The following is a 279012-nucleotide window of genomic DNA, read 5'->3' as shown; positions in this document are numbered from 1 at the left end:
GTTATTGAACTGAGGGTGTCACTTTTGCTAAGCATTCACTCCAGCACTGAGGTACACACCCAGCCCATAGACATGGTGTTTTCTTCAGCTTTGTATTCACTGAAATGTACAGCACAGTCTCACAGGGTAGATTCAACTGAAAATCACAGTCATTGGATGAAACCTCCAAAATCATTGAAAGGGCCCAAAATTTTCCACTGAGATCTGCACTTTAGTTCTCTCTGGTCTGCATGCCCACATATAATTAAATTCATTCAAAATAAATTTTATAATTATTTCTTTTACAATCTTTCTTGATTATGAGTTACATAATGGGAAACATTTAATGAAAATGCTTTACAAATATTCCGTAGGCTTAAATATATATATATATGTATATATATATATGTACGTATATATATATACATATATATATGTTTTGTTTTGTTGAGACAAAGTCTCACTATACAGTTCAGGCTGGCCTTGAACTCACACTGATCCTCCTGACTCAGCCTCCCAAGTCCTGGGATTACAGGCATGAGCCACTATGCCCAGCTGTTCTACTAACTTTAAAATAAAAGTGTTGCCAGTATTGCTTCCTGCCTTCTACTAAAAACACAAAACTTCAGGTTGTTATTATGGATTCATTTGGCTTTGGAAAGAAGGATAAACTCAATAAGCATTGACAGTATATTTGCTGTAACAAATTCATTCTGAATTTCAAACAAGCGAAATACAGGTAAGTTTTAGAAGACAATATATTGGCAGATCTGTAGATGGGTCTACCTATAGACACATAAACTCTAAAACTCAGTACTATAGTTTATAGATTTTTAGAATTACAAAATTTTAGGATACTACTTAATCATACTGCATTAAGCATTTGATTTTTATCAATTTTGATTATTAAAATTTAATCCTATGAAAGCACTAATAATGGTTTTAGCATGCTTAAATGAAAATATTATTAAATTCTGAATAAAATCCATGCACATTTCAGACTTCCATGTTATAAAGGTAAAAAAAAGTTATTAAGTCTTTCTATATAATGTTTTAATATTTATAGTGAGATATTTGTAACACATCTACATTCAAAGAAAAACTGTTCATTTACTGAATAATATTCCTTTTGCATTATATTGAATCATTTAGAAGTACCGCCTGACTTCAAGTTTTAACCAATATTATCTAGCTTAAACTTTAACAAATAATTATCATTAACAATAGCAATAGTCAATACTTTGTGCTAGGCATTCCTTTTAAAACTTTACACATTCAAGAATGCTAGCAATGGGCCCCAAATCATACAGATAAAAGTGGAAGTGCTATGATTCAAGTGCAAGTGTAGCTCTTAATCCAAGGGTCTTTTCATCGGAGAAGACTGTGCCCCCCCCAGCAATGAACAATGGACTATAATTCCACAATTTTTGTATTAAATTTTTTCCTCAAATAGAAGTTAGTCATATTGATACCAAAAGATTTATCAGTCCATTTTCCAGAACCAGCTAGCAAATGAGGACATAGCCAGTATATCCATGTCAGTGAGCACAAGAGTTTACATGACCCCAAATCAAGTTCTGCCTTATTTGACTGTTTTATATAAACAAGAAAACAAAATATTATGTAAAGACTGTATCAATCCTTACCATTATTTATCTTAAAGCTTCCTGAGAACCAAGGCAACAAAGCAAATACGACAGGCTGCATAATTCTTGTGCCAAGAATTTGACAAAAACACTTTTCCCGGTACTAAATTCCAAAGTAAATATATTACAAGGGCAATGGTATTAGATACATGAAGAAATGTACCAACAATATCTTAACTACCAGTTTTACAGAGAAAAGAGTAGGACTATATACCTGTTCTTTGTGTCATGTGTCTCTGAAAGTCAACAAGACAACAGGAAAGTATAACTCAGCTAGGGTAAATTTTGCAGAAGTGTCACAGTTAATAAATACAGACATTCTATTGAATTTAAATTTGCTTTTAGCTAACAATATACCATATGCAGAGATGTAGAAATATCACATCAACTCAAACAAGCCACAAAATACGTAGTCATCCAGATGTTCTGCATGATACCTATGGTCTACATTGTCTCAATATTTCTTTGAGTTGCACAACACTACACAAAATTACACAAAAAATTGTGTATCTTATCTCCCCCTTTGACCTTAAAACCTTACCAGATATTTACACATTTTTTAAAACATTTTTTAATGTTTTGCAACATCTCATATAGCAGGCCCCCATAGGACTATAGATAAAACACTGTTGGGCTGGGGATTTAGCTCAGTGGTTTTGCTGCCTGCTGTGCAAGCACAAGGACCCGAGTTCGATCCCTGGCACCAAAAAAAAACAAAAACAAAAAACACTGTTATGTGTACATATCCATTGGTCTTTCTCAGCTTCTCCCTAGCCTATCACCCCAGGGACAGGCAACCACAAAGAAAGTGCAAAGGAAGGCCACCTGTGTTGGCCTCTTTTGTTAAAAGTGGTGCTTCTCCCCTTCTTGCAGCAGGTCATGCAAGGACACTGAAGCCATTCTCATGCATGTTCACGCTAAGAGATCTGTCCTTGCCTTACCATTCGCTTTGTGGATGAGGTAATTTTAACAGACAGTGTAAAAGTGATATGATGAGCAGATGTGGTCCTTTTTCTCACTGAGATACTATATAAAACATAGAACTAAATATGGACCCTCCTGAGCAAACTTAACTGGACATTTTCAATTCATAGTTATTACATATTCAAAGATAATCAGCAGCAGCCATCTTGTCTTAGATATATTGGGGCACAAAGGAAAAGCAGAGCACATATAACTGCTTACCTAGTTCACGAAGGCACTGAGAAGCTTAATGCTTGTAAAGCACTTGGACTGAGGCACAGAGTATTACCCTCTTACTTCTTCACTGTAACAGATGTCCATGCAGTCCCATCTTCCATTACTTGAACTTAAATGCTGCGTACATTTGATGAGTACGAAAACGGGTGTTGTGATAAGATGCCCCCCATGAGGCACTTTGTCCATGTATGAAATATCTGTATCTTATAGAAGAAAATATTTCTCAGCTTGAAATCATTTATTCTTGTCATCAATGGGTTATAAAGTGTGCCTTAGGCTTGTAATGTGCAAAAATGTCCTTGAGTCAAGTGCTTGTCTTAAGAGGTTTCTTTAAAAAAAGAGAATGAGGCTTCCATTTGTACCACGTGACCCTGGCTTATCTGTTATCTAAACTGTGCCACCAGTTCAGATCCTTTACTGTTGGGTGAATTGAGTTTAAAGGTAGATAAAATAAAGGTATAATTACACTATGTAAACTGATCTGGAAAAAATTAGCAGGCAGGCAGTCTACCTACTATGATATTGTATGGTATTTGTGTTCGTTTTGGTTATTTCCAGAAGTCATGTGTAATTCATACTGAACATGAATGTGTAAATGCTTTAATTGCTCTTGTAATTAAATTGGGGCTTATTAGAGAGGAATAAAGGATCAAAAGTTCATGAAGCTTGTTTTCTAAGTCTCAGATTTTGAGGTAGTAAGGTCAAGTTTTTAGTGCTTTTGGTTTTTGTTTTTATTTTTTCAATAAGGAAAAGAATTGGAAATACATTGTGGCTTTGAAATTTTTCTATTACAAACTTAAATATTAAGTTAATAGCCTTATTGTTTACACAATTAGTTTCTCTGTCAGAGTTCTGTACTGTTCAAACATTTTTCTACCTAGTACTGTTAACGTCTCTCTGTTTGAGCACTGAGTATTTTGCAGCCATCATCTTCTCCATAGCCACAGCCACAGTATCGAGTTTAGCAGATGAATGTAGCTCTCCCTTTCAACAAATCAGCTATTGATACAGCCCCCAGATAGTTCAAGAAGAACTGACATAAAACCTCCTTGACTCCTAGTCTCCTAGTCTCATTTTTGAAAAGTAAAAGTCAGACCCTTCTAAAAAGGTGACCCATTATCTTTGTACTGAAAGTAAAAGGCAAATACAAAAATTCACACAGCTTTCTCTTCACCCACCCTAAAGAGACAAAAGACCAAAAAGATTGCTGCTGTCTACCACCTATTCTGCTTCCCTCAAAGTGAAAAACACATAGTAGCTCAAAATGAAAAAAAGGTAAATTCTTATTACCTTCCAAAGAAGCAGCCTACTACATAAGGAATATGGAAGTTCTTTTTGAAAATGTTATCTGCATAAATCCAGTGAGATGTTTTTTCTTGACAATTGGACAAATCTGGAAGACACACATGAGCACAATAAATGAAAATATAAGACTTTGACATGATCTATAACTCTCTGAGGAATGATACATGGATTTTCTAGTAACAGTACAATATCTTTACTTAAAGTTTCTGTGACCTCAGTTACTTAAGTATTTGTCAATTTCAATTGTTCTGTATGGGATTGGGGTGGGGAGATGTAGTCATAATATCAAGAAAATGCGTAAGGAAGAAAAGATTTTAAATTTGAAGAGAAAATGACTCATTTCACCCAAAATCACATGACTGGGGGACATAAAGGCCAATAGTAGTCATCCTTGGCCTCACTGCTTTTAAAACAATCTATAATGTCTTTCTTACAAAATTTCTTACAATGGTGAGGTCACTTTTCTCTCTTGGCTTCTCAGCTAACATAGCTTTATTATTTACCATAGGTGGGGCCTATAACTCATGGAGCACTTCATCTTTTATAAACATTTTGTCTTTCTCTTTCTTTCCTATACCTGATTTTATTAAAATCCATTCATTCAATACCACAGTTATAGCAATGCCTACAGGCCTGGTGAGCCAATTGCTGCTATTACATTGCTACATAAGGAAGACTTTCAAATGTACTTAGATTTTAAAGCATGGAAATGAAGGCTATTTTATTTCTGCAAAGATCAATCAGTGCAGTCGTTATTTGTCATGTTTAATGAAAGTAAAAGCTTAAATCATTTAAAAATGAATAAACTGAGCTTGGACTTACATACTACTTTATTACCCATAAAAACAGACTATGTTCCAAAAATTTAAGAAAATAATTTTTTAAATTTTTTTGATATTGTTTTTAATTTTCTAAAAACAGTCCACCACTCTTTATTTTGAGGTTTTAAAATCTTATAGAGTATATCTAACCTTTGTGTAGAGACAAAAACAGTTTGTTTTGTCAAATTAACTAATATTAGTACCACAGATAAAGGACCAATGGTAAAAAGGAGATAAACTTCAGTATCTACTGCTATACTTCTGTTACATTCACCATCAATTATTTCAGTCTTCATTAATTAGTTATATGAGACACAAACATGTGTTCTTCAAGGAGTTGGCCTCATTATAATTAAATAAGTATGGCTCCATAGGGATCTAGTCAACATATTATATAACTCAAATACAGGATAGCTTGTAATAACTCTACTCTTTATTATAATCTCACTATATTGTTCAAAAGGAATCTGATTATCGGGGAAATGATAATGAAAAAAGTTTTGTCAGCATAAGATGGATTTTTTTAAAAAGAAAGAAAAATAAAAGAGTTCTGGGAGAAATGAATAAAGAGTATCAAATATGGTATGATTTTTTTCATTTAATGGCTTGGTTAAGAATTTAGCTGGACCCTAACCCAGCTTTGAAGCTAATGGCATGGCAGGTAATTTTTCCAGTTCAATGATAAACTGGAATCTTTGTTCTTTTTCTTTATGTGTTTCATACTCCTGACTTAAGGAAATGAAGTTTTCAATTTGTCAAAGCAGGTTTTAAGTTTTCAAACCAGTTTCACTCTTCTTCTGGTGACTATTTAATATTAAAATCATTATGTGTTAATCCAGTTAATAGAATATGAGATTTTTAAAGGGCAGAGTGATATTTAAGGAAATAACATTTATACAGATGTTTCTTTCGAGTCTACAATATCCCTACAACTTGTATTTAGAACCTTGCCACAGTCAAAATCACAATGGTTCAGGCTGCATCATGAGAACTAACATCTGCCTCCTGCACAGGGAATGAAACCTTACCTAAGCGGCTGGCCTGTAAATGATATCAGCCTCCCTGACTTAGGATACAGCTCAGCTGAATTGTTTTCTCTATGGAGTATGACATACACCGAAGGAGAAAATTGATTCATGGCTCAAAGAAAAGAGATATGATTTTCAGACTGCTTAACAAAAACCTTGTCAGAAATTCTTTTCTGGAAGTCAGAATTTCTTTTCTGGAATCTAGAAGATTAAGATGTTAATTGTTTCCTGGAAGACCAATTAAAGAGTTTATTTTTCTTTTTCATTCAATGAGCCAAAAGAAAAATAGCTTATTTTAAGTTCATAAATATTTTAGTATAACAGAAAAAGTCACTGGAAGCATTCTTCATCTATTTTTAAAACTTTTAAGATTTAGTACCCAAAGCAGTATATGTGTGTGCGTGTATATGTACATCAGGAAATTCATGTAAAAGATATCTTTGTAACCATGCTAGAAATACACGGCATTCTGTCCTCAGAGTGAAAATGAGAACAAGATCCAAGTCTTTTTGCAGAATTTACAACTCCCCATGGGTTCTAGCTTTTGCCTTTGCAATTTCATTTCATGCTTTCCTCCCCTTACCCCATAGAATTCAGCCACACTGAGCTCTCAGCCATTTCAGCCATTCCCTCTCCCTGGAACACTCATCTTTCCTCTTTTGAATGGTTAGTTACTTCTCATCTCTCGGGACTCAGCTTAAACATCATCGCCTCAGTCAGGCTTTTCCCGACAATTTATCAAAAGTACAAACTCTTCTTGCTCATCTCTATTTCAGCATCTTGTTTGTGTCTTTCCTAACACATAATTTATAAGTTTCTATTTATTTGCTTCCCTAATGGTCCACCATAGGATTGCCCACAGCATGGGAAAGGAATCCAAATACTTGTCCTATATCATACCATGAGTACTATCACTGTGCCTGGCCCTGCATAAATTCTCAACAAACATTTGTTCAGTCGATGAATTGATATCCATAAGGAAGTTGTAAAGGAAAGTTATTTGATTTCTGTATATTGACACGCCATTAAATGCTAGGTAGTAGGTTCCTTTACCACCATAAAAATCAAGGTCTTCCAAAGCAACCCCTTCTATAAAACCTGGTTTATAATGCTTCAGGGATGCCCTATCAAGTTTGAGCTCCTTAAATTGGCATACCAGGGTCCAAATTTGTTCTCTACAACCCTGCCCAGTGCTGTTTCCCTCCACCCTCTGCTGCCCTTCAAGCTCTAAAAATGACAAGTTGCACCAAATCCTGTGCCCAGAATGGAGCAGCCACTCTACAGATTCTTGATAGAACAACTGTTGACAGCTCCTTGCATGCACTTGCCTGTTTTTGCTGGTATGAGCTAAGGCCAGAGTGCCAGTCAAAGACTAAATCTAGAAAGGTCTCCAGATAACATCTTAGGGATTGAGACTGTAAAGCAATGGGAATCTATGGAAATGCTGTGAGCAGGGGAATGACAGAAAGACAGATGCTCAGAAAAAAAGGACTACCTACATTCACTCTTCCTGCATGGGCTTGACTCGAATGCTGCTACATGATTAGCTCTGAGGGTGATCATACAGCCCACTCCAAGGGGTGGAAGTGGGCTCAAAATTACTCCTAGTTGGGAGTTTCTACTTAAACTGCATCTTGTATTACTTTCAGTTCTGTCTTTTATGGAGTACATAAGTTTTGAGTAACTTCCAAAGCCACCCAAGTAAAAATAAATCGTGAAGGATTCTGTTTTACACTTCACTTCCCTCTGCGTCCTTAGGCAGGAAGAAAGCCAGCATGGGTCTATATCTTTCCAAGTGATTCTTCGGTGAAGCACCATTTTCAGCAACTTTCATTAAGGTATATTTTCCAAAATAAAATATACACAGGAACAAACAAACAAAAACTTCACTGTTCGGGTGCAAGTCATTCTGAATTTCATATTTGTTGAAACATTACATACTCACATAATATTTGCTAATGTTTGCACTGATAACATTACATGCTTTTGAGTAAGAAATAGCAGGACAACATTTATTATCACCTAAGAACTCCTCCTGAAGAAAGTTTGTTTAAAAATCTCCCCATAACATTTGATAATAAATATGCACTAAATTAATCATGAGCCTATTTGTTTCCTTTGTGGAAGAGATTATTACCTGGAGTTTGGGCTGCCTTTTCAATGGCTTAGGTATTAAAACTTATTTGCGACTGAGTGTCAGCTTGAAGCAGTTTTACTCATTTGTCAAAATAATATCAAACTAATTTGACAGCATAAACAGCCTGTGCAAAGAGGAAAGTACATTGTTCTTAGAGTTATCAGGAAGCTATGCAGTGACTCAGCATTTCCTATTTAAAAAAAAAAAAAATCCCTGCAACTTTCATAAAATCTGAATTAAAAATCAGTGCTTCATAAAACTTCATGAAATAATCTGCAAGTGCTGACATGCAGCCAGCCACTGATCTGAGAATAACAAAGTTAACGTATCAGAACCAGTTGCATTTTGGAATATTTGAACATCTGGGCCTCGAGTTGGACATCATATCAGTAAACTCCAGCTCCTCACACTCAAGTGCTCAGGAAAGGATGGGCATAAAAAAGAAGTAGAGGCAATCAGAAGTTTGCAAGAATAGGCCAGGCACCATCTGGGCTATGTAGGAGGACGGGTGGGGGAAAGGAATATGATGGCATATGCTATGAAAGTACAGATTGTAAAGAAAGGGTAGCACCCTTGTTTTGGAGACTAGTTACTACATTTATGTGCGAAAGAGCCCTCTAAGATTTGGAAGACAGAAATTACTCCGGTTTCAGGTTAGCTACACTGACAGTGAGGAGGGGGAGGAATGTGCATCTATTATAGCCCGATAGGTATAAATAACTTGCTCATGGGTGTGAATCTCTAACGACTGAGTAAGAATCGTGGGGGAGGAACCATGTCTAAAATGTCTCCTGCACTCCCCGAAGAAATGCACTTGGGCATGGGAGAGTGGCAGAAGCTCTGTATTTGGGGCTCAGAACATCTGGGTTTAATTACCATCTGTGTTTCTGTGAGAAAGTCAGCCTCTCCGCCTAACTTTTCATCTGAAAAAAAAGGGGGGAGTGGGAAGAGATTATGCCAATCCAGCCTGCTTTTTTAGGGTTCTTGTCAGAATTAAATAAGTTGGAGCACAGAGGAACAAATACCTGTTGATAAACTGGTTCCTTGATTAGGATTTGTCTGTGACTCATCCCTTACAAGAATTCCTTTTCATTTACTTCAGAGTTTCTCAGCCTCAGCACTATCAACATTTTTGAGCCAGATACTTCCTCAAAGAAAGAAAGGTGGGGTGTGGGAGGTGGAGTTGCCTGTGTACTGTGGAATGTTCAGAAACAAACAGCCCACTACCTCTACACATCAGACATCGTTCGTGGTCTCACCCCCAAGAGTCAGGACAAGCAAACATGTCTCCAGACACTGTCTAACGTTCCTATCTGGGAGTAGGGGTGTGTGTGCAGTACAGAACCAATGATTTCATTTAAAGACCAAATTTGATGAGTGTATTCTAGAAAAGCCATATGAGTTTTATTTTCCCCGCCCTTGAGTCATAAGTGATAGCCAGTAGTAGCTATTTGTGATGATACTGCAGAAGCAACTCCACTGATCTGTTTACATATATTAACTCATTTAATCCTACAGCAAATAGGTTCCATTAATCCTCACTGTATGAAGGGAAAAATGGAGGATTAGAGAGTTGAAGTGATTTGTCTGGGTTCAAAGCTAGGGTGAAGCAGAGCTTGTGTCTGGATCTTGCTCTGTAGCATTCCATTGCTCTTAACTGCTCCTGCAGTACCTCTTCACATGAGTAAGATGATCAAAATAATTTCACTCTCTGATGAACACAACTCATCCCTTGTTCAGGTGAACCTGACTTTAGACTGCAGAAAAATAAAGCACTCAGCTCTCTAAGGGCTGTAGCTGCTTGGTAAATAATGCTCACATGAGCTGTGGAACTAAGTGAGGCATAAAAAAATTAGGCATGTCTGAAGGAAGACAGGCAGCAATTCCTAACATATCCATGCATAATTATCATTTAATTCCATAGAAACCCGTTTTGTAGGGAAATTATATTTTCTTTATAAATATTTATATTTTCTTAATTCAGTGATATGAAAGGAGATGAAGTTGTCCAAAAGCAGGAAATAAAATTGGTAAGTACAATTTGATTAAAGTGACTACTGTTTGACAGATATGACTCCCCAAAACCTTTCTATGGGATCAATAAGTTGAGGACAAATGCTATTATTCATTAAGTCTTTGTGTGGTTATGTTTTGCCAGGTTCTTAACAAAAAATTAATGCCAAATGGTTTAGTGTCTAAGATCTAGGCTCTTTCAAAATACCAAGACTGTTATTATTATGGATTTCTGGACCCAGAAATGTAGACAAGAATAGGTTGAGTAATATGTGTCAAGTCACAGAATTTAAGAGCAGGCAAAAGAAAAGCTTAATTACCGAGTGATGTATATAAAGCAGATCATTCTACATGTACTGTCAATCATTGATGCCCATTGAAAGAGTACCCTGGGTGGCAGAGGTATCTGGTTTCTTAAGCAGTCCATCACCAGTGAATGATTCCTTCTCAGCTGACCAGGGACAAGATTCTAATTGCCAATTTGAGACGAGGAAGTCTGACTTCATTTTCCTCAGACTTCTTTTCTGCTGCTCTAAACCAACAGAATTCTTAACATTTATAATTTGATGCATACATTTATTTCCTAAAATAGTAATCTTGAATCTCAATAATGCGAGGAGCATTTTTTTTTCTACCAATAATATCACACCAGTGTTCCCATAAGGGCACTTCTCATGTCTGAGGCTCAGAGCATGACTGTATCTTGGCTCTCAACTTCTGCATGTCACAGACATTCTTGATCACTCACACCACCATGATGGTGATCTGAGAGACACTTCCAGCTCTGCACTCAGCCTACTATATGAGTGAGTTTATTGTACCTTGTTGCTGCATTTCATCTGATTCATACCAAGCCACCAGTGTGGCAGGCATCTGAATTCTGAAATAAACCTTTGCATAAGTCAAGATTCTTCATGTTGCAGAGGATGGCTCAAATTTGGTTAAGCCAAACTGAGAAGTTACTATTTTCCCTAAATGAAAAACTTTAGGCATGAATAGAACCAAAGTATATTAGGATTCTGGGACCCTCCCAATCCCTCTGCACAGCACTTTTAAGTTACAAAGCTGAGGAGTGGTGTGCTCTCAGTGAGTAAGTTACATGGCTGATTACTGATGGACCCCAGATCTTCTGAATCCTAAACATTATGTATTTCTACAGTATAGTATGATTTAGTAGAAATGTGTTAGACAACAAGATCCTCATCCTCAAGACACTTAGTTAATAGTAGAAAATAAGGAAGAAGGGAGGGAGGGAAATGACATCTTTAAAAGCACTGTTTTGGTTAAGAATTGGTCTGTGTTTTGGTAATTCCTGTGGTTCAGAAGTGTCTCCCAGAGACCCTTATGATAAAGACTTGGTTCCAGCCTGCAGCACTGTTGGGAGGTGGAAGAACCTTTAAGGACATGGGGCCTTGTTGGGGAAAGATAGGTTGTTGGAGATATTGCCCTTGAGGGGGTTACTGGGACCCTGGTGCCTTTCGGCTTCTTTCTTTGCTTTCTGCCCAATATGACATAAACAGGCCTCCCATCCCACCGGCCCAAAGCAACAGGGCCAAGAGACCATGAACTGAGACCTTTGAAACCATGTGTTCAAACAAATCTTACCTCCTTTCAAGTTGATTTTGTCGGGTATTTTGTCCTAGCAACAAAAAACACACTAGTAGTCACACATTTAATTTTCAAGAGAGGAATTCTATAGGATTGCTTCATGGAACTTCCACTCAAAGATTGTACAAAGGAAAAAATGATGATTTTTAGATGAGATTGGGCATGTTCAGGATGATGTATCCATAGACTGTTGATGGTTTTTAAAGCAACCATTATAGTAAGTGAGTAAATGGACCAAGGTTCATGTCAGTATCACCAGTATACAACTGTTGTGTTGCTATCAGCAGCAGCAATCACAAGGACAGAGATTAACTCCTTGCCAAGCCCTGTGTGCATTTACAGCACCTCAAGGACAGGCTCTGGGTTTGGTTCATCACCATATCCATGACACTGAACACAATTTTATTTGAATTAATGGAGAACAAGTTTTAATGAGTCATAAAATCTGAAGAATGAATAGAAGGAAAAATGGAACTCCGGAGACTTTACAAAGGCCATGGCTATAGATATTATTCTTCTTGAGAGTGCAATGAAAATTAATCATTTCCTAAAACTCCCATTGGTTATAAATGAAGATTATTCATTGATGAAGGGCACATATAAGTTACCCTATTGTTGTGGAGCTGTCTAAAGTTTCAGCAGAATTATAATAGAAAGGCCTTGCTCCCGCCACCCAGAAGTCTCCCTTCTGAATCCCATCTCCCCTCCTACATCAGAGACTTGTCATCAAATACTCACTCTTCACTTGCAGGTTTATTCAACATAAAATTATAGTTGTCAGCCCTCATATTAAAACAATTTTATCTCTTCTCTTCGTCTGCCAGTAGCTGCTGTTCTTTTCCCTTCCCTTCAGAACCCAGCGTCTAACCTCATCTCTAATTCTTCACCTTCATTCAATTTTCATATTCTGACTCAGTTTTCACCCATTTAATTGGAGTAAACTTATTCTTGCCAGTTTCTGATAGCATATACCAATTTAAAATTCCAAAGTATGTTTTTTATTCCTTATGTCACTTGACCCTTCAGTGACATCGGCATAACCACTTCCTCCTTGGAACTCTCTCCTCTCAAAGCCTCCTTCCTTGGATTTTCCCCTGTTTACTCATTCTCACTCATGTCATCTCCCTCCCTACATTTACTTTCTTAAATGTGATTGTTCCCCAAGGTCCCATTGTCAGCAATCTTTTCTATGTGCAAACTCTTGTAAGAAATCTTATTTACGCCTATGTCTCAATGATTTAGTGTCCCCCAGACATCTGACTCCATTCTTGAGATTTAGACCAATAAATCCACAAACTATGCAGCTGTCCCTCAGGCATCTCAGTTTTGCCCTGCCCTAAAAGATCTGCGCTGTATTAAACCCCACCACCCCACGTCCCTTCCTCCCTGTCCCTGTGGATGCCAGTGTCATCGTCTCCATTGCCCAAGTCAGAAACCTAAGCCATCCGAGACAATTCTGCCAAATTCCTCAACCTTCTAGGCATTTTCTTCACATGGTTCATTTTTTCTGTGCTCAACTGTCCCAAAAGATTTCACCTGTTTGTTAGGAAAAGGCTTCTTATTTGTTAACTCGCTGTCCAGTCTCACTTGTTCGCTTGCTCTTGTTTCCTCCATGACCACCCTAAATTTATCTCCCAAACAGCTGTCAGAGGTCATTCTAAAAGCAAAGCTGATCACATCATTTCAGTGTCTAATACTTTTCGATAGCTCTCTATCTCCTTCAAGATCAAATTCTAATTTCAGATGTTTGTTATACGAGTTTCTTCATTACCTGGCTCTGTAAAACTGTTGTCTCGTCTCATGGACACTTTAGTTAATGTCTGTATTTACAGCTCCAGTGTAAAATAGGTCTCCGACAGTCATTGAGTGAATAAATTCTAAGAACTATGTCCTCCGATTTTAAAAAATGTTATATGCTCTTATTTATCTTCAACAAAAAATAATTTCTACACAGATAAATCTGTATATTTTTGTTTTGAAGCTTAACATGTGTCATATATACATCATTCAGTTCTAAATTTTGCTCCTCTTTTGGGGAAATCTGACCTCTAAGGAGAACATTTAATAAGACATTTAAGAATGTCCCCTCCCCAAAATATATGAGAAATTCTTGAATTTATACATGGGCTATGTTCCAAAGTTTCTTTTATAACTTGGTTCTATGAAACTTGGAATGCATTTTCTCATAGAAACAATGTTTTATATTTTTATTTAATTTAGACTTAAACTATTTTTAAAATGATTTAAAGCAGCATATAATAAAATACACATGTCATGAGCTTTTAAATAATGAAAGGAAGGTCTATAACAATATATTTGGCCCATGGAAAGTAATTATATCATAAATCCCATAAACTTACACTAACCTAAAACCAAGAAGAAATTATAACTGAATCCTGCTAGCCAATACCATAACAAAGGGAGAAATAATGAGAGACTTTTTCTTCCCTTTTTACATTTTTATTTCTGTTTTTAACATCTTGGTTTTTATTTAACCTCTTGTCTAATTAAATGATATAAAGCAATCCAGGAGATACATTTTCTTTGTATTAAGCTCTCAGAAAATTTAAATGGAATCTTATGCAAGAAATGTTTAATAACCCAGTAGACAAAGATAGTTATAGAAAAAGCAGAAATGTTGTAACACAACATGTTATTAGAGCAACTTAACTAAACTGAGAATGTTATTTAATGAACTTCTAAGAAGGCATTTATACAAGTAACTTGAGTAATCAGTAACCATCATTCTGGTGTGCTAACTTTATATGGAGTAGACTACTAATGACCAGCATATACTTAGAATTAATGTGCATGTATTATCTCCTTTAATCTTCAAAATAACTCTATCAGGGTTGTGTAATTGTTAATATTCCCATTTTACAAATGAGAAAACTGAGGCAAAAAAACAATTAACTTGCCAACTTCTCACAGCTCCAATATTAAAATTTCACTTACATTTGTCTTCTCAAATATCAATGATCTCATTCAGAGTTTTAACAAAAGTTGAAGAGAGTTTGAGCTCTTTGCTGACCATAAAATAAATTGGCTCATTCCTGCCTTTCTTACTGTATCGGTCAGATTTCCCACTGCTGGGGGGAAAAAAAAACACCTGACACCCAAAAATTGAAAAGGAAAGGTTTACTTTGGCTCATAGCTTCCGTGTTTTCCATTCTGGGCCAGCCAAATCCAAGTCAGAGACATCGTGACAGAAGAGCATGGTAGAGGAAAGCTGCTCAAAGAATGGTACCTGGGAAGCACAGCAGGTTGAAAAAAATCCAGAAAGGAAGGAGCCAGTGACCGGATATAGCTTCCAAGGTCACGTTCTCATGACCAACTCCTTCCAGCTGGGCCCCACCTCCTGATAGTGCATTTTGCTATGAACCCTTCAATGGGTAGTGTCCTCACCATCCAATCACCTTTCCAAAAGTCTCTTAGTCCAGTTGACTTGATGATCAGGATGAACTGGCACACTTGTCTTAGTCCACTCTCAGATGTTTCTTCCTCATTGGATTTCTTTCTATACCTCTACCCCATCCAACTTGTTCCTCACATGAAGCTTTCAGACTTGATATTGCCTCTGCCTAGGAAACATTTCCCAAAAAATCTTTCAGTGACTGATAACTTTTATATTATTCAGGTTTTAGGTCAAAACTCAAATGAGTCCCTCCTTGGCCACTCAATCTAGAGAATACTGCTCTGATCCTCTCTAAAATAATACTAGATTAGTATCTCCAGTCTGTTTGTTAGAATATGATTTGTTCTCTTCTCTTGACCTCTACAGTTGTACTGTCTAATAGAAACATGGCATGAATGTAAATGTAAGCCTTATATATAATTTTATACTTTCTGTTAGCATCAGTAAAAGATGTAAATAGTAACAAATGAAATTGCTTTTAATAATAGACTTAACTCAATATATTATACCTAAAATATTATCATTTCAAAATGAAACCAGTAAAAGTTTAGTAAGATAGTTTATATTCTTTTTTTCATGCTAAGTATTTTTCATACTGAGTATTTTTCATGCTAAGTTTTCAAAGTCCAGTATGAGTTTACACTGGCAATACATTGCAATTCAGATGGGCCACATTTCAGGTACTCAATAACCACATTTTCAGGTGTTGAGTAGGTCTCATTGACCAGGGCCTACCACATTGGACAGCACAATTTAAAATGTAAACACTTGTCCACTAGTGTATCTAGAATTAACATAACTGAATCTTGGTCACCATAACAATGCCTGGCTCTTTGTGTGTTCAAAACCTTTGTGGGGTGAATGAATGAATATTCGATATATGGAATATAAGTATTCTTTGTCTTTGTTTGAAAGAAGACCCTTTCCCTATTAATAAGACTGCTAGATGACATTTCTTATATACTTTCAGGTGAGTTTGATCAATTTATTACCATTTGGCTTTCTGGCCAAGGAAACAAATATGTAGTGCTAAATCATAGGGTGTTTTCTCACAGGTACACCCCTCACTCTGGTCCTACAAAAGTGGTCCACATCCTAAACTCTGGGACCAGTAAGTGTTGCTTTATGTGGTGAAATAAGGACTTCACAGATGTGATTATGCTGAGGTGAGAGGATTAACCTGGTTTATCCAAGTGGACCTCAGATGCAACTACATGTATCCTTATGAGGGAAATTTTATCACACAAGAGGAGATGGTGATACAAAGATGGAGACAGAGATGGAAGTAATGCAGCCACAGACCAAGTAATTTCAGCAATCATCAGCTCTCCCTGGAGAAGGCAAGAAACATTCTCCTCTGCAGTCTCTGAAAAAAGAACAACCCAGCTGACACTTTTGATTCACCCAGTCACACTGATTTTGGATTTATGCCCTCCAGAAGTATAAAAAAAATAAAAGTGTGTTGCTTTAAGCCACTAACTAAGTTGCAGTAATTTGTTACATCTGCCCTAGGAAATGAATGTCCTTACTGATTTATCAGGATTCCTCTGTATTAAACATATTCTACTGTAGTTTGCAAAAGTAGTCAGAATCTCCATCCCTCTCTCTGTCCTTGTCCCTTTGCAATGTGAGCTAGCAGCTCATCTCATTAAGAGGTAGAGTTGGTTCCACTGCCTTTTATAATGCCCACCACAATGCCACAGAAACAACATTCAGCCAGCATCTAGTCCGGGGCTCAGGAGGCTTTGCATGGTTTCTTCTTCTCACCTGAAATTCTCTGAGCTTCTGTGTAAATAAGCCTCGTCTTCTCCGGTGAGAGACAAGCAACCCAGGTGCCCCCATACATACTGCCCCATCTGATAGTGGCCCATTTGTTAGACATGAGAATGTGGTGTTCTTATCTCTCATTGTTCAGTCATCTGACCAGCAGACAACATTAAATAAATGATTAAACTCCAGAGACCAAATAATCACCTAGCTGAGCTTAATCCAAATTTCCAATCTATAGAATTGTGAGCTCACTAATTGGTTGTTTAAGGCTAAATGTTGGGGTAGTTTATTATGCATCAATAGATAATAGATACACTCACATAGGTCATATTTCTTCTACATATGTTCAGCCCTCCCATACAATCTCAGAAGAGTCCACCAGATGAGAGAGAGAGAGAGAGAGAGAGAGAGAGAGAGAGAGAGAGAGAGAAAGGAGGGAGGAAGGAAAGAAGGAAGGAAGGAAGGAAGGAAGGAAGGGGGAAAGAAATGTTTGTATTCTCACTTGGGGATGGCACCAACTATTCCATTTCATACTGGAACATCTACAGAGCTAAAATCATCTTCAAGAGACAACATTTCATCACATTGAATATCTCAGTGAGTACTGGGCTGGAGCCAATACTTCATCATATATCACAATTGAAATAATACAAGCCAAGAAGAATTTGAAGGTAGGTTTAGGAAGATAGATAGCTGACCTAAGCATTTATTAAATACCTTGTTTTCTACCCAATACAGATATGAGTAACATTAAATTTGTTTTTATTTGGGAAAGATGATTTAGTTATAAAATGTACCTCTCATAATTATAAGAACTGACCTGTTCAATGAAAGTTAGTCTGGGTGATCTGAATCCTGAAGAGTAACTGTGAAAAAATCATGATTTTAATGGTGGTGTAATTGATAGGAAAATTCACTCTCTGAAAGTAATTAGCCACTAATTTTAGTTAGTTCTTAGAGTTGGGTAAGAATAAAAATGTATCATCAAAATGGAAGAGGTACACTCTCTCCCTCCTAAGTTAGAAGGACATATATTTAGTTTATCAGAGCAATATTCAGGTAAGTGATTAAAAGATGCCATGATATGATATGATATGATCTATATATCAATGTTTAAAACTGTAATCCAAAGGAATATTTCAAAATTGGCACTTGGCTAGCAGTCCACACTGCAGGGTATTCCACTGCTTGCTAAAATACTTTTAAAGGCAGAAAAAAACAAAATTGATATAACTAAAAACTGTAACTGATAGTCATCCTACCACTAGAAATAGAAAAAAAAAATCCATTAACTTCAGGAACTAAAGAAATCAGTTGTAAATCATAATCACCAACCACACGGAATAGAGAAAATTGTCAACATAAAAGAATAGAGGAGTACTGTTCTTTCATCCCTTGCTCTGTAACCTACGCATCAAACACCCAAGGCCAGTACTAACTGGTAATTAATCCCATGCAGGACACAAGTTACCTCAGAAACAGAGAGAGCACCCTCTCATAATTACCATCCTTTCTTGGAGAATAAGATTCACAAACACAAAACATAAGGGAAGAAGAGAAGAGTGAAGTGGGATGGTAAATACACTGCATGGCTTAGAGTCACAGCTTCAACAAGTAGAATACTATGGCCAAACACAAAAATAGAAACAAACTGTTAGCCAATGGTGGGGAATCCAGTTTATTCCTCTTGTTCAAAGTATCAGGCAACAGATATTAAGGCTAGCACATAATTTATCTCAATCCAGCAAATCTGTACTTGTTCAATAGGCTAGAATTTTTGAGCATTAAACTCTTCCTTCACTGGAAATCTACTGTTATCCAACAAGCCATAAATCAGATGAGAAGCCAGCCATAGACCCTCTTCATTGACAAACATCAATCAAAGGGGTAAATAGAAAATAAATAAGCAGGCCGGGGATTTAGCTCAGCGGTGCCATGCCTTCCTCACAAGCTCGCAGTCCTGAGTTCGATCTCTGGTACTGAAAAGAAAGAAAGAAAGAAAGAAAGAAAGAAAGAAAGAAAGAGAAGCAAATATGAGGGCTTACAACAAACTCCTTGGCACAAGGGACGTTCTTCCCACAATAAAAGAAAAAAACTAATAAACCTAAAGGCATTTTCCTTTTTTTTTTTTTTTTTTGCTTAAATTCTTTTATTGGTACATTTTAAGTATACAATACATTTACATTTATCATTGGGTGTTTGTACCTGTACATGATGTATCTTGGTTCTTATTTCTTCCCCATTACCTGTGTGCCCTTCACCCCTCCACCCTTCCCTATTTACATAGACTTCACTTCCATTTTTTTTCTTTTCTCATAATTTTTCCTTTCCATTCTTTCCTTTCCATATCTCCTCCCACCACCCCTACCCCTTTGGACCTTTTCCTATTTCATTTTTTTAATTTTTTTTATATATTAATTGATACATTTTAGGTATACAATGCATTTCCATTTATCATTGGGTGTTTGTACCTGAACATGATGTATCTTAGTTCTTATTTTTTCCCGCATTACCTGTGCGCCTTTCACCCCCACCACCCTTCCCTATTTACATAGACTTTGTTTCCATTTTTTTTCTTTCTCATAATTTTTCCTTTCCTTTCTTCCCTTTCCCCTTTCCCTTCCACCACCCCTACCCCTTTGGATCTTTTCCTATTTCAAATTATCAGTTATTCGTTTTAATCATTTTCATCCTTATTTACATTTTTAGTTTCTCACACTAGAGAAACTACTTGGTATTTACACATGTGTGTCCTATTTATTTCACTTAAGAGTATGGCCTCAATATGCATCCATTTAGCTATAAATGACTCTAGTTTCTCATTCTTTATGGCTGAGTAGTACTCCATTTTATAAAAAAAAAACCACATTTTCTTTATCCAGTTTCCAGTTGATGGGCACTTGGGCTGTTTCCAAGTTTTAGCTATTACAAATTGTGCCGCTATGAACATGAGTGCACATATATCACTGTGGTATGATTCTTTTAATTTTGGGGGGAAGATACCCAGTAGGGGAATAGCTGGGTCAAATGGAACCTCTAGACCTAGTTCATTGAGGTATCTCCACACTGATTTCCATAGTGGTTGCACCAGTCTGCACTCCCATCAACGATGGAGAAGGGTTCCTTTCTCCCCACACCCCTGCCAGCATTTGTTATTGGTTGATTTCTTGATAGCAGCCATTCTTTGTGGTGTGAGGTGGAATCTCAGTGTTGTTCTCATCTGTATCTCTTGAATGACCAGTGATGTTGAACATTTTTTCATATGTTTATTTGCTGTTTTTACTTCTTTGTCTGAGAAATATGTGTTCATTTCAGATGCCCATTTTTGAATTGGGTCTTTGAATTTGGGGGGATCTGATTTTTTTCAATTCTTTATATATTCTAGATAGTAGACTTTTGTCTGAGGTACAGCTGCTAAAAATTTCTTCCCATATTGTAGGCTGTCTCTTAGCTCTGTTGGTAGTTTCTCTTGCAGTGCAGAAGCTTTTTAACAAGATGAGATCCCAGTTGTTGATTCTCTGTGTTAGCTCCCATGCTACTGAAGTTTTGTTCATAAAGTCTTTTTCTCAGCCAATGTCATTGAGAGTTCTACCTAACTTATCTTCCAGCAAGTTTACTGTTTCTGTCTTGATATTTAGCTCTTGAATCCACTTCGATCTTAGTTTAGTGCACAGTGATAGGTATGGGTCTAGTTTTAATCTTTGGCAGGTTGAAATCCAGCTTTTCCAACACCATTTATTGAACAGGCTATCTTTTCTCCAATGAGGGTGTTTGGCTCCTTTGTCAAAGATGAGGTGGCTGAGTGTGTCTGGAGTTGTTTCTGCATCTTCTAATCTATTCCACTGATCCTTGGGTCTGTTTCTTTGCCAGTACCATGCTGTTTTTATCACAGTAGCTTTCCTTTTCCTATTTCTAAACGCATTTTCAACAGGAAAGCAAAAGATAAGAACTCATTGAAATAGAAGTAGATTTTAAAGGGAGAAACATTTAAACAGTATTCAACATCATTTAAAACATTAAAATGAAAAGGCTAAATTAAAATAGAAGGCTGTAATAGAATTTAAGCATTAACTAAAGCTGATAAAAGATACATCAGAGACCTGAAGGTAAAAATTTGGAACGTTTGTCCAAAAATGCAGAGAAGTTTTAAAGGTGAAAATAATAAAATTCAAGACATGAAAATTTAATAAATGGATAAATTAGTATTATTAATGAAATATGTCAACCAATACAGTGATTTAGATTGAAAATATAATAAGACATTTACTGATTTATCTGTCTTCAGATGTAAGTGATTTACTTGTCTTATAAAACTAATAAAAGGAGAATCATAACAAGACATATTTTATCAAAATATTATTACAAAGATAAATAGAGCCCCATAAGTATTTATGTGGAAAGAAACAAGTTCATAACAAAAAAGTACAATAATTGTCGCTTCAGAAGTCACTGGAATATTCTCAAGACAGCAATGTATATTTGTAAAGGTTTGGAAGGCAAAATTTATATCAATTAACAACCCATTCACGAATGGGAACAGCACAAAGGTAAACATCAGTTGAAAAAAATCACATGGGTTGTTAAAAAGAAGAGGTGAAGCTGGCATGGACATTAAATCCAATTAAACATGGAATTAAATATTTATTGCAATTAGCATTGCATAAATCTAAAAGTAAACACCACAATTGATTACTAATAGAAAACAACTCTACTGATTCCTGTTTTTATACTTGAACAAAGCACAAATATGCATCCAAAAATATCAATATTATTGTTTATAAAACCCATATACCTAAATATTTATCAAGAAAGATGGTTAAACAAATTATAATATATTGATCCATCAGAATGTACTAAATATTTTTAAATAAAATATAAATCTATATTCATAGAAATAAAATTTTCCTATATCCTCTTTTTAAAACATACATGTCTATATCAGAACACAGAAAAATATCTTAATGTATATATCCCTAAGTATTAACAGTATTTTTACAGTATATAGATCTTCATTATATTCTTAAGTCATTTTCTGCCTTCTCAGGAATTCCCCCCTGCTCAGGAATTTTTATAATGTAGACCCAAACCTATAAACAAAATTCTTAAAAATATCTAGAAAATTTTTCTCCAAGTTTTTTCAGTTTTTGGTTCACATCATATATTTTATAAGATATTCTTTATAATGTCAACTTTTATCTTAGTTTTCAAGGTTTCTTATTTTTGAAATATAAGGTTAATTTTTTAAAAACTCCAAACTCTAAAATAGACACTTCATAAATACTAATGAAAATGAGAACTCACCAAAACCAATGTTCCCAAGAAACCACCTGGAGGCATTTATTAGTGTATTTTATTTAACAAAATAATTTAAAATATCTAAGTGTCAAATTAAAAATGTTACAGGACCATAGAAATAAGAAAAAGGAAATTAACAATAAATTCAAAACAGTTCAAAAACTAATAGACTGATTTGTTATGGATATATAAAAGAAGCACATAAATGAATAAAATTAGGACTACAAAGGAGAAATAATTGTGGACAAATGTTTTAAATTATAATGTACTGTGTACAAGTCTGTACTAGTTACTTGTAAAATCTTGACTAATTGAATTATTGTCTAAAAAAATAAAGAGAACTTGATCCACCTAAGTTAATGTGAAATCTCAGCTAAAAGAAAAAGAAAATGTTTGAGAAACAGTTGATATTTCCAATGAGTTTTTGTTTGGAGTGGGAGAGATTGTTTTCTAAGGAGAAAGGTATTGTCATACTACAAATATACAACATTAAATCATGGAAACCTCTGACCTCACTTTATTTTATGAATCTAAGATAACTCTATAGTTGAATTACAGTTTGTAAACAACTACCATGAGTCACCAATAAATATATATTCCTCCAGAATTTCTCTGTTATAATCTGCTCAAATATGACCAAAAATTGCCATTCATTTATAGCTACATCAAACTTAATGCAAGCATGGGGATTTAGTATGTTATTTTTTTAAATAAATAATGAAAGTGTTCTAAAACTGGATTTGGGTGGTTTCACAACTGCATAAATGCCACACTTACAATAAATGAGTTTTGTGATATGTAAATTGTATCTCTCTATATAGCACCTAAGAGAATCAAGCAAAACAAACTGCTGCTTTTTTAAGTAAAAATTGCCAAACATCTGAGTATGTGCTTCCGGGTTTTGCCAAGGGTACTACTTTGCATGGTAGCCTTTTCTGTGCTCCCAGTGGTCTTTACCAACAGATATGTTTAGAGCCAGTAAAGCCATGAGACTAATGGCGCTCCTGATTATGATTTCCTAGCACTTCCGGAGAGAATATGCTACCCAAAAGCCACTATGGGAAGCATATCATTTCTTTTTGTGGAAAGTTACTCATCAAGAACACCTCCTGCAGTCTCAGCTTTCTCAGTGCCCAGAACTTATCACACCAGTTATGGGTGGAATTGTACTCAGTAACAGTTGTGTCTAGGCAAGAAATACAGTGAAGAGAATTGGTCATCAACCTCAGATAAATTTTCTACCTCAAGAAAAAGATAATTAAAGAAGAAATTTATTTTAAATAATAATATTGGTCCTGTCATTATACAACAAGGACCTTTAAATTCTTTGACTTTATAATTCTGCTTTTTAGAATTTATCCTAAAGGTATCATCAAACATTTAGCCATGAATTTATATAAATAATCATATTAACATAACAATAAAAATTACCAACAACCCCAAAAGTGAATGGTTAAATAAATTATTATGTATTTCTACTATTAAATAGCTATTAAATATAGCTATTTCCTGAGAATTTTGTTTCCTCTTTCACTTGCTTTCATTGATGGCCCGGGTTGGCCAAGCATTCATTTGAGTATCTATGTACATTTCCTTCACATTACTTCTAACACTGAGCAGAAAGTACAAAAGTTTCCTACGTATCTCCTGCCCACATGCCTGTCTAACTTCACCCATTATCAACATCCCCCACCAGAGTTGTACTTTGTCACCACTAATGGACACCTGGGAATTTTCCATAAGATGAAAACTTTCCCACCAAACAGGGTTAAAAAATTGGGTATGGAAGTTGTTAGCCAGTTTACGTTTTTAAGAATTAGTGAAGAACTTTTTATTAGTAAAGTTTTTTATTACAAAGTTCATACTGGTTGATGAAACTATTTAGGGAACTTTATTATGGATAGATCAGGCTGATATCACAAAAATCAATTGATCAAGCGTGGCATTATTAAAGGTAAGACAAGCAGACATGTGCTTCATGACAAAATGTAGCAAGGATTACACAATACCTTCTGTGAAGTATTTCTATCAAAAAATAACAACTAATAATAAGTAAAATAGGGCCAGAATCAAATCAAATTTCTGAATACAACTACCAATTATTGGTTATATGGAAAATAAGGGAACAGAATGAATAACATCATGAAGAAATAATAAGTTAAATTCAGATTGTGAACTAATCTATAAAACAAATGATAGATCTTTCCACAAAGAAATGCCACTTTTTTTTAAATGGAGAAGAAACTTATATGGACCAAAAATATTTAAATGACATATCATTTAAATACAACATGTTGACTTCCTTCAGATTCTTAACAAACCTCACTATATGAAAAAAAGTAATTTTTACAATATTCAGGAAAACTTACATATGGGTTGACAGTAGATATTAAAGACTTCCTATTTTAATTCTGATGAAGCTGATACAGCTTTGTGATTGTGTTAAAAACAAAAGAAAAATTTTTAAAAATCTTAAGATATAGACTGATATATTTATTTGTGAGAATTAGATGTTGTCTGAGATTTGTATTAAAATATTTTAACAGAAAAATGGAGGTGAGGGATGAACAGATAATAGAGTAGGAAAAAGCTGAAATGTGTATGGCAAAATGCCAGTTGTGGTTGATAGACAGTGAGTACATAGAGATTCATTATAGTCTTCTATCTACTTTTGTGTACATTTGAAATTTAATAAAAAAGAGCTTTTCATTACATATTTATGTATGAAGTGACATTGGCTAGAATAAATGTAAAAATATTAATAGTGATTAACAGTAGATTATCTCTGAATATAGTATTTCTGATGAATTTTTCTTTCCTCCTTACATGTTTCTCAATTTAATCTTCTACAAATATCAGAAGTTACATTTATAAGCACATAAAACCAGCACTTAAAACAATAAATGCTGGCCTCTTGTTTAGAGATGTTAAATGCATCCCTCCTATTTACCTAGGCATTTACCTAGGCATCTCTTTGTCTGCAGTTAATAATGTTGCATTATGTCTAGTTACATTTCTCTCTTAGATTCAGTGAGCACCCCTGAGGTACTGGCCCAGAGGAAAATCTTCTTCTAAGCTCAGATGTTTCCTAGATGAAAATTTAAAGTATTGCTACTTCTGGCTTAAAAACACCCTGCATTACCTTTGTGAATTAATAAGTATCTAAAATACAAATATCAAAGGACCAAGAAAACTGAACCAGTCACCCAAAGACTATGCATGTACTGCACCATATTAAAGAAAACAGAGGGCAACTAAGCATGGTATAACATAAGCCAATCTTAACAGCTGAATTGAAATTAAAAGTAAAAATTATGGCGTATTCTAGGAATGTTCAAAAAATATCCCCCTGAAGTCACTAAATTTTATGAGACTACTCTGTATTTTATATCTAACATAGTTATGATATTAAGTTTCTGGATTGGTTAAAAGGGTTAAAATCATTAAGCATAAAGGAATTGATTATTTATAATTCAGATCTCCTATAAATACATGGTGTGAAAACCAATGATCAAAGAATTTCCAATTAAATATGACAAATGCATGCATTTACGCCTCCCTCCTACTTTCCAAACCTCTCTAAATTAATGATGGAGAAATTAAAAGGGCATAAGTATACAAGAACAAAGACAGCAGGATGGTGACAACAACTCTGAAGAGCTAAAACACAGAATGAGCAGTTATTGATTCGGCAGACTAGAACAATCTATCAATACAAACTGCAGGGCCAAAGAGGGGCTCAGACACTGGAGACATTGCTATCTGAAATACAGAATGTAGATGGAGCTGAAGAGAGAACAAGTTGATAGCCTATAGAGTAAGTGTAGCTTCTCTCCAATTCCAAGTATCCACAGAAGCGCCCTCCCTGACCCCTGGAGAGAAAGTGTTCACTCTCTAGCAAGACAGAGAATGCCTCGCACTGCTCAGGGCTAGAATATCACACTAAATACAAGGGATTAAGTGTAAATCTACTTATCCAATGTGAAAATAGAATTCAACACCCAGCATACTAATGGAATATAAAACAGAGAAATGTAAGTTCCCCTCAAAATAGAAAATTTACCTCAGAAAGCTACTGGTGAAAATAAATGTTCTACCAAAATAAATAAAACATGACCTGAAAAACTAAGATTCAAGAAATAGGGGATGCATCATGGAAGAGAAATACAGAGGACAACTAAGCAGCAAATCTAGTCTACACTGAGGGTTCCAGAAGGGATATCTTCAAAGTGGAAATAGAAAAGAAAAAGAAATTACATGGTCATCTGATGTATTTTAATATCCTGAGGGAGATTTATATGCTCCGCCAGAGAATTAGTGGATAAATTATCAAAGGTACATAGGAAAGTAAGCCAAAGAAGTATCTCCTCGGGGGGAAAAATGTAATGAATGAGGAAAGGAATGTGATCCTTTGACACTACAGCATGGTTCAACTGTCGGTAATGTTTACATAGTTGTTAGAATGTTGCTATGATATGAATGTGACACCCAAAAGTTCATGCATTGGCACTTCAATTCCCAGTATAGTGGTGTTGGAAGGTGGAACCTAATGAGAGGTATTTGGGTCATTGGGGGGGCTCAGCCTTCAAGAATGAATTAATGTCTTTAATACCATGGTGGTTTAGTTACCAGAAAAGTAGGTCGTTTGTTAGAAAGCAAGCTACTCCCTTGTACTTTGTCTCTTCTGCATGCATTCACTTGCCTTTCCACATTTCCACTATGAGACAACACAGCCTCATAGCACAGAAGACCTCCCCAGATCCTGTTGCCATGCCCTTGGACTTCCCACCTCTAGAGTGGGAAAAATGAAATCTTTTCCTCTGTAAATTACCCAGTCTATGCTATTCTGGTATAGCATCAGAAAATGGACTAAGATAAAGTACAAAATACAAATGCAAATACAAATTTGGCATCCGTACAAGAAAATGGTAAGAAAAGGAGTATGTGAAGGTGAGGGAAGAATGCAGATGAGATAAACTTTTATCTTCCATCAAAGAAACTCAAAAGATAACAAATCAAAGTGGAAAAACTCAAGAAATAGCAATATGAGAATGCTATTTGGAAATGAAAATACCAGAGGAAACTGCAAAAACATCTATGAGAAGTAGAAACCTGGGGTATATAAAGGTAGACACAGATAACTGCTGACTTTTTGTTATATATTTAGTAAAAAATTTGACTTTTAAACTTTGTACATGTCTGTAACATTGATGAAAGTAAATAAATAATTAAAATTAAAATTGAAAATTACAAATTAAAATTCATGAACAAATTTAGCAGGCCAAAAATCCTGGAATCTTGTTTATTTTCCTGCCACCCTCTAAATCAGAATTTTTAATAAGTGTGAAGAATGCTTTTGGAAAGCAGGGGAAATACTGCCATTTGCATTTAGTAGACTTTAGTTGAAGAACCAAAATCACTCTAACTTATCTAATCAGAAAAGCAGTTAATATAGAGAAACAGACACTTACAGAGCAGTGGATAGGCTGAAGGAGCAAGGTTTACTCTTAACTTCCAGAAGTAATTCTGAGATGAACAATGGACTTCTGTGGGAGCTGCTGCTTCTACCATAATCAGAAGTTTGCAGAACAGGGGAAGTGTAATTACTAATTCCAGAACACACCACCCTAGCCACAATCTACACCAGACAAAAAAAAAAAGCTCCATGAGCTACCTCTCAACACAAAAAAGTTAAGCACATCCACCCTATTGCAAATGCTCTGTGATCAAGTTTGCCCATAGCAACAACAGAGCCACGCCCTGTACCTCACTTCCAACCTTGTACGCAAGCACCTGAATGAATCTTGGAACATGGGAAATGTAAGCTTTGAATTTCCAACTTCTTTTCTTAAATAAGCCATGACCCAAAGGTTTACAATGGTGTTGGGTGAGCCAAGGAACAGTATTTTTACAAGCCATATATAATGCTAAATCTGCTAATTCACTAACACGCCCCAGATGGTGGTGGCCACCCACTCAGGTCTAAACTGAGGTTGGTGCAGTTATTAATTCCTTAACATGGAACTGTTAGTAAGGTTCCTAAAATGAATCCTCTCAGAAGACATAGAAGTTGAAGTGTCAACAATTAGTAGTAACTAATAATATAACATAGTACGTATAAGTATATATCGCACTTTAGTATCATGACTATTATTCTGGAAACAGAAGGATATGATAATTATGGAATTGTGGACGAAAGAGTATCAGACAATCTGGACAGGAAAGAGACACTTAGGAGGCTATGGAAATGGGGCAGAAAGGCAAATTAACTGGAAAATTAACTCCACATACCATTCAAATAATAGATGCAAGCCAATCAGAATGGCTTCATTAAGAAAATTTGCAATGAAATTCAAGAGATCTTCTTGAACTGAGCACACTTGAGGCTGTTTCTTATGCAAAATGAGAGCATAGTGTTGGTAAAGAAAGCAAGACTCTTGCCTATAAGCAGTTTGAGAGTCTAAATCCTGACAGTCAGGGAAATATATGGAATCACTCTATGGTTTCAAAAAATAGTAAATCAAAGAAACTATTAATCATATCCTAAAACCTAGGGGAGGGATTATTCCAATCTTGGACCACTGCTTACTTTAAATGATAAAGGGTAAGTGTAAGTAAAGCTGGTATAAGAGATATTCAAAGAATCCTTGTGCAGTTTTACTGTAAAAACTGAGAGTAAACCGTAGTCCTCCTTTTGTCCTTCAGATATGTTCTAAGACCCCCATTAAATGACTAAAACCCCAATAGTGCTGAATCATATATATAAACACTGCAGTACTGCAACAGTCAGATAATAAAGATGGTCACTAAGTGACTAATGAGAAGGTAGCATATACTGCATGGATATGTGTCAGACAAAGGGATGATTCCCCTCCCAGGCAGGTTGAAACTGAATGGAACTGGATAGTTCAAGAATTCATCACAGTACTCAGAACAATTTAAAGCTGATGAATTGTTTATTTGTGGAGTTTTCTACTTAATATGTTCACTCTGCAGTTCACCACAGGTAACTAAAACCATGGATGAAAGAGGAGTACTGTATAGCACTTGGAGTAGGTTGCCAATTGGCCAAAGGAGACTTTACATATGCACAGAAAATACTCATAGCACATACACAAACACATTTTTAAGTTAGGTTACAATTCTAATGAAATTAGCTAAAGTCCAAATGTTATGAGAAATGAAATGGTATGCATGCATAGTCATCCTCTCAATTTCATTAATAAGAAACTGAACTGTCCCAGAAATAAGAATAGGTCCTTATCTTGCTTGCCTTTCCATTCATTCCTCAACTTGCATTTCTTCTACTCTGCACTGCTCTGCTCAGCTCTTGCCCTGCTCTGTGTGCCGAAAGGCAAACCCAGTGGCTGATTTCTCCAACTCCTAAGTCAGCTGCAGTTGTAGTGAGTTTGGTCAATATGTAGTGCTGACTGGGGACAGAGTACTCACTTTGGCAGCACATATACTGACTGGAGACAGAGAAAGAAGAAAGAAAGCCAGGCGTTTCTCTCGCTCTGCTCTCTGCTTTGGAGAGGATGCTTGGCAGCAGCTGCCTCTCCTCCTTGGCTCCACCTACAATTGGAAAAGCCCATCTGGATTCCAGCTTCCTTCAGGTAACTCAAGCCCCTAGGCTCTGATCCATCACCTCCTTTCTTAATCCCTACAGCAGTTGCTAATCTCTTCCATAACCTATGCGAGTAATTCCCCTCTGCAGGATCCATTTCCTGGTTGGGTCTTGCCTAAAATTCTCTTGAGTTGATCTACAGTTCTTCTTGGGAGAGGAGAGAGTTGGTCTGTGATTCTCCTGAGTAAACAACTTTAGTATTTTCTCTTTTTTTAAATTTAAATTTATTGACTTTTCCTAGTAAGATAGAATGTGTAGGTCAAGGAGTTCATTTGAGATGTAAAAGGGAATTTTTTATTGGAATAAAGAGCCTCTGTGAGTACTTAAACAGGAAATAAAAGCCAGCCATGCTCTTCTGCTTGGACATGGTTTTCTGCCTGGCTCTCCATTAGAATCATCTAGGGAGCCTTAAAAATTCCCCCAACCCAGAACATTGTGATTTAAACAACCAACAATGTGTTTGTTTAAAGCAGTACTGTCCAGAGTAGCAGTATCAGTATTGCCTGGAACTAGTTAGAAATGCAAAATTTGGGGCCCCACCCAAAAATTACTGAATCAGAAACTTGAGGTTGGCTTAGAAATCTTTTAATAAGATTTATCAACTGAATTGATATACACAAAACTTGAGAACCAAGCATTTTTATATTACTTAGATGATTCTAATGTGTAGCCCAATTTGAAACACAATGGTTTAACTCTGAGTATCTACTTTGAGTATAATAGTACACAATGTATTAACTATTGTTATTCTCTTATTATTTTGCTATGAAATTTTTTTATAAAAAAGATTCAGTGATAGACAATTCATAAAATCATAGCCTTAATTCAACGTACATTTGTTAAGTACCTACTATGTTTTGTATTTACCTTTCCCTAAGGGAAAAGCAAACCAAATATTGAGATCACTAATAGAATCTGAAACTATGAGAAAGATCTTGCACTAAAAGAAAAAGTTATAGAAGCCCAAAATTTAGTCACACAAAAGACAGAAAATTGAGTTCCTCAAGCCTGACATGGTGGTACACACCTATAATGTCAGCACTTGGGAACCTGAAACAGGAGGATTACAAGTTCAAGTCCTGCCTGGGCAATTTAGCAAGACCATGTCTCAAAATAAAAAAGGGCTGGGGATGTAGCTCAGTGTGAAGGACCTGGGTTTAATCCCCAGTACAGCTCCCCTACCCCGACCCCATCCCTGCAAAAAAAGAAAAATAAGTTTTTCTTTTGAATTTAAAAGAGCTAACAAGATAGTAAATGTACCTCAACAAAAAGACTGATATTCTTCAAAGAATGCATGTTCATATCATCTAACTTGCATTTCATTGACTTCTATTCCAGCCTCTATTACCAGGTTAATATCACAAAATATTTAGTGTATGTGATGACTTTCTATATGCATTTTGCAACTGGTAAATCATGAGCTTTACAGCTGACAAAGGTTTTCTGGCAAAGTAACAGGATGGTTTACAGATGCAAATAACAGTAATGCCGACAAAGCCTAGCATAAATGATCAAATAAATTTTGGGCTCATTTAAGTCCACAAATAGTAACAGCTTCGGGTACAGTTGATCTTGTGGGGCCCAACACCATTTCTCTGCAGTTCCCTTGGATATCCCTTCCTCCTTGTCTCCACTTTGACTTTCGATTTGCCAGTTCTCATTTTAACAAATGACTGAGGTGAGACCTCGCCTCTGCCTCTCACACTATCCAGAGAAATAAAAAATATCTCTCTAAAATAAATTCTGAGAAAACACAGATTCTTTTTTTACAGACATCCCCAGAAAATAGACTCTGAGTTTTCTTTGGCCCGGTCATTCCTTGGGACCTAATGCTTGTGGTCAAAGAGTGACATTCAGTCCACCAGAGTCCATCTTTGGAGCTAGGGATGAACTTTGTTTTTTCTGAAACAGGGCAAAATACTATGAATATAAAGAATCTAAATGCCTACTGCAGCAGAAAGAGGAAGCATGTTAAATCAATAAGCAAAACAATTGTTTAGACGTTGTTCTTTACATTAGAAGTATCTTAGAGCCACCAAGAGTTTATCAAATAAATGTTTGTGGCAGCAACGGTGATCAGATGGATATTTTCTAACTCAATAATTGAATTTATTACCCAGGTTAATACTATTACTCAAATGTTTTCTTAGTCTTCATTTTTAAATAGTTTTTATTCTTAGTTATGTAATGAATGACTAATGGTAACAGAGCATACATGTTAAGACGCGTTGTTCATGTTTATGCAGTACGTTCTGAGGATAGTGCCCTAATCCCCTTATGGGAAAGTATCATAAGTACCTCTTCCCTCATGTGCACAATTTAAGTGGGACCGTGAGCAAGGTCCTCCTTCTCTTCCTTAGCCTTGCGGTGAGCATCTGACCAGGAATGAATCCCTTTCCTGGGATTCTGAATCTTACTTTAGTGGCCAAGGACAGGGAACAATGACAGGGGCTTATTCATCTCTGTGATGACTCTGTGATAGGACTCTTCACTAATTTTTTTCCTGTCCTGCTAGCAATATCCTAAAAGCCCCCGGGTTCTAGTATTTTCTCAAACCCAGCCCTTGAGCTTCCTTCGATGTTGTGAGTCATGCTATATCCTTCTTTTCAATTTTCTTTTCTCTCCACTTTCTAAGAGTAATTTTCAAATGTTTATAATGTATAATCTCGGTAAGAAGTATAATAATAATTCTAAAGATTTTTCCTCACGATGACCAACACCGATCTTGTAAATTGCATGTGTCTGATCAAAAATTTTAGCTATCACATCAATATACCTATAACACTTTAAAAACCATTCTTAATGGGGAAAATATAATAACATTTTATCCAATTTGACTTATAATTTGTTAGAAATAAAGACTTTCCAAACCCTCAATGTGTTATATGTGGATAACAGCTTGGAAATAGCAGTTCGAAACCTTTTCTTTTACCCTACCATTTAGAAACGAAAGACAAAAATGACAAAAATAAGCTAGCTTTTTAAAAAAGCAAAATGTAAGACTTTTAAGTATAGGGGGAAAAAAAGCATTAATTGTCAAAGTTTGAGGCATAATTGGTAAGTAAATTTCAGTATATGTTTAAATGTCTGTTTAGTCCCATTTAGTCCCAAATTAAATGTTATAATATTATTTTCAATTCATTCTTTAATAAGTCATGTTTTTGTCATATAATAAAATTCAGGAAAATAAAGCATTGTCTAAAGGCAAAGATGTATTTAAATATATGATAGGCACTGCTCAAGAAAACAATTATCAAAAAAGAAATAGATGTTTCTAGAGTAACTTTAAAGATAATGCTGATCTGGAAATTTTGTTTGTAAGACGTTTCTGTATCATATATCACATGAACAACTTTTTTTAATTTCTAAAGGATTTTGATAGGTTACATGTTTCTTTGAATGAAATGAAGAGTGTTTGAATCAGAAAATAATAATAATACAAGCTGGGAGACACTGATCCACTTCCTTGCTTGAAAGGAACCATAAAGGTCACACAGACACCCCTTCAGGGTAAAATACAAGGAGATTGCTTAGACTCTCAGTATCCATCATGTATTCTTGCTTCCTGGAACTGGAAATGCACGTCAGTCTATGCAATGTCAGTTAATTTATCAACCTCAAAGCATACATTCCTACATAATTGCATACCTGATAGTTTATTGTACCCCCAGATGACTATTGCATTGGACCCACATTTTTCAATCATGAGCTCAGTATGGTCACCTGGGACCTACAACCAATGAGTTATTTTGGACCCTCTCAATGTTGAATGGCATGGATTAATTCAAGGGTTCATAGGTCTGAGCTTCTGTTTTTAATATGCAAAAGAAGTGGAGAACCCATTCCTCTTTTCTACTTTTCTGCTACCAGTTTGTAGTCACACCAAATGTGGAGGTAAGGATGGGCACATATTGACATTCACTGGGTTCCTTTGGTTGTTTGCGTTGCCCCAGCTAGTCTCTTTTGAACACATCTGCTATCTCCAACTGTCTCTAATGGAACTGATATGTAAACTTCTGATAACTCAAAATTCTATGACATTAAAAGTCCATTAAATAAAAAGGAAGAGTTCAAAGTCCTTAGACAAGATTGTTCGTGTTAAATGTGCTTTCCTGATAAGCAAGAGGGGGATAGAATTAAAAGGCTAAAAAAGTTGTGATAGTAAAGCTTTAAAGGTCTTCGTAAAAATTTGATGGTGATTGAACTAGGGCTTTGTTTTAGTTCCATGACATAATAAATACCATGTGGTTAACAAAATCTCACTCTAGAAAAAGAGTTTTCATGAATTTTTAAGTGACTCAAGGATCTTATGATCTGCAGCTACAAAAATTCTATAAACAAATAAGCAAATAAGTGGGTGGAGAATTGTGATTTACCTAATTGATGGGAATTGCTGATATTTGCCATTTCTGACCATTATGTCCAAAAGACACTCATTTTTTGGACATTCTGCAGCAGGTCCTAGAATCCAAGTGTGTTTCCTCAAGTCCTGCCATGAAATTTGGCATTCAAGCCTAATGTTCATCTCTGTCTCCTCCTTCTATGATCACTGATGATTTTCATTTAAATTCCAGAGCACTAGAATAATAGTTTTTACTTCCTCCCTGACTCAGGCTTTATGCTTTTATCAGTATATACAGTCCATGCAAAACTGCCAATATTCCTTTTTTGTGATCTATGAGTGCTTTACCTGACAGGAAAGTCCTCAGAGAGGCATCCTACAAAAATCTACCTGATAATATCCCTGAACTGTGGTATTAATATCACCTTGTCAAAATGCAGAGTTTCTGCCAGAGGTGTCACTTCTTTTGCTACAGTGGAAGCATAAATTCAAAATCTGTATGAAAAACTGCCTTAGAGCCAGGCTTAATCTAGGTTAATGTCTGACTTTGGTGTATAATAAACACCATACAATAAATTAAGTTTTCTAAAATTTTTCCTGCTGAATGATCTCTGTGTTTCTGTTTCTTAAGAACCTCAGAGAGCCAGGACCATTAAAAAGAAGTGGGGATAGGTGCGAGTCACCATAATATTCACCATTCTTAGGATATTTATTCTCCAATATTCATCTCTTGGTGACTTAGGAATGCAAGTGTACTAATTCAATCCTTAGTTGAGAGAGGCTCATGCTTATTTTTCCAACTCTAAAACTCAGCTCTCTGATCTTTGAAATTAGGGGTTTTGCCAGAGAATGCAATAAGACAAATTTAAGACTACTCATAAATATTGCAGAATGTCTCATAGAGTAGAACATGGGTAACACAATTGCTGTACCAGACATGAAACCACACAAATAGAAAAGAAAAGGGAAGATTTCAGAGAGCAAAAAAATCACCAGGATAGAGGAAAACAGAGATAGAATATGCCTCAAATATCTATCATAACAAAGTTTATGTCTTTATATTAATTTTCTTTCTTTCTTTTACTCCTTCCTTTGTTCCTTTCTTTTATTCTTTCTTTTAATAATATAGAATTAGACAATGTTTTACTGACTTTAATCATTCTTGATCTGTTCATGTTTGCCCTTAAATCTATGCATATAAAATGCATTACCTTTCTGATCAGTAAATGGAATTTTTTAAAAAAGAAATGCAGAGCATAGACCATATGACATTGAGTATGTATGTATTTACTCAGGGTTTTTCAAGGAGTCTAAAGTAAATGAGTTGTGTCATCCATCTAAAAGCAATTGAAATAAGAGCCCACTGAAAATCCTAACAAAGATATTTTTAAATTATAATGAATCTCTGCACAAAATGGAATGCAATTTTTATTCAAATTTCTCAAGATAATTAATTTATGGATTCGGTGCTTTGCATACCCTTTAACATTGTTACCAAATGAAATTATCTACCTGGTTATGTTAGCTTTACAAAGAGAAAAACAATATATACAATAGAGGCAATTATAGAACATCGATAGGGATACCCTGTGTGCACATCCAGTTGGCTGATAGGTTTGCTGGCTGATTGAAGGTCTCTCTCTCTCTCTCTCTCTCTCTCTCTCTCTCTCTCTCTCTCTCTCCCTCTCTTTCAGGCAGCCAGAGTTGCACAGTGGAAAGGGCACTGGACCAGCAGCCAGAAGATCAGATATCTTCTCTACAGAATCCCTGGCAAAATCTCCCAGTCTTTATAATTCTCAGTTTTGTAATCTGTGAAATAGAATAAAAATATTTCCCGGCCTGCCTTGCTTGATTGTTAGGGGAATCATAGGAGGCAGTGCATGGGAAAGCATTTCATAAATGTAAAACATTAGTTGTATAATTTTACTTAAATAGTCATTGATAGTCTCTTGTTCTAAAGCCATGTTTTCAGAAACTAAGGCAATTAGTTATGGCCGTTCACATATACCCCAAAGCTAAATTTGACATAAAAACATCAAGTTAAAAGTCTCAAACTATGTGGCCAGTCCTTAGGCCTGAAAATTATTCAATATTTTCTAGAGCTGAGGTCAGTCTGTCGGTGCCTCAGGATGGTACCAGCAGCATGCTAATGATATTCAGCTTTACCCCGGACTAGTTTTCCTCTGACCTCAATACTGCAGCATTTCAGCTGTCACATGTTAAAAGCTTGGGAGGCTTGTTGATAAGAAAAATAAGGTAGGGTACAAACACCTGGGGCTGAACTACTTTAGTTTGGTTAAGTCACTGTTTGGACTCGGGAGAGATTTTTCAGCCATGGTTCTTTTTACTTAAGTTGACTTTATCCTTCCAGTAAACGGTAAACCTACTTTGGGGGCAACCGAGGCAAAGCAGCAAAGTAGTCCCTCAGTTCGGTTCAAAAGGGCCCATGTGACTGGGGATTTAGCTCAGTGGTTCGGCCACCTGCCTCGCAAGCACAAGGACCCAAGTTTGATCCCCGGTACCAAACTTTTTTAAAAAGCACCTTACAAAAGGGCCCGTGTGTGTCTTGCTCATGAATGAATATATTCTCATTTTGTCACTTAGGTATTCAATCTGGATGAAAATTATTTCCCAGAAAGACATAGCAATATTATACATTTTTCTATCTTTGGTGGATAAAGGAGTACAGTTCTACTAGAACCTGACTCCTAGAAAGGAACTTGCAGAAAGCAAGTTAGCTTAAGAAATGCATCATGACAGCAATCTCATTGTCAGTAGTTAAAATTTCAGCTTTTAATTTTCAGGTATCAAAGCAGTAAGACAGGTTTCTATGAACGACCTGATACTTTCCCCTGCCCCTGCCACTTCACAGCCACATTATGTCTAGAAGCTAAGATATGGGCCAGAACTTTTGGTGTTTCCATTAACAGGTTGGTTTGCACTGCTAGATAAGGATGTCTGGGGGAGTCCAAATCTCATTTACCACAAGGCTCCTTTGTATTTTTCCACTTGCTTTCTATATTGTATAACACAACAAAGTTAAATAGCATAGATTTTCAGGTTAATGGCTAGCAATAAACTGGACCAAGACAACAAGATATCAATGAGAAGTAGAAATTTCAATAAAACTCAGGGAGGCAGAGGAGGAAATCTTTTAATTCATTTCACATTTTCTGTGCCCCTTTTCTATGCTCCTGATAAATTTGTACACTTATTCTTTGGTTCATTATCATAAGCTTGGTGGTATAAAACAGCAACTAAAGCAATATTTGCAATTTTTTAAACATAGCTGCAAGCAGAATTACATCATTTTTTCACAGCTGCTTTTTTCAACAAATACCATATTATTAACAAATTCTGACCTAGTAAAGCTGTGAGTTTTCTAATTGGTAGAAAATTCAGAATTGAAACAATCATTTTTAGGATCTTTCCAAGTAATCTCTGCTTTTAACTTCAAATGGCAAAGGGATACAGACAGTCCTTGAATTAACTGGGATGAAATTAGTATAGTCAATATCATGTAACTGATAATACTGTACTAAAATGTAATGTTATCATTTTATTTTGAGCTCTTCATCTTCTAAATTATTTCTGTTGTTCTTAATCTTTGTTAACTGCACAAGTAACAAAGAAGGGTCAAATAAATGGCACTGACCCACACACACACAAAAAAAGCAGATAAGCAATACAGCTAATCCCTCAATACTGACACACAGGTTATAATCAGGAATCCATTGCTTATGAAATCTATTGAAAATTCTTCCAATATCTATCTTTGCTATACATTGATTAGGCCTTAGAACATTCCAAGTGAGATACTAGATGTTGCTTGTCTTCTAACAAATGTATTTAACATCCTTGACTAAATAGCTTTGATGGGCCCTCCAATTCACAGAACAGGGGAAAGACAGGCAGTGACAATTCTGTCCTAGTATATGGTGCTACTAGTTGGCCTCAATCCTGACCTAGAAGGAAGATCTTCAAAGCTCACAATTAATTTAGACTCTATTCCAGGTCAGTCCTTGGCATCTTTGCTGAGAAGACCTATTAAAGCCAACTTCTACAGAAATAAACACATGCCCAATAATAGCAAAGCCTGTCAAATCACAATCCTACCAACTCAAAATAGTATGAATAGCAATTCAAAAATGTCAGAGCAAGTAATATCCCACCAAAAATTATAAGTTCAAGCATTGCAAATTTAATATGCTATTAAAGTAACATACTAATTTTATACTGACAAAATAATATACAATACTAGAAAGCCCCAAATGTAATGCTACCTGAATCAAAAGTGCTTCAAAGGAACTTACTACAATCTATGACATTTCACTGTATATTATCTTTTGTATCTGGCACAATTTAAGATACTCACAAAGATACATTTCTGAGTTATGTGAAAATTTTATTATCCTAAAAACAACAGGAAGCCAAAAATATTGAAACATGACTAGTTATCTCCTAGCTCAGTTTAAAAAACACTTTCAAACATCTCCATAGAAAGAGGGGCTTACAGGGTTATCAGGCAGGCACAGAATATGCTTGACAGTAAATCCTAGCAGAATGAAGCTCATTTATACTCAATTTTCAAAACCACAACAATGGCAGGTTTAAATTAGCAAACTATATTAGATAACCATATTCAAAAGGTTGTCCGTGGTGGTTTATGTATGAATATTCTTGACATGTTTCTGCACCCATGGTGCAACTGGATTAGAAGACTTCTAAGTTGTCCTAACATCATAAGGGACAGGTTCAAATGGAAAGTCTGTCTCGTGTAGCCTACAGATAGGGGGCTCGTGTTTTCACTTGGGCGAGTGTCACTTCTGCCACACAGGATGCTGATACTTTAACAATGAAAGTAAGTGATGAGGGGAATGAGGCCAGGACTGGGCAGGAACAAAGCTGGGAGAAACTGACCCAGCTATAGGACTGGTGCCCAAAAGGCTGTCTGCAGTCAAAGGCCCAGTCCAAAAGAGCACAGTGATCCTCAAGCTCGATTGCAGCAGTCATCAGTGTCTGAGACCCAGAGTCCAGCAAAGTGAGGTTTCAAGGCACTCAGTGATCCACTAGATCAAAAAAGCCTGTCCATAGAAGCTGTATCAAGTCAGAGTACCGGAAGAAAGCATCAGTCATGCTCAGGATAGGATAGTTTAAGTAGGGGTGCGAGGTTGATAAAGGGATACAATATTTCTAAACATGTAGTTAGGCTACAAAGGAGAATGAAGTACCCCAGTACCTAGCTAGGCTGTAATCATTCCTATGGAACCAAGGCAAAGCCCAAATCAACTCCAACTTGACTGCTTTTGTCACCAATTTTAGAGATCACGTAGTTAAGTCTTACACTCCCATTTGCTTTGCTATAGATAACAGTCCTGACATAGGGGTCACAGTAATGGAAATGGTAATGGTAACGGTAATGGAAATGGTAATGGTAAAGCATGGTTATGCTTTAGAGACATGGAGGTAGCTCAAACCAGCTGAAACCACTGACCCTTCACTTGGCTCTGTACCCGTGTCTGATGGGAGAACTGTTGGTGTCAGAAGACCAGATTCCACTCTCACAGCACAAACTAACAGTCCCAGCTCCTGAAGATGCTTCCTATAAAGGGCCTTGAAGTTTGATTACATGACTGCAGACCACTGCTTATTTCACTTTTTCTTAACCCCAACCACCTTGCCCCATGCCCCAGGCCACTCTGCTTCTTTACCCCATAAATACCCCTAAACTCTGTCCTCAGGAGGGCAAATTTGAAGCTTGCTCTCCTATGGCCACCCATGGCCACCCTATGAATAAGTCTCTCTTTTGCAAAAGTCATTATTTCAATGACTGGCATATTGCACAACAGGGGAAAAGGGCCTGGTTCAGTAACGCCTAGGCTAGAAGATGTGGAGAATGGAAATAATTCCTGGAATTTAGAAGCGGAGGAACACCTGGAGAAGAGCTCTGACCCTCAGCAGGAGGTGAACAGCTCAAGGTAACAACAAAGGGAAGAAGCTAGTGATGGTGGTATAGACCTCGTCTCACTCAGTTGCTCCCTTGAATCTCCCACTAGAGTTCCCCATTGGCCAATCCCAGCTGGAAGCCCAAAGGCAGGAATTAATAAGTTTACACTGGTCACAATGGAGTGGGGGCAGAGAAACAAAGTGGAACAGGGTGCTGAGAGGTCTGGAAGGGGAGAAAAGCCAGATGGCACGCCTGGAATACCTGGTATACCTGGAAGAGCATTCTGCTCCAAACATAATCCCAGAAAATAAATAAGCGTCTGGGGATAGGGTCCAGCATTCTGCAGCAGAGAAATAGTGGTGTGAAGCACAATATTAGAGCCCTTGTCAGGATTTGGGGGAGGAAGAAGGAGAAGGGGGGGGGGGGGACTCCAGCTTCACTGAAGTCAGAATCTGAAGCAGAAAACCAATACAGAAGTCTTTAGGCTCTAGTTTGCCAGGGGCGGGGTGGGGGGAGAGTAAGATAAAGTCCCCAGGTGTACTGCAGAACTAGCTACTGAGTGGAACAGCTAATCCTAGATCTAATTCCCTGATATCTTTGGCTTAGAATGTACTTTCTGCCTGCCTGGGTCAGGAGTGACATAAGAACAAGTCAGGGTTGAGACCATACTGAAGTCCAGTTGGCAGTATCTGTACCTGAGAAAACAGGAAAAAAAAAAAAAAAAAGTAGATAGCAATGCAATAGGAAACTATTAGAACAACCTTTCCAGGAAATAGGTGACACATTGAAACTGGTAAGTGTGAGGAGGATTCACAAAGGAGGTAATGTAGGGAATGTAAGGAAACTGCAAGGTATGTGCTCTTCCGCTAGGCTTCAAGCTCAAAGAAGGGGACAGTTACAACACCCAGACCTTCCACTGAAGACCGGAACGTGTCATAGAGGAAGAAACCTATAGGGAAGAACCTAAGGGAATATGTACTTGGACCGCATGCCCCATCTTTTTCAGATCTCCACAATTCTCCCTATCGATTAGCCCTATTAGACACTGGAGAACCAGACTGATAAAATCCATATAAGGTCAATCCTGCAGGTTGAAAGCAGCATGGAGATGGTTGGGAAGGGAATGCAGTGAGGCTAACTGTAGCTATCCAGGAGGAGAGAGATCCATTTATCTGGTGGAAAATGATGAGCACTTCCCCATGAGATACTGATTAATCGGTTTCTCACTCAGGGTCACAGAGGCCCATATCACACTTTTCTAATGAAAATATGTACTTTAGTATAACAGTAGCCAGCTGTGTATCTCAGGGAATTCCCCCTGTGTCCTGGGGGAATACAGGAAGCAATCTTCTGTCCACTCACTTGATATGTCGAACAGCAAGGTGTGTGCATGTGTGTCAAAGTATAAGTTGGAGACTTTTACCCACATTATGCACTGTGTTACATATTTGTATATTTATAATTTGTTTTGTTAAATGTTTTCTTTTGATTTTTTTTATGTACAATTGGCCCAATTCGGTACAATGTCGCATGAAAATCCACTTTTACAATTTGGGAGGAGACTGAAAGTGAGTCATCAGGTGACTCAGCCACTGATAATGACTTGGATCATGTAAGCCAAAGAAGTTAGCAAGATATGACAGATTATAAGTACAGATTCAAATGAGGAAGAAAACAGTAATGTAAAGAAATATTTAACTCATAAAAGTACTACAAAATGATCCTGCATACCTGTATGATCCAACATTAGAACTAGGTCGGAAAATGTGATTAGGTCCTTGCCAGGGGTGAAATCTATTGGACAGAATGCCAACACTGTGATTCAGTGTTGGAAACTGTAATGGACAAAATGCTACAAGATGTTTTGAAACACACTAATAATGAAATACAAGTAAAACATTCCATATGCATCAATAGTAATACTTAAAAATATATTTCTCATGACACCTCACTCTCTGAACTAAAAGCCTTCATAACAGAACATTCTAATCTTCAGAACCTAAAGGATTTACAGAGAAGTGAGAGATGAGGCCTTGAGATTTTTAGAACAATACTGACACTCAAGAGATTTGGTTTCTTTCAAAATTGCCTACATTTTGACAACAAAAAGACCCACCGAGAAAGACAAAAATCCAACAATTTGGCTGCTATTCACTCATAGTTGAAAGCTTTGTTTTAAATTGTCAAGCAATTTATACATCATATGTATACATGACAATTGATGAACAACTTGCATCATTTCACAGTTGTTGAAGCTTTCAGCAATATATACCAAATAGGCCTTCCGACTATGGTATAAAAATATATGCCCTGGCAAGCACAAGGACCCGAGTTCAATCCCTGGTACCAAAAAAACAAACAAACAAGAATATATGCCCTGGTAGATGTGATGACATTTTACACCCTGAATTTAGAAATTTATCCTGGAACTCAGCCACTAGATCTTTATTCATGCAAAAATAAACTGTATAATGTTGTGAAGAGACTTGTTGCACCTATTTCAAAAGTAACCCAAGATCCAAAGATCATACTATACATTTCTCTATTGTGAACTTGTAACATTTTTCTAGGAATTTTGGCCTCTTTCTTGCGAACAGTTCCTGTGCTGGTCAAGTGGTGTTCTTTTAACAAATGTAACATCAGTGGGTAACTAGTGAACCAAAATGTTGCAAATTCACAATCGAGAAATATATAGTATGATCTTTGCATTTCAGAAAGACATAATGTTGGCCTCCTATATGGCGAAGAAAAACAAAGTAGTATTGATACTGTCAATATTACACCATGATGATAAGATTGATAGTAAAACCAGGCATGGTGGTGCACACCTGTAATCCCAGCATTCAGGAGGCTGAGGCAGCAGGATCCTGTGAGTTCAAGGTGAGCCTGTGCTGCACAGTGAGTTCCAGGCTACCCTGGACTACATAGTGAGACCTTGTCTCCAAACAAACAAACAAAAAGTGATTAATAGTGAATCCTCAACACAAATGAAGCCAGAAACAGTCACATTTTACAACAAAATGAAAGGCAAAGTAGATGTTATTGACAAATTAAGCAGCAACTATGTCACTAAACACAAAGAATTGGCCAATGGTTGTGTTTTAATAGATCCTAAACATGTCAGGCATAAATAGTTTCATAGTTTACAAAGAAAATAACAAGCACAAAATATCACAAGAGAAATTTCCTCAGTGGATTGGGACTAGAATTGATTAATGATCTATTATAACAGAGGAAAAAGAAAGAAAGCTGGAAGATCAACAAGATGTTAAATATCTCCTACCAAAGAAGACAGGAAAGCAAAACACATGGGCAGTCAGTGTAAGCCATACTTGTGTGTGGAGCATGCTGTTTTCATGCGGGAAGACTCGTAGGTGTGATAATTGAAGCAAAGATTTTTTCTGTGGTAGTTTTGTTTATATTTTCATTGGGGTTCATATAGGAATTTATTTCTGCTGTTATTTTTCAGATTTGTAAGTAGGTAAGCTGTTGATGTTGAAAATGTTTGTTCTAAACACGTTACATGTTAAAAATTTAATATTTTATTTTACTGATATTTTATATTCCTGTTAAATATGCACTGGTTAATATAACTCATAAAATTAAAAATAATTCATCAATAGAAATATAAAATGTAAAATATGAACATGGGCATTATACACCCACCATAATGCACCTTTCAAAAAATTTGCTGTGATACCCACAGGGTCAGAAAGGGAAAAATAGTGATTTGACATCATAGAAACTAACAGACACAATCTTGACTAAGTGATCAAAGTTGGCATCCCCAGTAATGAGGCAAATTGAGAGAATGCATATCTCTATATGATGCTCTCAGAAGAACACAACAGCAAGTCCTTATAGCCCCTGCCAAAAATGCATACCTGAAACTATTCAGGGAGAATCATCAAAATAAACCCCAACTGAAGGACAGTCTATAAAACAGTCAGTCTGTTCACTTAAAAATATCAAAGTTATGAAGACGAAGAAAGATGGGTATGTTGGTTAGAGTTCTTAGAGGAACAGAATCAGTAGAAAAAATATATATGATATACATATAAAATATGCAAGGATTCATTAGATAGACTTAAAAGATCAGTGGCAGGATAGTTCACATGGCTGCCTGCACACTGGAGAGCACAAGAGTCAGTCCAAAAAGCTGGAAACCTCAGAACAACAGGGATCAAGGTCTGAGACTGAAGGCCTGGGAGCTCCCTGGAGAGCCACTGGTATGAGTCTGTGTTGAAAGCCTGAAGAAGCTGGAGTCTGATGTCTGTAGGTGATGGCAGTGGAAAAAGACTCAGTAGCTCAGGCAGAATGGAGCTTTTCAAACACAGGCCCTCTCCCTCCTTCGTTCTATCTGGGCTTCAAGCCTATTGGATAGCACCACCTACCATCAGGCAGGCCTTTCCCCCTCAGCTTCCTGGCCTATGGCCAATCATCTCTTGAAACACCCCCCAGACACACCCTGAAATGTGTTTTGCTAATAAGCTAGGCGTCCCATATTCCAGTGAAGTTAACAATCAAGAATGACCGTACTGACAGGTGAAAGAAGGCTAAATGAGTGTAGAGCATGGCACAGAATATTCTTCACCTTCAAGAACATTGAAGGACAAACCGGTGACATCAGGATAAAGTCTGTAATTAGATAATAGTGTTATGTCAATGTTCATTTTATAATGACTTTGATAATTGTTCTATGGTTGTAGCACAAAAAGACCTTATTTTTAAAAACATGCAATGAGGTATTTAGGGCAAAGGGACATTGTAATTGATCTCAGATAATTCAGAAAAAATTCACAGAGAAAGAAAAGAGAAAAACAAATATCATACAGTGTTACTATTTGGGGAATTTAGGTGAAGGGCATATATGATTTATTTTACTATTTTTTGTAACTTTTCTTCTAAATCTAAAGTCATGAAAAAATACAAGTAAAGCTTAAAATGATGAAAGTTTGAACTGGGTGATAGCAGTAGATTTAGAGAAAAAGGCATATGTATACAAAATATGCAGACATAAAATGAGTAAGATTTAAGATATGAATTACATGTAAGGGGGCTACAGTGACTGTAAGATTTACAGCATGGGCCACTACCTAGGGCAGATGTCACCAATTTGATCACACCTAGTATAAATTGCTAAGTTTCCTGAATAATGTTTTAAATGTTCCTTATTTTAAAAAATCCAAACACCAATGAGACTCAGATACCTGTGAGGCTTCCTCCAACTTATTTAATATATTTCTATTGCATTGGCTTAGGAGTGACACAGTTGATTAAATATTAGTAGGTCCAAAACAGGATGTTAGTTTCTACCTCAAGGACTGTAATGAAAATGTAATTCTTTTCACCCAAGAAAAACAGGTAATTTTGGATTTACCCACCATGGGAAGAGAGAAAGCCCATAGAAAGTTAATCCCTCTTCTCCAGTCTTCCTGGCGTACAGTGAGAGATCTTTCAAAGCAGCATAAGAACGATTAGAATATAAAAATAACTCAGACTTGTAAGCATGATTATCTGGAAATGATGAAGATAAAAAGAACATTTCAAACTCTTCTACCCTTATGTAAAACACTCTTTTTTCAAGTGCAAATTTGAGAAGTAAATGCATGTGCCTCACAGGCTTCTATCAATCACTAATAATGATACATATAAGAAACTAGAAGTTTCCTCAAACCTCCTAGGTACTTTGTTTCAGGCCACAGAACCAAGCTGTTTAATGCATGGTCTATTCCATGAACATGTACTGAATACTAACCGTTAGCATCAGCCTTATAATCAGCATCAGGCTGATGGATAGCTGTAGTCCATACTTTTTAAGAAATAGTAGTTTAAAGGCACTGAGATAGCATTTCTCCCATATTTATTATGACAGTGTAAGTCTTATGGGACTACTTGTAAAAGTGTATTTAAATGCTTACTGAACATCAGTTACATCATATCTGTTTTTATCACTCACAGCCCTAGGAAGATGTTGGCTAACTAGAATATCTAAATATTGCCATATCCTATATAACAACTAACAACAAGTCCCCAGGGATGAGAAAGAAAGGATATTAGAATGAAATAAGGAAGTAGTTATTAATTGATGTCTTTTGAAAGGCTCTGAGAAGACATCTTCACCCATAATTTCTATAGTGTTGCCTTTAGAAATCTGTCCTTTTGAAATAATCATGCTTACTAAGTTCTTCCCTCAGGTATGTCAACAATACAGAAGGGCAAATCAGTTGATTGAATGTTGTAAAGGATGACAGTAATACGAGTGTATTTTGGGGTCTAGGAATGGAAGATTTTGAAATGGAAGAAAGATCATAGGATAGGAAAGTGCTAATTCCTAGAAAAAAAGAAAATTTGCCTACTTCACAGTTTTGGCTGGGGCCATCCCTGGTACTACACTCATGAGGGTATGAATATGTTTTCTTTAACTTTGTCCAATCAATAAACTTTTCTTCCAAGGCCACAACCTACATTCTCATACTCAGGCGAACACATTGCATTAGTCAGATTTCTGTCACTGTGACCAACACTCAAGGTAAATCAACTTAAAAGAGAAAAGGGTAATTGTGGCTCATGGTTTCAGAGGTTTCAGTTCATGGTCCTTTGACCCTTTGACTTTTGGGCCAGCAACGAGTCAGCACATCATGGGAAAACACATGGTAGAGAAAACCTGCTTGGCTCACAGTGATCGGGCAGCAGAGAGAGACAGGGAATGGGGCAGGGATCCCCATGCCCCCTTCAAGGGCACACCTCCAGCAACCTTTCTCTAACTAGGCCCCACCTCCTAGAGGGTCTACCGTCCCCCAAGAATGCCACAGGCAAGGGACCAAGCCTTTAGCATATGCACCTTTGGAAGATACTTAAGATCTAAATTATAACATACCTTTTATCAGAAAGAAAGTTGAGGAACAAGGCTGCAAATTCTTAAAATAATTACTAAAAATTTCAGAGCACATGTTCCACTGACATTATTCTTTAAATGTAGAATCAAAATCATTAAATGATATATGTGCTTACCTTCCCTATTTTCTTACCTTACTGTTACCTGCCACCTCCAACAGCCTTCAGGGCAAAAACAAGGTTTGTTTTGATCACATGAAAGAACATCACTGAATTCTACAGCTGTGTGGAAGAGAATCTCCAAACATGAGGCTGAATGTCTTCAATTAATTTTCAAAGAACATATTCATCCATAGAGATATGCTCGGGTTTTCAAGATTCAAAGCATTGTATCTTAAGCCTTCTCATCAAACTGAGAATTCTTCTTTAATTTCTTTCATCACATAAAGTGTACATAGAGTAGGCAGCTCACTGGGGCCTGTGTCTGATCACAGCTCACAGTTCAGCAGGAGGGATCTTCTAAGCTGAGATCACAAGGTAAATTGTGCATATTTTCATGAACACTGCTCTGGATAATAGCTTATATTTATTCAATTCAAGCACTGCCTCTCTTCCTCTGATAAATTCTATTTTAATTTTTTTCTGCAATGATCAAAAAAGAGCAAAGAACACAAACTTATAATAATTTTCTCCTAGTATTTTGTTACTGGAGCTACATTTCTAAACCTTCCTTCCTGAGTAGTTTTCCTGAATACAAACTCTTAGAAATATAAATATTACAAAATCCAACAGGGTCAAATTTTGTGACAATTTCATGTATGTAAAATGGCATACTGGCATAATAATGCTATCTCATCTTATACAGATGAAATTGCATAGCACATATTCAAATACCTTGCACGTAGCAGATGCTCAGTAACTATTATTTTCTAAGACTGATATTTTAAAAGTTGGCAGTTCCAAAGCAGGATAGAGCCTGATGATGCTGAGAACATCAACGATAACAATTACCTTGTGTGTGGTCTTCTGTAGTTTACAGTGCACTCACCATATAACTCCATGAAGTTAATGGGATAGTACTATGGGCTGAACAACTCAAATTTAGTACTTTACAGTTTTGTATATAAGAAATACAACAAGGGCATCACCAAGCCAAAATCAAGACATCAGCAAAGCTATGAGCATTTCTGGAGCTGTAGTGGAGAATGCTTTTTTCTCATTCAGATTACTGGCAATTGTAGGAGTAAGGTCCTCACTTTCTTGTTGGTTGTCAATGGAGTCATTCCAGCTTCCAGAGACTGCTGTATTCCTTGACCCTAGACTACTCCTACCATGAAATCCAGCAGTATTAGGATGAGTCCTTCTCTTGCTTCAAGTCTGTTCTACTTAACCTGTCGTGGCATCTTTCTTATTTCAGCCAGGAAAACAACCCCCATTTTGAGAGCTCTTGCAATTAGATTGGACACAGTTAAGCAATCCAGGATAATCATCCCATCTCAACTTGCTAATCTTTTACTGTATCTGCAAAGCTCCCATTATCATGGTTCCATGGATGAGGACATGAGCATCTTGAGGTGGGATCATGGGGTACCACTTAAGTACCACGGTTACCATATCCCCCTTTTACAGATGAGAAGAATGAAGATCACAAAGGACGAGACTTGTAAGGGCATATAGTAAATGGAAAAGAATGAACTCAAATCCCCCCATTTTTTTAGCCCCAACTCAATGGTCTTTCAACGGACTCTTTTCTAAAAGGCAACAAAGTGTTCACTCTCTTATATCTCCCTGACCTTTCCTACCAGGATATAAATCCACAATATTTAGGGCTAACATTTTTGAGGAGTTAAATTTTTTCAAAGATTCCATGAAGAAGCCAAAGTTTAACTACATTTCCACTGATTTTCATGTAATTTCTTGCAAGGCTTAGCATGCTAACAGTATTTTTTTTTTCAGCAGTTATACATTTTCAGCTAGACTTTTAAAGTAAATCTCTTTACTGACAAATTAAATGCTAACAGAAGTTTATATTCTGTACCATAAACTACCTCGCTAAATTTTTCTCCAAAATTACATTTGATATGGGTATGGTTAATGTTCATTGAGACAAGACTGGTTAATTTGTATTTCCTAGAAAATATAATATTTCTAGCCTCCTTTCTCACCAATAGAATTTAGAAGTACAATTTAAATTTATTTTTAGTGTGACTTCAGGTATTAAACTCATTAATAAATAGTAAATGTCACATGGCACTTCAAGAAAATGTTATTAAATTACAAATTATGAAGCTCAAGCTATACTCTGAAAAAAATCATGCTCTTGAAATATAAGGGGACTCCAATAATTAGAAGCAAAAGGTGCTCATTGATGAAAGGCAGACAATAAATTCAAGTTAGTCAGGTAGAAGGATCATAGAGGATGCTGAAACCTGACCACAGTAAATCACATGCAAGAATAATAATGTAATGGGTGTTTTATTTTTTTAATCCCAAATCTTAGTCTGAGTGCCACAGACTAATTTATAAAGTATAGCAATGTTTTTCTGTTAGGTCTGAAGGGTGGGAAGTCTAATATCAAGGTACCAACATGTGGCAAACAACTTCCTGCAGTATCGTCCCATAGTGAAAGGTGAAAAAGTAAAAGAGCCAGAGGAAGAGGAGACCAACCTCATTATTATAACAACCCACTTCCATGATAGCCCACCCATGCCCGTGATAACATCAGCGATCCATTCCTCAGGGCAGGGCCCTCATGGCCTAATCAGCTCTTTTAGGCCCTACCTCTGAACACTTGCATTGAGGGTTAAGTTCCTAACACATGAACTTTGAAGGAAACATTCAATCCAGAGCTGTTCATTTTGAAACAAATTACTTGTATGACTCACAGAAAAATCAATGAAACTCATTTTTAAAAGCCAAGCCACGGAGTTTGGTGTAGATGCAGAACAAAATAGAGCTATTGAGATTTTTGAAGAGGAAAATGAAAGTTAAGGAAAATTAGTCTGACAACAGTAGCCAGTCTGAACTGTAAGTGGAAAAAAATAAGGACAAATAAACAGCCAGACGTCTTCCACTCATCAAGGTCTAAAACAATGAAAGAAGTTCAATCTAATTCTGGTTAGCTCTGGGATAAGATAAATAGTGGTTTATATCCTGGCCCCCACCATTTATCAGCTGTTTGTTTTGGGGAAGTCGCTTGATTGCTCCAAGCCTCAATTTTCTCATTCATAAAATGAGGGCAATAACATTATCTATTCATGGAGTTGTGAGGATTAAATGAGATGATATAGAAGAAGCACATAGCACCTGACACAATGGAAATGGAAAGAGAAAGGACAAAAGCAATTTTGAAAAAAAAAATTACAGCATTGCAATGATTCCAGACTTATCTGATCATTGAACTGAATCGTTTAAGAAGGTGGGGGAGCCTAAAACCTGGCTTGATCTAAATCTTTATTCCAAATGAGAGTCACCTGTATCCCACATATGGCAAAATTTGGTCAGGTGCATGCTTTGAAGACTTCAGATGTAACAGCACTGTTCAATAAAACTTCTTGGAGAAAGGAAAGTTCTCTCTCTGACTGTCCAGTGTGGCAGACACTATCCACATTGGAGTATGGAGCCTGTGACTGAGAAGCTCATTTTAAAATTATATTTAAGCAGTCTTAATTCATTTTATTTTATTAATTGAATTAATTTTAATTTAATTACAGTGAAGTTTAAATGGCTGCATGTGGCCAGTGGCTACCACCCTGAGCACCACAGCAAATGTTATATCCAAGACAGTATTCAGGACAAAAAGGGACCTGAGATGCAGATGCACCGGGTATGGCTGGAAACTGAGTACAGAGGGGAAATTCAAAGTAATGTGCCCAAGTAGGAATATTTAGAACAAAAGCTGAAGTCATAATCATCTTAGGGCTAAAAAGTCCAACTCCTCACAGGCTAGAGAGTGTGTTCACAAGGTCCAATGGTCTACACAAATTTAAAGGATGAATTAAGGAAATAAGTCAGGCAGTAAGAGAATATATATATAGGAGGCACAGAAAAAATGTCTTCCAACCAGAAAAGAAATTTGGGTTCATCTGCTCTTCTCCATCTCTGGTATACAGTGGAGCCTAACATGAAGCAAAAAGGAAGTGATTTGATTTCATGTCCTCTTCTTGCCTTTTCCATCCATCTAGTGCCTTTTCCACTTCACTCCTGACTTTAACTCTGTACTAACTGCATCCTTCTCTTCTTTTCTTTGAGAGTACTGACAACAGAGAAAGAAATGTGGGCATTCTGGAAACCTCTGTTTGTGTCATGTAGCCTGTGGCTATATTCTAGTCTTATTTCTAGCCAGAGTTCTAAAATTTCCCTAAGTTCTAATAATACCAAACACTCATAGTTCCCCAAGATTTCACATTTTTTAATATGATGTTCTTATGGGAATACCCCGTATCTAACCTTTTCTGCATAAATACGGTTAAACCAAAATGTTAAATAATCTTGGGGGGGGGGTTACATAAAATAATCAGTATATAATTCTTTATAAGGTTAACTAAAGGCAAGAGTACATGTTTTTCATAAAATTAATGATTTGGGGTCACTAAATAGTAGAAGTAATCATTTTATGCTTTGCAACATCCAAAATAATTCTTCTCTAAAGTCAAGAGATAATTTGCTGATCTGAAAATAAAATAGACATATAGTTTAGGGATTAGGAAAAAAGCTTCAGAGTTTATTTCCCCTAGTTACCTTTTTCACAAGCAAAGTAAAGCACAGCAAAATAAAGTTGCCTTGTAGGGGTCCCACAAGAAGTCACTCAATGTCATCTCTGCTGTACTACATTTCTTTCTTTCCCAGATGAGTCATAGTATCTCAGAGTACCAATGACTTCACCAGTGCCTCCTGTATCCAGAAGTTGCTCCCACACAAATTGGACCAATCCTTCCAGGGTAGAGGCATCCAAATATCTCTGTGCTAAAATCATTCTCTAAGAGTCAGATTTGGGGGTTGGGACATCTAGAGTATTTCTACCTCTCAATATAAATATATCTAGTAGTATTTGTTGTTCACTCACCTATCATATTTGCATCTGACTTATGTTTATAGGTTATTTCCCACAAAACCGCTGAAAGGAATTCGCTGCAATGATGATCAATACAACTATAAAGTATTCTGCGACCCCAGAAAAGAACAATATGAAAACAAGACGTGGGGTCAGGGTTTTGTTGCCTGGAAATAAAAGTAGCTAAAATAGCAATGTGGTACTTCTACTAATCTTTTAGTAACTATGACTATTCTTTTTAAAAATTAAGTAATTCAAACCAAGCAAACACATCATACATATAATAGCTTACATAAACTTAAAGAATGTGCTAGAATTAAACCCAAGACTGCAGGTCAGTTGATTTCTGCTCTGCCTTATGTTGGGGTTCCTAGGAAATAGATTCTGAAGTAAAGATTTGCATGCAGGAAAAATGCCAGAGGTGGGGCATTTCTTGGTGATGGTTACATCTAGAAGCAACATATATGAGGGAACCAGGGAAGCAAAATTAGTCAAAGAGAGAAACAAAGTACTAAGTAATTACAGCAAAGGCTTCAGGAAAGCCCGTGGGGAGCTCAGGAGTTGGACCGGCCTTTTAGACTTGTGCTCAAAGGAGGTAAGGGTTTGGGGCTTTGTTACCCTCACTTTAGCCAGAAACTGTGGACTACATGAAGGAAAGAGAAATAATTTAGATAAAACAGATCCCTTAATGGAAATTGCCATATGGGAGACATGCCAGCCAACACTCCCAACAGCTAGGAAAATTATTCTGTTGGTTTTAAAGGAGGGATGGGGGCAAGGTACCATAGCATCAGTTCTGCTGTTAGGATCTACTTGTTTTGCATGGTGAACTCACCCTATCAGAGAATAGCCTTTCTAGGTTCTGTAAGCACTTCCTAGGGAAAGCTTACAGAGAAAGTTGAGTCTGAGAACCTAGTTATGCTACTGTACATAGCCTTGAGGCCATAAATGGTATTCGCTGTCTCCTTCTTCTAGCCATTTTAGATTTCCTTCATTAACAGCTAGTGCTTCTGTTGGTCATACCTGTTTACTTACCTGTTGGAGTGATCCACACCCTTATCTCTGACAGTCCCTAGCTTCTGTGACAAAGGTCTTTTCAGACATTGCTGTATGTATCAATTTTCCATCAAGAATGAGTAGTATTCTCTAATGTAAAACATGCTGCCTCATGAACCCAAAGAGGTCTACTGCTTGGTAGATGTATGTATTTTTCTTAATAATAGATGGTGTAAAATGCAATAATTTTTCTCCCTGAATTCCCCCAATGACTGAGCCTATAAAAACTTTACCAAGGGCCAGGGATTTAGCTCAATGGCACTGTGCCTGCCTGGCAAGGTCCTGAGTTCGATTCCCAGTACTGGAAAAAAAAAAGTAAAAAAATTTTCCTGAGGGGCAACCCACTTCCCGGTCCCCCTTCTGTCTCTCTTAGGCAGAAGCTTTCTTTCAGTAAATTTTTCCTACTTTTAACCTCCATTGTTCCTAGAATTCATTCCTTGATTTTAGAGAACATGAACTCACATTTCAGATATCTAGTAGGTTTGGGAGTTCCATCTCTTCCCCCTATATCATTTTGGAGGTCTTCCACCAAGACTACTGCCTGGAGGTAAGAGTCTGCTTTTGTTCCATAGGTTCTAACTTTGGTCTTTTTGCTTCATAGAATGCAACTTTTTGTTTCATAGGCTCTGGCTATTTTGTTTCATAGATTCTGATTTCTATTTCATAAATTCTGTCCCTTATTTTGGCTTTTGTTTCAAATGTGTCTTAATTTTAAGTTGTGTGTTCTAAATGTTTGCAAATTTCTTGTTTTTCTTATGCACTGACTTTTGATAAAATTACATTTTATTCTTGTTTTGTATATGTTGCATTTGGACTTAGTTGCTTAAAAATGTTGTAAAATGGGTCTCTCATAAAATCTCCTCAGATAAAGACAGTTCAGGCTTTTATCTGTCTCTTGTAGAATGCCAAACAGTGGTTACTCTGCCAATTAGTAACTGCCTTTAGGGCAGCTGCCACTCTCAAAGCAGACGACAGGTTTCTCCAGTTGTCCTCTGGTGAATCCCCACTCCCACTGACACCAGTGGTGGGTGGAACATTGACCAGATAGGCAACTGGGCTCCTTTCGGAGACAGATCTCTGATTGTGTGGAACTAGTGGAAACTGAGGTGACAACTGAGGGGTCATGGCCAGGGCTACTCTCTGGCAGATACTCAAAGGTCCCTCAGAAGAAACTAGCTCCCAACACCCTGCCCTGGTAATCAGCAGAAAATCTCCACATCTTGTCCCTGTCTGGACTCCTCAGTGAGGTGAATGGAGAACTCTGTCAGTGATCATCAGATATCCTCTATCTCAGAGTGATCTGAAATGAAGCCCTCAGAGCCCTTTCTTAAGCCTCTGTTAAGAGTTGAGCTACAGATTTGGACTGCTTTCCCTACTACTAGTAAGACAGACCTCTAGACAAATGTAGAAAATAAATCTTTGATAGATTAAAAGCTACCTGAACCTTCTCTCCCCCCAGGCATGGTCTTCATCATTTAGGGGGGGGGAGATTAACTGTGGACTTATAAAATGCTGTATGGTAATTTTTTGGGATGTTTAACCAGCTTGAGCTTTATGTAGGTTTTTCCTCTTGGCTAATGAGTTAAAAACTCCACTTAAACTTTTCTCCAACTTGTTGGGAGTTTATTTGAAAATCCCTTGTAGTCAGACCACTCCTCCTTCCAGAAAGTCAGACTAAGGCAACTGGAAACAACTGTTCTGTCTTACCCTAGGGAACATAGCAATCAGGAGCTTGCATTTGTGTTTTTACTCCTTAACTAGAATATGGACCTATTTTGGTCAGCCTTTCTCTTCCTTCATGCATGCACATAGGAAGTTGATAAAGGCGCCTTCACTATGCAGATGGTAGCTGCTAGGAGGACCTATGCGTTTCAAATACTTAGTGAATTTAAAATGGACCTCAGAGGAGTAGCCTTGTCTTGCTAATAAAAGTTGCCTAAATGACTGGATAGACAACAGAAATGTCTCAGAACTTTCTCTATCCTAGGGCCCAGGGCAGAATCTCTGATTTACCATCTCTGGAGGTGGTCTCTTTTGCAGGAAAAGTGCCCTAATTTAACTGTTGACTTATTTTCCTCTCTCTTTCAAGGAACTATAAAGCAGTGGTTTAAATCTCTTGGTTTGCTGTTGGGGCCAGGGATTTAGCTCAGTGGTTCCGGTGCCTGCCTTGCAAACGCAAGGTCCTGAGTTCAATCCCTGGTACCAAAAAAACCACAAAATACTCTTGGTTTGCTGCAATACTTTCTTCTCTAAACATGACTGTTATGGCTGAAGTCAATTGTAACTTGTGCTTTAAGAATACCTGCTGGAGTAAGGATATGAGTTACCTGAGGAAGATAAGAGCTTGCACTGGTAAAGGGTAGATAGTCCAGTCGGGTTTTATTTTCTGGTTCTCTCTCCAGACAGTAGCTACCTACCCTGGAGTGGAATAAACCTTGGGGGACGCCCTGGGGATGTCCTAGGGGGCACAGGAATCAAGCAGAGACTTATGGAATGCCATATTTGTTTCTCTTGTTTCAAATTGGGACTCTATATCTGAACCACTTACTCCTTTGGAATATATTAAGGAGCAATTTAGTATTTCTCTACACTTGTGTATAGTGTGCCTACCTCCTAAAGCCAAGTATACAGAGGAAAGTACTATGATGCTATCTCACAATTAGAATTATACTGTAAAAGAAAGAAAATGGTCAAAATCATCTTATGTTGAGATTTTCTTTACACTACGAAGTAATTCTTGCTTGTGTCCAAATGTAAATGTGGGCCATAGAAAAATGAGAGACACCTCACCTTTAAGACTTTCAGTACCTCTAAACCTGAGGCTACCCCTCACCCTTTAGAACCTGAGAACAAAGTTTCCAAAACAACTTTAAGCCTTGACCAGCAGGTGCTGAGGGTGGAATTTCTAGGCCAGCCATAATTAAAACTTCCATGAGGCTCTATCCATCCTTAGCTAAGTTGTTCAGGTCCCTCAAAGACAACATTCCTTGCAGGAAGTAAATGGCAAATATGGGACTACCTGTGTTCATGTGTCTTTTTCTCTCAGTGATCTAAGACATTAAATGAGACTTAAAAGTTTTCAGATGACCCTGATATGAACATTGAGGTCTTTCAAGGACTTACTCAGACCTATGGACTGGATTAAAAAGATGTAATGTTGCTCTTAAATCAAACATTAATTTCTAATGAGAGATAAGTAGTATGACAAGCTGCTACTACATATAGAGACAAATATTAATTTTAGAAGCTCAAAAGACAGGCAGCCAAGGAAATAACTGGTTCCTACTGGAATACAAGCAATTCCTATACAAGACCCCTACTGGCCTGTCATTCAGATAAGAGAGTAAAATAAAAGACATTTTCAAGCATGTATTCTTGAAGATCTAAAAAAGATAAAAACTAAGCCCTTCAGTTATTTTAAATTGTCAACTATTTACCAGAAAAAAGATGAGGACATCCCTAGATCCTGATTTGATAAGAGGAAACTCTATAGTTTTTCCCAAGTCACAGTCTTGCAATATGTAGGTGGTATGCTGTTATGTCTCCCCTCAGAAAAGCTTTCTAGCCAAGACATCTGCTCTGCTGAATTTTCTAACAGGCAGGGGTTATAATGTTTCCAGATCTATGGCAAAACTTTGCAGCCTTGAGGTAAAATATTTAGGCCTTATTATATCTAAGGGAACCCAAAGACTAGAGGAAGAAAGAATTAAACCAATTCTTTCCTTTCCACAGCCCAAGACTCTAAAACAGCTAAGGACATTCCTAGAAATTACAGGCAGGATATAATGAGATTGTGTGACCCCTCTATTAGTTTGTAGAAAAACATAAGAGACAGACACCTGGGAACCTCATTCCCAAACCATATTCCAGAATCTCAAACAAGCACTTCTAAGTGTCTGCCTACAGGACACTGTTTCAGTTTGTATGTTAATAAAAGGTGAGACATGGCTTTGGGAATGTTACTACAAGATCAGGGAGCTGCTCAACAGCCTGTAGGGTTTCTCTTTCAAGGACAAAAAGCAACCATTCAGGTTCTTTGATTATTGGTTTAATTTTATCCTTGGCAATGCAGCTGGAGTCAATCATAGCTTTTGTCTCTGGAGACATGTTTTGCTAAGGATCACAGATCCACTCTGAAAAAGCTCCTGATCTTAATTGTCCCTCTACATCTGAGATGGTTGAGATTTAGTTCTTGTACCATACTTAAAGGGACTCTTCTGTCCCTTCTCCACTGCCCTGCTCCTGAGAAATAACGCAGTTTGATTCAAGGCACTTCCCTCCTCTGTAGCTGCTGGATTTCAAGACAAAGCTTCTGGAATGATGAGCCTCCCCTCCTTGAAATCCATCCAGAGTAAAGCTGACCTTCATTTATCTCGTGGCCATATAGAAAACTGGTTTAATACTAAAACTCTCAAAAATAAATGTAAAAGTTTTAGTCCAAATTTATCTTTCAGCCTTTGGGTAAAATTGGAGAATGGTAGGAACAGCTAATCTGGTTCTGGCCACTTCCTTGTACCTCTAGTCTGGCGTCACTGGCACTGGATGAGATAAACTCTAAGGCAAACCTTTGATTGGGCACAGAATAAGAGGGATAGACAGGGATGTCTTCTTTTCTTTTATTTTTCAAGATGGAAAAAACTGTCATAGGTAGACATCTGAGCACAGCAGGTTGGAGCCTTGGCAGGCCTTCTTCCTCCACTGATTGAAATTCATACTTAGGTCCAAAGAGTGTCACCTAGTCTCTTTCTATACCCAAACCTTGCCTGAGAGCACCCCCCTGGAGATAGTTAAAATTACTTGTAATAGTCTGTCCCTTTAGAGGAAACAGTTATATGTGGCCAAAAGCAACCATGAAAAGCCTATGTAGCTGGGTATTCCAGTCAAATAAACTCTCAGCTTAGGGCCCATCTTAAAATGGTCTTTGCTTTCACAGATGTAGTTTTTTATTCCTTTTGATTCTTATTATAAGAGATCTCTGTTAATTGATCTACAAAGTTCTGACTAGTCTTTTTTACAGTTATAAACCTAAAAATTATAAAAGTTGTAATTCAACTTGGCCAAATACATCTGAGTGCACTCTGGTTTATAAAGAAATTGTCTTATGTGTGTGTTTGTCTGTCTGTTCAATTTGTTACAACACGTACCACTGTCATGTTTGAGCTTTTTTGTTTTTGCATTTTAGATTTTTTAAGATGTTTGCCTATAACTATAGATAAATGTCACTAAAGACATGCTTCTCCCAGGTTGCCAGATTATCCAAATAAGGGCAACTAGTCTTTTTTTACCCCCCACGAAGTTTATTGGTACATTTTAGGTATAAAATACAGTTACATTCATCATTGGGATCTTGTACCATTACATGAGTATGTTGGTTTTTATTTTTTTCCCCTTCCCCTGCCCTCCCTTCACCAGCTCCACCCTTCCTTTTTTGCAAAGACTTTGTTTCCATTTTTTCCCTTTTCTCATATTTTTTCTTTTCCCTTTTTCCTTTCTGCTAGCCCTCCCACTTCCCCTGCTCCTTTAGACCTTTTCTTCCTATTACACAATATCAATTATACATTTTTTAAATTACAATATCAAGATCTAGGAGACATTACCACAGATTTTACAGAATTGAAAAGGATATAGAAAGCATATTACAGAAATCTTTTTAAAATAAATTTGACAACTTCTAAGAAGTACCTTGGAAGACAAATTAATGAAACTAACTCTGCAGGAAATATAAAATTTGAATAGCACCTATTAAAGAAAGTATATTCCTAGGTTGAAAACCTACCTACATGACAACAGTAGGCTCATATACATTTTAACTGATAAATTATATCAAACAATTAAAGCAGAAAAAAGAAGGAACACTTCTCCCCTCATTTTAGGAACTCAACATTGTACTAATCCTAAAACTGGATAAAGATAATAGAAGAAAAAAGTATGAATATAGATAGAAATTTGTTTAACAAAACAAACTATTAGAAGTCAAATCTGGCAGGATGTAGAAAGTGGTTTTGTTATAGGGATGGCAGTGTTGTTTCAGCATTGGAAGATCTACCCCCAAAAGTCATCATTTTAACAGAAGAAAGGAAAAAGCCATATGATCCTGTCACTAGTTGGAGAAAAAGTATTGGACTAAATTCCACAGCTGTTCATGGTAAAAGCTATCAGGAGACTAGAAGTAGAACAGAACCTTCTCAACAGATTAAAGACATGTACTCCATACTTCTAGTGAGAACGCCTTATATGAATGGAGAAGATACAGTGCTTTCTCCTTAAGGTGAGGAATAAGGGCAAATATGCTTACTCTTTATCTGTCCATTAAACTTTGAAACCTAGGCCCCACCACAATAGTCTGGCAATAAAATGACACAATTAGGATAGGATTGGCAAGGTAGAAGCAAAATCTTTATATGTAGATGAAATGATCATCTACAGAGAAAATACTAAGAAATCTCTAGGAGCCCCTAGAACACTTACTTGAATTTAGCAGGATTAGAAAACACAAGCTATATATAAAAATTCAGGTCTGTGTATACTTGCTATAAATGAAGAATTGGATATTGAAATTTAAAAGTTATTCAGGAGTACAAAGGATCTAGAAAAGTTAAAGACAAACAAACAGTGTTTGAAGATGTTTAGTACCTAATTTTAAGACTTCTTCTAAAGCTACAGTAATCAAGGCAGTGTTGGTGTAAGGAAAGACATATAGATCATTGGAATAAAACAGAGAATCTAGAAATAGAACCACACATATATGGTCCACTGAGTTTTGAAAGATTATTTAACATTAGCATCTTATAGAATATAAACTCAATGCGAGAGCCGAGGAAGAGATGGTGTTTTCAGCAAATGGCACTAGAACACCTGATATCCGTATATAAAAAATTAACCTCAACCCTTTTTTTCCATACATGAAAATAACTTGAAGGGATCTATGAACCTAAATATGAAAGCCTAAAAGTATAAAACTTTAAGAAGAAATTATAAGGGAAAATGTTTATGAATTCAGGGTAGGCAAGAACTACCTAGGATACAAAAGACATGATGTATAAAAGAAAAAAATTGAGAAATGAGATTCCATCAAAATTTATAACTTTAAATGACATCATTAAAATTAAAAGTAGTCCTTAAACAGATCATATTTACAATGCATATAACCTATGACCAGAATATATAAAGAATTCTTAGAGCTCATTAATAGACAACCCAATTGAAAAGTAGACATAAGAAGATGATAAATAGCCAGTATAGCACATGGAAAGGTGTGCAACTCTAGAATCAGAAAAATACTAATCAGCACAATAATAAGATTGACTTATACACTCATTAGGGAGATGAAGTCAAAAGTTTTAAAAGCCTTGTCATGACTTTTTCTTTTTGTTGGATTCTCCCCCTTTGCTTTTAATTTGTCACACTCATTGGATTCATCCTGCTGGGTTTCCTGGAGTTATGATCCTCATTGTCTTTTCCTAGGGTATTGTCTAAAATTTTTGGAGTGCCAGTTTGGTATTCATGAAGTTCCTGAGGTGTTCTTTATCATAAAAGTATCATTTCTCCATCAATTTTGAAAGATAGTTTTGCAGGGTATCAATCTGGGTTGGAGACTGTTTTCCTTTAGGGCTTGAAATACATCACTCCAAGCTCTTCTTGCCTTGAGGGTTTGCATTGAGAAGTCTGTTGTGATTCTGATGGGCTTTCCTTTGTATGTGATTTGTTTCTTTTCTCTCACTAGTTGTAGAATTTTGTTCTTCTGTTGGATTTCTGGAATCCTAACTATTATATGCCTATGTGTAGATTTTTTTTGATTAAGGCTAGCTGGAGTCCTATATGCCTCACTTATCTGTATGTCAAGTTCTTTTCCCCTCCTTGGGAAGTTTTCTGCCATCACTTCTGTGAAAAGTTTTTTTATGTCATCTGCACTCTCTCCTCTTTCTTCATTGACTCCAATCAGTCTTATGTTATTCTTCTTTGCATCGTTTAGCAGCTGCTGGATTGATTTCTCGTGTTCTCTTACAATTGTAAAGCAATTTTTCTTTTCCTGGTCACTAATTGCAATCTTATCTTCTATATGTGAAATTCTATCCTCATATTGGTTTATTCTGCTGCACAGACTTTTGATGGAGTTTTTAATCTCCTGGAAATCTATTTGCATCTGTTTTATGGATTTCATTTGTTTCCTATGTTGGGATTCCATCATGTTCCTCAGATCCTCTATTTGTTTTTATCTGTGTCCTTTCTAGATTTATTAATCATGTCTTGCACTATGAGCACAATCTTTGCTGTTATCTGAGTAATTATTTCTGATTTCATTTTTCTCAGGTCCTCTTTGGTTGCCAGTTCAGAGAGTCCAGATGGTTGAGTATCAGATTGTTCCATCTTGTTTCCCTTTGGTGTTGCTGTAGGTGATCCAGAAGTCTGTTTTGTGAGGCTTGTTACTTAAACATTTCCATGGGGTTGGGGTGCTTCTAGCACCCATGTGGCTCCCCTTCTCTGCCCCAGGAGTGTGGGATGGCAGTGGGGGAGCTTTCTTCCAGGTTCTGGGACCGGCTCAGGTTCTCTGCCCTAGGAGTATGGAATGGCGGCCAACATCAACAAGTCTTACAAATACAGTACATATTGCTGTCTATATATAATAACTCAGGAATCTTTCATTGTTCAAAAATAATGTGTTAAAATTTTGTTAAGATAATTAGAGACTCTTGGGCTTAGGAAAACTATGGGACAGGACTTCCCTTGGTAAATAAAGGAGTGACTGCCTGGAAAAATTTATTCCAGCCTTTGTTCACAAAGGGGACCCCAATGGTTTCCATAGCCTCATGGGAAATACATTGCTAAACATATCATTGTGATATGTATACATTGGTCATGGTCTAAGTTTTCTGTGGAAAAACAAAGCTTTATTTAAAATGTTCTTGATACAAAACAAAATTAAGGGACAAAGGGTTTCATGTAACTGATACTCATTGTTATTTCATGGTGTATATATTCATGTCTTCTGAGTATACAAGTCTTCTAGGATATTGTTTATGGTAATGAGCTTTTTTGACTCAGATATCTGCCTTTCTCTTGCACTCCAGCTACTTGTGATAAGAGGTACATGTTAAGCCAGCATGAAAAAAACCAGTCAAATAATAGTTTTCTTAAAAACTTACATGATGTATGTTATATGTGTCACCACACTTAGGGATCTTCAGTTGCCAAATAGTTGAAACAATATCACACACTAAAATTAGAGGCTACACATTATGAATTCCTAAGATACATTTATAGGCCAATATGTATGTTCTCTTTAGATGGCATCCTACTAAAGGATAAAAAATAAGTGTTTTATTTATGTTATTTAATGTCTTGTGATCAGATGGAGGTTTTTGACTGAAAGACTATTCTGTACTTAGATGGACATGTAAGTGTTACAAAGAAAATGTCATCACAATTATGCTAAAATACTATGTGTAGCTCTTGATCTTAAGTTTCTGTATAATGTATAACTGTTGTCTGTTAACATTCTGGAGGGATTCAACTACTGAAAAACCATGGTTGGTAAAAAATAACAGCCCTCTAACTGTGCTTTATACATCAAAAGTGCTTGATGTTTTAACTATTATAATAATTAAGCTCACTGCTCCTGCTGAAATACTTATGTCACTGATCTTCTCTTCTGGGTGTTCAACAACTAAAGTTTGGAGACCAAAACTAGAAAGGTAACTGGGCTATGAGGACAGGCAACATTTTGGCCCTAGCTCCTCAAGGTCAACAAAGATCCGTGACACAGAGGAATCTTTCCTACAGGATCCTACATGTTTGGTAAGTCACTCAATCTCCTGAGCAGGGAGATTGCTGGGCACCAGAGGACAAATGTACCATGTGCCAAAGGAGGGTCACCAAGAGGGAAAAATCTCCCATGCTTTCACAGAAAGCAACATGGTCGAGCAAGACCATGACCCTTCCTGATGTCTGACACTAACAGTCCTCTGGACTGTTAACTAACAGTCCTCTGGAGTGGCCGGGCAACCCACTTTCTGGTCCCCCTTCTGTCTCTCTTAGGCAGAAGCTTTCTTTCTTCCAATAAATTTTCCTACTGAGAAGCTCTATGCATGGTTCCAAAGTAATGACTGAGGAGACTTAACTGACCTTGATAGCAAGAAGTTCATACTGATTTGACAAAGGTCTCACTTTAACTTGGTCTTAAACACCCAACAGAAAAGAATAACAAAAAGAGGTATAAAATAATGCCATAGTAATAGAGCTAGATATAAAAAGGGGCTCCAGTCACTGATCCCTTCTGGTAGTTTCAAGCTACACCAGTAGCTGACCATGGTTATGGATCATAAGAAAAAACTATGATAAAATCTATAAGAACTCAGCTAGAGTTTTATATTTCTTAGTGAAATTTCTTCTTCAAATTGTCTCTTCTTACAGCTAAAACTAGAGACTTACAACAAAGTATTAAACTTATAGATAATGTCTATCAATAAAAGAATCTAAGAGCCAGCAGGTTACAATCACTTTCAATTTCCAAGTGTGACTTTCTCCCCAACCTGCCCTCTTATTCTAGTGTGCTCATGGTTAGATTATACATGCTCTAATTTCTTTTCTTTTTTTTTTTTTCTTGGTACCGGGGATCAAACTCTGGTCCTTGCACTTGCACAGCAGGCAACAAAACCACTGAGCTAAATCCCCAGCCCCATACTCCAATTTTTTTAAAGTTTTGTTTATTCTTGCCTAGAGGCTGCCAAACTCCAAGCAGTCATACAAATGGAACCAATGACAAGTGTGCTAAAATTCTTTTACCAGGATCCACTAGATCAACCTTATAAACAGCTCATAAATGCTAAACTGTATAATAGGACTTCTATGTTGGATTCTGAAGTCCCCTGGACCTTCTCCTTATCCTGTAGGAGGCTATTACTAGTTCCTCCCAGGGGAAACCCTTGTTGGCTATATTCATAGCAATCCTGGTGACCTTATAATTTGGTCCATGTATTAACTGTTTCTTTGGCTTTGTCTCCTCCAGACTCAAAGCTGTATGGCTACCAAGATGACAATGCCTGGCACCTATTGAGGGCCTTTAGATAGACCTTCTGTAGAGTAACTCTAACTGCCGATGACAACTATGACCTTCTTCAGGTGGAAGTAGCCAGACCTGTCTTCGACCTTTGCTCCCTCAGAGCAGTTAGCGGTACTTCTTCAGAGGGGGGAATATTGCAGATAGGTAACTTAATTAGATACCTTGTAGGTAGTTAGACAGGGCCAGCCCAGGAGGAGCCAACATGGAGGACAATCAAGACATATTCACTGAAGCCCAGAATTGTAAAAGGAGAAAAACTACATACCCTTGTGCTTCCCCTGGGGATAAATAGCAGTGACTGATATTCTAAATAGGTATCAATCACCTTGGTGGGGGGTCAAGGTCTTAACCCAGTCTCTCCAGGAAATATCGCTGACCCCCACCCTTACAGAAAATCCTTGTATGCTTGATACATGACTTGCTTCCTCATTTGACCCCCATTTAATAAATATTACCTGGGTGACTGTACTTATAATCTTATTGGTTGGTCATGGTTTTGTCCCACCTCATGAGCACCTTGTAAATTTCCATTGGATCTTATATTTTTGTCCCACTTTGTACCTGCCTCATCACATGACTTTGCTGTATAAAACATCTTTGAAAAGTGGAGTGGCTGGGCAACCCACTTTCTGGTCCCCCTTCTGTCTCTCTTAGGCAGAAGCTTTCTTTCTTCCAATAAATTTTCCTACTCTTAAAATAAAAACGACTTTACTGATGTAGAAGCCCTCTAAAATATTTGTTAAGGTCTTCTCATATCACAAAACAGTGCTATGAAACTTCTCTATGATGGAAATGTGCTATACCTGCTCTTTCCAATATGGTAACTACTTTGACTACTGTCCAATTGATATGTGTCTAGTGTGACTAACTGAACTCAGAGTTTTTATTTACTTTTAACTTGTTTAAATTAATTATTGTCAATTAATTTAAATGTAAATACTCAAATATGACTAGAGGCTGCCAGATTGGGCAGCATAGCTTTAGAGCATATCTATCTTATAAAGGTTTCTAGTGCACTTTCTGCTTTTTGTTCATCAGTCTGATTAATGTGGTGTCATCCATATATTGAATTTGGGTGATATTCAGCAAAGCACCCAGACAATCCAGGTCCCTTCACACTATATTACAACCGATCATTACAGAATTACCTTAGTACTTGTCCAAACTCTAAATATATACTGACCATCACCCCATGTGAAGACAAACTGATTTTGATCCTCTTCTCTAACAGGGATGAAAGAGAATGCATCCATCAAATTAAATGTCACATACCATGTACCTGAGGTTGTGATAATGTGCTCTAGCAAAGATATCACATAGCTCTAGCAGTTACAATTTAGGCCACTACTTGGTTGAATTTGTCAGGTTGTACCCATTTGTAGGAGTGTGTGGGTCTGTGTGTGTGTGTATACATATCGCTTTTTGTTTTGTTTTGTCTTTGGTGATCAGAATGAAAAATCAGACGGAAATATGATAGAATTCACGACTCCTTACATTTTAGATCTTTGGCCATGCTGCTAATTTCCATCAATTTTTTTTTTATTTACTGCTTTGTCTAGGGACTCATTCAGAGTCTTCTATTTGCCCTTCCTTTCTTCAATACCTGTTATTTTACAAACCAAAGAAACAATACAGGAATTCACCAACTACAAAGTATGATCACTCTAAAAAAAAGTATGACCACTCTAATGATATGTTAGAGAGAGGTAAATGACCAACCAGTGTATTGAGATCTGGTAAACTCACTATGGGTCAGCCCCAGTCTCCATTTTTTTCTCCATTTCTCCCCTAATCTGACCTCTTTTGCAGGGATGACCACGATACACTCCATTCTTCTAAATGTCACCTAAGGTCCTGTGTTCAACCGTCCTTGAAATGTCTGAATCTTTCCCTTTCCCTGGTTCATGGTTACCCATGGAAAAAACCATAGGTTCCCTTGGGGGAGAACTACAGTGGTGTTCCAAGTGTCTTCCTCATGGGAACACAGATATTTCCTGGTCAACAGGTTGAGATTCCAGCTGAGGTTCAAAAACAGGGCATGAGTTGTTTGGCTGGCTTGCCTCAGCCTCTTGACCATCTATATATATTTTTTTTTATCCTTTTAGTGGTACCTTTTAGATGTACAACAAAATGACTTTCATCATTTGAGATATGCACCTTTACCGACTCTCTTTGTTCTTATTTTTTCCCCTTTCCCTGCCCTTCCTTGAACACTTTCATTCCTCTCTATTTACAAATACATTGTTTCCTTATTTTTGTTTTCTTATATTAATTCCATTCCCTTCTTTCCTTTCTCCTACCACTCCCACTTCCTCTTCCCCTTTACCCCTTTTCTTCCCATTTCACACTATCTATTATACCTTTTAGTCCTTATTTACACTTTCAGTTTCTCACACTAGAGAAACTATTTGGTATTTGCACATGTGTATCCTATTTATTTCACTTAAGAGTATTGCCTCCATGTGCATCCATTTAGCAATAAATGTCTCTAATTTCTAGTTTTTGATGGCTGAGCAATACTTCATTTTATTAAAAAACCACATTTTCTTTATCCAGTCTCCAGTTGATGGACATTTGGGCTGTTTCCAAGTTTTAGCTATTACAAACTATGCTGGTATGAACATGGGTACACATATATCTCTGTGGTATGAATCTTTTAATTCTTTGGGGAAGATAGCCAGCAGGGGAATAGCCGGGTCAAATGGGACTTCCAGTCCTAGTTCTTTGAGGTATCTCCATACTGATTTCCACCGTGGTTGCACCAGTCTACACTCCCACCAGCAGTGGAGCAGGGTTCCTCTTTCCCCACAGCTCCGCCAGCATTGGTTATTGGTTGATTTCATGATAGCAGCCATTCTTTCTGGAGTGAAGTGGAATCTCAGAGTTGTTTTCATTTGCATCTCTCGAATGACCAGTGATGTTGAACATTTTCTCAGGTATTTATTTGCTATTTCTACTTCTTTGTCTGAGAAATGTCTGTTCATTTCAGATGCCCATTTTTGGATTGGGTCTTTAAATTTGGGAGGTCTGATCTTTTTAAGTTCTTTATAGATTTGAGATAGTAGACCTTTGTCTGAGGAAGAGCAGGTGAAGATTTTTTTCCCACATTGTGGGTTGTCTCTTCACACTGCTGGTGGTTTCTCTTGCTGTGCAGAAGCCTTTTCATAAGAAGAGATCCCACTTGTTGATTGTTTGGGCTAGTTCACGGGCAACTGAGGTTTTGTTCATAAAATCTTTTCCTACACCAATGTCTTCAAGGGTTCTACCTAACCTCTGTTCCAACTGGTTCAGTTTCTATTTTAATATTTAGATCTTTAATCCATTTTGATTTTAGTTTAGTGCATGGTGAGAGATATAGGTACAGTTTTAATCTTTGGAAAGTTGAAGCCCAGTTTTTCCAGCACCATTTATTAAAGAGGCTATCTTTCCTCCAGTGAGGGTGTTTGGCTCCTTTGTCGAAGATGAAATGGCTGAGAGTGTCTGGTGTTGTTTCTGCATCTTCTAATCTGTTCCACTGGTCCTCAGGTCTGTTTCTTTACCAGTCCCATGATATTTTTATCACAGTAGCTTTGTAGTATAGCTGCAGGTTGGGAATTGTGATACCCCCTGCCATGTCTCTGTTACCTAGAATTGCTTTTGCTATTCTGGGTCTCTTCTTGTTCCAAATGAATTTTTGGATTGTTTTCTCAAGGTCCATGAAGTATGCTGCTAGGATCTCAATTGGAATCGCATTAAATCTATATAGCAGTTTTGGAAGTATGGCCTTTTTCACTATATTAATCCTTCCTACCCAGGAGCAGGGGGTGTCTATCCATTTTCTGATATCATCTTCAATCTCTCTTTTCAGAGTGCTATAGTTTTCAGAAAAGAGGTCTTTGATTTCTTTTGTTAGATTGATTCCTAGGTATTTCAGTTTTTTGGATGCTATTGTGAAAGGAATTATTTGCCCTATTTCTCTCTCAGTGAGTCTGTCATTTGTGTAGAGGAAAGCTATTGATTTTCGTGTGTTGACCTTGTATCCAGCTACTTTACTGAATTTGGTTATTAAGTCTAGAAGACTTTTGGTGGAGTTCTTGGGGTCTTCTATACAGAGTATCATGTCATCTGCACATAATGACAATTTGACTTCTTCATTTCCTATCTCTATTCCTGTTATTTCTTTCTCTTGTCTAATTGGTCTAGCTAATGTTTCCAGAACTATATTGAACAAGAGTGATGATAGTGGACATCCTTGTCTTGTTCCTGATTTTAGTGTGAAGGATTTCAGTTTTTGGTCATTTAGTATGATATTGGCTGTTGGTTTTTCATAGATGGCTTCTATCAGTTTGAGATAGAGACCATCTATTCCAATTTTTTGTAGGGTTTTTATCATAAATGCATGTTGGATTTTGTCAAATGCTTTTTCTGTGTCTATGCAGATAATCATATAGTTTTTGTCCTTGGCTCTATTGATATAGTGTATTACATTGATTGATTTGCGTATATTGAATCATCCCTGCATCCCTGGGATGAATCCCACTTGGTCAGGGTGTATGATCTTCTTCATGATCTTCTGCATTCTATTTGGCAGTATCTTATTAAGGATTTTTCCATCTATATTCATTAGTGAGATTGGCCTATAGTTCTCCTTTTTGGCTGGGTCTTTCTCTGCTTTGGGGATCAAGGTGATGCTTGCTTCCAGGAATGAATTTGGGAGTATTGCTTCCCTTTCAATTTCATTGAAGAGTTTAAACAGTAGTGGCAACAGTTCCTCTCTAAATGTCTTGTAGAATTCATCAGTGAAAGCATCAGGGCCCGGCCTTTTCTTATTTGGTAAGTTTTTAATTATGTTTTTAATTTCATTGGTTGATATTGGGTTGTTTAGAATTTTTAGGTCTTCTTCATTCAACTTTGGTAATTCATATGTATCTAGAAATCTGTCCATTTCTTCTGTGTTGTCCACCTTATTGGCATATAGGTTCTGGAAGTAGGTAGTAATGAGCCTCTGGATTTCTGCTGGGTCTGTTGTAATTTCACCCTTTTCATTCCTAATTGCATGGATTTGGGCCTTTTCTTTCCTTTTACTGATAAGGTTGGTTAAGGGTTTGTCAATTTTGTTGATTCTTTCAAAGAACCAACTCTTGGCTTCATTGATTTTTTTTGTATTCTTCTCTTTGTCTCCATTGTATTGATTTCTCCTCTGGTCTTTACAATTTCCTCCCTTGTATGATCTTTGGGGTTGTCCTGCTCTTCTTTCTCTAGAAGCTTGAGGTTCATCATCAGGTTGTTTAATTGGGCTCACTCTGTTTTCCTAATATGCGTATTCATTGCTATGAATTTCCCTCATAAGACTGCTTTCATTGTGCCCCATAGGTTCCCATAAGTTCTGCTGTCATTGCCCTTTATTTGAAGGAACTGAATGATTTCTTCTTTAATTTCCTCTGTGACCCATTGGTTATTCAGAAGTGTGTTGTTCAATTTCCACGTTTTTATGAAATTTTTTGAGTTTCTTTTGCTATGGATCTCCAATTTCATCACACTATGGTCTGATAATATACAGGGGATAACTTCAATTTCCTTTGCACTTACTTAAATATGTTCTGTGTGTGAGTATGCGGTCTATTTTGGAGAATGACCCATGTGCAGCTGAGAAGAATGTATATTCTGATTTTGTGGGGTAGAAGACTCTGTAAACATCTGTAAAGTTCATTTGTTGAAGAGTTGGATTGAGTTCTAGTATTTCCTTACTTATTTTTAGTCTAGTTGATCTATCTATTTGTGACAGTGGGGTGTTGAGGTCCCCCACTACAATTGTATTAGTGCATATATGACTTTTCATGTCCATTAGTATTTGTTTTATATAGTTGTGCACACTAGTGTTTGATGCATAGATATTTATGATTGTCATCTCTTTATCTTGGATTGTTCCCTTTACAAGAATGTAGTGTCCTTCTTCGTCTCTCTTAATCAGTGTTGGTTTGAAATCTGCTTGATCTGCAAACAGGATAACTACTCCTGCTTTTTTTCAGGCTCCCGTTGCATGGAGTATTGTTTTCCACCCTTTAACTTTCAGTCTATGAGTTTCCTTTTGAATTAAGTGTGTTTCTTGTATGCAGCATATTGTTAGATTTTGCTTCTTGACCCATTCTGCCAGTCTGTTTCTTTTGATTGGTGAATTGAGACCATTAACATTGATGGTTATAACTGAAACATATTGACTTATCATTGCCATGACTTTTTCTTTTTGTTGGGTTCTCCCCCTTTACATTTATTTTCTTGTCATGCCAGATGGGTTCATTCTGCTTTACTTCCTGGGGTTGTGATCCTCAATGTCTGTTCCTAGGATACTGTGTAAAATTTTTTGGAGTGCTGGTTTGGTATTCGTGATGTTCCTAAGATGCTCTTTGTCATGGAAGTATCTTATTTCTCCATCCATTTTGAAAGATAGTTTTGCAGGGTACATCAATCTGGGTTGGAGGTTGTTTTCTTTTAGGGCTTGGAATATGTCACTCCAAGCTCTTCTTGCCTTGATGGTTTGTGTTGAGAAGTCTGCTGTGATTCTGATGGGCTTTTCTTTGTATGTGATTTGTTTCTTTTCTCTAACTGCTTGTAGAATTTTTTCTTCTGTTGAGTTTCTGGAATCTTAACAATTATATGCCTATGTGTAGATTTTTTTTGATCAAGGCTATTTGGAGTCCTATATGCTTCACTTATCTGTATGTCAAGTTCTTTTCCCCTTCTTGGGAAGTTTTCTGCCATTATTTCTGTGAAGAGTTTTTTTATGTCCTCTGCACTCTCTCCTGTTTCTTCATTGACTCCAATCAGCCTTATGTTATTCTTCTTTGCATTGTCTAGCAGCTGCTGGATTGATTTCTCATGTTCCCTTATAATTTTGAAGCAATTTTTCTTTTCCTGGTCATTAATTGCAATTTTATCTTCTATATCTTAAATTCTGTCCTCACATTGGCTCATTCTGCTGTGTAGACTTTCAATGGAGTTTTTCATATCCTGGAAATCTATTTGCATCTGTTTTATGGATTCCATTTGTTTCCTATGTTGGGATTCCATCATGTTCCTCAGCTCCTCTCTAGATTTATTAATTATCTCTTGCACTAGGAGCACAATTTCTCCTGTTATCTGAGAAATTATTTCTGATTTCCTTTTTTCCAGATCCCCTTTTGTTGCCAGTTCAGTGGGTCCAGGTGGTTGAGTATCAGAGTGTTCCATCTCATTTCCCTTTGGGGTTGCTGTAGGTGATCTGGAAGTCTGGTTTTGAGACTTATTTATGTGTTTTCTCATTTCGACTGGAGGGCAGGGGGATGCTGTTGGCTCCCTTGCAAATCACCTCTTCTGAGCTGGGAGAGGTGGGACAGGGGCCGGGAGCAGCAGTAGAGATGATGACCCAGAAGCCCCTTCCTCTGGGCTGGGAGCAGTGAGACAGAAGGTGGCCCAAAAGCCCTTTCCTCTGGGCTGGGAGCAGTGGGAGGGATGGTAGCCGGGAAGTCCCTTCCTCTGGACCAGGAGCAATAGGATGGTGGCTCAGAAGCCCCTACCTCTGGGCTCAGAGTGGCAGGATGGATGGCAGCCTGGAAGCCCCTTCCTCTGGGCCAGGAGAGGCAGGAGGGATGGTGGCCAGGAAGCCCCTTCCTGTGGACCAGGAGCAGTGGAACAGCAGCTCAGAAACCCCTACCTGTGGGCCAGGAGCCAGAAATCTCAGGGTTTCTGTTTTTATATTTAGATCTTGAATCCATTTCAATTTTAGTTTAGTGCATGGTGAGAGATATAGGTCTAGTTTTAGTCTTTGGCAAGTTGAAACCCAATTTCTCCAGCACCATTTATTAAAGAGGCTATCTTTCCTCCAGCAAGGTTGTTTGGCTCCTTTGTTGAAGATGAGGTGGCTGAGCGTGTCTGGAGTTGTTTCTGCATCTTTTAATACATTCCATTGGTCCTCAGGTCTGTTTCTTTGCCAGTACCATGCTGTTTTTATCACAGTAGCTTTGTAGTAGAGTTTCAAATTGGTGGTTGTAATACCCACTGCTATGTCTCTGTTACCTAGAATTGCTTTCGCTATTCTGGGTCACTTGTTCCAAATTAATTTTTGGATTGTTTTCTCAAAGTCTATGAAGTATGCTGCTGTGATTTCAATTGGGATTGCATTGAATCTATATAGCAGTTTTGGAAGTAAGGCCATTTTCACTATGTTGATCCTTCCTACCCAGGAGCAAGGGATGTCTTTCCATTGTCTGTTATCCCCTTCAATATCTTTTTTCAAAGTGCTAGAGTTTTCAGAGAAGAGGTCTTTGATTTCTTTTGTTAGATTGATTCCTAGGTATTTCAGTTTTTTAGATGCTGTTGTGAACGGAATTGTTTTCCCTATTCCTCTCTCAGTAAGTCTACTGTTTGTATAGAGGAAAGCTACTGGGTTTTGTGTGTTAACCTTGTATCCAGCTACTTTACTGAATTTGGTTATTAAGTCTAGAAGATTCTTGGTAGATTTCTCAGGGTCTTTGATATAGAGGAGCATGTCATCTGAAAATAATGACAATTTGACTTCTTCATTTCCTATCTCTATTCCTTTTATTTTTCTCTTGTCTAATTGCTGTAGCTAATGTTTCCAAAACTATATTGAGCAGGAGTGGTGATAGTGGACATCCTTGTCTTGTTCCTGATTTTAGTGTGAAGGATTTCAGTTTTTGACCATTTCATATGATATTGGCTGTTGGTTTTTCATAGATGGCTTTTATCAGATTGAGGTAGAGACTGTCTATTCTGATTTTTGTAGGGTTTTTATCATAAATGCATGTTGGATTTTGTCAAATACTTTTTCTGCATCTATTGAGATGATCATATGGTTTTTGTCCTTGGCTCTATTGATATAGTGTATTACATTGATTGATTTGTGAATGTTGAACCATCCCTGCATCCCTGGGATGAATCCCTCTTGCTCAGGGTGTATGATCTTCTGCATTCTATTTGCCAGTATCTTTTTAAGGATTTTTTTCTCTATGTTCATTAGTGATATTGGACTATGGTTCTCTTTTTCAGTTGAGTCTTTCTCTGCTTTGGGGATCAAAGTGATGCTTGCTTCCAGAAATGATTTCAGGAGTATTGCTTCCCTTTCAATTTCATTGAAGAGTTTAAACAGTAGTGGCAGTAGTTCCTCTCTAAATGTCTTGCAGAATTCAGTGGTGAACCATCAGGATCCAGGCTTTTCTTGGTTGGTAAGTTTTTAATTACATTTTTAATTTCATTGATTGCTATTGGGTTGTTTAGAATATTTCAGTCTTCTTCATTCAACTTTGGTAATTCATACGTGTCTAGGAATCTGTCCATTTCTTCTGTGTTGTCCATTTTATTGGCATATAGGTTCTGGAAGTAGGTATTGATGATACTCTGGATTTCTGCTGGGTCTGTTGTAATTTCACCCTTTTCATTCCTAATTGCATGGATTTGGGCCTTTTCTTTCCTTTTTCTCACAAGGTTGGCTAAGGGTTTGTCATTTTTGTTGATTCTTTCAAAGAACCAACTCTTGGCTTCATTGATTTTTTTTGTATTGTTCTCTTAATCTCCACTGCATTGATATCTCCTCTGGTCTTTACAGTTTCCTCCCTTGTATGATCTTTGGGTTTGTCCTGCTCTTCTTTTTCTAGAAGCTTGAGGTTCAGCATCAGATTGTTTAATTGGGCTCATTGTGTTTTCCTAATATGCCGTATTCACTGCTATGAATTTCCCTCATAAGACTGCTTTCATTGTGCCCCATAGATTCCCATAAGTTGTGTTGTCATTGTCATTTATTTGAAGGAACTGAATGATTTCTTCTTTAATTTCCTCTGTGACCCATTGTTTATTCGGAAGTATGTTGTTCAGTTTCCATGTGTTTATGAAGTTTATGCAGCTTCTTTTGCTATTGATCTCCAATTTCATCACACTATGGTCTGATAATATGCAGGAGATAACTTCAATTCCTTTGCACTTACCTAAATATGTTCTAGGAGCGAGTGTGTGGTCTATTTTGGAGAACGCCCCGTGTGCAGCTGAAAAGAATGTGTATTCTGATTTTGTGGGGTGAAACACTCTGCAAACATTTGTTAAGTTCATATGTTCAAGAGTTTTATTTAGTTCTAGTATTTCACTGATTGTTTTTTGTCTAGTTGATCTATCTATTTGTGACAATGGGGTATTTAGGTCCCCCACTACTATCATATTAATGCTTATATGGTTTTTCATGTCCATTAGTATGTGTTTTATATAGTTGGGTGCACTAGTGTTTGGTGCATAGATATTTATGATTGTCATCTCTTCCTCTTGGATTGTTCCCTTTACAAGGATATAGTGTCTTTCTTTGTCTCTCTTAATCAATATGGGTTTGAAATCCACTTAGTCTGCAAAGAGGATAGCTACCCCTGTTTTTTTTCAGGTTCCTGTTGCATGGAGTATTGTTTTCCACCCTTTGTCTTTCAGTCTATGAGTTTCTTTTTGAATGAAGTGTGTTTATTATACACAGCATATTGTTGGATCTTGCTTCTTCATCCATTCTGCCAGTCTATTTCTTTTGATTGGTGAGTTGAGACCATTAACATTGATGGTTATAACTGATACATATTGAGTTATCATTGTCATGATTTTTTTTTGTTGGATTCTCCCCCTTTGATTTTAATTTTTTGTCACACGTGGTGGATTCACTCTGCTGGGCATCCTGGGGTTGTGATCCTCATTGGCTTTTCCTAGGACTTTGTCTAAAATTTTTTGGAGTGCTGGTTTGGTATTCATGAAGTTCCTGAGGTGCTCTTTGTCATGAAAGTATCTTATTTCTCCATCAATTTTGAAAGATAATTTTGCAGGGTACATCAATCTAAGTTGGAGGTTGTTTTCTTTTAGGGCTTGAAACACATCACTCCAAGCTCTTCTTGCCTTGAGGGTTTGCAGTGAGAAGTCTGCTGTGATTCTGATGGACTTTCCTTTGTATGTGATTTGTTTCTTTTCTCTAACTGCTTGTAGAATTTTGTTCTTCTGTTGAGTTTCTGGAATCCTAACAATTATATGCCTATGTGTAGATTGTTTTTTGATCAAGGCTATTTGGAGTCCTATATGCTTCACTTATCTGTATGTCAAATTCCTTTTCCCTGCTTAGGAAGTTTTCTGCCATCACTTCTGTGAACAGTTTATTTCTGTCATTTGCCCTCTCTCTTGTTTCTTCATTGACTCCAATCAGTCTTATGTTATTTTTCTTTGCATCATCTAGCAGCTGCTGGATTGATTTCTTGTGGTCCTTTACACTTTCAAAGAATTTTTTCTTTTCCTGTTCACTAATTGCAATCTTATCTTCTATATCTGAAATTCTGTCTTCACATTGGCTCATTCTGCTGCATAGACTTTCAATGGAGTTTTTAATCTTCTGGAAATCTGTTTGCATCTGTTTTACGGATTCAATTTGTTTCCTATGTTGGCATTCCATCATGTTCCTCAGCTCCTCTATTTTTTTATCTGTATCCTCTCTAGATTTATTAATTATGTCTTGCACTATGGCCACAATCTTTAGTGTTATGTGAGAGATTATTTCTGATTTCATATTTTCCAGATCTTCTTTCGTTGCTAGTTCAGGGAGTCCATGTAGTTGAGTATCAGAGTGTTCCATCTCGTTTCTCTTTGGGGTTGCTGGAGGTGATCTGGAAGTCTGGTTCTGAGGCTTGTTTACCTGTCTTCTCATTTTGATGGGTGGAGGGGGTGCATGGCTCACCTCCTCTGTGCTGGGAGCTGTGGCACACCTACCCAGAAGCCTCCTCCAGTCTGGGTGCCATGGCACACCTACCCAGAAGCCTCCTCCTGGCTGGGAGCTGTAGCATGCTGACCTGGAGATCTCCTCTGGGCTGGAAGCTATGGCATGCCAACCCAGAGACCTCCTCTGTGCTGGGAGCTGTGGCACACCTACCCGGAAGCCTCCTCCAGGCTGGGAGCCACAGCACACCTACCTGGAAGCCTCTTCCACACTGGGAGCCACAGCATGCCCACCCAGAAGCCTCCTCCTGGCTAGGAGCTGTGGCATGCTGACCTGGAAGTCTCCTCTGGGATAAGAGCCATGGCACAGTGACCCAAAGGCCTCCTCTGTGCTGGGAACTGTAGCACGCCTACCTGGAAGCCTCTTCCAGGCTGAGATCCATGGAACACCTACCCAGAAGCCTCTTCCACCAACCATCTATCTTTGGAAGCAAGGTGGAAGTAGACCTTGAAGTGAAAACATGTTGTCTTCTAAGGAAAGGTCTTGCATCACCTTCAAACAATGGGAAGGGGTATTCTTACCTTTAATATCCATTCCTGCAGGCCCAGAGGACTGAGGATAACCTAGAGTTTTCAGAGGTACCCATACAGATGTCTATCAAATCTCAGGCTTTTACTCCTTCCCAGTCAAGACCCTGACCTTGGCAGAGTAGCATCACCAGAGGCAAGAATTCAACTTTTTTGGAAATCTCTCTAGCCTTATAATTTGACCCTGGATTTGATCTTTAGCATTTTCTTTCCTTTGACCATGAGAGATGAAACTCTCCTTACACACTGCCAAAAAGATACCCTAACTTCCACAGTTGATTTCAAGTTTGTAATTTAACAATCCTCAGTCTGTCTTTGCTTTCTCCAATGCATTGATAATACTCAGTAATAACTACCAGATTGCCACTGACCTTCTGTTGACTACTACTCCTAAACCCTCAGTGCATTACCTTTCAACAGTGTCCCTTCTTAGTCATCAACAGTGAAAGTATAGATGCCCTCGGACTTGTGATGATGCAACTTAAGATTTCTCTGCATTACAATGATATGGATGTACATTCAGCAGATATCATACTTCAGATTTTGAGTTTATATCTGTTCCCAAGATAGCAATATGCAGTATAGTACTCTTGCAATGCTACGCAGTGACACCATGCTGCAGTTCCCAGTCAGCCATGTAAACCCAAGGGGTGACAACTGGGACATCTGGGAGTGTTGCAAAGTTAGGACATTCTGTAGCTTTCTAACCACACTGAAGTCGAGGAGCATCCGTGTCAATGACTGGACCAATAAAGTACTGTTAGAGGTGGTTAGCGATACCTGAAGATTGCTAATTTACAAACTTGAGGTCAACTGTGGAAGTTAGAGTGTCTCTTTGCCAGCATGTAAGGAGAGTTTCATCTGTCATGGCTAGAGGAGAGAAAATGACCAGTGATGAAGTCCTCATTGAATGATGACCAATGGGTGATCCAGCTCCAAAACCCCATTTCAGAGTTTTCTTCCTCAAACTACTGCTGGCACTGACTCTTAGATCCAGGTCCATGGGAAACAGAATCAGATGTAGACTACCTGCAGGACATTTTTTGGTAAGTGCTCATAGGACAAATACCTACCTGTGTTAGTCATCTTTTTGCCACTGTGATGAAATACATGAAGAAATCTACTGTAAGTAGGAAAAGGTTATTTTGGGTCACAATTTTAGAAACATAGTTACCTGATTCCCGTCCTTTTAGGCCTGGGGTCTAAACATCCTGGAAGCAGGGCATGGCAGAGAAAATCCACTCACCTCATGGCAGTCAGGAAGCAGAGGCAGGGGAAGAGCCAGAGAGAAAGTTGCTAAGGGCCTGAAATAGTCCCTGAGGTCAAGTCGCCATGGACCACTCCCTTTTCCCTCCTTCTTGGCTCCATCAAGCCTCAATGCCGCGAAATTATGATCTCACCAATGGATTAACCCACGGATGAAATTAGAACCCCCATCATGCAATCACCTTCCAAAATCCCATCCTCTGAACCCATAAACACTGAAGGAAGATTTTAAATATGAACTCTAACACTATCTGTGTGTTCTTACACGGGAGTGAGGAAACCAGAGTTGGAGAAGTTGAACCTTAGTTCAGCTGAAACCAAGGCCTCAGTTGACCCCTGGGGAAGCTCTAGAGCCTGAATAGCCTGTCAGGGTTGTCTAAACTGAGGCTAAGAGGCTAGTCCTTTGAAGTTCCCCCAGCCCCAGTGTTAATAAGCCATTGAATGCAGGCTGTGCCCAGGGAAGAGGCATATACATACACAAGGACAAAGGAAAATGCCCACAGAAAGAGAGTAATTCCTAGAGAGGAAATTGGCTGCCTCAGCAACCAACACTCCCAGCTGTCGACAGATGGAATGAGTGTCTCAACATAAAAGTTGGCAAGGGGTGTGGAGGAGGCCTTTGAGCAGTGAAGCACAGTAGCCACTAAAGACTCTATCCCTGGTTTTACCTGAACAATCTACTCGGCCTTCCGAAGCTTTCATTTTTCCTATCTGGACTCAGTAGCCACGAAAGAGCTAAATTCTTACAGATATGCCTTCCATCTTAAGAATTATTCTATTTTCCTCTTTTGGTTATGAATTTATAGTTTTTGACATGATACAATTTTTTAAATGATCAGAGATATCAACTAACCTTGCTTTAATTCAAGTATGTGCATTTATAGTAAGTTTTCCTCAGTTACATTGTGCTAGCACTTTGGCAGATATAAAAAGCCAAAAACTAATTTATTTTAAGTGTACATGTTGTCACTGTTTACCAAGATTTTTCAATGGTGAATTTTCCTTTATCATACATAACAAACTGTGCAGTACAGCAAGGGGGGGTATTCATATGGAAATATTTTCTGATTTTCATAGAAAGAGATGATTCTGCCATTGAAATATTTCACTTAACCTTAGAATCAGTATTTATTTTTCATAAAATGAGAATTTCTTTCATCACTGTACATCTTCACAAGGTATAAAGCCATTCAGCTTTATTGCTGTGCTGTGGAATTCACTGGTTTATTCTGTGATCAAGAGTCACATCTCTTCAGCTTTATATAAACACACACACACACACACACACACACACAGACCATCTATCTCTGATGAATCAAGAAGAGAAAAGCTTCAGAATATAATTTTATCAATGTCACTGTGATTGGGTGCTTCAGATTTCATTCTTAATCTATCTAAGCAGCTCTTTAAAAAGTGATCAGCAAGCTGGATGTGGTGGCACGGGCCTGCAATCCCAGCACTCAGGAGGCTGAGGCAGGAGGATTACTGCAAGTTCGGAGCCAGTCTGAGCTACATAGTCAGTTCAAGGCCCACCTGTACTGCATAGCAAGACCTTATCTAAAAAAAAAAAAATTAAAAAATAAAAAGTGATCGGCAACACTTTAGGTTAGATATATAACCTAAATCTCTTCTACTGCAATTTCAAACCACTTCCTTTTCCACCCTTAATGAGTTAGGAAAAGAGTTGGCAATCACTGTCACTTGTACCATAATTTTTTCATATCTTTAACTTTATTAGAATTTATCTATACATGAACATTGTCTCCCATATGATAATTTATCCCACTTACTTACTGCCTACTTTTAACTTTTGAGTAGTATCAGTCTCATTAAGGTATTCTCTGGCTTCTATATGTACTCCAGAAAATAAGGAGACCTTGAATCCTTAAAATACCGTAAATGGTGAAGTCTTTGTTATTTGGGAAGTTTGCATACTACAACCTAACATAGTTTAGCTTTCAAACTGTGTTAAACTATCCCTACATTAAAAATGTATATCAGATTGTTTAACCTCAAGCACGAGGAAATTTTCCCACTAGACCTATTTATAAGTAGGATAGTATTTTCCCTATTTGGGAAGCTGATGTAAACTATTAATGACATGTATCAGGAGCAAAATGTTCTTAATGCTCTTTGCAAATAATCTTTAAAATAACAAAATTCATTTTGTCCATTACAGCTTGGTTCTGAAAGACAAACATTTTATGTATCATGAGTTCAACAATGCTACTTGGGAAATAACTGTTTTCTTTGAGTCCAGTCTTCACCATATCATTGGCAGATGTGAATTTCTTGATGTTGTTCCTCGAATGTGACAATCTGTTATGTTACATGTAACATCTTTCCAGATATTTACAAAATTAGAAGGAAAAATGAATGGAGACACTTAACAGAATTTCACTTTTAGTACATTAAATCTAAAAAGATTACCCATAAGAAGACAAACAAAGCTTAAATTTTATATGTTAAGGTATACATGGAGAAAACTTTTTAAAATGATTCATTTTCTACCTGATATATCAAAAATAGGAACTCTTTAATAACACATTTGCCTTGGTTTCTATAGTCTGTATAAGTGTAAACTTTATACTTGCATAGAAAGTAAATGTAATATGTGTACTTATGTTTCAGAACACAGTATCCTTTTATAAGCTGCTACTTACTAACATTATCATCTTCTAAAAGTTGACTACCAACAAATGGCTGTGAATATGAGATCTCGGCATACTGTAACTCAGGCAACCCTGTTTTGTAGGATGGTGACTATCATCTCTGCTTCTTAGATTCATGCTGCTCTTAACGACCCAATTCTGACTCATGGCACTGAGCCGCTGCTCCAAGCATTCTCCCATGGCTTATCCCACCACAGGCTGACAAGAGGAGCTGAGTGGCTATGAAAATCCCTGTGCACAAAAATATCTTCCGCATTTCCACCCAGTCATCCATTTAAACATGTGAAGAATGCTTTGCATTTTGGTGGTAAGTGCTTTATATGCATTAATTTACTTACATTATAATCAACGTTTGAATGTTAGCACTATTGTTACTATTTTCCACCTTAAAAATTAATTTCAGAAAAATCAGATATTCTGCTCATGCCACACAGCCAGAAAGGCGCAAACACGGGTTTTCGTTAGGTACTTGCGAGTCTAATGCCTGGGCATTTCTCATTTTGCACTGTATATATGCCACATCTCATGTCCATGGCAGGATGGTTCAGTGGTTCAGAGTAGAGATTCGGAGATTTAACTGTCTAGTCTCAAAATCTTGGCTCTGCCACTTCTTCTTTTTTTTTTTTGGTACCGGGGATCAAACTCGGGTCTTTGTGCTTGCGCAGTAGGTGGCAAAACCACTGAGCTAAATCCCCAGCCTGCCACTTCTTATTTTATGATCTACTTGATATCTTTGTGCTTCAATTCTATGGTCTATAAAATGAATATAATGTTAGCATATAATATAGAGTTGATGTAAGGAATAAATATGTTAATTTATATTAAGTGCTTAGAATAATGCCTGCCATGTAGTAAATGACATCAAATTAGTTGTTATTATTTTACACTTAGCATGTAGTAAAAGGATCCTACTGAAAAGCAAATACAGTGGTACCCCAGTTCGTGAACTTAATTCTTTCCATGATTCTGGTTGCAAATCGTGCAAAAAAGAAAGTTCTTAGTTAAGTGGACTGAGGTACCACTGCAATACAAAAGATGGAAGAAGGCCAGTAACATGCTAATCAAATAGCCCATTCTGGAGTCTGAAAATTGGTCACAAGTCACTCGGTAGAAGGAGCTTCCAAGGGCAATGAAGACAGTGAGCAAGTCTGTTTAACTGTGGGATAAAGGGAATTAAAAAGGTGCTACAGTAACAAACATGAGATTCCGAGGGACAGCTGAAGCCTAGGAAGGGCTGAATCAACAGATAAAAGTCCATTGGGTCGGGGATTTAGTTCAGTGGTTATGCCGCCTGCCTCGCAAGCACAAGGACCTGAGTTTGATCCCCGGTATCAAAAAAAAAAGTCCATGGCTCCTGCTTTAAAATTTTGCTGAAACTCATCCCTGACTGCACTGATGCCATGTTGTCATTTGGCTTGTGGTATCATTTTGTCCCATCCTGTCTTAGATACAACGACTATCTTCATGTTAACTCATAACTCTCCTAGCAGGCTTATTTAATTCAAAACAAAAACAAAATAACTCTCTTCAACTCAGAAATATTAATAGAATTTTGAAATGGTATTTACTTTTATTTAACATTAAATATGGCATGTTGAGAAATAATTACAAAACTACTTCAACTTATACAAGGGATAGATATCTTTTAAATCTAGGCCTTAAATTCTCCACTATGTCCTAATTTGGGTCAAGATCTGGTGCCTAAGATGCAGTGATTTGAATTTCAACTTCTTCACTGATTTGTGCCTTTTTTGTAAAGGATGATATTCTGCTCAAGTAACAGAATTCATGGTAGTTTTCAATTATGTATTTTGTCTGGTCCCAAGGCCTTAAAATGCTCTACTCATCCTGTTACACGTGTAAAATTAACATTTTGGTGACATGATCAAAGGCAGAGATTCCATTGAAAACTTCACCTAGGATTTAATCTGATTCCCTGCATGTGCTAATGGAAACATATAATAACGTTTATTAGTCCACAGTAATTCATTATGTAAGAATTGTGTCACGTAAAGGAAAGAGTTGAATATCAGGCAAGTTACTGAATTATCGGAGTGAAGATAATCCTACTTATTAAACCTTCACTCCTACAATTTTTGCACAGGTAGAGGAATTCAAATTTCCAACTACCAGTCCAAATAAGCAGCCACTTTGTTAGTGTACTAAAAACCTGAATGGTTTCTTTACAACACAAAACCTGTGGAAATACACCTTAGTATGATGAGTGCATCAGGAAATTTTTATAATATTTAATAGTCACTCCTTTGTAACTCTCCAATAATAAACGCAAATACTAAAAATAAGTGCTACGATTGAATGTGTTTGTTAGTGTATCAAGTATATCAACATTACTTTAATTCAATTATATGCATTTATAGTAACTCTTCTTCAGTTATCATTTGCTAGCACTTTGGCAGATATAAAAAAGCTAAAAACTAACATATTTAAATGTATATATTGTCACCATTTACAAAGATTTTTCAATAGCAAATTTTCATTTGTCATATATAACAATCTGTATGGCGGATTCAATGGGGACAGAGTCATTGTCCTCATTTTAGAGATTAAAAATCAATTTCAGGTAATTTGCCTAGGGTCATAACTAGTAAATTGTATATCTAGGATCCAAATACCATATTTTCATCTTTTAAATAGTCTACAGATCCATTGCTATAGCAAGAGACTCATAAAAATATTATCCTAAAACCTATTTAAAAAAACAAAAACAAAAAAAAACTTCTTGTAAAAAGGCAGACAATAAATAAGATGTAGTTGGCCAAATGAAGAGAAAAGATAGAATATGTATCAAGTTAGAAAGCAAAACAAATCCTTTGTGATCTTTTTTGATGAGAAAGGAAAACCTTCCCAGAAGAATTGGAATTTAAATCACACCTGCATGTATTTCTAAAACGTGTAGAGGCAGATGAGGAAAAGCTTGGAATCTAAGGAAGTGGCCAGCACAGATGTAACAGAAGAGTCAAGTTTCTGCCTGGGTGTACCCCCAAGGGGGCTAGTTTCTCTCACATTAGAGAGTAGCAGGTGATAGGAGACAAAGAAGAGACAACATAATAGGGAGCTTTGTGTCAGGCGAAAGTCTGGGCCTGGATTCAGTAAACATTCAGAAACCACATAGAGTTGAAGTAAAGGCAAAGAAAATCGAGCAGATTGAAGATGAACTAGAGGGCACAGGTCATGGAAATAAGGTAGTCACAGTACATATCACTAAGACATTAAGGCAGAAAAGACTATTTTGTACACTGGACCAATATTGTAAAATACAGAAGACAGGAGTGATGATCCCAGGGATTCAAGTTACCTATATGAAAGTGGTGTTACTGACTAAATAGGAAAGCTAGTTTGTGGGTCTTGGAATTTGAGAGTAAAAGATAGTAAAACAGATACTCTCAGTAAAATGATTTCCCTTTTACTGAAAGAAGGCTATGTCCTAATTCAAAGTTTCTTTAAATTGAAGACAAAGAAATTCTTAACCTATAATTGGTTTAAATCTTTTACGAAAATCTTACTTCTTTCTATATCCTTAATATATGACCCTGGGGCATATTTTCAGAATTTTAAAATTTACAAAGGTCAGCAGCTTGGTGGATACAAGAATCTACTTGCTCTGGGAAGAATTTTATTTCTAAGAATCCTTTAAAAGCAAAGAAAGAAAGCAACTCACAGGTATCAAGGATTAACATGCTCAAGACATTCTGGATGCAGAGACTTCACATTTTCATCACACGGTTCTAAGGAGACCTTAGAAAATTACCATTAATAAAAGTTTTAACAGTGTAAAGATGGAGCCTCAGTGCTGGTGAAAGAGGTCCCACAAAAAAGAACTCAAAAGGTCTTCTATAAATGTAGTGTTCTGCAAAAGGGTGTGGTTCTTCTCTAAACACATCTTTAAAAAAGTAAAAGAATCTGCTATAAAGTGTCCTAATAAAAGCTGGAAGGAGAAAGATAAGAAAGGACGCCAGTATCTCTACAGATTAAATACATACGTAGAAAATAGGAATAATTTTGAAGTAAAATAAGAAAGTATAAGCTTGGGTAAATAAATGTTAAATAAACATAGGTAAATGCTTAAAGAGATATAAAAGCAACATGTACTACTCAGAGGAGCATAAAATTGCTTTTAATCTGTTGTGTCAACAGAATCCAAAAACTATTGCATATTCTGCCTTAACATTAGGACCACTTCCTGGGATTTAAAAAAAAAAAAGATTAAAATGAGTAACAAAAATGTTTTAAATTGGAAAACACAGTACTGCATTTTTCACATTATTTAGAAATTGAGTATGATTATTTCTTCATCTAAGAATGTCAAATGCTGTGTTTTGCCTCTCTTCCTTGGAAACATGCTGTTCTTCAGGTTTATCTCTGTGCAGGGCCATCATTATCTCACAGCTTAGTCATGAAGTTCAAGAACTGAAACTCAGGAAATTGTCCATATAAATGAATGGTTAACTCATACAGCACTGTAGAAAATAAAATGTTTCTCTCTAATGGATGACTCATAGCATAATGGGGACCTTCCCACCAAAGAGCTCAATGCTTTTTAAATGTGCAGTTTTCAAGTAATTTAATAAGCACTGAAGGTTTCAGTCAGTGTTGGGTTTGGGAGAATAAATAGTTCACAGTGAAGTCCTTCTCCAGGATGTGAGCCTGTTTCAGTGGTCCCTGCCTTTTGCCATACATCAGAATCACTTGGGAAGCTCGCTAACACTTCTTGGATCACAACCCATGAAGATGCAGCCTGGGCTTCTTTGTCCCAGAAAACTTCCCCAAATGCACAGGTGAGACTGAGAATTCTGATATGAGCAAAATATCCAAACAATTTTTGGTAGGCTTTCTCTGAATGGAATAGTTAAGGTATTGCAGTACAAGAAAAAGAAGTACTCCTGATCAGGAGAACTTGACTGTGAAGAACAGCTACCCCAGTTTCATCGTTCCACAAAACAGCTGTCATTCCACAATTTGCACACCTCCAGGCTCTCCCATTTTCAGCAGCTGCAACAAATTCCAAGCATATTTCCAATGCAAGGTGACCGACCTTCAAGTCTAAATCTCCAGCTCCTTCCTAAAGTTTAACTGTAAATGTTCACTTTGTTTCAACTTTCCATTTGCCCTGTATTAGTCAGCTGGTGTGGTTTAAACATTTATAGATAGAAAAGCTCACATCTGATTCAAGTTTTATTGTAATCAAATGTTAGCTAAGTTGTTCATGCAACCAAGTATTTGACTACTACACACATTTAAGAATAATTACTGTGAGTAAATCTTGGCTTTTTTTTCCTTTAGAAAATTATAATAGAGCTGGGCATGGTGTACACATCTGTAATCCCAGACTCTGGGAGCTGAGGCAGGAGAATCAGAAATGGAAGCACATCCTGGGCAATTTAGCGACTTAATGAGACCCTGTCTCAAAGTTAATAATTAAAAAGGGCTAGGGATGTAATTCAGTGTGAAGACCCTGGTTTTTGTTCCTTGAAAGAAAGGAAGAGAAAAAAAATAAGAACCAAGATATATCATGTAAAGGTACAAATTCCCAATGATGAATGTGATCATATTGTATACCTAAAATGTACCAATAAACTTAATTTTAAAAATTAAATTTATTTCTACCATTTGACTTTGGGTTTTAAACATTAAAAAGAAAGAAAGGGACAGAGAGAAGAGAGAGAAAGAGAGAACAGGAGGGAGGAAGAGAGGAAGGAAGACAGGGAGGGAGGGAGGGAGGGAGGGAAGGAGAGAAGGAAGGTGGTACTGTTGGGTAAATAGGGCTCCAGGACAAGCTTCCAGGTTATTGTGCAAGAGAAACAAAGAATTGGGCGTGGCACATGACAGGAAAAAGTAGCTAAGTTTAATGAAGTTTAAAGGGCAAAGGTACTCTCAGAGTGAACAGGCTGGCACAGCCAGAAAGGAAAATGGCACCAGCGCTTGAGAACATTGGGTTTAAGAATTTAAAACATTGTGCAAGGTCTAGGGTGCCTCCCATTGGGTCTTTCAGATTATGATTGTGTGATCGGCACAGTGCTGTCATGACGTGTCTACTGCGCATGTCCTTTCCCATAATTCACTCTGTTGTAAGGGTGCAGATGAGATGCAGTGCGCATGTATGACCCTTCAGCAAGCTCCAAGTGAAGAAAGGTCATTGTAGGCATGCCAGGAGGTGTAGCACACATGTGACCTGGTTTGGGATTTCAGAATTTTCAGAGGTCTTTTTTATTCTTATCTCTGCCTCTAGGTAGTGAGTCTTAGGATAAAAGTTAGGAGAATGGCCCTGGGCTTTGCCAGGTTCAGGTGAGTGGCAAATGGTCCTGTAACCCCTATTATACTATCTATGTTAAAGGGAAGGAAATGACAATGGAACTTAATATTTATTGAGCCTGTACTATGGTTGCACATTGTACCAGGGATACAATCATGCCCTTAATTTGCTCATATTCCAATAGAAAATCAGTCACTTGACCAGTCTTTATCAGGTGGATGCAAATATGGGTAAGCTATGTATAACCTGCGCATTCAGGGATATCACAGTCTACATGAAAAGGCAGATTTACAAACAAAATCTTCCTGTACAATTTAGTAAGTGTCATGATAGAAATAGTTATAAAGTACCATAGGATCACAAAGGAAAGCAGGCTTAAATGGGGACAGTCAGCACAGGCCTTACCAAGAAAGTGGCATCTAAGCTGGAAGAATAAACAGAAAGAGTATTCCAAACAGAAACACAATGTGCAAGCCTCGGTAAAAAGAAAACCATGACACATTCAGGGAAGAGTGAGAACTGTGTGGGATATTTAGCACACGGCTCGGTGACTCGCTCTTCATCACTTCCTTCATTGTCATTCTTAATAACGTCAACAGACTTATAGATATCAGTCTAATTTTCTGGTTTCTAGGCTCTTTATTTCCAACAACAATGTCCTCAATTTTCCTAGGCTCCTACTCCCACCATCCTAGCCTTGTCATTGCATCTACACTATGTTACTTTGAAACCTCAAGGAGGTGCATGCCTGTAATCCCAGCACTCAGAAGGCTGAGGCAGGAGGACCACTGTGAATTCTAGACTAGCCTGAACTACATAGTGAGAGCCTGTCTCAAAAAACCAAAAAAAAAAGAAAAGTTGTTCCTGGAAAACCTCACACCATAACTTCAACCCTTTTGGGATCTGCCATCAATTAATAATAAACTACTTCTTCACTCTCTTCCTACCCACATCACCTCATTTTCCTCCTTACAGCTATTACTCACATACATATAAACACAACCCCCTTGTCCTGCTCTTACTTATCTGATTACTTATCAGCTCCCTACCTATTTCATGCCCAAATAATATCAGTTGAACATGACTGGTGAAAAAACTCTAAAATATGCTGACTACTACTGCTATTTCATTTTTCTGACCACTGATGCCAGGAGAAATCATTACTTTTCCAGGGCCTTTGCTATTGCTGTTCCTTTTGCCTAGAATACTTTTCCCTCAGATATTCAGATATGGTTTGCTACTTAAACTTATTATAGTATGTGCTTACATGTAATCTCCTTAAAGAAAACTTCCCCGACCACCCTATCTAACATAGCCTATCTGCCCTAGCCTATTTCTCTTTATCCTTTTACTTCACTTTACTTTTCTTTATTCCACTTCTTATGAAGCTTTGTTTACCTTTGTCATTTCCACTAGAGTATACAGACAACAACTGTGTTTGTCATGTTCACTATTGTATGCCCATGTGTCTATCACATGATGAGGGAGATGGTTAATTTTATGTGTCAAGTTGACTGGGTCATAAGATGCCCTGATCTTTGACTAACCATTATTCTGGACTTGTCTGTGAGGGTTTTTCTGGGTGAGATTAACCTTTAAATAAGTAGACTAGATAATGTTGATTGCCTTCACCAATATCGGTTGGCCTCAACTTACCCATTAACATCTTGAATATAACAAAAAGGCAGAGTGAAGGAGAATTCACTCCCTCTGACTGACTCTCTTCAAACTGGGACATCACCTTCTCTTGTCTTTGGACTTAGGCACAGACAGAAATTTACATTATTTGATCTCTCAGGTCCCCAGCTTTCTCACTGCAGATCCTGGGGCTTCTTCGCTTCCACTAACACATAATCAAATTTTTTATAATAAAGATAGATATAGTACGTCGATACATAGATAGAGAACTATACATTGCATCTGGGTTTGCAGTCAGCTGACAAGGTCAGCAATATACCTTCACTGTCCTACCTCAGAGGTCTATCAACTCTTTAGCGTTATGTCATAGTTGAGTTCAAAGAAATCTTGATTCCCTTTCACTTTCATAGGATATCATATTGCTCCATCACATTAATGACATTATGCTGATCAGACCTAGTGAACAAGAAATCACACCTACTCTAGACATACTGGTAAGACATTTGCATGTCAGAGTGGGAAATTAATTCAACAAGAATTTAGAGCCTTCTACCTCAATGAAATTTGTAATAGTTCAGTAATGTGGGACATAGAAAGATAATCTTTATAAGATTAAAGGATAAGTTGTTGCATCTGGCCTGTTCTATAAGCAAGAAAGAAGCACAACATCTAGTGAGTTTACTAGGATTTGGATATTGGGGAGGATATTTCTTCTTTGAGTGTGTTTTCCAGCCTATTTACCAAATAACCCAAAAAGCTATTAGTTTTGAGTGGGCCCCAGAACAAAAGAAGGCTTTGCTATAGATCTAGGCTGCTGTATTAGGTGTTTTGCCTCTTGAATAAATGATCCTGCAGATCCAATGGTGCTTATTATCAGTGGCAGATAGGAAGGTTGTTTGAAACCTTTTACTATCCTCTACATGTGAACTGCAGTACAGCCTTTGGGGTTTCAGAGCAAAGCCCTATCTTTATTCTTCAGATAATGACTCCTCTTCTGAGAAATAGCTCTTGGCTTGAACTGAACTTTAAAGAGACTAAACACTTCACTGTAGGCCACCGAGTTATCAGGTGATCTGAGCTGCCTATCATAAACAGTGTTATCTAATACAACAAGCCATAAAGCTGACATGCATAGCAATAGATGGAATTTTTTAATTAATTTTATAGGTACATTTAGGTATACAATATAATGACATGCATCATTGAAAATTTGCACCTTTACATAATCTCTCTTGGTTCTTATTTTTTCCCCATTCCCCTGCCCTCCCTTTAACCCCTCCATCCCTCCCTATTTACAAAGACTTTGTTTCCATTTTTTCATTTTCTCATATTAATTCCATTCCCTTCCCTCCTTTCCCTGGAATTTTTATATAATATATAATTTTTTATGTAATGGAATTTTTAATAATATGATATATATGAGATTGAACCTGAATAGCCACTAAAGAAACAAGTAAGTTACATGAAGACATGGCTCAATGCCCATGGTTTCTGACTTCTGCTCCACTGCCTTCTCTCTCCCAATCTGCACTTATACATTCATGGAGAGTTTCCTACAAACTGTTAACAAGAAAAGAAGACTCAACTTACAGACAAGTCTACATAATATATTCCTCATCATCCTGAAGAACATGGTTTAATAAAACACTGGAGTGGCCTTTTGAAGTCTCAGTTATAGTGGCAACTAGATGACAATACCATGCAGGGCTGAGTTAACATTCTCCAGAAAGCTGTATGCAATCTGAATCACCATCCAATTTATGGTGCTGTCAGTTCCACAGATAAAATTCAAGTACCAAGGTAACCAGGTGTGGAAATAGGAATGTCACTACTCTATAATTCCTAGTGGCATATTAGCAAAGTTTTTGCTTCTTGTTCACACAATCTTATGCTCTTCTGCCCTAGAGGTCTTAGCTCCCAAAAGAGCAATGTTTCCATCTGGAGACCCAGCAATGATTCCATTGAACTAAAAGTTCACAGAGGCCACACAGCCTCTTTGGACACCCATGCTTCTGAATCACACTCTATGATTAAGGTCAATGGAAAACCACAATCCAATATGGAAGGACTACTAATGGCCCAGATCTTTCAGGAATAAAGGTTTGCATCACTCTACCAAGTAAAGAACCACATCCAGCTGAAACACTTGCTTAAGGCAAAGGAAATGCATAATAGTTAATAGAATTAACCAGTTATAAATACCAGCTATGTCCATGTTACAGAAACAAGGACTATAGCTGTCATGAATATTCCCTCTTTATTTGGCTATACATGTGTCTGTACATGTACCTATATAAATACGAATATATAAGTATATATTTCTGTATTTATTTATATACTAAATAAATATCTGTTTTCCTCCTCTTATTCATTTATGGTGCAACATAAGATGTGTTGACTTTATATCACAGTATTTAATTATTACTATTCTTTCATCATATTATTTAAGATAGGGGCTATCAAGGGCAAGATTAAGCATCACTCGGGCTGGGGATTTAGCTCAGTATTTCTGCCGCCTACCTCATAAGCACAAGGTCCCAAGTTTGATCGCCCACACCAAAAAAAAAAAAGAGTAAGCATCGCTCAAGAACTGAACCTCCTTTTCTGGGCAAGGAGTAAGTATATTTCTGATTGATGCAGGATAATTTTTCAAGGCAGGTAGATGTATTACCTGGTTATTATCTTTATTTGGAGATTAAGAATGATTTAAGGAGATTCCTAAAGGGTGGACTTATAACGGTTCATTTTATGTGTCAACTTGACTGGGATACTGAGTGCCCAGATATTTGTTTAAACACTATTTAGAGTATGTCTTTGAGAGTTTTTCAGGATCATATTGACTTTTTTTTTTCTTTTTGGTGTTTTGAGACAGGGTCACACTATGTTGCCCAGGGCGGCTTTCAACTCCCTATGTAGCTCAAGCTAGCCTCAAACTCACAGTGGGTTTCTTGCCTCAGCCTCCCGATGCTGGAATTACAGATACATGCCACCACACCCAACTCATAGTGACATTTAAATCTCTAGACTGAGTAAAGAAGATTGCTATCACCAATGTGTGTGGACCTCACTGAATCTACTGAAGGCTTGAATAGAACAACAAGGCAAAATAGGGGAGTATCCAATTTCTTTGCCTATCTTTGAGCTAGGGCATCAGTCTCCTGCCTTCAGTCTCTGGCTCAAATTGGAACTTACCCATTTAGTTCTCTGGGTTATCAGCCTTTGGACTTAGCCTGAAAATTAGATCAACAACTCTCCTCATTCTCAAGTCTCTAGGCTCAGGCAGGAACTATATACCTGCCCTCCTGGTCTCTAGCTTTTTAACTATATATTTTGAGACTTTTCAGTCTCCACAGTTGTTTATACTACATCTATACAAATATATAAATATAAATGTAAATATAAATCTATTGGTTTGATTTCTCTGGAGAATCCAAACTTACACAGTAAGCAATCAATAAATATTTACTTAATTAATTAATGACCTATGTAGCTAGAATGTGTCAGGGGAATTAGGCTATGAACCTAAAGAAACACTTTAAATAAACCACCTTTTAATCTTCATAGCCTTATGAAATAGGTACTTTTATTATCTCTGCTTTACAGAAATGGTCACTAAAGCTCAGTGAGATTAGCTCTCTCTTAAGTCTCATTATTACAATATTTTTTAAAATTCATTCCTAAATACCAATATCTTTTCTTATTATTTCTATTCTTTCAAATCAGTCAACTAGTCAGCAAAGCAACAAGAATATGCTGGACCTATCCTTAGTATATACCAAAAAGAATTAAAGTCAGTATATCACAGAGATACTTGTATACCCACTTACTGTGACACAGTTCACAATAGCCAAGCTATGGGAACAGCCTTGGTACCCATAAACAGATGAATGAATGGATAATGAAAATGTCACACACACACACACACACACACACACACACACACAATGTAGTATTAACTTAAGCACAAAGAAGAATAAAATCATGTCAATCGCAAAGAAATAGATGGAACTGGAGATCATCATGCTAAGTGACATAAGTCAGACTCAGGAAGAAAAATGTCATATGTTTTCTCTCATATGGAATGGGGGAAGGGTGTAGAAGATGTGATGTGAAAGTGGAAGGAAGCCTACCAGAGACGAGCAAGGAAGAGGAGAGAAAGAAAAGGAACAAGAAGAGTATTGAGGGGCAGAAATGATCAAAATAAGTTGTGTACATGTACAGGTATGCCAAATTGAAACCCATTATTCTGTATAATGAATGTGAACTCAGAAAAAATAATCAATAATAATGTACTGGGTTTGCTCGTATAGATCCTAAGTGATTTCCTCTAAAGAAATTAAGACAACGATCAAGCACAAACATCTTCCTGGCTTCAAGAAACATTAGGCCAAAAGCCCATGACCCCTTTACACACTCCTTCCACTTTTAGTTCTGTAACTACTTTCAATAGAAAAAAAAAGGAATTAGAAAATCTAAATAACTACTAATGGCAAACAACTACAAATTTTTAAAAGTGAGTTCAATGAAGCATTTTAAATCTTATGGTCCTTCTAAAAAATGTGGGGTCCATTTTATTAGTAATACAGGAATTTTGTATTACTCTAGATTTAAAAGTCTGTCCCTGATAGTTTTAATTTTAAAAGCAAAATCAAAACTTTTTCCTCACTACTATCTATAACAGAGGTTGATAAATCTTTTCTGTAAAAGTTCAGGTAGCAAAAACTTAAGGCATTTTAGGCCCCATAGTTTCTGTCGCAACGGATCAGCTCTACTGTTATAGCATGAAAACAACCAGAGACAATAAGTAAATGATGATGTGCCTGTGTTCCAAAAAACCTAAAATTAGGAGGTGAACTGAATTTGGCCTGAGAGTTGTAGCTTGCCTGGTCCCTGACATCAGATGCTGAGTACCCTATACCTAGATTACAAAACATAACAGAGAAAGACAAAACCTTTATCCAATGTAACAAAAATTACTCGTTGATGTGAATACTGGCACTAGTAGCGAAGAATAAGTTGGGAAAAGTTAGAAGGTAGCAGTCATTGCAAGAATATATCTCAAATAGGGCCTATCATAAATAAATGCAGAAGAAACTAAGTCATTCAATACTCAGAGAGGTTGCCACTTTAAGACAGGAGCACAAAACTTTGCTTAACATCATCTGTCTTTCAGCAGACTCTTAAACACTACTGGTTCACTCACATGAATCCCATTCTGCTATGGCATCAACTTGCCCTGGAACAAAGCAGATTTATTACTTTCCCCACAATTATGGTAACTTGTGCACTGAAGTATAGATGCCAGTTACATAGTAGTATCTGCAAATTACTTTTTAGGCTATTCTCATCATTCATTCAATTCTTTAAGACTAATTTATTCAATAAAAAATCTTCACAGCCAGAATTTTCAAGTTTACTGATCCAAGTTGAGCTTCAAATTATAATAAACTGCACTGAGAAATCCACAGCAAAAATCTATGTGATTAAGACAACATCCAGTACCAATTTCTGAGCATCAACTTCTACCAAATACATGGTCCCCACGGTACTACACAATCTCAAACACAAACCACCAGTAAATGGTTTTTTATTGATTTTCTAGGATTGCTGTAACAAAACATCACAAACTGGATGGTTTATACAACAAAAATGTATTGTCTCACAGTTCTGGAAGCTGGAATTTTGAGATAAGGCATCAGTACAGCCGGCTCCTCCTGAGAAACATGAAGGAGAATTTGCTTAGGGCCTCTCTTCTAGTGGTTTGCTGATAATCTTTGGCATTCTTTGGCTTGTAAATACATTATCCTGCTCTGACTTCATTCACAAGATGTTCTTCCTGTGTACCTCTCTATGTGAACAAATTCCTTTTTTTATAGGGAGATCAGTCTTACTGGATTAGGGCCTACTTTAATGAATTCATTTAAAGTTGATAATATGTAAAGACCCAATTTCCAAGCCACTTCACATTCACAGGTATTTGGGGTTGGGACTTCAGTCCATTTGGGGGAGAGGTACAATGCAGCTCGTAATAGTCGTAAGAGAAGGCCTCTCAAGCTAGGCCAATAAAACTCTTTATAATGTTATTTAAAAATAGAACTGAAAGAGTCCAGATAACTAAAGTGGTCATATGTAAATCTCAAGAGCTATTGACAACCATGTTTTCTGCCACCCAGACATGTGTCAGCAGCAGCAAGAGAGAAAAAAGCTCACATGCACAAGAAATGGAGATAGCAACAATGAAAGCCAAAAAACACGGAGCTGTGAGACATTTGAATCACTGCCACCTCTTTGTTCGAAAGCTGCCTTCCACTTTGTGTGTGTACCTCTGTAATTTTCAAGCAAGAATATTAACATCGTTTACAATGTATCTTCAAATATCTGTTCTCCACTATACACAACTAAGAGATTCCATAGCAAGATTGGATTACACAGAATGCTTCACAATGCTAACAACTCTTACAGATACATATTCTACCAGATATAGGATTATAAAATATCAACATGCTATTGAACAAATAAATGTTCTAGTCAGTAGAAATGAAAAATCATCAGGAGACATTAATAGTGTTATTTTAAAATGCCAATAAGGATTTTGATGATTAGACATAGGTAATTATAATTTTGAAGTCAAATAAATGACGCAGACTTACTGTGTTGGCTTTAAGAAGTCACTTAGTATCTCTTCCTTAACTGTTCTCTCCTGAATATGCATTATCTTCCTATAGATTTGCTACATATTTTAAAATATATTTAGAAAGTATTTACTCTCTGAGTATATCTGCAGAACTTGTAGAACAGGAACTGTAGGGAATAATTTCTTTGAGAGGTGAGACTACAGGAAAAGAATTTGTCCCAAGGGCAGAAAAACCTAAAGGTCAATCAGATAATAGTGGTCACTAACAATTTTCTTCAAGCTCAGCCCCATGGAATCCTAAATACTGTGGAAGATGAAAACTAAGAAGAAGAGACAATTTTATCCCCCCAAATATCCATGGGCCATTGAGAGTGCTGATCAACCTCATTATCAGTGTAAATGTCTGTTAAATTTTGGATCCAAATTGTTCCCCAAAACCTCATGTGTTCAGAGGTGGGGCTTTTGGAAGCGATTGGATCCTAAGGGCTCTAACTGCATCAGTGGTTTGATCTTTTGGTGTATTCATAATTTAATGGTATTACTGGGATGTAATGAAAACTTAGGAGGTGGAACCTAGTTGAAGGGAGTGGGTCATGGGAACATGACCTTGGGGACTATATCTTATCCCTAGTCCTTTCCTCTCTAGCTTTGTCTTCCTTTCTCTGCTTTCCAGCTGCCATTAGGTGAGCAGCTTTACTAGACCATCCCCTTCTGTTTTGATATTTCTGCCTCAACTCATCAATGGAACGAATTGACCACTGATGAAAACCTCTGAAACCATGAGGTAGCATAAATCTTTCCTCTTTGCACTGTTTTTCTCAGGTATTTGCTGACAGGGAGGAAAAGCTGACTAATACAGTGATTTTGGCGACAGCAGGATGATACAACAATCAGTTATTCACATCTAACAAAGCAACATTGAGTAATCAAAAGATGACACTAGCAACATTGACACCAGTGGCTTCATGAGTAGGGTGACATAATTGCCACTTTGGGTGTCATTGCCATAATGAGCCAAGGAAGAAGAAAATAGTGTATACCCCATGTGATAGTCCAGTCATGTTGGAGACCCCTCCTAGAGATGTTCAGAATTGTTTGAGTGGAAAATGAGGGTTGTACCTCCTGTAAAGAAAATGGAAGAAAAAAATAGGCTACTTCTGTTTGTGACTATTATTATAACATTATTTTTGCCCTTGTGTTGGTTTAGCCCAGGAAATAAGAATTGATGAAAAAATTAATAGTTTTTAAGAAATACTACAATAAAATTTTATGTATTTCCAATTATGATGTATGATTTATGGTTTTACCATCTTCTTAAGTATTTGATTGCACAAATAGCATTTCATGATTTTTAAAAATCTCAATAATATTTGCTCAAGTTTCACCTGAACAGTACCATCAGTTACAAAGATAAAATACTAGACCTCAAAAAATCTCCAGTGACAGATGTTGACTTTTTCTTGTTGTTTAATTGCAAAGGACTACAGAGAATTTTTTAAAAATTATGTCCAAAACATCTGAGTGAAAAACTTGATAAATATTTTGAGTATAAACAAATATTACATTTTTAATTTAAAATGATGTTATTTTTCACATCCAATAAAATGTCATGTACATAAAACTCATTTTATGTTATTTTATCTTTGTTTTGTTTTGTTTTTTGAGACAGGGTCTTGCTGTGCAGTTCAGGGTGGCCTTGAACTCATTGTGGTCTTCCTGCCTCAGCCTCCTGAGTGCTAGGATTACAGGGGTGCGCCACCACACCCACCCTAAAACTCATTTTAATTCCCCTTAAAATTGTGTATATGTTAGTAAACAACATGTTCTTTTTTTACACCTAGTAGATATGTTTCTATAGGATTTTATAGTATTTAATGTTGAAAACAAGATCTTTTTAACATTATACTGTAATCTTATTGTTACAAGGACTTAAGGAACTGTCAGAAGTTATCTGGCTTAGGCCTTAACTTCCAATATAGAATCACTAAATTTTAATTTTTTAAGCAAATTCTACAGAACACAAGTGCCACTGGGTTAAAAAAAAAAAAAAACTTGTATTTTGTTTTGTTTTGCTTATGTAGTAAGACAGATAATTTCCAGGGTCAACTAAGTTTAGAAAATTCTTGGTTAATATTAAACAGACTTCAAAACTGATCTTCAGACAATCTATTCTTCTAAAATATCATTTATCCTGTACAGTTTGCCCAAGGAGGGATTAAATTAACATTTGGAAGAAAATAGCAATCTTCGTCTAAACAAACAATGCGGTAGGTGCTGGGTTAAAGACATCCCTGGGAAAAAGCCCATCTCCTTTGGCTTCCTTCCCTACCCCCAGCAGATGTTGACAAGGAGTTCTGTGCTTTGCCACGGTGGAAGGCTTTCTCTCATACTTACGTATTGCTTTCATCCTAACTTTGGCTCACAGAATTAAAGTCCTGTCAGTCAACAACATCTCATCTTCCAATCTAATGCTGTCATGCACTATAGTTATTATTACTATTTTGAGTTGTAAAATATTCAGAAAAGAGTTACTAAAGGATTTGGGGGAAATTGTGGGATTTTTTTAAATGATTAAATTAAATTGAGATGAAAAATTCAAATCTTTTCTCTATTTAAATTACAGAGTGATTATAACAATAACCTTTGAACAACCAAATGGCTGTTTGTGAGAAAATTAGAGAGAGTCTAGTGACTTTTCTTGCCATAAAAACATGACTTTGGGAGAGGTGAGTATACATTTTCTGAAATGTTCTTTCATACATTTCCCTACTTCATAAGCATGACTTTTGTACATAGCAACACTTCTCAGTTGATTATCAACAACTACTTGCATGAAACCACAATGCAAAAGTGTGGTTAGAAACTACCAAGAAAAAAGTACTTCCTATTTTTCAGCTTTATAAAAAGAGAAAGGGTGTGGTTAAAGAACAATATATTTTAAAATACCCAGAGTATTGTTGAGACAACTGAGCTGAAAAATGGTTGTCAAAATATTGTAATATCTTTTAAAACAAGTACTTTCTAAAGTCAAGTGTTCTAGTACATAATGAGTTAAACCTAGGGCATCATATACTGTAAGTAAAAATTGCCTCCAACTTTCTAAAGCTCTCAACATACATAGAAGAGCAGAAGGAGCAGATCAACTAGAAGAAAAATGTAAGGACTAGTCAATTCTAAGAGGTAAATTTAAAAAACTGAAAACTCAGAAATAAATTTTTTAGCAAGTTTTTTTAAGAAAAAAGGCTTAGAGAGAGAAACAGATTACAAAATAAGAGGGAAGAGAAAGAAAGCAAACAGGATAGAAAACAATTGTAAAGGGATTAAAAATAGATGTATACATGGTATTAATTTTTTTTCTTCCAAAAGAAAGCCATTTTGAAAAAAAAGTTTGTTAAGTTATGGAAAACACAATCTGTGATTACCCCAAAATTACAGAATTGAACCTTAAGTGTCACCAAAGTAGCACTTTTGCTTCACAATTATATGCCCTGCCTAGCATTTCTAGAACATTGTGTTCACCTGCTATTCGATTCCACAGCTGGCAGGGCTGGTGTTCATGGTGGACTATACTAGACATGAGGTCTCAGAATGCTGCAAGTACAGCTTTAAGAGCAGAAGACTCCTGGTCTATGGGCAGCATGGGGAGACAGTGGGGGTTCTTTAGCCACTGGTGCAGCAATCGCTACGGGCCAGGATCATCTCTAGATGCTAAAACCCAGATCTCAAAGTATTATTACACAAGTAACTTATTAATTAAAGAAGAGAAAGTTTATTCTCACAACGAAGAAATCTGAAAGTCACCATCATAACAGAGTGATCAAACTCAGTCTCACCAAGAGTGAAACAGCCTGACATTTAGCTATGTACTATTTCTGCCCAAAATACTTTAAATCTAATGGTGAGGATGCAATCAAACAAATACAGAATTGGGGACACTCTCTATGACAAGTGACCTGGACTTCTCAACAAAGATAATAGCATGAAAAAAAGTGAGGAACAGTTCTGTCAAAAAAGATGAAAGATACACTACTCAAATGCTTTGCATGATCCTAGATTGGTTCCTTAAAAGAAAACTATACAGCTGTGAAAGACACTTGAAGATAGTTATAGAAATATAAATATAGGAAGTATGTTAAATGACTCTATTGAATTGTCATTACTATTCAATTGTTATTCGATTGTTACTTGTGAAAGATTTACTATGTAGGAAAATACCTTATTCTTAAGAGATTTGGGCTACGTACTTGGACGTGAAATGATGCCTACAATTTACTTTCACACAGGCCCCTGAGCCAGGTGTGGTGGCACAGGCCTGTAATCTCAATGCTTGGGTGGCTGAGGCAGAAGGATCACCATGAGTTCAAGGCCAACCTGAACTGCAAGGCAAGACTCTGTCAAAGCAAAAAAAAAGGCCACCAAAAACTGTGTGTGTGTTCATCAAAGGTTGCAAAATACCAATTTGTGAATTAGGTAGAAGGTATACAAGTGTTGATGTACTATTATAAAATTTTTGGAAGTTTAGAAATGTTCTAAATAGAAAGTTGGGTGGTAAGGGGGTACTGTTGGCCTTGAAGTCATAGAAACTGAAACATTGAATTTGGAATTTGAAGCCACACCAGCCCTCTGAACATGAAAAGGATAATTTTGCTCCCCTACCTTGTACATAAGACTGTTGCAAGGATGAATAATGAATGTGAAGGGGGTGTCCGTGAACTAGAAACACTGCAGGATTCTCAACTGCAGTCCATGGACAAAAGACAGAGTTCCATGAATTCCGATGGGAAACTCACCAGCTCTAACTGTGATCTAGCATTTCCTTGAGTAACATGGGTAAGCAGGAGTTAACTTGTCATGAATTTAGTACACAGTAAGAGCTCAGTAGTGAATTCGGCTGTAACAGTGAATTTTCTTAAGTTGCACCAATAACAGTCAGGAAAAGCGTGAGTCAGTGACACCTCTTATGATCCTGCATCCTCTTTTTCCTTCCACATCTGAAAGGACACGCCTACTCTAACTGACTCATGCTTTCCATGGTCCTCATTTGTGCAACTCAAAACAAAAATTGTAACAGCAGAACTAACGCAATGTGTTCCAAACTGAACTCATGATCATTCCCCAAAAAAACTGCTCCCTCAAAGCCTCTCCCATCAAAGCACCCCGACAATCCAAGGGCTCAAATCAGAAACTTTGGTGTCATCTTGACTCCTTTGCTTCCCACCTCTAATCCTTAAGGAAGCTCTCTTGGCTCTCCTCTTAAAATATTTGAAAAGCCCCATTATTTCCCGCCAACTCCACTACTATTACTCTAATCCAAGCCTCTCCAAAGACTGGTACCACAGTCTCCTGTCAGGTCTCAGCACTTCTTCCCTTGCTACCTTGATTCTGTCCTCTTTACATATATCCTTTTAAAATATATCACATCATCCATTCTTCTACTTGAAATCTGGCAGTGGTTCCCATTTCCCTCAGAGTAAAATTCAAAGTCCTTCAAATGATCTCAACGACATAGGTCTCTACCCTCCATCCTGTTTCAACCACATCCGCCTCCTTGTGGTCCCTTGAACATACCAGCCATGCTTTCACCTTAGGGCTTGCATGTTCCCCCTGCTTTGGGGTACCTTCTTCCTAGATATCTATGTGGTGAATTCCATCATCCCCGGTCTCTGGGTCAGTAGTGGTAAGGCCTAAACTGTCAATTCTAAAATAGTAACCCACCTGAGGTTAACAATCCCTTTCATCTTGCCCTGCTTTTCTTTTCTATAACACTTAATACCTTCTAACATATAAGTAATTTAATTACATATTATCTGTTCCCCTCTGCTAAATTGTGAGCTCCATTAAGGCAAAGGGTTTTTTGTTGTTTATTTATTTGTATTTTTAAATTATTCATTCATTTATGTATTTCTGTTATTATTCATCAAGTTTTGCTTTCAATTATTAGGTGGTGAATTACATATAACATAAAATGTACTATTTTAATGATTTTAAGTATACAGTTCTGAAGTATTAAGTACATTCACATTGTGTACACACAATCTCTAGAATTCCTTTCCTCCTGCAAAACTGAAACTCTATCTCCATAAAGTGATCATCCCCCAAAAAAACTGCTCACTGAAAACCTCTGTAGCCATTAAACAATATCTTCCCAATACAATTTATTTATATTTTATAAGCACTCAGAATAACATCCACCATGTAAGTACTTAATAAATTTGTGTTGACTAAATGAATAAATGCTTTATGCAAAATTTCAAATGTCATCTCTACAGGGATGATTTCCAAATTTATAACTCAGACACATGGATTCTACTTCAAATTCCTCCCGTTTTATCTAAATTATGTGTTCTCTTTACTATTTGAAGCATTTGTACTATTTGAAGTATCTGTACTATTTGAAGCATTTTTTTTGCATCTTTGTATTCTCTGGTATCATAAATATATTGTTTTTGACATAGCACATATTTGATAAAGTCCAATAAGTGAATAAATGACTAAATATCAGAGCCATAAGGATTAGATCTCCCCCTACCTCCAAACTTAACCTGTCATGTTTTAACACCTTCTCCAAGTCTGCCAACATGTATTAAGGTTGAGATACTCCAAATAGAAAAAGAATAAGTAAGTAAATTAGAAAATGCATTGAACTCATTTTCGTTAACATAGAAATCAAGGCTTAACATGACATGCTAATGGCTGTCCATGTACCTAGGCCCAGTGGATGAGAAAAATGGGAAGCAAGAAAGAATCCAATCACCATACTCACATTAAAAATTTGGGTTAAAACCACAGGATTCCAAGAGTTTGAGCTGTTTAAGAGTCTGCTAGTGCTTTTGAGAGAATATATTAAAATGGAAAACCTAGGAAACCACACATGATACTCTTCTACCCACAAAGAAAAGGGAAAATAAGGCACCCTACCTTAAGTAGAAGGTCAAAACGTCTAGAATCCATCTTGTGATGCCTATTATTAGTAGCAAGGAAGGAAACTTTTTAGGAAGATGTATGACTGTGTCACTCAAATTTACTTCCACCCAACCCCTAGGAAATGCTCCAGATTCTTTGGCAGAAGTGCCTGTAAATTAAGACGCAGGCTAACACCAAGATCCTGAAACAGAGCTGTGAGCAGTGGTGAAGAAGAAACCTTCCACTCCTCTGTGAAAGTAGAAGGGGTGGCAGCTGTAGTGGGAGGAGGAATACATGGGCCAGAGTCCGCTGGACAGGGGCAGGCAGTGGAGGGTGACAGCTGCCACAGGAGCAAATCTCTGATGGCCACTGTGGAGTGTGCATGAGATAGGGGATATGACAGGGCTGAGAGGTCCCAGGGCTTAAGTTAAACCCTGGAGGTTGTTACTTATCACCCCCTCCATTTTTCTCCAGGGCTATTAATGTAAGGAACGGGAGGCACAATTAGATCAACTCAGTTAATTGTCACTTCTTTGAAGTTTCAGCCATAAAATAGGTCATGGAAGGTCTGTGTGTCCTAACTCAGAATTCTGTATTCCAAAATTTCACACTGGTTGAATTTTTTCATCAAACCATGGGGTTAAGCTCCATAAGCTTAGATCTAAAAACGTCGAAACTAACTTCTAATGGCTGTTGAACAAAGTCAGACCGTCTCCCTCACATCCTAGACCCTTGTTCCTTGCCCAGTGCCTCTATTTTTAAATTCTTCTGTTGTGTCACCTAGATGAAAAGCCACAGCTTCTTTGGAGGGTAAAGGAGTAAGACATTTTGTGTTGATGGAGGAAAGAAAAAAAAAAAAAATACCTGTCTACTCTCCCAGGCCCCTTTGGGTTGGCCGCAACCCAAACTCACAAGCAGCAAAGTTCTGGAACTTGAACTTCATGGCTCTCAGAAAATTCCTGCTACATCTCTTGCTTTCATCTGCATCAGACTTCCAGAAAGACTTGGTATATCTTCTTCCCTAGCATTTGGCTTTGTATCTTCTAACTGATTACCAATACCACTGTAGGACATTCTTTTCCAATATTCTCCTTCAGTTCTGAGAACAGCAGCACAGAACCAAAGAAAAGCACTAGTCAAGCCCACAGTGTCCTGTTAATGAAGGAAATTAGACACAAGAGTAATATGAAGCAGGCAGGCACCCTTATCATGTGTGGCAAAATGGGGGAAAAAATCACTTTTACTCAATATTTGAATCCCAAGTTACACTCCCTTCAGAACCTTTGACTCTAAAAATTCTTCCTCAATTCCTAAAGGATGAAGGAAGTATTGAGAAAAAAGATCAGAGATAAGGGATATTACTAAGAAGTAGGTAAAGTAGTAATAGAAATAAGAGGTGAAAGGTCTAAAATGAGAATGAGGAAAAAATTCTTCAAAAAGTGCCTCATTGGCCATTTGCTGAAATTTGTATCAGCTTATCATATAAATGGTCTTATACCATTGTCTACTCTCCCTCCAAAATTTTTAAATAGTCTTCTAAATAGTCTGTTTGTTGGCATGCAAAGAAGCCATTCCTGGATCTTTTTTTCTAGAGAATCCTGATTTTGTGGCAAGAATTGGGCCAGGTAGTAAACCATATTAGGCTTTGTAAGGCATATGGCTTCTGTCACAACTAATCAATTTTGATATTGTAGCACACAAACAGCCATGGGTGATATAAACATGAATGAGCATGGCTGCGTTCCAATAAAACTTTATTTATAAAAACTGGCCCTGTGATGGAGCTTTTTATTGGTTTTTTTCACAGACTACAGTTTGACAATCTAGTTTCCTTTTGCTAGTGATTATCTAAACAGAGGCAAGTAACCTAATTCTGCCCAGTGAAAAGTAAGGAGAAGCCTGCTAGGCAGTTTCTGACAATAATTTTTTTTCATGATAAAAGAAAAAGGATATAAAGAGAAGGTCCTTTGATCCTCTCCCTTGCTTTCTGATTTGGGCACTTGTCAAAAGACAATGCTTTAAGCATGGCAGTCATCTTGTCTGCATGGCAGCCATCTTATCCTCATGAGACTTTAAATTGAATAATAAAAGCCAATAAGCCAGAAGACGTACCATGGAAAAATGAGAAGATAGGGACTTCTTACCGAGTCACTGGACTGTCATCTCCCTTCAAATTTCTTGTTAAAAGAAAAACAGTAAATGCCCTAGTCATTAAGTCATTGCTGCTCTGGTTCGCTGTAATTTGCTGCTGGAAGTATTCCTAATTGAGATATCATCCATAGAAGCTCAAAATATGAGTGAAGGTGTTTTAATATCACTATCAAAGCCCTCTGAAAAGTTTTTTGCTTGTTTTTTACTTGTTTTGTTTTGCCAAATTTTTTGATGGTGCTGGAGATTTATTCCAGAGTTCATATATGCCAGGCAAGTGTTCCAGCACTGAGCTACACCCTAGGCCCCTACTTAAGTTATTTTCTACCATAGAATTGAGGCATGAACACCTATAAGAGGAAAATAGAGTAAAAAGAAAAATCCTGCAGGATTTCTACAGTAGAAGCTATAGCTGTTAATGCAGATTGCACTAGTGCTGCCTTGAGATACCATGGAAGAGTTACCACTCTTTATCAAAGACATCATTTTACATATGGGATAACTTTAGGTATCAATGTGTGGTCAGAGACAATGTATTGATTCTCTAGACCAAGACTTACAAACTACAGCCCACTTTTATTTGTAAATAAAATTTTACTAGAACACATCTGTACTCATTTATTTATTATCTCCAATTTTGCTTTCCATAGTTTTATTTACCCCCGTCAATCATAATGTGAGAATATTAAATGGAATATTTCAGAAATATAAAATTCATAAGTTTTTAAATTGCGTGCCATTCTGAGAAGCATGATGAAATCTTGCACTGATCTATCCTGCCTAAGACATAAATCATCCCTCTGTCAAGTGTATCTATGTACTTATTAGTCACTTAGTAGCCATCTCAGTTATCAGATGGACAGCCACAGCATCACAGTGCATGTATTCAAGTAACCCTTATTTCATTATTAGTTACTGTTAACCTCTTACTGTGTCTAATAAATTGAACTTTATCTTAGGTTCATATATGTAGAACAAAACAGTCTATATATAAAATTCAGTACTATCTACAGTTTCAGGCATTCACTGGAGATTTTAGAACATATCTGCCTCATATAAGAGGGGAACTATTATATTGTTTACGGCCATTTTGAGCTACAAAGGCAGAATTTGAGAAGTTGCAGCAAAGGACACATGGTCCAAAAAATCTAAAATAATTACCATCTGGCCCCTTACAGAAAACATTTGCTGACAGTCTACACCATCACCCTCTACTCTAGTTCCTAGATTTATAGATTCTTTAGTCAAACTTTTAATGTTAGAGATGAAGAAACAAAGTTGAAAGTGTAAGTGACTTACTCAAGGTCATAGGCAGAATGAGACTCATTACATATCATTCATAAAGAATAATCACTAGATGAAAAAGTCAAATGCTCCTGGTTAAAGTTGGTAGTGTTTTTATGTTTTTTAAAATACATTTTATTTCCTAGGCTTTCAGAATTTTCTGTCTCTTATATTACTTAAAAGGGATTTATTCTGTACTAATATAATCAATAATCTGTACATAAAATTGTGTTGTAATTAGTAACTGTTTACTCTTTGAAATAGAAGTAACATAATTTCTGTTATAGGTAGCGGCCAATGTTCTACTTTTAATCCCCCCCCACTTGCTGTGATAGTTAATTATGGTGTCAACTTGAATAAGAAACACCTAGTAGATTGGCTTAACATAGTTATAGGTGTGTCTGGATGATTGACTTACGAAAGATGGAAGACCCACATAGGGTGGGGGTGGCACCAACCAATAGGTTTGTAGCCTGGACGGAATAAAAAGAGAAAGAAGAAGCAGGTCTTACTTCTGCTTCTGGTAGGAGCTCCAGTCTTCACTATTGCCTTTGGACATCAGTCTCCAGGCTCCCAGTGTAGAATATTCAGCTTTCCAATGCAGACCCTTCAGCTTCCTGATATGGACTCACAATGGACACTACAATGAGCTCCAGGCCTTCAACCTTGGACTGCATCCACTGGCTCTCCAATACACAGATGGCCCTTTTGCATTCTTTCAAACCTGATTCTGCAGCCAGCCATTGTAAGCTTACCTTGAAAATCCTTTATATATTAAGTCTGTTCCTCTAGTGAACTGTAATTAATATACCTGCATTCCTCTCCTCAACAAAATATTCCCTCAGTTAACTAAACCTGAGTCCAGTCAATTTGTCTCTTTAGAACGGAGCCAGGATCCTGGAAGTAATAGGGAAAAAAATGATTCTTAGTGTCTCATAGTGTATACACTGAAATTCAAGTACTTTAATCAGAAGAGAATGCCTACAACACCCAATAAGCGCCTACTTACTATTTTTAGGCAAAATTATTTGGTTAATAATAAACTGAAGAAGAGAAGTAGGAAATTAGAGGAGAAAGGAAAGCTATAGAAAAACACACAGACAGAAGCAGAATAAATGATTCAGTGGAAACAGCATGATCAAGTGGGCAGAAACCTGGATCTAAGATGCAGTTGTGTGGTTAGTGTATTTTAGATCTTGAACAAACAAGAAAACTTCTTTAATATTCAACATAATAATCTGTAAAGTGAATCAATTACTCTAGATAAATATTTACTATATTATGTTCTATTGAAACTGGTTTTATGAGATGATTAAGCAAGATGCCTGCAAACAAGATAGTAAATGAAATTAAGAACTCTATAACTTTGTATAGGATCCCTCTATCAGAAATTTAGAATGTATATTTTTATAAGAAAAGTTCAGAGAGCTATTGAAATAAAATGTTTTTAAACCAACATCCATCCCCAGTATTAAATGATGAAGCCCACTCTTTTACTTTTAGAAATAACTATTACCTCAAGGAAAAAAGTTATTTTCACGAGGCACAGTTTGAAACCCATAACCCAGATGATTCTTGGGACCCTTTTATGTTGTTAAGATACTAGGCATTTATTTTTTAAATATGTATTGAGCACCTATTACTGTAAATGTAAAGTGTTGTTCAAGGAACTGTAGACAAGGAAATTGATAGGATAGAGAGATTTTTACCTTCATGGACATATCCAATATCAGGAATACATTAGAATATATATATATATATATATATATACACATATACATATATATATACACACACATATAATGCAAGTTCACAGAGTGCTAAGATGTAAACACACATAAAGCATAATAAGAAGACAGACTATGAAAAAGTTACAAGAGTAACCTAACTATGAAAAGGGTCCAGAGAAGACCTCTTTGTGGAGGAACCATCTGCACTAGGACATGATAGAGTGCATGAGGATATCATGGGAGAATCTGGAGAAGAGCTTTATGATAGAGGGAACAGTCAGTGTTGTTAGGTTAAGGAAGAACAAAAAGGCCAGTGTAGGTACAGCAAAGCTGGAGGGAGAAAGGTGAAAACGTGGTCAGACAGACTGTAGGGGACCATTTCATGAGAAGTCTTGTTGGCCATAGAAAATACTTTTAAATTTTCTCTGAATAAAATAGTATTCAACTTGGATAGAGTTTAGAGCCAAGGACTGATAAGCTATCATCATACTTAGTGACAAAAGCCTCCCTCCTAGGATTGAGAAATAAGGCAAGCATGTTTATTCTTGCCACTTCTAGTCAGCAATTTACTATGGATTCTAGTGTGCTAAGTCAAGAAAAAATAATAAAAGCACACATATTGGAAAAAAGAAGTGAAATTACATTTATTTGTAGCAACATGGTTACATATATAGACAATTTTAAGGAATCTGTAAAAAAATTATTAGAATATGAAATGAATTAAACAAAATCACAAGATAGTCAATATTCAAATGATCAACTGCAGTTCTATATACTAGCAACATATATTGGAATATAAGACTACTTAAATATACCATTTACAACAGTATCAAAAACATGAAAAGATAGAAATTCAATAATATATGCTCAAGACCTCTACACAGAAAACTAAAAAACACTGCTAAAAGAAATTAGAGAATAGCTGCATAAGCAGAGAAATAAGCTATGTACATGGGTTAGAAAACTCAATATTGTTAAGATGGCAATTCTCTCCAAATTGATCTATAGATTCACTGTAATTTGAATCAAAATCCTAAGGATTTTTAAAAATTAACAACTTGATTCAAAAATGTACATAGAGAAGCAAAAAACCTAGACTAACTAAAACAATCTTTAAAAAGAACAACAAAGTTGGAGGGATTGTATTAGCTTCAAAACTTACTATGAAGCTACAGTGATCAAAACAGCATGGTATTAATATAGGGACAGACAATGGAACAGAACAAAGTGAAACAAAGCCACAATTACATGGTGAATTTATTTTTAACCAAGGCATCAAAAACAGTTCAGTGAGGAGACAAAAGTCTTTTTAGCCAATTGTTCTGGGACAAATGGATATTTTTATGGTGACAAAATAAGCCTACTTCATATCATATGCAAAAAATAATTCAAGATGGATCAAAGACATATAAACACACTAATGCCATACAGTTTCTGGAAAAAAAGCATAGCAGAATATCTTTGTAACACAGAGTGTGACAGAAAATGTTTTAGCAGAACACAGATAATTAAACCATGAAATAAAAAAATTGATAAATTGAACTTCAACAAAATTAAAAACTTGGGTTTTCAAAGGGCACCCATTAAAAAAAAGCAAGCTGCAAAGTAGGAATAAACATATATTTGCAAAACATAGCTAACAAACTATGTACTTGTATTTGGAATATACAAGTAACATCTACAACTCAATAAAAAAAGACAAGCAAGTCCTTTTTTCTAAAATGAACTAAAGTTCTGAACAGAGACTTCATTAATAGCAAATATGAATGACTATCATTAAGCAGGAACTTAAACCCAAATTAGATTACACTATAAATTTATTAGAATAGCTGGTTTATTTCTTTTTATTTCTGCTTACTAATCCACTGTATGAATACTTTACAATATTGTTACTAAAGAGCACCTAGGTTATTTTCATTTGGGGATTTTATAAAGTTCTATGCATATTTTATTAAAAGGGTTTCTGTAAACATACATTTTATTTCTCTTCAATAAATATCTAGAAGTATATATTCTAAGTCATTAAGTAGGTGTATGTTTAACTTTATAAGAGACTGCCAAACCATTTTCCAAAATGGTTGTACCATTTCATCCTTCCATCAATGATATATAAGAGTATGGATTATTGCAAACCTTTCTCAACATTTACTACACTCAGTCTTTTTAACTTTAACCATTCTGATACATATGTAGAGCAATCTAAAAGTGAACAAAATGAACAAAAATATCATCAGAGAGGGTCACTTCATAATGATACAGGGCATCAATTCACAAAGAAGACATACCAGCCCAAACCTTTACATACCTACTAACAGTTTCAAATGTGCAATAAATGAAATTGATAGAACTTCAAAGAGAAATAGCCAATCACAATTATGGCTGGAGATTTCTCTATCCCTCTCCTAATAAGTGATAAAAATGCATGGATAAAATATCAGTGGATATGGAAGACTCTAATAATATTATTATTAGAGATACAGAAGACTCTAATAATATTATCAACTTCCTGGACCTAAGTGACATCTTCAGAACCAACAAAAGATAATTTGAAAATTGTATTTTTTAAAAAAGCACAGGTAAGTACAGGTTTGTCAGACAATGCTAAGAAGGGTCATAATGGCTCCACACAGTCCACCCTGAGGACAGCCTTGGATACAATTCTCTCAGTTAATAATTCCTCTGGCTATAAAGGGCAGAATGTGAGGATAATACTGTTTTAAATAAATAGGATGTCATTTTTCTTACACAGCAGCAATGAATCAATGTTCTCAAAGACAAAAATCTCTGTGCTTCTCTTGACTTTTTCTCCATAAATGTTGAGCCATTAAAATTATTCTTAGTTGGGCACTGTGGTGCACACTTGTAATCCCAGCACACAGGAGACTGAGGCAGGAGGATCACTGTGAGTTCAAAGCCAGCCTGAACTACATAGGAAGACCCTGTCTCAAAAAACCAAAACTAAAATTAAACAAAAAAATTACTTTAAAAATTTTTTAAATGACTGCAGTGGATAAAGTTCAATTGGGGAAATAAAGAAGCTGAAAAGAAAAAGCAGTACAGTTTCAGTCTCTTCTTATCAAAAGATTAAAAAATTAAAACATAAACTTCTCCCAGAAAACTCCCAGCAGAATTCTTCTCAGGTCTTATTAGCCAGAACTGGGTCATGTGGCCATCTTTACCCTTAAGGGAAGCTGGGAAAGGGAAAAAGGAAAAGCAGGATTATTTTTAATAGCTTAAATCAGTACTTTCCAAGAGATATTTTATTTAAGTCATATATATACACACATACATATTTATATATGACATTCAGGCAGGCATTTTTAAGGTGAAAAAGCAAGTGAATTATACAAATATATTTGAACAAAATATGTTCAAAGTATTATTATTTTCACATATCATCAATATAAGATTATTAATAAGGTAGCTTACTTTTTTACTTTTTTGAAATCCAATATATGTTTTATATTTACAGCATATCAATTTAGATTAGCTTTTTTTCATATATTCAGTAGCCACATGTGACTAATGGTTATATACTGGAATTTTATGAAATAGTCAAATATCCCAATTTAAGAGCAATCACAATCCATTGCCTGAGACAAAGCACATTGCAATAAAATAAGGCTTTATTAACAAAGGACAGATGTAAAGTAGATATGAATATAGGCAACTAAAAGCGACAGTTGCATTGATGTTATTATTATTATTATTATTATTATTGACTAGCTTGAACTGTCAAATAAAATGAAATCAGTTTTTCTTTACATGTTCAGGGAAGTCTCTACTTCTGAAAATTTGTTGCACAATTTAAAAAGAGTTTTAAGTTCTTTAGAAGACTCAGCATTACGGTTGGGCTCATGTCCTCAGATTCTATTCACTGAAAAAATATTTGGTTTTCTTTTTGAGACAGCATCTCGCTACATAGTTCAAGCTGGCCTCAAACTCACTAGGTAACCCAAGCTGACCTTGAACTCTTAGCAATCCTCCTGCCTCAGCCTCCTGAGTGTTGGGATTACAATGTGCACCACCACTCCCAACAGAAAAAAATGTTTATTAATGGCTCTACAATATTTTTTCAGTCTCTTCCAAGGCTTCTCTGTGACCTCTGAGTCTATGCCATTTCCTGTGAAAGGAATATGCTCCTGCTGAATCCCACCTTCCCATCCCCAAGTCTGGCTGCCTCTGAATCATCTTTCAATGCCCAGATTAAATGTTACTGCCTCAGGAAAACCTTTTTGTAATTCCATATAATTACCTTACACACTTCCATGGCCTCATATTGCCCTCCTATCATTATGCTCATTGTACTTTACTATAATTACTTCTTTTATGGTCCATCTCTCTCATTTTATTATACATGGTCTGAGATCTTGTCTGTTTTGTCTTTTTTTTGGTGCCGGGGATCGAACTTGGGACCTTGTGCTTGCGAGGCAGGCACCAGAAACACTGTGCTAAATCCCTGGCCATTCTTGTCTGTTTTGTACTCAGGATGAAACAGACTAACCCATGTTGAATATATACTTGTTGAATGAGGGAATAAATGAAATGTCATATACTATGCTAAGCCAAAAAAAAGTTAAACACAGATCTCAAATAAGTGAATAATACAATAATATAGTTAAGGCCGCTACCAAAGCTTGAACAACATGCTCTGGAGTACAGAAGAGATGAGTTTAAAGCAAGTCTAAAATTTGTTCACTATGGAATCAAGGTGAATAAGAACATTCTGAGCAGATGGGACAATAATCTAGCAAAAGACATAAAATCAAGAGTCAAGGCAATTAGAGTGGTGAAGGGTGAGTGTAAATTCAAGATATATTTTGACAGTAGAATCAACAAGATTTGATGAAAGATTGGAGTTGAGTATGGAAAAAGCAAATGGTATCCAAGATGATTTGTACATTTTTACTTTAGGCAACTAGGCTGAGGGTAAATACTATTCATTAAGGTGAGATTAAAGGAAAAAAATAAATGCTTGAAAAGAGGAGAAAATTAGCTAATCTGAAGACATCCAGAATTCTTGGATTTGGGGAAATGGGTATAGATGGCTAGAAATTTGAATGGGAATGGATATTTGAAGGAATCAGTGGTGAGTGTAAATCATTGAAAACGGGCACAAATGAGATGAAGCACACATGAATGAGCACCCACAATAACATGGCACGATAACACAGTAATGCAACCATTTCTTTTTTTTTTTAATGACATCATTTAGACATCCAAGTGAATGATTTTTTTTCTGGATGAGTCACCGCAGCAGTTCCTGTACACAGGCTGACTGTGCCACTACTATTGCTAAAATACTTTTAAACACTCTTTGTTAGAGCTATCCTTTAAAGAGAACAGGATATTCTTATCTTCATTGTTTCTGGATAAATTTGATTGGAGAACAGAAAGAAAACTCAGGGATAAATCTGAAAGAGAAAGTGAATGGTCATATTATATAAGATCATTTGGGTTCATAAAAAAAGAAGCAGTAAGTAACAAGAAACAATTCTTATACGGACTGTAAATAGGATCTTAAAGCAATCTTGGGCCGGGGATTTAGCTCAGTGGTTCCGCCCCCTGCCTCGAAAGCACGAGGTCCGGAGTCGGATCCCCGGTACCAAAAAAAACCCAATCTTAATTCAGTAAATACTATGATACATCCACAGGCCACGCACTATGTTCTTATGTGCACAATGGTAAAGGGGAAGCTCCTATTGGGTTTTAAACTGGAGCAGTATCAATGGAGAAAACAGTTTCCCAGGTTGACTCCTATTAGATCTTCCTGATTTCCACATAGTTGGGCTAAATATCACTTTACTGTGCCCTAAAGCTCTAGGCGCTTATCTCTTTGATAGCATATTCCTACGATGCTGCATGCCTGTTTCCCTCTCAGGATTTTATGATTACCTTAATGAGCACTTAGCACAGTGCCTGGAATAGGGTAGTCGGGAATAAATATTTTTTTTGATAAATGGTGAGTGGATTAATGAGTTACTGAGTAAACGTATATCGATATACTATCATTCAGATTTCTGCTCCAATGAGCTGTCCTCAGAGAGGCCTTTTCCAATCAACCAATATAAAAAATCCCACACACATACCCTTGTCAGTCTCTATCTTGTACTTGTTTTATTTTTCTCCATAACATTTATGAATACCTGAAATTTATGAAATTGCTTTTATTATCTGTCTCTCTTGTAGAATGTAATAGTAATGGTTAATTTTATGTGTTATCTTTTTTTGTTTTTTGGTTTTTTTGGTACCGGGGATCGAACTCGGATCCTTGCTCTTGCGCAGCAGGCGGCGAAACCACTAAGCTAAATCCCCGGCCCTTTATGTGTTATCTTGACTAGGCTAAAGGATGGCTAGATAATTGGTAAATCTTTATTTCTAGGTACATCTCAAGAGTATTCTGGAAGGATTCACATTTGAACTGCTGAAAGAGTAAAACAGGGCCGGGGATTTAGCTCAGTGGTTTCACCACCTGCTGCACAAGTGTAAGGACCCGAGTTCGATCCCTGGTACCAAAAAAAAAAGAGTAAAGCAGATGCCTTTCCCAATGTAAGTGGGCATCACCCAATCTTTTGAGGGCCTGAACAGAACAAAAAAGCAGAAGAAGGGTGGATTTGCTTTCTCCACTTGAGCTGTGACGTGCACTTTCTTCTACCCTGTACACTGGAGCTCCTGGTTCTCAGGATCTCAGACAAAGACTAGGACTTAAACCACCAGCCCCATCCTCCCTACTCAGCCCTCAGGTCTTTGGCTTCAGAAGGACCTCCAGCCCCCAGCCAGCAGACTGTGGGACTTTAGTCTCCATATCTACATGAGCCAATTACTATAATAAATGTCCTCCTGTATACAACTATGTATACTTATTGCTACAGCTTATATCTAGATGTCCCCCCAAAGCCTCATGTGATCATAGGTGGAGAGTTTCAAAGGTGGCTGGATTAGGGTGTATGATGCTAGGATTAAGGATGTGATTCTTGGATTAAGGGTGCCCCACCCTGGGTGTGCATAACAGCACCCAAAAGGTGGGTAGCATGGATGGAATATAAAGGGAGAGAAAGAAGATGCTTTGTTACTTTGCTGCTCTGCTGCCTCCCCTGCCACACCATCAACTGTTTCTCTTCTGTGATGCCCCTCTGCCAGGCCACCCTGCCTGAGAGCCATCTGACTGTGGACTGAAACCTCTCCAAACAGTGAGCTGAAATAAACCCTTCCTCCTTTAACTTGTAGTGTTGGGTATTTTGTCTCAGCAATGATAAAAGTAACTAAGACATCTATCCTATTGGTTCTTTTTCTCTGGAAAAATCCTGACAAATAAGAGTAACTTTGTGAGTGCAGTAACCTTGTTCAAATTGTTTATAGATGTAACCTCCAGTACCTAGAAGAGTTGCGGACACAACAGAGTGTAATAAATGTGGAATAAATTACCCTCAAAACTTAGTGACTTAAAACAACCACCATTTTATTATATCTCATGATTTTATGGGTCAGCAATTTGGGCAGGACTCAGCTGGGAAAGGCCTCTGTCAACACAGTAACTTCAGTAATATTCAGCTGATAAATGGGCTGGGCTGGATTTTTTTTGTTTGTTGGTTTGTTGGTTAGTTTTTGTTTTTAAATTTCTGACATTGTGGCAAAAATGACCAGAAGACTGGGCTGAGCTGGGTCTGATGACCCTGAGGCCTACACACGGTCTCTGCAGCATGCAGGTCTCAGTGCAGTCAGATTGTAGCATAATTGTTGAGAGCTCCCAGAATGAGGATTCAAAGATATGTGGGTAGAGATGCAAGGTTTCCTGTTACTTACCTCAACGGTTTCACCTGTCATATTCTATAAATCAAATAGGCCCCTAAACCTCAACTGTCTTCAAGGGAAGGAGAATTCACTCTCGGGAAGATTAGCAAAGACTTAGCAAGTTATTTAACCTTAATTACTCATCTGAATTAGAGATGGTAATACCTAGTTGATAAAACACACTGGAGATTAAAGGGAATAAAGTACCTAGAATAGAGCCATCACTTAGATTTAAAAATCGTTAGTTCCTTTCTCAAAAACATACCTAGTGCTTTAACTTATGTGGACTCAATCCCATTGTATCGCACAATTTTTCAGAGGAATTTCTCATGACATAATTAAATATTTATACTAAAAGAAAAAAGTGCTCCAGAAATTTAGATTTATCTATGTCCTTAGCTAGTTCAGTTTCTGCTTTTCTTAGTGTGAACAGTGGAATAACAAAAACAAGGTTACCACTGATAAATTAGTAGTAGAGAATTGTCAACATAATTTTTCATTTATAATAGAAATAGCTTTTTTAAATGCTTACTTTTTGCTTGTAGTCAGAATTAGAATGATCTATAAAATAATATTTACTTAGAAAGGAAAATGGTCCAGTATCTAGTTACATGTTCTACTAAGAATATAACAAAAGAAATGATGATATGAGGATATCAGCATTTCTTATTCACAATATTACCAACATCCTTCACATAAAATTTTTTTATGGGGCCAGGGATTTAGCTAAGTGGCACCACACCTGCCTCACAAGTGCAAGGTCCCAAGTTCGATCCAGGGTACCCCCCGAAAAAGAATATTTTTTTATTAGCAATAGTGTATAGTCATGGCTTTATAAGAGAATGATTTCCTTTTCTACAGCTAAAATTTTAAAATTGGCCTTTAGCCACCCATAGCTGTTATGTACAATGATTTACACTACTTATTTTTAATCTTAAATTAGCTACTTGCCTACCAAATATCAAGAATTATCAGTTGCATTTACTATTCTACAATCCTGTATCTTTTGAGCAAGAAACTCACAAGAAGGCAGTCCAAGAATAAACAACATACATGTGTAAGTAGATGACAGAAGTAGAAGAGCTTGTAGGACCTAAGAAAAATGCTTAGAGCTCTTAGGAAAAAAAGGGAGGAGGGAATAGTAGCTGAAGGTCAAGGACAGAATAGTTCAGGATAAAGTCCTAAACAGATGCAGGACAAAGACAAAAGATGAAAATAATCTTGACTTCTACTAATGCTATATTTACAAATGCCACATTCAGAGATCGAATAGCTTGCTGGTATACATTTTAAAAGTAATGGCTTAAGTTTCTAAATTAAGAGTTTTGAATATCAGAATAGAAGGACTTCTCTAGAACAACTGCATATGAGAATGACAAAGTAAGGCAGATATTTGCGAGGAACAAAGTCTGGGGATCCCAATCTTCTTGAAAGTTATGCAAAGCTTATTTTTTTACAGATGAGGAGAGCAGCAGAAGGACCTAGATCTTGAAGGGAACAGATTTTAGAGAGAATTTAAAGAAAAGCATCGAATATGGAGGAATTTTGAGAAAGCAAATCTCAACAATAGAAGAGATGACTGATGATTAAACAAAGTCTTTTATGACCAATGGGTTCAAAGGAGTCACAAATATCTGTTAATAATGCAATAAATGCATTTCTAAAAGCCTCAAATGAATTAGCCAGTGGAGACCAGTTAAGGGGATAACAGTTTACTCTTTGCTCATCTAGTTACTATCAGCAAGTTTGGCATCCGAACAAGGAAATTAAAAAAAAAAAAAAGAAAGAAAGAAAATGGACTTTTGTCCATGGAGATATTAAAACTCTGTGCCTCTTTGCAGTCATGGAAAATTTTACAAATCATTATACTTTGGATTTTGGAATTAGCACATGTACTAAATGAGATACAGGGAAAAGTGGTGTGGGGAAAGTCCGAATATCACATGTCTTTTGAGGCCCTGAGTCATCATCCTCACAATAATGTAAACTGGTCAATTGCTACACATCCTCCCTTTTTTTTTAAGGGCCAAACAGAGAGATTAATATTTGCCCAGTGGAAAATGATTGAATGGCAATTTAGGTACAATTATTAGGTATAATTATATACTGGGTCATTTTGGAAGCAAAATGCTAAACATATCAATGTACACAGCTCCTTGTATGTTCTATGATTTCAAATCCTTAAAGGAGCACACACTCTCTAACCAAAAATGTATCTCCCACTGAATGAGATGCCTAAAATTCAAATCATCACCTATTGGTTTTGTTTATAGCATGGAAAGGAAGGCCCCAGGTCAACTGAGAAAAGAGGCCACAGTACAGCACAGGGCAGGAGGGTGGGAAGTGGAAGGGGGCTTGGTATTCAAAAAACTACAGAGAGAACAACAAGGAGAAATGGAATGGCTCCAAAAAATAGCTTTCTCTATTACTGTCCAAGACTTTGGCCCAAAGGAAATGAGTTTGATATTTTCTATCCTTTTAATTTATTCACTGAATTAGTCATGTGGGGCCTCAGTTATTTTTGCTTTTTACTGAGTTTTTTCGTGTATTTATTATGAAAGCTTTGTTTCTTTTTTAGAAAGTGATTTTGCCATTTGGCTTCTTTCCAGATCAATTCCTTTCCAATGACCATTAATGGCAGTTGATTGAATATGTCAATTTTTAACTTCAGATGGACTAAATGCCTTAATATAGAGGGGTTTATATCAAATCCAAAGCATATTTTTACCCAAATCTTTAGAGTTTTGTTCAGATAGAGTGATTATAGGAACAATGTGCATATACCATCCAAAGTTTTATAGAGAGAGAACATTCGAACTTGGTAAATATATGTTATATATTGTCCAAGAATCTGGCCTGTGGAGGAAAATTGTACATGTTTCATTTTTTATCCTGCTCACTGAATTGGACGTTTTTGGCCTTAATTATTTTGTTACTTATATATAACATACATTCATATATAAATATATTGTCTCTCTCCCAAAAGACACTATATTTGTCTTTTAAAGATGTTTACTTGTAGGGCTGGGGATTTAGGTCAGTGGTTCCGCTGCCTGCCCTGCAAGCGCAAGGACTGAAGTTAGATCCCCGGTACCAAAAAAAAAAAAAAAAAGATGTTTACTTGTTTCTAGATGTTATAGTTGATACCAGAATCCTACAGAGGCAAGCTGTTTAATATTCCTCTTCTTCATCTCCATCTCTAACACTTTTCCCTGGTTTAAATTCTCATCACTTAAATGCTTGCATCACTGAAATAGCCTAGCCTTTCTGGAGAGATGTCTGAATTCCTACCATCATTAAATTATAATACTTTCGGAGTAATTTTTAAAAATAAAATCTGGTTCTGTCACCTATTGGCTAAAGCCCCTTGGTGGCTCCACACTGCCTTTGGGATAGTTTAGACTTTTTGCCATTACATATAAGACACTGGTTCCAGCCAGTCTCTTCAACTTCATTTCTATATCTAACTTTCAGTTACATTCTATGCTTCAGCCATTGTGATTAACCTGTAATTTGTGCAGAGGTTCCTCATATCTCCCTACCTTTTTGTATGAGGCATAATCAAACAATAAATGTGAATGTTTAAATTTTTTAAAAAATTATTAAAGATACATTGCTATTAATCCCCCTCAAAATATTTCCCTTTGCCTCAAGTACACTTATCCCGTTGTTGCCACTTTCTGAATCAGTTCTGGAAGTCCTCTTTCAGAAATATCTTAAATTGCACTATTCTGGCTGTCTCTTATGTCCTGAGTTGATTCAAAACATTTACAGCTTTAATTCTCAGGAAGAAAGAGAAGTTTCACAATGCCAGATCTGATGAAAAAGGTAGATGTGGACACACCATAATGTTTTTATAAGCCTGCCTTTCAGTTGGACAGCATTAGGCAGCAGCATTCACTGTATTTTTTAATCACAATTTCACTCCTTGTAAAGATACTCACAAATAAGGACTTCTAGAACTGCTTCAGAAAGTGGCAGGAATGATGGTATAAGTATTTGAAATAAGGACAGATATTCTGAGAGGCACTAATGGCAATGTCTTTTATTATATTTTTTAAATACCTTTAATAACTTTTATGCATTCACTGTATGTTTTGATCACCCATTACATGTGTTGTTCTTTCCACATATAAAGCCCTCACCTCTCAAATTTCATGGAAAAGCTAATTTTTCAAAATTTAACTTGGGCATCATCTCTGTGAACCTTCTGCAGTACACATGGATACCTGAAACTTATCAACTAAATCATAATCACTTCCTTCTTTGTTATTCTGACTATACCTACCACATTATTGTGATGCCTGAAAAGTAGCTAGATACTACATGTTGAATGAGCATGAGAAATTGTTTCTATTAAGTGAAAAATTACCTACACATATCTACTATCTTTTTCAGGGAATAGTCCTAATACTTGAAGACAACATTTTTTTTTTTTTTTTGAGACAGAGTCTTGCTATGTAACTCAGGCTGGCCTTGAACTCACTATGTAGCCCAGGCTGGCCTTCAACTTCCAGTTATCCTCCTGCTTCAGCCTCCTGAATGCTGGGATCACAGGCGTGCACCACCATGCCCAGGTGACAACTATTGAATCTAAATTTGTCTTCTTATGCTCAACATCTCCATTAATTCAGCAATCCTGATCATCTTTGCTTTGGTGACCCCAAATCCCTTTTTAACAGATTTCCTATCTAATCTCATATTGCTTCTTGACCTCCTACTTCCAAAAATTCTTAGCATACTATCTAAATTTTATGCATTTCCCAAGAGTAACTGTGGACTTCTGAATAACTCATTCCCTCCATCATCTTTTACACCAAAATCTATCACCTCTAAGAAAAATTGCTCTTACTTATCTCATTTTATCAAGTCATCAAATCATTGCCTAAGGGACTTCTTCCAACCTATATGCTAACGTGGTAAGATAACCACTGATTAACCAGTTGCAGCAATGCTTGGGGGACACAAGCAGGAGCTTACTTGGTGTCTTATCTATCAAATGAATGTCTGGCTTGCTTGAGCTAGAATGGATATTTATAAAATCCTGTGTCTTGATCCAAAATGTAAAGACTTCTTGAAAAAAATCTAGCAAGATAGTAAACTTTCTCTTTATTTTCATTTAATTAGCTTTAAAAGACCAATCTTTGAAAAGTCTTTCAGTCCTACTTAGAATTATTTAGGAAGGAGTTTGGAAGATCTAGATGGGAAATCAACTTCTTTACCACAGAATGACACTACTATGTGGGAGGATTTGTTGGAGATTGGAAATGATTGTTTGTCTAGAAACTAATCTTCTAGCTAAACACATGTGGAATGGGAAGAGTAGGTATATGTACCTGGTTTTTTTAAATCAGGTTAATTAACCTTGCTAAAAGGCTACTATCAGCTTTTCTTTGCCTCTCTAGTTCTAAAGTAGGTCCAATATTTTGATATTTTCTGTATGTGTTTATAGATTTAAATTTTTCATAATCAATGTGAAAACTAAAAATAATTTTTAAAAGATATGTAGAAAATTTCCCGTACACTACTCCACAACTTTAATTTCTTTTGCATCTATTCAACTTAAGAGCATGTGTTACAGATGAGGTGTGTGTATTCATTTGTCTATATGAAGTATCTATCAGGTTCCTGCTGGTTGTTCAGAATGATTTTTACCTGTTACCTTGTAAGTTTCAGAGATATTGAACTATTCAAAAATTGCTGTCTTGCTATGTTATAGCACAGAAAGGAATATATGCTAAGTACTAGCCTCTCCATTTGGTGATGAGTGGGTAGGATGAGACAGAATTTGCTGATTTGCTCCCTGTCTTCCTGAGTATATATACTACATCAAGGTTCCTGAAGTGATGTCACGTGGTTTATGACCTCCAAAAAGTTTCCAGTCATTAAATGACTATGTAGCTTATTTCTATGCTTACTGCCCATGTGTAATAACTTAAATAATGCAGTTGTCAGCATTCATTGATAAAGCAAGATTTTGTATTGTTCAGATTTCTACATATAAATTTTAAAACTCAATTATTCAGTTTAACAGGAAAAGTATATACTTCACATGAATCTTAAATTTTCTTTCCTTGTACATTCCAATTATCACTGCTTTATTTCTAAGTTAATTAAATGCAGCATTGCTACATATTTCAGAAGTATAAAGAGAGATTCTAGCACATGTGTGATTATCAATGTGGCTTTTAGAATCCTTGAAATACCCATATCTGAGGATAAATTCACTTTGAAGTGCTCACAGGTTATCTAACGTGCTATTTTTATATTTTACATTCAGAGTGCAATAGCCTCCTTATTTTGCTTGGAAATGCATTGCTTGGCTATTGCATCTATTATGAAGGATCTCATAGGCTCCACCTATAATAAGTGGCTTATCCTGCATGTTAATTTTTTTAGTGCTGCTCAATAAAAAAAGAAAGGAAAAAAAAAGCTACCTTCTTCTGATAAACCCCAGACCTTAATAACACATCCTCTGAATTAATTCTGTAAATGCGGTACTAAAGTTCAGTCCAGGAATCCGCGCTGTTTAATTAGTTCACAGCTGCATGGCTGGGATAACATTTCTTTTGAGGAGGTAGCTTGGTATTCATTATTTGGGGTCTGGTTCAGAGTTCAGTGGTCATCTTGAGCTTTCTTGAGGAATGGTTTAATCTTTGTTTTCAGGGAAGTCCATATACTGTCTTGATTAATCACTACTCAAAAACAATTGCTAATTTTCTTGCCTTATCTGTATAGTCACTGCATTGGCCTCAACTTAAATTACACCACTCTTCTAGCTATAAAAGGATCCTGTGTGATCAAAAATTTATCAGAGTTATTATTTCAATTAATATATGTTACACAAGTAGAACCTTTACTATTTCAAAATTGTTTAAACTTTAAAAATCTTTTTAAATGATGAATATGAATTAATACATTTAAAACTTTCCTTTGAAACTGTATAAATGTTAACTACAATTTCTACATTTTCTAGTAGATCATATCAGCTTTGTATACAATAAAGAATATGATTATGTGGGAAAATAATGGATTTAACATATAAGAATTAAAATCTACCATGAAAAACTATATTGTGCATTTTTATACTCAAAAGAAACTTGGAAAGTTGTTCCCATTTTAAATAGGAGAAAACTAAAGAATGAGAGTAGTTAAAGAATTTGCCCAAGATCACACAACAGGTAAATTTCAAAACTGGGGTTCAAATCCAGGCCTAATATCTAAACTCAGGTTCTAAATGCTATATTCTCTTCCTCACAGCCAAGTTTGAGATTTATCTTTTCCACAGTAATCTTTTCCATTAATTTTTATTCTATCAGCATGAATTTATAAAATAAGTATTAAATTATCAAGTTTATATATTTCTTTAGAATTATTTTTCTTGCTGTTTCATGGCTTGTCTATACTATTAATTGTGACATTCCCTAAATCTAGAAACTATGTCCTCTACTTCCTTTTATGTCAGCATAGTGACAACCACTGTACACAGATTATAACAACTTCTTACCTTGATGATGTTAGGTGTGATTATAGAGATCATTCACTTTCACACTATGTATCTGTACTGTTAGAGTCACAAAAAAAATTGCAGATACAAATATACAGGTAACTATCTATGCCTAGTATTAAAAAAATCTAATAAGTATTCAGTGTAGGATGTATATTTTCAAAAGTACAAAGAATATATTCACATTTAATAATATGCCCAGTTTTACTGTTTAAATTCTTACAGATAAAAGAGAATTATATCGAAGTCGTATTTCAATTATTTTTTCTTCTATAATAGTAATGGATAAGGGTCTAAAAACCTGGAGAAAGATGTATAAGGAACAGAAATAGGAAGAATATGAAATTATTAAGTGACCAACATTTAATTTTTAAAGACATGAAGAAGAATTTTAAAGGATATTGACAGTGGACATCATAGCCAGAAAAGGATAGTAAAATGTATGCAAAACAAGCATGAAAATGGTAACAGGAAAGAAAGACACACCATACATAAGAATGTGGGAAATAAAAACAACTTTAATTAGACCAGGACCATATATAAAAACATTAACACAAATGCCAAAGGTCATATAGGTATGTACTTATATCAGTAGAATAATGGAAACCCAAATAGCATTTAACATAACCAAGTAAAAATGATTAAATTGTCATTCTTCTTGACAGATTTTTTTATGTAGGAAATTCCTATAGTCCCACAAACAAGTTGCTACTGTTTGAGAAAAACTACTTTCCTTGGAAAACGTTGTATTTGTTGGTGGGGTAACTTCATATATCTCACATTAAAACAAGGCGTGTAATTGTTGTAAATTTGGTAAATAAAATCAGAAAATGAAATTGCTAATGTACAAACGTACTTAGTTCTTGGTGTTCAGATTGTGATTAATGGTATCAAAGCATTTATGAAGGCTGGGGGGGAGGGGGGCAGGGGCTAGAATTTGGAAATTGAAACCAGAAACAGGAACGGAGAATCTGGAGAAGGCCAGGGAATAAGCCGTCGGCACAAGTTTCCAGAAACAGGCATAATTAAAGTTCAAGATGGGCCAGTGAGGTCAGAAACTAGGCAACAAACAAGCAGAAGTGAGTATAAATAGATGTGAGAAGTAAGTCTAATCATTGGGTGAGAAACTGGGTAGGCAAAAAGAAGATTACACAGTTACTGGAGTTCAGGGCCAACAGGAGAACCTCGGGTTCCAAAACAGAAAAAGGAAGCAACTAGAAGTTGGCAGAAAATTCACAAAACTCAGATCGTTTAGAGCAGGTAGAACAATTTGATCCTGTGACAACTGTCCATAAATTTCTCTATCATTGCCATAAAGAAATTTTGCAAAGAATTCAGCATTTCTAGGTCTTGAGATTAGAACAGGAAGTCGAAACTGACCAGACACACTCTGTTGCCAGGTTTTCATGGTGATAAGCATTCAGCAGGGTTATCTACAAAAATTCAAAGTATGTGCTCCCTTCCTATCTCTGCCACAAAGTAACTCCTTGTCACCTCAGTCCTCTCCCTAGAAAACTACCTACTTTTTCATGTGATTTATGATATGTAATTGCTTGATCTTTTCCAATGTATTTGTGTGGGTTTTGTTGTGGTGGTGGTGATTTTGTTTGTTTTGTTTTTTGAGACAGGATCACCCTATGTAGCTCAGACTGGCCTTGAACTCACAATCCTCCTGCCTCAGCCTTCGAAGGGCTGGGACTACAGCATGTTCCACCACAGCCAGCTCATGTGATTCTTATTCTAAGGATATTTGCCTACCTATTAGGTTTTGGCCTCAAGAGCAAATGAATGAAGTATTTTTCTTGCACAAGCAATTTCAACAGTTGATCTATGACCCAGTGAACCCCCACCCCATACCTGTTTCTTAACAGTATCTGAAGCAGATTCTTTAATTTTTTGGATCTCACAACTATGGAAACTTAATATCATTACTGCTAAACTTGATTCTCCATTTACGCTAAAGACGTTTGCCCCCCTCACTCTGTGGATGTATTAGGGAGAAAAGAGTGCTCATTATTTGAAATTTTAGTTTCCTTTTCTGTGCCTTCTCAAACCTGTAGCTCTTCCTCTGATGAAAACAGGGAGGATGGAGAAAGGGAAAAGGGCAAAGTCTTTCCTTGGCTAGATTCCAATTATAATCTTCTTTTGGCAGTCAAACCTTCAGTGTGGCAGGCGTCCAAACACTGACTCTTAAGGGTGTATGTGGGAGGTTTTGGTAGAGCTCAGCAAGGCCTTCCAATCTTGCTTCCTATCATTGAGATAGGCTCCCTACCAACCTCTTGCTTCTCTAGCCCAACTCTCTTCTCTGGAGCTGCTACTTATAGTCTTCTGATGGGTGCTTTCAGTCGGCCAGCACCTATTTCCAAGCTGTCCCATACAGAAACTGAGGCATCTGTGCTGAGCCGCATGACGGTCAGAGGTAACTCTGCTACAACTTCTACACTCACTGTGGCACCCTTCTTTTTTTCTCTTTCTTCTGATAACTTAAAGCAAGTATTGATATGCATCTCATGCCTATGTAGACATCCAACCAGTGTATGCCACTGTATGAACCAACCCCAATGTTTATGAGTGTGAATAACCTGATTGATGCCTTGGCATATGAGAAATGTCTTTCCTTAGTGTTTTTCTGACAATGTTTAATTTCCCTTTACTCTCATATGATGCTGTAGCTAAATATGGGATTCTAAGACAGCTAGTTTCGCTAAGAACTGGTTTTGTGTCTTTGTTTGTTTTTGAATTTTATTTATTTAATTTGGTGGTACTGGGGATTGAACCCAGGCCCTCTGTATTAAATGACATTCCCAATACTTTTACTTTTTATTTTGACAGGGTCTCACTAAGTCGCTAGGTTGCACAGGCTGGACTTGCATTAGTGATCCTCCTGCCTCAGCCTCCCAGAGGGCTGGGATTACAGGCATATACCACCATACCTTGCTTCCCTAAGAACTTTGAGTAGGCTATTTTTTTATCTCTTCACCTCTATGAGTGCTAATACAAAGTTAGCTGTCACGTTAATTGCTTGTTTCTGTTTTATTCTGTTGCTTTGTCTTTGGTGTTAGGCAATTTATTTCCAGATTCAGTAATTTCCTGGACTATTATCTGTTACTTGCTGCTCTGCCTTTGAGTTCTGCATTCCTAGCATTACAGATTATTTTTGTTTTTGTGCTAAATTGTATATAGCATTGTTTCCCATATTTGCCACAGCATTTATATACACCGCACACAAATATTTGAGAAATGGAATTACATAATGCAGAAAATCAAATCCAGTAAATCCAAAGGACCTTGATATGTGAATTATGAAAAACGCTCAACAAATGAATCTGCATTATGAATTGAATTGTGTCCCCTCCACATTCATATGTTGAAACTCTAACCCTCAATGTCAGTCACAGCCAACCATGGACTGAAACCTCTGAAGCTGTGAGTCAAAATAAGCCCTATCTCTTTCAAGTTGTTTATCTCAGGTATTTTGTCACAGTGATGAAAATGCTAACAAACTATTGTTTTAGCCAGCCACTCTGGTATTTTGCTATGACATCCAGAACAAATGAGCATGGTCTGATTATCAAGACCATATCCATTTTTGCTAGGATGCTCTGCACTAGACTCTTGAGCTCTTACTGGATGTAACAGAACAGGAAGCCCCACATCTGAGCCCCAAGAGAATGTCATACAAACTTATATTGCTATAAAATCACACTTTGAATTTATCAGGACTTGAATACCATATTTTAATCCTTTGCTCATCCTTCAGTTTCTTTAATCTTCCCATTCCAGTCTATAGCTTACTAAATTCTGGCTGGTGAATATAAGCAATTATTATATAGGGAACATTAAGATTGACAATTATATGCCTATATCATCCTCCCTCTAAACTTGACTTTTGACTACTTCCCATTTCTTTTCTTTTCTTTCACCTTAGAAAAAGAAGTGTTCCTTTTTCTTTCACAGTGAGTGCCCTCTGTATGTTCTAGATCCCACCTTCCTACCAGCTCTTCATCTACTTCCCAATATTTTGTTCTCTTTCTCTTCTGACCCTTTTTGCACTGCAGTTATGAAAGCACGGGTCAAAAAAGTGGCTTTCAGGGATTTGTCTCTGATGACTGGTAAATTGGCTTCTTTCTATCATTTCTATCTGAAAGGGGAAAAAATGACCCTGAAAATAGTTCCCTCCAGTCATTAGAATAAAACAATAAGGCTGTGGGTATAAATCTAGAATTCATCATCAGAGAAGTGATAGTCATTTGTTTGATCATTCTTTTGAGCCAATTTTTACTTTAAGCACCTCTTAGGTGCCAACTTCTGTAGGGCCTTGCTTAAGTGCTTAATAAAAATTTCTTTTTATAAATGAATAGATGAGCTCTCACCTTGATGCTGGATGCCTCTTAAACAGACTCTTGTTTTCCTACTGTAGTAACCTCAGAGGACAATTGTCAGGATCAACAAATCCGTGGTGAATAAATGAATAAGAACATTATCCTTGTTTTCTGGGGCTGAAAATGGGTGAACTTTATAGAAATAGAGAAGTTCTCCAGTACAAAAACATACTATTGGGAATTGCCAGGTGAAGAGGAAGAATGACTAGTGAAGAAAACAGGCAGCAACACTGAAAGAATGTTATGACAGAGGAGGAGCACAGAGTGGTGAATCAGACACCTAGAGGGACAGCCCAAAGCAGCTCCACTTCTCACAGACTTAGAGACCTACAGGAGTCTGCGCTGTAAAATTCACAGAGGTGTTTCTTCTGTGTGCCCCCGAAGGAGGAGTTTTGAAGAAAAGGTAGGCAGCAATGAAAAATTACACAAAAATATAAACACTAAAACCATCTGGAAAAAATGTAGGATTTGCCATCAATCTGAGAAAATCCTGCTGGTTTTCTTACTGATAGCGTGTGCTAGAGGTGATGGAGCAGAAAGTCGTTTGCCTGAATCAGTGCTGGCCGTGTCCACAGCTGCATCCACCGCTTATTACTTCTCTGAACTTCTGAAGTCAGGAGTTCTTCACTAAAGCCAATGTTAGCCCAATTTTTGGTTACTTGGAGCCAAATACAGGTCTGATTCAATAAATTTAAGACGTTATTTGCTGAGAGGAGGCTTGGATTATACAAGCCAAATTGAGTGATGATTAGTAATTAAATTTGCTTCACTTTAAGAGGATGACAAATACTGTCTGTCTTACGGGAAGCAAAAAGTTCAGTTCTGAGATAATAATGTTTGACCAAAGATGTATATCTTTTTTATTTTCTCAGTATACTAACTTGGTAATAGGGAGTAGAGAACAAGTATTTCTGAATAACAAGGGCATTTATCAAGCATTTACTACACATCAAATAATTTATATAAAAAAACTCACCCAAACCTCATAACAACCCTGATATGTTATAGTCTATCATTGCTGTTAAAAATTAATGAATTCCACTTACAAAGCTTAGGGATAGCAAAGGTAAGTATATGTTTTTCGGATAATTAAAGAGTAAGGAAGTATGAAGGATAAACTTGTTAATTCCCAGGTATCTTTCCTGGCATTTATACTATACATCTTCTTTTGCATCAACTTTAATTCTAATCTCTTTTGTGGTACAAGCCAGATCCACATTCTCCCTAGAAAAATTTTCTCAACAACATTTAGATATGAGGTTTCTTTTGATTTTTGATTCTCTGGAGTTTCGATTTTGGACTGTACTATATGACTTGTATTACACAAACATTTGGGGTAGAAAAAAATGCTTTATATGTAGTAGAAGGGTAAAGGTATTTAGGCACTACATGATTTTCATTGAATGATGATATTAACTATATTGCATTTTTGACATATAAAAATTTTATATTACATGACCTGAAAATTCTTATTTTGGGCTAACTTTTAATTATACTCCATTTAATTCAGCAAATGTAATCAGTTTGTTACTAGTAAATGACAGTTTTCTATGGTTTCAGCTAAGTGCTGTTTCTCTTGCCATCTTTCTAGTGATTCAGGTTAATGGAAATTAAGTACACATACAGTACAACTACCTTTCATGAAGTATTTAATATCCCTTCACGTCCTCCTCCCTAAATCTGTCAGCATTTAGCATACTGCAATGATCAAGACTGACACATCACATATGCATAAATGTGTATTTGGGAAGATATGGTTTTAAAAATATGTGCATCATTTTTTGTCTTATTGCTAGATGCATGTGACAGAATTCTTGAGGGAATAAAGATTCTAATGTTTCTCTTTGACCTTAGTTATCATGAGGGTTTTAGAGAACTGTCTCCATGAGTTATACACCTTGAATTGATCAATTTACCACCAAAGATGTCAACAGTTTAGATTTGGTCCACTAAATGACATATACTTTTAAAAATTGCCAAATATATTATTTTGAATATGCAGTCACTCCTCACTGTTAACACCTCGAAATAGTAACTTGTCATAGGGTTTAAGTCTTTTTAAAATAATTTTTGAATTGTAACTAAATATCATATTAAAAGAACTTTGTGAGATTATTTTAACAGTAAACTGTACTATGTTCCTTATTATGCAGTGATATATCTCTAAATCAATTAAATAGGTGGGATAAATTATATAAGGTTTAAAGGATATTTGTATTATATGTAATCACATTATTGAATTTGGGTTGGTTTTTTTTTTTACAGAAATGCTAACTAAGCAATTCAGTATTTTTTTGGTATTTACATTGAGAAATATGCCATTAAAGAGGTTCTAGTACTAGCCCTATGGGAGAAAACAAATGATTTGTGTGTGTGTCCTACTGGAAATGGAACCTACACTCTTGTATGTGCCAGGCAAGTGCTCTACCACTGAGACATATCCCCCAGCTCTTTTTATTTTTGAGACAGAGTCTCCCTGTTACCTAGGCTGGCCACAAACTTGTGATTCTCCTGCCTCAGCCTCCTGAGTAGCTGAGATCACAGGTGTGCACCACCACTCCCGGCCTGAATTCTTTAATGTAATGGACAATTATTTCTACATTGCTTTCAGCTTTTATTTTCCACTTGAAGAATGAAAATACAAAAACTAAACTATATGGTATAATTATCTTGACAATGAGAGTGCAAGTTTGCCATGTATGTGCCTCACATCTCATTACAATACACATAAAGATATTCTAGGATATGGCTTCATTTATGGCTAATCCATATGCCCATACATAACACGTTATTGAAATCATATTCTATAATGAATCTGCTCCAGTAACTTTTCATGACAACACTTTAAAAGCATATATGTTATAATTCAGAACCTCAACAAAGTGAACAGATCTTGGCTTAATCTAGTATCCATTTTGCCGTCGTACTATAGAAAGGATTCATATAGTACTCTTTAATGTCAAATTATTGATTAAAATAGAATGCATAATTTTCTATTCTGACTTCCTCGGAGGAAAAGCTGGAAAAAAGCCAAGGATTCTTAAATATTTGGAGCCCCTTTGAAAACATTTCAGGGGGAGAGGATACTGGAAACCACCGAAGTGAAATTTAGTTAATTTGTTCATCTATTAAGCAGATTTGAAATAGTGTCAAGAAGGGCTATTTATTGTGGCACACCAACCAGTTCTCTAACAGTGATTAGAGAAAAAAATGCTATTATTCTGCCCAGAGCAGATTTTGCACGCCAAAGGCACGGCTCAGAGGGCTGCTAATGTCTAACGTGGTATGAGGTACACTGGAAAAAAAAAAATCAGGATTATTTTGAATTGTTTCAAGTGTTTTCTTCCTAAGCCTTAAAACGTATCAACTAAGCGCTAAATGTGAACAATACGCGACGTAATACTTATTGCCTGTATGCTTTTTGAGAATACTGTACAAGTATTAATTCTTCCAATTCTCGAGGTGGGAGAAACAATACTGCTGAACTTGTCTTTTTGTTCCGGTTAAGTGCTATCAAAAATAACAAAGTCTCTGAGCGAGCAGGGATGGTTCATGCAAATACAGACAATTAGATGAAGATGGGGCAGGTACTTTTGGTAAGGCACACGTCTTTAAAACGTGAATTGTGCGTTAGGCAGGAAAATCTGTTTTATTTGTAAAAGTAGACTTCAAAATGAATGGTTTTCTTTTCTAACTTGCAAAATCTCTTGAAGGTTGCGGCAGAGCCGGTCACCTTTCAGTATTTAGACACTGCACATTACCCTGTCTTTTTCTTTCCATTTCTTTGCCCGCCTCAGGAAGTAAGGGTGTACGCTTGAGATGCCACAAGTGAACTGAAAGAGGCAGCAGCTTGGTACAGGTAGGAGCAGGACAGCCGAAGCAAGACCGGGAGGTTCCACGCGCGGAGCCCGCAGGCCCGTCCGCGCCGGCCGTGGCCGAGCAGCCCCCGCGGGCCGCACAGCGGGGACCCTGGCGCCAAACACCGGCCAGCGAGAAGAGCGCGGGCGGCCGGCGCGCAGGCCAGCGCCCGCGGGAGGCACTCGTGTCGTCCGGCGAGCGCGTCACGGACCGGGACGGGCGACGGGTCGGGTGCGGGAAGTGGGCGCAGGGTCGCGGGGAGGAGCCGCTCAAACGCCTGCCGCCCGGGGCTCGCCGTAACCTGTCCTGGCCGGGAGCGCTCGCCCTCGCCCGCCCAGCTGCGGGGGGGCCCTGCAGGGCGCGGGCCAGGGGCGACTCGGCGCCGCTCCAGCGAAGGGAGTCCGCACTCCACTCCTCCTGCGGCAGCCCCACGCTCCTGCCTCCACACGTCGCGGGAGCCGTGACAGGCGGAGTCACCGCCCCCTCCTCCCCCGCTGCCCCCCCGCCACGTCATGGAAACACGGACGTCAGAGGCCGCCAGCCAATCGCAGGCCTCGGCAGAAGGGACGGGGCGCGCTGGAGGGGGCGGGGGCAGCCGCGAGTCCGTGCGCTCGGGGAAGGAAGCGCGGGAGGGGCGCGCGGAGGCCCGGGTCCCCCGCCCCTCACGCCGGCCACCCTTTACCGGCCGCGCGCGAGATCCAGTCGCCGGACACGCGCTTGCCTGCCGGGGGCGCGCTCGCCGGGTCCTCCCCTTAGACGCGCTCCTGGTGCGGCGCGGCTCGCAGTCCCCGTCCCAAACGCGCTTCCTCCCCTCACCCGCGCGCGCGCCCGCCCTCAGGCTCCCCGCGGGCCGCGTCACGTGACCGCGCCCAGCCAAGGCGGCGGCGGCGGCGCGAGCTTCGGCGGCGGTGGCAGTGGCCGCAGGAGCAGCTGCGCCGCCAGTGTGGAGCGGGAGGCGTGTGGGTGTGGAGAGAAGGGAGCGCCGGAGTGGAACGGGTGAGCGTCCTCCTGCCCCAGCCCTCCCCGGCGCCTCGGGCGCCCTGCGCGGCCACCGCAGCCCCTCGCGCGTGGCCGTCCGTGCCCGGTGCGGCGGCCCCGCCCCGTGCAGCCGGGCTGCAGCGCCCCCTCCCCGCCGCCGCGGCCGTAGCGGACGGCGGCGCGAGGCCGGCGGAGCTGCCCGGGTGCAGCGCGGCGCCCCTGCGAGCGCTCTGCGGACCGGGAGGCGGGTCCTGCGGGACGCGGGCGGCCACTCGGCGGCGGCGGCGTCTCTGGGCGGGGGCTGCGGGCGCCGCCTCCTCCTCGGCCGCCTCCTCGCGGCGCAGCGTGAGTGGAGAGCCCCGGCTGGTGGCCGCCGCGCCTGGGCTCCACAGCCGCGTCCTCCCCGAGGTGCACCCGCGCCTCCGCCTGGCGCGCCGGGCGCCGAGCCCCTGTGATCTCCAGTCTTTCTCCCCTCGGAAAATGGTTCCCGCTGCCGGGCGAGGTGAGTGGCGGCGCCGCCCGCCCGCTCGCGGTGGGGGCGGTCACCTGCGGGGGCGGCCGGGTGGAGCGCGGAGGTCGAGGCGGTCGGCGGGGTCCGGACTGCCGAGTCCCCGGTGGATCGCGGCGGCTTCGGGAGAAGTTGGCGCTGGCGGGGCGGCGGCGGCGGCTCCTAGGTGCCTCCTGGCCGGGATGGTAAAGGTGAGCGTGCTCCGCACCGCGCGCCTCGGCGCCCGGTCCAGCTGCAGCCGCCGCCCCCAGCCGGGCTCGAGTGGCTTCTCGTCTACACCCGCGGCTCTCTGACTTGGCGGAGCCGCCTCGGCCGCGTCACAGCCCATCCTGCCACCGGTCCCCCGCCCCGGCGCGTGGTGACCTTGAGGGCAGCGCTGCTCGGCACTCCTCCCCGCGCCCGGGAGAGTCACCCCTTTAATCTCCGGCTTCGCCCCCCGCCCCCGATGCGCGCTTTGGGCGGGGAGCGAGGGCCCCCGTCGGCCCTCGGCTGGGTGGTTGATGGATGCGTCTCAGACCGGACGGCGACTCCCCGGGAGTTGGAGAGCCGCCTCGCCTTTCCCCCGTCTTCCGACTAGCTTCGCGGGATGGTCAGGATTGCTTCCAGTTCGCGTGTGTGGACTTAGTTGAAAAGAAAAAATAAAAACGGCGCCCCCTTCCCTTTGGAAAACGTCGGTAAGAAAGAGGACGACCTGCCAGTTGCGGGGGGGGGGGGGTGCGACCTTTATGCCATCCTGCAGGAGAATCCGGTGGCTGAGCTAGTTAGCGACCTCGTCACCGGCCAGGTCTCTGTGCGTATTTCATTCAGTTTCTGCGGACTCGCAGCCCTGGGAGTGCTCTCTCCCGGTGCGGTGTGGCGGTGCCTGGCGGGAGGCCCGGGCCGGAGGTGGTCCCGGTGGGCTTCGGGGTCGGCAGAAACGCCCGGGGCTCTTCCCTCCCCGCGGGCACGACTTACTTTCTCCGCTAGGGGAGAGCGCTGCATACAGCACCTTTGGCTGCTGTGCACGTTACTTTTCTGGTTTTATTACTGATCTAATGGCTCCTGTTGGTATCGATTACTGTTACTGATAAATTAGTTATATGGATTTTTCTCATACGTGTGTAGCTGTGTGCACATGTCTGGGCTGTCTGCCTTTCAACATGGAAGTCTTTGTTATGCTTAACCCCCCCCCCCCACCTGAGGACAGACTTATTTTAAAATAAGGCTCTTGTTCAGCGTGGGTGTGTTTTATAATAAGAAGTACTTGTAAGGGCCTGGTTTGTATGAAGCTCTCTGCGGACATCCTTTTGGATGGTGGCCCGCGTCAGTGAACGGACAGCCTTCTCTAGCTCTGTCACCAGCCTTCCTGAGGCCAACTCCTAGTCCTTGTGTTTGTTTGCTAGGGGCGAATTGGGAGAATTAAGAGGAATTGGACGAGGATCTGCTTTTTGTATCTGAGCCCTTGGTGTGGGTCCCCCTCCCCCTCTTTTTTCTTCTTTCTCTTGGTGAGTTCAAATTTGAAGAAAATAGAAAGTCTTTCTTATTGGGAGCCTTTGAAGGCTAGAATATGAGTGGGCCTTTTTAGTCACGATTTCAGGGGCATGTTTTAGTTTCTACCTTGCTTTAGATAAGATGGTTAAATTGCTGTAATTAAGGGTGGATCTCTGTCCTGATTTGGGCTTGGGTGTAACTGCAAAGATCTTTGAAAAGTAACTGTTATTTCCTACCGTATAGTCTGCAAGAGTGAGTCACATTCGGGTGAGTTGAGGACAGAGCGCCACCTTTAATTTAAAATTTTGTGATTTTTCTTTTATCTAAATGATGAAAATTTAGAATACTCCTTGATTTTTATCACAGTTGTCATTACTGCCATCCTCATTTAGATGTGTAAGGAGAACTTGCCTTCATTTTTCTATATTTTGTAGTTTCTCTTTTGGGAGGAATTTCTAAAATTTTATGCGAAATCATGGTTTCTTAATTGAAGTTTGGAATCTAATATAGTTTTCTGAGATGAGGTGAGAAACTAGATTTGGTTCTTGTGTATATGAAATAATAGAGGTACTGATAGACTGGAACTGTTTAGGAAAAGAAAGAAAGTAATAGTTGTGTTGTAAATAGATGTTTAAAATTAGCCATTCCACCAAGGATAAGACTAAAGAGCATAAGACTTTTTAAGCTGCTGAAATAATGCTAATTTTTAGAAGTAACATTCTAAAAACGCTCAAAATTAGTAAAAATTATTAACCTTGTTTAATAGGTATAGTATTTTTTGTTTGTCGTCATCTATTTGTCTTTTATACTTTTACTGAGGGTTTTGCAATTGCTCTAAAATAACACAAATGAGAACTTCTAGTAGGAATACTTCTTTTAAAAGTTAATAAAGACCATATTGGAAAAGTTGGGTTTTACATATGGCTCCTCTCAAATACATCTCATGTAAAAATAAATGGATTTTTTTGCTTAAAAAACAAATGCTGTAGTGACAGCTGAATTGATGAGATGTCCCTGCCTGCTTGTTCCTTCCCCTTTCCCTCCTTCCCAAATAAAACATTTTAAGGTACAGTCTTTTTAGGCACAGGATAGTTTTGTAACATGAGAAAAAAAGATTTAGCTCTCAGTGGATAAATTAACACATAAATACAAACCACTAGATATTATTGCCGTTCTATCAGCATTGAAGTTTTAATTCAACACTTGTGATTTCTTAATAGACTACTGTAAAACATTTGTTATTAAGCTGTAGACAAGCTGTAGACAAGTCTTTATTAAACTAAAATTAAAGAGAAAATCTGTTTGAGATAAAAGATGGCTTGTCTTTACTGCTGCATGATGTCTTTTTAAACTGTAGAATATGGGTCCAAACTAAAGGACATTGTTTATGCTACTAGGTTGACGCATGCAGAATAATTACATATCGTCGTTGTATATACAATACGTTGGTAGAATCTTTTATTTTGGGGTTTGACGTATATGTTAAGTTCATTTTTAATCAAATCTCTTTATCGTGTGAAATGAGTTTTAAAACTTAAAACTTGTAATACTTAATGACAAAAGTATTCGCTGTTTTATCTTATATATACACAGTTAAATGATGTTTTCACTGTTCTGTTAGAAATTTTTAGTGTAGAAATTGTCAGACATATGCAAAAGTAGAGAAAATCATGAACTTACTGGCTGATTTTGACAGTTACCAACTCATGGCCCATCTGCTTTCTATTTATACAAGGAATGGATCTGTTGTAAATGGGCACATAGAACAGATAACTGAATAAAATTCTTATGTTCTGTATTTGTAATTTACAGCATATAGTCAGTAGTGTCCTATATTTAATTGAATCTGGAAGACTAAAATTTTTTTTCATTGTTTATGTGACACATACATTTTAACGTTGCTCTTATAGTCCATCTGTTTTATAGTAGGTACCTAAAGGTAGCATTTCTCAAATTTTGCTGTTTTAATGGCTTATAGTATAATAATTTATGAAGTGCTTTACAGTTTTTCAGAATGTAATTACTCCTTTGATTGTCCCAGTAAATACACTTGTGAGATGAGTGGCATAGATAGTTGTACCTGTTTTGTTTTTTCCCCAGTGGTAGGTAAAATGATTTATCTAGGCAGGCCCTAAGGTCATACAAGTAGCATCTAGGTAAGCCAGACCTGGACTCTAGATGGCTTCTAATTTTGCTTATTGCTCTTCCCATTATACACGTTTATGTAAGTTTATCAGAGTTATGTAAGTATATGAAAACTCAGCTTCTGGTGGAAGTTAATTTAATTGTAGAATATAAATAGATTTGTTTGGGTACTGCTTTATAATTTAATCATTGCTTATATTTGATGTAAAGAATTCATTACCTTGATTTACTTAACAGCTGAGTATATGAATTTGAACATATTTGAAATACTGTATTTTTAATAGTATGGATTTTTAAGTTAAGAGTTTTGTTTTCAAAAGCCAGTTGGTCTTGAAATGACTAGGAATGTCTTAAATCTTGAGTTAGAAATGTCCTGTAGTGATTTTTCTTCTTTTTATTCCAGCTGTAATATTTTATTCACTTGTTTTTCTGTTGCATGTTATTATCTAAATTGTTGGAGACATTAATTTGTTATGTAATCAAATTTAAAAGTTAAAAAGATCTCAACTGAGATTTTTCGTTCAGAAATTCAAAACCTTGTTACAAATCTCACAAGGCAGGTAGTGGCACTCCAGCATTAGTGTGCATCAATCAGAGTCACCTGGGGGAGTTACTGACAGTACAGATTCCTGGCCTTGCCGCTGCAAGTCTGATTCGGCAGATTTTGGGAGGGGCCCACTAGTCTGCATTTTAAGAAGCACAGGCATTGAATTTGTAAGTAAGCTAAAATTATATACTAGAGATGCATTTATAAATCAGAAAGACATTGATTTGATTTTGCACATAGTGCAGTTAGTGCTTTCAGATATTTTTGACTATTGCAGTAAAGTCTGGTAAAGAATTGGGTGATTTTTTTTTTTTTTTAACAATTGTAAAACTTCGAAATTGAAAATATTTGTTACCTGTGGGTACAGTCTTTCAGAAGATCCATCTGTGGTTTCTTATTAAGTACTGTAAATTCTTGAAGATGTTCTTTTTTATTTCCATGTTCTATGTCTGCTATCTCCAAATGACTTTAACATAAAAATAATGCATGTTAGGTAATTATATAGCATTGTATATTTCGGCTTTGGTGTAGCACTTATATTTTAGAGGGAAAATCCTTCAGACTAAACAGAAAAATTGATGGATAGCCATCCATTTAGATTATTTTTGAAGCAACGTAGTGCTAAATGATCTTTCAAAAATTAATTATATCAGGCTCATTGATAATTTGCTATTCAGTACATCAAAAATCACTGCTGTTTCACTTAAATGTTAATAGTTTGTATAGTTCAGCACTTTAAGGTCCATTTCACCTGGATTTTGGAACTATTTTATCTAACGGATTGTTGGCTAATCTTCCTACATAACACCAGTCTTTAAAATGCAGGGGTTTTTTGCTTCATATATAACAGTATAGTGAATACTCTGTACCTGCATTTACAATGCTTTTTTTTGAGACAGGGTCTCACTATGTAGTTCAGACTAGCCTTGAACTCAGTGTGTAGCCTACACTGGCCTTGAACTTGGAGCAGTTCACCTGCCTCAGCCTCCCAAGTGCTGAGATTACAGGTGTGCACCACCACTCCCTGCTAAAATGCATTTTAAAATGAAATTAATTTTGAAGCAGATTTATCTCAAGACTGGACTGATATTTTGAAAACTTAGCTATGTTGGCTGTATCTTAGGGAATAGTTAGAACTCACAAGTTATAATTTACTAATGATTGTGGAAATGTAAATTAATAAGGCTTTATGGAAGATATGGGCAAACGGTTTCATATATTTTCTTAATGCTATTTTGTATTAAATTTTTCCCAGGACAGTGTCAGCTATTCTAAATAGTATGTATTACTGTATTTTGGTTATCTCTTTGGTAAGAATATTATTTATTTCTAAGTACAAGTAACTTCCCACAGTAATATTTCTTAAAATCTGGTACACCCATTTTTGTATTAATATTACTGTAAGGAGAAAGAATAAGGATAGTTTTGAATGGACCATTGCTTGCTTACTCTGTGAAATCTGATATTACACTGCCTGACTATGAACTGGTATGACTGCTGTACAAACGATAAATTTAGGAGTACACGTTAATAGTTTTTTTCTTTGAAAAGTAAATCTTAAGGATTTGACTGCTTAACCTAAAAAAATACTTTTTTATTATTAGCAATGTAATTCCATTCATATTGTTATCCTAAAGAGTTCAGGAGGATCTTAGAAAAACAGTCTTGTTCTCTGAAATTCTCAGATTTGGTATTTAAATCTACTTTTCATATTTGGGTCAGATTTTTTTTTTTTACTTATTTATTTTTGTTATTTTGAGATAGGGTCTTGCTCTGTAAATCAGGCTGGCCTTGAACTCACTAGCCCAAGCTGGCCTCAACTTGCAGCTTTCCTGCCTCAGCCTCTTGAATGTTGGGATTACAGGGGTGCACTACCATGGTTGGCTGGGGTTGTTTTAGATAGCTTATGTGCTGTCATTTCTTCACTAAAACTTTTAGTGGTTTCTCATTTTCTTTTTATCCAGACTATAAAGGTTTTGTATAAAGTAGCTCATTTTTTTCTAAACTGTATTTTTAAGCATCAATTCTAAAAAATATTGGGGGTTTTGTGGGGGAAAAGCGGCAAAATGAAAATCCAGGAGAGATGTGGTTTATGCAACTTTCCTGTGTGGGATTTCTCAAATGTTTTATTATGCTAATATAGAGTAAATCTGTCCAGATGTGATCAGTGTTTTTTCTTCCTATTCACATGCTGCCTTTTAGTGGATGATCTTACCTGTTCATTTTAATATGCTCCCTAACCAGGATCACCACTTTGTACACCTCCAAGGGTGCTATTTACATAGAACACAAAATGAATTGTGTTTCCTGGACTTGAGAGCTTTACTGCATACTGCAGTACTGCTGACTGCTCATTATGTGATGGTGTGTAGACTGCCAGTTTGTTTGTCCCCTTTGCTGTGATTTCATGTATGTTTTTTTCTCTCACCTGATGGGACTCTGTCTTCTAGTTTAAATATTCCTATCCTTCAAAACTCAACAGTACTCATCATTCATCTTCATTCATTCTTCAGTACTTTTCATTCATTCTTCATTAATTTTTTTGTCTGAATTCCTCTATATTTGTACTGTATATCTATTTTGTAGCCTTTTGTTCTACTAGGTTCATTTGGAAATAATACAGAGGAATTGAGATAGAACAGAGAAGTTGAAATAAAACTTGAGTTCATGAGGATATTTAGAATTTTATCCAACAGATGTTCAGTCAGTATTTTTACATACTGATTTAGAAGTTAGACATAATGTAACTTTAGTTGTTAAGGTAAAGCAGAGAAGGTTAGGGAAATTTTTCTGCGGGAATTTCTAAGGTCTTTTTACCTTTGATACTTTAACCGTACTTGAGTAGGCTCATAGAATAGTCTCTTTTACTTCTGGGTGGCTGCATTTCATAGAATGTTATTAAAACAGAATTTAGCATCTATGTAGGAAGTACTTTTCCATTTCTGAATTTCAGTGTGATAATTGATTTGTCCATGTTAGATTTTTTTCTGATTGTAGTAAATCATTATTATAGCAATTGTTATTGATATTTCAAAATGACTAATTTTACTTTGGCTTGTGTTGTCTTTTCCTTTCATCAGGATTGATGCTATTTGGATGCACTTACTGGATTTATAATCCATTAGTACATTGCATGATGTAAAGTGCCATAATGTGAAGCATATATTAATGGTTTAAAAAATGACATTTTAATAGTTGCCATTTTTTGATAGAAATGCCATTGGAGCTGTTTTGATAATGCTTGTTTTTGTGAACTGCAAGTGAACTTGTTTAGCTAAATGCCTGGTTCAGAATCACTATAGGCATCAGGAAGAAGCGTGGGTATAAACTGTGTTAAAATGTAAAGCATGATGGTGTGGTTTTTCTTCAACTTCCTTCCTTAAGTTAAGAAATAAAGCCTGTATTTGATTTCATCATTTCTACTAACTGTTTGTGGATACTCAGTAATAATTTCAAACATTCAGTAATTATGGACTTAAATAAATTTAGTATGTAAATCACATCAAAAACAGCTTGAAACAAAAATCAGTGATTAGCACAGATGAGACTGTATAGGTGCACTGCTGTTCTTCCATCCCTTTATAGTTTATAGCTTAAAGTGTTGGTAAAGTATTGTAGAAGGAATCTTAAGACTTGCTCTTTCTTTAACATTGCAGTAAATAGTCTTGATAACATTGTTGGTCAGTGAAGCACAAAAGTGGTTTTGTTAATGACAAAAAGGAAAATCGAAAGACAGATCTGTGGATCAGCTAAAGTAAAATGAGTTAAGGCAGTACATAAGTCTTGATCTTTTTTCTTCTGGAATACACATCCATGATACTGGTACATACTTCATACTGACTTGCTTATATGAGATTTTCTGTTCCTTTGCGATAATTCAGTACTTTTCTATTCATGGTCAAAAATCATTTTATTTAAGAAATGACTCATGAACTTCAGGTACTTTACCGTGGACATTCTAGACAACTAATACTATGATGAGGAACTACAGTACTGAATTTAAAGGCCACCAGTACAGATTGAGAGCTAGAAACAAGGAAGGTCAGTCAGTGAAAAGAGACGATGGCAAAGCAGAGGAAAGGGAGCTCCCCTAGCAACAAACTCTGTTGGCAATCAAGAAAACAACCAGTGTTCAGTCAGTCAGTCCCTCTTTGCACATACAGTGGACTTAAAGTTAAATAACTCTTCCTTTAAGTTTAAATACCATTGTTTTTTGTATATGTAGAACACTGGGACCTAACTGATTTCTTTGTCACCTCAGGTCCTCTTGCTGAAACCTCCTTTTTGGTAGGAATGCCCACCTTTCTTAGATCCTGTGTATCTTTGTGATACTCATGTGACTGGACTTAAAACTTTAGAGTTTGGGTTTTTACTCTGGTATTACAGACTATCTAGATTTAACTTTAAGTTAACTCAGAACCTACTGTCCTTGAATAAATAAATCATTTTGGTTTCTTTGTAACCTTCTCCAAATGTACAAAATACAAAGTTGGGCAGAGGGTGTTAATTTTCACTCTTTTAAATTTAGCTTTCAAAAACTTTGAAAGCCATAGCAAATCCCTCCCCCATCCTCATAGTTTTTGTTTTTTGTTGTTTTTTTGAGACAGGGTCTTGCTATGTAGTTCAGGCTGGCCTCGAACTCACAGCAGTCCTCCTGCCTCAGTCTCCAGAGTGCTGGGATTACAGGAGTACCACAATGCCCATCCACTTTTTTAAACCACTTTTCTGTGAAGTTTGCTTTCTGATTTTTGCCTTTCAACTACCTCATATGATTTTTTTATCTCTGTTATGCTGTTTCATTCATGAAGATAAATGTGTTTATTGAAAAGCTAAATTATTCTAAGCTTTCCATTTGAGGGAGTTATAACTGTCATTTAATTTGATTCCCTGATAAACATGTACTAAGAGAGTAAAGGAGATTAAAACAAAATCATAAATCTACAAGGAAGAGACACACACACAAAAATTTTGGAAGAAGTTGATTTCATAGACTCAAATAGCTGAATTCTAAGCCAGTAATGGAAAAGCCCAGTATCTACTTAGCTTGTATTACTGAATTCCCCAAAGCCTCAGAGTTTGCAAAATAAGATACCTTTAATGAAGAGGTACCCAGATACCTTTCCCCATTCTGTGTAGCTCTGTGACCCCTCTTACTCATCCTTGCAGAAGGTTGGGGAACACAGTCTGAAAACCAGGGTACCACTTTGAATCCTCAATGAGAGTTCGCAGATACCCAGTTCTCTTCCTTCACTCAGCTATAGATTACTAGTGTCTAGCTTCAGATATTCTGTCTCAGCAAGGGATTACTCAAAAAACTCCATCTCTACAAATACTGCTTGCTGTGTTCCTAGTTTTAGGCTTTATAAACATCTTTTATCACTATTCTTTCTCCCATCTCCAGGGTTTACTCTGAATATTCTCCAGCTTTTAAAGGAAGAGACTTAAAAATTCCTTCATTGGCTGTGTGTGTCTCCAAAGAAAATGTTTAGTCAGTGAATTCCATAGGTAGAAAGCTACGCACTTGGGTCCAGAACATTTGTGTAACTTATTTGTATCCTGTTCTTTTCTCTTATAATTTAAAGAAACTGTTAGTACTTTACTAAAGTATAATTAACATGCAGTAAGCTTCACAGAAAGTGAAAATCTTGAGTTTTGATCTATGTGTATTCCAATGAAATCACCAAAACAATCAAGATAATGAGCTTAATCATCTCTCCTAAAAATTGCCTTGTGTTTTTCATTCCTCTCCCAAAAACAAAACAAAACAAAAAAGCTCCTCCATCTTTCCTCTGGTAACTACTGATGTACTTTCAGAATAGATTAATTGGAATTTTCTAGAACTGTAGATACATGCGATCATTCAATATGTTCTCTTTTGTAGTCTGAATTTCAACCTAATTGAAACTCATCTATGTCGCATCTATTAATAGTTTGTGGCTCATGAGGATTTCTCTATACTATATTGTATACACGATAATTTCCTTATTCATTCGCTTGTTCATAGACATTTTGGTTCCAGTAAGGTAAAGTCTCTTCTTGAGTTGTTAATTTCTTTATATGTTCTAGATAAAAGAACTTTGGGAAGCAATTGAGTTTGTGCCAGAGGTGGAAGAATAGTGGTAAAAGATGTATATGAAGCCTAAAACTAGAAAAGCAAGTGGGAGCACAGCAAACAGTATTTTGTAGAGATGGAGTTTTACAGTTGATAGAGTTGTCCATTGCTGTGATAGAATACCTGAAATCAGTCAACAAAGAAAACAAGGTTTATTTGGCCTCACAGTTCCACAGATTTCAGTCCATGGTTATTTGATCTTGTAAAAAGTACTATTCCTGTTGCTTCTGAGTAGAAAATGAAATAGGGGGCTAAGAGGACTGTTGATGCTAAAAGAAGAAAAAGCTTCGTGTATTCTTTTGTCCAAACTTAACACATGAGTAAGTTTTTCAAAACTAAAAATGAACACATGTACCAGGTATGATGGCGCATACCTATATATAATCCCAGAGCTTGCTAGGCTGAGGCAGGAGGCTTGTCATGAGTTTGAGGCCAGCCTGGGCTACCTAGTGAATTCAAGGCCAGCCTGAACTACATAGCAAGGCCCTGTCTCAAAAAACAACACATAGGGGCCAGAGATTTAGCTCAGTGGAGCCACGCCTGCCTTGCAAAGTGCAAGGTCCTGAGTTTGATCCCCAGTATGGAAAAATAAAACAAAACAAAAAAACACATGTATGGAATAAGTTAAGTGTATGGATAATCCAGATCTATCACTTGACATTCAGTTGCTGTGTTTTCAGTTTTGTACAATTTAAATGCATGACTTAATATTGCTCTTGGTAAAATAATGCATTTTTACAAAAGCATAAGTGATTAATACTGACTTTACTGAATGTTTTTGAGTAAAGACAGCTGATAGACAATTTAAGGTCTTTCTGTCCTTGATTTCTCCTTCAAGTACAGTACTTCTCTACTTTTCAAGTTCAGATTTTTCTTCATTATTAAGAAAAGTTGGTTGCCATATTTGGTTTCCTAATAAAGTTTTAGAACTGTTGTATTTATCATGGCACCTAATAGAAAAATAGCCCAGTTAAAAATTCCTCCATTGGCTGTGTTTGTCTCCAAAGTAAATGTTTAGTCAGTGAATTCTGTAGGTAGAAAGCTACACTCTTGGGTCCAGAACATTTGTGTAGCTTGCTTATATCCTGTTCTTTTCTCTCATAATTTAAAGAAATTGTTAGAACTTTACTAAAGTATAATTAACATGCAGTAAACTTCAGTGTACTTAATTTTTAACTTTGACTAGACAAAAGGACTTTAAAATGATTGAATAAAGTGGACACCTGTGTAGCTAGTTTCTACCTGCCAGGTACAGCTGTTCTAAACAATTTACAAATATTAACCCATATAGGTTAGTGAGTTCTGTGGAATTTGTGGATGAAATATTCTCTGTAGAAAAAAATAGGAAAAGGGTCATTAATGGTTTTAAAACAGTATCCTAAAATAGTGACTTACGAACTTTATACCAATTAAAAAGTGTAACAACATTTACTATATGATGTTTGGAAAATGCATGAGCAATGTAAAAGTAGGACAGAAATCATGCATGATCCTAAATTTGAGAAGTAACTAACTTTAACATTCTAATTTTTTGAATTTTGTTTTTTATGGCTGTTAGTACGCATTTGTAGCACTTAGTGACTGTCCTTCCTACGTCTCCGTTGCCTTTTCATCCCCTCCTCCTGCTGTCCACCGCCTCCCTCCCTGCCCCGTCTCGTGGTCCCCTTCTCCTTTCTCTTTTGCACAGACCTGCATGTACCTGTTCACACCCTTAGCATAATGGAGGTGTGATTGTATGCTTCTGAAAACAGCATTTTTTTCATGTACTGAAGTTTTTCCATTAACATGATTTTAATGAATATAGTATTCTATCCCATGGCTGTTTGCCTGTTATGGATGGTTTCATTTCAATTTTTCTCTGTTAAATAATCCTCCAGGGCTGGGGATTTAGCTCAGTGGTTCCACCACCTGCCATGCAAACAAAAGGTCCCGAGTTTGATCCCCGGTACCAAAAAAAAAAAATCCTCCAGATGTGTCTTTATGTGTAGATGTTTATCTCTGTTTATTATGACCCTTGTCATATGACCCTTACTGGTTTAAAGGATTTTGGTGGTTTGTGACATTTTGATTAAACTTTGCTTGCAGCTTCCTTTCTGGTCAGGTTTTTTAAGATTACTGGTCTTGTCTCACAATATATGCCGCGTGTCCTTCCCCCACTTTAAGGTCTGTGCTCTACTTTGTCAAATTCCCATAACACTTTTTAAAATTGTTGCTTTATGTGTTTGACACTTCTATGAGATGTTCAACTTGAGAACCAGGACTGTTGATCTGTCACTTGCCCTTGGCACAGTCCCCTATTTATACCTGTAAGGTTCTTGGTAACTCTTGAAGGAGCATCTTATGTCCAATCTTGAGCTTGAATACATTGACACTGGACTACAGTTTGGTCTCTTAGAAACTGTCTTGTTCTTGAGGTGAGAATTTATCACCAGGTACTGTTTCTTTCTACTTTGAGCTCAATGATGCGTCAGCTGAATGATTCATTTGAAGATGAGAAATATTTTGTAATAACTATATAAATTTAATTTGTACATCTATATAAGTTTAGTTGCTTCTGAAACAATTTCTTCATCTGTTTACAAAGAGGATAGACTTATCTACATAGAATAGAATAATTAGAAGAAGGACATAGAAATAGAAGTTAATGTTCAGAATGCTGATGAGTAAAGTTTCCCAAAATGCTTTATAACAGAATCAGGTATCTGTCCTTTTTTTGGTGGGAGAGGGGGACAGTAACTAGGGATCAAGCTCAGGGACACTTAACTACCTGGCTACATACATCCCAGGGCCTTTTCCTTTTTCTTTTTATATTTTTTAATTTATTAGATATTTGCTTTTTGAGACAGGGTCTTCCTATGCAGTTTAGGCTACTCTCAAACTTGTGGTGATCCTCCTGCCTCAACCTCCTGAGTGCTGGGATTACAGGGATGCGCCACAATGTCTGGCATTTTTTATTTTGAGACCAGGTGTCCCTAAATTGCCTAGGCTGACTTCAAATTTGCAGTCCTGCGTCACCCTCTTGAGTAGCTACACTTATAGTTGTTTGCCACTGTGCATAGTATGTCTTTTTTTTTTTTAATAAAAGGAAAACTACAGGAATTTAACATCTAAACTTTTAAGTGTAAATCTGTTTTTAGAGTTAATCTAAAGAAGGTTAAGGCACTGTTATTGTAGATGAAATAAAACTCAAGGAAGTTTCAAGGTTTTCTAATAGGCTCTTCCTATTGTATAATCTTTTTTTCCTCACATTTTAAGTGGAAAACTTAAGATTTTAAATAAATAGATATAAAAATATTCACGTGATCTCTTTGCTGGACAGTAGAGACCTTTGATGACCTGAGAAAAGGCACACGGATCTTTAAGCTGGCCTCAGTGTGTCCAGTGCTTCAGGGAGCTAGTACAGGTTCCCTTCCTGGTCTGTGGTCCCTTCCCTTATTGGGGGATCGGGGGTTCCAGCTATTGTAACACAAATCAAGAGGCATTGTAGAATCTCTTGTCAAACCTTCAAACTTCAGTAGTTTTGCTATAGTTGTATCGTTTCTTTCACTTTCTTCATGGTGATCTTTCTTTTTATTTTTTCCCTAAGTGCCGCTGAGCTTTGCTTGAATTTCCACACACAGCCAAGGTAGTGAGTTAGACTATCAGTTTTAAGTTGCATAATCTTGGGCCTGTTCTCATTGTCTCTCTTTGTGATACATACCTGTAGTCATAGATTCATACTGAAAGTTTCCCCACACAGGAGGCTTGGATGACAAAGATCTTTGTGCTGTAGAAAGGAAAATTCCTCCTATAAGGAGACTCATTGGCCATGCTCCTCTAGTATATTTGATGTCAGTTAGGTGCAAATAAGGCAGGTGCCCAGGAAAGTTGAAGGGAAGAAATTTTAAGTGGCTTCAGGGGTCTATAGAGTTTAGAGTTTAACCTAGAGCTGTAGATGTATACAAAGAGTTTGGGAAGTCACAGATTATAGTGGCATTAGGGACTTTTAAATTAAGATGATAGTTTCAAAGTGATGTGATAGTAAGAAAATAGGACAGATTATTTAATTCTTTGAATGTAGCTTTTTTTTGTTTGTTTTGGTACGGGGAATTGAACTTGCGTCCTTGCCGCTTGCGCAGCAGACGGCAAAACCACGGAGCTAAATCCCTGGCCCTGAATGTAGCTTTTTATATTTAATTGGTAGATAGATGTCTAGATACACATGTTTGAACATTCACCAACAGGTGTGTTTCCTCACTTTAATAATATCCCGTAATTATTTAGAAAAGTTACAGTTGTAGAAGAATGAAATATACCAAATTAACTGGGCAGTTCCACAATATTCATCTACTGTTGAAGTCAGTGAAACCAGTCTCTCGGTAGATGCCACTTAGTAGTGGATTAACTGCTATATGTAATTAGAAGGAATGAAAGAAGCAGCGGAACTTGAAGAAAGAGGAGAGGTATGTGATAATTTCTCCCCTGGCCTGAGGCTGTTATTTTCCCAGCTTCCAGAACCATGTAAAATGAAGTAGAGAACGAGGAAATTGGCAGCACAGCATTCTAAGAAGCCAGAAGTCCCTTGTATCCAAAGCTGTCAGTGTCTCTCTCTACTATAGGTGTTTACTTGGTTTGTTTATTAGTATATTAAATACATTTCTCTAACATTTTGACAGCTAGTTTCTTAACTATTTGCAAATGAAAGAGCAGATTTGAGAAACAAAGGATTGTCTAGAGGCAAGCACAAATATCACAAGAACAATCAAAAATCAACATTTTAAGGTAAAAGAGGTTTCTTAATGAGAATTTATAAAACTTAATAGTCATGGACAGTTTGCTTTAAAAACAGTGGCTCTGTGCTGCTGTTCATATCTGTAATGCCTTGATCTGAACTCTTTTAGGACTCATCGTGATACTCTTTCATGAAGCCTTCTGGACCTCTCCAGAAAATGAGGTGCTCCTCCCTAGGTACTTACTGAATTTGAGTTGTTGGATTCTAAAGACCATATATTGTCCTGTCCTGTTGTCCTAATGCTCACTTTCAGTCATACCAAGAATTTTTTTTGTATTACAGACATGCCCAGTCTCTTGATTGTTCTTTGCCTTTCCTGTCATACTCGCCTTGCCTAAATTCCTCACATTACAAAATACTGCTTATCACTCAAGACATGCTTTAGAGCTGAGTTCTTTGATGAGCCAATCCCTGCAGTTTCCTTAGGCAGAGTCATTTCCATATCTAGGTTGCCGTCACTTTAAATTAACTCACAAACAGCAGGTAGAAAATAGATGATTGGTTTAGCAGCAACAATTGTGTAAAGTGGGGGAGGGTGAAAAATCCAACATGCATACAGAAATACTTTTTCTCTTTGATGGTGAAACATTTTTTGGTACATTTTAGACATACATAATGATAACACTCATCATAGGGAATTTGCACCTGTACAGGATACCTCCCGCCTCTTTTTTTTTTCCCCCTTCCTCCTTCCCCTCACGCCCACCTCCCCTCATGTACAAAAGCTTTGTTTCCATTTTTTCCTTCTATTTGCATTTTTTTTTGTCCCTTCCAGAAATATGCTTCTGACTGAAGCATATTTTACTCTTTCAGGGTTTATACATAGGATATTTTAACTGGTACAGAAAAACAAAAAGTGATACATATTAATCAGATGTCATGTACTTTCTTTAATACAAGAAGAAAGGCGTGAGTCCAAGCCTTTGAGTTTTACATCAACTAAATCATTTTAATCATGGATAAAGAATAAGATGTTAACACATTTCTTTGTATAACCTAAGTTCTGTGACTGTAACCTTCTCATTACCTTTATAGTGGACTTGTAACTCTGAAACTTGGTGAAGTATCAAGGTTTTATTTGAATTTTCAATTGAATAATCTTATTTTCCTTATTGCTTTTTAAAAATTTTTTTATTTTTGTCTTTAACATAGTACTAAGAGTGCTGATGCATACAAAGGAAATGCTCTCCTTCCTTCATTTGAAAATTACGTGATTTTTCTGAGAGCTGGCAAATTTCTTTTCCCTTTTATTGATTTACCTTGTGACAGGCAGTCTGTAAATCAGCTTTCTGTTTTAGTGTTATTTCTTAATTATAGACTTCTGAAAGATTTTAAACAAAAATTGAATATTCCCATGGATTCAACATAGAAAAAAATTAGAATTTCCTATTTTGGAGGCTAAAAAACTGGAAAGAGGGAAATGTTGCTTGAGCCAGGAAAATGGAGTATTTCTAAAATATCATCTATCATCTTAAATTTGTTTGTAAAATGATCCCTCTAGGTAGACTAAGTTCTTCAAGGGTTAGTTGGTAATTATTGTGTCCCTGGGGCCTAGCGGAATTCCTGGTATATTTTAGGTCTTAAACTCAGTAGTAATCTTGAGTGATCACCTGATAGCTTACTTATGTTTGGGTTTTAAATATTGTTCAAAGTAACTTATAATGTCAAAAGATTTTTTATAAAATATTTGAAATAGAGTGTATAAGGGTAAGCATTCACTTGTAAATATCTCATAATTCAATTCTGAGTAAATAAGTGTTTTCAGCATGAAGAGTATAATACTAAGATAACAGGCTTCATTTAGCTTTTTGCCGTAGTTTAAGAAAATGGATTTGGGGTTGGGGATTTAGCTCAGTGGTTCCAGGTCCTGAGTTTGATCCCCAGTACCAAAAAAAAAAAAAAAAAAAATGAAAGAAAGAAAATTGATTTGACTTACCAGCTTTAGTATTTGCGGTCATGAGGATAGAGTCTGATTTTTCTTTTAACTAGAAGAGGACTGATTTTGTCAGAAGCATGTTGCATGTACCAGTTGGTATTGTTTACTCTGAATAGCAGCCTTTCCCACAAGGTGATGATTCCTTTCTCTGTTAAGTCCATTTACTTGCTCAAGTGCCCAGTGGCACAAAAGTCCTATGGGCCAGTTCTCTAACTAGCTCACTGCTCTTTTTTCTATACATAGTTGGGCCTTTAATATGTTGCCAGAAGTTTTTCTTTTATCTTGAATGATTCTTCAGTGCTTGCCTAGTCATTCAAGTATTGATGAAACATGTACAACACACTAGGGATTTGGTTTATTCTTTTTTGTTTTTGGTACCAGGGATCGAGCTCGGGACCTTTCACTGGCAAGGCAGTCTGTGGAACCACTGAGCTGAATCTCCGGCCCTGGTTTATTCTTATTGACTCTAAGTATTGACTCCAAAAGAACAGATTTAAATCTAGTTCTGTTTCAGTTATACCACTCATTTAAAGTGAAAGGCAGTGAATACTTGATGTTATCCAGATCATAAAGGGTAGAGTTTATACCATCAGATTTTGGGATAAAAATAGTAATTGTCGATTAAATATGGTATTTCTGATGACACCAGGGAAAGTAATACCAGTCTATATCGTAAAAAACAACATCCTAGAAAGCACTAAATGTCAAAACTAATAAATGGTAAAACACGTGTTTATTAGTAAGAGAAAAACAAAACAATTCTGTTGACATTCTCGTTCATTTGGGAGATTTTATATTGCAAAATACTGCCATTCCCAGAGGCTTGATAGCTTCTGTGATGCATTTTTTTTTACAGGCATCCTTACAACATACAGTGTGTGAACTCTCAACCTTATTAATAAGATTCATTTATGAAATTATTCTTGATAACATCTTTAGAAAAATGAAAATTTGCTCATACTGAAGATTTTCTTTAAAAGGTACAAAAAGAAAATTCAAAATAGGATTACATGTTTTAAGCAATGGCAGCTTTATTGGGATGTTTTACCACATTCACGATGGGGCCATAATTTCTATGTCTTGCTACCTGGTGACTCTGATTTGAATTCTACAGTTCCTACCAGCTTGAACCACTGGTGGTATATGTATATGCTTAACTGACCCGTTAGGGCATCTTACACACTTCTTGGATGGTGGTGGGGGCTTTGATTATAATAATGCAAAGAAAAGCATTAACAGACCAGATGTCATTCATTATGTTACAGTTCCTTAAAGGAAATACTGAAATGGTATAGGGCCAGGGATTTAGCTCAGTGGCACCGCCGCCTGCCTGGCAAGTGCAAGGTCCTGAGTTTGATCCTCCGTACCAAAAAAAAAACGATATAAAAAATTGTAATACAGCTAATTTGTGGTACAGCAGTACAGTGGTACAGGCTGAGGCAGGAAGCTCTCCTGGGCTACATAGTTCAAGGCCAGCCTGAACTATATAGCGAGGCTCTGTCTCAAAAAATAAATAAACAAAGACAGAAATAAAATTTAGACAATAATTGATAAATTATTCACAAATATAAATAGATTTCTTTTAATGAAATAAATTAGTTGCTGTAATTTTTAATTGGTATGAATAGTATTAATTATATTTGGGCAGTAATTATTCAGATTCAAGTAGCTAACTGTATTTGGTCCATATATAGACTTTTTATAAATTTTGTTAGTAAAAAGACCAATAAAAGTGATTTGGATTTGTTGTATCACCAGTGGAATGAGCCATCCAGTGGGACAGTCACTTATGTACCACCCGTGCTTCAGGCTGGCAGGACCATGTTAAGACAGTTCTTGATGGGAAAATAAAATTAAGCTGTATATGTTTTGATATATATTTTAAATATGTTATTACTGTATAATCATAGGAATAAGCAACATGTAGAACAGACTAGAATATATCAAATCTCCAAAAAATTCTTGCTAGAAAGAATCCAAGCATCCAGGAAGTTCATAACCAGGATTTCTGTACATTTTATGATTAGAACTAGAGAAAATTAAAGTAGCTGATATGAATTTATTCAACAAGTGAATTCTAGATTTGCCATCATATCACTGAATTCAGTGTAGATCATCACAATTTCTTTATTTACAGTGTTCTACAATGATGTTTAATATATGAAAACACTTGCTAAATTTCGGGATTCATAACACTTGTGTGTACTGGGTAAGTGAGAGAGAGAGATGGGAGATGAAGGTAAGGATACAAAAGGAAAAAGTAAAGTATCTCCCAGACTGGTGTATGATCTGTTAGGTAAGATATACAAATGCAGACAGCAATATAGCAAATTAAGAAATTAGGTGAACATTAAGAAACCATGCTGTGGGGACTGGGGATTTAGCTCAGTGGTTCCGCCCCCTGCCTCACAAGTATGAGGTCCAGAGTTCGATCCCCAGTGCCGAAAAAGAAAAAAATAAAGAAACCATGCTGTGTATGGGCTGAATATGGGTAAAGCCAGAATTGCAAATTGAGAATTTGATTTTTCTAGTTTCCTTTCAGAGGCATGGCTGTTATTAGTCTTATTAATTAGGGACCAAAAAGACAGGCCAGATGGAAAAGGCTGTTTTATAATTTATTTCCAATGCTTTGTTACATATGTTAGTTTGGGAGACCAAAGGAGGCGAAACAGCCATTAATCCACTTTTTCAAATTGTGTTCTTTAGAAAGTGGTAATTTAGAATAATAGGACATTGGGACTAGGTTGCTAATTAATAACTTTTTAAGGGCTTCACACATTGCTTGGGCATACATGAGACTAAAACTTTGTTGATTAACTAAATTTAACTGAGTGTCCTGTATTTTATTTCTTAGCCCTTTTGGGACCTGATAAGAAATGCAGTAACATTTTGCAGTGAATCTTTTGACTATGTTGGAAAACAGGAACCCGAAATGTAGACCATACATAAGTTTTTAAAGTATACCACTGTTGAAAATTGTTTCAAGAGCATCTATCCATTGTTAGTCAGAATTGACTGATTTGTTTTGTTTTGTTTTGTTTTGTTTTGTTTTTGAGAAAGAAGTCTTGCTATGTAGTTAGGCTGGCCTTAAACTCACTGTGTGGTCCAGGCTGGTCTCAACTCATGGCAATCCTCTTGCCTCAGCCTCCTGACTGCTGGAGTTACAGGAGTGTGCCACCACACCTGGCTTTACTTGACAGATTTTTAGATCAAGAGGAAAACAACTAAAGTTAGTACAGTGAGCCATGGTATGGAAGCATTAAAATAAATGATAATGAATGTGAATTGTGACTCTGCTTAAGGCTTCTTTGTGTGTATTTTCTAGTAAAGAACAATATAAGCTTTAAAAAGTAATAATCCAAGCAGCCTAAGTCCATGGAATGGGAACACTAATGTTTTTGCACGGACTGGGAGATACAATGAGTTTGTAGCATTTGGAGGTAGACAAATAATTTGTTGTTGATTTGTTTTATTTTTTGAGACAGGGTCTATGTAGGTCAGGCTGGCCTTGGAACTCACTTATGTCAGCCAGGCTGGCCTCAAACTAGTGCAACCCTCCTGCCCCAGCCTCCCAAGTGCTGGAATTATAGGCATGTGCCACCACACCTGGCTAGAGAAATACAGGTAATTTTAGTTCTAGAAAAGATCTTAGAGAAACTGGTCCAGCTCTCTGTTTTATAAATGAGAAAACTGAGGCCCAGTTACACTTCAACTTGCCCAGTTGTCCCAGCTGTCATTTAGGTAGTAGTAGTACACTGAGTGCTGGGGGTAATACCTGTTAAAGCAGTCTCTGTCCTATATGAATGGGAATGTACTTTGTTTCCACTTATCATAAGTAGTTGATACTAGATCCGCAAGACTTTGGATACAATAGTTTCATAAAAGGGTATAGTCCAGAGCTTGAATGCTCCTGATTTTTAGAGTTTATACCACTTTCTGGATTTTATTAAAATAGTTACACAAAAAAGTTATGTGAGTCTCCACAACTTACAAGTTTGAACTACTTTATTTATAGTTTTAAGTTATTTATCTTCAATAATGAAGAGTAACATTGATGAGACCTCCGCAGCTGAGTGCAAGAAAGTGCTGTGAAGTTACTGCTTTGGACAGTGAATAAAAATCTGACCTTGGCTGCATGCCTCATCTTCTTAAGTTAGACTCCTGCCAAGGGCCTTGATATGGTATGATAGCTAATTTTGAAAAGGTGAATGACTGTGTAAATGAATGCTTACATAGTAGCTCTGGATTGCTTAATACTGTGGTCCTCGTTTTCTTCTGATATGGTGCATAGTGTTTTCATATGTTCTTTTATTTAATAACTGTGATTTAGCAATTTATATATGACTGAATTAATAGAAAAGATAATATTGTAATACTCTATGAATTTTTTTTCTGCATTTTAACAGTCTGATGAATTTTAGGGCATCTTTCATTGGTTCCTAAACATATGAAGTATATTTGGTTGGATTTAACATTAAAAAAAAATGTTACTGTAATTTGTAAAACCTAGTAATTAAAATTGCTATGTAAATAACATCTATTTTAGTCCCGTGTTGTACTTATTCCCAAAATATCAGTATTTTTCTATCTTAGCAAATAGGATGTATGGAAAAAAATAATACTGCTTTTAAGTGCCTCAATTTTATAATTCACAACACCAGTTCTTTAGCAGTAGGTGTACATTAAGAGGAAAAATGAGCAAAATTTATACTTTTCCAAGAATATTTGGAAATGTTTTTCAAAACATTTTATAAACTTGACTACTTAAAGTTAAAAATTTTTCTAATTAAATTTTCTGGTTAGATTCTAATTAAAGTTTTATACCACTTTTAAAAAGCATTTTGTGTGGTAGTATATAGGAAAATGAAATCAATATTTGAATGAGAAGGAACCTAGGTGATTTGATGGGTCACTTTTTTGGCCTTAATGCTTAGTAAATTAAAAGAGTCTAATTATATTTGTAGAAAATATGGGTAATTCTCAAAATACATATTAAGTTACTTTTGGCTATTTGGTAGAGACAGAATGTTTTTCTCTGGATCAATCCTCAGTTGTTTTCTCTTACTATATGTGTGGCCACTATAGAAGAACTTACTGTCACTAATTAATGTAAAGTTATGTGCGTTGGAGAGCATGTACACACCCACATACGAAAAATATGAAACGTTTCCCAGATCATGTAGTTTCACATAGCCATTGAACATAAATTAGCTGTCTACTGGTATAGGTGTAGGTATAGTGAAACAATGAAAGCCCCTAGAAAATGCTCTCTAGGCCAGTTAGGGCATTGATTGGCTAACATTCATTTTATTATATAGGTATTTCTTTTTGAAGAATATATGCAGCATAGTACTATTTTTGCTAAAACTTCCTTTAGGGAAATTATTTGGAAGGTTAATGATGTGATCTATTTCACTAGATAAAAGGGGAAATACAGTTATGGCTTTAAAATCCTAAGTACAAAATGGTAAAAAATACATCGATTGTGTGATATTCTTGTAATAGGAGAGAACAGAGAAGTTTGAGAAAGGAGTCTGCTGTTTTGCTTAGGGTAATGAGCCAAAGTAGGATGGCTCTCTCAGAAGCAGCACCATCTTATCCTTGGAAATGTTCCTTATAACTTCAGCTTGAATATACAGTACAATTGGTCTTATCTTCCTTTTTTTTTTTTCTTAACTTTTTCTGTTTTTTGGTACTGGGGATCAAACTCGGGACCTTGTGCTTTCGAGGAAGGCACTGGGCTTATCTTCTCAAGGATAAGGGACAAGATGATCTTTCAGTGTCTAAAAAGGGTGAAAGACTGGTATGAAGAACAGACACTGAGGAGAATTTCAGAACATTTTCTAACAGTGGCTGGTTTTCTCAATTGACACCTTAAGAGAAAAAGAACTCAAACTGAATATTGTTCGAGGCAGAAAAGAATGTATTAGTCTTATGGGGCTGCCATAACAAAATACCTCAGATGAGGTGGCCAAAACTGCAGTTTATTTTCTCACAGTTCTGGAGGCAAGGAAGTTTGACACAAAGGTGTTAGAAGAGCTGCTTTTGTCCTGAGGTCTCGACTTACTGATGGCTTCCTTGCCGTGTCCTTACATGGCTTTTTCACTGGTTGAGCACAAGCCTGGTGTGGCTTCCTCTTATTATTAAGGACACAAGTTCTGTTGGATTAGGGCCTCGCTCTTATTACCTCATTTAACACTTCATTACCTCCTTAAAGGCTTAATCTCTAACACAGTCAAGTTGAAATTTAAATTTAAGCATAGGAATTTTAGGGGACACAATTCAATCTGGAACAGAGAAAGCAAGTAAATTCACCCTAAAGTTTAATTTTAGTCAACTAGAACATGATTCTCAAATTTTAGCATGCATCAGAATCACCTGGAAGGCTTGACATCTCTTCAGTTTCTGGTTTAGAAACAAGAAAGGTCTAGAGTGAGTCTAATACTGTAGTTTCTTACAGGCTCCAAGGTGAAGTTGAGGCTGCTAGTTGGGATCATACTTTGAGAATCACAGATACCATGTTTCCTTATTTCCTTCTTGGATGAAGGGAAGTTGTAGAAGCTTGTCCCTGACATAAGGGAAACTCTCCTGAGGGCTGGGAGAGATGAGATGGACTGAAGTAGGAAGTAGAGGACAAAGTTTTGATGTTGGGGAAACATTGTCCGTCCACTAACAACAGTTATGTTTACTCTCAGTTCAGTGAGGTAAAGAGATATTTTGATTACAAGTTCACTCTTGTTTTTGCTTATGGATGGAAAATTAATTCTAGACTTTATTAACAAACTTAATTTGCAGATGTTTATTTTCTCCTTCAACTCTGGTCAAATTTCCCTTTTATGGTGAAGCATTCCATGACCATCCTATTAATTGCATCTGTGAATTTGAAGACTTTATGTCAGTGAAAGCAAAGGCCAGAGTGAAAAATATGAATCAGGGTGTTATCTAAAGCTCAGGATTTAAAGTTAATTAGTTTAAGGAAATGTTCTGGGTTTGAGATGTGGGCAGTGAATGGAAACTGGATTGTGTTCCAGAGGTTTTATTGATTTAGAACTTGAAGAACATTTTCTCATGCTATAAACAATTGGTCAAAAATTTGTAAAAGAAAGCTAAATTTGCTAGTACTAGCCTGAGATCTGAGAGTCAAGATTATACTGACATGAATTAACAGGCAAAAGGGAGAGAGGTGAAGGAAGCCATGTTTCCTTCTATTCGACTTAAAATGAACTAAAAGAGAAGATTAAGAAGGGAATGGAATTAATATGAGAAAATGAAAAAATGGAAACAGTCTTTGTAAATAGGGAAGGATGGAGGGGGTGAAGGGAGGGCAGGGGAAGGGGGAAAAATAAGAACCAAGAGAGAGTATGTAAAGGTGCAGATTTCCAATGATGAATATGATTATATTGTATACCCAAAATGTACCAATAAAAAGCAGACTTTGGGCTAAAAAAAAGATTAAGCTTTAGAGGATGAACATAAAGTCTGCATTACATGCTCTAAAATAACTTGTCTTTTTTCTTTTAAAAAATTACTTTTGATAATATGATTTTGCCTGGGTGTTGAAATGGGTTTTTTTGTTTTTTTTTTTTTTTTTTTTGCTTAAATTCTTTTATTGGTACACTTTAGGTATACAATACATTTACATTTATCATTGGGTGCTTGTACCTGTACATGATGTATCTTGGTTCTTATTTTTTCCCCATTACCTGTGTGCCCTTCACCCCTCCACCATTCCCTATTTACATAGACTTCGTTTCCATTTTTTTTTTCTTTTCTCATAATTTTTCCTTTCCATTCTTTCCTTTCCCCATCTCCTCCCACCACCCCTACCCCTTTGGACCTTTTCCTATTTCAAAGTATCAATTGTTATTAATCCTTTTAGTCCTTATTTACACTCAGTTTCTCACACTAGAGAAACTATTCAGTATTTACACATGTGTGTCTTATTTCGCTTAAGAGTATGGCCTCAGTATGCATCCATTTAGCTATAAATGACTCTAGTTTCTCATTCTTTATGGCTGAGTAGTACTCCATTTTATAAAAAAACCACATCTTCTTTATCCAGTCTCCAGTTGATGGGCCCTTGGGCTGCTTCCAAGCTTTAGCTATTACAAACTGTGCTGCTATAAACATGGGTGCACATATATTGCTGTGGTATGATTCTTTTAATTCTTTCGGGAAAATACCCAGCAGGGGAATAGCTGGGTCAAATGGGACCTCTAGTCTTGGTTCTTTGAGGTATCTCCATCCTGACTTCCACAGTGGTTGCACCAGTCTGCATTCCCACCAGCAATGGAGAAGGGTTCCTTTCTCTCCACACCCTGCCAACATTTGTTATTGGGTGATTTCTTGATAGCAGCCATTCTTGGGGTAAGGTGGAATCTCAGTGTTGTTTTCATCTGCATCTCTCAAATGACTAGTGATGTTGGACGTTTTTTCATGTGTTTATTTGCTGCTTTTACTTCTTTGAGAAATGTCTGTTCATCTCAGATGCCCATTTTTGAATTGGGTCTTTGAATTTGGGGGGGGTCTGATTTTTTTTTCAGTTCTTTATATATTCTAGATAGTAGTAGAAATGGTTCTTATGCCTATTATAACAACGTGTCATAGACCACTATTTCCCTCATCCTTAGAGGTCTTTTGTATTTTAAGAAGTATACGTACGTATGTGTTGCCTGTGAGTGTAGCTATATACAAGTATATATGAAATCATGAATTCACACTGACCCTTCTAATTCCAATCTGGTTCACTGGGTTCCTCCCTCTTTTACATTCTTTGTTATTCCATAGTGAGAATAGTAACTCCTGTGTTTAACAGCTTTAGTTCTTTGATCAGTCCTAAAGTACATATGATATAATTTGAGAACTTACACAACAATACCAGTATGAAAAAGACATTAAGAAAAGTTTAAGATTATTTATACTCTCTTTTCATCCTCAGAGTAAAGTGATATAGTCAGTTATTTGTGTAAAGCTCTCTTCCACTCCTCTTTTGGAGTGGTTATTTTATTCATTTGAAGTACAGTTTGGTTCATTATTTGTATGGATGGATTGTTGATATTGGAAATATTACCATTTTATCCTTGGAAAGGTTTTTAATAGCTTAAACAAGTATATGTTGGCTTCATCTTCTCAAAGAGTAAGGTATAAGATGTATTCAATTTTAACTTCCCAAGCCTTTTTGTTTACTAAATACAGTATTTTCAACATGTTGAATGTCAGTGTGTTTCGGAAAGTCAGAGCTGCACATACAAAATAGGTACAAACAGCTCTCTCAGTCCTTTGTTTTTCTACCCTCCCATTTCTACTCTTTTTACTAGTAGCCCATTTTCTTTTTTTGTGTATTATTTTTTCTGAGTTTTTTTCCCCCAGAATAAACAAACATACAAATTCCCTTCTTTCTTTCACAGAAAGTGATACCTTTTTTCCTACTTAATGAATTTTGGAAATCTCTCTATATTGGCTTATGGATAGTTTCCTTATTCATTTTTTACAGCTATATGACGTTCTGCTGTATGTGCCATTCCATATGAAACTACACTCCAAGGTTTGGACATTTAGGTAGCCTCCAGTGTTTTGAAGTTTTAAATAATGTTAAAATGGGGTCAGGGATTTAGCTCTGGTACCTCCATTTGCCTCCCAAGCACAAGGTCCTGAGTTCGATCCCTGGTACCCCCCCCAAAAAAGATGATAATGAAAATAATAATGCTAAAATAACTCTGCATATGTATTTTAATATTGCTAAGATTCACAGTAAATTCCCCGAATTGGAATTGCTAGGATAAATGGTTAAATTCTATTCCATTGCACTATACCATTTTCTGGTTATCTATTATTGCTGCTTAATAAATTGCCCCAAACTTAATTGTATAAAGTAATTGTTAATTTGTATAAAATAATTGTTAATTATTCTGACTGATAGAAGTTTAGATAGGAGACAGTAAGGGGGGGGCTTGTTTGTGGTCCACACCATCTAAAGCTTTTATTAGGCAGTCTCAAATGCCAGAGGGGTAACAAAGGTTTCTGTCTCCTGCTTCATATCCAGTACTTAGGTTAAGATGACACATACTGATCTCAGTTCAGAATGGCAGCCAGAAGCATGTGTACATCTATCAGTGTAACTAGGACTTTTAGGGCATCAGGAAAGGGAGTGTTATGGATTGTGTCTAAATGTCCCCCCAAAGCCTCATGAGAATGAGGTGGGACTTTTTCAAAGGTGGCTGGATCTAGAGTGTGTGATGCTTCACTTGATTCGTGGTGCAATGCTAGGCTTAAGTGCAGTAAGATTAAGGGCATGAGTGCTACCTACCCTAATCAGTCTGCATAAGATAAAAGGGGCAGGAAGATGCTGTTACAGTCTCTTGTAGCTTTTGCTGGCTTCCACTACTGTGAACTGTTGCCCCTTTGTCCTGTGCCACCCTGTCTTGGAGCTGGCCAATTATGGACTGAAACCTCTACAAACTTTGAGCTAAATAAACCTTTGCTCCTGGCTGGGTATGGTGGCACACACTTGGAATCCCAGCACTTGGGAGGCTGAGGCAGGAGGATTGCCATGAATTTGAGGCCAGCCTGGGCTGCATAGTGAGTTCAAGGCCAGACTGAACTATATAGCAAGACCCTGTCACAAAATCAGACAAACAAACCTTTCCTCCTTTAACTTTGAGGGTCGGGTGTTTTGTCTCCACACTGAGAGAAAAGTTAACTAAGACAGGGAGTGTTCCAAGAACCCTAGACAGAAGCTGCATGACCTTCTGGGATGTACCTTCAGGTCCCATCATGTTGCTCCTGTGGTACCTTACTGAATGAAGCAGACACAGTTCTGCCCAAATCCAAGAGTATGGACACACACTTTGGTTCTCCATGTGAGTATGTCAAAAAAAATTGCAGCTAAGTTTTAAAACTCGGATATGACATTTTGCATACATTGCTGGTAAATTCATTATTTCTCCAAAACTTTGACAAACAGTACATTTTTCAGCTTTTGAATTTTTGTTACTACAGTTGATAGATATTTCAACGTAGTTTTCATTTGCTTTTCTCTTATGAGTAAAGTTGAATGTCTTTCCCTTTTTTAAAGATTATGTTTATATTTTAGTGAATGGTCTGTGACTTTTAATCATTTTTCTTAAGGATATTTAATCTATTTTTCTCGGCTTAAAGCTTTAATATACTAGGGGAATTAGCCCTTTTATTGTGATCTTACTAAATTTGTTACTAGTGTCTTGACATTGCTGTTTTACAAGATCTAATTTTATGTTTTACAAGACCTAATTTTGTCTAAAGGACTGTTAAGTAGTCCCCCCAATTTATGGAAAAATTCATCTTGCTTTCCTTTCTTTACAAGTATACTAATGTCCTTATGTAATTGTTTCTGTTTCTGGGCTTTCCATTGTAATCTTTTCATCATCTCATATGTCAGTACCATACTTTTTTTTTTTTTTACACTTTCTTCTCTACGATTTTAAACATTGTAAAGTTTATGCCTGAGTTTTAATGTTTTTAGTTGCTGTTGTGATGGGGTGTTTCATTATATCTTCTGATTATTAGATCTTTGTATAGAAGGCACATTAATTTTAAATTTATATCTTACTGAATTGTACACTTGAGTTTTCATTGATTCGCTTCTGCAGTCTAGGGTTCTATAGGTATATTACCATGTCATTTATAAAGGTTGTTTTCTTTTTTTTTGGTACCAGGGATCGAACTCGGGTCCTTGCCATTGCGCAGCAGGTGGCAAAACCACTGAGCTAAATCCCCGGCCCATGGTTGTTTTATTTTTCTTTCCTAATTCTTATGTCTCTTTGCTTCTGTTAATTTATTGCCTTATAACCTTCAAAATGCTGTTAGGTAGTGGAGCCAGTAGGCTTCCTTATTGTTGAGCTTATATTGAATTCCCCAGAATTTTCCTATTAAGTTTAATAGTCTGATATCAAACTGTCCTTATATTCCTGGTTTAAGTTCTACTTGATTATGATGTGTTTCTTTTTATTTAATGTGGTATTGAGGTTTACAGAAATCTTAACTAAAATATTAGCATCAATTTTTGTGATACCTGTCTATAATTTTTTTTCATTCTCTTTTGTAGGTATAGATATTAATATTAACCTTGCTTTAAGAAATATCAGTGTTTGACTTTGTATTTTCTGAAACAATTTGTGTAGTATTAAGACTTTAGTTTCCAAAAATTAGAATTCCTCCTTGATGCCCACTGGACATGGTGCTTTTTTGTGAGGGTTTTCCTTTGTAACGTTGTTTCTTATCTCTGCTGTAGTCAGTCTTCATAAGCTATAAGCTATATTTCTCAAGAAATTATTGATTGCATCTTGGTTTTAAAATTTATTTTCCTAAAGATCATAAGTCTTTTAATTTTTTTGGAATTTCCTTTGTGGAAATAATTATTTCCTCTTTTGTCAGTCAATACATTTATACATTTTCCTACTTTGTCAGCATGTATATCATGTGTAGTCTCTTCTTTTAACTATTTTGCCACCTTTGTCTTAATTCTGTACTTAAATATACTAAATGCTCACTATTAGTCCTTTTACTATAGCTTCCTCAGCTCTTGGTTGAATCAAGTTCCTTATCTTGTAAATTCCTCTGGAAAGGCACACTTACTTACGCAGTATTCTTGAGTTCTTGTACATTCAAAACTATTTTTTCAAGGCGGTTGCTATGTAGCTCAGTCATAGAGTATATGCTTAGAATGCAGAAGCCCTGGATTCAGTCCCCAGCACCAAAATAAAACAAAAAACTTTTCTTTCTGTTGGTTTAATATTTGAAGGAAAGCCTGGCTCCCACATTCTTAATTTTTTTTTTCAAATGTTGCTCTACTCCTGTTTTTTATCTGTTGCTTTCAAAGTCTCATTTTCTTTTTAAAGTAGTTTTTTTCTCTGATGTGCTGAAAATTTTTTTTTTCCTTTAAACTCAAGTAGTCCATGTCCTAACATGGGATTGTTCTAGGTCAGAATTCCCAGGTATACAGGGGACCTTTTCAAATTGGATTTAGATTTTGGTTCAATTTGGTTTAGATTTTGCTCTTATTAAGTTAGTTTTAAATATTAGCACTGACCCATTGTTTTCTGTCTTAAAGGGCTGTAGTTATAACAGTTTTTGATCTCTTGTTCATCTTCTGTTTCAGCCACTTCTGTGTAACATTTTTTTACTCTTTGATCTCATTTTCTTTCCCTTATTTTCCTTGCTTTCTTCAATGTCCCTTGTTGGGTTTTTATTCAGGCTTGTTCTCCTGAGGGCATTTTGTAATTTGTTCTTACTTTCTGAAATGGTTTTGTCCCCCCCCACCCCAATTCCTACCTTGAAATCGAACAACTTTCATTACATTTCTTCCTGGCTTTTTGGTGGGTTTTTTTTTTATTTTCAGTTTGAGTGCTTGGTATTTTTAATATCTCCAAATACTTGTTTGAGGGTGTATATTCAATTTGAAGTACTGCTTTACAGTTTTATGCTTTGTGGTGTGTGTGTTTGGTCATTGTTTTGTGGGGACGATGTTCATCAGATGAAATGTGATTTGCATTTTCTGTTTTTTCCTCTAATACCTTCACATGAGTAGGTTTGATTCCCCCTCTCCTTCCTATTCCTAAGCATTTTTTGGATTGAGTTCTTAGTTCAAGAATGCCTTCTGTCAGGAACCAGGCATGGTGATACACATGTGTAATCCCAGCATTTGTAAGGCTGAGGCAGGAGAATCTTTGGGAGTTCAAGGCCAGCCTGGGCTACATAGTGAGTTCAAGGCCAGCCTGAACTGTATAAGTGATACCTTCTCCCTTTTTTTGGTGGGGAGGGCAATAGATTGTTGTTGGGAATGGAATCGCAGACACTGGGAAAGAGGCCAAGTTCAAGCTAGAGGATAGCGATCCTGGCCCAGAGGCTGAGCTGCTCTCACCACCCCAGTATGTGCAGGCCCCAGACCCTGTGGGGAAGGGGTACAGCCCCACCTGGCTCTGATCCTTTCTTATGTTCAATGATTTGGATTTGAAAAATCACCCTGGGGTTCTGGCACATGCTACGGCAATGGTAAAGATATCCCTTCCTTTTTTTCTCTACTAACAATCTCAAATATCAGCCAGCCAGTTATTATGCTGTTTATGGGTAGTTTGAAGTTTGTGGTATTCTGTCATCTAGTAATACTCAGGGTCGTTAGGGCTTTTATTTGTACTCTATGCTTTTATGCTTTTTTGGGAGAAAGATTAGGATCAGGCTACTACTCCCCTTATCCTCCTGACTCAAGAGTTAACTGAGGAGCTTTTTAAATTAAGATTCTTGGACACTGAGTCTGTGTGTAAGGAATGAGACCTAGGACTCTTTTTATTTTTTTTAAGCTCTTTTGATGACTTGGAGCTGTTTGCCCTTAGACCAAAGACAGATAAGCAGACCTCTTTGTAAAGGGCCAGATATTAAGTATTTTAAATTATGAAGACTGGGTTCTGTCTTTGTTGCATTTTTTTCACCTCTAAAAATGTTTGGAAAAAAAAAAACCACACAAGTTTGACTACAAAAACAGATTGTTACTGATTTTGGCTAGTTCCTGCCTTAGCCCACCTTTAAAGGGTTGTTGTTTTTTTTTAAGTTTTGCTTGAAAGTTACTTTAATATTTACCTTTTTTAAGAACCTGAAATAAGGAATGTTTTTAATGCCTTCCGCAGCATTAGATCTACTCGGGTATAAATCAATAGGTACAAGACACAAAGCATGGAAGTAACCATGTGAAATGGCAAATGTAGATGTAGGTGATACTCATTAGCTCCTACAGTAACCAAGAAACCTTAAATGATTCTTGTAAAGTACCTGATTTTATACTGTACTTGACATCTGAATACTGTATACATGTAAATATGTGAATGAGAAGTCCCTGGAAAATAAGGTGCAAATTTCTCTCTAGTTATTTGTTTACATTTTTAGAATTTATACCAAAATGATTTTGACTTTTGTGTAGCTGAAATTAGGCTTTTCTGGCAGTGTACAGGTTCACTTACCTCTTAAGGCAGTTCTTGATTTGTGCTACATAAATAGCCTCCTCTTTCCCATGGCTAAAGGATATTAATTTAGTCTTAAACTAAATCTTAGTGTCTGAATATATTGGAGAAAATGCATGAACTCTTGACTGTGGATGACTGTCCTTCTGATTTTCCCCAGCATCAGTAGTAAAAAGGCCTCACAAGCACCAGATTTACTTGAGAAGGAAAGAGATTTATTTTGGAAAGGTAAATAACATGAATAACAATATGGAGAGCAAATAAGGCTTTGTTAATAGGCTCATTAGTCATTAAACGTCTTCAAATGTCATTGACAGGTTCTTTTTTCCTCCACCCACAAGAAAAAAGCATGAAGTGGATGCCAAATGATCACTTTTTGAGTATCATTTAATCCTTTTGTATTCTATGAAAGGATTGTGGTTTGAAGTCTAGGGTTTATAAAGAAGAAAAGGCACCATGTGAAGTCACCTTTATTTTTGGTCACTAATCATCTCGTTTTTTCTTATCCACTGATGGCAATCATTCTTTAAGTCTTTCACACAGACTCTTTGCATAGGGAGTTAGGAAGGCATTTACTCTGAATGGTTAGTAATTTTGCCTGATGCAGTGTGCTAGAACCCTCCTCCACAGTTTTGGAAATGTGACTTTCATTTCCTTGCCAAACAAGAAAAATGGACAAACATAGTTAGAGCTTTGTTCCCTTTCCTCTTCCCTTTCTCTACCATGATCCATTTTTTTCCGCAGAAGCCAGAGTAATCCTAAAGCACAAATCAGATCCGTATCACATTACAATTAAAATGATATTAAAACTCCTTGTATGGCTTGGAAGCACCTCAATATCTGGTCCTTTCAAACTCACCCAACTCACTGCCTTGTTCATCATGGGAGCTGTTTTGGCCTTCGTTCTGCCCCTTTTTGACCTTTCATCCTTGTCCTACTGTGAGACCTTCCTGCTCTACCAAGAATGCCCTTCTGCCCCATCTTTCTGCGGTGCTTTCTTGTCATAGTTTAAGAGCTGTTTTTATATACTCCCCTGACCTCCTTTGGAGCCCCTCATGTATTAACCTTCAAGTGTTTGCATTCATAGAAAATAGGTGGAGAAGACAGATGAAGTAGTAAAATTCAAGATTCACTGGACAGAAAGATGACCAGGTTCACCACTGAGTTCTTTGTTCTTAATATATTCTACTGGCACACAGTAGAAACTTATTTTGAGTAATGAATCAAAGTTTTTGCCAGTCTGTATGATGTTTGGATTTCAATTGCAATCTCTTTCACTATCAATAAAATGTAAAAACAATGGTGTAGTTTCCCCCAATGACATTCTCTCAGTGGAGATTAAGGGCTAGTTTGGCTGAGCTCAGAAATGACTGGTGATAACATTTACACACTTCAGCTGTCCTTGATCTGTAGGTTGGAAAAATGAAGCTTTTTAAAGTAGTAAGGTATTAGAATTAAGGTTAAACACATAGAAATGTATGTTTTGGGAAATTTGTGTATGATCAGTCACCTTAACACCTCAGTGTTCACTTCTGTTTTGTTTGAGTGCCAGGCAAAATAGAGGACATTTTTTTTGTTTTTAAATAGGATGAGTTTTGTGCTTTCCCATAAAGCATCTCAATTTCAGTTTCTGCAGAAGTGACTTTCCCTCGCGCTGCCTTAATCGTGGACTCACACAAAAAGGGAAATCTTTCAGTGCTTTCAAGTCTTCCCTCAAAACTGGCCAGGTTTCTGAGTAATAGTACCTTTTGGAGCAAATGCTTTTCCTTAATTTCTTCAGAAAACTTTGAGGTCTACAACTACCTTTCCCTACTTAAATTATTGTTCATAGGAGGCTGACATTTGAGTTGTTAGTGGGAAAAAAGCTCTGTATTTTTTTTTCAAAGATTTCTCCATTCTGTACTTAAATATTCCTCCCTCTCCGTAAGAAATCTAAAATAAGAGGTTAGTATTTTTAAAGTCATCTTGTTCCTTTTTTGTCCCAGTCTTCGAACATGTAGTCTGCCATCTGTTCTATGAGATCTCCTTTGTTGTGCTATTGAAAATTGTCTTTAATGTCTTCATTTAAGTTTTTAATGAAAAATAGTGAAAAGTGTTAATACATAATTTGATATTCTGCCACTGGTGAAATTCTGGATAAGCACATGTGATTTTCTGGTATTACAGAGAAAAAGAAATGAGTGCTATTTTGAGGTTTGCTTCCAGGAGAAAGCAAATTTTAAAAAAGAATTGAAGGAAGCAGTTCATGCATTTTCAAGGAAGTAAGTTGTATTACTTCCAGTACAATTTTCCTGGGAAGATAGTAGAGGAGGACGCAGAGAGGGTATATTTGTTCTGTGGAATTTTCAGTCTTAAAAATGAGTAGAACATAAGTTTCATTGAAAGGTTGGTGTTGTATTCTTCCATTTAAAGTGTAATGAGACAGATATTGCATTACTGAGTTAAGAGGAGAATATTTAAAGGACAAATTAATCTCAGTTGGAGATAATTTCTTAAAACATTCGTTAATGTGCTAGAAGATTTGGGGGATGGTATAATCACTGCTTTCCACTTCCCACCACACAATTGAAATTAAAACCCTGTGGATAAATCACTTAAAACAGCTGGGCTCTACATAGGAGTCCCTCAAAAAGCTGGGCCCTAGATCCATCTAAAATATAAGGTGTTTAATATCATACAGGGTCTGATCATTTGGCAGTGATAAAGGAAGCTTCTATTTCCTCATCCTTGTATATGCTCCTAACAGTATTGACTATGTGAAGTTGATAACCCTTAAATTTGTCAAATATTTTTCACAGTGATGGCTGTGGTTTTTGGGGAGTTTTTTTGTTTGTTTCTTTTTGGTTGTTTTTGTCTTACAGAATGACTTCTGAATTTTTTTTTCCCCCGTAATGGATACTAGTGCCTATGGAGTTTTATCCTTAAGAGAGAATGTGATTTGCCACTGTTACCAAAAAAAAAAAAAAAAGCTTCACTTTTTTGTTTTACAGTAATAACAGTTTTTTTAAAACTTGCTTTATAAGTCTGGGAATTAGGAATCACAGTTATTTTTAAAATGGGGATTTAGAAGGATAATTATGTAAGCATGTAGGAGCCAGAAAATTTTTTTTTTTACATGAATGTAGAAACAGGTCTAAAATGAACGGGCTATATCTATTTGCAGTTTTAATTTCCTTGGTTCTGTAAAATGATGTCTTCACTTAGGGTAGACTATTCTGTAAACTTTGGATATCACTTTATCCTATTAATATAAATAGTATCAGAGTAAACATCAATAGTAGAAACTCTCCCTGTTTAAAAATTTAAATATAGTAAATATTTTTTAGATCTTTACAAGGGAACATTATTTTTAAGTGAGTGTTATATCTAATGCTGCCATACAAAGTCTAGCAAAATATATCACTAGTAATTCTACCAACCAAAAGTTGTGTAGACCTTTTTTTTTTTAATTTTATTTATTTATTTTTATTTATTTTTTTTTTTTTTTGCAATACCTTACATGGTTCTGTGTATCTAAAATTAACTCAGGAAATACTGTTGGGAATAAATTGAAAAAGTCTCGTTTAATCCTTTCATTTGTACTTCTAAAATCTCTGTGGAGTTCCTGTCATGGGACAGATTGGGAGCTTCTCCTTCATTGCATTTTGTGCTTAATCCTCACCCCTCTCCCCTACCATCAGCTTGGATTTGTGTTGTACACATTAGACATAGCTCATCCATTCCCAACTAAGAAACATTTGATGACATTAATCTCAAGTTATAAAAAGATTCTTCTGGCCCAAATGATTTATATGTTAAGTAGCCTTTAACATTATTTTTCAAGAACCTTTTATCATTTGATTTTGAAATAATGACACCTAAAAATAAATGCTAGCTTGTCAGAGCTGTAAGGGAAAAGCAGTATCTTTCCCACAACTATTAATAGAATTGCATTGGTGGTAGGGGCAGCCTGGAAAGGACTCTTTTACATGTTTTATTATAGAAGTAGCTAGTGATTGAATCACCTGCAATATTGATAGCCTTGAACTTGAGTTGTGGCCACTTTTCTGGAATGTAGTACAAGTACTTCATTGCTTAAGTTATAAGCTATGCAACAGCTGTACTCAGAGAGAATACAAATTTTATATTTCCATGCCTTTTCTAACACTATAATAAAACAGTACAGTTGATTCATTGAGCAAACATGTAGGCGCCTACCTTGTGGCAGACCATAAAGTCTAAGGGTAAAAGATGGACTAGTAGTCTCCTGTAACTACAGTAACACTAGTTATTTTCAAAGTTCAGAATAATGATTTTTTAAAAATGAGTGAGTGGTAATGATGCCTTCAAAATGTAAATGGTTATTCTTCAGAATAGATTAATTAGCCTGTTTTAAATATTTTGACTCTGAAAGAAATGCATTCATATAGTACGATTTTCTGCATTTTGGTATTAAGTATCTTATTTATGAAAGGCATGAGCATAAGCTTATTGCTAGACCAAATTGAAGTTTTCTAGCTCATTTTTAATGAAGAATTTTCTTCTTGTATTGTAAATCAGCCGAGACCTTTCCCCCTTTTTAGTCCTTTTGTACTTCCATAATGTAACCTAATGCTTTTTTACACATTGAGCTTCAGTAAATACCATGATGATGAAAACTCCCGATCTCTGAAATTTAGGATTTTTCTTGATTAATATTCACAAGAATTTTTGTGACAACTTAATAAATAACAGCTTTCTTCATGCAGTATCTAGGATACCTTAAAGAGTTTTTCAGATTTTGTTTTCTCGTAGAATGTAACATATTTTAAGTGCTCAAATACTGATTCAAGTAAGTGCACTTTCTGTAAGGGCCTTTTGTTCCCAGTAATGTTGGTAGACAGTTGTTTGTTTTAATCAATTATTATCTTTAATTGTATGTTCTGTCTTTGCAAATAGATGCTCATCTCAGAGAAGTTAGATGCCATCACTCCGTATACATGCTTGCAAAGGCACACAGGGCAGAGTGGTGAGGAGCAAACCACACGACTGAGCATGAATCTCAGCTCTGCTGCATAATAGCTGTGTGACCTTAGGTCAATTACTTAACATGTCTCACTTCAGCTTTCAGCTTTCTTTGCCAGAATATAGAAAGTAATACAGGTTGGGTATCCCTTATCTGAAATGCTTGGGACCAGACGTATTTCAGACTTTGGAGTTTTTTGGGGTTTTAGAATATTTACATATTGAAGATTCCTAAACCAAAATCCTAAATGCTCCAGAATTCAGCATGGCACTCAAAAAGCTTAAGGTTTCAGAGCTTTGTGTATGTTTAACCTATAACTTACAAACTGTAACTTTTATCTCGTAAGGGCCTTAGTAAACTAAAACATTGTGTGGATGTTACCAGTTATTGTTACCATGATCATCATGATAATTTATTATATTTAAGACTAATAGCATAGTGCTCCTCTATACTAAGCATTCAAAATTGAGTGGGTTGGGCCGGAGATTTAGCTCAGTAGTTCCGCCTCCTGCCTCACAAGCACAAGGACCTGAGTTTGATCCCTGGTACCAAAAAATAAAAAAATTTAAAATAAATAAATAGTGGTCTACAAAATTGAGTGGGTTTTCACTTATATTTGTTGATAAGTCAAAGAAGTACTATTCTGAGGTGTGTTTGCTGTCATGGACACACCTTCAAAGAATTTGCTTCTAATACTGCCTTGTGGCCAAAGATTAACCAAGTCTGTCTTCCTCCAAATGACTTCCATTTTCTTGCCAATTCCAAAAGGCTATACAGGCAATATTGTGATCCCTGTATTAGCCTCATGTCTGTTTCTTTGCCCATTTCATTAAACTATCAATAACCAATGTTAGAAAAGAATCAATAATTGCATCACATAGATATAGATATACATTTATTTTCCCCCAGAACAATATTTTTCTTGAGAAATGGATACTTTGTTTTGCTTCCTGTGATAACCCTACCACTTAGAACTCTAGATATGCTTAAATGGAGAAATATTTGAAAGGCTGTTTTTTTCATGCTAACGGCGATAAAGCATTAAAAATAAATTTAAATGAATGACAGTCTGCACCTTCAAAACTTTATGGACTACTTGAGACATGCAATATACAGTTACAAACAGAACTCAAATATAAATGCTTGAATAAATGAGACACCAGCTGTAAGTTATTACCTATTCTGTACCTCTTGATTATATTTTTTAAAATTTATTTTTATTAGTACATGTTTGTAGTCATAATGATCACATTAATCATGGGGAGTTTGTACGTGTACCTAACACACCTTTAATTCTTTTTACCACACCCTCATATTTTGGAGGGGATGATGATGTGGTGCCAGCTATGACACCCGGTACCACTGTTTTTTCTCTCACCATATATATTTTATGTACAGTTTTTATTTCCTTCATGTACAAGCCCCCAGTCATAACTAATATGTATAAGATCAGTGCTTCTCTCATCAAGGAAATAGACTCTTAAGCTTTGAATTGAAATTCAGCATAATAAAGAACTGTTTCCAGTTATCTCTTAGGGAGAAAGGTTGGGGCTTACAGAAGAGTCAGTAAGAAGATGTAATATGCATTCTATTCTCACGGCAGCCCCAGTATGTTGATGGAAACATATGTAGTGTTTATTTTATAGACAAGATCTGTAACTCTTACGTATGACAGGATTTGAAATTCAGTGGGTGAATGTGATAAGATTGAGAAGAAAAAGGAACTTAGCTGCTGAATGAATATTGGGAATAAAATAAATCAGGTGCTTTTGCATGTAAATGGTGGATACTTTGAAATAGGAAAGACTAGATTAGAGCAACATTTCCTAAAGTCTTCTGTGAAACACTGGCCCCAGAGGTTATTAGTAAGTGCTGTATGGAAAGACGAGAATAGTTAAAAAGTAAGTTCAGGAGATGCTACATGTACTGTTTCCCTCTTATAGATTCACACACGCTAGGCTTTGAAAAGTCTTTGGCTAAAGAAACCTCTTTATGCTGAAAACACCTCTCTTGCAACATACGAGTAATGTGCTGTGAATTAGCCTTCTCTAGGACACCAATTTGGCAAAGTCTTGTCTACAGCAATTTGGATTTGGTAAAAGGAATGTAATTTGGGGGTTTGGTTTTGAGATTAGAACTAAAACATTTTGTCAGAAGTTTTGGAGATTTTAGAGATGAGAAAGAAATGAGGCTTGGAGGTACAGTTTTATTGTCAACTAAGTGGAAGCAAGAGGCAGAACTTGGAAAATACTAATATGCAGTTGTAATTTTGAATCTAACACTATTGAATTGCATACAGTTCAGATAAAGGCACAGGTTTTCAATACTTGAAGGGTACACAAATATACTATAGCTCACCCTGTCATGCAGTGACGGGTACAGGTGGCTTGTAAATGCATATCTAGAGTTACTGACTATGGGGTGCTGGTGAGATAAAGGACCTCACACTCCACTGGGGATGGGGGTGGAGGTGAAGTGATTGGGTGGGGAAAAAACAAGACAGATATGAGCCAGTTAAAGACAGAGACGGAATGCTCATAGATGAATACAGAATTAGTAGTTGCACATGGAAAGTGAGAAGAGCATTTCATGGTATAGATTGGCAGCCATAGGTGTTAGATAAGGAATGTGAGATCATTGGGCTCAACTCTTTTATGTATGAGAAAAAAAAAAGAGATAGTGATTTGCTTGAGATTAAGGAGTAGCAAAGCAGAGTGACAGTTAGGATCTTGTCCTTTCATTTTTGCTTCTTTAAACTCTAAAATTTCAGAAAGGAAGAGATCACTAATAATGATCTTGAGCTGTCAACTCTCTTAAAAACTGGCTGTCCCTAAAGGGATTTCACAGGACAGGGATTATATCCCTTAGTAGATTTACATTGGTAAAGACTCAGACTTGCAGACTCTGAAAGCCAATTTAGCTACAGTCTAACTCTGGATTTTTTTTGTTTCAGACTCATATTAACAAAATTCATGATATTAATAAAATCAGAATGTCAATTTATATACTTTTTAAAAACTCTTAGGAAGCAGGCTCTTGAATTTTTCCCTGTAGATTTGCTGCATGGTACAAACCATTATAATGTTTGTTTGTTTTATTTTTGGTACCGGGATCAAACTCAGGTCCTTGTGGGGATGGAACTCAGGTCCTGGCGCTTGCAAGGCAGGCGGCAGAACCACTGAGCTAAATCCCAGGCCCTACAACACATTATAATGAAAAGATTGTTTACTGAGTATGTAGGTTGATGGTATGTTTGGAATGTGTGATGGAATCAGGTTGCCTCATCTGGCAGTTGTGGATAATAATAGTACCTTGTTCCATAGGCTGTTGGGAGGATTAGGTAGCATGATCTTCGTGGAGTGTTTTTGTACATTGGTTAGCACTGTACCTCTACAGATATCCTCCTAACTCTTAAAAGTGCTATCAATATTTTATTAGTTAGTTAGGATACAAATACTACTGAAAAGCCCACTGTGAGCTTACAACACTGTTCTAGACACTCCTTGAAAGAGAAAGGTCACATTTTTTTTTTTTTTCCTTTTTAAATGACTATCCTTTGCTTGTGTTTTCCTGGTTGACCATTTTTGACTATTAAATGATTTTCTCTCATTGAGTTAAAGTTAACTTAATCAGTCTACCCAATGATCAGTCTCCATTTTGCTCTTTTTATCTTGCTTTGAATCCACAGCTCAACTCTTTATACTAGATCAAACCATATGAAATTACTGGTATTCTGCTGGTTTTTAGCCACAAAAAAAGTGGCAGAAACTTGTGATGATTTTAAATTTTAATTCCTCCTAGGTGATTGCAATAGTTCCTATTAAAAGAGGCAAGTCAATTGTTGTATGAAGCCTTTGTAAAAATAGAGACTTCCACCATTATACTTTTTTCCCTGTGTTCAGGTTTGGAAAAGGTTCTTATGGGGTGTATATGTGTCTTTTGTGTAGTATATCATTTTCCCTCTACTTTTTATGTTCAGTCTCTTATTTGCTCAGGCCAGCATCAAACATAGGAATAATTACTTATACTTACTCAGTTGGTAATTAACACTGCATTTGTTATTAAATATATTAAGATTATTAAAACACTGTTGTTCAGTATACATTCTACATATGGTATCCTGGCTCCTATACATTAACTTAAAATGTACATTTTATTAAGGATATTATGGAGTCATTACCAGCATTGTCAGATTTCTTCCATTCCACTTTAATGTCAGTGAAATGCTGGTACGATTAAAGTCAGAATGCCTACCAATAGGGAGGAAAACCCAAACTTATTTTATTTTGCTCAGATAACATTCAAAGCATCTAGGAAATAATCTACATTATTTTGAATGTACTTAAATTTATTATTTAGAAAATCTCTAGGATTGATATTCTGGCAGCTCTTTTCTCCCTCATTCTTGTTCATTTATAGTATGTGAATTCTATGTGGTTATAATCATTGAATAGATGTATTTGTTTCTCCCCAAAATATTGTGTCAGAGAATTTTCCAGGTTAGTATTTAGTTTTCCTAATCATTTTTAAATTTCTTAAGAATCTTAAACATCTGATTTTAACTGTGGGAAGAAACCTTTTTTCTCACTCTTGGCTGTCACTCTACTATTCTTTTGAAAGTGGATCAGTCTGATTTGCAGATTAGGTGTGATAAAATTTTAGATGTGTGATTAAAGCCCTCTTGGCTTTTTAATTCATAATTATTGTTTGGAGTCATTATGTATAGGCAGATCACATTCAAATACTGAATTAAATATCTTTGTCTAATATATATACAGATATGTATTATGTTCCTTATATTACTAGATTATCTTACGGATTATGTGATATGTACTTAATATGAGTTTATTAGAAACTAAAGGTATAGTATGGCTAATTATAATTACTACAATAGAATAGTTTATTGGGTGCTTATTATTAAGTGCCAGGGTCTGGGTTGAAGACATTAGGATGATTCTAAGATATTTTGAAATAATAACTTGTTTAGACCTTTCAAAAATTTATGAGGTAGATGGTATTATCCCCATTTTACAAACTAGGAAGCTAAAACACTGGATAAATTTTCCACACTTAGTATGAAAGAATGCTAGAGTGAAATCTAAGAACCTTGCAGACCTGTCATCATAGTTATGATTTGATGGAAAGAATATTTACTTCTCTAGGATTGACATTCTCTTTTGCTGATGGGCTTTACAGTAGTACTTACTAAAGGACCATTGTTTGTTTTTAATGGCCATACCATATGTTCTCCAGTTCAGTTTACCCTGTGATGAGCAGTTTTTGTGGGAAAGTACTGTTGCTAGAGTGATCACTAGGAGATACAGAAATGAACAAGATCATCCTGCCCTCAGACCTTAATGTTTGAGGGAGAAAGCTTTGTACACAAGAAATTGCAGTACACACTGAATTTGTTATATAGGTTTCAGAAACTTTAGAAGCAGAGAAATGGATTAATTCCATTTTTCAGAGTAGAGGGGGCATTTTAATTGTTTCTTGAAGAAGATAATAGAAGGGAAAAAGGAATAGGCTAGTTTTTAAGGAAAAATTCACTAGTATGACAGTAAGACTTGAAAAACTTGGGAAGTCCAAGAGTATACTGGCACAGATGGTTGAGAGGAGGGGCACTGATTTGGTGCATGACACCTATCCTGAATCTGTCAGTAGCTACAGCTGTTTTGTTAATCTGTTGTGTGTGTGATCTATTGAAGACCTCTGGAGGAGGATAATGCTCACAGGTAGATACTGCCATTTCCACTACCATCTTGAAAATTACCATCATCTTGGTTTATTCATTTTACTTTCCACAGTTGCTGAGGAAGGAAGTCAGATGTGTTTTGATCTCCTCAAAAGATGATGCAAATTTCTCATTAGTGTTGTAAAATGATTTCAGTTGTTTTTATTAAAAAGTTACAAAAAAGAAATTGGAAACTTTTGAAAACTGCATATTTTCTACCTCTCGGTTCTATATTAGCCTGAAGTTTTGGTTATTTTTTATATGCACACCTGTTATTTGTTTTCTGTTAGAGTAGTTTAAAGGTTTTAATAGCATTAATCTTGTTTTAGTTTGGATGTAAAACTGTCCTCCAAGAGGCTCACCAGTTCAGAGATGAGCTTTTGGGGGAAGTGACAGGATCACCAGGGTGCTGATCTCATCAGCAGCTTTATCCATTGATGAGTTCCTAGTTGAATGGGTTATTTGGAGGTGGGGCCCATATGAAGGGAGTAGGACATGGGGCCTACCCTCAGGGACTCTTATTTTGTTCTCGGCCTCTTCCCTCTGGGCCCTTTTGCACCCTTTCTGCTTTCTGACTACCATAAGGTAAGCAGCTCTCCCCTGGCAAACCTTTCCACCATGACTCCTCTTCACCACAGGCCTAAAAACAGTGGAGTTCAGTGACCAAGATGAACCCAGGGTCTTTATGCTGAGCTACATCCCCATTGCTTTTTTTATTTTGAGACAGGTTATCACTAAGTTGTTGAGTTGAGTAACCTAGGTAGAGACAAGAATGGAGTAATTTAAGAAAGACATGAAATTAAAGGAACATTTTGGGAAATTAAGAGATAATCAGTGGGTCATATGTGACTAAGAAAAATAAGTTTCTAATGGAACGAAGAACTCAGTTTTCAAAATTTTACTAACATTGCTCAGCCAGATGGTTTGTCTATTCAAGGGTAGCTAATTAACCAGATGGATATAGTAGGAGGATAAAGAACAAGTCACACATACAGACAGACCATTGGGAAGTTAGTTTTTTCAGGGAGGCGAGTACTGATCAGGAGTCTTTATTGCCTTGGGCCTGGAGGTGATAACTTATATACAAGATTCAGTAAAAGTGAAGAAAAATAAAGGGGAATAAGTTGTACTGAAAGGGAATCTTGAAAATAGAACAATTCCAGGTGATGATGACTTTTCATGCATGTCCCTAACCTTGAATAGCAGTTATAGAGTACAAATCAAAGTCTTAGAATGAAGATCAGGGATGTGTGAAGCCAGAATTCAAAGGATCTTCAACATGATATGATGAAGTGAGTTATGGTTCAACACATTCTTAATATCCTTATTCTTTGTACTTTAATGTGCTAATGATAAATCAAATTCCTATGTTACATCCTCTAGAAATATAGCTTACCTTATTTTTCAGCCAGATTACTTGAATGTATCACAAAAGAAGGCATTGATTTACTGAGCTGTTCTTTACTAACTACAGCTGGAAATTGCAAAAGACCAGCTATCAAACATACATATATATATATATATATATATCAAACTACACAGATAAAATGGGTATAAAAATGGGAATGTGTCTTAGGTTTTTAGTACTGTGTTCAGTTGGTCAAATACTGGAATAAATCTTTGAACTCTGGAGTTGTTAAATTAATAAAACAGAAAGCTCATTTATAGATAAGAATTATGCTTCCCTGAATATTGCCAACTTTATTTTTGTAAGCTTGTTCAGTGACATAATGAGCAGCCTGTTTCCTTAAGCTTTCAAGTGTAGGTTCTTGTGAATTGACAGGATAGAAGCTCTTAAGAACTGAGTAGGCTGACCGAGCAGCTGGTGTGACATTCAAGTGTTCGTATTGCCTTCTAGCTTCTGAACAGAAGGAAAAAAAACCTTTTAATTTAGAAATCTCTTCTTTGACTATATCTGAAAATTTTAACACCAGTGAGACTAGAAAAATGATAGAACATTTGGTTCTCCTATTTGACTTGAGAATATAGTATGTTCTTATATTTGGAAAATTGCACAGATTATATAAAATTAACCTTCCTTGTTTTTGAGCTTTTCAAAAGCTTTTTTTTAAACCAGGAAGCTTACTGTAAATACGAAAGGTTCCTAAAATGACAAAATAGAACAATAGAGAAAAAATATAATGTACTTTGGGGAGCGGGAGTAGAAAAAGATAGGTATCCAAATTATATAGCTCCCTGCTAAATTTGTTAAATTTAATACTTCCAGGTATTTAAAATATGTTCTGAATGTGAGTCTACATTTTTACCTTGAATGAAGGAAATTATTTACACTATTTGTATATTATAAGGCTTAAATAGAAAAAAATCAATAGTGTTGGTATTAAAAAACAAAACAGTTCAAAGTACCAGCTACAGAGTATTTTTGGAAGATGGGTCTGCTTTCAATTATCCATGTCAATTAAGAATAGCATAATAAAGAACCATGAGTAATTTGCTCATATTTTGTCAGAAAACTTGGATCAAAATGATAATCCAACAGTTTGCTCCCTAGTCAAGGTTTAGGCCCATAGTAGTGATTCTGGAGCTATCAGCATCTCTCCATTGTCTAAGAAGTTGTTAGAAATGTAATGTTTCACGTTATGGCCCAGATCAACTGAAGAAATTTCTGGAGTGGAGCCTTTTAGATGATTCAGATCCATAAGGGAAGTTTGAGAGCCACTAATCTGTAGTAGGTAGAATTAACTTTTAAACTTTTTCTAGTTTTGGTAAACTCAGAGGGATTGTGGGTTATTGCTTGTTTTTTTGATTCTGTAAATACAACTTTGCAAAATTAAGCTAACCTCCTAAGAGGTGGGGGTATCAGTGTTTGGGATAAAATACTGAATTGCCCATAAAACCAAACATATCTATAGTTAGCTTCAGGATACCTTGTTTCAGATCATTCACATTAGCATTTTGCCATATACTATGCATAATAATGTACTTTGTTGGCATAAATAAGTAATCTGTATTGGAAATGACAGTTATCAAAAACCAGAGGGAGGAGGGTAAATCACCACTTTATAGAGCCTACCCTGCTTTGGGCTGGCGTATCCTTCAGGAGACTAACAGTTATGGGAAAAGGAGCTGTGTTTGGGGCTAGGATAAGGAAACTGGGTGTTTTTTTCACACTTTTACTGAGCTAGACTGCTATTGTGTGGTTTTGTTTTAATTAAATTGTGAAATTCTGAAATATGAGACAACAAAAAACCGTAAGTCTTGTAAATGCTCGTGCAAATAAACTTTTGTTATTATCTATAAACGAACCTAATTTTCTCTGACTAAAACCAGATGAAAACAGTTATGATAACCGTGCCACCCAACTCCTCCCCACTGATTCCTGCCAGTAGGTCAGATAAGAAGGATTTGTTCTTTAGATGTAAGAACAAGAGAGGTCCTTTGGTCTTACAGAAGAGCTTCATTTAAGCACCTGAGGAGAAGCTAGGTGGATCCGTGAGTGGGAGATATATAGAAACAGCAAATCTCAGAGAAGATGCTAGATGTAAGGTTGAGGGTTTTCTTACTCTAAGTAGCCTTAACAGGGTGAGATTTTGCTTGTTATTTTTTATGTATGCAGACCTACTTGCTAACTTTGATTTTGTATGTTTTCATTTGGCATGAGTAACTAACATTATTTCTGAAATAAGTGTGTCATTTCTTCCAAGCTTTATGAAATTATTGAAACTCAGCATTGTTACTTCCCATATTCTCAGGTATCTAGGACCCCGATTAAAGATTGTTGCCATGTAACAGTATAATTCATGTGAAAATCTGAAGTACCTTTTAATTTCAGTTGTCTGGAAGAACTTAAAGTTAAGTTTATATATCTTGCATACCAAGGTGGTTTGAAAACCTAGAATGTTGACTTTCTCTGACATCCTCAGTGTTTGCAGTGTGTTACTATAAAAGTGTTAGGTTTTGTTTTCCTCTACTATTTAAATTGTCACTGCTTATGTGGTAATGTTTACCATTCAGACAAGAGCATTTCTGTTTGATAAGCATTGAGCCCCCACTATATTCCAAACAGTCCTGGAGTTTAAAAGTGAATGGCACAAAACCTACCTTGAGTTCACAGTTCACTGAGGAAGACAGAGATAAACAACTCATTATAGCTGTGTGATAAAAAGCTATACTGAAAGAACAAATTAATCCCTCCCTTATTCTAGTCTTTCCTACTCTGAGAGATTTGTTGAAGTGGTCATGCCGGATTTATAACTGACAGCAGCTATAACTTGCCCTTTAAAGCACTATACTTAGTCTCGCCTTGCAAAGAGCCTGCTAGATGATGATAATTAAATTACTGAGGGAAGTGGAACTAATTTTAGTTAACAAAGATATGGGTATAGTATTTATGAATTCTTTGGGACTAATAAATCAGGCATTGTAAACAGTGCTGATTTTTCTGCTGTATCAGTTGTATAAAGCTGGCTGTATCATATGAAGCTGAAATGCTGTTGGGTGAATTTACTCTTGTTTTATACATACCACTTCTTACTCTGATACAAATCACTTCCAACACTAAGTTGTATAGGCTTTATTTTTTTGAGTGTGTGAGTGTGTATATTTAAGGCCCTTTAAAAATGAAAAATGAAAGCTTAGAATAATACTAAATTTAAGTCATCTTTTGGTTTCTTTGGAGTGTTAACAGTGAAATAATTCAAATAAAACAAAACTGTAAAAGAAACTCCAAACTAGGGGATTTAAGAATGTCTACTCTTTCTGTATAGTATCAGACCACCTGTTCTTTCCACCATTACATTTATATCTAATAGTTTACAGTAAGCTATTATCATTTTCTTAAAAATTATTCTCGTGCTCGCTTCGGCAGCACATATACTAAAAATTATTCTAATTCAGGGCCGGGGATTTATTAGCTCAGTGGTTTCGCCGCCTGCTGCGCAAGTTCAAGGACCCAAGTTCGATCCCTGGTACCAAAAAATATATGTATTCTAATTCTTGGAAGAGTTCATGTTTTTAGGGCCTGAGTTAGGTAAACAGTTACATTTGTTTCCTGCAGAAAGTGGCTATGGAAGTTGAAAGATCATAGTTTTGTTTGTTGTTGTTGTTTTGGGTGTTTTTTTTGGTTTTGGTTTTGGTTTTTTTGCTAAGCTACAAGATGTATAAGGCTAGAGTTTTGCCTTTAAGTAACTTTTTGGTATAATAAGCTTTAAATCTAGACACAGTTATGTAGTACTTATACTATCCAGCCCCTATAGGAAACATATAAGGTGCTAAGTATCAGATTGTCCACACCAACTTGAGGATTACTGCTGTTATGTAGGAGTGTCAGGTGGGGTGGGGTTGTATTTCTTAATTTATGAAGTAGTTCTCACTTAATAAAATGCCAGTAGCAGCCACAGTGAGAAACAGCTATAGTGATTAGGTATGCCTTTTCTCATAACTGCCTGTCTGGGTGCAGAGGAAGTGGACTTGATTTTATGTTAAAAGAAAAAAAAAAGTAAGAAATTGGAGATCTATTGAACATTCTTTTTTGGAAAAGCTGTAGTCAGAAATATTTTTTAGTTTTTTGTCCATCAAACGGTGTATCTAGTGGCTAGGATGTCAGTATCATTTTGAAATGATAGTAGTCATTTCTTTGATAGTAGGAGCCTTCTTAAAACCTGCACATTGTTATCCATTGTTCTGTGATTTAAATGTTAGTCACTTATTATTGTTGTTTTGAATGCTTTTGTGAATGTTTAGTACTTGGCATTTATTATGAGCATTCTTGCCTTTTTTGGAAGTATGTGATTACAAGTGTTTACTCTGATTAAGGTTAATAGCTTGATATGATAAAGTTTATTAATACCAAGTCAATGCATATTTACCTTTAATAAATTGTACCATTATCTATATATATATATACACAGACTGTTACATTTCTTGTGTGTCATAGTCATACAGTTAGGGTTTGGGAATTAAATACAGAATTTATGTACCAGTTAAACTTAGCCTCATTCATACCTGCCTGTTCGGATCCTGATCCTGTCTTCTAACATATTTGCTGATTTACCTGGCTTCAAGATATTTATAGATTGGATAAATACAATTTCTACATCTTCAAGTCACTAGCAAAAGCTTAGAATCATTTAGGAATTGGAAAAATTAACTGTTTTTCCTGGTTGTTCCTCCTATTGCTAATATTCTTAGTTTTATTAGCATTTATTTTCTATCTTGCCTGCAAAAATCTCATGTTTCTATATAATACTGCAAATCATTTTTAGAGCTCAATAGTTCATCTGACACCATAGTTCATACCATAATTTACTTAGCTGTTTTCCTATATTCTTTTAATTTTTCTAAGTGATGGAGGGATTTGTAACTTTCATACTACTTTTCCATGATTTATTAGTCAAGTGACTGTGAAAGAAGGAATTGAAATTGTATTTTTTTAATTATTTTTGCTACGGGGATCGAACTCGGGACCTTGCACTTTCAAGGCAGGCAGATGAACCACTGAGCTAAATCCCTGGCCTTGAAATTGTACTTTTAATAAAGCTGTCTCTTCACTCACTAGGATCCATCATCCTTTTGTTGTCTTTTGGGGCCATGCCTAATCACATCTGTAAGAATCTACTTTATTGCCACTTTTGAAGATTATGGCCATTGTTGTCCAATTCTGGTCTTTCAGCTACCTTTTTTTTTCTTCATAATGCCTCAAAGACTACCAGTAGGGGTTTGAGCAGAGATGTTGCTTATTCTGGGATAGATTTTGTAGGCTAAGCATCCTGTATAGAGTAGCTATGTGTTTTCTTTAAAACTTTTCTCTTCTGGATCTCAGCTTCTGCTTGACATTTTTTCTTAAACTTTTCTAATAGAAGCTAAAAGTCCTTTAGAGAATCAGAATAGCTGTTCTGCTTTTTGTTTTATCTCAATCCCAAATAGTTTCTCTGACTTGTTATGTTGTCACTAACAGGTGGAAAGCAGAACTTTTTGTTGCCCTTAGCATTTTTGTCAGTCAGCCAGTTGAATAAATGAAAGAGGATAAAAGGGGAAAGTAGAAGAGGGAGGCTGTAGACAACCTGGCATTTGATACTTTTCCTGGACATCCTTTTTTAAACAGTGGAGCAATTTGATAATGCTTGGTAATATTCTCCTTATCACAGCTCTGTGAGTTGCAAAGTGACTCCATAGAAAATCAACTCCATAAGGAATTTATTGACAAATTGCTGAAAAGATCAGTTATCAATAGACATGACCAATGATGGGACAAATTTTAGTCATGACCCAGGAGGGAGTCAGCTGAAGTCTTAGGACTGACCAGCACATGCTCACTTGTGCCCCCTCAGAGGCTTTCCCTGTGCTAATAGATGGCCGTAAAACTCACAGTATCTTTTTCCATCTCTCTCAGATTTCAGTGCAGTGAAAAAAATAAATCTTTGCCTCAGAGTCACAACACGTTTCTTTGCCACTTACCTTTTTTTGGGTCACATTCACATTCCTAATGTGAATGGCTGGGGAGTGTCTGGGATGAGTCCCTTTCACATTGCAAGCTTTGAGGAAGGGCAAATTTCTAACAAAACTTGATATTATTACTGAAAGATAAAGAAAGGGATGTTGAGGTGGTAAATAACAAATACCCCCAGCAATATCCCTTCAGTACTGATTTTATTATATGAATTGGACATTTGCTATTATTTGACTATGTTTTGACCTACAGAAACTTCCATGTGGCCTAATAAGTGTGAAGACAGTATTGTGGAAAGAGAAGGGCTTTGTGAATTACAGTATGGGCTCACCTACTTGTTGAGGAGTTTAAGGGCATTAAGGGCATCCAGTTACAACATTCTCTTCTCCTATTTCAGATTCGTATAGAGGAAAGACAAAGATTGGCAGATAGGAATTTTTTAAATGAATTTTATAACTGATAAAAACTGAAATGGAAAAAGTGATTTTTGTGTGGCAGTAATGAGCTACTAACATTGAACCCAGAACTATCAATTATTTTCTTTTACTCCAGGCTCTTTGAACAACAAGAGACTTTTTAGCTCAGAGATTTACCTCTTAAATCTCAAACCAGAATGCACGAGTCCTACATGTATCTGACTCCCCCAAAAAAGGCAGATAGAAGAGAAGCTATGTATGTCTAGTTCTAGGAAAATCTCTGGACAAGCAGGACATTTCACCTCAGTAATAATTGGTGGTGTAGCGAGCCAGGAGTTAGGAAAATTCCTCCTTATGAAAACCAGACGACAGATGAACACCCATGCCCTCAACACACAGACTTATGAATCTTAATTATTTTACCTATTAGACAAATAATCTTCTTTTAGGTTTGGTATGATGTTTAGGTGAACAGATCTTGAGTACGGGAACTTAAGATTATCAAAGCACCCTTTTCCTGTTTTTGAAGTTGGGTTATTATAGTAACTGAGGTATAATAAGAGGAAATCCACTTTACCTGTGACATGAATAAAATTGGTAATTTGGGGGCAAGCATAAGAGTATGTGAAATGGGAGGAAGCATGCAATGAAAGACAATGTCTCACAATGAAAGACAATGTCATAGTGTAAATTTAACCCAAGGCAAACAAACTTATCAACTCATCATCCTTAACTCCCTGGTATGTAGTCTAAGTTTTTAATCAATTCTCCAGTCCAGTGCTGCTCACATTGAGCTCCCTATACAGATAGCATTGTCCGGGAACTTGATAGAATGCAAATTGTGGAGCTTCTGCTTAGTCCTCCTGACTTTAAAACTATGCAGGTGGGGCCCAGCAATTTGTATTTTACCCAGCTCTCCAGGTGACTTTGGTGCATGCTGAAGTATGTGGATTACATACCATGATTTGCAAACATCCTCATAACAGCTTTATAGCTTAGAGATTAATTGCACTTGCCAGTATCTTTTCTAGTTCATAATCATCAAACATTTTATTAAATGTCATTGAAGGATTGATTGCTTGGGGGGAAAATTGAATCAGTAAACTGGAACTTGGCCTTGAATGCCAAACGGGTAAGGAATAGGACTGCATTTTTTCCTGTAGGTATGGATACAGTGCCATGTTGCCTATTTTAAAACTAAATGTAGTAGACCAGTGCACAAGGAATTGGATGTAAGAGATACTATAATGAGGAAGAACCTGGGAGGAGTGATTATAATTTGCATAGTTATTTGAAGATTAGAAAGACAAGAGGCTTTTTAAAGGAAGAATTAACCAAACTCGACTGAGGTTTGGAGAGTAGAAACAAAAATAAGATTCCAAACCCAGGTGATTAGGGTAGTGGTGATTGTGGAAGAGAGCTGTTTAATTAGGGAGTATAGTAAATTCAGTCTTTGTTAATGTTGAGGTGATTGTTACTTTAAAGGAAAAAGTTGAGAACTCATCTGTGGGTAGATTAGAATAAGAGGAGAGTGTGGTGGAGAGACTGAAACAGTACTGTACATCCACTTGTCCCAGGTTTTATTGCCTGCTGTGGTCTGGCACCTGGATTCTCAAATGCAGTGACGGGCAGTCCTACTCTCAGAATACGGAGGCGTAGAAGACAGTGACACGCGACTGAATGAACAGAATACTTTTGGATGGTAATGAGGGTCAACAGCAACAAAGGCGGCAGAAAAGACTGATCGAAAAGTGGAGGATTTCTCTAACTAGTCAAAGAGGACCTGGGGTGATAAAATGTGACTGAAATCATGTGGAAGGTAGTTTTAGAAAGCCAAAGGATGGAGGGCAGAATGGCCAAGGAAATTTGCAGGAAACCATATCAGAGAGTTTGTTGTGCTGCTTATCCTTTCAAAGACTGTTCTGTGTGAAAGCTTTAGAGAGGGATAGGCCCATGTATGAAAAGGAACGTGAGCTTGAAGATGGTCTGGCCTTAGACATTTCACACCCATTTACAGAAAACTGAATTCCCTTGAGCTTTACTCCTTAGCAGAGTGAGGACTAGTAACACCTCACAAGATTAAACTGTGATGATTAATTGAGAGGATGAACTCTTGAGTAGTCAGCACAGTGCTTGAAACTAAGTACTTCAGTGGTAACAATAATCTTGGAACATGAAATTCAGTCACATGAAATAGTTTCATTTCATAATGACAAGATCTAATGTCTTGACGAAGTTCATTTAGACATCATATTTGGATCTTTTATCATCCAAAACTTTAAAGGCATTAAACAGTTCTCAAATATTTCTATCATAAAGCGGTACACTTTGATTAGTTACCTGATGATATACAGAAAGTGTGCTTATGTGCGTAATATTCTAAGATGGATCTTACTAACTTTTAAATATTTTCTTCCTACAGATGTGTACATCTCATGATTGATATGAAGAAACAAGTCATGGGCCAAAGGTCAAGATATTTCTCTGGGAAATGTTGCTGCTGATGCTGCTTTACAAAGTCATACAATGAGTGTTTGGTTTAAGAAAAATTTTCATATTTAAAAGATTTTCATCTTGGAAATACATCAAGTGAAAATTAGATTCTTTTGGGAAACATTTTCCTCCAATAAATTATACTTGTAATGGGCGACATGGCAAACAATTCAGTTGCGTACAGTGGTGTGAAAAACTCTTTGAAAGAAGCTAATCATGATGGAGACTTTGGAATTACGCTCGCAGAGCTGCGGGCTCTTATGGAGCTCAGGTCCACAGATGCATTACGAAAAATACAGGAAAGCTATGGAGATGTCTACGGAATTTGCACCAAGTTGAAAACATCTCCCAATGAAGGTGAGTTTTATTATGCTTGTTTTTAGTCCATTGTGCTGTATATTTTGGCTCATAAATACACATGCTTATATTGTCTTGGCTATTATGTGATTATGCCATAATAGTAGTGACATTAAAACTGGGCTTATTATCAGATTGATACAGTTAAAGTATGTTTAGATCAAGAAGTAATGTTGTAAATTAATTTATATGTTTTAGACTGGTGGAATGAAATATTGTGTCCTATTGTAAATATTGTTGCCTGTTTACTGGATTGTCTTTCCACTCAAGCTATAGAGGATGGGATCAGGCTTGGCAGTCCCCAGGGGTTCATTGGAAATAAACCCTGCTCACTCTCCTTCATTTAAGGTGTGGCTTAAAATAATTGTCTCTGCCAATAGCTGACCAGGATGATTTTAGTTTATGGGGCTCAGGCTAAACTCTAATGATTAGTTCACGAGGTCCTAATGTAAAATTTGTAGATTAGATAGCAATTACGTTTTCATTTAGCAGACATTTCTTTTGATTTCATAATTCTTGATTTGTATTGTTTCCCTTTGAGAATCAAGAAAGAAAAATTCATTAAAATTTCATTGCCTTATAGTCTGAAAAAGAACCTTTCATACATTGATCACGTTGAACATAAAATGAAGGTTAGGGTTTCAGGAAGTCATTTTCAAATGGCAAAAGTGAGAGTGAGAGGGGACACATGAGGATGAATGTTTGGCAGTTACGATTCATTGTAATGCAAATGAGAAGTTATACAAAATTATGTGAATCTTATATTGTAAAGTAAATTCTAAAGCAGTTATACAAAAGTGGTTTTCTTAACACTTCTCAAACATGCCACACTATTACAGTATTTATAAGGTATAACAGCAAATAAGTAATTTCCAAAATTACTAAAAAATTTTAAATCACAGCCAAAGATTCATTAAAACATTTATGTAATTCTTTGTGCATTGCCAATTATTATAGTTATAGATAACTTCTTTGATTTCTCTGAGGTAGCATGATATTGAGAAAGCCACTGTCAGTATTCACACATGCTTTGGGATATTTTTCTGCAAGACCTGTTGACTCTTCAAGATTTCTTGGCTCTTTTAAAATTGGAACCTCTAACTAAATAAATTTCTTGATATGCCTTAGTAGTGTGATAAAATTTTGAAGCTTGTTCATGATGCAAACCCACTTTGAAATATTAGCTAACTTTATAGCACCTTAGAGGTTTGTACATGTATATGCTGTTGTTAGTTGGTAAGTTCATTAAATCACCTTAACCATATATTCTTATTACATTTTATCTAAAACCTACTTGATAAATGTTTCATGTTCACCAGGCAGATAAGCAATATTAGCATTAAAGAGCTCTTGTAACAACATAGTTTGTTCATAAAAGCCATATTGAACTTCACTTTCAGATCGACGCTTAACTACTCTTACCTTAAGTATGTCTTTGTCTTTCTCTGCAATTGAAGTTCTTTTTTCCTGGTAACAAAACACTGTTCCATTTTGCTGTCTCATTTTTATAAACATGATTTCTCCTTAGTTTGCACTGCACTTACTTTGGATAGTATTTCTTAAATTGATTTTGGTTTAGTGAAGTTAATTGAAAGCTTTGCTACTGATATAGTAGTTTTTAAAATTGGGGAAGGGAGATTATATAACCTTTTACCAACTAGTAGAAGATACAGTTATGCTCTAGAAAAAATGACTTAGCATTCAGAATCTGAATTGTTGGTGCTTTGTGTTTTTTGCTTTTTGTTTTTTTGTACCAGAGATTGAACTCAGGACCTTGCACTTGCAAGGCAGGGCCAGCGCCACTGAGCTTTGTGTTATTAAATAAATGATGCATTATTTTTCCCTCTTCAGTTTTTAGAAAGTTCTTGCTCATGACCTTCCTAATACTGTATATTTAGTAGTTGCCAAAATTTGTACAAACTATTGCCTTTATGGTTATATAGAAAGTTTATCATTTTGCAGTGATCTTTCAAAATGTGAAACAACCCATTGTAGGCATTATAAGTAATACCTCGGTTCATGAACACCTCTGTTTGCAAAAAATTCAATTCATAAAAGCATTCGACAAAATTTTGCTTCTGTTCACAAACTCCATATCCGGTGACAAATACAGCCATGGCTATCTTCTGCACACAAACACGCATCAGTCGTAAAACAAATTTAAGTTTGTAAACCAAAGTACTGCTGTATTTATGTTTATAGTTGTTGGAACCTTAAATAAAGATAGCAGCAGCCTTCGTAGAATTATTATATCCAAAAGACTCTTCATAGTTTAGAGATATTTCATGCAGAAAGCTCTTGAACATTTTGTCACTAATCCACTGGGCAGATGATAATAAGTAAAACAAGAATAGGCAGTTAGTGTGCTCACTTCAGCATCACATTACTAGAATAAGCAGCTAGGCATTTGTATGCTCAACGAAAATGATCTAGACAAAAAGTACTTTTGTTAGTATTAAACTCCTTATAGTCAAGGAAAGATAATAAAATGATTCTCCAGAGTTATGGATTATGGTTGGTAAAATGTAGTTGTTTACCTTTTCCTTTTCATTAATTCATTCATTGACAAAAGTCTTTCATCAGAACTAGGATATTGTCATGTGTTTTATATACATCCCTGAACAAAAGGTGTTACAGTTACTGTAAGATGATTTTAAGTATATGATTAAATTACATGTCAGTTTCAGAGATTTTAATAAAATGTAAGAATATGTGTATCTTAGAATTGGTGTAACACAGTAGTATCAGGTATCTGCTTTGTGGTAGTTACTTTTCTAGACCCTGGTCTAGGTCCACGAATAAAACAAAAATCTCTGCCTTATTCTTACATGGGAGAGACAGGCAGTTTACAAGACAGCTAAAGTAAATGTATGTCAGTGGCATGTGCTTAAGAGAAAAATTAAAGGAAAAAGAATCAGAAATATTGGGGATGCTGATATTAGATTATATAAAATCTGGAGGAACAGCCCAAAATGTTTCTTAAGGACGGCAACAACAAAAATAATAGGTAGCACTTACAATAGGTTAACACTTCTTGTGCCATGTTGGTTATTCACAAATATTATCTTTATTTTTACAACATCCTTATCCTATTTTGCAGCCAAAGAACCCACAGCACAAAAAAGATTTTACAATTTACCCAAAGTGTCATGACTGGCTGCAGTCTCTCATTCTTAATTCAGAAACCATGCTTTTAATAAAACCACTATGTTATATACCATTATCAAAGTTCAACTCACATAGCTTCTTAAAAAGTTGAAATAGAGAAAGAGGTGCCAGTGTGCCTTCCTCTTAATAATATTTTTTTTACAACAAGATAGACATTTTTTTTTAAAGTATATAGTGAAAAAAAATTGTTTTAAATTTCTATATGTTAGCTTTCCATCACTGTGATGGAATACCTGATATAATCAATGTAAAAGAGAGGAAAGGTTTTTTTTTTCTCAGTTTTGGAGCCTTTAGACTATGTTTGGTTGGCCCACTGCTTTTGATCTTGTAATGAGATAGTACATCATGGCAGGAAAACATGGCAGAGAAACCTGTTCACCTTATGGTGGCCAGGAAGCCAAGGGAGAGGCAAGGGGCGGGTCCCATATCCCCTTCAAGGGCACATCCACCAGTAGCCCCTGGGTCCTAGAGGTTCTACCACCTCCCAGTAGTACCACAAGCTGGGGACCAAACCTTCAACACGGAGCCTTTGGGAGACATTCAAGATCCAGGTTTTAGGATTTATTTAGCAGTCTCGTCTTTAAAAGCATGCCTATTCAGGCAGTTGTATTTTTGTGCTCCCTCATTTATTCTGCCAATTTATTATTTCTCTAACAGAGTAGTTCTTGAATTTGTTTTGAAGGATACTATCTATATATGTATACTGATCAACAGGAAATGTTTTGAGCCAAGTATGATTTTCCATATTAAAAACTTCTAAGTGTTTCTGATTAACCATCAAAATTCTTAAAGGAAATAGAACTAAAATTTCAGGGTTAACTGGAAATGAAACTTGTAACTTCACATTTTTAGCTGTATCTTTTAGAAAAAGCATCTGTTTTATAGTCCTCAGAATCCAAGAATATACTTTTATACCAAAATAACCTGTTTACAACAACCTAACTGTATAAAATTACATAAACGGGGTTTTTTTGTATGTTTGTAATTTTCCTGCATTGACTTTCTTTTTCTAAATCACATATTTGATAGCTTTATTTTTATAGCAGGTTTTAGTATCTTATTTTAATGTGTTCTTATGTTGTCTATATTATTTTATATTGAGTGGTAGGGTAGACTAATAATAGGATCTAGAATGTAGACCTCTAGCTCTAGTATCATATTTATTATTCAGTAGTACTGTGAAAAAAAACCTCAATGGGCCAGGGATTTAGCTCTGGTTTCGCCGCCTGCTGCGCAAGTGCAAGGACCCGAGTTCGATTCTCGGTACCAAAAAAAAAACCTTAAAATGTAAAGGCAGGTGTGGCACGATGTTCTGCAAGATTGATGGCTTTGTAACAGGCAAGAAGTCAGGTGAAACACTAAACATGTTCGTGGCGGTTGGTAAAATTAGGTAAAACAGAAAATAACCAAAGAAAATTTTTAAAAGGAGACAGTGGTATGTAGAGAGAGACAAGAGATTTGTGGTAGGAAGCAGTGTAGGGTCAGTAGTAATTTTCCTGGTTACCTAAAGTTTCCATAATGTTTCAGATGACACATATTATTTGCACTCACTTCAGGCTAGCCTTGAACTCACTACATAGCCTAGGCTGGCTTCAAACATGTGGTGATCCTCCTGCCTCTCTGCCTCCCAAGTATTGAGATTACAGGCGTGTGCTACCATGCCCAAATTAAGGCTTTTGTAAAGATACACTTTGACTATGTCTTCATGATATAGTAGAATAAAATGAACATTCACACATGAAAATATATTTTGGGTTTTTTTTGTTGTTGTTGTTTTGAAACAGGGTCTCACTAATGTAGTTGAGTCTGGCCTTGAACTCACTATGTAGCCTAGGCTGGCGTTAAACTACAGCCATCCTCCTGCCTCAGCAGCCTCCCCAGTGCTGGGGCTACAGATATGTGCCACCACGCCAGGCTTGGAAATATACTTTAACTCCTTAAGAGAATCAGCCTTTCACTAAGGATAAATCATTATTAACTTAGAAGCTACTACAAAAATACTGCGGTGCCCCAGTTGTGAATGCTTGGTTTTGCAGTTTGGCACAGGCATCCAGCAAGTACTTGCATGGCCACAGGTGTGCCAGGTGTTTTACTTGTATAGAGTTCTCTTCAGAGTTTTATATTGATGATGCTGCATGACCATATCCTAGAAATTTATTGCTGCTCTAGCAGAATGATAGTTATTTTAATACTTACTTGCTCAGATTACTGGTTTTCATTGCTTATGGATTATCTGAAGGTAGTTGTAACGATATCTTCTATACTTCTTAACTCTGTAGTACATATGTAACTTTTAAAGTCCAATTTGAAAGAACCTGAAGTAGTATGCCCTTAGTTTTGTTGTGGTGCTTTGCTTTAAGCTTAGTTTTCAGATCCCAGTAGACATACTTCCTTTTCAAAACATTATCTCTGTCTTCCTAATAGTATCCTCTTAGTTTTGTTTCTTCTGACTGGCCAATCTCATTAGCTTCTTGTGCTTTCCTGTAGGTGTTGGTCATCCTTGGAATTTTGTCCCTGCACCTGTACACTTTGGTCTTCATCTGTACACTCGGTGATGTTGTCCAGTCCTCTGACCTCACAAGCCATCTAGGTGCTGGTGACTCCTACATTAATAACTTCAGTCCAGGATTTCCCTGCAAACTTTGGGCCCGGAGGCCCTGATTTCTTTTAGATACTCCCTCCAAACTTTAAAAGCATACTTGTTTTTTCCCTCCAATGAAACTGTTAGAGGCTAGTAACTTTGCTGGCCTTGGCTTTTAACATGAATTTCTTGCTCTCACTTGATCAAATCTAACTCCTAATTTTCTCTTAATCCACAGATATCTACTTCTTTACGTGCTTACTACCCTAGTTTTAGGGTAATTTGGGTAGCGTAATAATTGCTGTCTCTTCCTGTCTGTGTTCCCACTGCCTATCACTTTCTTGCTTAAAACCAGCAGTAGTTCTGCATTGCCTTCAGAGTGAACTTTAAGTGAACTTCTCATTAGCCTTACAAACCTTCTTAGAATCTGACCACTGCTTACCTTTTCTATTAGTCACTTTTCTGCAATTCAAAGGGAGAGATTTATTTTGGCTCATATTTCAGAGGATTCAGTCCGTGGTTAGTTAACTCAAATATAGAAACACCATAGCAGAAGGGCGTGGAAGACCAAAGGTGCTCAACCATGTCAGCAAAAAAGCTGAGAGACAAGGTAGGAATGAGGGACAAGGATGCACTTTTGCAGCTAACACCTCATTGACCCACCTCCAACCAGGCCCCACTTCCTAACAGCACATTCACCTACTGAATTCATTCATAGATTAATCCACTGATGAGTTATAGCACCCTTATGATCAAATTACCCTCCAATACTCTGATTTTATTTCAGATCATACAAATCTTTCACCTTTCACAAATTACCCTCCAAACACATGAGACTTTTGGGGGACACTTTAGCTCTAAACCATAATAGCTTTCAAATCTCATCTCTTTTTTCCAACTTTCTCAGTGTTTGAAGCATAGCAGAATTTTTAGTTTTCTTAGATACTTTTATTACGGTACGCTTGCTTTGAGCCTCTTACTACTGGTCTGCACCTAAAACACTGCACCCAAAACACTTTACCTCCTCTAAAATCACCATCCTCTATAAAGGATAAAATGTATTATTTAATAAGGTAGTAATCCATACTGTAACTATCCTTGTAATCATTATGATCACAAATTTTAATATCTTAGAATTCCTGTATCTTCCCCCAGCTCCTTAAATTTGGATTCCAGTTCTTTATGTGTAGTATAACATTTGTACCATCCTCATTGTGATATTTAATATCTTTGGGTTGTGTTACACTGATTGCTTACCAATCTTCCCTACCAAGTTATGAGTTCCTTAAGGGAAAGTACCAAGGAAAGGAATCTTGTCTAACACATTTCCCTTTGTATGCTTAATGCCTTTCACCTGCTTGGCAGGAGGTGGGTATTTGGGAATGAATATGTGAGTTTGACTTCAGACCAGTCAGTGGTTCTAAAATGCTGGGTTAGGGGACTGGATCACTTCCTCTTTTGCAGTTGAAATATGGTGAAAATATTAGACTATTTCCCAAGAAGAATGCACATAGATGCAAATTTTCATACAGGTTCTTGGTTTATGTTTTGTTTTGGCTCCCACATGTTGAAGTGAGGTTGGCTGCTGCTGCCACTTTTCCCATCAAAGACACATACACACAAGTACAGACACAATTTCAAGTATAGAGTTTGATAGGACTGTAGTTATGTGCTGCGTATTAGCCATTATTTTCAGGTAAACCCACCTGCTTCCAGCATTCTAGTAAACTGCCCCCCACACCTTTTACTGAATTAGTCCCAGCATTGAAATGGCACGTTTTCTTGTAAAACAATAGTCTTGTTAGGATTTTTTTTTTTGCATTTTATTTTCTAAAATGTCGTTTTTTTGTTCACATACAAACACAATGTGACTGAGCTATTATCTACCCATATAATAAATGTGAGCTATTTTTACTCCCCATAGTGGTGGGTTCAGATCTGAAAAGCACATCATTCTGAGGCGGGTTTTGAAGGGCTTTGGTTGTATTGTGTCTTTGTGAAGCTAGCTGGGCCATTAAGAGATCAATCCCATGCATGACCTTGGCCTCATTGCCACTGTATTAGAATCAGCTAAGCCCACAGGGCTAAGCACATTTCTCATTGTATTTACTCATAAGTTATTCCTAATAATTTGATTTTTTTTTCATATTTTTAAAACTAGGACTAGGTACTTTCATTGCCTGCCCCAGCAGTTTAGCTGTATCTCTTCCCAGTAAATGTTGCTTTTTCTTTCTTTGTAGTGGAAACCGCTTCCTATACCTCTGTTACACTAGTACCTTCATACCGGTTATCAGTTCCATTCCTATTTGCCATTTCAGATGCTTTAGTATTGTCTTTTGTCTCCTGTATCATTTCTGTTGTCTTCTACTTGATCATTTCCCATGGTAAATATACTTACTTAAATATCTGTCACTTGTCTTTTTTTAAAAAAAAAAAGAACAAAAACAGAATGAAATAAAACCCACTTTAACTCAATTTTGCTTCTTTATTTCTTCCTACCGCATCAAATTCCTGTAAAAGTCATCCATACTTAATTTTTCCACTTTCTCATGACCATTCTTTGTTCTGCTCTTTCTGATCAAACTTTCTTCTGCATCACTCCAAGGCTTCTCATCAAGGTTATCAGGTGCTACTTAGTGAAGGAAAGTGATCCATTGTTCATCTTTCTCATCCTTCTAACCACTTTCCATGGGTCTCTTTCTTATTTAACCAAAAAATGTCACTGTGCCCCAAGACTATATATATCCTTAGTCCTGTTCTTTTTGTCTGCTTACTGGGAGCTCTTATCTGGCCCATTGTTCCAGAATCATCTGTACATTGATAATTCACTGGCTGAGACTCTTCCCTGAGTTCTGAATATGACTAACTACCCATTTTCTAGATAGCTTCACTTGTTTTGTTTAAATCTATAAAACAAAACTATTAATTCCTCGCTGCTTTACCCCAATTCTCAAAGCTTGCCCTATCTTGGTAAATGACTCTACTATCTACCCACCCACTCAAGTATGCATTAGTCATAATTTTCAGTTAAATCTACCTGTTTGTAACATTTCAATAACCTGCCTCCACTCAGATGCTGGGAAAAAAAAAAATCTATTACTGTTCATCCTTTCTCTCTTTTATCCCACCTACCCACATCTAATCCTTCTATACGTTGTCTGATTTTCCTTCAAGGTACCTGGCAAATAAAGTTCTCTCTGCTCCATTTCCAAAACCTAGATTCAAGCACCTTCAGCTCTTGGAATAGCCTCTCAGCTGGTCTTTGCCCCTCTGTGCTTGGCACTCTCATTTGTCTTTCACCTGGCAACTTAAAGGAGCTTTCTGAAATGTAGAGTAGTTACCACTTCCCTGATTTAAAACCTTCAAGTGGTTTCTGTGCGCTTAAAGTAAATCGAAGCCTCTTTCCATCTCTTATGATCTTGCACCTCGCTGCTTTTTCGTTTTGACCCTCTGTTCTTTTCTCCTTGGTCACTGTGATCGAGCCTCAGTGGCTTAGTTTCTGAAACCAGCATTTCAATAAACTGTCTCGATTTTTGGTCTCTGGGTCTTGTATTTCCTTTTGTGCTACTAGGACTGCTTTGGACATCTTCCTTTAGACATTGTCCTGCTTCCCAGGACATCATTTAGACTCAAATACAGTGGTACCTCAGTTCACCAACTTAATTTGTTTTATGATTTGGGGAAAGATGACCACATTTGTGTTTGTGTGGGGCAGATGGCTGCAGTTGTGTTTGTCACCCAATGTAGCATTTATGAATGGAAGCAAAATTTTGTCAGATGCTTTTGAGAACCAAATTGTTTGCAAACAGAAGCATTCATTCATGAACCAAGACATTACTGTATTAGCACATCAGAAGGGCTAATGCAGACCACGTGGCCTTTTATTGTCTTCAGTTTGTGTAATTATTTTAATTGTATGTCTGTCTGTATCTCTCCAATGTAATTTATACTTGTTGAAGGTAGGTCTTGTCTTGTAGACACTGATGCCTTAACATGTAGAACAGTCCCTGGAAGTAGTAAATGTTCAGTAAATAATCTGTTAGAGAAGTGACTTGTTACAAAACTCATACTTTCATATTTAGATTAGTAAGTTTATTATTAGAAATGAATTGCTCTCAAAAAGGAGTTAAAACTTGTAATGCTCAATTTGTAACATTTCTTCATTCTTACTTAGCTTAAAAACAATTACCCTGTAATTTATGATTTACAAACTTACGTACCTTCTCCTTTGGTCTTTCAAAACAGCCTTGGAAGTTACAGCAACTAATATTAGTGGCTACCCAAACCCAAAAGAGGTTAAGTGACTTACACAAAATTTTAGTAGATGACCTGGAACCTAGATCTTCTAATTACTAAACCTGACAACTTTTTTGGTATTGTGTCCTAGGTGTTCGCTGGTGTGTGGTGGTGGTGGTTTAGAAGAATTAATAATAATCCTTAGATTTTTTTTTTTAATGTCCTAAATTCCTTCCAAGATCCTTTTTTTTTTTTTGAGTCAATCCTGCTATGTAGTTTGGGCTGGCCTTGAACTCACTATGTAGCCCAGGTTGGCCTTGAACTTGGAGTGATCCTTCTGATTCAGCCTCCCAAGTCCTGGGATTATAGGCCTGTGCCACCGGCTTCCAAAATACATTTTAAAGCTATTGTTAGCTCAGTGGGTATTCTTTGCAACATTAACACAAAATACTGAATTCCATTACAACTAAAAGGCTTTGAAAAATTAGTTTTGGAGTTACAGTGCTGATATTTAATATGATCAAGTGTTATATTTATGAAATTAGTGGTAGTCTGTTCATTGAGAGTTAGACTGATAAAACTAGTATCTTCAAAGACATTTCTTAGAAAAAGTAGAGACCAACACAGGGAGGATTAGCGATAATTTTTTCCCCTAGAAGGGCACTGAAACACAAGACAATACAAGGGTACCCATTATCCCCATTGTCTAATATCATTACTACAGTCCACTGCTTTGCCTTCCTCCATTACCTTTCCTTCCAGTGACTCTGGCTGAATGCTTAGAAAGTTGTAGAAAGTTGTGATTGTTGACTTCTGTCATCAGAAATTGAAAATGCTTTTTGAACTGTCCATTATGAACTATATTACAGCTGCTATTGAAAACATTTTCTGAAATCTCTTTTTAGCGCCTTCAACAAATAATTCCTTTAAATCTATTTGATCATTTTCCCATTATTTATTCTAAAATGCATTTTGTTGTCTCTCCTCCTGTTTGGCCTGCCCCTGCATTGAGATTAATAGGTAAAATACTTTAAAAAGAGAGCCTTCTAGTAATCTATTTTTCTTTCTTTTTCTTTGATGTTTTTCATGTAGTGGGCTCTTTCCAAAACACAAGTAGAAGTTAGATCTAGTATGATAAATTAAAAGTGGTATTATTGTGGTATCTCTTGACTCCTTCCTTCTTCAGCATTCTTAAACAGATAAGAAAAATGATTTGTCATTGCTGTCTGCATTATACTCCCACAACATGTACATGTGAATATGCTTTGCATTATTAACTGTCTAGGTTTAGGACATCAACAGGGTTAGAGAAGAACATGCTTGGGAGTGTGAAGGAAAGGCAAAAGGAATATTCTTCCAACTGTCTTAACCTCTCCCCTCATATTTTCTAATTCTGTACTCCAAAAGTATTATATCCTACAGTGTACCTTTTCTCTTACAGTGACAGGAGGTCCAGTCAGTCAATTACACTACCTTTTTCTTCAAAGAAAGGTCATTCTAAGTTGTGATATGTAAATCTTTTATCAATCTAACACATTTTAGTAGAGAAGCTTTTAGAGGTTGTAATAAATTAACTTGCTACTGTTCTTTGTTAAGAGTGGAAATCAGACTTCCCTGATCAGTTATCCATGATTCAGTAATTATATCACATCTACACATACATCTTTATAATTATGTAAGCTTTCCCTCTTGTAAGGACCATATCCTAAGTAAACGTCAGAGAAATTGATTAATTCTAACATAAAACCTATCAACTGTCATATCACTTCTGGTCTCTAGCAGTCTAGAAGATGGCATAAGATAGTACAAAGCAGCTGGGAAAGTGAATATTCTTTTTTTTTTTTTTTTTTTTTTTTGGTGGGAAATTGAATATTCTTAAAATCTACTGTTGCATCTTCTACTTAAAATATTAAAAACACTACTTTTTTTCCAGTGATATAAAGTCAGTGTACTTAGTCTAAAGCACACAAATAAACGTTTTGATAAGATCTAATGAATAGAAATCTACAGTGCAGTAAATTGATATATTTGGAGTAAAATAGGTGTTTTTCATTTATAAGTAGTAAAACTATTCACTGAAATTTATTTCTTTTTCTTAGGTTTAAGTGGAAACCCTGCAGATTTAGAAAGAAGAGAAGCAGTGTTTGGAAAGAACTTTATACCTCCTAAAAAGCCAAAAACTTTTCTTCAATTAGTATGGGAAGCATTACAAGATGTCACTTTAATTATATTAGAAATTGCAGCTATAGTATCATTGGGCCTTTCTTTTTATCAACCTCCAGAAGGAAATTCTGCACGTAAGTAAATTGAGTTGGGGGGCGGCTTTGATGTGATCTTATTTCAGCTCATTTATTAATCAGTCAACATCTGTTGATTGCAATGTGCTAGGCACTGTTATGCATTTATTGACAGATAATATTGACAAGAACCCTTTGAGTAAGATACTGTCAAGTGCCTTTTACAGTGACGCAACCTATGGAACCTGTTACAAAAGGATACCGCACATATGTGATGTGGTCTGTACTACCATAATTTTTAAATTTTTTAGAACACCATTCTATTGTGAAACAATTTCAGTTTTTAAATTTTGGTTCTTTTGGAACATAACATTATGAAAGCAAATTTGTATTCTCTTCCAGAGTCTTACTACTTTTCATGTTCTTAAATTATTTTGTCACATATGTTATTTGGGTAATCTCCTTGACATTATACCAGTGTCTGTATTTCAGGTTAAGTGTCCCTTATTTCGTATGCTTAGGACCAGAAATGTTTTGGATTTTGGATTTTGGAATATTTGCATGTACGTAATGAGATGTCTTGGAAAATTTACTTATGTTTCATATATACCGTATAAAGCAAGCCTGAATATAATTTTTAAATTTTATTTATATTTGTAAAATATTTATATTTATAAAATATAATTTTATTTATTAATTTTATAAAATTTATATTTTAGGTATACAGTATAATGACATTCATCATTGGAAATTTGCACCTTTACATAATATATCTTGGTTCTTATTTTTTCCCATTCCCCTGCCCTCCCTTCAACCCCTCCATCCCTCTCTATTTACAAAGACTTTGTTTCCATTTCTTCATTTTCACATGTTAATTCCATTCCCTTCTTCCTTTTCCCCACCCCTCCCACTTCCGCTTCCCCTTTGCACCTTTTCTTCCTATTTCACATTATCTATTATATGTTTTGATCCTTATTTACAGTTTTTCAGTTTCTCACACTGGAGAAACTATTTGGTATTTACACATGTGTGTCCTATGTAGACTGCTGGAATCACTGTGGAAATCAGTATGGAGATGACTCAAAGAACTAGGATTAGAGGTCCCATTTGACCAAGCCAATCCCCTGCTGGGTATCTTCCCAAAAGAATTAAAAGAATCATACCACAGTGATATATGAGCACCCATGTTTATAGCAGCACAGTTTTTAATAGCTAAAGCTTAGAAACAGCCCAGTTGCCCATCAAATGGAGACTGGATAGAGAAAGTGTGGTGTTTTTTTTTATAAAATAGAATACTACTCAGCCAGAAAGAATGAGAAACTGGAGTCATTTTATAGCTAAATGGATGCACATTGAGGCAATACTCTTAAGTGAAATAAATACGACACACGTGTAAATACTGAAGATAATTTTTTAACAGTATTTTTAAATTTTCTTGAGGTAGTTTCATGGCATTAAATTTTTTACTTGGGGCATCATGTTGGGGCTCAAAAAGTTTTAGATTTTGGAGCATTTTGGATTTTCAAATTAGGGGTTGGTCATTCTGTAAAAAGTATCTTGACAACTGGAGAAATACACTGTTGAAGGGATAGATATGCTTTTACTTGTAGATAAAAGTGATTTTCTTTTATGCTCATCTTTCTGTGCCTTCATTTATCTTTGATATTTCTTCTTTACCTTTAAAAAATGTATTTAAAATAAATATTACTGCTAGTACATTCTGTAAGTGCTAAGAAAGCTAGCCTTAGTTTTGGTTACTATATTTAAGTAGCTGCAGAGTCATCCATTAGTATTTTATATATCAAAAGATTGGTTCCACAAAATATTTTTCTTGGTAAAAGCCTCATATTTTTATCCCATTGAAGCTAGGACAAATTTAATAGATATTTCCTAATTCTAGAAGTTGGTTTAGGTTCTCATGCATGCCGTGGGCTCATGTGAAAGGGTTTTTTTTTGTGGTTGTTGTTGTTTTTTAGAAAGTTAACCCTAGAATAAACAAGGTTATCTGAAGTCACTATACAGCAGTGTTTTTTTGACAGCAGCAGCACTGTTGACATTTTGAGGCAGAAAAGTCATTGTTCCCATATTCATTGTACCACCTTCCAGTTGAGGCAACCAAAAATATGTCCAGTTTGTCAAATGTCCCATAGGAGGCAAAATTGCTTCTGGCTGAGAATCATTGATATAGGTAAGAAGGGATTTAGGCAATACTCTTGTCAGTTTTGAGCCAAATTATTTTTATAATTTTCATTTATTTTTATTATATAAATAGTACATTTTCTGCTGTGAAAAAAGGGGAGAATAAAAGATAGTCCAAAACAAGTAGTGTTCACTGAAAATCCCACTTTCTAGGGATTCCTGCTATTTCATATATATATATATAAAACAGATTTTTAAAAATATATTCTATGTGTATGTGTGTATACTTGTGGTATGTGAATGTGTGTGTGTGCATGGATAAGTGTGGGAGCAATATAGATAATGTGGTGATCTGAAAAACTACATGGATCATTCCATCCTGTATTTTTTTGTTGTTGGTTTTGTTTTGTTGTTGTTGTTGTTTGGTACCAGGGATCAAACTCCGGATGAATTACAGTTTGAAACTTGGATTTTTAATAGCTATAAAGCATTATTGTTACCCTAATTTGTGTCTAACTTTGATTTGTTTCTTCATTTGATTTGAGTGTATTTTGTAGCTAAAAAGAAACACCATTATGTAATCCCAAGTGGAAAAGTGTACTCACCAAATCAGGATACTCATTTACAGTCCCATCCATCCATTACACAGAAGTTTGTGATGAAATACTGAAAAATAACTGATACTTTCCATCTTCTGTTGTCAATTTGTTGTTCTTGCTTACAAAGAACAAAGTATTACATTTTTATTTTTCAATAAAAAAATCCATTATATAAAAACCCCATTTAAGTGTTTCATTTGGATAGTATTTTAGCCTTGTTTCCAGGTTGGTGAAAGTGTACAACTTCTAATTCAGAGTTAATCCTTTAGCCCAGTGATGGCAAACCTTCTAGAGCTTTCGGTGACATTGACAGCCCTCTGCCGCATGCATCCCATAGGTTTGCCACCACTGCCCTAGCCTCTTGAGTAGGGGAAGTATAAGGTGGTACTTATCCTTACGGTTTCTACTGAATTATAAATTCTTTCAGCTGGTTTTTGTAAATAATGATACAGTAATGCCTCAGTTCATGAATGTATCTGTTTGCAGACAAAATCATTCAGCAAAATTTTGCTTCCATTCAAAAACTCCACATCCGGTGACTAACCCAGTCATGGCCTCTTCCCCACACAAACACAAATGGATCCATCTTCCCCAGAATCATAAAACAAATTAAGTTTGTAAACTGAGGTATCACTGTATGTGGTCATTTCTATAGCTTGAAAAGAATTAAAGCAGAAATTACAGTATTTGAGTTGCAGAAGGCAATGCTCTTGCTTGTACTTCATCTAAGGAAAAGTGCTTTTTAACCATAGTGATCAGCTGAATCCTACCGGTGGTTCTCAGAATACTTTTTTGTGTGTTTATTTGTACAATTTGTTCCATTTCATCCTCATTTGATTGTATTCTGTCTTCTGTTCCTCTAACCTGTCCCACCTACCTCTCCAAGACTAATTTTCTCCTTTCTTCAGTCTGGGCAGACAGTTCTGGAATCTGCTTTAATCATTTCTAGTGACATTCAGTTACTTATTCTTCTGTACTGTCCTTTTTCATCTTTGTCTAACCAGTGGCAGACATTTTAGTTCAGCTTACTAAGAAATAACTTTACATAGCAAACCAGAAGGCCTTCAGGTGAATTTATAAATAGCCAAAGTAAAGCCTCAAGAACCAATACAGTCCTTACTCTTCCCATGTGTACATCCTTGTTAGTTTATTCTGTTTCACTTTTGAAAATGCTAGTCATGAACCATTGAACTGATTTAGACTTACAAGTAGATTACAGCCCAGGGTCCAAAAAACATTATTCCATTATTCTTTCATCATTATATTGACCTGCAGTTTTGGGATTTTAAGCATTTTCCCCCTTACTCCTTTTTGTGTTGTAGCGCATTTGTACTGACTTTAATCTCTCCCTGGAATTCTCCTCCTTAAATCTGTAAGGCTAGCTCCTCCTGTACATTTGGCTCCTATTCCAAATGTCATAGGTACTTCCAGGGACTTCCTTGGCTCATCTAACTTCAGTTATTCATTTGATGACAGCACAACACCATGTCTTTTTTTCTTTGTGGCATTTACAGATACAGTGGACCTTTGACTTACAAACTCAAATCAGTTCTTGAGGGCTGGTTGTAACTCTAGGTGGTTGTAAGTCAATACAGCTGAGATCTGGATGTTTACCTGTATACATGCTATAGATAACAAGAGGCAGATGAATCTTCCATTAACCTAATTAGCCCAAGTTGTTCATATGTCAGGCTAGTCATAACTTGAGGGTCCACTGTATCTGAAATTAATTATTTGTGTTTTGAATTTCCCACCTTCCTTTACCACCTACCAATTAGAGTATGGACTCTATAAAGAGAGAGAGCTTGTATGTTTTATTACCATATCCCAAGCTCCTGAAATAATACCTGGCACCTAGTAGATGCTCATACAGTTGAATTAACAAAATAGCACTTTGCTCAGGTTTTTGTGTTGCAAAAGTAAAGCTGTGAGTGCAGTGCAGTAAAGTTGCTATAATCAGTATTCTTCATGAATTAAACACAATACTTTTCATGAGTGTCTGGCCCACCATGTGTAATAATACCACTAACCATTGATTGAGTGTGAAGGATGTGGCAGCCACGGCTTTACAGGTGTTCTTACATTTACCTCACAATAACTCTGGGATAAGTGATGGATTCCTAGTTTGACAGATGAAGGAACCAAACCTCAAACATAAGTACAGGCATACCTTTTATTGCACTTCACTTCGTTGAGTTTCACAGATACTGGATTTTTTCATTTTTACAAATTGAAGGTTCGTGACAACCTGTGTCTAACAAGTCATTTGGCCATTGGCATCGTTTTTTCAACAGCATGTGCTCAGTTCATTCAGTGCTCTATTTCACATCTTGGAATTCTCACATTATTTCAGACTTTTTTGTTGTTACTTTTACCTGCTACAGTGACCTGTGATCATTGGTCTTGGATGTTGCTGTTGTAATTGTTTTGGGATACTACGAACCACACCCACATAAGACAACAAACTTGACCAAAGAAATGTTAGGTGTGTTGTGACCACACCAGTGGGCCCTTCTCCCATCTTTTTCTCTCTTATAGGCCTCCCCATTCCTTGAGACAATAATATTAAATTATGCCAGTTAGTTGTGCTACAGTAGCCTGCACATGTTCAAGTGGAGAAAGAGTAGCACATCTTTAACATTAAATAAAAAGCTAGACATGATTAATGAAGGTATGTCAAAGGCAAGATAGACTGCAACCTTGACCTCTTATGCCTCTTAGCCTAATTGTGAATGCAAAGGCAAAGTTCTTACAGGAAATAAAACATGTTGGTCCAATAACCACAGGATGGGAACAGTGAAATAGACATTTCTAATACAGAGAAAGTTTTAGTGGTCTAGATAGAACATCATACCCACCACAACATTCCTATAAGCCAAAGTCTAATTTAGAGCAAAGGCTTAGTTCACTTCAATTTTGTGAAGGCAAAGAAATGAGAAAACTGCACAGGAAGAACTGGAAGCTGGCTGAGATTAGTTCATGAGGTTTACAGAAGGAATCTATTTCAGTGAAATAAAAGTGCAAGATGAGGCAGCAGTCCTGATACTTAAGCTGCAGCAAGTAAGCCAGAGATCTAACTAAGATAATTGCTGAAGGTAGCTACACTAAACAGATTTTCAGTGCAGATAAAACAGCCTTATATTGGAAGAAGATGCAGTCTAGTACTGTACTTTTCATAGCTAGAGAGGAGAACTCAATGCCTGAACAGGCTGACTCTTGTTAGAGCATAGTGCAGCTGTTGACTAAATTGAAGCTAATGCTCGTTTACCACTTCAAAACCCCCTAAGAATTCTATTAAGTCCTAAATGTATTCTTCCTGTGCTACGTAAATGGAAAAAACAAAGCCTGGATGGCAGCACATTTCCTTACAATATGGTTTACTGGATATAAGCCTGCTGTTGAAAATTCACTGCTTACAGGGGAAAAAATCCATTTCAGAATATTTGTGCTCATAGACAGTGCTCTTGGTCACCAAGAGCTCTGATGAAGATATACTATGAAATTAATGCTTCACGTCTGCCAACACAACATCCATTCTGCAGTCCTTGGATCAAGGAGAAATTTTGACCTGCTAGTCTTAATATTTAAGAATTACATTTCATAAGCCTACTGAGGTTATAGATCGTGATTCAATTGATGGATCTGCGAAGTAAATTGAAACTTCAGAAAAGCATTCTGGATGCCTTTATGAACATTCATGATTCATGGGAGCAAGTCAAAATAGCAACATTACCAGGAGTTTGGAAGCAGTTAACTCCCAACTCTCATGGATGACTTTGAGGGGTAGGAGTACACAACTTCAGTGAAAGAAGTAACTACAAATGTAGAGGAAACAGCGGGAGAACTAGAATTAGAAGTAGACCCTGAGGATGTGACTGAATTGCTGATATCTCATGGCAGAATTTGAATGGATAAAACATTCCTTCTTATCAATGAGCAAAGGAAGTAGTTTCTTGAGATAGAATCTACTTCTGGTGAAGATACTGTGAACATTGTTGAAATGACAATGGATGTAGTATATTCCACAAACTTAATTGATAAAGTAGAATTTTAGGATTTACTCTTATTTTAAAAGGCAAAATGCTGTCAGACAGCATCAAATCCTACAGAACAAATCTTTTGTGAAAAGATTCTTGTCTTGTGGCAAGCCTCTTTGTTGTCTTAAGAAATTGGCTCAGCCAGGTGTGGCAGTGAGGGAGTCAGATTAGTTAACGACATTACACACCTGTAATCCCAGCACTCTGAGGCTGGGACAGAGGATAGCAGTTTGAGCTCAGCCTGGGCAACTTACTGCTCTGCAGATGTAGCTCAGTGGCGCCACACCTGCTCGGCAAGGGCAAGGTCCTGAGTTCCATCCTGGTACTAAAAAAATAAATAAACAAAAATAAAATAAGGGCTGGAGGCGTAAGTCAGTATGCAGACCCTGGGTTCAATCCCCAGTACTGGGGAGTGGGGGGAGAAAAGAAATTGCCACTACCACTTCAGTCTTCAGCAGCCACCACCCTGTAGCTATCAGCATTAAAGACAGACCTTCCACCAGGAAAAAATTCATGACTTGTTGAGTGTTCAGGTAGTCATTAACAGTTTTTTTGTTTTTGTTTTGAGACAGGGTCTCACTATGTACCCCAAGCTGACCTCGAACTCATAGCAATCTTCCTGCCTCAGCCTCTCAAGTGCTGGGAATATAGGTGTGCACCACCATGCCCAGCCTCATTAGGACTTCTTGACAAAATATTTAAAAATTAAGATGTGTACGTTTTTAGACAATACTATTTTATGCTCAGTAGAATACAGTGTAGAATAAACATAATTTATTTTTATGCATTAGGGAGCCAAAAAAAAAAATAATGTGCCTCACTTTATTGCAGTAGATCCAAACTCACGATATTTCTGTAACATGCCTTCAGGCTGTGATTTGATCTCCTGTAGTATGCTTATTCTTGATTAGAACCCTGTAATATCTATCATAAGGCTGAGACTCTCAGAGGCAAGGAATTTTAAATTGTCACAGTGAGCATTTTTGTCCTGTGGAATGCTTTGAATTGAATACGCTGTTTATGTCTGTAAGAAAAATTGATGGAATTAAAAAAAATAACATGAAAATAATGTTTGGACTTCTCTGTTTTTTTATCACCAGTTCAAAACCTCTCTCTCTCTCTCCCTCCCCCCTCTCCCTCTCTCCCTCTCTCCCTCTCTCCTTTCTTTCTTTTCTTAATAACCATTTTTTTCTTTCCAAATAGTTTGTGGAGAAGTTTCTGTCGGGGAGGAAGAAGGTGAAGGTGAAACTGGCTGGATTGAAGGAGCCGCAATCCTGTTGTCAGTGGTGTGTGTGGTATTAGTAACAGCTTTTAATGATTGGAGTAAGGAAAAACAATTTAGAGGCTTGCAAAGTCGAATTGAACAAGAACAGAAGTTCACCGTCATCAGGGGTGGTCAGGTCATTCAGATTCCTGTAGCTGACATTACTGTTGGAGATATTGCTCAAGTGAAATACGGTAAGTAAAAGTGAACAATGCATCTGACTCTGAATGTACAATTGTTAGGTAATTTCCTTTATAGTTTAACATAGGACTGCTTTTTGTTTTAGGTGATCTTCTTCCAGCTGATGGTATACTTATTCAAGGCAATGATCTTAAAATTGATGAAAGCTCATTGACTGGTGAATCTGATCATGTTAAGAAGTCTTTAGATAAGGATCCCTTACTTCTATCAGGTGTGGATTTCTTCTGTAAACTTTGAACTTTTCCTTCCTTCATACCTATGTACCATTGTCAGCAGACATAGTTACTTCCCTATGAGCCAATAATGTGAAATCAGTTTTTAATGCTAGCATATCCTTTCATTCATAAGAGACTTTATGAGATGACAGAAATAATGTAGGTCTTTGAATCCAGAGGTTTATTTTACAAATGAGTAACCTGAATCCAAATAAGTCAGAGATTTGAAAGTCAGTGTTAATGTAATGATAAAACTGAAATATTTTTTGAATTGTTTTGGTTTTCTTTTTCACATTCTTAATGCCTGTTGAGATATAAAAGAATGACTGTAGGTTGAAAACATCTTAATGAATGTGCTAATGTACAAAAGATAGGACTTTTTTTTTTTAGAGAAAACTGATAAAATCTTTAAAGTCTACCTAATCCTACTCTATTATTTAACTTTTGAATGAATCTGAGGTTTAAACTGTTTATCTAAGGTTATATGCCCAACAGAAAGCATTCACATGTTACTGGTAAGGAATAAATGTACAGTTGAAGAAGAAGTTGTCCTAGGACTGGAAAAGACGGATTTACGTAGATGAGGGTACTGTTTGAAAAGGAGAGTACATGTCTGTGTGGGAGCCTCTTGTTATAGCCTAATTGTGATGAGTTTAACTAAAGTTTGTTGGAAATAAAATAGAAAGGATTATGCAAAAAATTGTAAGATGCCGTCTAACACACTGAATGTGAGGAAACCAGGATATCACAAATTAACTCCAAAACCATGCTAATTCTTCAAATTTGAATTGGTAAGTTTCTTATTCTACTTTGCCATTAGTCTTTCCAGAATTATGAAATCATTTATCAGAATTATGTTAGATTAAATTTATACTAGTGTTTGGGAGAATCTTCTATTATCACTCAGATATTAATGGAATACTAATATTTTACACATTGTCTGAAGATTACAGCTAATTTAACTATTTAATAACCTGAGGGCTGTAATTTTTTCAGACCTTCTCTGTGAGCTTTATTATTTAATTGGTTGAACATGATTTTAATAAAACCAAAATCAAACCTGTGATTAAAACATGGGAGCAGAACCTTTTTTAAGATTCGTAAATATGAAATGAAAAAACCTACTGCAAAAAAAAAAAGTCACAGTAGGTAACATGTATATGTGTCCCCCCAAAATTACTTTAAAAAACATAGTATTTATCTGTATATACATTGACTAAATACCACTTTAAAGTAGGATAAAGTTCCAATTGTAATGTACACTTACATATTATCAAAAGAACTTGAGATTTGTGTACTTACAGTATCTTGCACAACTTAGTTTTTCATATTGCTGTGCTTGCAATTCATATTAAATAGAAATGTTTTGTATGTATAATGATAATGTACTTAGGTAATGTGTACCCATTTTTCTTATTCTTTGCCATGCTTCTAAGAAATGTTAGATAGAATCTATAACCTTTCCAGAGGAAAGTGTCCAGTCATACCTTAGCACTGCAGATTAACTGGGCCATGGTATTTGGCAGCTTGATAGAGTCTCCTATTGTGTTTGTTGCTTTTGCTGAATACATAGTTCAAGAATTCATGGACTTTTATGTACATCTAGCTCATTTACATAGTGCTTAGCAGTTCAGGTTGATTTCCTTCTATTGAACCTTGGTCCTTTTCTATTTTGACATAGATGACTGGTTAGCTTTATTGTAGACTCAGGTTCCTAACACACCAAGTGTACCAAGAAAACTCTAAATTTTCCATTTTTGAGAAGAGACTAAAATAACTTTGTAAAGTCTCTTATCGCAGTACGGGTGGGAAAGTTTTTCTGCATTTATTTCCGTGTTGTAGAAATGTACTAACAAACATGAAATATATTTATTTTTAAATTTACTCTGATGATGCCATCTCTCACTGCTGTTCTTGGCATCTTAAATTTAGATTTTTAAAAGCAGTATTCAGTTATTCGGGGGATATGACCTGAACAAAAATTGTTTATTTTGCCTGAGTACATTAACTGCCAGTATCCATTCAGACTTGGGCTAAGGAAGACCGGAACAGAAAAATTGAAGTCTGCAGAAAGCAAGAATTACAAGAAGCAAATTGTCTTTTCTTTTTAAGACTTACTAATTATTTTATTTGTTTCCTTTTCATTTTCACTATCAAAGAATCTAATACTCTGTAACATATTCAGAAGAATGTAGGTTTCTAAAGGCAAGAAAATCAAATACCTGAATGTTGATACTGGTTAAGTTACTCAGTAGTAGCCAAATATAAATCCTTAAATACAGGAGTAAGTATATATGTATTATCATCTTATTTAGCAAACAACGTTTGAGCATTGATTTGAATACATAAGATGGTGTTAGGTGCTGCAGACCTCCCTTCTAGAAGATTAAGAAGTGATAATTTTACAGGAGAGTTTATTCAGTGAAAGTTTTGAAGTCTGATTAAAATTAACAAAAAAGATTGGACTCTTAAGTGGGTTGGGAAGCCTTTTAGTGAGTAAGGAAGAATGCAAGGATGAAAGCAAACTTATTGTAGGAAGAATATACTCTTTGTCCTCTGATAGAGCTGGATTGAATCTCTGCCTTGTCAGCTCATAGTTGTATAGCCTCAGGCAAGTTTCTAGAAAATAAGAATAATAACCCCTGCCAACTTGCAAGATCCTTGTAAGGGACACAGTCAGAATTCTGCTCCCTAGCTTTTTTGTTATTGTTGTTTTTTGGTACTGGGAATCGAACTCAGGACCTTGTGCTCGCAGGGCAGGCAACAGCACCACTGAGCTAAATCCCTGGCCCTGCTCCCTAGCTTTTTATCATGAAATTTTATGTTAGAGTAATGGATGAGAAAATTTGAAATGTTGGTTGATCTCAGAAATATTCATTAGACTTTAATCCATTAGGTAATGTAGAATTAGAAAGTTTTGAGCCACAAGAAGCATATGAAGAAATCACATTGTAGGACTTCTAAAAAAGATTTCCAGGTGAACTGAAAAGGCAGAGAGACTTGTTAGGGGACAAGGCAGGCTAGGTGAAAGCCTGGGTTAGATTGAGGTTGTGGAGTTAATATGGGAAATATGCCATTCATTGCTATGGAATTCTTTTGATTATAAGCGGATTTCTTTATAAACATTGTGTTTCTCAGAGAAATATCCTTCATACCTTATAATTAATAATCATGAGCATTCATTGAACCCCTGCAAATTCAAAAGATTATGCTAAGCACTTTATATTTATGGACTTGGTGGAAAAATGTAAATTGCATTACATTTCTATAAGTACTGTTTTCCCCATTTTACAGATGAGGAATTAACGTTATAATTTGCCTAGTATCACATGGAAAGTGATAGAATGAGCTTTCAGTTTGCATGAGTCTGATTACACAGTTAAAACCTTAAGCACTGTCTTATTAAATACTGAGAGTACCAAAAGCAATTTTAAAATTTGGTGGTAGGAAAGAAACCTATCATTTTTACAAAGTCTTCTGTTGTAGGTACTCATGTAATGGAAGGTTCTGGCAGAATGGTAGTTACTGCTGTAGGTGTAAATTCCCAGACTGGAATTATCTTTACCTTACTTGGAGCTGGAGGTGAAGAGGAAGAGAAGAAAGATGAGAAGAAAAAGGAAAAGAAAAGTAAGAACGACTAGATCATGGGAACTGATATAGAAAACATTCAGGGGATTCGGATATGAAAAATTGTAAACAAAATGACCCACAATTGTACTTTAGATTAGTAGTATTTAAAAGAGAGATGTTTTTTCATTTAGATTTAAGTCCATTAAGGGTCTTCAGTCAATACCATAGTCTCTGCCATAGCCAGACAGATTCAGCTTGTACTTGAATACTTCCACTAACTTTGTTCTGTTTACTCTAGTTTTAGAATTTTTCTGCCATTTAGTCAGCAGAATGAATTCAACACTCACTTCTTATTTGCATTTTTTGTTTTTTTCTTGCCTCTTCAGTAGTAGCTTTCTTTGTCAGCCCTACCACATTTTAGTCTCATTGAACTTTTAATCTTTTTCAAATTTTTTGCTACTCACATTTCATTCTGTACTTAAACAATTGGCTTACTAAACACAAGACTAGAACTTCGCCTTTACACTTCTTCTTATATTCAGTCCATTGTTAGATATCAGGACCTCATATTTTAATCCATTGGAGGAGTATCTGCTTATCCCTCGGGTTATCTGTCAGCAAACTTGATAACCTTACAATTTATCCACGTACATAGGGAAACAGGACACAGTCTCTCAGTTGGGAGGTATGCCACTTTTAAAAGGCCCTCTGGATCCTGCTTCCCAATGCCTGCTGTACCACCCTTCTCTCCCACTCAGAAGTCATTCTGTTTTACTCTTTCAATAGCTAAAGTCTTAGTTTGCTATAATTACAGCATTTGTTTTTTTTTCTTTTTTGGGGGGATGTGGGTGGTGGTGGTAGTGATAGTGCTGCTCCTTGATTCAAGTCCTGGGCTTCTTACACATACCAGGCATGTGCTGTGCCACTGAGCTACACTTCTAGTCCCTACAGCAGTTTTTAACATATGGATAGGTTGTTTTGTTCTTTGAGTTTTATATTTAATTATAAAATCCTTATTGCATTCAAAATTATATTTGAAAAGTTTGGCTGCAAGTGAGAGTGGCAGACCCCTTATTTTTAGGTTCTCCTACTCCAGCCTCAAGGCACCCCTCAGTGAGCTTCCATAATCTCTTAAGGCCAAATGGAGTGCAGCTGGAAAATCAGTAATAATGACTATGAAGTGCCTTGCATGCTCCATTTCATTGATCCTCATAGCCAGCATTAGTAACTGACAAATCAAACCATCTTCTCTCTGCTCCATTGTAATATATAGGAGTTAAAAGTCATCAGACCCTGTTTAAAAAGGTGGGGAGGCTTGCATCATTACTTTATTCTCATTGGCCCACGGTGTCATTTCCAATAAGTATCTTTCCCCTTAATGTCTTGTACAACTGTTTTTCTTAATCTAGCCCAGAATATTCCTAGGAATTAATGTCTAACTCTTTGTGTAACTTTTTACTTTTCTTTTCATAAAACAAGACATTTTTCCTCTTGTGGCCATCAGCCCTTTCTATTCTCTTGACTGCTTTGGCGACTACTCAAAAAGCAGTGCAGGGTAATCTGTCTCAGTTCCCTCTACAGCCTGGACTATGGTTATTTGGTCTCGCCAAACTTGAACTCTTTTCAAGTAGCTGGGTATTCTCTTACTATATCTTTATCTATCCTGAGCTTCTATTCCTTCTGCCCATATTTGTTCCACGTTTTCCAGTTTGAAGATAGTTCTCCTTGATAGAGAAGTTGAAAGAAAATAAGCTGAATGGTTCTGCTGCTTTTTTTGGTCATTTTTAATACATTGCCTACTCCAAACAGTAGACTTGTGTCCTCCTTGATTACTTTATTGCCCCAGACATTTCATCTTTCTGTATTTTCCAAATCCAAGCCAACTTTTGGGGGATTACCTCAACTGGTACATTTCTGGCTCTGTCTGTCTGTATTGTAGTTTTACTAATTTGCCTTTCCTGTCCTTTATACATCTTTTTGTTCTCACTCCCACCAAAAGCTCTCCTGTGTGCTTGTTGTCTTTTGTCTTTTTATAACATTACTGCCTCCTCTATCCTTTTCCTTTTCTGCTTTCTTACAGTAATGTCTGTATTTAGTTTCAAAATCTCTTGTACCATATTTGGGATTATTACCACATATAAAAAAGTCTTATGAAGAAATCAAATTCAGATCGACATGCAGGTTATTTTGGAGTATTCCCCTGAGTTGTGTCCTAGGGATGATTGACATTACGAGCCAAATGTTTTCACAACACACACACTCACATGCACACACGCACACCACGTTGTATAACAATTCTGTTATAGAAATGTGAACTACCTTTGCATAATTTAGCAGGGCTGTATTCGTTTCTTTTGGAAAGCTTTAATTCCCATTTTGTTCCTACAGATAAGAAACAAGATGGAGCTATTGAGAATCGAAACAAAGGTAAATTCAGTCAGATAAAAGTTAGCTTGTTTTCATTATAACCAAAAATAAATCTACTGTGTACTATTTCTGTCCAAAATTAGGATGCGTGTGGCAGGGAGCATCAACAGTGTTTCTTAACTTGGGTTAACCTCTCTTCCTTCCAGTGCCTTAGTCATGCTGTCTCTATAATGTTAAGATATTAATTAGTGGTAGTGCGCTTATGTAGGTACCTTTCCACATAAGCATTTTGAGTATTGTAATATACTTGAATTGTTATTTAATATATAGTAGATACAGAAATCCATAAGAAACAACATACTATGTAAAGTTTTGTTTGTTTGTTTGTTCGTTTGGGCACTACTTGGGATTGAACCCAGGGCTTTGTGCATGCTGGGCAAGCACTACTACAGAGCTACATTCCCAGCCTGCGTGTAAGAATCTGTAAATACACATACATATGGTCATACATGGTGCTGTACATTGTGATCGTAAATTATCTGAGAGGGATTTGCCAGAAAAGAAATGATTTAGGACTCCTTAGTTCTTAGTTTAAGGACCCTGTAGTTCTTACTTCTCATTCTCATCACCTAGTATGACATTCTCACATCTGCTACAGTTTTACAACTTAATGCGTTATTCTCTTATTGATAAATATAACACACACAAACTCACACATCTCAGCTGAATGCTTATACTTTTTCTACTATCTATAAGAAATGGATTTTTTAAATTGCTTCAAAGTGGTAATAGTGTTATGTGCCTTTAAAGTGCCTTAACATTACATTTGTGCTTCAATGTAGCAAAAGCTCAGGATGGTGCAGCCATGGAAATGCAGCCATTAAAGAGTGAAGACGGTGGAGATGGTGATGAGAAAGACAAAAAGAAAGCAAATTTGCCAAAAAAGGAAAAATCCGTTTTACAAGGGAAACTAACAAAACTGGCTGTTCAGATTGGCAAAGCAGGTATGATAGAGGAAAATAAGGTGTTCTGTTTTAAAATAAGCACATTTCTTCACTTTAAAAATCGTCTTTTGACACAGTGTAAGGGTTGTTAAAAATATTTGTATCCATAATGTACCTGGCTCTTGAGTTACTATAGATATTCATAATATCCCTGCAGTTTTGGGTGTTATCTTTGTATTAGATAAAGAGAGTTGTCCTCTGTCAGCTAGCTAATAAGTGGTCAGGTCAGAATTTGCTCATTTTATGAGGCCAGGTGCTCTAAATTTCTCTGGATTCCTGCAGCAGTAGAGAGCAAAAGATTGCTGTGAGTTTATTCAGTACAAATTATCCAGTTATAAAGAGAAATTTTATCACACATTTCGCTCATCCTTTTGCTGGCTTTCTATGAAAAGTAATTATTTGTGTTTTTCTAAACATCACTAGAATACAGGCACCTGTTAATAGCATACCACCAGCATTATCATCTGTTCGAAAGAACACTGAAAATAAATCAGCATATTATTAAAATCACTTAAGTTGCATCATTGTAACATTCCAGGAGTGTGTTGGAAGTTTTTGCTTCTATCCCCAGTAAGCTCATTATCTAATAACAAATATTTGCTCCTGTAACAATGTAGCCAAATTGTAATATTGACTCCTTAAAGAGTCAATTCAGATAATACAGTTGTGTGCATGTGTGTGTTAAACATAAGGTTGAATATTTAATTCTGAGCCTCCCTACTTATGACATTCTTACTGCCTTCTCTTTCAGCATTAGGCAAGTTACCTGTTAAATGTAAAGCACCAGCTTATGCTAAGCTTTCGGTGGTTTTCTTTGTTATTTTGTTTCAGCATTAGTAGAATTCAGAAGATAAATTAATTCTGAGAATCATGAATACTTGCCTCTCAATTCTTTCGGTCAAGGCTATATCTAGAAGTAAAATGTTCATCTGACAATGTCTAGTAATCAGGTGCAAAAAGTTCTTAGAGAAATTAAAATGAATATGGAATCAGTTATAACAGTTTACAGTAGCTAATGTGTAATTGGAGATGGATAGTGTCTGATATACTTAAATGATTGCATTTTTCTCCCCTTTTTTTCCTATCCTGGAAGGTCTGTTGATGTCTGCCATCACAGTTATCATTCTAGTATTATATTTTGTAATTGATACATTCTGGGTTCAGAAGAGACCATGGCTTGCTGAGTGCACACCGATTTACATACAATATTTTGTGAAGTTCTTCATTATCGGAGTTACGGTTTTAGTGGTCGCAGTGCCAGAAGGTCTTCCACTTGCAGTCACTATTTCACTGGCTTATTCAGTCAAGGTTAGTAGGAGATGGCTAAGTAGACGTACTGTGTTTAAAGCCTCAGCTGGCTTTCAAGCATCCATCTTGATGTTTCTTCCAAGATGGTTTGCAGGTAAAACATTATATTTAACAGAAGAATGGTGGCCTCATAAATTTTGAAATGTTGGGGCCGGGGATTTAGCTTAGTGGTTCCCCTGTCTGCCTTGCAAGCACAAGGACCCAAGTTCAATCCCCAGTACCAAAAAAAAAAAAAAAAAAAAAAATTTGAAATGTTAATTACCAGTTCTTAAATAACAGTTGTTTACAGTAAGAAATATAATTAATCATAGTTTCTGCTCTAGCACTCACATTTTCAGTAAAAGCTTTACAGTAGACCTGTCATAAAAATGGTTTTTTGCTTACTTTATGAGTTTATTTTCTTTTCAGGTATTTAATAGCTTTTGTTTATAATATAAAAGGGTAAATGTATCAAAGTCATGATATACTATGTGGAGACCATCTCTTTGTCTTTTTGTTTTGTTTTGTTTTTTGTTTCTGGTATGGGGGATCGAACTCAGGACCTTGCACTTGCAAGGCAGGTGCGGTGCCACTGAGCTAAATCCCCAGCCATCTTGTCTTTTTTTTTTGTATTAAAATACTTGAAATAATTGGGGTAAATACATGTTTTAGACACACTGGTTAGTCATTTTACCAATACTGCTATTAGTTCTTCTTGAAGTTATTAATGACGTTAACTTCTCAAGCAGTCATAAATATATAGACAGAATGATATGTGCTCCTTGAATAGAACATGAATGGGAACCTTTTAACTAAAGTTAAGTTTTTGTTACGTGTTTCTTTAGCCCTGATGTTACCAGTTACTGTTCCTTTCACTGTAGTGTAGTCTTTATGGATCCTGTGTTAGTGTTTCACAGAATTTTACAATGTCTTTACTATGGGCTTCATTCTTTTAATCTTTAAAAATGCAATCACAGGGCCGGGGATTTAGCTCAGTGGTGCCGCTGCCTGCCTCACAAGCATAAGGTCCTGAGTTAAATCTCCAGTACCCGCCCCCACCAAAAAAAATGCAAGTCACAAGTAATTTGGGAAGTACATAGTTCTCTTCTCCATATTTATTTCTTCAAGGAACTGGTTTTTTACACTATCTTGCATATTAGTAGTCACAGGAAAAATGTTGTAAAAGAATTCTATGTAGTTTTTCACCCATTCCATGTATGAAGAATTATTCATAATGTATTTTAACTTAAATATTCATTGTGAAAATTCCTAATTTTTTAGAAATGATCTTTTTTAGTTGTAAATCAGAAAATGGTAAGAAATATTTTGATCCAAAAGATTAAAATATCAAATTTACTAGCATATGGAATAGATAAAAATGATCCAGTCATGGTTGTGGTGTGCTAATTCAGTCTATTACAGTTTTTTTAAAAAAGCAACTACATGCCCCAGGCTCTTTATGTTATCTGATTAAAGTATTTTCCTCGAAGATTGATACAGGAATTTTGTTTTCTACTTAATAGGATACTTAGTCCTTTTTCTTACACTACTGTAAGTACCGTTGTATTTATGGTACAGAGTCTAATTGTTCTTATAATGTGAGGACACTTGCCTGAGCCTGTTGGAGGAATATAGTCAATATAGTTTTGTATATAGGTGCAGGTATTTGTATTCATGAGACTGTCTTATTCAGAGTGATGTAAGCCACAGAAAAGTTAGTACTCTTCAGTTGATTCGACTAGGTCAAATATGCTAAAATTTTCCCAGTATTAAATCAGTACTTTTATATAAGGCAGGAAGTTTTATTTCTGATTATATCATTTTACTGTAATCAGGTGATTAGTTTTATATGTACCTTAACTCAGTTTTTGTTTTGTTTTGTTTTGGTCACTGCAGAAAATGATGAAAGATAATAACTTAGTAAGGCATCTGGATGCTTGTGAAACCATGGGAAATGCTACAGCTATTTGTTCAGATAAGACAGGAACATTGACAATGAACAGAATGACAGTTGTTCAAGCTTACATAAATGAAAAACATTATAAAAAGGTTCCTGAACCAGAAGCTATTCCACCAAATATTTTGTCCTATCTTGTGACAGGAATTTCTGTGAATTGTGCTTATACATCAAAAATATTGGTAAGGTTTCTTTAATAATTCATTTATATAATGAACGTTAATTTTTAACTGTAATGATTCAATTACATGTATTCCTTCACATCTATTATGTTTATATATGAATTGAACTGAATTCTATTAATGTAATTTAAGACATATTCATAAAATGTGTATGCCTTTAGTATATTTATAGTATAGTAAGATCTGTTAATTGAGGTACACATTGTATTGTATCTTTCTGCATTTTGAATTTCTTCTATGTATAAAATATAAAGCCTTATAACTAGAACACATTCTTAATGGTAAATTTTTGTTAAGCTCATTTTATGAATTACCAGGCTGTATAGGAAGTAAGCCCTCAGGTTTTTGTTTTTACAGAAAACTTTGAAGCCAGATTTCAACTTAAAATAACATCTTTTATGTATGCTTGCTGTGGGCTCTGTTTGGATTCTCAATAATTTTTACCTATAAGGTTGTCCTTAGACCTTTTTGGAACTAATAATTATAGACTTGTGCCTGAATATTTTCACCTTTACAAGCTTTACAAATCTTACTTGTAAGAGAAAGGACAAAGTTTATGTTTGACTATATCTTCTTGTGATTTATATATGAAAACCACAAAAGATATTGCAAGTTGTTTAATTAGTGAAAACATACATGAATTGGATGAATGGACTGGAAAGTTTGAGATCTTAATCGTAGAGCTCGGTTTGCCTTTTACTAGCTCCAAATCTAAGATACAACTTTCTTTACTAAATAGAAGTGAGCATATCTGCTTTAATACTGTTGTTATGCATATATAAGGCAGAGTTTGTTCAGGCACTATAGAGATACTAAAGCATTTTTAAATTAAGCCAACAGTACTTTATAAAGCCATAAAAGTAGATTGGTAAATTAGATTTTATTTTTAATTATGTAATATAAATGGTCAATGAAAACAAAAAGAGAAAAAAGAAAGATGTTAAATTTAAGTTTCACTGTGTATCAGAAGCCAACGATGAACTTTATCCATCTCATTATGTTTGGGTCATGATTGTACCTGGTTTACAGATGCTGAAGCCAAGGACCACAGCAGTTGGGTAACTTGCCAGAGGTCCACATAACTAGTGACTAGCAGGACTGAGATTGGAATTTGTGTCATTCTTACCCCCAGGTTCCTTTCTATGTCTTTGTTTCTATATCTTCTTTAAAATGCTGGTATTAGTAGACATTTACTACATTATAAAATTGTTTTACAGTATCACTTTCCATTTCACATTATAAAACTTTTGTAGGGAAACACCGTGGTACTGGCTTCTAAAGTTTTTCTTTCTTACAGCCACCAGAGAAGGAGGGTGGATTACCTCGTCATGTTGGTAATAAAACTGAATGTGCCTTGTTGGGATTTCTTTTGGATTTAAAACGGGATTATCAGGATGTTAGAAATGAAATACCAGAAGAAGCACTGTATAAAGTCTACACCTTCAATTCTGTTCGGAAGTCCATGAGCACTGTCTTGAAAAATTCAGATGGAAGCTTTCGAATATTCAGCAAGGGTGCCTCTGAGATAATTCTGAAAAAGTAAGAGTAAAATGCTTACTTGAATAACCTGCTGCCTGTCACTGCTTTATAGACTGCCTCTGTGTTGGTTTTGTAGTTTTCTTTTTCTAAGTGTCAAACATTTGATAGGACCTCAGAGCTTTTAAGTGTATTTTCTGGTAGCCAAATATTTGTCCTTAGTGTTTTGTCATTTTTATACTCTAGTTTCTCTTATTCCATAGTATTTTGTATAGGGAAAATAATCCCATTATATTCAGTCTGGTAGATTTAAAGAAGTAAACTTTGATGTTTGGTTTTAGACATGTTGATTTGATACAAAATTTTTTCTATCAAAGTGAGGTTTACCATATTTATGCTGTTGCAGTGTGATCTTTAAATATTTCCTTTCATTTTTATAGTAATCTTTGTTTCTTACTGTTCTTTTATAGACCAGTAACCTCAATTTTGACATTTCATGTTTACATATAATTTTCCTAATATTTTATCTATTATTACAGGTGTTGGAATTTTTGGTTTCTTTAATTCCAGTAGAGAATTACTAAAAATCAAGAGCAATTTTGGAAAATTGGAATTCATTTGAAATCCACCATTTAAAATATTTCTATTTTTAATTGCCTGTATGTGAGTTATAATCTAGTGTTATCTTAAAGCACTTGTCAGATTGTAGTCTAAACAGGCTTTTAAGAGACAAGTACATAAATAAGTAACTGAAAAAAGCAGCATATGATGAGTGGATACAGAGTCTGAGAGATTTATTGTTTAGGATGGGTTTTAGTATGAAGTGAGAAGATCAAAGCGAAGAAAGCCACAACAGGGAAGGATATGCAGGTCATTTTGTGGGAATAGGTAGTTGAATAGTTAATCCTGAGTACTGACAGGCTGGTTTTGGTACATGGGTCACATAGAGCTTTGTCTTCTCTATAGCACACCGTGCTGCTTTTCAGAGTGCAAGGCTAGAAACCTGCTTCATCCCTTGCCTGCTTGATAGCTGATAAATGGTAAAAGAGATCTTTTAATCAAGCCAACCAGGGTTTGATTCTTCCTCTGCAACTAATTATCTTTGAGAGCTGAGGCGGATTTTTTCCTTACTTTCCATTTTTGTTCACTGGAAAAGCAGATGATAACCACCAAGTCTGCAATAATGGAATTATGCATATAAATGTCTAACATGGAGCCTGATGTATGGTAAATATACAGTATTTATAAGTAAGCAAATATCTTACGAGTTCCCACAATAAAATTTACATTTTGTTTTAGAGACTTAAAATATTAGAGTCAGCAATTAAAAGTTAATTTAAATTGGCCAGGTAGTACAGTGAAGTTTTTCTTTCATCACGTAGTAAAATCTTCAAAGCTTTGACTGCAAGTAATTCTTGTATCAGGGAATAAGGTGAGTTGGTGAAAAATAATAGACTGGAGACAGATACCAATGAAAAGCCTGTTGCTATTGCAATAGCTGTAGCTATAAAAGCAAGCCAAAGAGGTAGTAAGTAGCAGGAAGGATAGAAAGGAGTGGCGTATTCAGGAGATTGTTTAGAATAGAAAGATATATAGGACTTAGGAGCTGACATTACCTAAGAGGATGAAGAAATAGTAATTCAGGTAAAATTTTAGACTTTAAAGTGATCGGGATAATGTTGATAGCCGCATGGACAAGTGAGAAGGTGACTTCCAGTCTCTAGTCAGTTAAGGTTAAGGTACTGGTATAACTTACAGGTGAAACTCCAACGGTAAAGGAAAGCTTTGAAAAACAGTCAAGACATAGGATGTGGATTTGGGAAACATTTCTATAGAAGCGGGAGGAGGTGGAATCACCAAAGGAGAGGACAATATAGAGGCACTGTGATTTTTACAACTTAAAGAAAAGGTTATAGTTACTGAAAATAAAACTATTTGGGGATTACCTTTCTCACTTAGATTGCTGGGGTTTTTTGTTTTTTGGGTTTTTTCTCCTTTTGATGGTTAAAATAACATAAGTGATGAAACAACCTCTCAGGTAAGGGTTTGATTGAACTTGACCTGTTACTTAAAAGAAAATTATTTTTTCGTGCTCACTTCGGCCACACATATACTAAAAGAAAATTATTTATGTGTTAAATAAAGTTAACATCTAATTCTGTACCAAAAATGGCCAAGTGTGTAGTTTATTCTCCTTTGCCTCTTGGGATTCTTTGTGAAAATTTAAAAGCATATTCCAAAAGAGAAGGTTTAGAACATGCAGTAACTGCTAGAGAACTTCCATTAAATGAGAGCCATACAGATTCAAACTGTTGTAAAGAAGAGAGGGAGAAGTGAATATGATTTTAGTCTGTTAAAATGCCACATACATAGTTCTCGACATTCCAGATAAGAGATTTCTTGCACTTCCTGTTCACGTAATTGGCATTAACCATTATTTTTGTTAATTATTGATGTTTGGATTTAACTTTTCCTTTTAGGTGTTTCAAAATCTTGAGTGCTAATGGTGAGGCAAAAGTATTCAGACCAAGGGACCGTGATGATATTGTAAAAACTGTGATTGAACCGATGGCATCAGAAGGCTTGAGAACCATATGTCTTGCATTCAGAGATTTTCCAGCAGGAGAACCAGAACCAGAGTGGGATAATGAAAATGATATTGTCACCGGCCTTACATGCATTGCTGTTGTGGGGATTGAAGATCCTGTGAGACCTGAGGTGGTGAATCATTCTGTGTTCTGCATGTGCAGAATCTCTTAACTATAGAGACATTAGCTGTAACCAGTTTTCTAGTAAACTTCTTAGTGTTTGTGATTTTAATTTTTTTATATGTGAACTCAAGATGAATGAAATAATAGTGTGTAATATACATGCTACCTTTTTACGGTATTTAATTGGATTCTCTTTGAGATCCTATGTATTTCTAGAATCAGAATCTAGCATTATCTTGAACTAAGTAGGCTTTTCAGTTGATATTTATTTTAAATCAGTAATAAATGCCATTAAATTGTTTTCAGTCTCTAGACCAGCACTCTCTAGTAGAGCTTTCTATGATGATAAAAATGTTCTGTGTGTTGCTTGGCGTAGTAGCTACTGGCCACATGTGATGGCTGAGTTCTTGAGGTGTCCTTGCACAACTGAAAAACAACTTTTTACCTCATTTAAATTTAACTCTCTGGCTAATGACCATCATAACTTCGCTTTTTTTTTTTTTTAAATTATTCCCCTGTCCCTCTTTTTTTTTTAAATAATTCTTGTGTGCCAAGTACTATCCTAGGTACTAGAAATGTAAAGAATTTAGAGATCTGGTCCCTGGCCTCACAGATGTCACAGTCTTGGGTGAGACTGAACAAACATATGACCCAAGATGTTAGTTCATTGCTGACTATATATAGAGATCATGTTATATGAGCAGAGGACATGAACTCTCAACCTAGTCTAAAGTAATAGTGTCTTTTTCCTGAGTCTTAAAGGATCAGGAAGATACTAGCTAAACCAAAAGAGAAAACTATAAGTAACTCCAACAAAGAAGCAACTTAAGTAAAGCCACAAATATAGAAATTGCTTTTGTTCTACAACTTTATCATCTGATTGAACCCTTAATATATAGTACCAGGCACTGTTTTAGGAACTGGAAATACATAGTAGTCATAAATTGTATGTTTTAGAGGAAGAAACCAAATAGGTAGAGAGATGGATTCATGGACAGTATGCCACATGGGAAAAACAAATTCTGTGGGTATTTTGACTGGCCCCTGCTCTCATAGGCCTTCCATTCTGAATGTTGGGGGTGGGGGGGTGCTCTGAAGGCAGGAGTGGGAATGTGAAATCTATTAAGGGCTGTAAAGGATATAAACAGTCTGATGAAATAAGGTGACTGAGAGAGACCATAATAAAATAAAATGAGATCTGATGGGTCTCATAAAGAGCCAGACATATAAATAGCTTCAAAAAGAGCATTCCAAGCAAACAACAAAAAATTCTGGGACCCAAAGGTGAGAAAAAGTATTAAGCTATTTTAAACAGAAAGGAAGCCACTGTGGCTATAGGTATAAAAAGCAGGGGGAAGATGAAATGATCTTCAGCCTTAAGCTGTCCTCTAAATTTTATTCTACATTTAAGTTGGGGAATAACATGATTTATGTTGCTAAGATTCCCTTTGGGGGTGAGTGGAATTGGGGATTGAACCTAGGTCCTTCCCACTGCCACCATCCCCAGCTGGAATCCACTTTGACTACTGTATAAGGAAGAGAAGAGATAGGTCTGGGAATTTAGCCGAGTGGTGCTGTGCCTGCCTGGCAAGCGGAAGGTCCTAGGTTTGAATCCAATCAGTACAAAAAACTGAAAAAGAAGATATGACTTGGACTTTGTGTCAGGGAAGATGGAAAGAGGGATGATTTCAACATAAATGGAGTCAGGTTATTAAGAATGAATTAGCTGGGTTTGGGTACACTGTTTTTGATATTGATGAGGTATGTGAGACAGCCAAATGTGTGTCAGGTAGACATTTGGACTTAGGAGCCACAAAGAGGTCTGGGCTGGAGACAATGACTGCGAGACCGAAGGAGATTTGGGGAAAGTGTGTAGCCAGGGAAGAAGGCTTAAGGTTGAGGTGTCACCACAATTAGAAGTCTTATAAAGGAAGAGGAACCATTCTCTAGCTTGATTAACGTGGTGTGTGGTAGAGGATATTACCAGTGTCATAAGAAAATCAAAAGAAACAAACTTTTGAAAGACCAAGATAAATTCAGTTTCTGTTTTGAAGTTTCAAATGCTTATGAAGTCTCCAACTAGATAATGTTTGCCAAGGTTTAGTTTTAAGAAAACTATTTAAAGTTTTATACATTGACTTATAGCTTGAATCTTTTTTTTTTAAGTTACGGTATTTAGATATGCAGAGGAATATGAATTAATTTTAGTGAATTTATTTTGTTTTTGTTTTTGGTACTGGAGATGGAACTCAGAACCTTGTGCCTGCGAGGCAGGCGGCGTAACCACTGAGCTAAATCACCAGCCCTTGAATCTTAATACATTAAATTAGGATGTCTACAACTTTGTCTTTTGGAAGAAAATCTATTATCATACCCTTGACATTTTGATTGCTGAAGAATTATTGTTTTTAAAATATGTAAGTGGCACTCTTTTTTTGGTACCAGTGATTGAACTCGGGACCTTGGGCTTGTGAGGCAGGCAGCGGAACCACTGAGCTAAATCCCTGACCCATAAGTGGCACTCTTATTTTTTTCAGTATCACAGAATGAGATAGGCTTATATACTGAGATGATATAGTAAAAAAAAGATTTCCTTGAGTGGATGTTCAGGGTTGTGGAATTTTAGTGTATGGATTCTCAGTTAATTAGATATCTAGAAGAAATTCAGTTTTACTGCTTATGCATAGGTACTTGAACGAGACACAGCTTTGCTTCAGCTCCTGATAAAGAAAAAGTGCGGGTAGTTTTCAAATTGTAAGTTAGAAGTATTTAGTGGCAATAAACACTTTTTCCATTATTTTTAAAAGTTTTATTGAAATACAATTTACAAATCATACAGCTGACTCACTTAAAGTTTATAGTCTAATGATTCTTAGTATGCTCAGTTGTGCAAACATCACTATAATTAGTGGTGAACATTTTCATCACCCAAAAAAGAAACTCCATAATCATTAGTAAACATTCTCTGTTTCTCTCCAACCCTGTACTCCAGCCCCAAGCAGTCATTTGTCTACTCTTTGTCTCTTACTTATCTGGACCTTTTAAAAATATATATTCTTCGGGCCGGGGATTTAGCTCAGTGGTTTCGCCACCTGCTGCGCAAGCGCAAGGACCCGAGTTCGATCCCTGGTACCAAAAAAAAATATGTGTGTGTGTGTGTGTGTGTGTGTGTGTGTGTGTGTGTGTATGTATATATATATATATATATATATTCTTCTTAACGCCTTATAGCACTATATCCTTTGACCAACGTTTCTCCCTTCCCCCTAACTTTTCAAGCCTCTGGTAATCACCATTCTCTTCTGTCCTTAAATACTATTTCCTGCATAGTTGATGAGTAGTTTCTCCCTTGTGTTCATTGTTTCCCTCAGATACTACCTAATCAGTGAATACTTAGGTCTATAAATTGAAGATATCATTTTATTTTAAATGAAATATCAGGACATATATTGCATTTGTATAGCAGACTGGTGGTTTCAAAATCAAATATTGATTTTTTTTAAAAAATAATCTGAGCAGGCTGTATCCTTTAGCACACCACTGTGTCACTAGGACCTTGCTCAATGCCTGACATTCAGTAAATATTAGTCTGAATGATCGCATGCGATTTCCTTCTCTCCAGTGATTTGGATGAGGAAGAGTTGACAGAAATATTTTAATAATGTAAATCTTTAAATTTACAGATACATATGTAAGTTACTAGAATTAAATTGTATATGTGTTTTAAGAAATTGTACCCATGGTATCCTGTCTAGATTTGTTTCTCTCTTGGAAAATGCCCCTTGATGACTATTTCTCCAAACTTAATGTAATTCAGTATCTAGGCCTATGGTTATGTGCCAGGCACTTATTTGTTAAAAATGTGAAAGAAATTATACTAGGTATTGGTGTTGCAAAGACAAGGGTCCTGCCTTCGAGAAGTTCATTGACTTGGAGAGGATTTAGGTAAACAATATCTGTAATATAATGAACTATAATAGAGGTATGTAATAGTAAGATAAAGACACAATTTTGTCTAGATAGGTAGGCCAAAGAGAAATTATATTTAATGTCACAAACAGGCAGTCTGTAGGCCTGCTTGCACTCTGTGTGTATAAAACATTGAGTATTGAGAGATCACACAGAAATTGTTTTTTTTTTCCTTTTGAAATCTTAAGTTCTGTTAACATTGGGTTTTCTCATTCTCCCTGTAAAATAGGCTAGAGCTGAGTAGTTCTTTTCATTAAATATCTATCTTGGGTTTGACGTTTTCCTCCTTTATCTTACCTACATGGCCGTGTAGCTATTTGAGTTTACAACCTCTGCTCTAGTAGAACCAGTATGGATTTTCTAGTTCGAGAAGAACAAGAGAGGATTTTGTGAGTAAAACAAATTATAATAGTGGAGACACAACTCTGATTATATAGACTATTCATCTCCCAACTTGTGTGTAACAGAGAAAAATTTTAGATAAATCTAGAAAAATATTCTCAGGCTGAATTGTGATACTCTGTTAAACTAACTTTGTGGTTTATGTGTAACAGCTAAGGAATCATCATGTATTTTTAAGAGAGTGTATTGGTGTATTAAAAAAAAGAACTCTACCATAAAGTATATCAGATGCTTTAAAGAAGGAACAACATAAAGGTAGGGATACCAATTAAAAAGCCATTGCAATAGCTCAGGCAGTAAACTCCAGGGACATGGCATGGGGGAAGTCTGTTGTAGAATCCATAGGACTCCTTAAGGATGTATAGGGGAAGAAGAAGAGAAAAAGAGATACAGATGCCTCTTAAGTTTCTCTTAGGTCTCCTGATGGTCTCCCTTTTAGGGCCAGCAAATGATACCACTTTTCAGGTGGAACTATGAATTACGGTGAGATGAAGGAAAGATAGAGATTTGGAAATCCTTAGCACAGAGATGGTACAGGAATAAGTGAGGAATGCTTTCAAAGATTTGGGTTGGGAGGGGAAAAAATGAGATACTCATAACTCTGAGGAACACCATTTTACTCAGGTAGGACCTGAGTGGTAAAACCAGAAAGGTAGAAAGCTATTCAGAAAAACATTGCCTGATAGTTGCCAGGGAGAAAAAGTGCTTTAAAAACCTTCAGTAAATAAGTAGTGCAAACAAATTAAATAGGATGGTAACTAAAAAGGAAGCTTGAACTAAGACTGTGGCAGTGGAATAGGAAAGAAGAGATTATTGGGTATAATTCAAGAAATACTGAATATCTTGAGATGAAATTAAAGTTGTCATTAGTTATGAGACTGTGAAGTACTGCATGATTGTTCAGTGGATTTTTTTCCTTGGGAGTACTAATTTTTTTATTGTAAAATGATTTTTCCCCCATGTGAAATAGGTACCAGATGCAATAAAGAAATGTCAGAGGGCTGGAATTACTGTACGAATGGTCACTGGTGATAATATTAATACTGCTCGAGCTATTGCTACGAAGTGTGGTATTTTACATCCTGGGGAAGATTTTCTGTGCCTGGAAGGTAAAGATTTTAACAGAAGAATACGAAATGAAAAAGGAGAGGTAAGGATTTTGTTTTCATTTGAATTAGAAGTTTTTAGTATATTAGGAGTTTTATTCAACCGATACATATTGAACATGCACTGTATTTTAGTCACCATCCATGAATAAATGCATTCCACATGATAACTAAAAACCAAGCATTCTAAGAGATAGAACACACAAATGATAGAGAAACTGGCCCTGAAAGGGAGTATGCATATCTTCCTAGAATGCTTTGTGAAAGTAGTTGCTGTGAGTCTAAGCCAATTCCAAAAACACAATATATGTGAGAGTAATGGGAGATGAGTTTGGAGATGAGCTGGTATGGTTTGGACAGGCCAGACTATCAGAACTTTTCATTTTCATAATGATGCCTATAGCAATGGCTCTCAAATGTGAGCCTCCATGAGAGTCACTGGGGAGTTCTTAACATTCAGTTTGCTGGGCCCACCCTAGAGTATTTGATAAGATAGGCTAGGGTCTTGCCCAGCGATTTACATTTCTAACAAGTTCCCAGGAGGTTCTGATGCTATTGCTCTGTTGAGCACACTTTGGGAAGCACTGAAATATGGTGGGTGACCAATTTGGAATTATGGAATTAGGCAGTTATGCTTGGGCACACTTTTAACTTTGATAAAAATTTATAGATTGAACAAGAGCGGATAGACAAAATTTGGCCAAAGCTTCGAGTACTTGCAAGATCCTCTCCTACTGACAAGCATACACTGGTTAAAGGTAAGGAGATGTTACAGTTATTTCACAATCTCTTAGTGTAGAAATTTTACTATTTTAGTCTTAAGAATTACTATTTTAGTCTTAAAATAGTAACAGATACTAAATATTAGATTGAATCAAGGATATTATCTTTTCTAATAAATTCTAAATACATTTGCCTTTTATATCTCGGCTGAATTGTATTTATCATCTGTGATGAAAACAGGATACTCCTCCTAATGTAACCTTAGTTTCTAGAGTTAGTTTTTGCCCGACATAAAAGTAGTTTTCATTCTTTTTGGTTAATTATATATTTTTAACCTCAGATCTATAAAACTGATTAGTTGGGATATTCTGTAAAAGTACCTTATTAAGTAAAGAAAATGTTTTTATAGCACAAATGTTTTCCTTTATTTAAGGTATAATTGACAGCACTGTCTCAGAACAACGCCAAGTTGTAGCTGTAACTGGTGATGGTACAAATGATGGCCCAGCGCTAAAGAAAGCAGATGTTGGATTTGCAATGGTAGGAACTTAACTTATTCACGTATTCGATATAATTTGTTAGCTGGGTTATTGTTGACTGCATCTTTGTTGATTTTTAAACACTGTCCCTGAAGATTTGTTTCAGGGATAATCCATACACCTAAATTGATTTATAAGTCTTAAGTTTATTTATTAGCTGGTATTTGATGCCATGAAACCTAGCTAGATGATGATTTCTTTGGACAATTGCAACAGTGTACCTTTACTTTGTACTCTGTAAAATATTTAAATGTCCTGTCATCCAAACCTTTTACTCTTCTTAAGGAGGACACAAGCTTGAAAACAGTGGTACATATTTAAATTAAAATATACTTGATATTGTATGCTTATACAAATATGTCAAGTGACATCATGTTACTAGTATGCATTAATTTAAAAAGAGAAGAGAAGAAGGTAGAGCATACAGTGGCCAGCATGCTGATCTTGCTGGTAGCTCTGTGTTCCTCCCACTGGTGGCATCTGATCAGATATATTAGCCAACAACTTAGCCCACCTACAAAGCGCTGCTGGGGGTGGTGGACATACACATTGTATACACACACACACTCCTGAGAGTCTTCTCAGATGAAATTATCTGTTGAAGAATAATTGAACATTACCATTTTTTAAGAAGATGTAATCTTTTTTGATTGGAAAAAAATCTTGGTTTTTTTCCCCCCAAGTTATCCATTTAAGTATTTTCTTTTGTCTTTATTTTTGAAAAATACTCATCTATAATCACAGTTCTCAAAACTATCAGAAAATTGAAATATTTTACCTAAACTGACAGCCCTGTCATTTTTTTGTATTTCAATGTAAGTTTTGCACTTAACTGCAGAATTTGTTTGGAACTAATTTGAAGCTGTTGTTTGTGCCACTTAATGTGAATATGCATAACCATTTAGAAATATTAATGTTTTTATGGAGGGCTAAACTTCTTTAGTTATAAAAGTTAGGTACTTCATCTTTCTAAAATAGACTTAAAATTCTGACAATCTGGCCCTAAAGGTTTCAGATGAGAAAATGTTTATATGCACCAGTGTGTGTTTGCATAATCTGTCCCCCATTATTCGCTACTAAATTAGGAATTTACAACAAGACCCACCATGCTGGCAGCCTTTCAGCAGAGCTGAGATAGATGGTAAAAAAAAAATTAGGAGTAACTTTCCTTCAGTCAAAAAGCAGTGAATCCCAAGATCTCCACCCCGACCCATCTCAAATTTAATGGGCAGCTGTGTTAGAATGAACTTTTAAAGACTTGTGAAGAGTAGCTGAAGAAGGACAAGGAATAATGAAGTGCTCTGCCTTGTACTCCAAGGAAACAGGATCATTCCCTTTTAGGAACACAGAATTACTAACTGCTGCACTTGAATATTTAGCAGAATATTTATTGACACTTTCATCCTGACAGTGACCAGGAAGGTAGTTAAGTAGAATGCATTTTAATTTAAAAAAAACTTTCTTCTTCAAACTTGAGTGTATGACAGAGTTTTAAATAAATACAAGTAAGTATAGTCATGCAATGAAAAATACAGTACAATGGCTGGTTTGTGTTTTTTTTAAGCTCTGAAGGTTTTAGGAGGAATTATACTTTTTTTTAATGATAACTCATCAAAAAATTTATTTCAAAAATAGAGAATAAGTACTTAGTGGCCTGGATTTGAAATCACTGAAGCTTGACTTCTGATAAAGTAAAATGTTTGGACACATGCACTCATGCAGCATACCCCTCTGAGAAGCTCATAAAAAAAGTTGTTTAAACCTTTTTGTATCTAAAGGCTCCCAAACTTGACTATTTTTGTTGATACCCCAATCAGTACATTAGTTACTTTTTAAATTTTTAAGGATGTTGAACAAGGGAATGGTAAGATTCACATTTGTAAACTATGAGAATTGATTAGAGCCAGGAAAACTTGTTACGCTTAGATATTTTAAATATGTTAAAGGTAATATATGGTGATTAGCAATAAGAGAAACCATGTGATACTTAAGTTTTTGTGTCTGATATATTTCACTTAACATTATGGTCTTATGCTACCTGGTACTGCAGTGTCCTGAAGCTCACAGAAAGGTTCTGTAGTACCCCCCAAAAAAGGTCTGCTTCTCTACCATTGCTTGGAATTCAGCTTTCTTGGGTCTGTGGAGTTCTCATTTGGTTATATGCTTTTCAGTGTTTAAAGTTTTCTTGCAAAATCTCTTTCACCTCTAAGTTTGTCTGTGTGAAATCTTTTTAATATACCTTTGGTACTTTGGAAGGAAGTTGAGTAATGCCTTTGTTCATTCTTCTGTTTTTGACCCTACTTGAACTTTCTCATGTTTCACTTTATGTTTGATTGTCCTAAACCAGAGTCTTTCTTAGTGACATCCTAAAATAACTACATTATCTTCCTTTAGTATAAATTGTCACCATTTCAGTATAATAGTAAACTTTTTGTTTATTGTATATTATTCTTTTGAATATGTAGAAGTTATATTTTAAATACTTAGTCTGACTCACAGTTTTTTTCCCACAGGGTATTGCTGGAACTGATGTAGCTAAAGAAGCATCTGATATTATTCTCACAGATGACAACTTTACAAGCATTGTTAAAGCAGTTATGTGGGGACGAAATGTCTACGACAGCATCTCAAAATTTCTGCAGTTCCAACTTACTGTTAATGTTGTAGCAGTGATTGTTGCTTTCACAGGAGCTTGTATTACTCAAGTAGGTGATGATTTGTTTATTAAAATGTTTATTTTAAAGCAAAAATGTATATAAAGTGCCTTTTTAATATACTTAGGTATCTAAGATGGAGCTCAATGTTTTAGGTTAATTAACAGAAAAACATAACCAGTTTTCTGTTCCTTAAGTTTTTAAATGCAAAAGGCTTCCCGAGAATTATTGAGTCCCTGCATAGTTGTGAATGTGCATTAGGAAACATATCTTTTCTAGGATTCACCGCTTAAAGCTGTGCAGATGCTGTGGGTAAACCTCATAATGGACACACTTGCTTCCCTGGCTCTGGCAACGGAACCACCCACTGAGTCTCTCTTACTTCGGAAACCGTACGGTAGAAATAAGCCTCTCATCTCACGCACAATGATGAAGAATATTTTGGGTCATGCATTCTATCAACTCGTAGTAGTTTTTACACTCTTATTTGCTGGTAAGAATTAATTGTCTAATAAAGATTCAGCTGATTCTATTCAAATTGAATATCATCCAAACATGCTTTAGTGTTACACACATTTCTAGAGCCTAAGTTCTGTTCCTGACTCCCCATTTATCACTCCTTATTGTCAGTGGGTGCTCAGTACATTTTGGGACACCTTATGATAGATAATGGGTGGGAGGGGGTAGATAGAGAGTCTTGACCTCTTAGCTCTGCCACTGACTTAGATATCTTTTGTATGTCACCATAGTTTGGAGGACTTCAGTTTCCTCATCTTTAAAACAGGAGAGTTGTATTAGATAATCCCAGGTCTTTTCCACCTCTTTTTGTGCTGTTATTCCAGACCAAATAAAGAGTCAATCTAGGTTTTATTATTGTGTATTTCCTTGCAATGTTAAAGTTTATTTTAAATGATAATTACAAAATAATGTTTCATTCTTTCAGGAGAAAAGTTTTTTGATATTGATAGTGGAAGAAATGCTCCTTTGCATGCTCCTCCTTCAGAACATTATACTATTGTTTTTAATACCTTTGTGCTGATGCAACTTTTCAATGAAATAAATGCCCGGAAAATCCATGGTGAAAGAAATGTGTTTGAAGGAATCTTTAATAACGCCATCTTCTGCTCAATTGTTTTAGGCACTTTTGTGGTACAGGTGGGTAGTAGGAAAAGACAGGTACTTCTTCTAGAAATTAGCCATGGGAGTGCAGAGACTCTGCATGTTACCCTGGTGATGTGTATAGTCTCGTATTGATCTAAGGTATATTTTAAAGAATATGGAAACTTAGCCTCTTGTTCTTAGAAGTAAGTGCCACAACTAAGCAATTTTATTTCTTCAAATTTGAAAATGAAATTTATTTTTTATGAAATGAAATCAGCCATTCACATATAATCATTGATTTTTTTCTCCTACCACCTTAAAACTTTTCACATCCTTCATTATACCAACAAAAGATACTTAAATTTTTTAAAAACCAAGAACACTTGTATAAATAAATATTGAACTTTTTCACCTTTATTATTTTCTTGGTTTGCAAAAGAAAATTATGTCAGTTTTATATCTCAGTGAATATCCAGACATGATTATCAAATCAGTATATAAATAATCTTGACTTTAAAACACAGTGGAATTAACAAATACAATGCACACAATGGAATTTGATATTTATTCAAAAAATGAAACAAGCTACAGGCGAATATAGTATTCTTGGGATTAAATAGTATTAAGTTATTCTTCTTGATCATGATAATTTTTTTTAATTTAGCAAGTGTAATTTAAACATGAAAAATGTATTCATTTGAAAGTTTGGGCAGAGGTTTGACTTTATGTTTCAGTTGTCTTATTTTCAGCTGAGATTTAAAATAGTGGTCATGTTAAGAATATGAATTTTAAAATTTAAAATATTTATATAAATTTACTCTTGGTTATTCCTCCAGATAATAATTGTGCAGTTTGGTGGAAAGCCTTTCAGTTGTTCAGAGCTTTCAGTAGAACAGTGGCTATGGTCAATATTCCTCGGAATGGGGACATTACTCTGGGGCCAGGTAAAATCTCATCATTTTTCCTTAAAACCTGTATTTCTTTGAAATTTTCTAGTGTGTATTTTCTTTACTTAGTTCTGTTACTTGATCCTAAATAATTACATTTGGGTCAAGAAATGGAATTTAAGGAAATGTGTGTAGTGTTTTTTTTTTAATTGTACTATCTGTAACTTCTTTTGTAGTTTTGCAGCAGTTAATAAAAGTAATATATTTACAAGTAGTTGGGATACTAAATATCTTTTATCCTCACCTATTTTTACATGTTTAGAATAAAATAAAAATAATGGTATTTCTTATATATTATTATATATGATAATATATAATGTGTATTATATAATAGTATATATTGGAATATAGGGCCACTAAATGGCATTTTAGAGTTATTGGACTGAATATCTTTAACAATGTATTTATAAAATATAATCCCTGAAGAATGAGATACTTCTCATCTTTGGTCTGCTTACTTGCCAAGTGCGTGTCATTCTTTTCTAAGGATGAATCATAATGACATAAGTTGTTCATTTTAAACCAGATACCATTACTGTAAAACTAACTGATAGAGAATCTATATTAATGCTGTTACAAATGCAGAATAGCATGTTGTGTAACTTAGGTGAGCAGATTTTGTCATTCTGCAAATCAAACCAAACTCTCAGTTTTTACTTAAATTTAGCCCTTTATGCCTTTAAGTTTCTCTTATTCATTTTGAGCATTTTATTATCAGAGATCTTCTTTAAAGTAGGATCCCTACTTGGTCCGCACTTATTTTTGACTACCATTCTAATTATTTCATAACGGTCTCTGATGAAATACAACCTTATAACCTCCAAAACTCTGGCTAATTTCGGGAAGAAGAAATACAATACAACATACATAAACAAAAGGCTTAAATTGATGTTGTCTATTGATTTAAGTATGTCATGGTAAAAAAATAACTGGCCCTTGTTGCCAGGAAACCTGGAGTCTTAGTCACTCCATGGACAGGTCACTTCATACATCTCTGAACTTTTTTACTTTTTTTTTGGCCTCTATGGAATGAGGTGGTTGGAGTAGAAGTTTTCTAAGCTGTTCTATTTCTAACTGCATGCTTGTTTCTCCCTAATCTATTTGACTCCCATAAGAAATGACTGTTAACACCAAAAGCTAATACATAATGGTTGAAGTCTCTTGTATCCTTTATGTTTTCTGAGGCATCTGTTACTATTTGGTGTCATTGTAAATCAGTATTAGTTCAGTTTTAAATAGTTGAATTTTATACAAATAAATATATTCAATAAAACTTTTTAGTATAACCTTGATGAATTTCTGGCTTTTGGTATGCTTTACTCGTTGAATTGTTACAGCACTAATGAAATATGTTTTGCATCCAGTAAGACCACTTGGTATTTTTGTTTTATTTGAAGTAAATATAATTAATAATTTTAAGTAAATAATATGTATTGAAGCATGATCATTTACTATTGTGAGTGTCCAAACTAAAATATGAAAGAAATGTAATCAGGTTAATTCCTATTCAGAAAATGTTTTTATCCTTCAAACCTAAATCTTTTTGTATAACTAAGAAGAATATTTTTAGTTCTGGGAGAGGATGTCTGATCAAAAGATTTCATCACTTCATTGGTGAACATAGTTGGATATTTTGTAATTTTTATATCTTTTGTAAAGTTGATCAGTTTAACTCTACTTGGTATGATTTAGTTCTAAGTTATTTCCCCTACGTTGTAGCTTATTTCAACAATTCCAACTAGCCGTTTAAAATTCCTGAAAGAAGCTGGTCATGGAACACAAAAGGAAGAAATACCTGAAGAGGAGTTAGCAGAGGATGTTGAAGAGATAGATCACGCTGAAAGGGAGTTGCGGCGTGGCCAAATCTTGTGGTTTAGAGGTCTGAACAGAATCCAAACTCAGGTATGGGTCTGGTAGAGAGGTAGGAGAGATGATGGGAGCAAGGGCTTTCTGACCTGGGAGGAGGTTTTATGTACTCCTTAACTTCCTTTCTAGCCTCCCAGCCCAAAAAATTTATTCTTTTGAAAAAATACTACTGGTAGCTGGAATGAGTGAAACTTTTACCTGGTTATGGAAGAATGTGTCTTATGCCCCTAAGCTCCTTTTTTCCTAGCTTTTTTTTTTCTCCCCTCATCTCAAAATGCTACCTTTGCCTATTTACTGCTCTGTAAAAAGTGCCTTTTTCTTTACTTTTTATATGGTGATAGATGGAATGGTCCTTTCTCTTGTTCTCTCTCTCTTGCCGAGCAAGCTGTCACGATCTCTGATTCCTTGCAGATGGATGTAGTGAATGCTTTCCAGAGTGGAAGTTCCATTCAGGGGGCTCTAAGGCGGCAGCCCTCCATCGCCAGCCAGCATCATGATGTAACAAATATTTCTACCCCTACACATGTAGTGTTTTCCTCTTCTACTGCTTCTACTACTGTGGGGTGTGAGTGTGTGTTCCTAAGTGCATGAAATTAACATTTCCTACTTCACACACCTAACGTTTCTCATTTTCTCCTTAATGTTTAAATTCATTGTTCAGGCTTTTCATAAAGCTTTCTTTTCGTAAAGTGGATTGAGACCTCAAAGTGTTGTCGTTGTTGTTGTTTTATTTCTTAGAGGGCTAGATAACCGGTGGAACAATTGCAACCAAAGATTAGATATGAAATCCATGAGCTTGTCTCTGTGCTACCTTTTATAGCTATATGGGGAATGAAATTATAGCTTAGAATTTGTGAAACTACTATAAATTTTTGAGTATATGCCTTCAAACATGTCCATCTTGCATGGTTCCTAGAAGCATGTGATTTAAAACTGATGTAACAGAGTCAGGAAATTGCATTTTTAAAGCCAAAAATGAATTTGGCATTTCAGCTTTTATCTCGTCCAGCTTGGAAAGTTAGTTGCCTGAAGAAAAGTTCTCGGTATAGCTAGTTCCTTGCCTTCTTAACCTGAATTTTGTTTGCCTTACTTTGTTTAAGCTTTATATAAGCTTTTATAGTTATTTGTAGTCTGAGGTTATTCCTCCCAGTTGTATAATCAATTTAAAGTCGCATCATAGACAAAAAACGTTTTAAAAGAAGTGGGAAAAGTATATAGTTGATTAATTATTTGAACCATTCCATGTGGAAAGGTGTATTGAGTAGAAAAACACATTTCCTTTCAGATTTTTAGTAAATAGCAAGACTCCTAAAGTCCTAAGTAAATGGTAAGACTCCTAAAAGTCTTACCACTTATGTAGTCTTACTGTAAATTAAGATCTTCTGATTTCATGTGGATTTTCAGTATATTAAAGGAACTAAAGTATAAACCCACCTCCAACCCCAAATTGCTGAAATTCTTACAGTTCTATTGGGCAGAGACATATCTTTTCCACTGAATTTCCGGGTAGACTGGCGGAGCCTTAGTGCAGACTGTTTACTCAGTGCCTATTTGTTTACTGTTTGCTCGTGTAATTTTTATGATATTTTATGATATTTTTAACAATGTTGTAAAACCGGCAAAACAAGATCTGTCCCCATTTCACAGGCATGAGCACTGACTTGGAATTTAAATAATCTGCTCCTGGCTAATACTTAGAGGTTAGTATGGTGTAAAGCAAGGAGCAGACAGGTGCTCTAAAACACACTGACCTTGTAACATTAGGATATTACATTTACATGGACAAATAGGACTCTCCCTTTTTAAATTTACCTACATTAATGAAATGGTAAATGTAAATTGCTTGGGTACATAAATGTCAGTTGCATCCCTTCCTCCCTCTATGGATTTTACACTATCTTGGGGCTTCTTACCACCCAGCTATGGATGATAAATATTCCACAGACATTTATGGAAGGCATACTAGTGTGTGTCAAGACTGTTCTAGAAGAATCTGCAGTCTACTGAGAGAAATAAATGGAAATTTTTATGTGCTAGGGAAACACAGAATAATGTGGTAGGAGTCTTAATGTACACTGGGAACTCAAGAAAAATTATGTGAAGGAGGTGAGTTTCCCAAGTTGATCCTTGATAAAATTTGCTAATTGAGGAGAGCAACCCTCAGTGATAATCGTTTGATACTACAAGAGTAATAATAAACTGTAAGAAGTTGATGAAGCTAGAATGGAAGGCAATCTTCAGTTTATATCCTGTGAGGAGCCAAACTAGGACTTTATCCTAAAAGTCTTCCCTCCCCTGCCCTAAATATTAAATTTGAAAAATTTCAAACCTGTAGATGAGTTAAAAAAATGAGTACAAGTCGTGTAATATGTCCTGTATTAACACATTCAAAAAAATTTAACACTAATACCATGTTATAATCAGTCCATATTCAGATTTCTCCAGTTGCCCAATGTCTTTTATAGCTTTTTGATGCAGGATCCACAAAAGAATCATCAGCAGTGTGTATTGCTTTTCTTTAGTCTCTAACCCAGATCTATTTCCTGCCTTTATTTTTTTATGGTGTGATCTTACTCTGAAGACTCAGCCAGTCATATTATGATGTGCCTTACATTCTGGATTTATCTGATTGTTTCCTACTGATTTTCCTACTGATTAGCTTTGTGTTGATTTTTTTTTTGACAAGTTTATCTCTCGTGGGTGTTATACTATTCATTTTTATTTCACCAGTATTTTAAATAATTGACCATTTCTTTAAATTGGAAGACTTTGGGTACACTGTAGTTGCTGTATTTCTCAACCTAATTTTGTCTGAGCTTCTGTGTTAAGTATCATACCAGTATGTTTTAAGATACTTATACCCAGTCCAGGCTCTTTTCTAATGCACACTTATGTATGAAACCTCTGAATTCCTAGACACAAGTGACCAGGGGAGTAGTGTTATACTTCGGGGAAGCACAGTTATACTCAGAGAGTGACAAAGGAGGGATTGTAGCTGTTGCTTCATTAGGGTTTGAGATGTTTTCTACTTTATTGTATATCCTGTGTTCTTACAACATGAGGTGTCCAGGGACTGGATCATACTTCGCTAATGAGGTTATCATTGTGCAGTAACAATTCCTATAATTATATTGTTTTTACCTTAAATTTCTCTAAAACTTGCTGATGGAACATTGTCTTACGTGCTACAATAACATCAGGTGATACATAGAATTAATTAAGGTATAAAAATCCTGAAGATACAGTTAAGAGTCTTAGTATGCTTGATGAAAGATTTACTTTTCTCACTGCTTCTACCCTAATATTGAGTAGTCCTAGAAGTTTCTATGAATGTCAGATTTCTTTGCTCTGTTAAATAGACATGGTGATAATCCATGTCAGCTTGGTCAAATACTAGACTTGAACCTTACCTGGAGAGATTTTCTTTTCTCCTCACTTATTAGCAAGATCTTTACTCTTTACAATCTAGAGGAAACATTCTGTAGTAATTTATCTGTAGATATTTTATCTATGAATCATATCAGCTCTTCACCATTACTAAATGCTTATTCTGAACAAAAAGGCTAAGCTTCCTAGAAAGGAGAAATTGAGAAAGTTTTATCTTCAAGATAAAGGGTCTACAGACTACAGCCGGTGAGCCAAATCTGTCCTGTCTCCTGTATTTTAAAATAAAATTTTACTGGAACAAAGCCATGCCTATTTCAATAAGTATATAATGGTTTTGCACTACAAAGACAAAGTTAAATAGCTAAATAGAGACCTTATGCATTAAAAAATCTAATATTTATTATCTAGTCCTTTACAGATAATTAAAACAGTTCACATTTACACAAATGAGACTCCCCTAAGGAAATTCAATATGCTCGTCTCAGCTTTGGAAAACAGCCTAGAATTTTCTTTTTTGTTGCAAATGATCTTTTACTTTATGTAGCATTTTGATTTTTTAGGTTAGTCCACTTAGTAAAAGTGATTAATACAAATTTTAGAAATAGGTGATCTGTCTGCAGATCAGATGTATTGGCTTCTGATGATGTAGTACTGTATCTTAGAGCTGTCTCCTTATATACCATGTTCTGGACAACAGTATTATTAATCTCTGCTAGCAAGACTTGGGAAAGCATTTAGAAAAACACATGGTTTTGCATGATTTTTTTGATTTGTTAATTATATTTAATGCATTGTTTTCTTTTATAATCATTAAGTTTCTTAAAATTTATGATGGTAATCACTTCATTTTTTAATCATTGCTTCATGTAATATTTTCTTCTGTTATTTTCTCTTGTTGAATAATTTACTTGATTTAAATTTTTCTGAACATAGAAATTACTGAATTTTTTCTTAAAATTTTAGAAGGTATAATCTTGTACATCTAGATCCCAGTAGATATTAAATGGGAATTGAATTAAAAGACTGGATAAATAATGAGGCTTAGCTGGTCAAAATGGAAAATTAGGGTTACTTTTGAGACTTATGGTTTAATTGGATTTTTGGCAATATTAATACAGTTCCTACCAATGTAAAATATTGTGCACAAAATTCTTTTTCTCAGAGTTACTGTGAGAATTTTACATAAGGTTGATAATAAAGTCAAAGCAAGTATAAGTTAGCTCATGTGTTTGCAGCTTTCTGCCACTATTAACAAAATACCTACCACAGTATGTGTTTGTGTGTACACATATACCTGCTGCTCTTATTCTGCTCCACTTTAGAATTCTTCTACCTCACAACTCTCTTGTCTTAAGCCCATCCCTTTCTTCTGAATTCTAGGGTTTTTTTGTGTGTTTTTTCAAATTTAATATGTTTAAAGAATGGATTTATATCCTTCCTAGACAGATTTACAGAAAGAAGGGAAAAGAAAAAAATGAACAGCCATACCAGCAGGCTAGTCAGACTTCCAACAACTTCAGGGTAATCTTAACAGTTCTCATTACCCATTAAGTTTGCTGGCTGGGGATTTAGCTCAGTGGTTCCGGCGCCTGCCTCGCAAGTGCAAGGTCCTGAGTTCAATCCCCAGTACCAAAAAAAAAAAAAAGTTTGCTGACTGATCCTCTAATTTCTGTTTTCTTTTATCCCTGCTGGCTACTGACACCAACAGATTTTTTTTTAAAGTAAGATACCTCTTGCTTTGAAAGTATAAGACAGCACAGCCAGAATACTTGTTAAATGTTCACAAGTATAAAATGTAAATTGTAAGATTTCACAATAAGATATTAAATGAATTATTTTAACAGAATAGTTAACAAGCATTGTTTATATTCCATATGTTAAGCAGTTTGCATCTTAATAAAGGGGGACGGGAACAAGGGCAATAAATTGACAATGTATTTCCTGCTATTAGTTTCTCAAATTAAGGGACCAAAGTACAAACACAAATAGAACAGGATTAGAAAATAGCACATGATAAAGTAGCAAGACAGTGCAGACATGCTGCTTACTGTTCCACGTGTAGATGAGGCCAGCAGCACTAGCTTCACTTGGGAAATTGTTAGATGCAAGAGATCAGGCTTTTTCTGAATCAGAATCTTCACTTTAACAAGATCCTTGGCTAATTCATATGCACATTAAAGTTTGAGAAGCCCTGGGATTGATACTTTTGTGCTAGTACTTTTCAGACTCTACTGTAGCTTACTAACTAATCTCCCATAACAACCCCATAAAATGTAGGTTACCATTGTTATTTCCCATTTTGTACCTGACAGAACTCATTTGACCAGGTTCCTCAGCTAGTAGGTGGCAGAGCTGTAACCCATTTTATGTTTCTCTTTATTAATCCAGTATGCTGTGCTGCCTGCATATAGGGCTAAGTTAAGATGAACTAAAGCAGCTTACAGACAGAGGTTGGTAAATCAAGAAAGACAAATGCAAGGAGAGATAAGGTAATGATTAATGATTAGAAGCAGATACATGTTCCTAACTCAACATTACATTTTAAAAATATATTCAGGGGCCGGGGATTTAGTTCAGTGGTTCTGCCGCCTGCCTCACAAGCTCAAGGTCCCGAGTTCAACCCCCGGTACCAAAAAAAAAATTAAAATATATATTCAGTGTTCATAGGAAAAAATGTATTAGTTCATTATCATGAGATAATTTTGGTGACATCTTTTTTTCCTAGCAATTCAAAGTGTCAGTTACTTTGTATATTTTTCTTAATGATATCTTCCCCTTTTTTTGAAACAGGGTCTTGCAGTATAGTTCAGGCTGGCTTCAAACTCCTGGCAGTCCTCCTGCCTCTGCCTCCCAAGTGCTGGGATTACAGGCATGCACTACCACACCTGGTTGTGTCTTCATTATTAAGCACAGTTCATTAGAATTAAAACAGAAAGCAAATCTTGTATCTGAATTGGTGTATAAGAAGTGTTCAACTATTTGGGTATTCTTTTTTGGGGGATGGACTAGTAAGACCTAATGTCAGTATTGCAGTAATGCTTTTGAGTTTCATTGCCCATACATATACAGCAGACCTTCAAGCAGAAAGGTAAATTGTTGAGCTGTGTGTTTAGAGATGAAAATACCAGAAAGCTTTAACACTTCTTCTTGAGAATTTTTTCATAGAAGAATTCCAGAGAATTTATTTTTGTTTTGATTCTCTTCTTCCTGGAGACTGTAGTGAGTGATTAAGTTGTAATCTACTTAGAGAAAAACACTAATACTTTATAGAAAAATGGCATATACTCAAATATTTATAGCTGTTTAATGGCACTTTATAGATATTTATTTGGGTTTTGTCTTTATTCTTATTTTTAATTATGGGAGTAGTGGGGTAGATGTGAGTTCATGTGGCTTTCAGCTTATATTTGCTTGGCTTTTTCATAGTCGGTGACGCCCTTACTCCTAGCATGATAAATAGTAACCCTTTGTGCTTGACTTTTAACTTATTTGAATTGTTTTCAAAAATACATTCTTTTTAATTTACAAAGAAATTAGCTAAGCTTGTGTATGGTTAAGTTTTTGTTTTGTTTTATGTTTGTTTTTATTTTCTTAGGGGAAAAAAATACTATAAAATGGCTATTAAATTTTTAGCCAGTGACAATGAGGTTTCCTTAGTATTACTTTAAACTTATACCTCTTAATTCTTAGAGTATGTGGTTTTGTTGTTCTGTAGTGTCCTACTAAAATATTCATTTTTTTACAGTGTATTGCAAGTTCCACTGCATTACATGCAAATATGATTCACTCATACCTAGCTGTTTGTGGATTCAGACTCATAAGTGAACCATTTTTAACTTAATAGTGTACTGACATCTTTCTGTTTTCTGATGTTTACAGATTCGAGTGGTGAATGCATTTCGTAGTTCTTTATATGAAGGGTTAGAAAAACCAGAATCAAGAAGTTCGATTCACAACTTTATGACACATCCTGAGTTTAGGATAGAAGATTCAGAGCCTCATATTCCCCTCATTGATGACACTGATGCAGAAGATGATGCTCCTACAAAACGTAACTCCAGTCCTCCTCCCTCTCCCAACAAAAATAACAATGCTGTTGACAGCGGAATTCACCTTACAATAGAAATGAACAAGTCTGCTACCTCTTCATCCCCAGGAAGCCCACTACATAGTTTGGAAACATCACTCTGATTGTAAGCTGAATGTTAACACACTAGCTGCATTGTAAAGAAACAAATTGAAACTGGGTCTTTTCTCATATTGTGACAGACAAGATAGTATTCTTGTCTTTGGACTTCAACAGAAGACACACTTGTACGAATGTAGATTTATTTTTTTAAAAAAAAAAAGCAAAGCTTTCTGCCAGACTGAGGGTGCTTTTTGGGGGTTGGGAGAAATGAACTGACAGATAAACAGTAACTCAGTGTAAGTCACCCGTGGATCATCAGTAGTACCCAAGAATGGTCCTGAACAGTGTGTGAGCAGAGCGTTAGTTTCTCTCAGTCCTTGATGGGAGGGAAGGAGGAGTAAACCTGGGCGAGCGAGACAAAGAGCCCTGGATCATTGAAATGATACTTTAATTTCTGCTGTTGGCTGTTAATAATTTGGATTATTTATGTTTATAAATGATGAACATCTGTTTACAAAGGTTTGTAGATACTTTTTTTGTTCCTGTTCATAGATGGGAAGCTTCCTTATAACTGATGCACAGAAAAATTAGTCCTTCAAATACTGCTGTATTTTCAGGAAAAAAAAAAAAAGGGGGTGTTTCTATTGAAACTGTACTAAATTTTTGCCTACGATTTACCTTGTTAAATATTGTAGATAAATTGCTAATACTAATAGCCAAATAGATAACACTAATGCTTTGTTTAAAAAAAGAAAACAAAACAAAAAAAGATGAGCAGTGGTGTTCTAATGAAGTTATGGCATCTGTCCTGATTAGTTTCTTAAATACATTTACTACTTAATGGTTTTGAAACAGCTGTTTAATTTTTAAAATTTTTGAAAACTTGCTAATAACCTTTGTTCAGAATTTAGTAGATTGTTTAATGCAGGACATCGACTACATAATGAAAGATGCTTGAAATGCTTTTGTTATTTCAGGCAAATCAAATTAAATCAAACTATCAAACTACAAGAGAACTTTAGTCCTTTTTGTTTTTGTCTGTGTTAGTTCAGTGATGTCTTGGTGAACTGTGAGTGAACTGTATTGATTTTTCTAGTCCTTCGAGACCTTCATACAGCATGAGGGCTGTTGGCATTTTGAAAAAGGTTAATAAATAGAAGCATACATGTTTTCTTTTTGTTTTTGAAACTTGTTTGTAAACATAAATAAATATGCCCTTTTATTAAATAAATACATGGCAATGTTTTTTTAAAAGGCATTTCAGCTTCTTTCCTCAGTTCTGCATATATGGTGCATCAGTCTGTTCTCTTTAACCACAATTGGAATAAATTTCAAGATGATAACAGTCCCATGAAGTACCGCTTTAATTCCTTGGTGATAATCTAATAGAAGCAGATTGAGAGAATTATCACAATTTTGCCATTTAATTTACTCTTCATAGAATTCAGTTTGTCTAAAATAGTCTCACAGTTTAAAAAAAAAGTAATGACCACCATTATCTTTGTTACTTTTAAGTCTTAAGTGGCCAAACAACAGAGTAGATAAAATGAGGTTATGTGAAGAATCGGAAAAGCTTCGTAAAAGATATATTTTGATGTAATAATCATGTGCTGGAATGCCCATCATAAGCCAGTTGGATTCTTCAACTGTTACTTTCCTGCCTACCTTCTTCCTTTGTTTTTCGCCTTTTGTTTTTTCCCCCTTTAGAAACTGGCATTTTGTTAGCAGCCCAGGTTTCACCAGATAAACAGTCCTCAGGCTGACATAAAGTTTATAGGGACTACTACATCTGAGTGTGCTGGCCCAGCAAAGAAACATTTAGTTGATGGTGCTTGATATTTTTGGTGGGTGGGGGAGATCTTTTTCTCTCCATCAGTTGTTTGCAGAATCCTCTGTAAGTCTTAGAAACATATTGGCTCTGTCAGCATTTGTCATTGTACATTTACTCATCAGGTATATATAGCAGCTCATACTGTAAAAAGAGGTAGCATGATATGCCAGGAAGCATATTTAGACTAGGAGTCAAGTCCTGGCTTCTGAAGTCTTGGTTTTGCCATTAATGTTGCTGCATGATCTTAGGAAAATTGTTTACCCAAAATGAGGGTGGTGGGCTAGACTATCTTGAAGAATCCTTTCAACTCTGTAAATTGACCCTATCAACTGGAGAAGCCTACTAAGGCATAGGGAATAGAGAAAAGGGAAATATTTTATTTTCTTTTTTATTTTGGTTATGCTTAAATATGAATGCAATTACCAAAAGATTTAGAAGTGCATGTGCTTTGAAGGATTTGTATTGAGCTTTTACAGTATTCATTTTTCAACTCAAGGCAATGGCTTTTTACACCAACTCTAATCCATAAACAGGTCTTACGCCATCCATGAAGTAGTAGCAAGACATGCTTAGTGTGTATTTTCTCTTTGAGACACTGTAATTTCTATCAGAAATGTCCAGAGCATTATGTAAGTAGAAAAAAAAAATGCAAGCAGGCTGTTAAAGATCTTGCATCCCATTATATAGTATATATAGCTGAAATCAGCATCTGTAATTCACTTTTTCTCTTTTATCCTCTAACCAAAAACTTGTTTAATTTTACACCCCAAACGTTTTTAATCTTTGTATATTTTTTAAAAATCCTTTCTTCTTCATCATTGCCTTTTTTTGTGGTTGTAAATAGACTTATTTGCACTTTGAAGATGAGTTACTCCTTGTCACCTTGCAGATATGTGATATGGTAATTTTCATAACAGATGTCAGTTTTGAACCAAGAAATGGTGATTTGTTTATAAGAAAAAAAAAACTGGCTTCATTTCTGTGAAATTGCTCTTTGAAAATTTCTTTTTACACGTGTAAGCCAACTGAGATACCGTGATGGTGTTGATTTCTTTCAATGATGCTTACCATCTATTTTAGCCACTGAGCCTTTTATTATTTGTCTATTTGTAAAGTTTATTTGTCTTAACTCATTTAATAAATATACTGTTTATCTGTTTCTGAATGGGGACTGAACTTTTTGAATAATGAAATTTATTTGAACATCATATTTTGGAATTTTTTCTACTTGAGATTTTAAAAATCTAATTGATGAAAATTCTATAATGTACTTGAAATGTTACGATTGTGTTTCAGAGAATCAGTGTTCTAGTCTGCATGATCCTGCCTCTCAGATGAAAAGTGGATGCATTGTGCTTCCTCTTCTACCCACAGCTTCACTCCTTCTAGCACAATGAATCAATTCTGCAGTCCAGGGGAGTGTAATGTTTTGGTTGCAGAACAAGTTAGTGTTTGACATTAACTATGAGTTTATTTTGCATTAAATAATCCAAACTTGTCAATAGCAGTTATCTGAACTCTATTGTAAAGTAATAAAATTTCCCTTAGTTGGTTTTATAATAAATTATTAATATAAATTAACAATTTTGTTGAAATGCTGAACTTTAAATGATATGAATGCCATATTTTTGATAGTACAAATTATTAGCAAATTATTGAATATATTTAAATACCATATCGATGACATGAAAGATATTTTTCATTGTCAAATTGGATTTTTTATATGTATTATGTATTAGAATTGAATTTTGAATTATGTTTTCTTTGTAAAACTAACTGTGAATAAGAAAGAAGAGTTTAAGCTTTTGCCTATTGACAGTTTTCCTTACCCAGGTCTTTAAGAGAACTCATGTCTCACTGTACCTGTCCTCTCTCTGTAACCTGTGCCACTCTTAAGACTCTTAAACCCAAACCCTGTGTCATCTTTATCTTTTTTGAGTATTTTTGCACTCATTCGTAAACAACAAAAAAATTAATAGTAGAATTATGTCCCTGCTAGGACCAATCCCTGGAAAATAACCTTAGAGACTTGTGTATTTCATAAAGAATGCTTCATGTAATAAAAAAGTTTTGGTGGTTGTGTTCCTATAGTGCTCATTGGTATAAGTCAAAAAGGAAATTGTCTTTATCCTAATAATTTCCTTGTCAACAAGTTGATAATTTTTCCACTTAAACTCTTAATTGGGGGTTTACATTTATGCTTTTTATTGTAAGATCCATTTCTTTGTTATCTCTATTTGTTAAACCATTTCATCTGCTGGATGATTATATGCAGTGTAGGCATGTTAAATATATATTCTCTTTAGTTGAAGGTGTCATTATCGAACAATATAATATGGCTGCGAAACAAGGACTTTAAACAAAAGTGTATATATGCTTATATGGTATCTGTCTCTGGCAATATTACTATCTTAGGAATCGGCACTAATTCCCAGATCACTAGCACACAGGTCTGGGTTTGGGTTCAGTGTAGGACCAAGAGTCTCAACTTAAATCATGGTTTCAAGGTCTACATGATTTTCAAATTACCTTGCAGATCATTAGCTATTAAAAGTAATTGTCACAGCTTAAATCAGCACTTACAAAGTGCTTGCTATATGCTAAGCATTTTACATGGATTATGCAAATAACCCTGTGAACTACTGTCGTCTTACACAATGGGGAGACGGAGGCTCAGAGAGTTGAGCACACTTGTCTGGGTGGCATGGTGGTAGAGCTGGGATTCACACTTGAAGCAACCTTTTTAGGCCAGCCTTGGGCTGTGCCAGCACCTTGTTAACTGGAGTCAGGGCCCAGCGCCCAAATCTTTGTGTTTAACTCTTGAGTGTTCTTTTTACTGCTCTTCTTTTCTGATAGCAGATGTTTTAGAGATGATCCTGAGAATTCTCATACCCTTCCTGGAGGATAGCTCAAAAGAGTGAGGATGAATCACCAGTTCAAATGTATATAATCTAAGCTTTTCCACAGACTATAAACTCAGTTGAATGTTTTTAAGTGTACCTTGATAGAGAGTTTCATGGTTTGGTACTTTTAAGATGAGTATGCTTATTTGAAGTTTGATAGATAATAACATTAACAGGTCTTTGCTTCATTTTCTTTATAATTTGGAGTGGAAATAAATTTAATCACATTAATGAGATAGTCTTTTTTCGATTTTTAAAGTTTGTAGAACTTGGGACTTTCTTTGGCAAGAAACATTTATAGAATAGTGTGCTCTACTTTCAGACAAGTTTACTTTTTTTAATGAATATTTTTGTCCTTCAACAGTATTTTCCTTGATGAAAATCCTTAACGTTTAAATATTTAGCCCAAGGGAATGACTATTGTACATTGGATTTTAAATGGTCCATTTTTAAAAGAAGAGAATTAGAACCATTTTTCACTACTGTTTTAATACCACTTTATATTAATGTGGTTTATGGTTCATGGATAGTCTGTCCTCCCATCATCTATAAAATAAAAAGATGCTTGCTGACTTTATGATCATTAGGTACTTTAGAGAAGATAAGGTGTTCTAAAACTTTCTTTATAAGACTGCTTTTGAAATCGTAAGTATTTCTTTCATCTAAGGCATATCTTAATAGTGTGAGAATTAAAGCTAGAAAAGAATGGGAGCACAAGGAGACCTATGGTATCTGAAGTTAGAAATTCAAATTGGCATCTTTGTTTATTTAGTGTTCTAGATTTTTAAACATAACCCTGCTTTCAAGAAGGGTAAATTGGTAGTATATCTGAAATCTTTAGATAATTCATTTTCTGCTGCAAACTTAGGTAATAGATCTCAGCTCTGAAGGTTGGTAGGGTAAAGGATGACTTATAACAGTAAAGCTACACCACGTCCCTAGAGCCTGGAACCTTTTCAACATTTAGTACACTATCCTGGTCTCCCCCATTTTTCTGTCCCCAAATTACCTGTAAGTGCTTTCATGTCTGTCTCTGTATTTCTCTCTCCATTCGCTTGACCAACAATTCGTTTAGCTCAGTACATGGCATGAGTATTTCATGCTGTCCTAAGCTCTGAGGAGAACCAAACAAGGTCCATCTTGGGCAATTTATGTTCCATTGGGTGAAAGAGACAGACTTTTGTTAGGTTGTTATACTACTGTATAACATAGTGTCATTGGGGTAGCCTGCATAGATCAGGTAACGTTTCACCAAAGACCTGTAGGAAGCCAAATGCTTGGCACACTGGAAGACCCTTCCAACAGTAGGTGGTGGTTGGCAGGTTTGAGGAATGGAAAGGAGCCAGGGTAGCTGCAGTGAAGTGAACTATTGGGAGAGTGGTAGGAGATACCCTTAGACAGGTAATAGGAGACTAACCTAGTTAAACCATCCTTGGCAAGAATTTTGGCTCTTCTGAGTGAGATGGCAAGCCAAGGGAGGATTTTGAGCAGAGGAGCAGCATAGCCTAGCTTTTCAAAGAATCATTGGATGCTTTGTGCATAGAATGATTGGAAGCGAGGAAACCTGTTAGGAAGCAACTTTTTCAGACTTGCTCTTTTACAGCTCAGCCTTTTCTGCTTCTTTGTAGCCCTTTTCTAAGGAGTCCTATGGGCCCTTCATTTTTCTTTTCCTGTGTTTACTTTATGCATGGCCTGCTCATGCAAATGACACAGGGATAGTGCCGCTTTTAATCATCTCGCATTTTTCCTCTTTTGCTGAGGCTTCCTGTATTTCTACTTCGATCACAGTAGCCTTCACTTTTATTCTGTTATTCAACCACATGATTACAAATAGAACATGACCATTTTTTTCCATTTAGTTTATTGGTGCATTTTAGGTGTAAAATACAGTTACATTCATCATTGGGATCTTGTACCTTGACATGATGCATCTTGGTTCTTATTTTTTCCCCCTTCCCCTGCCCTCCCTTCACCCCCTCCACCCTTCCCTGTTTACAAAGACTCTGTTTCCATTTTTTCCTTTTCTCACATTTTACTTGACCATTTCTGAACTTGCAGTCTCCAAGGTCACCATCAGTGTCTCTTCCAGACTGCCTTCCACCCACTTTGTAAACACTACCTGCAGGTCTTCACTCTTTGTGCTAGGCAGGACTGCCCTTAACTCTGCAGTCATTTTTAGCCTGCTAAACTTTTATTGACTCCATCCTAAGCAAGGCACCCGTTGGCTCCCTCATCCTGCCATGTCATTGCCCTGATGGCTTTGCCTCTTTGATGTTACTTCAGTGCCTTCAACTTCAACTGTGTGCCAGTTCTCTGCTGTAGAGTATGCTTGCAGTCTTGTTGGTGATCAGAATGCACTCCTGGTTTTCCTCACTGATGCTGAAGCCTACTTGTCTTTTAGTCTTCTCAGGGTTATTCCTCTTTGCATTTATTCTAAACCTTTGTATTTCTCTCAAAGCCAGGATTCTAGACCTGGTTTGTCTGACTTGAACCCACCTTTACCATGCTGGAGTCAGCAAAATCCATAGCGCTTTTAGTGTCGATAACTCTGCTTGTCATTTTGTTACTGGGCTTTGGTCCTAAAGAGCAGGATTGTACATCTGTCCATTATTAAACTATCAACTCATACCACTTTGACTCCTGATTTTTCTAGTTTATTCTTCACCTTATGAAGAGCTTTCATTTTACTTTACTACAGCAACTTTTTGTGATAAAACTGAAAGATATGAGCAAGACAACAAAACCACTCCCAGGCTGATATTTGATCCATCATTCAATCAATTAAGGATCACCTAATTAATTCTTCCATCATCCTACTTAAAAATAACCGTCAACTCCAAAAGTAGGCAATGCCTTATTGAAATACTGTCAGCTTAATAGCTATTTTGCTAAACATTTCTTCCTTGATTTTAAGTAATCTTTCATCTGTATCTTTATTTTCACTGTTACCCAAATCCCTCTTTACATTATCTCACATACTTCTTAACTGTTCTCTACATCCCTCCCTACCTGCTGTCTCTCGTACCTCCATTCCATCTAATACCCAAAATCTCTCTGAATCACCCCTTATCCCATATCAGCCTTCCCCTCAAAAGATAGGTGGGTAAACCTCAAAAAGGCTTTTAAAAGCTCTTTATTTGCTCCTTAACTTTTTGACCTTACATAGTTCTTACCTCCGCCTCTCCTCTGCTGCTTTGTGTTCATGTGTTCTTCCCTCTCCTATAAATTGCTCCCTGGCTCTGCATGTTCCTGGCCCCTTTTGTGTTTTATATCTCTTCACAGTGCATGAACCACCCTCTCCTTCCTTAATACAACCAGCCAAACTGAAAAGGAGGAGTGTCACCTCTCTGCTTGAGGTGCTGAGGCTCAGAGCTTCTCAGAGGTTTCAGAAGAGGCAGTGTTGTCTGGAAGAGCATTTACCTAGCAGTCAACAGACCTGGTTCTGGTCCCAACTCTGCCTAATGCCAACTTTTAACACCTTGAGCTCTCACTTTCCTAAACAGGAGTATGAATGTTACAATTCCTGTCCAGCCTTAGATGTTTCAGTGAACTTAGAAATATGGAAGCGCTAACACTTATAAAGGACCATTCAAAATGGTACAGTTGTTGAGTAGCAACCAAAACAATCCTATGAAAACTGTTTCTTCCTCCCCCAATAAATTTGATTTAAATTTAAAAATTCAGAATTGAAACTATCACAAGTTTCAACCAGATCATAAATATTCAGACATTATAAAGACTACTCATCCAGGAGATTATCTTACCAGAAGTAAGTGTTTGCTTCTATTTCCTTTTTTTCCTGTGTGTTTAGTCAATAATCCAAACATTTTCCCTTTAGAAAGATGCAGTCATAGCACCTCTGGGTGGTGCAGAGCAAACGATCGTGTTAGCGGCCAAGTCATTCACTGTTTCATTACCATTTAGCTGAACACCACCAGATGGTCCCATGGTTTAGGACTGTTACTCAGGTTTGATTGCTTTTTTTTCCCCCTGGCTATCTTTATTCCCATAATAAACCATGAAAATAAGTCAGTATTGCCCACGCTGCAGCAACTGGAGTGGCCTTGAGGAATTTTGAAGATGTATGGGTGCCCAGCTAGCTCCTCAGGCATGGCCTGTGCTGTGGCCTGAACACAGCATTTTTTAAAACATTCCCAAGATGGTTCTAATATGCAACCAGAGTCGGGGAACTACAGAGGGAAGCATTGAGAACTACAATACTGAAATACAAGAAGTCAATGAAGAACATTAAAAGTTAATTTTAAAATTTCCCCATCAAGACTGATGTTTAGTACCAGAAGTTGTTAACTTGCTCAAAAAAAAAAAAACTTTTTTAGAAATACAGTTTGTAATACTTTAAAAATCAGTCTTAAGAAAGTAAGCTGGGTGCAGCAGTGCACGTGTGTAATCCTAGCTAGTCTGGAGGCTGAGGCAGGAGGACTGCAAGTTCACAGCCAACCTGGGCAACTCAGCAAGACCCTGTCTCAAAATAAAAAGGGCTGGGGATGTATGTCAGTAATAGAGCACTTGCCTAGCATACACAAGGTGCTGGTTTAATCCCTAGTACCACCAAAAAAAGCATATAAATTACTAAGTTTCATTTTTTAAATTTACTGCAAATAAAAGCTAACCTGAAATACACATTTTAAGAGATACAGTACTAGCAAATTTAAAACCTCATTTTTAAACAATTTGTGATTTTTAATATAGTTGGGTTTTTTAAAGCAAGATAAAAGGGCTTCACATACTGAGTTATGAAAATTTACTCTGAAATTCTAGTCTAGAAATGGAGTCTCAAAATCAAGCAATATGCCAATTTTAAATTTATTGCTAGAGTATTATACTTTTTTGTAGAGTTGAAAGTAAACATTTGTTACTTGATGGAAATAACCAGATTTTATGGTGAATATTAAATGTTAAAATATGTATAATAAAGAGTATACTTAAGATTTTTACATAAAATTACCTTTTCTCCAACCCAGAAGAAAAAAAAAATCCTACAAGTTGATTTTTCCCCCAAGAGCAATTTCTAAGTCAAATTATTACTATTTTTTTTAAAGTTGGCTGTAGCCATCCATTCAGTTTCAGTGAATCCCTGAAACATCCCATATCCCAAACGGGGGGGGGGGGGGGGTCGTGCTCCTACACTAGCATATTGTCAGCAATATTTGCAGTAACTGACATTTGTTGAGCCTATACTGACATTTATTGAGCCCTATTCTGGGCCTTCTGCTTTCACTTTTCACCTCAGTCATTTACCAGGCTATCCCTTAAAATTAGGAAACTTGCCTAGAGCCACGCAGCTAGTTAGTATCATCTGGTGTTTGAACCCAGAATTGTCCAACGGCCAAATTTGTAACCATATATTATATAGACTGGGAAGCTCTTCAGCTTGGTCACTCTTTTAAGTGTTAAAATCAGAATCTCATCAAACCTGTTCTTCATGGGATGTTTGCATGCCTTCTAGCCCAGAGTCCCATCTTCTATGTCCAGCATCTCCAGTTCCTGCAGTGGTTGTCACAGTAGGGTGTCCATATGTCCCATTTTACCAGGGATGGTTTTGGTACACAAGCCTGCCGTCCAGTGTGATTAAGAACACCGTCACTCTCGAAAGTGCTCCTATTTGAATGTTCAGAATTACATATTTTCAAGATGGATCATCATCCAAGTCCCTTTCCCCCAATGTGCCTGTGTCTCTGCAGACTGGCAGCATTTGAAGTTGTGGAATTTAGGATTCTGCTATGACAACTAGAAAACAGAAAAGATCAGAGCCATTTTTGCCATCTATATAGGTGACAAGGCTCACAAATAGATCCTGCTAATAGATGCACTCAGAACTCAGTTCAGAAATCTCAGTAAAGCCTCTAAAACACCTAGCAAAGATTGCCAAAGTCCCCACTGCAGTTCTCTAACTGGGCTGTTGAGAGAAGCCACCCTTCTTTCAGCCCAAAGCTCACAAGACTAAGGATGTAGTTGGCCACCTGGCTGTCGATTTAAACATCTTTAAAAGGTGTGCAAAGCATGTGGCACATCCCCGTAATCCCAGCCCTCTGGGAGGCTGAGGCACAAGGATCACAGTTCCAGCCCAGGAACTTAGTGAGATCCTGTCTCAAAAAATTGAAGAAAGAGCTGGGGATACAGCACAGGACAAAGACACTAGGTTTTTGTACCCAGTACAAGGGAGAAAAAAGGTATGTAGCCAAGCCTAGAGCCTTCCTAAAGCTCAAAGAAGTCTTATGGCTTTTTTTCCCTAATCTTTTACTTATTTACTTGTGATAAATCTCGCTTCCCAGAGATACACTGTGGAGCCAATATTCCCCTTTGAGGATGGCATCGAATAAGGGTGAATGACATAAAGACTATCAATGATTTTAAATAAATGAAGTTTTTTTAAAAAAATGCTTCTCCTACATGATTTTTAATAGTGGTTCAAATATTTAATAATAGAACCTTATATATTTTATAGCATCTTCATGATGGAATAATATTCAATAAATGTAACACTTTTAAAATCATAACATTTTATAGTTAATTTTTTAAATTCAGCATAGTATTGTAAATATTTCCATGTAAATACTTCGTTCTGTAGGTTAGGGCATGTTATTTGGCCTCTGAACTTTATTTCACCATCTATAAAATGAGGATAACAGTATATACCTTCTTTGGGGGGTTACTGTGACAATTAAATGAGGTGAAGAGTCAGAAAGTCTTAGCACAGCCTGTAAAAGGAACTCGGCAAATATGCTGTGGGTTATGATAATTAAAACATCCACTGAAGTGGTAATACTAGCAAACTAGTAGTGCTGACCCTAGTAAAAAGTGGGGAAACTTGAGAACTAGCAGCCTGTGAACCCTGTTTAATCCATTCATATGTTCTATTTGGCTACAAGTGTAATGGCCCACAAGGTGTTGGTTTAGTGTTTTTGTTTTTTTTTTAATGAATAACCTACACTGAAAATTAGATTTCATTAAAACACATTTTTGGCATTTCCTGTCCTCTGCTTCTCTCCTCACTGCTCTGTGGGTTCCATACTACTGTCATTTGTCAGTTCTTGTGACCATTTTGTCTCTTGTAAGAGGGAAAGTACAATACCAAACTTGAAATAATGAAAAATGGATAAGGATTCACTTTAAAGAACAAATCCTCAACCTGGCCATCTTCACTCATATATTTTACCTGCCCAGCCCATGGGCTTTTGTTTGGAAATTATAGGCTTTCAAAAAATTGTACAACCTTAAGAAACCAGCACTTTGGACCAGATAATCACACATGTCCTAGTAGTTAAAGCTTCTGAGAGGCTGTGACTCACCCAAGGCCCTGCTTGAAACAAAGTTGAGGCTCTTTACGCAGAGTGGTGTTTCTGTTTATTAGACGTTTTAAAACTTTTAAATTTTGTCTTAATTTTTTAAAAATGGAAATTATTATGTGTTCTCTTTAACTTTCCAAGGCCTCTTCCTTCTAAAAACACTGTGCCTTTCTTTTCTTTTTTTTTTGTATAAATCTGTTGTTTATTGCTAAATTATTTTCCAGACATTTGAGACTCATAGATATTGTAAACTTCTCTACATATATGCTAGTTTTACTAAATATTGCAAGGGAGGACAAAATTTAAATTAACTTTTCTTCATAAAAAGAACATACTTTTTTAAAATTTTATTTTATTGTTACATTTTAGGTATACAATATGACATTCATCAATGGAAATTTGCACCTTTACATAATCTCTCTTGGTTCTTATTTTTCCCCCTTCCCCTGCCCTCCCTTCAATCCCTCCATCCCTCCCTATTTATGAAGACTTTGTTTCCATTTTTTCATTTTCTCATATTAATTCCATTCCCTTCTTTCAATTTCCCTATCCCTCCCAATTCCCCTTTGCCTTTACCCCTTTTCTTCCTATTTTTTTTAATTTTTACACTTTATTAAATTCTTTTATTGGTACATTGTGGGTATACAACACAATTACATTTCTCATTGGGAATTGTACCTTTATATAATGCATCTTGTTTCTTATTTTTTCCCCATTCCTAGCCCTCCCTTCACACCCTCCACCCTTCCCTATTTACAAAGACTTTATTTCCATTTTTTCCATTTCTCAGCATTTTACCTTTCCCTTCTTTCCTTTCCCCTGCCCTTCCCACTACCCCTACCCCTTTGGACCTTTTCTTCCTATTTTGCATTATCAATTATTCATTTTAATCATTGGTACATCATTAGGTATACAATATAATGACATTCATCATTGGAAATTTGCACCTTTACGTAGTCTCTCTTGGTTCTTATTTTTCGCCCTTGCCCAGCCCTCCCTTCAACCCCTCCAATCCTCCCTATTTACAAAGATTTTGTTCCTATTTTTCCATTTTCTCATATTAATCCCATTCCCTTCTGTCCTTTCCCCTAGTCCTCCCACTTCCTTCCCCTTTGCCCCTTTACTTCCTATTTCACATTACCTATTATACATTTTAGTCCTTATTTACACTTTCAGTTTCTCACACCAGAGAAACTATTTGGTGTTTATACACGTGTGTCCTATTTATTTCACTTAGGAGTATAGCCTCAATGTGCATCCACTTAGCTATAAATGTCTCTAATTTCTCAATTTTTATGGCTGAGTAGTACTCCATTTTATTAAAAAAACACATTTTCTTGATCCAGTCTCCAGTTGATGGGCATTTGGGCTGTTTCCAAGTTTTAGCTATCACAAAATGTGCTGCTGTGAACATGAGAGCACATATATCACTGTGGTATGATTTTTTTAATTCTTTGGGGAAGATCCCCAGCAGTGGAATAGCCAGGTCAAATGGGACTTCCAGTCCTAGTACTTTGAGGTATCTCCATACTGAGTTCCACATTGGTTGCACCAGTCTACACTCCCACCAGCAGTGGAGTAGGGTTCCTCTTTCCCCACAGCCCTGCCAGCATTTGTTATTGGTTGATTTCATGATACTAGCCATTCTTTCTGGAGTGAAGTGGAATCTCAGCGTTGTTTTCATTTGCATCTCTCGAATGACCAGTGATGTTGAACATTTTTACATGTATTTATTTGCTATTTCTACATCTTTGTCTGAGAAATGTCTGTTCATTTCAGATGCCCATTTTCGGATTGGGTCTTTAAATTTGGGAAGTCTGATCTTTTTAAGTTCTTTACAGATTCAAGATAGTAAAGCTTTGTCTGAGGAACAGCAGGTGAAGATTTTTTCCCACATTGTGGGTTGTCTCTTCACACTGCTGGTGGTTTCTCTTGCTGTGCAGAAGCCTTTTAATAAGAAGAGATCCCACTTGTTGATTGTTTGGGCTAGTTCACAGGCAACTGAGGTTTTGTTCATAAAATCTTTTCCTACACTGATGTCTTCAAGGGTTCTACCTAACGTCTGTTCCAACTGGTTCAGAATTTCTATTTTAATATTTAGATCTTTAATCCATTTTGATTTTAGTTTAGTGCATGGTGAGAGATATAGGTCTAGTTTTAATCTTTGGCAAGTTGAAGCCCAATTTTTCCAGCACCATTTATTAAAGAGGCTATCTTTCCTCCAGTGAGGGTGTTTGGCTCCTTTATTGAAGATGAGATGGCTGAGTGTGTCTGGCATTGTTTCTGCATCTTCTAATCTGTTCCACTGCTCCTCAGGTCTGTTTCTTTGCCAGTACCATGCTGTTTTTATCACAGTAGCTTTGTAGTATAGTTGCAGGTTGGGGATTGTGATAACCCCTGGCATGTCTCTGTTACCTAGAATTGCTTTGGCTATCCTGGGTCTCTTCTTGTTCCAAATGAATTTTTGGATTGTTTTATCAAGGTCCATGAAGTATGCTGCTGGGATCTCAATTGGAATTGCATTGAATCTATATGGCAGTTTTGGAAGTATGGCCATTTTCACTATATTAATCCTTCCTACCCAGAAGCAGGGGATGTCTGTCCATTTTCTGATATCATCTTCAATCTCTCTTTTCAGAGTGCCATAGTTTTCAGAGAAGAGGTCTTTGATTTCTTTCGTTAGGATGATTCCTAGGTATTTCAGTTTTTTGGATGTTATTGTAAAAGGAATTATTTGCCCTATTTCTCTCTCAGTGAGTCTGTCATTTGTGTAGAGGAAAGCTATTGATTTTTGTGTGCTGACCTTGTAACCAGCTACTTGACTGAATTTGGTTATTAAGTCTAGAAGACTTTTGGTGGAGTTCTTGGGGTCTTCTATATAGAGTATCATGTCATCTGCAAGTAATGACAATTTGATTTCTTCATTTCCTATCTTTATTCCTTTTATTTCTTTCTCTTGTCTGATTGCCGTGGCTAATGTTTCCAGAACTATATTGAACAAGAGTGGTTGATAGTGGACATCCTTGTCTTGTTCCTGATTTGAGTGTGAAGGACTTCAGTTTTTGACCATTTAGTATGATATTGGCTGTTGGTTTTTCATAGATGGCTTCTATCAGTTTGAGGTAGAGACCATCTATTCCAAATTTTTGTAGGGTTTTTATCATAAATGCATGTTGGATTTTGTCAAATGCTTTTTCTGTGTCTATGGAGATAATCATATGGTTTTTGTCCTTGGCTCTATTGATATAGTGTATTACATTGATTGATTTGCATATGTTGAACCATCCCTGCATCCCTGGGATGAATCCCACTTGATCAGGGTGTATGATCTTCTTGATGATCTTCTGCATTCTATTTGCCAGTATCTTATTAAGGATTTTTCCATCTGTGTTCATTAGTGAGATTGGCCTATAGTTCTCCTTTTCAGTTGGGTCTTTCTCTGCTTTGGGGATCAAGGTGATGCTTGCTTCCAGGAATGAATTTGGGAGTATTGCTTCCCTTTCAATTTCATCGAAGAGTTTAAACAGTAGTGGCAGCAGTTCCTCTCTAAATGTCTTGTAGAATTCAGCAGTGAAGCCATCAGGGCCTGGGCTTTTCTTAGTTGATAAGATTTTAATTACATTTTCAATTTCATTGGTTGATATTGGGTTGTTCAGAATTTTTAGGTCTTCTTTGTTCAACTTTGGTAATTCATATGTATCTAGGAATCTGTCCATTTCTTCTGTGTTGTCCATCTTATTGGCATATAGGTTCTGGAAGTAGGTATTGATGATCATCTGGATTTCTGCTGGGTCTGTTGTAATTTCACCCTTTTCATTCCTAATTGCATGGATTTGGGCCTTTTCTTTCCTTTTTCTCACAAGGTTGGCTAAAGGTTTGTCAATTTTGTTGATTCTTTCGAAGAACCAACTCTTGGCTTCATTGATTTTTTGTATCGTTCTCTTAGTCTCCATTGCATTGATTTCCCCTCTGATCTTTATAATTTCCTCCCTTGTATGAGCTTTGGGGTTGTCCTGCTCTTCTTTTTCTAGAAGCTTGAGGTTCAGCATCAGGCTGTTTAATTGGGCTCATTCTGTTTTCCTAATATGTGTATTCACTGCTATGAATTTCCCTCATAAGACTGCTTTCATTGTGTCCCATAGATTCCAATATGTTGTATTATCATTGTCATTTAATTGAAGGAACTGTCTGATTTCTTCTTTAATTTCCTCTGTGACCCATTGGTTCTTCAGAAGTGTGTTGTTCAATTTCCACGTTTTTATGAAATTTTTTGAGTTTCTTTTGCTATGGATCTCCAATTTCATCACACTATGGTCTGATAATATACAGGGGATAACTTCAATTCCTTTGCACTTACTTAAACATGTTCTATGTGTGAGTATGTGGTCTATTTTTGAGAATGACCCATGTGCAGCTGAGAAGAATGTGTATTCTGATTTTGTGGGGTGGAAGACTCTGTAAACATCTGTTAAGTTCATTTGTTCAAGAGTTCAATTGAGTTCTTGTATTTCATTACTTATTTTTAGTCTAGTTGATCTATCTATTTGTGACAGTGGGGTGTTGAGGTCCCCCATTACAATTGTATTAGTGCACATATGACTTTTCATGTCTGTTAGTATTTGTTTTATATAGTTGGGCGCACTAGTGTTTGGTGCATAGATATTTATGATTGTCATCTCTTCCTCTTGGATTCTTCCCTTTACAAGGATGTAGTGTCCTCCTTCATCTCTCTTAATCAGTGTTGGTTTGAAATCTACTTGATCTGCAAAGAGGATAGGTACTCCTGCTTTTTTGAGGGTTCCTGTCACATGCAGTATTGTTTTCCACCCTTTAACTTTCAGTCTATGAGTTTCCTTTTGAATTAAGTGTGTTTCTTGTATGCAGCATATTGTTGGATTTTGCTTCTTGACCCATTCTGCCAGTCTGTTTCTTTTGCTTGGTGAATTAAGACCATTAACATTGATGGTTATAACTGAAACATATTGACTTGTCATTGCCACGACTTTTTCTTTTTGTTGGGTTCTCCCCCTTTCCATTTAATTTCTTGTCATGCCAGATGGGTTCATTCTGCTTTGCTTCCTGGGGTTGTGATCCTCAATGTCTGTTCCTAGGATATTGTATAAAAATTCTTTGGAGTGCTGGTTTGGTATTCACGAAGTTCCTAAGGTGCTCTTTGTCATGAAAGTATCTTATTTCTCCATCCATTTTGAAAGATAGTTTTGCAGGGTACATCAATCTGGGTTGGAGGTTGTTTTCTTTTAGGGCTTGGAGTATGTCACTCCAAGCTCTTCTTGCCTTGATGGTTTGTGTTGAGAAGTCTGCTGTGATTCTGATGGGCTTTCCTTTGTATGTGATTTGTTTCTTTTCTCTCACTGCTTGGAGAACTTCATTCTTCTGTTGTGTTTCTGGAATCTTAACAATTATATGCCTATGTGTAGATTTTTTTTTTTTGATCATGGCTATTTGGAGTCCTATATGCCTCACTTATCTGTATGTCAAGTTCTTTTCCCCTGCTTGGGAAATTTTCTGCCATTATTTCTGTGAAGAGATTTTTTTATGTCATCTGCACTCTCTCCTGTTGCTTCACTGACTTTGATCAGTCTTATGTTATTCTTCTTTGCATCGTCGAGCAGCTGCTGGATTGATTTCTCATGTTCCCTTATAATTTTGAAGCCATTTTTCTTGTCCTGGTCACTAATTGCAATCCTATCTTCTATATCTGAAATTCTGTTGCCACATTGGCTCATTCTGCTGTGTAGACTTTCAATGGAGTTTTTCATGTCCTGGAAATCTATTTGCACCTGTTTTATGGATTCCATTTGTTTCCTGTGTTGGGATTCCATCATGTTCTTGAGCTCTTCTCTAGATTTATTAATCATGTCTTGCACTAGGGGCGCAATTTCTCCTGTTATCTGAGAAATTATTTCTGATTTCATTTTTTCCAGATCCCCTTTTGTTGCCAGTTCAGTGGGTCCAGGTGGTTGAGTATCAGAGTGTTCCATCTCATTTCCCTTTGGGGTTGCTGTAGGTGATCTGGAAGTCTGGTTTTGAGACTTATTTACGTGTTTTCTCATTTTGACTGCTGGGGGGGGGGCTCTTGCCACCTGCTTGGATTACCTCCTCTGAGCTGGGAGAGGTGGGACAGGGGCCTGGAGCAGCAGTAGGGATGGTGGCTCAAAAGCCCCTTCCTGTGGGCTGGGAGCAGCGGGAGGGATGGTGGCCAGGAAGCCCCTTCCTCTAGTCCAGGAGCAGTGGGATGGCGGCTCAGAAGCCCCTCCCTCTGGGCCCGGAGCAGCAGCACTCAGTACCGTGGTCTGGTGGTCTGGTGTCCTCTGAGTCTTTGTAGTGTGGACCCAGGTGGCTGCCTGTCTGCAGCGGGCTGATTCAGCGTGTTCTTCGTGACTCGGGACCCACTGTGCCTTTCTAAAAGTAGATTTTCTAACAACTTGTGGAAACAGTAGTGGAATAAACTTTGGGTTTGCTACAATATTTAGAGAAAATTTAAGAGACTGAAAGGTATTGCATGTATATTACTGGCTTCCTTTGTTCAGGGGTGAAATCCTGAGTAGAACTAGTCCACTGAAAGCATGCAACCTTGACATATATGTCTGCAGGTGCTTGTAGATTCTAAATTAGGTTCAGCATAATAGGAAATCAAGAAACCTTTGCCTGCAGACCTGCAAGACCTGTGAATCCACTTTTATATAAAATTTCAGGCCTCATTGCTTAACACAGATAACAACTGAATGAAATCATTTTACTCCTGTGTTCTTTTTCTTCCCTTCTCCAGTGTTTGGAAAGGGAAACAACTCAAAGGGGTTGAAAAGCAGATAACATGGGTAATTCACAATTATATCTATGCTAAGTAACCCATCAGCATGCATAAAAGTGTAAAGTTCTTTGGAAATTTGTCATGTGACTGAATTAATTTGAAGATTTAACTAAGAGTTATAGCTAATGGCTTTACTAAGAAAACAACTGATTTATAGTTTCCTTCTGGAACATTACTTTTATCATTGGACTGGAAACAGTTTTTATGGGAGAATTTGCATTATATTTGTTCTGAAACACTCTTAAGTATAAATGAATAACTTTGGTTTTCATTTCAGATTGTAAGAGTAAGCCATGATCATTATTAAATTAGTAGAGTATATAATGGCAAGGAAAACTACCTTTAACCCAGACTTAAAATTTTGTTGTATTTAGAAGTTTTTGTTCTGTGTGTTAGTACTTCCCCTCATGTCTAGCTAAACCTTTGGAACTGTACAAGATTGGTATTTCAGGTACTGTAAATAAAAACTAATTCAATGGATTTAGGAAAGGCCTACTGCATTCCAAATTCTAAGGAAGGACAAGAGGCATCTAAAAAGAAAAAACTCCCATCTATGTAAAGGCATAAGATACTACCTATCAATTTTTATGACCAGGCCAAGTGAAGGGAAAGAAGCAGAATATGTCACTGAGAAAAAAAGAGTGAAAATAGCTGTGTTAGTTATCCCCAGAAACTGTCTGGTAAAAGCTGCCTCCCTCCCAAGATGACTGTAAAATGAAGCAGAATTATCACCGGCGACCCAAGCCACTCATCCATCTGTCAGACCCATGTAAGGTGAGAGACATAAACAGAGAAGCCATTTCTCCATCAGTCAGACAGAGGGAATGAAGTAGGCTAAATAAAAGACCAGCAAATGGTGATAGTCCCAAGGGGTAAGGGGCAAGAGTGGAAGGCCCCAGCTGAGCAGCAGTGTGAGACCAGACCAGAACAAGGCTGTGTGGCAGAAAGCTGTCGTTATACTAAATGCTAAAGTGACACTTTTATTTCTTCCAGAAAAAAAACACAATTCCCTGAATTGAGACTATGACAGGAACCATTATCATAGTGCAGTGAGTGCCATAGCAGTGCCAAGCAGGGTGCGGGGAAGATTGGGGACACATGGTTAAAGAACACTTAGCAAAGACATCCACCGGGCAAGACACTGAAGAATGGACAAGGTCCTGCCTGCTCAGAGAAGGAATAGTCCAGACAGAGAAACAGTCAGTGCGAAGGAGCAGGAAAAAGAAACTGGTGTTTTTTTCATGATGTTCAAGTTCTTCAGGTAAGCAGTAGTGCGAAATTCACTACCATTTAAGACTTAACCAAATTACCGGTGTCTATAATAGTGTCTATAAAAAAAACTCCTTAAAACAAGCTAATGGAGATGGCTTAGATTCTTGCATATGTGGGATTGATTTAGATTAAAATTGATTTAGATTAAAATACAGTGTTAGATAACGATTTTTGGATGCTGACAAACATTAGCTTATGAATGTACACTTCTAACATGTTTTCTAGCATTTAAACTTTTCTCTTTGCAATTGTCTTTATGCTGTGAGTTTACTAAGCTTGCCTTCCTTTGGCTGCTATCTAAGTAAACATAAATCTGAAAAATAGTATACTACTTTGTATAAGATAAAAATATTATTTTAATTTGTAAAAGGGCATTTTCTGCTGACATGAAGAATATACCTAATAAATGTTTCCTGATGGATTGAGTGACAGAAAGGAAAAGAGATAAGCATGTCTAATATTATGCCAGCTGAACAGCTTTATATCAAGATCTAACAACTAATTCCATGAAGTTTGGATCGTCACTGAACTCAGATTGTTTCGTGATTTCTTTTATCCAAGCCTTTGACTATACGATGCATTTTACTGTGTATTCAGTTTTATGGAATGTGGAGGCAGCAGCTAATTTAATAATTTTTATTCAGGCTATTTACTTTGTAGTCAAACATTCTTCAAACACATTTTAGTCTCCCCACATTTTCCATCCAAGGCCATCAGTTCTTATTTAGAAAGGTTAATTAAGACCGTGAGTCTCAAGCCTCTGATACAGAAGCAACTCTTCCCAGTCTTAATAGTTTTCTTTGAATTTGCTGCCAGTTCTGATTCTACATGTAAATATTTGACTGAGTTGGTTAAAAAAAATGTTTTTTTACAAGAGTGAGGGAGTGAAGTTACCATAATGTAATTTGTAGTATGAGGAAACTAACTCCAAGTTCTGCATATTTCTTTCTGCAAATGTCTTGGTTATTGTCAGATTTGCGGATGTCTTCATTACTGTTCTTCATGAAATGTTTTAGCCTCCTTTGGAATTACTGAGTTGGCCAGGAGACAGTGCAGCACATTCGCAAGAGCCCATGTTGTTTCAGTTAACTTCCCTTCATGTCACTGAGGAGGTTGGGTTGAGTGAACCCTTTGCCATGACCCTTAACTCTTAAGAAGTGAGCATCTTGTGTTGAGAGCCAGCTTTGAGCAGTCCCCTCCAGACTGCTGACACGTCTTTTGCACCTCTCAAAAAAAGCAGAGCCTGCCATGGAATGGAGTGGAACTAACCCACTATGAAGAAATAGTCTGTGAGCTGACAAACCTGCTGTGCATGTTGTGTTTTTTCCACAGCCTCTTGCAGGGAAGCAAGAAAGCTGTCCTTTCCACTGCCTCACTTCCTCTTCCCAGCCAGAGGCCACGCCTGAATCTAGACAGGAAGAACACACTGACAGGAAAGCCAGCTCCTGGCTTATCGCTCTGTATCTGAATTGTCCAGCAAGACTCAAAGCAAGCCACATGTGGAATTTTAACTTTTCAACCAGCCATATTTTTAAAAAATAAGGACAGAAGAAATCAATTTTAATAATCTGTTTTAACTGAGCATATCCACAATTTTACAATTCAAAGAACTGTATTACAATTCAATATACGATCGATAGACAATTTATTAACAAAATATTTTAAGTACATTCCTTTTTTAAAAAATAAGTCTTCAAGGGCCAGGGATTTAGCTCAGTGGTTCTGCCACCTGCTTCACAAGTGCAAGGTCTCCAGTATGATCCCCGGTACCAAAAAAATAAAATAAAATAAAAAGTAAGTCTTCAAAATATGTTTATTTTACACTTAAGAGAATATCTCAATTCAGACAAATTTTCATTGGAAATGCATGCTTGGTTATTTAAATCTCCTAAAATTAACAGCAGAAAAGATAAATTCATGATTTGTTCCAAGTACACTAAAAATTGTTTTCCAATAACTGAACCAAGTATCCAGTTTTTTAAAATTAAAAATTACAGTGGTTCACAAACTTAATTGCTTCCATGACTCTGATAGCAATCTGAATTGGACAAGAACTGAATCAAATTCAATAGTTAGGTTCGATGTTGACCTTATGGGGACATTTGATTCTGTTCTCATCCAATTCATTTTGCAACCAGAATCATGGAAAGAAGTTCTTGACCTGAGGTACCACTGTACAGTGAAATTTTCATTTTTCAGGTACACTAGTCACATTTCAAGGATGCAGTGGCTGCATGAGTCTGAGGGCTCCCATATTGACAACACAGAGTTATAATTTTGCTCTGTGTGACCCACAAGTATGGCATCAGCATCAGCTGGAACTTTATTGGAAAGGCAGAATCTCCGGGCTCTCCTCAGACCTATGGAATCAGAATCTACATTTTAAGAACATCCTCAGATGATGTGTACACATAACACAGTATGGGCAGCACTGGTCTACATTTAACACATCAGGAAAATTGGGCTTATTGCACACACTTTACAGGGGCATGTACTAAGATTCAAAATGTTAATTTTGTTCTTAAAATCACAGTTAATAGAGAGGGAGCTAAAATTTAAACAAGTCTTCCCCACCTTAAAGGCCTTTTGTAATATTTATCATTTATATAATATTTACCACCTGAAGTGTAGACCCTATGCCTTAGTCATTTCCTTGTCACTGAGACACAATACCTGACCTCCATAACATAAGAGAGTTTATTTTGGCTTATAGTTTCAGAAGTTTCAGTCCATTGTCAGCTGGTTCAAATACCAGAAACATCATGGTGGAAGGGCCAGGTGGAGGAAAGCTGCTCACCTCCTGGCAGCCCGGAAGCAAAGAGAGAAGGGAGGAGACCGGGAGATATACCTGCTTCCAGGTCACACCCCAGTGAGCCATCTCTTCTGACCAGACCCCAGCTCCTAACAGCACCTTCAGCTATGGATTCATCAGTAGATTAATCCACGGATGAGTATAGCACCCCCATGATCCAATCACACCCCAAAAGCCCCATCTCTGAACATGAGGCTTTTATGGGATATTCTAAATCTAAACCACTATAACCTGATACAACTAGCAGCATGAAACTTCATCATAAAAGTGTCCTGAAAACATGTTTTTTTTTTAAAGCCCACTAAAATATAAAGTTTAAAAATTAGTCCCTTTCCCATGCTTTTAGGTTTTCCAAGAAGGTCAGGGATAATATGTCTGCATGGTGCCATTACATTATCCCTGGCTATTTGCTAAAAGTGGACCCCAGGCTCAGACCCTTTGCCAAAGCATCTAGCTAGGTCTTCATATAACATTTTTTACCTTCTATTTTTGGAGAATGATACTGAATTTGCACTTAGGAAGCTGAGATTTATATAAGAAAGAGTAGTTACCAGTATGACTGCAGCTGGAGCAGGAATGCCTGAGGTGTGGAAAACAATGCTCTGGATGAAGGTGTCTCCACTGAAGGCTGAGCCATCAACAGCAGAGGCCCTAGAGGAGACTATGAAGCACCAAGAGTATGGGCTTCAGTGGTGCTTTTGTAAATAAGCTGAACTCACCCCATGCTAATGCCTTAACACTCATTATAAGTTTTTCTGTGTGTGTATTGGGTGTTAATTGTATACAGTTGGTTGGTTGGTTGCCCATAGTTTCCTACCTCCCAGAAAACCAGGTCAAATACCTGACCTCCTGAGCTCAAGGCTATGGCGTAAGACAGAAACTCAGGAATCAGATGTTTCTGCTGGTTGGTAAATGTAGAGCAAGTGTTTTTAAAAAGCCAGGGCAACATAGGTTTCTTTACAGCACCGAAGCTGTATGAATGCTCTATGGTAGCAGTAACTTCAGAGCAGAGCTCAGCAGGGCTAGCAGGGATGCCCTGAGCAGGCATGGACCTGGCTCAGGGAGCCCAGCTCCTTCAGTCTCTCTCCATTCTAACTTTGCTTGTTCTGCAGGTTTCCATGGTATACGTGGGAGCACAGCATTATTCTATAATTTTTTTTTTTTTTTTGTACTGGGGATGGAAGTTGGGTCCTGTGCTTTCGAGACAGGCGGTGTAACCACTGAGCTAAATCCCCGACCCTCAGCATTATTCTAAAACTGCTTCTTTATAGTAACCAGAGTTGGTTTTTGTCTTTTGCAATTAAAAATCCTATTAGAGTAGGTAGCCTTTTATTGTCCATCTGTCCCGCTAGTCTGCCAAGCCCCGTGAGAGTCAAATCTGATCATCTTGTTCATACTGCATAATCCCCAGGGACTGTCCCATTATTCCGAACATAATTGGTGCTTAATAATTATTTGATCAATAAATGAATGAGTGTTGAACATAGAGGAAATGCCACTAAACATGTGGAGGAATTTTGGAAAGTCACACTTTTTCTTTCTCAAAACAAACACTTTCTAGGATTTAAGAGAATCTACCTATGCAAAGTGAAACTTCAAAGATAAATTAACAATCCCTAAACTAAAGAAACCTTTACTTAACAAACCGATTTACACAAGATTCTTCCCAAGATTTTTTAGGGCTAAGTTTTGTTTTCTAATTATAAAACTCTTAGAGGAGTTTGAACAGAGCAGAGCATAAAGTTAAAACTTAGAATTGGTACAGTGAATATGTAATACTTTCAAAAGGAAAGGAAATGAATTACTTGAAAAAATTACATATTCAGAGCCATTGGCAACAAGACATGGTTCAGCCATGAGGATCACACATATGTGAAGTGGAAGCAGCAGGACTAGGAATTTCAGAGATTAGTATGTGGCTTGCTAAATTACAAAACTGTGCTAAGCAATTTACCAGCATATGGAGCCTCACAATCATTGAGGACTTAACAAACTACCTTTGTTCCCCTTTTCCAAATGAGGAAACTGAGACATAGGAGAAGCACTAAGCAATTTGCCTAAGGTCAAATATAAGGGTCACACAGCTAAAAACTAGGATTTAAACCCCAGCCTAATTCCAAAACTTAAGACTTTAATCACCATGCTGTGCTTGTCACCCAGTAGAATTGTGCCATGCACCATATTTTAATAAAAACTCTGATTCCATTTCTGATATTTAACCATTGACACATTTCTGGTCCTACTGTCTCTCTTCTCCTTTCTGTCCCACACGTGGACAAACCTGTGGGAAAGTTTGTGTGTTTCCTCTCCGTGCCAGTGAGAAAGTCCACCTCACTCCACTTCTGCCTCCTAATCATACACACATCTCCTTCCCAGCCATTTTCAGCCTAGCTTGGGGACTGCCTTGTTCTTCCCAGAAAGCTTCAAAGTGCAAGGAATAAATCTCTTCATACTCTTACTTGTGTATGTGGCACCATTTCTCTCAACATCCAAACAAATTTTGGGGCAAAGGGTGTTGGTAATACTCTTTGGTGCCCTGTGAAAACTACAGGATTGTACTAAATGACAGCACTGTGCCCTAGTGAGATGCTGGAAGCCTTCACTGAAGACTCTTACAAGAAAAAAGATTCACTGAGGCTCATTATTAACATTGACCTAGAACTGCATTTGCCACCTTGCCTAATTTTTGTGAATATTATTGGTGAGAGGGGTAGTTTTGTCTTCCTCCCTGCTCCAAGTGTATCTGTGTTTTCCAGCTCAAGGTAGCAGGAACTGTTACCTGATTGATATAGTCTTAAAGTTGAGTTTTCCTAGTGGGCAGGGTCACTCAATATAAAAGTTAACGCTCAAATATAATATTCTTCAGCTTTCTGTCAACCACATGTTCAATTCAATGGTCCTACAACTTTTCTTTGCTTTCATCCCTTATGTGTTCTCATTATCCTCCCTACTCAGCTAACACAGTCATTATAATCATTCTTACTTACATCCTCAACTCCATTTTGTCTTTCCTTTCATCATGTCACACTTATCTGTATCTCTGCAGACTCAACAATGGCTCTTAAAGATTTTTGGAAAAAAACATACCCACACTGACTGACTTCACTTTAAATTTGACACAAGGACCTTCGGGTAGCTCCATGATGCTGCCAGGAAATCATGCTGTATGTCCCTAATCCACTCACTCTCCCACGCTCAGAGTCTTGGTCCTCATCCTACTGAATGTAGCAACAGCACATGGCAGGTGACGCTGTTCCTCATGACACACTTTCTCCACTTCCTCCCTGTAGATATCACTCATTCTTATGTTACTGGTTACTCCCTCTTTGTCTCTTTTGTTTGATGGTTTCTTTTTCATAATGTTAAAATATTCCAAGGATCAGTCTTTGATTCTTTTTCTGTTATGACAACTCTCCTTAGTTCTCATTATAAACTTAAATTCAATCCATATACTGTCACATCCATTTCCAGCCCAGACTCCATTTCCTGAACCGCAAATATATGTACTAGAGCCTTACTTGACATCTCTACTTGGATATCTGATGGATATCTGCACATCAACACTTCCCAAAATAAATTCCTAGTCTTCCCTCTGTCCTCAGTCTTCCCATCTCAGTGAATGGCAGCTTCACTTTTACAATTTTTCAGGCCACAGTTTGAAGCCATCCTTGATTTTCCTCTCTTTTTTATATTCCAACTCCAGTCCAGCAAGAAATTCTGTTAGCTGCAACATCAGAAGATGTTTGGAATCCAACTACTTCTGCACCACCTCCACTGTTGTCACCCAGGCCCAAGCTACCATCATCTACATTTTGTGTCAATTACTGCAGTTTTGTCCTAATTGGTTTCTCTCTGCCCTTGTCTCACCATATCAATTTTCAATAAGCAGTTAAAATTATAAATCAGATTGTATCATCTTCCTGTCCATACCTTGCCATGGCTGCTCACCCAAATCCTCCCGCTGTCCCCCGGGCCTTCCATAATCTGTCCTCTTCCCTCTACCTCATCATCCTCGTCTTCTCTGAGTCCCCACATCACTCCCCCAATAGCTACAGTGGCTTCTTTACTTTCTTTAAAAACATCAGATACAGTCTCATGCAAAGCCTTTGTGTTACCTTTACAGCTGTCTGGAACACTGTCCCAGAGAAAGCCACTTGGCTGCCTTCTTCACATCCTGTAAATCATCACTCAGATTTCACCTTCTCATAGAGATACCCAGTCTCAAGGCCTTTTATGGCTTACATTTTCCAAACATGCATAGCAATATCTCTCATCCCAAGACTCGTCTTAAAATGTTGCCTTTCTACTCCTCCATTAGGAGATGGAGTCTATTATGTCTCGTCTCCTTTGAACCTGAGTGGACCATTGTGAGTCTCCTAACCAGGAGAGACACTACAGCACTTGAGGCCATTTCCCCATAAACGAAAACAAAGCTCTTTGTACAAACGACTGATTTGAGAGGAAGGGTAGAGAAAATACAAGTGAGCTGGGGCATCCTGGAGCTCTAGAATATAAGGAAGTGGTCCAAGTGACACAGGAGTTAAACTAAAGGAAACTCCAGTAACAAAATCTAGAAATTTTTGAACAATAAAATAATAACATAGAATTGGATGATAACCTAAAGGATAAAATAAATATACATGAGTCCACATTAAGAATTCCAAGTAACATATGGAGATACCACCCCATCCAGCAGGTAGAACTTAGACTTCCCTTCCCTTTCAAGTGTGGGTTAGACTTAGTCACTTGCTTAAAAAACATAAAATGTAGAAAGGGAAACAAAATAGCAGTTTTACTGGGGAGAAACATGGTAAACATTACTTTAACCAAGGGATCAAAGTTACATGACCAGTGATCCTGCAGAGATGTCATGTGCCCCTGGTGGAGTATGCTAAGGGAATTCAGCCCTCTGGTCTTTCCAAAAACTGATCCCCTCAGCGTAATCATGAAGAAAATATCAGATGGATTTGGCTGAGGGAAATTCTACAAAATAACTGATTCGTAGCCCTCAAAACTATACAAGTCATGAAACTAGACAAGGGCTGTCATAGACCAGAGGAAACTAAGGAGACAGAAAAATAATGCAATGTGGGATGCTGGAGCAAATCATGGAACAGAAGAAAGGACATTCATGGAAAAACAAGTAAAATCCTGATGAAGTCTGGGGTTTAATAAATATTCGTGAATAAATATTCATGAACTGGTGTTGGTTTCTTAGTTTTGACAAATGTGCCAAAATAAGGAAAGATAATGACATTAAAGGAAGCTGGGTGAAGGATGTGCAGAAACTCTCTGTGCTTTGCAATGGTTTTATAAGTCTAAAATTATTCCAAAATAAAGTGTATTTTAAAGCAAGAAGGCAATATAGCCTCTACCTGGTCTCCCCCACCACCTCCCTCTCTCTCTCTCCTTCCCTCTTTACCTCCGTTTCTCTCCCTTTCCCTCCCTTCTCCTTTCTCCTCTATCCTCTCTCTTCCTCTCTGTCTGCCTCTCAACCTCTTGGGACACTTACTGTAAGACTCCAAACAAAATGCTCTAAGTCCAGTGTGTGGGGAGGGGCCTGTTGTAGGCATCCAGCCACAGTTCCAGCTGTGTCCTCAGTGATGGCCAGCATCAACCACCAGACATGGATGAGAGAGCCTTTGTGATGACTGCAGCCCCTACCACCATCTGCTGTACACGGTGTAGGAGCCTCTGGCTGTGAACCCCTGGCTCAGCCCAGTCAAACCTGAGAAGTGTGAAAGATAATAAGAGACCTGTTTTCTGCCTCTAACGTTGGGGAGGTTTCTTACACAGCTAATATCCCCCTACTTCGTAGGTTATTTATACCTGTTCTTCTACTCTATGTGGTAGAAATGCAGATTCATAAAATCTGGAAAATCTGACCCTCTTTAACAGGCACACCTTCATTTGCATTTCCAGGAGATGGGAGAACTCACATCTCCTTTAACCCTTAGCTTCACCCCAAAGTTTGTTTTTACCAGACAGCCTTGACTTGGGGAAATATTCAGTGGTTCAGCATCTTTTAATCAAGTAGTAGTTTGATTCCAATTCTGCTGTTTTCTTTATATATACAAACTCCTAGAGAAGGAACTCAGAGCCAAGACTGTCATATCCAAGCATATCTGGGTTGTTGTATAACACCCTGTATTACAGGAAAATTTTTTGCTCTTTATAGACTCATGGGGACACTAACTCTCTTGTCTCAAGACTAGGATTTGTGATCTGATTCAGAATGACAGGTTTGCTTTTACCTTTTGGACACTGTAAACCATGGAAAGGGATCATTCATGGTCCAGCAGGAAATTTTCCACCTCTGTCTACAGCCCACTAGTAACTGAGTGAGCTGAGAGTCGTGTGCTATGCATACCACCTTCTAGCTTTGTCTTTGTTTCCAGTTGTGTGTCCTCGATAAGCCCATGTTTTCCTGTAATCAGCTTTATATTACTTGTGGAAAGAGTCAAGTATAAATAAAATAATGGATAGTAACAGGGAAAGGAGATTTAGTTCTGCTTATAACTCTATTTACTGGAATCTGTTAGTACAGAACACAGAAAGGGCTGCAGAAATTGAGCATTCTCAGTAAAGCTAAGTGCTAGGCAAAGACCTTGATGTACATGTAAATACATAATATTGTATTTACATTTGCAAACAATTAATGCTCAACAGATGAGTCTCCTTAGTCTTTGCCTTGTACTTAGCTTTACTGAGAATACTTGATTTCTGCAGCCCTCTCTGTTCCGTTTTGATGATGGATTCCAGTAAATGGAGCTATAAGTAGAAGTGTCTCTGTTGAGTCCTCCTCCCGTTTTTCATTCATTTTAAATAAGTGGGCTCCAGCAGTGTTTCAAGAGGGCCAGGCCCACTTTGTCATGAACCTCTATTGTGAGGGTACTGCAATCATATGCAGTACTTGTACTGGTCAGAATGCACCTTGGAGAGAGTGTGGGCAGATCCAGATGGATCGGACCAGTCAGTGATGCTTAAAAGGGGAGTTCTCAGCGACTGCATTGCTACACTGAGATCTGTAAAACCCTCTAACTCTGAGTCATTAGTTGCTCCTGAAACAAAAATATCACCAGCTTTAACAATCCATTAAGGTAAACATGCTATACAATGGAGAATTCTTGTGATTTTGTCGTTTCTTTATGAGAAAAATAAGAAACCTTGCTTAGGCTGTCAGAATAATATAAAACAGCTTGAGAGATTTTTGCCTGGAGTTTGCGTGGGCAGGAAATTTATTCTTTCCTTGGCTCATCCTTGAGCTGCATACAGCTGTGTAAGATCCCAGTTCTTTACAAATTGTTAATAAAGAAGATAATGCCAACATTTGCACTTTTCTCTAAAGTCAAACACTAAAGATTTAAATCAAGATTTCTGGATAGAAAAATCTTAATCTTTTGAGTCATGTTGCTAGGCTTTTAAATTCATTTCCTAATTCTGAAGGGAACTAAAATTAGAATTTGGAATAAGCCAAAAGCAAAGAAACAATTTTCTCATTCATCTAACATGTACTTACCAAGCTTCTAATCTATGTCGATGTATTCAGAAATTTTTTAAAGTGCTGCTACAGCTCTGGTCTCTGAGACCAGAGCTCATCTATTAGGTTTTGGGCACAAAGAAAGAAGATACTATTTGTTGAGCCCTTACTCTGTGCCAGCCATAGGCATAGGTTTATAAACATGTTATGTTATAAATTGATCACACTTTCTAGAGGAGAAAACTACACAAGCAGTAACAAAGTGGGATTTTACCTCAGGTCAGCTGATTGCAAAGCTCACAAACCACATCTGATCATTTAATTGTTTTTCAGTTTTAGTGGAAAAAAATTCAAGCTAGTTTTAGAAAACTTCTCATAAAAGATTCTTAGTTCACTTAAAGTAGATTTAAATCAGTTGAAACCACAAAGAGAATGAATATTTCTGGGATATAATCATTTATATTTTATTTAATGAGATATTGGATATGGATGTGAGGTGAAATGGAAGTAATATGAAATGAAGCAGTTCCAGGGAGGGGTCTGGTTGCCTTTTGTTCACCCCAACTTCCATTCTCCCAGTTTTCCTTCTTTCCATCTATCCATCCATCCACCCATCCATCCATCCATCCTTCCACCCATCTGTCCATCCATACTATCATTTGAGCTCCTGCCATATTCTAGGTTATGGGAGAGGCATTGGAATAAAGCGATAAAAAGAACTTACTTCCATATAATTTTCAGATTTGTGCAGGAAAACAAGATACCTAAAGAAAGTTAAATATAGTTTACTTTTATGGAAGGGAGGTTCGAGGCTCAGTGGGAACTTGGAAGAAAGCATGCACTAAGAGGAGTCAGAAAGTGATCTTTAAGATTACCTTTGAGAGAGGAATAAAAGGAGAACACGAGACATTTCGCTGAGAAAACGAAGGGACAGGATTGGACCAAACTGAGCTACTACATTCATAGTGACTCACATACCAGCAATCTATGTTGTAAAAAGAGGCTTACTGCTTACCTCTCATAATTCCGGCCCACACCCAGATGTTCGCTGTTTATACAAATTCATGTTTCTTCCAGGTTCAAGGCAATATTTACACTCTACTCTGAGGCCCCATTCATTTCAAAATACAGAATGGAACACATCCAGGAGATAGAAAACTCCTGACCCTGGAATATGCCAAGATTTTCCCAAATTCATAGGAACACTTACAGTCTCTAAACATGTGTCCTAGTGCACTTTGTGCTGCTCTGACAGAATATCCCAGTCTGGGCAATATATAATGAACAGAAATTTATTGGCTCATGATTCTGGGGGCCAGATAGTCCAAGATCAAGGGGCCAGCATCTGGCAAGGGTCTTCTTGCTGTGTTAGCCCATGGCATAAAGCTAAAGAGAGGGTGAGAAAGAGAATAAAAGGAAACCAAACTCCTCCCTTTTGCAAGGAACTCATTCCCACAATAACAGCATTATTCTATTCATGAAGGATCACCTCTTCCAGGTTTTGCCTCCCAACACCATTGAATTTGGGAGCAAGTTTCCAACACATGAACTTTGGGGGCACACTCAAATCATAGCAGTGTAATAGTGGTGGACCAAGAGGGGGTTTTATAGTTGCGTAGTGGTGCTCAAGAATTGTGCTTCTCCCGTGTGGTCTGAGGATGCCTTGGCTAAAATCCACTGAGAGCACTCGCTACAACTGGACTGTCCTGGACCTCCCTCATGTCACCAAGCCAGAAGTTTTGAGAATGGGACCAAGAATCCTCATTTAAACAAGATCTGTGGGTCGAGCTGATGTCTGAAAGCCATCCTTGATCTGTATCATTCTGGGGCTTTGGGCTAAGAGCTTGCCTCGAAAAGGCAGAAAGACACTGAAATTGCCCTTTTGCCACCATGTAAAACTGTTCATACAAATAAAATTGAGACATATATACAAAATATAGGTGCTGCGGAAGATAAATAGAATCATGTAACATGGCCCCTTCTCTCAGGGACTTTGGATCACCAGACACCAAGACGGAATTAGGAGTAGAAGGGATTAGCAGGGAAAATGCTGGTGAATGACAAAGAGGTGGGGAGCAGGAGTAGGCAGAGTGAGCCTCTAGACCACAATGCAGGTCTGACAGCTGTGAAAGCAGGAAGGATGGAGAATTGAGATGAGTCTCAGATCCCAGTGTATCTCTGAGACCATCCTGGGAAGCAGCATGAGAGCTTGGGCTCGTAGATTTCTTGTAGAGGGACATCAATTGAGTTGAGCTGGCCAGGCTTTAGTTCCCCAGCCATTCTAGCTTTGGCTGGAGCTCCCTGGAAAGTTTGTGTCCTTGCCTCAAACACTGCACTGGACCCCAGAGTTGCTGCAGCTGGAGATTGTCATCTGCCTGCACTCCTGGTGGCTGTTCCCTTTTGAAGGGATTTCTGAGATGTCTACTTCTTACTTACTGTCTAAATGCTTACTATCTACATAGGCTTTTGAAAGCCTTACCCTAATAGAACACTGGGAAGAAAAGGTATGGCAACAGTGATGAAGCAAGCACACGGCTTTGAAAACAAACAAGCCTAGGTTGGAATTACAGCTGTGACCTAGACGGTGTCCTCAGGTAAGTGATCTAATTGTCTAAGCCCTCCAAACCTGAATCCTCCTAGGCAAGAGTAGGTGATTTCATTCTTAGGCAAATGTAGGTGATTTCATTCTTCAAGCCTGAATTCTTGTACGGGATGGTAATGAAACAACACCGAGACAACATCATTCTTATTCCTAGTTACACACACACACACACACACACACACACACACACACACACACACCCTTCCTCTGCCTCTATTCATTTGAATACAAGTTTTGATTTTCAGTAAAGAAAAGAGAATGAGAAATGGGAAAAGGCATGCATGTAAGTAATGACTTGCTGTCTGTGGTTGATCTGGTCCAGGTCGGGTTTGTATCCAGTTAGCACAGGGTAGGGCATTTGTGTGAATGGTGGATCACTGAGCTCTCTTCCACATTATATTTCTAGAAAATGATGGTATCTTTAGGCCACACTAGAATTGATGAAATGCAACTGTTCAAGTCCAGATGAAAAGACAGAGGTTTGCCCAGTACCCAGCAGGCTGCCCTGAGGCCCAACGAGATCAATGTCCTGCCAGCACCATAACCTTTGTAGTACACTAGTGCGCCATGGCATGCAGGTGGAAATCTCTGTCCACATGAAGAACTGTGAACAAACTAAATTGGCACAGAATGTGAGGGAAAACACACTGCCTGTGTCTTCACCAGACTCAGATGTTTAAGCACCCTGCGGACCAGAAAATTTCAAAGCAGCTCTAAGTGATATTGTCATTTTCCTGAGCACTGACATCTGCGAGTGAAATCATTAACGAGGAAAAAGATTAGAACAGATTACGTGGTGAGTGAGGTTGATGCTGGTTTATGAGAAGCTATGAGATGTCCCTTGAGGGCCACTCAGAAAAAAATTGAGAGACACTTAGAGTTATTTATCGGAAGAAACTCGCAAACCAGAAAAGGATCCAACTTATAAGAAAACTACTTTTTAGTGTAGTTGAGAGGATTAAACAAGATTAAGTTGTATGAAGTTTGGCGCGCAGTGTTTCCTAAGTGGGGTTGTGTACTGGGGACTCCGCTCATTAGGACTCTGACTGCAAGTACCAAAATGTGCTTAAACCAGCAGAAATATGTGCGTGGATGTGGTGTGTGCGTGGATATTGCATGTGTGCACGCGTGTGTGTGCATATGTGTGGTGTCATTGTAAGCAAACAGAATTCTCTCACAGGGCCTGAACACAAGGCTTTACCTGGTGCTTGGGAGGACCTGGGAGCAAAGGCTGAAAAGCCATTCCAAATTCAGATAACTCCAGCAAGGGAATTTCTCTACAGACCAACTTCCTCTGAGAAAGTCCATGTAGTGGGCACAAATGAGTTTAATTCCCGGGTTCACCTCCTCTCCAATCTGTATGGAGAATTTCTTTTCTTATTTTTAATTTAAATTAATTTGATTGGTATAATTTGAATATACACAATGATCACATTCATTATAGGAAGTTTGTAACTGTACATGGTATATCTTGGTTCCACTTTTCCTCCCAATCCCCTCCTCACCCTTCAACTTCCTTCCCCCTTCTTATTTACAAAGCTTTGTTTCCATTTTATCCTTCTTTTTTCATTTTTTTCTTATTCCTTCCTTCTTTTCCCCTCCTCCCTTCCAAGATCCCCTTCCCTGTTGAACAATTTCTTCCTATTTCTCATTATCTCTTATACATTTTGGTCCTTATTTACTCTTTCAGTTTCTCACACCAGAGAAACAATGCAATATTTATACCTGTGTCCACTTTATTTCATTTAAGAGTAAAGTCTCAAGGTGCATCTATTTAGCTATAAATGTCTCAAGTTTATCCTTCTTTATGGTTGAGTAATACTCCATTGCTTTAAAAAAACACATCTTTTTATGTATTCATTGGTTGATAAGACATGTGGATTGTTTCCAAGATTTAGTTATTACAAACTGTGTTGCTATAAACATGAGTGGGCATATATCATTGTGGTATGATGCTTTTAATTCTTTCGGGAAAATACCCAAAAGGGGAATGGCTGGGCCAAACAGGACCTCTAATCCTAGTTTTTTGAAGAATCCATATGGATTTCTTAATGCAGATTCTCAAAAGAGTGTGTGAGTAGCCTAATTTGAGCCAGATGTACAAATGTTCTTCCAGTAAACTTTGGCTTTGTGCATAGCGTAAATGTAGACCCTTGGTGCTTGTCCTGTGACTGACACGAGGAGATACCCAGTGCTTCTCTGCCTCTGCTAGAGGTCTCCAGAGGCAACAGGGAGTGCATCCACCTTAGCAGAACTTAGGAAGGCTGAAAGTAGGGCAAGGTGTGGGAGGAGGGAGGGAGGAGAAATAGGACAGAACCCAAGCCAGGCCACTATTATTTCTGTGCCCAACCAGAAGAGGAAGAGCAGTCATCAAAACCCAAACGCTGAGAGAAGCTGTGAAATTCTTGTGTGGGGTGTGGCAACCCAAGATGACCCCACAGGGAGGGAGCCTGGAAAATAAATTCTGTCTCCTGCAATTTTACCCCATTGGCCAAACCAGAGAGTAAGGAAGACCCTTAATACTGAAGCTTCAATATACCTGCCTAGCAGGGAGAAGAGCAGATAGAGATTGTGTCTGGAGGGCAGAAGGATGTATCTACTACCAATCTTTTTACATTGTGCAAAAGAAATCTCTCCTCTATGTAATTTTCAATGACTTTCTTTAGCAAACATTCCAGTGAAGTATATAGCATCATAGCTATCATCAGACACCAGCAGCCTCGATTGCACTTCAGCCAAAGCAAGCTACTCACTAGCCATTCTACTGACACTGCTCCTTGCCCCCTTCCATCCTTCTTACCCTATTTTCACATCTGAGACCAAATTCAAACCCAGGGCAGGACCTGACTGTGGATGAGGGAGCACATTCTGAAAGGAACAGCCTCAGGCTCAGTGAGCTCATTTCTCCTGCACCGCCAGCCATAGCTTAGAGAACAACAGCACCTCCTCCTACACACCCCACCGCAATGCTCAGGCATTTATTTCCCTGACAGATTTTGGGTGTCGCAGGGTTCCAAATGCTTGACCTTCTAAGGTCAGGTTCCTGCTACAGTCCCACACCCTGCCGAGGCAAAGGGCCCTTTAACACCCAAATGGAGAGTTTCATTTGAAACTGAAGAGAATAATCCTGCTGGTCCTCCTAAGCACTCTTCAAGGAAAAATTCTGAACTGCTACAGAAAAATCCAACCTTGAAGTCCCCACTTGTAATACTTTTCTTTTTCTTTCTGAATTCTCCAGCCCGCTTCAAGTATACCACTGATCATATTTTCCTTCTTCCCAAACCTTAAAATCTTGCAGCAAATTATAATAACGACAATTAATCCTACCAATTATAACATGACAAACTCTGGCCTTCACTGTTCCATTTGGTCTTCATGTCAACCCCGTAATGTCAGTAACAGCATTAGTCCCATTTTTTATAGGTAAACTACTGAGGCTCAAGATAGTTAATTACCCAAAGTCAAATCATTAGTTGGTGAGGCCAGCACTCAACCCATTTCTGAATTTAAAACCAGTGCTTTTAATCTCTGGGCCCAAAAGAACCTGGGCTCCTCCCCAACTCTAAAGTCCACTCGCTCCCGTCCACTTTGGATGATGCTGCGGGTAAGACTCTCTTAAGGATCTTGCTTCTGTCCTTAGTCTAGGCTTCTACCCAATTTCCTTCAGTGCTATGCTGAGCTCTGTAACAGATACAAAGAATTCTGCCTTTAATTTTCCTAAAATTGAAATTTCTTCTCCCAAATAGGGTGAGGGTTCATTTGGATTCACTATCCTGGCCTTACTTCCTTCTCTGTAAAAAATCGGCACTTGGGGCTGGGGATTTAGCTCAGTGGTGCTGCTGCCTGCCTCACAAGCGCAAGGTCCTGAGTTCAATTCCCAGTACCAAAAACAAACAAACAAACAAACAAACAAATGAGCACACAGGAAAGTGATGGTCACAGGTATTCATCTCTCAGTTCCATTAGATCCAGACTCCCTGAAGAGATCCCCCAAATGACCTGTTGGTCAAGCAAAGCCGAGTTTATTGCTTATGCAGTAAGGGAGATCACTTCCTTCAGAGAATCTTAGTTGTGTCTCAGAAGGACTTCAGGATATTATAAAGTTGAGAGAATCAGCTTCAAGGTGGAATTTTCAGTGTGGGGACCTGCTTTTGACTGGGCCAAGTCTTGGCAGAATTGGCCACAATTGTGGGAGAACTGGTGAAACCTGCAAGCCATAGGTTTTGAAGCAAATCTTGATGAACCCTTTGATAAGCAGCTTGAGTGTTCAGTTAGTTGAACAATGGATTGGTCAGCTAAACACATTTTCAAGGTGTTCTTGAAATGAATATTTTCAACTCTATCTTCTTGGGCAGGATCTTCTCAGAATAGTAATATTATGTTGATGTAGCCAATCCTATTTCAGGTCATTGCAAGCAGTTTTTGCTCAGTGTTTTATATCTCTTATCTGCAAATGGAGATGATTATAGCACTTACCTCATAGAGCAATTATGAGGTTTAATGAGTTAATGGAGGTAAAACACTTAGAAAAGTGGCTGGCACACAGAAAGTGCTATGTATGTATTTAGTATC

At 36.8% G+C, this 279012-nt stretch overlaps 1 protein-coding gene across 4 annotated transcripts; it reads left to right on the top strand.

Moving 5' to 3' along the window:
- The first annotated feature begins 131843 nt into the window (after nucleotides 1–131843).
- On the top strand, nucleotides 131844–244397 carry Atp2b1 (ATPase plasma membrane Ca2+ transporting 1). Of its 4 annotated transcripts, none has more exons than XM_004844982.3 (22): nucleotides 131844–131981; nucleotides 184920–185347; nucleotides 197432–197629; nucleotides 205548–205802; nucleotides 205895–206020; nucleotides 209511–209651; nucleotides 211983–212021; nucleotides 212804–212965; nucleotides 214059–214273; nucleotides 216149–216391; nucleotides 217689–217930; nucleotides 220348–220585; nucleotides 225920–226099; nucleotides 226726–226813; nucleotides 227212–227318; nucleotides 229831–230022; nucleotides 230251–230464; nucleotides 230915–231126; nucleotides 231909–232016; nucleotides 233739–233921; nucleotides 234297–234383; nucleotides 241152–244397. In XM_004844982.3, the coding sequence occupies exons 2-22, from the start codon at nucleotides 185140–185142 to the stop codon at nucleotides 241461–241463; spliced, it is 3750 nt and encodes a 1249-aa protein (XP_004845039.1). In that variant the 5' UTR covers nucleotides 131844–131981; nucleotides 184920–185139; the 3' UTR covers nucleotides 241464–244397. The 4 variants fall into 4 exon arrangements, with proteins under 4 accessions (XP_004845039.1, XP_087048710.1, XP_087048709.1 ...); XM_087192584.1 differs by having other exon boundaries at nucleotides 234297–234450; XM_013072304.3 differs by lacking the exon at nucleotides 131844–131981 and adding an exon at nucleotides 132148–132661.
- The last annotated feature ends 34615 nt before the right edge of the window (nucleotides 244398–279012 follow it).

The sequence above is a fragment of the Heterocephalus glaber genome, unplaced genomic scaffold (assembly GCF_053883595.1).
Source record: "Heterocephalus glaber isolate CG9 unplaced genomic scaffold, H.glaber_assembly_v1.0 deba00001572, whole genome shotgun sequence".
NCBI classification, from domain to species: domain Eukaryota; kingdom Metazoa; phylum Chordata; class Mammalia; order Rodentia; family Bathyergidae; genus Heterocephalus; species Heterocephalus glaber.
Note: the sequence above shows the minus strand (reverse complement) of the source record. Positions and strands in the feature narration are given on the sequence as shown.

Coding starts and splice junctions, on each gene's coding strand:
- Atp2b1 (XM_004844982.3), top strand. CDS start 185,140: ATGGGCGACATGGCAAACAATTCAGTTGCGTACAGTGGTGTGAAAAAC. Junction 220,586..225,919: donor AAGATCCTGTGAGACCTGAG/GTGGTGAATCAT, acceptor CATGTGAAATAG/GTACCAGATGCAATAAAGAA. Junction 231,127..231,908: donor TAGGCACTTTTGTGGTACAG/GTGGGTAGTAGG, acceptor TTATTCCTCCAG/ATAATAATTGTGCAGTTTGG.